This window comes from Anabrus simplex, chromosome 1, assembly GCF_040414725.1.
Source record: "Anabrus simplex isolate iqAnaSimp1 chromosome 1, ASM4041472v1, whole genome shotgun sequence".
Classification (NCBI taxonomy): domain Eukaryota; kingdom Metazoa; phylum Arthropoda; class Insecta; order Orthoptera; family Tettigoniidae; genus Anabrus; species Anabrus simplex.
The window spans coordinates 659,708,864-659,997,221 of record NC_090265.1 but is presented as its reverse complement, the minus strand read 5'-3'; the positions used below and the strand labels follow the sequence as shown (position 1 = coordinate 659,997,221).

The following is a 288,358-nucleotide window of genomic DNA, read 5'->3' as shown; positions in this document are numbered from 1 at the left end:
TGCTAGTGACTTTACATCCCACCGACACAGGTATTATGGCGACGATGGGATAGGAAAGACCTAGGACTTCGAAGGAAGCGGCCGTGGCCTTAATTAAGGTACAGCCCCAGCATTTGCCTGGTGTCAAAATGGGAAACCACGGAAAACCATCTTCAGGGCTGCCGACAGTGGGATTCGAACCCACTATCTCCCGGATGCAAGCTCACAGCCGCGCGCCCCTAACCGTACGACCAACTCGCCTGGTTAAAAGATGCTCGTTTGTTCTCGTTCCTGAATATGTCCCATGTGAGGTGTTGCAGACGTTATGCGCATTGAACAATTTAATAAAATGCTCCATAAAACAAATGGCTTATTTTAAACTGTATTTTATGCTCTCGGGACAAACCACCTGCATACTTTTCAAACCAGAGATTGTTTCAGGGGAAAATACAATATTTGTAGCTCTTGCTACATTCATTTTCGTGAAATTTGTTGGACAAATTATTTTCCTCGTTGGTTTCCTAATTTAAGATTTCTGAGTTTGAAGATGCCTCCCAAATGATTGCCGGTCACGGTAGCATAGTTTAAAAAAAGTCCAGTGACAAATTTTGGGATCGCCCGATTCTTATGACGTAACTCGGATCAAAACTTTGGAACAGAGGCCTACTTCGATCAGCTTGAAGCCGTATCTCATGCGTAATACTTCCTCTGTATAATGTTTCGAACATTGAACATTCACTGGAAACTTGTGAAACGAAATTCCACTACCTTTCATTTCTCGTGAATAAACCATGACTGGAACTGCGAATGCTTAACATCAGACAAATACATAATACATTCACAACCAACTCAGTTAATGAACACGTTTAAAGGCGCGAACCTGGTAGTCAGGGGGCAGGAAAGCGATCCTAGCGGCCCAGCATTGAACTTCAGTGTAACCACTTCCATAGCGTTTTACGGGCTCTGTTTCCAGGCCTTGTATTATGACGTAGGCAACGGTACCCACGAACCCACTAGTATGTGTGAAACGCAGCACCAGAAGAAGAAGAAGAAGAATAGAGAGACATTGAAGTGCTACATATTACAATAGTTTCGACATGAGGATAATTATGGTCTTAGTTCTGTTTTTACCGGGCGAGTTGGCCGCGTGGTTAGGGGCGCGCAGCTGTGAGCTCGCATCCGGGAGATAGTGGGTTGAAACCCCACTGTCGGCAGCCCTGAAGATGGTTTTCAGTAGTTTCCCATTTTTACACCAGGCAAATGCTGGGGCTGTACCTTAATTAAGGCCACGGCCGCTTCCTTCCCATTCCTAGGCTTTCCTATCCCATCCTCGCCATAAGGCCTATCTGTGCCGGTGCGACGTAAAGCAAATCGAAAAAAGAAGAGTTCTATTTTATTTTATTTTTATAACTTTTAGGAAATGGCTTAGTTCTTTTACAAAAGCTGGCAGACTAAATCCATAGCCGTCTACAATAAAAATATATCTACATTGATTAGTATGTATGAATTAAAGTTACAATATTACCGGTAAGTGTGTTTTTAAACAGTAAGTTTACGCGTGAAAGTTCTCTGTGACCATCTACTAACTTGCATTCTCCTATACCAGCCTAGCATACGAGACCTGAGAGAAGAGTGTGTCAAGGCCGAACATTTTATTCTACAGAGTTATATATTTAATTGAAGACATGGGAGCTTTTACGATACCATGCATTTCCTTAAACGAAGTATTCACAGTTCCAGGACAAAATTCAATATGGGATTCGTAATGACTGATGACACTACTTAACATCTGAGGACTGAGGGAGAGAATATCAGCACCAAAAGTAAACGACATTCTGGAAAGGATAGCATGTAGGACATGCACGACAGAATGCGATAAATTATCGATTATCCCAAGGCCATTTCACAACCGTAGTGTTCGTAACGCAAGATGGCTGTGTTTACTTAGCTGCTATTGCTTTCCCTCACTCGAACGTGGATCAGTGATAAAGTGTCCGACTCAGAATTCCAAGTTCGCATACACGAACCCGATTTTTTTTAAAAAATAGAAGATACACCATGCACTGATGTGGAAGGGCCATATTTGTCACTCGAAGTTATCAGTTATATAGTACCTACCTTACGTACTTATTTTATGAATGAATAAATATTACCAATAGTTTTTAACAGCGTGTATATACAAGTGACCCAAAAGTCCGTTAACATTTGACGGGGCAATACTTCACGGAATATTGGAGGTAGAGAGGTAATAACTGACACACATGATTGGCATGACATGGGGTTTTATTGACACCAAAATAAAGTACACAAAATGACCAACAGATGGCGCTGGACAGCAACCCGTCGGGTACAAATGGCCACACATGCTTGAATGACATGGAGTTTTATTGACACCAACAACGACTGTACAAACAGGCCAACAGATGGCGCTGGACAGCAACATGTCATTGATGCCGCATGAGACCCGTGCACGGTATAAAAGAAGCTGCTGTGTGAGGGGCGTCAGATGCGCTGCAATCGCGGCATGTCATGCTTGGCTTCCCCGGTCGTCCGACCTCAATCCGTGTGATTGTTGGTTGTGAGGTTACCTGAAGTCGCAAATCTACCGCGATCGTTCGACCTCATTAGGGATGCTAAAATACAACATCCGACGGCAATTTCTCCGTTGGTGGATGCAGAGTGGTTCTCGGCCCGCAAGTAGCCAACAGCTCTGCACTGCGACCGGCCAGCCGAGCAGAGGAGGGGTGGCCACGGCTCTACCGTGGCTCTACGCCTCTGCATTCGGGAGACGGAACAGGGTTGGACCTCACGGCTGGCTCCAAACGTCGGTCGTCCTGAGAATGGTTTTCCATTCTCCTGCACTAAGGCGAATGCCGGGACGGTTCCTAGTACAGGCCACGGCCGCCAACCCACCTTCTCCGTGCATCTCCTTCACCGTAACATATCTCCCGGCCTGAGAGACGGCGGTAACGTCTAAGAAGCCCGTCTCCCCCTTCAGGGGAGGAATGAAAACGTCAGTGGCAATTTCTCACCATACCTACAGATATACTGTACAGTTCTGTTCATAACATTGTGATTCGACTACAGGTATTGTTGATAAATGATGGCCGACATGTTGAACATGAGTTGAGGAAAAAGAACATCGTTTTGCTAAACCTCGATTGTTATGCTAATTATTGCTTGTGTATCGTACGAAGCGCTATCTGTTGGGCATTTTGTGTACTTTATTTCGGTGTCAATAAAACCTCATGTCATGCCAGTCATACGTGTCAATTATTACCTCTCTACCTCCAATATTCCGTGAAGTATTGCCTCGTCAAATGTTATCGGACTTTTGGGTCACCTGTACATGGCATGAACTAGATTATAACATTTCCGGAAACATCTTGCAAGCTTTTGCCGTTAACCTCTCAAATGGATATCTATATATTTATCTAAACTTGTGTTTGCTTTACTTTTCTTCACAGTTACGTATGAGGAATTAAAAATGCAGTATTTAAAGTTAAAATCGTTATATTATTTTACCATTTATCATTTACTGAAAGACAAGACACCATTTCTCAGATATAATAGTCTAATAATATTAATAATAAAAATTATGGAGGAATATCCCACAATGTGCACACATTAAATAAAAATAACTTACTGTAATTACACAGTTCACCTAAAGATACTGTTCTTTTGGAACACAGCTCTGCATGGTACCGCTGGCAAATATTCCCACACAGTTCGCAAACACAATATTTTCATCTGGTTCGTGGAAGTACTGTCTATGGCACAACTTGTAATGAAATCCATGGACCGCGAAGCGCGTTATGGTATGCCGCAGTTCATAGGTAGAATTCATCCATTCTGACGTCGTCGTGGCGTCTGTTCGGTAAAAATCTATCCATATATTAGATTTTCTTTATCCTGCAGTTACTGAAGTAAAAGGGAACGGTATAATCGCAGTTCTTCTATATAGAAAGGTTGTTTGTGAGCTCATAGGTTAGTCTCGAAAGAGCGTTTTTTGCCAGGAAGACAGCTTTTTTTTTATTTTAAGATGCATGGCCTTCACTCTTTCTAGGGTAGCTAGGTTATCTTTTGATAGGTGTTCCCAGATAATGTCCAAGACGTATGTCAAGATGGGGGAAATCTTGATGTGGAATAGGGCTATTGCTGTCTCTATAGATAATAGTCGAAGGATCTTGATGTCGTTCATAGCTATAACTATCCAACTCGTTGGCTGAATGGTCAGCGTACTTGCCTTCGGTTCCGAGGGTCCCGGGTTCGATTCCCGGCCGGGTCGGGGATTTTAACCTTAATAGGTTAATTCCAATGGGCCGGGGGCTGGGTGTGCTGTCCGCAACATCCCTGCAAGTCACACACCACACATAACACTATCCTCCACCACAATGACACGCAGTTACCTACACATGGCAGATGCTGCCCACCCTGATCGGAGGGTCTGCCTTACAATGGCTGCATTCGACTAGAAATGGCCACACAAAATTATTATTATTATTATTATTATTATTATTATTATTATTATTATTATTATTATTATTATTATTATTATTATTATTATTATTATTATTATTATTATTATTATTATTATTATTGCTACAACTGCTGCAGCTACTCTGTCTCTGATGTGTTTGGTGAAAACTCTTCCGTTTGTTTGAAAAGTCACGCCTAAGTACTTGTAGGAATTAACCCTGGCAAGTTCAGCATTCTTCAACTTATTATAATTTTTTCTGCAGCTGGGGGATTCCCACCTCTTCGAAATGTCATTCGAACTGTTTTCTCTGCATTAAGTCTTTTAGACTGTTTATATCCGACCAGGTAATGAGCTTATCAAACACTTCCCAAAGATTTTTATGTGACTTTGAAGCTAAAACCAGGTCGTCAGCATACAGTATACAGAGTGTTTGAAAATAAGTTACGGAAATTGTAACAGGACATACAGGCATTTCTTGTCCCATTCCGATCTTTATAAATGCAGTAGCATTTTGTGGAAAAAACATTACAATTGTTACAATTACATTTTAACCAGCTGAAACTAGGAATTATTTTTTAAAAGGCAATTAGTACAAGCCCTGTTGACTTATCAGCTAATACTTTCTTTTCTTTTATTTAATTATCAACATAACAATTAGTGGAAATACGCAACAAAAAAAAAAAAAAATCTTTCGTCGCAGCTAACCGATTTGTATAGCACCACAGCAACTAGTGGAGACTTTGCATGTGCTGTGAGGAAGGGTAGCAGGGGTATATATTTCTTATTTTACAATTTGCTTTACGTCGCACCGACACGGAGGTCTTATGGCGACGATGGGATAGGAAAGCCCTAGGAATGGGAAGGAAGCGGTCGTGGCCTTAAGTTACGGCCCCAGCATTTGCCTGGTGTGGAAATGGGAAACCACGGAAAACCATATTCAGGGCTGCCGACCACTCTCTCAGGGATGCAAGCTCACAGCTGCGCGCCCTTAACCGCACGGCCAACTCGCGTGATGCTTTTTTTTGTTTTGCTAAGGTCATGGACACTGAGGTATGATTCACCCACCTGCCGCGCACATTCTTCAGTCTGGCAATCTCTTTATTGTATTAGTTTCTTATTAGGTAATCAAGTCCGCCACTGTGGTGTAGTGGTTAGTGTGATTAGCTGCCACCCCCGGAGGCCCGGGTTCGATTCCCGGCTCTGCCACGAAATTTGAAAAGTGGTAGAGGGCTGGAACGGGGTCCACTCAGCCTCGGGAGGTCAACTGAGTAGAGGTGGGTTCGATTCCCACCTCAGCCATCCTCGAAGTGGTTTCCCACTTCTCCTCCAGGCAAATGTCAGGATGGTACCTAACTTAAGGCCACGGCCGCTTCCTTCCCTCTTCCTTGTCTATCCCATCCCCCACAAGGCCCCTGTTCAGCATAGCAGTTAAGGCCGCTTTGGTGGGTTACTGGTCATTCTCCCCATTTGTATCCTCCGACCCAGTGTCTGAAGCTCCAGGACACTGCCCTTGAGGTGGTAGAGGTGGGATCCCTCGCTGAGTCCGAGGGAGAAACCAACCCTGGAGAGTAAACAGATTAAGAAGAAGGTAGTCAAATACTAAACTTTTTTTAATTGTGTTATCGCAGAGTACTTCTATTTATTTTTAGTACATATGTAAAATTGCTCCTTTGATGAAAGTTTTATTGTATAGTATTGAATCAAAATCTTTAAAAAAAATATTATTACCGCACATAAGTTGGTGGTCTGTCAACTTTTACCTTTCTGACTTTGTAGCGTTTTTTAAAGTTCAGATGTAGGCCCTACATACCCTACCCGCCGCCGCTATATGTCACAAATCCGGGTACGTTTTGTTGTCTGTACATTTTTGCCCCCCCCCCCCTTCCTGTAATTCACAATCGCCGCTATTGTATAAATGTCTGGAGTTTTGTCCCACAGCGCAGAATGTACGTCAGCCATTTCAGAAAACCAACCATAAATCCTACAAAGCTATGCACTGAACATCTTAACAATAAAAACAATAAAATACTACAATACTAATGCGTATAACTTGTGTCTAGATATCCTTCGTGTAATTTCGTCTACAGCTGCTCGGGAGCTGCTGTACCAATGACCATACGATTAAAAACCGTGCAGTGTGAAAGCACGCATTTAGCTGTGTGCGCCACTGAATCAACGGCAGTCGTCCCTTCCAGTGGCAAGGCACGGCTGCTACACGGCACGGTGAAAGGAGTAATAAATGCTCTTCTTCACGCCACTAAAGGAAAGTGGCAGTATGGCTTTTTGCCATACGGTCGAAACCGTGTACTGTGAAAGGTGCCTTAGTGTTATTATTAGCTGCCGTCCTCGTGGGCCCGGGTTCGATTCCCGGTACTACCAGAAATTTAAAAATGGCAGGAGGGCTGGTTTCAATGGCACATGCAGCTCACCTCCATTGTGGATGTCTATGAAAAGAGCTGCACCACCTCGGGATGAGGACACGAGTTTACTTAACTTTAATATCTGATCATCATGCCCGGATAATTTAGCGTCTTTATTTTCATTATTACCGAGGTGTCCGGCTCCATGGCTGAATGGTTAGCGTGCTGGCCTTTGGGCATAGGAGTTCCGGGTTCGATTCCCGACAGGGTCGGAAATTTTAACCATGTTAATTCGCTGACACGGGGGCTGGGTGTATGTGTCGTCTTCATCATAATTTCATCTTCATAACGACGCGCAGGTCTCCTACGGGTGTCAAATCAAAAGACCTGCAGCTGGCGAGCCGAACTTGTCCTCGGACACTCCCGGCACTAAACGCCATACGCCATTTCATTTACCGAGCTCGATAGCTGAAGTCGCTTAAGTGCGGCCAGTATCCAGTATTCGGGAGATAGTGGGTTCGAACCCCACAGTCGGCAGCCCAGAAGATGGTTTTCCGTGGTTTTCCGTTTTCACACCAGGCAGATGCTGGGGCTGTACCTTAATTAAGGCCACGGGCGCTTCCTTCCCACTACTAGCTCTTTCCTGTCCCATCGTCGCCATAAGACCTATATGTATCGGTGCGACGTAAAGCAACTATTAAAAAAAAAAATTATTATAATCATGCGCGATGGTATCCTGAACCGACTGGCGTACAAAACTCCTGCCGGTTTCGGGTGAGCACAGTGCTTTGGTTTTATAAAGCATGTCGGTAAACACAGTAAGTTACATTTCGTGCATGTCAAAGTTCGCCACACTACAAAACTACTGAAATGGCATACCCATGTAACATAACTTACGTAATACAATAAAAGAACACATTACAAGCACGCCCTGTGGTACTTACAGGTATTAAAGTCTGTACAGAGCAGAGTATCCTACGATATAGGCTAATAAAACTAAGTCTAAGGTAGATCCATACGTTATTATTGTGTTTTGATAGGTGTTAATCAGAAATGTACACTACTATTAATGCCAAATCTTTCTTTCTTTCTTAATCTGTTTACCCTCCAGGGTTGGTTTTTCCCTCGGACTCAGCGAGGGATCCCACCTCTACCGCCTCAAGGGCAGTGTACTGGAGCGTGAGACATTGGGTTGGGGATACAACTGGGGAGAATGACCAGTATCTCGCCCAGGCGGCCTCACCTGCTATGCTGAACAGGGGCTTTGTGGGGAGATGAGAAGATTGGAAGGGATAGAGAAGGAAGAGGGAAGGAAGCGGCCGTGGCCTTAAGTTAGGTACCATCCCGGCATTTCCCTGGAAGAGAAGTGGGAAACCACTGAAAACCACTACCAGGATGCCTGAGGTGAGAATCGAACCCACCTCTACTCAGTTGACCTCCCGAGGCTGAGTGGACCCCGTTCCAGCCCTCGTACCACTTTTCAAATTTCGTGACATACCGGGAATCGAACCCGAGCCTCCGGGGGTGGCAGTTAATCACACTAACCACTACGCCACAGAAGCGGACTTAGTGATAGTTGAGTTCTGTTAATTGTTTATCGTACATACTGTGAACATTAATATTTTTATTTCATTTTTGTAGTATGTTTCACGCGGCGCAGGACACAAAAATGCACAATGCTGCATTGCTTGCCAACTGCACAGCACATGTAAACAGCTGACACCTGATTCTGAATGCTAATAATAATACTCTTCACCGCTAACGTTCTGTGCACTACGTCGCAGGACTCAAGAGATATGAACCAGTTACCCCTGGCCATTAACTAAAGGGTTTAGGAAAACATGCATGACGAATCCTCTCTTATATTATTGGGTTATAATAATAATAATAATAATAATAATAATAATAATAATAATAATAATAATAATAACAATAATAATAATAAGTTGCCTCTGTGGATCAGTGGAAGAGTGTCGGTTTCAATAATAATAATAATAATAATAATAATAATAATAAAAATAATAATAATAATATGGCCTCAGCTACCATGTGCAGACATTTCAATTTGACGCCATCTGGCTGTCTGTTCGTAATTTCGACGTTCTGTTTTACTCTAAGCCTAATAGATGGCAGACCTAGTAAACCGAAATTCTCTTGGGCATCTATGGCTGACATTAAATTAATTTAATCGGCTAAACATCAAATGTGTCACCAGAGATCTTTTACATGCCGACATCGTAAGACATGGAGTGTTGAATGGACTTTTTCCCGCCCTTCAAAAATCCGACTACTTCTGCCAGGTTTGAACCCGCTATTTTGGGATCCGGAGGCCTACACTCTACCACTGATCCACAGAGGTAGCTATTATTGGGTTTATTATGCCCATAAATTTTCCGTAACTTATTTTCAGGCATCCTGTATATGGATGAAGACATCTTTACTGACGACCGATTCAACGACGTCTCTTGTGGTAATGTTGAACTATATCGGACTTAAAGGACCTCCTTCTAACACTCCTATCGTCTGCTGAATTGCTTCTGATCTATGGATGGTTGTCATCAACGTAAATAAAATTTCTCGATAATAGTGCGTGAATTATCCTGACCTATTAGTTGCTCCAATTTACTTATTAATACAGTCCGATCTAATGAGTCGAATGCTTTAGCATAGTCTATAAACAATACAAGAAGTTTTCCTCTTGGAAAACGGAGAATTTCGGTAATGTTTTCCATTAGGCACTGGATAGCATGAGTGGTTGAGCGCCCTTTTCGGAAGCCAAATTGTTCATCAGGTATCTATCGCTGAGTTCGTTAAAGCTGTTAGTCGGTTGAGGATTAGAGTGGACAGCAGGAGTTTAAGCCCCATATTCTCCAAAGCTATTCCGCGATAAGAATTTCGATCATCCGTTTTGCCTTAGCCCTTGCATAGGAGATTGATGATAGAATATCTGCATTTTTGTGGTATCTTAGCCTGAGCAACGCACTGGTTAATTAACATTGTCCAGGACCCAGAGAGAAATGCGCTACTTTCCTTCAAATGTTCGTTAAATATTCCATCCAGTCCACATGTTTTTCCGTTTTTCATCTGGTTAATAATTATTCCATTTATTTCAGATAACGTGTGCAAGCATTTTAATTTGGTGCCATCTGGCCACCTGTTCGTCAATTTCGACGCTCCACTTTGCGCTAGGCCTACTAGATGGCAGGGTAACCGGAAATTCTCTTCGACGTCTACGGCTGATGTTTAATCAGTTTTGTTGGGTGAAAACGAAACGTGTCGTCACCAGAGATTTTCTACGTGCCGACTTCGAACGACATTTTTCTTTCCTTTAAAAAATTTGCTCCCTCTGCCGGGCTTCGAACCCGCAATCTTGGGATCCCAAGGCAGACACGCTACCACTGATCCACAGAGTAAGCTCTAATGCCAGTGGTTCGGAAACAGAATTATTAGGTTTTTTATTTATCCATTGAATTGTATTCTTTCAGATTAATTGAGTGATGTGTCTTTGTTTGATTGGGTATTCTTTGACATTTTGTTGTTTTCTTGTGTATTTTTTTACCAAATTTTATGTGAAAAAAGATGTACGGTTCTTATAAATTTGATAAGAAATAAAATGAAAAGGAGTCAGATAGTTAATCCTACGATTTACCCTGTATTTTAACAAGCGGTGTCTAATGACGTGATAACATACGTGTGTATTTTAATCAAGCCTTCTTGTCCAAGAAGGGAAGGAAAGGTGCTTGCAGTATTGAACGTGTAGTACCGATAGTCACAAAAGACAGAAGATAGAACGACGGAACAAAGGTGGGACACCTGTTCGTCAATGTATCGCAAAGAAATAAGTGACATTTAGTTGCTTGTTGCGACAGAAATACCTAACCTCTGAGAACCGTAACTTAAGTCGAATTTTGCTAGGCTAGACGCTGGCAGATCTGCACGTCTTGGATGTAAAAATACGGTAATGTATCAGTTATTAGACAGTGGCCGAGATGATCAAATTATGACAGCAGAGAGACGAAGTACCAAGAAGTAATATGACGATTTTGAGGTTATTGAAGTCAGAACAAATTAAATTATTAAAGTAGTACAATTAGCTCATCTCTCAGTGAAGTTGGTGTATTAGAAGGGAAGATGTTGTGCCATCTTAATAATAAGAGAACTTACAAACTGCCTAAATTAGAATTAAAGAAATTTAATGGAGATCTCAAAGAGTGGTTAGGATTTTGGTCTCAGTTTCAAAAGATCCATGAAGATAACACCTTGCATGACAGTGATAAGTTTCCGTGGAAGAGAAGATTGAACTACATGAGATTGTTCATAGTTAACTACAGATAGCAGACAATATTCCCAAGCCATTGAAGCGTTGAAAGAGAGGTTCGTCAGAGATGATCTGTTGCAGGATAGCGTAAGCAATGGTTGCAAGTGTACATTACAGAACTTTTAAAATTGGTTATTTCAAATGTTACGCAGCACGATAAACTTTCGTTTTGTTTTATCGAGTAATGCTGTCTGAGTACTTTAAACCTGACCTGTGCAGATCCAAGCACGTGGTTGTTCCCTCTCATAAAATCCAGCCTGCCCAAAAAAAACGCTGAGAGCATGAAGGAGAAATCAAGTTTCCAAACAAGCTGGGAGTGTCGAAGGTGGAAATATGACTCGTATGCAATGTCTTATGATATTTGTTAAATCTGAAGTCCAAAATGAACAGCAGATTCTATGGCTCAGACAAATTTTGGAAATTCGGAGGTGAAAGACAAACAAGAGCAGAAAGGTTACTCTTCTACACCAAAGAAGCAAATTAAAGACAAAATGAGCACTTGAACACATGCAGCCCTTTATAGCAGCTCAGCTGAATCTTGTGGCATTTGTGGGAAGATTCATGATTCGCGAAACATGTTTTAAAACTAAGAGTATGATCCTTGATAGGAGGACAAAGGTTAAGGAAAATAAACGCTGTTTGCGACCTAATCACCTGTCGAAGAACTGTAAATCATATGTCCATTGCTTAGCTTGTGGTATACATGATCCTTGGGTAATACGCATGTTGCACTCATGTCTCCAGAAATATACAAAGCTGAGATGATGATTGATGATTGTTGTTTAAAGGGGCCTAACATCTAGGTCATCGGCCCCTAATGGTACTAAATGAGACGAAATGGAATGACATATTAAAAATCTAAAATTCTCCACTGACCAGAATTCAAAAACGTGAGAACGAAGAATGAATGGATGGACATGAATTTAAAACAATCAGTGGTTGCGACCCGCAATGTCTCACATTCACATAAACAGACGTGACAATATCGTATTACTGACCAAGGGACAACTGCTATAGCATAACACGGAATCGATTATGCCTGCAGTCAAACGGGGGTCCTAAATCGCAGTTATCCGCCCCTCATAAAGGTACTGATCGCTATCAAAATAGAACCATGGTATTTGTTCTGTTGCGGTACTAATCAAAAGTAGCAGAGACTTGCGGCATTCCACACATTATTGTACTACTCAGAGCTTATGAAATTCGACATAATACAGACCTATGCTTTTCTCACTTTGCGGCGCCATTTACAGGCAACGCAAACCTATGGTGTTCATCACATAAGAGTACTAACCACAGGGACCTCTCCCTATCCCGTGGTGTTCCTCATATAGTGAGTACTAATCATAGGCAAGGCAGAACCATGGTAGCTATCATCCCATGGTCCTGCTCATATGGTGGTACTAATCACAGGTACTGCAAAAGCCGACCGCGCGGTGCTCCTGTGTGCTACTGATCACAAACCAATTTCGTACCTAATGTAGTGGTACTACGCACAAGTAAAAGCAACCCTTGGTGTTCTCCGCGTGGTGGTACTAATCACAAGTAATTTCATGGTTCTAATACAATCAACCCTTGGTCGCCCCTTTTAGTCGCCTCTCACGACAGGCAGGGGATACCGTGGGTGTATTATTCGTCAGCCTCCCCCACCCACAGGGGGTGTGTGTTTGGTCCGCGAGAGGTATTTTATTTCCCTCAAGTCCGCCGGCAAGCCGGTTAGGACCCCCCTATCCGCCACCTGGGACGCGCCACGTGGGAGTATCACCTCTCCCCCTGCTACGCCTGCGTAGCAGGTTCGTGGACAAAGCTGAGAAAAATGCAAGAAAGTATAAGAAACCAAACCAATTGCTGCAAGTGATTTCTGACATGGCAAATTGCTCGTGAATCAGTCAGGTAATATTGAAAACGCTTATTAATTACCCTGCATGAGACCTGAAAAAATATGGTGAGGGCTTTTCCGGATTGTGAATATCAACGGCCGTACCTCCTGAAAATAAGAAACAGCTTATGGGCTAGGACTGAAAACTTGTACTGAAAAGACGGTTAGTTAAGTTTTGTTTGGTGGGAGTCAGACATTAGAAGTGAACCATGAGGTTCAGAAACAAGTTGCAGAAACCGAGAGGAGCTTTTAGCTGTGAATTCGAAGCAAGAGATCAGTCAAGAATTTGTCAATCCATTGCTCGCAGTTCAAGATGTCCCACTTAATGAATGAATTGAGACTTAAGAACATTTGGATCAGTACCATAATGCCGGTGACAACTTATTGGGATGGACTTGTTTGTTTGATTGTTTGTTTGTGTGTTTAACCCTTGTCCTGTTTCTCTACGGGGTCGAGTATGAGGTGCGATGAAACTGTCGTGGCGGGTTTTTATGACCGGGTGCCCTTCCTGACGTCAACCTCATCAAAAGAGTTAATGAGATAAAATGAATGACGTGATATATGACATTAGGAATGGAGAGGCTGAAGCCCGGTGCCGGCACATAGTCTACTTCTGTCGAATAGCACCAAGGGGTCTGCTCAAGGCTTAACGTCTCCATCCGACAGATGAATCGCCATCAACAGCGTCATGTGCCTTCACTCAATATGAGCACTGCGGAGAGGTTTGGAATTTAATCCAGGCTTTTGGCACGCAATCTAGTGATTAGGAATTGTATACCACCACCTCCCCTACTCTGCCGGTCAACATTCTGATGGTGGAAATTTGTTCTACCAACGAGACTCGAACCGGCTAACCACGGTGGCAGAACGTTTAGACTTCAACGCCTTAACGATCACAGCGACCAGGCGGGCTCAAACTTATGGGGATGGACTAGTGTGCCGAAGTTCTCAGTGGAAATGTCATCCCTCTTATGGCAGTCGTACAGCCACTGAGACTCTAAACTGGGCTGGACTCTTGGTGGAGATATGTGTATGAGTGACGGCGGTAGACTAACATCCACGGTATTCCCTGTCTGCAGTAGCCTAAGAGCGGACTAAATTAAACCCCAAGGGCTTTTAACTTGAGAGATTGGGTTGGCGCCCACAGGGTCATTAACTGAGTCCCGGTATTGCTTCCATTTACATGTGTCAGGCTCATCACTTTCAGCTATCCTATCCGACATCGCTTGGCAAACTCTTGTTCTTGCCGAACGAACTGGCCGTGAGTTTAAGGGCTCATAGCTGTGAGCTTGCATTCGGGAGATAGTGGGTTCGAACACCACTGTCAGCAGTCCTGCAGATGGTTTTCACACCAGGAAAATGCTGGAGCTGTCCCTTAATTAAGACCACGGCCACTTCCTTCCCACTCCTAGTCCTTTCTTATCCCATCGTCGTCATAAGACCTAACTTATACGTGTCGGTGCGACTTATAGTCAATAGTTAAAAAAAAGTCACCACCACCACCACACCCTCATCTGAGGAGAGAATAGAGATTATAAGCCACTCATTCTGGATGGTAACGACGACAACACTGACACCGACAAAGGCAGCGGGAAGTGGCAGGTAGCGCTATCCCTCGACACCATGGTAAGGCTTCGGCCACAGTGCAAGCGGCGAGCGGTGCGTTGCGTTGTGTGGCGGCATAGATGAAACTCAAACCTGCATTAGCAAATTTATGTGGCCATAGTACCAGCGATGGGGGTTGGAACACTTGCACGGAGTGACACTTGCACGGAGTGACATTTGCACGGAGCCTTTCACTCTACTTGATGAGTCAGAAGTAGGATGGTGACACTTGCACGGAGTGACACTTGCACGGAGCTTTCACTCTACCTGATGAGTCATAAGCAGGATGGTCATACTAACATAAATTTTGGATACCTAATGTAATTTGATACGTACTTTGACGAAGATGCACATAAATACTGGCCTCTCCTGGAAATCCAATACCACACGCGTAAATGCTTCAACATGTAAGAAAATGACTCAAAAAGTATAAAAAATTCTTCGGCTCGCCAGGTGCAGGTCTTTTTGATTTGACTCCTGTAGGTGACCTGCGGGTCGTACACCCAGCCCCCGTGCCAGCGGAACAAACCCAGAACCCATTATGGTTAAACTTCCCGATCATGCTGGAAATCGAACCCGGGACCCCTGTGGCCAGAGGCCAGCACTCTAACCATTTAGCCATGGAGCCGGACAATAAATTCCATAAAATGACCGCATAATGACTAACACATTTATAAAATGACCTAATAATACAAAATGGCAAAAAATGACAAAAATAACCTAATAAATTAGCATTTATTTGCTATTTGTTTTCTTTTTTTTGCTAGGGGCTTTACGTCGCACCGACACAGATAGGTCTTATGGCGACGATGGGATAGGAAAGGCCTAGGAGTTGGAAGGAAGCGGCCGTGGCCTTAATTAAGGTACAGCCCCAGCATTTGCCTGGTGTGAAAATGGGAAACCACGGAAAACCATTTTCAGGGCTGCCGATAGTGGGATTCGAACCTACTATCTCCCGGATGCAAGCTCACAGCCGCGCGCCTTTACACGCACGGCCAACTCGCCCGGTGCTATTTGTTTAACGTCGCACTAACATATCGAAGGTTTTCGGCGAAGGAAGGGTGGGAGATTGGGAAGGTAGCGGCCGTGGCCTTCATTAAGGTAGAGCCCCAGCATTTGCCTGGTGTGAAAATGGGGAACCACGGAAAACCATCTTCAGGGCTGCCGACAGTGGGGTTCGAACCCGCTATCTCCCGAATGCAAGCTCACGGCTGCGCGACCCTAACCGCACGGCCACTTGCTCGGTAATTAGCATTTCTACAATGTGGGAACTATGATAAGGATTTCTATTCAAGTTAGCAATGCCTATTTAGAATCAATTAAAAGATTACATGTCATAAAATCCTAGCTCTGGTAATCACGGTAGTGAATTTAGATGCAATTTATAAATAACTGTTAATTTTATAAATGCCGGCCCCATGATGTAGGAGTAGCGTGCCTGCCTCTTACCCGGAAGCCCCGGGTTCATTTCCCGGCCAGGTCAGGGATTTTTACCTGAATCTGAGGGCTGGTTCGAGGTGGTTAGATTGGAATTGAGAAGCTATCTGGTGGCGAGATAGCGGCGCTGGTGTAGAGAGCCAAGAATAACTACTGTGACGATTCGTCATGCTGACCACACGTCACCTCGTAATCTGCAGACCTTCGGGTTGAGCAGCGGTCACTTGGTAGACCAAGGCCCTTCAAGGGCTGTTGCGCCATGGGGTTTGTTTTTCTGGTTAATTTTATACATTGTAAGAGACATTTAGCCGACTTAGCGCCGTTTCCAGAGAACACCACGGGGAGGTAGTCTCTTTGCGTTCCTCATAGATATATTTTTTCACTTTATGCAAGTTCGTCAAGTTTTTTATTTTTTACGTGCTGATTCAAGATATTTGCATGGTTATGCAGCGATATTCCACTATCACGTTTTCTCTTTATTAATTATTATTCAGTATATTTATATATTTACATGATTTACAAATCCTGTAATATTCCAAGGTAGTTTCACTGCAGTTTCTGAGCGTAAGCAACACAAACTAGGAATGATCTTAGTTTGCCATCAACTTAAAGTATTTATAAGACCTTTGAAATACTCCCAACGATCTTCACTGCTGATTTCTTTCTTCTCTTCCCATCGATATTCAAAACTATCCTGTCAAATTGGTGACCGTAGTACTCTGCGTCATCTCGAAGAGTCTTGATCAGCGAATATACATTCGGGTGCTCTCTCGAAATTAAACTGTTTATTCTTTGGTTCCAGCCTTCAGAAAAGTTATTGGTCCGATGCCGCCTTCCACAAATTCCTTGGCATATGCTCGTTATCCAGCCATTGATCGACAACATGGTCGTAAAACACCTGTACATTCTAATTTTCAGGCGAGCTCTCCTGAATACATAGCCAACCATCATCAATAATAATAATAATAATAATAATAATAATTTCGTGTGGCTATTTCTAGCCGAGTCCAGCCCTTGTAAGGCAGACCCTCCGATGAGGGTTGGCGGCATCTGCCATGTGTAGGTAACTGCGTGTTACTGTGGTGGAGGGATGTTGGGGACAGCACAAACACCCAGCCCTCGCGCCACTGGAATTAACCAATGAAGGTTAAAATCCCCGACCCGGCCTGGAATCGAACCCGCGACCCTTTGAACCGAAGGCAAGTACGCTGACCATTCCGCCAACGAGTCGGATACCATCATCAATCATTTGTAGGGAAATGTGCGCTAGTGCTGAACATATTCGAATATGAAGTCTAATTTCTTCATTTTCCCTGTACGCAGTAACAAGGCCACAATCTAGTATTTTCCTCCATATACATTGACTAAATGATAGTTGCAACCAAGAATCTCAGCTTGAGGAAACATCGTTTTACAGGTGTCACAGGGTCCCATCCTGGTACGTTGTTTTTAACAGCTTCGAAGAAACGAGCATAACGTTTCCTGTTTCTTGTTTGGTAACAGCGCGTAGACAGCTGGTATCGTGTTGGTTTCTTCCCAAGAACTTCCAAGATCAGCGTGGATGTTAAATAACAGCCCAAACGGCTTGCTTGAACTTTAGAAGGTTTTGTCGACAAAGAAGGAAGAGCAACTTGATAAAGCAGATTTTCCTTTCTCGCTGGCAAACACTAATATCCTGTCTTTAATCCTCCTGTTGTCGTCTTCAAGTAGGAATTTTCCACCATCGTTCATTGCTATGTGTCTTTCGTGTATTATTACACTTCCAGAATCGATCGGGTCTTTTGTAGGTCCCATTCTTTTCCGTCGGATGCGATGTAATGACTGTTTGGCACTTCTATGTGATGGCAGCGATGTCACATGTCATAGCCTTTATTGAAGAGCTGGCCTACTTCTCTGGTGTTGAAATTATACTGTCTGTTTCCCTTGCACTTTTTTTTTTTTTTTTTTTTTTTTTTTTACTTCATTCGCCGCGTCGTCCGGAATGCAAACATGACTTGTCTCGCCTAAAACTGTATTATCTTTCGTTGTCATTCTTCCTTCACATTTACTTTTCTTGAAATATACGCGCCGCCAATAAGTCATTTAATCTTTATTGGTATAGTCCACAATATAGCCTACTGATGTCCGTCGTAAATCAATAAAGGCGGTCTCAGTGAACTCCATAGCTGCAGAGAAATTATCACCAGTTCAACACGGAACACTACTTGTCACACACGTATCAACTGTAGCAATGAATTCCACTTACCGGGTGGGCATTCCCCTTCCCTGTTTCTGGTTTTCCAACCCTCCTTGGGCCTCCGTGCAAGTGTCACTTTTTGAAATAGTCATGCTTAGTAATTTCCAGGAATTTTTGTCTTTCCGTGCAAGTGTCACTCCGTGCAAGTGTCACAACTTCCCAGCAATGTGTCATTTCGGAGGGGAAGTTGGTTCAAGGACAACGCTACACGTCGCTAGCCGCTCACTCCTGTTTGAGATTTCAGCTGCGCCGCTCGCAATGACCGTTAGTAAATTAACAAGAGAAGAGATGAAAGTGCCAATTTCTGAAGTTCAAACCCGAACTTTCCTATGGAACGACAGAGAGAAGAACTTCGAAAACCTAATAATGACAAGGAAAGCCTGGAAAAAGATTGGAACGATTTTAAATATACCAGATCAATTCAGTTTAAGTCCGCCTCTGTGGTGTAGTGGTTAGTGTGATTAGCTGCCACCCCCGGAGGCCCGGGTTCGATTCCCGGCTCTGCCACGAAATTTGAAAAGTGGTACGAGGGCTGGAACGGGGTCCACTCAGCCTCGGGAGGTCAACTGAGTAGAGGTGGGTTCGATTCCCACCTCAGCCATCCTGGAAGTGGTTTTCCGTGGTTTCCCACTTCTCCTCCAGGCAAATGCCGGGATGGTACCTAACTTAAGGCTACGGCCGCTTCCTTTCCTCTTCCTTGTCTATCCCTTCCAATCTTCCCATCCCCCACCAAGGCCCCTGTTCAGTACAGCAGGTGAGGCCGCCTGGGCGAGGTACTGATCATTCTCCCCAGTTGTATCCCCCGATCCGATGTCTGAAGCTCCAGGACACTGCCCTTGAGGCGGTAGAGGTGGGATCCCTCGCTAAGTCCGAGGGAAAAGCCAACCTTGGACAATAAACAGATTAAGAAAGAACGAAAGAAATTCAGTTTAATATCAAACACGGTTGTGGACATAAACAATATTATATTTAATACATATTATTATTGTACGTCCTATTATTATTGTTTAATTAATATTATTATCCTTTTTTAATAAATGAAAACTTGTGTTTGGCATTATATCTGATTTTTATGGGTCTCTGGAAGTTGGTGACTTGCTTCAGTAGTCGCGCCTTAAGTTTTAGTAAGAAGTCAAAGGTTTGAATGGACATACAAGTATTTTTGAAAAATCTTATCAGGAAATCAATTCAGTTCTCCATATAAATGATCAAATGCCCCATGCATTTCACGTTATTTATTTACTGGATGATCACGAAATTCTCCCCTAGTCCTACGTCGAATTATTCAGTTCAGATAAAAAAAATCTAAAAGCAGAGGCTAATGAGAAAACAAACTGTCATTATCTAATCATCACCTGCAGGGGAGATGACCACACAGCCGCTCTCTCCTCCCCACTCTTCAACTTTTCGATAGCAGCAACGCTCCGCTCGCCGCCTGCACTGTGGCCGAAGCCAATCTCGTCGTCTGATATCCATCTCCTCTGCAACCATAGCCTGCCTACAGGAATCTCGTTTGAGACCTGGACACGACACGATTATGCCAGGATATCGTCTTCATTCCAAAGACAGAGTAGCTGTGGATGATGGGGCGACTGGGGACTTTGCACCCTAGTGCACTCAGACATCTTCAGTGACGATGTGCCGCTCATTACTCAGCTGGACACAGTTGCAGTTCACGCTGCGTTGCTACTAATGGCAATTGTGTGCAACGTGGACTTTCCACCGGACTAAGATCTTCGAATGCCTGAACTAAAATGTTTGATCGCTCAGTTACCTCCTTCTTTTCTCTTGTTAGGAGACGTGAACGCTCGTAACAAATTTTGGGGTTCTCTGCCTTCCTGCGCTAGGGGGAGGATTCTTAAGCAACTGATGAATCAGTTCGATCTTTGCGTGCTTAACACAAGGGAATCGACACATTTCAGCACAGCATATAGCACATTCTCATACCTGAATGTCATCTTTTGCGACCCCCTGTGGGTGGGGGCAGTAGAACACACCCACAGTATCCAGTACCCGTCGTAAGAGGCGACTTAAAGGGGCCTCGAGGGCTCTTAATTTGGGAGCGTGGGTTGGTGACCACTTGGCCCTTAGCTGAGTCCTGGCATTTCTTCCACTTACTGTACTTGTGCCAGGTTCCACACTTTCATCTATCCTATTCGATCTCCCTTGGTCAACTTTTGTTCTTTTCCGACCCGGACGATATTGGGTATAGAGGTAGGGACTTTTATATCCACGCCCTTCGTGGCCCTTATCTTTCTTTGGCCGATGTCTTCATTTCTCGAAGTGTTGGGCCTCTTCCATTCTTTCCCTCTGATCAGTTTTAATAGAGGATGTTGCCTAGTTGTACTTCGTCTTAAAACAATAATCGCCACCACCACCATCACCTTGTAGAGCCGTACGCTGTTGCGGTGGCAAGTTCACGATGACCACTGTGATAGCGACCACTTCGCGATTCTTCTCACGCTCTTGAATCAAAGGCAGTCCTAAGTACCTAAGCGCTGGTTACTTCGGTGGGCAAATTGGCCAGAATTTTCAAAACAGACAGTGATGGCCAGATGATATGTTGGAGTGTGGTGACGATCACGTGAGTCCTAATGTTGTTGGGAGATCAGAAGAATGCACTTGCCCGGTGAGGCACGGGGCGAAGGGGTTTTCACCAGCAGAGCCAGTGACGCAATGGTTACCATAGCAACTCCGCTACTACCCAGGTGACTTTATATTATGTTCTACTGGCAGCACTTCGCTCTTGTCAGTTGTAATCCAGCAAACTGCAAAGTGTGAGTCAATGTTTTCATGTAGCAGATAAGAGCCGATCTGTCTGGGTAGAACAGGAAGTTCGTGCTTGCAGCCCACATTCCTCATTCTTGCATTCTCCTCTTCTCTACACAGTACAACTGGAATTCTGGCTGCTGCAGAGGAATCAATTCCTTCCTTGTTCGAGATACCTCGCCGGAAACAGGTCCCATCACTGGCGTAGCCAAGGGGGGGGGGGGGTAGCAGGGGGGCCGCCCCTCCAAAAAATGTTTCATGAAACTAGAGCGAGGATCAGCCGTTGTTTTACGTACGGTACGAACAACTTAAAAACTTACGCCGAAATGTTAAATTAACGTAGCGACAAAGAATCTACTAGCAAGGCTCAATAGGGCCATACATAATTCTCCATATTAGTACTGCTTGAATGAAAGGAAAACACTTAGGATTGTGATTCGCGGGAATATATCCCTGTAAAGGCCTCAGTATTGGGAATGTAACCGTGTGTTGACAAATGTCAAGACATGAGGAAAGGGGCAATTAGCAAGGGATTAACTCAGTAGGGGGCCAGAACGTGATCACCGAGATAACGGTGGCCACGGCCATAAACAGTTGCAAGCTTACAACATCGTGTCAGCTTTTGCAAATCGGTTCCCGGAAACAACTATGTCCTAGGGATCCTCGGGGTGTGCCCTGTTTAAGTTGCAGCGTTAGGAAGATTGTGGCAGAATTGTGAGCTGCACTTAGTTCCTCATTTTGTGATGTATAAGCAACTTTTTTTGAAGAGGGAGCGTTTTGTCACTGAGAAGCCAGAACTATGTGCATCCTTGGTAAGTTATGCCATAGGTGTTTTTTTAATTCTAACAGTAGCAAGAGAATTGCGGATGCGTGCCTATGTTCGATAGGTAGGCCTATATATTTTGACAAATGCCCGGGAACGGATTGGAACCTCAAATGGCACCATCAAAAGTGCGGGTAACTATTTTGTAATTGGCGGGCGTGATAACTCAGTTACAACGGTTCTATCTTCTCATCAGGACGGCCAAGGCTTGAATCACAGTCGATGCATGAAACATTTTTAAAATGGGAAGTCACGTTCTATTGATACGGATATTACTTAAAACACTAGATCGCGTCCCTTACGTTTCTTTATACTTTTGAGCCATAATCGCATAATTTATGGTGGTGTATTTTGAGTATCCAACAATTCTTCGAGCTTACCTTGTACCTTAAATGGTGAGTGGATGCAGTGGCGTACCCAAAAAATAATTTCAGTGGGTAGCGTGGTAGCCAGTAGCGTGGATACATTTCCTTGGAAGGGGTTGTGAAAAGATTTTTTAATTTTTATTTTTAATTTGCTTTACGTCGCATCGTAGGTCTCATGGCGGCGATGGGAAAGGAAAGGGCTAAGAGTGGGAAGGAAGTGGCCGTGGCCTTAATTAAGGTACAGCCTCAGCATTTTCCTGGTGTGAAAATGGGAAATCACGGAAAACCATCCTTAGAGCTGCCGACAGTGGGATTTGAACCCACTATCTCCCGGATGCAAGCACACAGCTGTGCGCCCCTAACCGCACGGCCAACTCGCCCGGTGGATATGAAAAGAAAGCCGGTCCTACCGAGTGCGGTGAGGGATCTTCAGTAGATATTGATGGTTTTGATTGTTACCGTGCACAATCATAGCTTCTGTACTCTTAACATAAACCGAATGCATTATTGAAACTGTTCGTAAAATTGGTAATATCGTTCCTCGTTTGTGAGGAAGTAGAATCTTCATTTAATTGGTTTTCTTATAAAAAGGAGCCCCTTTGGTACTACACCCCGTGAAGGTGACTACCTTCCAGGTCGCAGATACTATTTCGATTAGGGGAGACTCAAGGCCAACTCTAATGCACCCAAAAACAAGGCTGTTTCTTCCCCATCCCATGCCTTTCTTAACTCTGTCAGTGCCGGGAATCGAATGCAGAATGCATTAAGTCAAATTATAAAATAAGGAGACCTAAAAGTAACCAGCCAGCCCCGCGGTGTAGAGGTAGTCTGCCTGCCTCTTACCGGGGGCCCTGGGTTCGATTCTCGGCCAGGTCAGGGATTTTTACCTGGATCTGAGGGATGGTTCGAGGTAAACTCAGCCCACGTGTTTATAATTGAGGAGCTATCTGACGGTGAGATGGCGGCCTCGGTCTAGAAAGCCAAGAATAACGGCGGAGAGGATTCGTCGTGCTGACCACACGACACCTCGTAATCTGCAGGCCTTCAGGCTGAACAGCGGTCGCTTAATAGGCGATGGCCTGTTGCGCCATGGAGTCTGGTTTAGAAAAGTGAATAGAGAAGGAAGCGACACCCCTGCAAGGCTCTTTAGCTTCCAGCTAGTTCTTCTGTCCGACCTCGTGCATTCAGGAGAGTTGGATAACGTACGCCTTAATAAATACATACATACATACATACATACATACATACATACATACATACATACATACATACATACATACATACATACATACATACATACATACATACATACATACATACATACATACATACATACATACATACATACATACATACATACATACATACATACATACATATCTTTATTGCCCACCCTAGTGTACACCATCGGCTTACAGGCAATAAAGACAGACAGAGCGAAACAAAGGAAAACAAGCAATAATAGCAACTACATCTCTCTTAAAACTACTTAACTACATTTACTACATCTACTCAGTATCATCCCACACGTACGCGGATAGCCAGCACACATGCAGGACGATACCGCACTACTAACTACCCAAAGCCCAACCCCTGACTACCACATAAAAAAATCAAAAAAAAATAATTAGACTGGTCGCTGCAACAGCCCTGGCATGGAACACACGCCCACCAACCCGTCTACAGCAGCCACCAGCCTTGCCACGTGAGAACTGGTATCGTATCTCACCGACCCTCGCTGACAAACACTGTGTTCCTTTCCTTATCATGTGTTATAAGCCACCCTGGCTGAAACCAGACCCAACAGGTGACCTGCTACACACTTCCGCTATGTACGTCACACATACTCTTGTCCATTGTCAGCATACTACCTTCCCTATCCTTTTCATTACCGTGCGGACATGCTCAAGTCTAACTTCTTTGGAGTGGGGTCAAGTCCCCCACCCCTCCCTCTTCCCTTGATACGTCACCCTCACCTCTCACGCACTACTCCCGCTATCTACATCTCACCTTATAAAACTTAAGACTTAAACATCAGCTAACAACCATTTAAAATCCCTCATCAACGCACCTAAAACAATTAACACTTTTTTTTACACAGACAAACTTTTTTCATTCGAAGTCCATTAGTTCACTCAGTCTTCTCCACCTACCGCACCACACTTCATATATCAAACCGACTCACCTTATTAAGCTTCAGACTTAAACATCAACTAACAATCATTTTATATCGCACTTAAAACAATTTGACTTTTTTTTTAACATTTCACTTACACACAAACAAACAGTTTCCATTCCAAATCCATTAGTTCACTCCGTCTTCTCAGTCTACAACACCTCAATTACATCAAATTGTTAGATCCCATTTCTTCCATCCTATTAAACTTAATACATAAACATCAAGAATCCCTCAATTTTACACCCCTCATCAAGGCATCTACACCATTTAATTTTTTTAAAATTTTTTTATGACCTACTTTCATAATTTCCATACTGCCAACATTTTCTCCTTAACTACATTCCCACTTAATCTATCACAATTCTATCACATATACCTTCTTTATACTCCCTCCTCACACAAATACACTTAAACAATCCATTTTTTCACTCCTCATTTACACACCAACAGACAGTACTCCATTCCAAGTCCATTAGTTCACTCAGTCAACTCGCTTTTTTGTTTTATTTATTATTTTTTAATTTTTTTTTCTTCCACCTAAGCTTTACACTACCCTCAAACCTACTCAACCTCCCCTTTTCTCAACGCTTACCTAATTTTCTCAGGCTTTCCCTTTGCCCCAGGCGGATCACCTTTCCACAGGGCAAGGTGTTCTCCCCCTTTCCCCTAACACTACAGCCCCCTCTTCTGATATCATGATTACCATGATACCCTTCCCGCATTTGCTCAGGGCGGATATCCATTCCTCTGAGCAGAATGCCTTCCCCCTTTCTCCCTCAGCACGAACCACATTATCTGCACAACCCCTGTTACTCCCCCAATTTCTTTATAAATATAGCTCTGGCCACATTTAAGAATTTCGCTATATTCGTTCCTTTCTCCCACTCTCTACATAACCAAGATGTTATCTTATAGCTTTCCCCTACCATATGCAACTCCTTCTTACTTAGTAGTTTGATCTTTATCTCCGCCAAAGGTCGGCATTGATTAAAAATATGCAGGTCCTCCCACTTCTCTCCACATAACACACATCTATCCCTATTCTCACTACCTACCCACCCCCTATTCCTCGGAACACCCAATACCCACCAATACAAACCTCTCTTATCCCTTCTACCCCCAAAATCCGTTTTCGGGTTTATTACTTCCACCTATTTAATACTGATAAAGAGACTCTCTCTCTACATTCCCCTATTAAGCTCTGTCTTTCAATATCTAGTAGTCTTCCCTTTATCCTTTCCCATACCCATTTATTCCTACCATCCCCCCAGACCTCTCCATATACCCCCAATCTAATCTTTTGTAACCATTTTTTGCACTTATTCACCCAGTAACCTTCATTCGTCATACCTTTCTGAAAATTAAACGTTTCTTGTACTAACGCCCCACCCTTCCCTTCCTCCAATCTAATCCAGTACTTGAACACCCTCTTAGCTATTTCAACCTCTATCGATTCTTTACAGACTAATCTGGCCCCGGCATTGGCTGTACAATTCGGTAGGTCCATCATGATCTTGCTAAATTTCGCCACCACCTGGTTTAGTTCACTCCTGTCTTCCTCCATTCCCCATACTTCAACCCCAAATAGCATTTTGCCCATTACCAGTGATTTAAACACCGTTTTCTGAGCCTTAATAAATGCTCCTCATAAAACCTTTGTAAAATACTAACTGCATCTATTTATAACAATAATCACAAACGTCTCCTTTTCATGTGGCTCAGTTGGTTGAGTCGCTGTCCTTCTGAGTCCGAGTTTGCAGGTTCAATCTCGGCTTGGGTCGGTGGCCGTTATAACGGTGTTGAAATGGCAACAGTTTCATTTACTTGGTTTCTGGCACGTTAATAAAAATTATAGATACGAATATTAGCATTACAAAACTGTAACTTTATTCTACGGTACTATATTCTGTATCCCAGGCTTGCGAGGGAAGGTAATTAACATTTGCTTTACGTCGCACCGACACAGATAGGTCTTATGGCGACGGGGGGATAGGAAAGGCCTAGGTGGGAAGGAAGCGGTCGTGGCCTTAACAATTAATGTACAGCCCCAGCATTTGCTTGGTGTGAAAATGGGAAACCATGGGAAACCATTTTCATGGCTGCCGACAGTGAGGTTCGAATCCACTATCTCCCGGATCCAAGCTCACAGCTGTGTGGCCCTAAACGCTAGGGAAACTAATAGGACAAGGTAAACCCTACCTAGAATATGTTGTGACGTGTATTTTTCTTTACCAACTGACAAAATACGTATCTATACCCATACGCTTTGCAGTCTGTATTTATGTATGTATTTATTTGTTTGTTTATTTATTTATTAGTGCCTTCTGTACAGTGGCGAAGTTAGTGCTCCAGACCGTCTCGTACACTTAACCTCATACTAATCAGAATCTTAAATAAAATACTGAGATACTTAAAATAGTTAAAACTACATAAATTAAAAGAAATGAAGGTAAATTTAAACAAATTCCTAACTATATTAATATTTATACTAATATTAAAAACTCTTAAAAATGACTAATCCTCGGGCACGGACACATTCATACTTCAACCATTCAGTAAGCTGTCCTCAGTAGGTAGTCTCGGCAGGTGACCTTAAATCGTGATTTTTAAATAAAGCTCCTTTCTCTGACCTGAGCTGGCAGGGTATTCCGTAATCTGGTGGCAGTCACCACAAATGATCTATTAATTTTATTTGTGCGGTGCAGTGGAATAGAAAGAAATAATCTGGAACGTGTATTTAAGTTGTGAAATGATGATAAAAAGATGAATTTAGAAGAAATATACAGTGGTTGACTTTCAGCTACCACTCTAAACGTGTGTAGCTGCCGACGTTTATCAGACATAAGCCATTCGACAGCCTGATAGTATGGGGTAATATGAACATCGTACACGATATTGTAAATAAATCGCAGGCAGGAATTCAGTGCTCGTTGAAGTGTGTATTCTCTCGTGATGTCAACTAAAACAACGTCACAATAATCAAGAATAGGGAGAATGAGTGTCTGTATTAGTTTGGCCTGTAGGCTCTGCCATTTAAGAGGGTGAAGAACTCCAAAAATCTTTTTACGTATTTCTTTCGTGTCATACGACCAATCAACTGTTTCATTCATCATTACGCTGAGATTTTTAGCCGTTTTACTGTAAGGAATAATGTTACCATTCAGTAGGATTGGCGGGATTGCGACATTGTTTGAGCAACTCAGTAATTTTCGTGATCCAATTATGATTGCCTGAGATTTTGTGCAGTTTAGTATAAGAGAGTTTCGTTGTGCATATGCACTGAGTCGTCGGAGGTCATTGCTAATGTCTTGCAGTGTCGATATATTTGAAAATCGTCAGCATAGAGATGGTGTGTGTTATTTCCTGTCACAGATGGTATGTCATTGATATAAATACAGAAAATTAGGGGCCCTGGAATACTGCCCTGTAGGCCAACATTAAGTTTCATTTTCCATTTAGAGGCTCTGTCGTTTACTGTTACACGCTGTTGACGGTTACTCAGATAAGAACTAAAAACCTTAAGCACAGCCTGGTCGAAATTTAGCAGTTCCATTTTCTTGATCATAGTCGGAATTACTATAGTGTCAAAGGCGCCACTGAAGTCAAGAAGGATAAGTATAGTGAGCACTCGTTTGTACATAGCGTTTCTAATGTTTTCAGTACATACATATCCTACTTGCCTGCTGCCATTTCTTGATGGATACAGTACTTTTGTATCCATCTCTTAGCACAGGCCAGAGTAAAGTGTAGCTTCCACCGAAGTCCCAGTCTCATCCATGGCTGTGACAATATGGAAGCTGCTGGGGTATGGGTGGTGCTGAGTAATGACATTCAGAGCACGACTAGTGCATCTGAGTGTTATGACAGGTGTTGCTCATAGGGTCAGTCGTGCTGCAATAACACTTTCTGACTCAGTGAGGAAAGCAATGGCAAACTACCTCACTCCTCGTCTTGCCTAGTACGCCTCATTTTGGTGCTGCCATTGGTTTTTGGGGTTTCCTTATAACCGCATAACCTTTGGTGGTGCTATTTGAGGATCCAACCAGCCTCTTGCTGATGACCTAACAGACAGACATATCCTACGTCGTTCCATCATAAGCGATGGGTCGGCGAACGAGGCTTCTCCACCACCTGCGGTCTCTGAACTTCTCTCCTTCGATGCTTTCCAAAGTATGTCCTCACTGTTGAATGTCAATCAGTAACCTTCAAAAGTGCTGTCGCGGTACTGTGACCCGTCTTAAATCCAGATTGCAAAGGGTCCAAAAGAGCATTTTTATTTAGATATTCCAGAACTTGCTCGTATACTAAACGTTCAAGGGCTTTAGAAAGCGCAGGGAGTATGGACATAGGATGATAGTCAGAGGGTGATTGTGGGTCTGAACACTTTTTTTTTTTTGCTATTTGCTTTACGTCGCACCGACACAGATAGCTCTTATTGTGACTTATTGTGACGATGGGATAGGAAAGGCCTAGGAATTGGAAGGAAGCGGCCGTGGCCTTAATTAAGGTACAGCCCCGGCATTTGCCTGGTGTGAAAATGAGAAGCCACAGAAAACCATCTTCAGGGCTGCCGACAGTGGGGCTCGAACCCACTATCTCCCGATTACTGGATACTAGGTCTAAACTCTTAGGTACCGGTATAATATTGGCTGTTTTCCAGACAGGAGGGAAAGTTCCGTTTAGGAAACAGTAGTTCAGTATGTGCATCAGTAGTATAGGCAGGACAGCACCCATAATATTATGTGTAAAAGTAATAGGAATACTGTATCATCTACACCTGTAGTTAATTTAATGGAATACAAAGCCTTTTTAACCTGATTTTCTGTGACACTGTGAAATGTGAATGGTGAATTGGCTGGAGGGGAGGGTGGTGAGTCGGTGCAGTTAATTGGGGTAAGTTGAATATTTATTCTACTAAAGTAATCGTTTAGTTCGTCAAGTGGGATGTCAGGAGTTGTCTGTCTCTGTTGATGTCTCATGCGCGATTCAAATTTAAGCTGTTAGCTAAATTCCGGAAATATATACATTTTTTATTTCTGATTAACTGCTTTGTGCGATTTCTTAAGATGCGGTAAGATTCGAAGTCTGTGTCATATAGGGTTTGTTTATAATGTCGAAATAACGAGTCACGGTGGGCCATCAGTCTCTTGGCTTCATCATCTAGCCATGGACAAGAAGTGCGAGAAACCTGTATTCGACGTGTGTGTGTGTGTATTTCTTTGCCGCATTATTTGTATAAAATGTCACTTCTTTATTGCTTATCACATGACCATTATTATAATAACATTACCGTATTTATTCTAAAGCAGAATATTGCATCTTTACTCAAACTGTTTATTCTTGCATTCATTTCACTTGTACTCGAAATATATGAAATGATGCCGCTATGTTGGGATGGGAGTAACAGAGGTACCGGGGGGGGGGGGGTTGTCGTCCAAGGAGTCTAGACACCCCAGGAGCTTTAACGAATGTATTTTTATTAAGCATTTTATATATAATGTATGTTAATATTAGCTTCCGGAGTCCGACTCTTGACTGAATGTTCAGTGTTGAGGCCTTCGGTTCAGAGGGTCCCGGGTCGATTCCCGGCCGGGTCGGGGATTTTAATAGCGTCTGATTAATTCTTCTGGCTCGGGGACTGGGTGTTTGTCCCAACACTTTCCTCTTCATATTCAGACAACATACTGCACTACCAGCCACCAAAAAAAGACACAACAGTGATTACATCCCTCCATATAGGGTTGACGTCGGGAAGGGCATCCGGCCGTAAATCAGGGCCAAATCCACATATGTGTGACACAGTTCACATCCGCGACCTCACAGGTGTGGGAAAAATGGGTAAGAAGAAGAAGAAGAAGATTACTTCCGGAATCCACACGAATCCGCCACTCTTACTGGATCCAAGTACACTCATTACCTTTTCAGGTTTTCTACACCACCTAAATTCTGGAAGTTTGGACACCTATCAAAATAAAATTCTGGATTAATGCCCCCCCCCCCCAAACTGAAATCCTGGCTACGCTACTGGGTCCCATAGTGATCCGACGAAATTGCAGCAGCGAAGGGCTTTTATGCTTTATCGTCGGAATCCTACGATGGCCAATCATATTACATTTAAGCGTCTGCGCGCTAAGACCTGATTTTTGATTCGAGAAAGTAAGGAAGTTACGTGGGAAAAGTATGTGACTTCCATGATGGATAAAACTCCGCCGTATTGTCGGAGTGCAGAACTTGCCCTCAGTCCATTAATGGAGATGTAGTTACGGTTCCTTCTCACATTGTAGATCACATCGCATCACATTTCGCAAATACGTCTAGCTGTGGGAGATACGACCCTGGATTTTTTCCTCTAGTGCTTCGTATTCCTATAACGTGCCTTTCACAGAGTGGGAATTGCGAAGTATATTTGCGTTGTGCAGGGACGCGGCTCCCAGGGGCTCTTAAAATTGGTAGTGCAGGTTGGCGACCATGGGGTCCTGAGAAGACGCATGGCATTACTTCCACTTACTTGTGCCAGGCTCCTCACTTTTATCTATCCTATCCTATCCTATCCTATCCTATCCTATCCTATCCTATCCTATCCTATCCTATCCTATCAAAATAAAATTCTGGATGAATGCCCCCCCCAACTGAAATCCTAGCTACGCTACTGGGTCCCATAGTGAACTGACGAAATTGCGGCAGCGAAGGGCTCTTTTCCGACCCCGATTGTATTAGAGCACTCGAGCACTAGGGAGTCTTTCATTTTCAACCCCTTCGTGGCCTCTGTCTTCGTTTGGCCGATACCTTCTCTTTTCGAGGTGTCGGATCCCTTCCATTTTTCTCTGTGATTAGGCTAATGTTAATAGAGGATGGTTGCCCAGTTGTACTTCACCTTAAAACAATAACCACCACCACCACTCCCAAGCCATGTTGTGATTGCGGAAAATGAACTTGCTGATGAAGCTGCAAACATGCGGTATTTTTATCTCCTATACCTGTGAATGTACCAGCTAGGGATATTTGTTCTCAGCTACGGTGAACCATCTTGGCGTACTGGGAATCGGAGTGGCTAGCTATCCGTACTCTCGGCATGAAGACAACTACCGTGTGGCGGTCCCCTTTCCGGCCTCCACGGAGAGAGGCCGTAGTTTTGTGCAGCATAAGGATAGGTCATGGAAGATCTTCGCACCCTTATCTCCTAAAGAGGGAAGATCCTCCGGTATGTTCTTGTGGTGCCGACTTTCCCGTAGCCCACATCCTCACAGACTGCGCCGATCTCTCTGGTCTAAGACAGAACCTCGGACTGCAAGAGAGATTCGAACTCATATTAGCCGATGACGAGACTACTGCTGATCTCGTCATTCGCTTTATGTGTGAATGGATTAATCAAGGTTATGTAAATTTCAAGTGTTCTGTTACTCAGGGAACTTACGTTCCCTTTGGATGCGTTTGTGACCATTTAGGCTTAATACACTCATTTTAAAAATCATTTTCAAATTCCTCCGTTGAATAAATAGCTTTTTTACATTATAAATTTATTTTCTGCTTAATTTGTTCAGAGGGGATGGTTGCTTAGTTGTACTTCCTCCTAAAAGAAAATACCACCACCACCACCACCACCTCTATCCCTGCCACGGACTCGAACCGAATACATGTAAGACTGGCGCATCGTGGCTTTCGGCTTGCTCTTAACGTGTACCTGTTTAGCTACCGTGCCGTGTACGGTATACTACATCGCTGGACGATGCGTGTCGTGTAGATTACCTTTCATGTGGTAGTTTTAACACGATCGCAATGTCCATTTCGTGTTTCATAGACGTATCATTTACATATCAGATAAGCGCACTCGTGATTTCTAGCCTATTAATAATATTTTTGTGTAGGCCGTAAATACAGACATATCCATTTACTGCGTTTTCTGTGCGTACCGGAAAGACAACTGTTTTCAGGACGAATAAAAAATCTGCGGTTTGCATACAATATTGGTAGAGGAAACTGATTCACCTGGTATATTATTCATTAAATATCAATATTAGGCTACGCGGGATTACTTTCAGATAGATTCTTTCCTAGTCCGTTTACCGCCCATACTTGTTGGTTTTACCCTCGGACGCTGCGAGGGATCTCACCTTTGCCGCCTCAAGGGCAGTGTCCTGGAGCGTGAGACATTTGGTTGGGATACAACTGGAGAGGAGGACTAGTACCTCGCCCAGGCAGCCTCACCTGCTATGCTGAACAGGGACTCTGTTGAGGAGCCTCAGTGGCTCTTAACTTGAGAGCATGGGTTGGCGACCTCGGGGCCCTCAGGTGATTCCTGGAACTGCTTCAACTTAGGCCTACTTGTGCCAGGCTCCTCACTTTCATCTTTCCTATCTGACTTCCCTTGGTCAACTCTTGTTCTTTTTCGAACCCGACAGTATTAGAGTGTTCGAGGCCCAGGGAGTCTTCCACGCCCTTCGTGGCCGTTGTCATTCTTTGACCGATATCTTCATTTTTCGAAGTGTCGGACCCCTTCCATTTTTTCTCTCTGATTAGTGTTACATAGAGGATGGTTGCCTAGTTGCACTTCCTCTTAAAATAATAATCACCAGCACCAACACCTTGTGGGGGATGGGAAGATTGGAAGAGATAGACAAGGAAGAGGGAAGGAAGCGGCCGTGCCCTTAAATTAGGTACAATCGCGGCATTTGCCTGGAGGAGCGGGAATCGACGGAAAACCACTTCAAGGATGGTTGAGGTGGAAATCGAACCCCCTCTACTCAGTTGACTTCACGAGGCTGAATGGACCCCGTTCCAGCCTTCGCGCCATTTTTCAAATTTCGTGGGAGAGCCGGGAATCGAACCCGGGCCTCCGGTGGTGGCAGATAATCATATTAACTACTACATCACAGAGGCGGACCTAGATTTTTCCTGGGTTTAAAAAATTCGGAGTGGGAGTTTCCATCCATCCATCCGTCCGTCCGTCCGTCTCCCCACTCTTAATATCTGCGCCACTGGTTATCGTGGTAATTAATAGATGACAGGTTGAATATAAGGAAGGACCAAATCGCAGGTAGTAAGATATAGGAATCGTTCTATTGATGGAGTAAGTATTTAAAAAGTGTTTTCGGTTTTTATCAGGTGCTTCATTTTACAAAAATCTAAATTTGCCGGCAATGATGTTAGGGACTGTTGGCATCGAACTCTCCCCTTGGTCTCCATTTGCTTCTTAGTGATTAATATTATAATATAGGCCTACGTATTATGTTTAATATATGTAGACCTATTGCTAGTGTTTTTTTTTGCTAGTGGCTTTACGTTGCACCGACACAGATAGGTCTTATGGCGACGATGGGATAGGAAAGGCCTAGGGGTTGGAAGGAAGCGGCCGTGGCCTTAATTAATGTACAGCCCCAGCATTTTCCTGGTCTGAAAATGGGAAACCACGGAAAACCATCTTCAGGGCAGCCGACAACGGGATCCGAACTCACTATCTCCCGGATGTAAGCTCACAGCCGCGCGCCTGTAACCGCACGGCGAACTCGCCCGGTGCTAGTGGTTCAGACCTAATGTCGAACTAACACATCGAAGGTGTTCAGCGACAAAAGAACGGGAAAAAGCCAGAATTGGGAAGATAGCGGCTGTGGTCTTAATTTAGGTACAGCCTGGTCGAAAATGGTAAACCACGGAAAACCATCGTCAGGGCTGTCGACGGCGGGATTTGAACCCACCATCTCCCGAATACAAGCTCATAGCTACGCGAACTTGCTCGGTAGATTAATATTACATGTCTCCATTGTACTCCACTATTCTTCTATTAAACCCTGTCGATTTTCATTTGGAGCTTTTAACATTCTTTAGTGCCAGTATTGCTTCAAAGTTTTGTGGTAACGTCAAGCGTAAATAACAGTGTTCCGGTATCACAATATATTTTGAAATGGCAGTTGCAGAGCGTGCCTATTATAACAGGGGTTTGGCTAATGACAACGTTCCACCATAAATGTAGAAATAAATGCAAGCGCGCGTATATAGACAATAACGAATACCTACTTGATTTTAATGGCGTAGATCAGTAGATCGGACACAAATACCGTGCGTAAAGAAAGGTAAAAATCTTCGATAATGCACATAACATGTAGAAATGATGATAATACAAACCAAGTACAGCGATGGTCATACATTTAAAAACACATATTAATCCTTTCGCCAACTTTATAGGCACAATTAGTCGTTGACATTCTGATCTCATGATTGTAAGTTCGATCCCGGCTTTGATCAATAACATTTAAGGGTATTTAAATACGGTACTATAATTGCACGTTTTTTCCCGACACGTAAAGGAACTCCTCCAGGATAAAACTCCAACATCTCATGACGTGTTTAGGGTTATTCGCAGTTAGAAATGTCGTTAAACAAACTGCATTATTACTTTAACGCTTTATACATACATCATCCTTATAGACCGTTATATATTTCAGCGTTCAGTCTGCAAGCCTCTGTGAATTTACTAAACGTCGCCACAATCCTCTGTTTGCAACTAGTGCTGTGGACTCATTTAGTTCTATACCTCTTATCTTTAAATCGTTAGAAACCGAGTCTAACCATCGTCGTCTTGGTCTCCCTCTACTTCCCTTACCCACCATAACAGAGCCCATTATTCTCCTAGGTAACCTATCCTCTTCCATTCACCTCGCATGACCCCTCCACCGAAGCCGGTTTATGTGCACAGCTGCATCCAACGAGTTCATTCCTAACTTAGCCTTTATCTCCTCATTCCGTTCTCACCTGCCATTGTTCTCACCTGTTTGTACCAGCAATCATTCTCGCTACTTTCATGCCTGTTACTTCTAACTTATGAACAAGATATCCTGAGTCCACCTAGCTTTCGCTCCCTTAAATCAAAGTTGGTCTGAAAACAGACCGATGTAAAGATAGTTTCGTCCGGGAGCTGACTTCCTTCTTACAAAATACTGTTGATCGCAACTGCGAACTCACTGTATTAGCTTTACTGTACCTTGATTCAATATCACTTACTGTATTACTATCCTGGGAGAACACACATCCTAAATACTTGAAATTATCTACCTGTTCCAGCTTTGTACCCTCAACCTGACATTCATTTATCTTGGACTTCTTACCTACTGAAATCAGTTTAAGTCTTCGAAAGGCTAACTTTCATACCATACACATTGCACATATTTTCAAGTTCCAAGATATTGGACTTCAGGCTTTCGGCACAATTAGCCATTAAGACCAAGTCGTTAGCATAGGTCAGCCTGCTTACTACATTTCCACCTAACTGAATCCCTCCCTGCCACTTTATACCTTTCAGCAGATGATCAATGTAAACTACGAACAACAAGGGTGAGAGATTACAGCCGTGCCTAACCCCAGTAGGTACCGGTACCCTGAACCAAGAACTCATTCTGCCATCGATTCTTACTGCAGCCCAATTGTCAACATAAATGCCTTTGATTGATTTTAATAATCTACCCTTAATCCCATAGTCCACCGGTATGGCGAACATCTTTTCCGCCGGTACCCTGTCATATGCTCTCTAAATCTGCCACGTGGGCGACTGCCCTAAATGCAGATCAGTAGTGATTGATTATTTTTTTAATAAAGATCTACGAAACATGACTGCCTATTCCTCTCGTAGCATTTTTCAGTTACCTGACGCAAACTGAAAATCTGATCCTGACAGCCTCTCTGTGGCCTGCAACTCTACTGGTTTTCATCCAACTTCTCAACCACTGATCGCACCCTCCCTTCCAAGATGCCAGTGAATACTTTGCCTGGTATACTAATCAATGAGGTACCTCGATAGTTGTTGCAATCCTTCCTGTTCCCTTGCTTATAGATAGTTGCAATTACTGCTTTTGTCCAATCTGAAGGTACCTTACCAACACTCCATGCTAATCTTATTACTTTATGAAGTCATTTCATCCCTGCCATCCCACCATACTTCACCATTTCAGGTCTAATTTCATCTATTCCTACTTTTTTATGAAAATGGAGTTTATTTACCACTTTTCTACTTTCTCAAGCGTAATTTCACGAACGTCATTTTCATCCTCCGCATGAGCTGGGTTGTTCGCGACACCACCAGGAAAATTTCCTTTTACGTTGAGAAGATTTTCAAAATATTCCCTCCACCTGCCCAGTGATTCCCTTGGATCTATTATGAGTTGACCTGAATTACCCAAAACACTGTTCATTTCCTTTTTCCCTCCCTGCCAAAGGGAAAGGTTTACCTGCTGCTAGACCTAGCCTTTCCAGGTTATTACCAAAATCTTCCCACGACTTCTTTTTGGATTCAGCAACTATTTGTTTCGCTCTGTTTCTTTCATCTGCGAACAATTCCCTGTCTGCATCGGTCCTTGTTTGAAGCCATTTCTGATAAGCCTTCTTTTTACGTTTACAAGCTTCTCTCACTTCATCATTCCACCAAGATGTTCGCTTTTCCCCATCTTTACACACAGTTGTTCCTAGGCATTCCCTTGCTGCTTTTACTACAGCATCCCTGTATGTCACCCATTCCCTTTCTAGATCCTGAATCTCCTTACTGTCCACCGTTCGGAACTCTTACTAATCATATCCATGCACTTCTGTCTAACTTCCTCGTCTTGGAGATGTTCTACCCTTATTCGTTTGTAGACAGATTCCACTTTCTCTATCCTAGGCCTAGAGATACTTAGTTCACTACAGATCAGACAGGGGTCTACGTCATCGAAAAATCCACGGAAAACCCGTACATTCCTAACAGATTTCTTGAATTCGAAGTCGGTTAAGATATAGCCTATTATGGATCTGGTACCCCTAGCCTCCCACGTGTAGCGGTGAATAGCCTTATGCTTGAAGAATGTATATGTAACTACTAAACCCATACTAGCACAGAAGTCTAGCAAACGCTTCCCATTCCCATTAGCTTCCCCACATTTACCAATCACCCTTTCGTATCCTTCAGTTCAATTTCCAACTCTCGCATTGAAATCGCCCGTTAGCACTATCCTATCCTTGCTGTTGACCCTAACTACGACGTCACTCAATGCTTCATAAAACTTGTCAACGTCATTCTTATCTGCACCCTCACATGGTGAATACACTGAGACAATTCTCGTCCTAATTCTTCCAACTCCCAAATCTACCCACATCATTTGCCTAACAGGAACTATGTTGAGTGCAATAGTATTACTGATGAAAAGCCCTAGCCCACACTCTGCCCCTTCCTTTTTTAACACCCGTCGAGTACACTTCACAACCTCCTATCTCTTCCTCGTTATCTCCCCTTACCCGAATATCACTTACTCCTAGAACATTCAGATGCATCCTCTTCGTTGGTTCAGCCAGTTCTACTTTCTTTCTTCCATAAGCTCTATTAATATTGATATCTCCCCATCGAATTCCATTTCGTTCGCCAAGTTGTTTACAAGGTGTCCCTCGCCTGTCAAATGGGAGTGGGACTCCGTTACTCCCATAGGTCCGAGGCTTGCTTAAAATGTTCTGAGCTCGGTACCCTACTTACACATAGTCCAAGTGAGGATCTCTCCTCTAACCGGTGGATTGTATAGTCTTAGCCGCTTGAGCACAAGAAGGGCCATGACTCAGAATATGTCCGAGATGCCCACTCGCATTCCGTAGCAACTGGTACCCCGACTCTCAGGACCACGAAATGAAATGGCGTATGGATTTTAGTACCGGAGTGTCCGAGGACATGTTCGGCTGTAGGCGACCTACGCGTCGTGATGAGGATGAAATGATGATGAAGACGAAACATATACTCAGTCCCCGTGCCAGCGAAATTAACCAATGATGGTTAAAATTCCCAACCCTACTGGGAATCGAACCCGGAGCCCCTGTGACCAAAGGCCAGCACGCTAACCACTTAGCCATGGAGCCGGACCATGTTTCACGAACTAAGACGTAACTACAGTAACCCACACCATGAACCATAAAATGCTTCCATTACGAGATATATTATTGGACATTTCACAGAAATTTGGATAATTCCGGAAATATTATCCAAACAACGAATCTTGTGAATTTGAGAAAACGTATTATACAATGGTATGCACACGATCAAAAATGAAAGCACGTAAAGCAAGGCCAACTCCAAAGTGGGATAAGGTCAATTAGTTGTAGGCTATGTCCGGTCACCGTTGCCGCCAATAATTAAACTAATACTCATTTCTGTTGAAGACTGAGCGAACCCTACGATTTAATAATTAGGTAGTACTCTGGTTTTCGTCAAGGGGAATCAAACCTGTGTTCTTCCAGATGAACCAAGAGTGCATTTATAGCCTTGACCAAGCGTTCCCACTCAAATCATTACTTACGGTACCATTTAATCAGCAAATGTAATTAAAGGGGTAGATGTACAGTTTTCCAACACCCACGCGAAAATGGCCTGTACCCAACATTGAGTCTGTCTGAGTCTGTCGCTGATCTCGAAATTAGGCTAATAATGAAATCAATGACGAAATGAAGTTTTCCAGGGAAGGGAAATATTCTCCATTCTCTCTCCGATATTCGAACCCTGTCTCTAACAATCGTCTGTCCTCGGAATACAAATACAGACGATGGCCATGAAGATTTACGGTACCTGCTTTTCACTGTAAGTTGTTCGATATCGTAGTGTAATAAATTCAGAAACTGTACGCATGAAGACATACCACGCTTGGCTGCTGAAGAGAAGTGGGTAGAATGAAGTTTCACGTTACTGTCGACTGCCATCTCACAACGACCTGGGCCCATGTAAACTAGATCTAGCAATCTTGTACTAAATTGAATAAAAATAATTATCTTGTGCTCGAGCATACTGGGAGTTCGGTGTACACGTTCCATTAGCAATATTACAGAGAGAGTTAGATGTCTCCCGAGCATATAGAAAATCGATGTGATATCTTGTTACCCAGGACAACATGCAATTTCGAATATATTACGACTAGCCGTTACCCGCGGCTTCATTTATTTGTATTTATTTATTAGCTCACTGCAGGACTTACTGTTCCAATTACAGTGGCGACTACATTATGTAAACCAAACCATTATACAAGTAAAATAAACAAACATATGAGTAAATTAGACCCTAAAAGATACCAGGTATTTGGCGTTTGCCATTAATCGCAAGGCTGCTCACAATAATGACGGAATTTTGAAATAATAAGAGTAATACCTCTCGCCAATGGTTCTAACCACTGGCGTAAGGAAATTCAGTTATTATAGGGAATCGTGAGGTTCCTCACGATGCTGAAAGGATGAACAAAATGAAGTAGGTACCTAATATGATATGAATGATCATCATGATCGGGAGGCTGCTCCCGATCCTGAAAGTATGTGCAAACTAAAGTAAAATAAGTAGCACAGTATTATGCAAACTAATGTGCTGCTTACTCATCTGTTCCCTACACGGGGCCAGCCGACCTGGTATTACAATATACTACTGTCGCTTGGCTCCAATAGAACATGACCTTGTGCTGAGTGCACAAAACCTTTTTATTTTTTTCTGCTGAAGCTGGTCTGTCCTCCTAACTCTGAAAAGCAGTGGCAAAAGGGGCTCTGGTTAAGACGCAGCAAGTAGTTATGCTACTTAGGTTCCAAAATGGGTAATAAATAAATAAATAAATAAATAAATAAATAAATAAATAAATAAATAAATAAATAAATAAATAAATAAATGCAATGTAAATTTTAATCTTATACCAGCTGTATAGTATTATTTGAAGTAATTCCACATACTGTATATAAGTTGACTATGTTTCTAAGTACAGGAGATATTATAAGTAGAATTTTGTAAACAATATAAATTTATTAAGGATGAGCTGTGTGTTTAATAGAAAAAATTGTTAGTATAAATTGTATAATATTGTATTCTAGGAAAATATCTTCTTCTCTTGTTAATTTAAAATTTAGTGCTTGACAATAATGTATTTTAGTGTACCATTTGCCACCGAGGTAGACACCTCATTTGCAAATAAAGTGATTTTGATTCTATTTGATTTAATCATTTAAATACCGATCTGTTTGGTCACTTACATCATCACTATTTACAACTACGCAATTTTCCGAATTCACTTTCTTTTCACACAGATTCCTCACGGCACTTAAATATTTGTTCAGATTATTCTCGCTGTTCCACTCCTTAACTATCCGAGCAATAACTCTTTGATTATCCTTTTGCCTACACAGCACTATTTGTTTTTCACTTAAGAGCTTGTTTCTCAAGTTCTCAGTTTTCTCACATTCCCCAATCAGATGTAGATCGTCCATCGTCTTTTCACATAAAATACATACTGAAGTGTCTTTGCTCTTGATCCATCCCGTATTCTTATGCAGCCCCATTATCCACCAAATCAATCCCCCTTTACATCTTTTATTTCCAAATCTTATACTAATCTTAGAGACTTATCGTATCTTGTAAAATAAACTCAGAGAAGCTCTCTTGCCACATTCTTCTACCTACTTTTGTGTTTGGATGTCCTTAACTCTGGTTATCTTAGCTCTCTGGCACCTGCTCCCTTTCCCCTTACATGTCTCCGTCCAAATATAACTTAACCCTATCCTCTCCACGTAGGTTTTAGTTATCACTAGAGATGATAATTATAGGCACTAAAACAGTTAAAATAGGCAGGCATATAGGCTCTTAAATTAGCCAAAATAGGCGTTTAAATAGGCACTAACGTGTAAAATAGGCATGAAAAAATTACTTATAATTTAATAACACACACAATTACTACAAAAGGAATTTACAAGCAATGTTTCAATGTGTTCTGGTAACAATCTTGTTTTCCTGCCACGCATAATGTTTTTGTACTGACAGAAAGATCTCTCAACATTACATGAAGTGATTGGACAAAACTTCAATGCACTTCATCTGGTTTTATTTCGCTGACAGTGGCTGCCTTCCCAGAGGTTCGGTCAGAACTTCCCCTGACTTCTTCCACAATCCTAAATGACTCCACCAGGGGCATGCCACTCTTCTCCAACTTCGTGATTGCTCCCGGCAGCCTGTTGAAATTTGAAGGTGCTCCGGTTTATGCAGGGGCATATTAGTTCCCAACATTAAAGTGCATAGGTCTGAAGAAAATGGTTGTTGGTCGCTGCCCAAAGTGGACTGGTAGAAAGTCTGCGTTGATACAGATTTCTGTACTCGTATCAGATGCATCGCAGTATTTCTAGGTTGATCTATGTGGTATTTTTCTCACATTTGATGTGAAAAGTAATACATTGACATAATTTACATTGTCCCTATATCTTAAATTTCTACAGTTGGGCTAATTGGCAATAATGCTTAGTATATAACATGTATTTTTGTTTCATAAAAAGAACTATTAGAGATGATGTTTCTAGAAGTACAAAACTTTAAAGTAGGAACAAGGGAATCCGTAATTTACATGGAAATATGACCTCAAGGATTTTCAGTTATAATTTGGCAGTATCGTGTTGGGTTCGCCGGGTGAAAAATATAATAAAAAAGACGTGAAACGATACCGGAGTAGCGTAGAGGAGAGATCCGTCCTTTATGCTTGCCAAGGACCCACCAAGCTGCCCCAAGCGGTATTCTTACTTATATAGAAGAATTAAAACGGAGGCACTATAAATCTCAGATTTGTGAACATTTTATTTCTTGCTATTCGCCGGCTTTGGTCAGCCAGGTCAGCTGCCATGAAGACTATTTTCTGTTGCCTGCCCACAAGGCCGCCACCATCCTTGAAAATTAAATAAATAATGTTACTTGCTTTGCGTCCGACTAACTACTTTTACGGTTTTCGTAGACGCCGAGGTACAGGAATTTAGTCCCGCAGGAGGTTTTTACGTGCCAGTAAATCTACCGACACGAGGCTGCCATGTTTGAGCATCTTCAAATACCACCGGACTGAGCCAGGATCGAACCTGCCAAGTTGGGGTCAGAAGGCCAGTGCCTCAACCGTCTGAGCCACTCAGCCCGATTAAAAATTAAAAACCGCGTAATTTGAAATTGTCGTGGCATGCGCCCATAACCTTATTTTTGTCACAATTTAGCAAGACTCTAGAGGGGATGCTAGAGGTTTGTTGGCGACTTCGCGGCGCTAACCTGGGAGCTTACGCCCCTCAGACTCTCTTTGCTTCCTCCTCCCTGCCCCCAAGCACAACGGTTACTAACCCGACCTCACCAATCCAGTCCAACGGTCTTTTCGCTGGCCTGGTCTTGTAAAGATAGTCTAGGCAACATTGTAAAACACGCTGTGGCATCGTCCTAGCCGGGCTACATTGGATCTGCAACCTGTGTTTCGCGAAGGCTTAGCGTGTAATAGAACTAACGATTTTTAAAGGAAGTTTTAAAATTTGCATATCAGTTGTAAATCTCTACTTTCGCAGGAAACGAATCATAGTTCAAAATACGGTACTGATTTAATTTTCATCCGTTCTGTGACAAGAGACCACCAGCATTCTAACTCCTCGTTCAGTAATTTAATGATTATTTAAATTTTTGCAATATAAATTATTGAATGTTCCCGACTAATAGTGTACAGCAATGCAACAAAATAACTTGCCACAATACATACATTATTAGGCCTATAAATGCTAGAATGAAATGCGATCGTAATTCTCAATCACAAAAAAGATAAAAGGAACAAACGAACTTACCTCCTTACAGCAAACTTGACAGACTACCCTTCCATCCGTAGTTAAATTGGGACCCCCTCTGATCCACGGCTCCAGCCAGTAGGACTTCGAAGATTTTTCTTTGGGCATTGACGCAAACACGCTTCTTCTTTTTCTTTTTCTTCACAATAAATCACAACACGTTCAGAACATAAAGCGTACGCGTACAACAGTTCGCACACAGAGAGGACGAGTTCGACAGCCGTAGTGGAAGGACGTGTTCCTCCCGCTCGCTCTCTCTCTCCTTGCCAGGCGCTCTGTACTTTCCCAGTACTAGTCAGGCAGCTGTACTTGTTAGTACATCTTCGAAGGAGCTTTGTCTAAGCTGAGCACTTCTCAGTGCTCGCTTCTCTTCTCTCTTTCAGGATTTTATTTCAGGATGGCCACGACGAACTTCAGGGACGGTCCAAATGGCATGGCGATGGCGAGAGGAGTCTACTACAGGGGAGGTCGCCTCTGCACAACGCGGCAATGGATGGAGGACCACCCAGAACCGAGGACACCGTCCTCACCGAGGGAGCAGGACGAGTCGCAGACCGAGGTGGAGACGGAGCCGCACAGGGACGGGTGCGATCCCCCTGAAGGCTTTTTCTTCTCTGAGGGCTACACCGATCCGGAGTACGAGGCGCTGCTCGTCTACTACAGGCCAGGTCGTCCCGTTCATTCCGAACGGGCCCTAGTCCTGGACAGAGTGCGGCGCCCCCTCCAGGGTGGCAGGAGGCTACCGACGACCATGTCCGTGGAGAGTTTTCTACCAGGAGGCCTTATCATAAGGCATCATGACCAGGAGCGGATGCACGACGTGGAGATGGAGCTCTCTACTCTGTTTCAGGTCGTCCGACTACCTGGGAGGGACGGCGTGCCAGGGACGAACGCCGGCGCCCTCAGGAGGAATGCTGAGCCGGAGACCAGGGAGGCCATCACCCAGACGCCGAGGAGGCTAAGGCATAGGGCGGTTAACACTGACCTAGTCCAAGCCACCCAGCCGGAGACCAGCGACGCCACTACGGAGGTGGAGCACGCCGCCCCCTGGCGCCGCGACTGTGCGACCCAGGCTGAGCGACTCGGAACTGCGAAGTGGACGCAGACCGCTCCTCCAAGGGCCACCTCCACGAAGTGGTCACAGACCCGGGCCTACCAGGAAGGGCCTGTCACCCGGGCGCAATCCAGGAAGGCGCCCCTGATGGCAGATGGCAGCACAGCAGTGGAAAAGGACGCCCCATGGCGTTCGGAGACTGCTACCCAGGCCCAGCCTGCCATCGTGTCTGTCGAGCTGCAGACCTCGATGTGCGCCCTCCAGGACCGGGAACGCAGTCGAGTGGTAGCACCGACCGACGCCGCCGCCGCCAGCCAGGAGAAGGAAGAAGACGGCGACGCAGCGGAGCCACCAGCCACCCCGGGGTTACCAGGCCGGGAGGAGGGCCACCAGGACGAGGCCTCTTCCCCCGCCGAGAAGAAACCCCAGGGAAGAAGAAGACGACGACGCCGGCCCACCACGAGAGGACTGCCCAGCTGCAACGCAGGACTGCTCCCAGGACAGCAGTCAGCCGAGGAGCCAATCAGGAGAGGACCTCAGCAGGTAGCGGCAGTCAGGTGAGAACAGAACGTCCCCCTCAACAGCTCTTGCAGTGTTTCCGCTGTTTGAGGTGGGGCCACCGACAGGTCAGCTGTGGGCTCCAAGTAAGGTGCAACCGTTGTGGTGGTGATCACCATTACACGGCCTGCGCTACACTTAGGGAGGCGCCGGTGTGCGCCAACTGCGCGGGGGGCCACCCGGCCTCCCATCGCAGTTGCCCTGTATACCGGGCCATGGCGCGGGCAGAGAGGAAGGAGGCCCGGCGCCATGTCCCGCAACCATCCAGCAGGTCCCCGCCTCGGCAGGCTTGGCCTCATTCTCCGGGATTGGAGACTGGGTACGAGGGACCTCAAGGGGGTCGGGCGGTGCGGCAGGCACTAGTGGCTATTGCCGCATGGCTCGGCAACCGGCACGGCCCGCGCTAGTCACAGCAGTGCCCAGAAGGACTGATCCCCTGAATAACTGGAACGGCGAGGAATAGGCTTATGACGGTGCATGATACCTATTCCCAACTAACACAATTACCTGGACCTCTCCAGAACCACATCCTTGCATGTGCTATCTGCAAAATGTCAGGTTTTACACGTAGGCACCTTTCTATTTCCGCCTATGTGGTTTTGTCCTGACCCTTACTACCTGATTACACCACTATTTATACCCACCACCACATCTGGCCTGGTAGCATGCTGAGCATGGGGACAGGCAGATACTCCTGTAGTATCACACTTCCACTCCTCCCTGCTATCTTTTTCTTCTTAGAACTAATAGCATGTCGGAGGCCATGTAGATTGAGTCGATGGTCACGCGGGGGGAGCGGGCTTCGGGGGGCCCCCCGAAAAAAAAAAAATTCGCACAGAAAGGGAGGTACAGGGCATATGGGTTGTGCAACATACAGTAGTTCGACGTTGACTGGTTCTCGCATATGTCTTAGGAGGTTGGAGGGGTTGAAGTCTTCGAGGTCAAATTGTTCCTTGTTTCTCCTGATGGAAATTTCCCTAGAACTGTTACTGGTGACTTCTGAGAATTCCCATTTTTGTTCGTGGGGTAAACAGGTATTGAGAAAAGAGAATTCTGTCGAACACACTAGCTACAATATAATCCACTGGAAGAAAATCGGCTTTTTTCAAATACAGTCAAAAGGCATCAACTAGGCAATTATGCTCCAAATAAGCACAAACCCCTGAAATAGGCATTTATAGGCACAATAAAACTAACGAAATATAGCTAAAAAGACCCTAAAACGGATTTATATATCAAAAGCCTACGTTTCTGAATACAGGAATAAAATAGGCAATTACTCGTCTCTAGTTATCACCAACAAACTCACTGTGTACATACCCTTTTCCCGCGGCTTCGCTCGTGTGGATTTCGTAATTTGATCTAAGTAATCGTTCCTCGGTACTGTACTAAGACATTATCTGAAAATCCTTAAAGGATGAAAACTCATCGAAAAATTGAATTTCATTTACCCCAGAAACTCTTTGTAAACCACGTTTGTGGTATTGCCTTTTGGAGCTAAAACGACCATGCGATGTAGAATTGTTCATGTGAGAAACAGTCTTCTCTCAACTCAAAAACAAACGAAAAATACATGCCGTGTCTCTTTATTTTAAAAAGATATTCCAAGTACTTATTTCCACTATTGTAACATATTCAGTTTTTGAGATACCCATAAACATAATTCAGCCCCTTTATCAGTCCTCCCACCTCCAATTAAGTCAACGTTTTGAAAAAATAAAGCTGTTTTCCTTTATTTTAAAAGGAGGTTCCAAATGCTAATTTTCACGTCTGTAACATCTTTATTTTTTGCGATGTAAGTATCCTCATACAAATAATTAAACTATTTTTCAATTCTTTGATACCCTTACGTGAATTTTCCGAAAACAAAAAAGAATACGCATTTCTTTATTTCTAAAGGATGCTCTAAATACCAATTTTCACGTCTGTAAATTCTATAGATTTTGAGATATCAGTATCGTAATCAAATGAATTCAACCCCCTTTTCAGCCCTTGTATTTTTTCCGAAAAGGGAAAATACATGTTTCTTTATTTTTAAAAGAGATTAAAAATACTAATTTTCACGTCTGTAACATCTTTAGTTTTTGATATAGAAGTATCCTCATACAAATAATTCAACTAATTTCTCAATTCTTTCATCCCTTAACTGGATTTTCCGAAAACAGAAATACGTATTTCTTTATTTTTAAAGGAGACTCTAAATACCAATTTTAACATCTGTAACATCTTCAATGTTTGAGATATCAGTATCCTAATAAAAATAAATCCAACCCCCTTTTCAGTCCCTCTTACCTTCCCCCCTTAAGTGATTTTTCCAAAAACAAAAAATAGAAGTCTCTTTATTTTTAAGAGAGATTAAAAATACCAATTTTCACGTCAAGTTTTTCAGATGTAGTGTAGATATGATTATTTTAAAAATTTACCCCCCTTTTCACTTCCCTTTAAGTGGATTTTCCGAAAACAAATTATCTGGGTTTCTTTACTTTTACAGAAGATTCCAAATGCCATTTTTCACGTCTGTAACATTTTATGTTTCTGAGATATACTGTAGATATAGTCAGTTTAAAAATTCACCCCCTTTGTCACTCCTGTTCACCCCCCCCCCGCCATTAATTGGATTTTCCAAAAAATAAAAAATACGTGTTTCTCTATTTTTAAAGGAGGTTTCAAATACGAATTTTCATGTCTGTAATTTCTTCAGTTTTTGAGATATAAGTATCCTTATAAGAGGTATTCAATCGCTTTTTCAACTTTTTCACCCCCTTAAGAGGATTTTCCGAAAACAGAAAAATACGTGTTCCTTTATGTTTAAAGGTGATTCCAAATACCGAATTTCTTCTGCGTAATATCTTCAGTTTTTGAGAAAGTCTATAAGTATCCTTATAAAATATATTCAACCCATTTTCAACCTTTTTCTTTCACCCCCTTAAGGGGATTTTCCGAAAACAACGACTACCAATATCAAATACCAATTTTTACGTCTGTAAATGTTTAGGTTTTGAGATATGGATATTCTCATTTAACAATTCACCCACCCCCTCTTTTAATCCCCCTTAGTGTATTTCATTTCTTCGTGTCCAGTAGTTTTGGCTCGGCGATGATGAATCATTCAGTCAGGACATGTTATTTTATATGTGTATGGATTTTAGGCTATAAGTTCATACTTGTTAGTGCAGTTCTGCGACACCGTTACTCGGGCGCCAGTAACAGCCTTGAAAGTTGTATTTGTAAATGGGACATACACGTACATTACGTTCCATCCTGACTCTCTTTATTTTTCTTTGCTAGCCGTTTAACGTCGCACTAACTCCAACTCACGCAGATTTTCGGCGGCGAAAGAATAGGAAAAGACTAGGGCTGGGTAGGAAGTGGCCTTGGCCTTAATTAAGGAAAAGGCCCTGCATTTGCCTCAGGTCCGTAACCTCCTGTGGGTAGAATAACACCCACGGTAACACCTGCCTATCGTAAGAGGCGCCTGAAAGGGGCCCCCGGAGCTCTCAACTTCGGAGCGTGGATTGGCGACCATGGAGCCCTTAGGTGAGTCCCGATATTGCTTCTACTTACTTGTGCCAGGCTCCTCACTTTCATCTATCCTATCCAATCTTCCTTGGTCAACTCTTGTTCTTTTCCGACGCCGACTGTATTAGAGCACTCGAGGCCTAGGAAGTCTTTCCTTTTCACGCCCTTCGTGGTCCTTATCTTTATTTGGCCGATACCTTTATTTTTCTAAGTTTCGGATCCCTTACCTTACATTTTTTCTCTATGATAAGTGTTAGCCTATATAGAGGATGGTTACCTGGTTGTACTTTCTCTTAAAATAATAATCACCACCCCACCACAACCATCATCACCAGTCGTACAAGGCGACTAAAAGGGGTTCCAGGGGCTCCTAACTTGCAAGTATGAGCTGGCAACCATGGGGCCCTTAGCTAAGTCCTGGCATTGCTTCCACTTATGTCAGGCTCCTCACTTTCATCTTCCCTATCGGACATCGCTTGGTCAAACCATGTCCTTTTCCGACCCCGGCGGTATTTGGATACAAGAAAGGCATTTTAAAATCTTCAGCTCCTGAAGAATGGACAGATGGGTTATTTTTTACGGTCCAAGGCACACGTAGCATTCTACGCCAGCACTACATTTCAAAGGCATCATTGCAGGTTCTGTCCAAAGGTTTTACAGTCGAAGTCTCACTTTTCCTTCTCTTTCTCCTCTTATTTTTACCGTTGTTTTGCTCTCTTCCACACTGATTTTCATACCATGTTTTTCAATATTGTCTTTTAAAGCCTCTAGCTGGATTTGCACTTCTGTATTGTTGACTCTCCAGATCACTTTACCATCTGCAAACAATATTTTCATATCATCTCTATATGTATAGTATCTACAACCAACATCTCAAACGAAGCATTACTTCATTTGCATGGTTAGGCTAATTCACAAAACAATAAGCAAAGGAACACCGAAAATTCCCAATTTACTCTCAAAGTTCCTTCGTGCTAGGGATTGGGGCTTGCAATTGTTCCCCATGAACGAGGAATTCCCAGTAAGCGCGAGTCATAAGCTCGCGTTGATTACGTCCCTGCCCTTTGTACACACCGCCCGTCGCTACTATCGATTGAATGATTTAATGAGGTCTTCGGACTGGTACGCGGGATCTGCTTTGCGCAGTTTCCGATGCGTCTGGAAAGATGACCAAACTTGATTATTTAGAGGAAGTAAAAGTCGTAACAAGGTTTCCGTAGGTGAACCTGCGGAAGGATCATTACCGAAATTGTTTTATCAAAAAAACATTTCGAGAAGGAGGAGTCGGACGGCCCCGCGCGGTCCTCTCCTCCGGCGAGGCTCCCTCGAGGAGCGGGACTCCTTGCCGAGCCGGCTGTGGCGAGCTCAGGCGAGTCCTGTACGTACTCTGTAAGCGGCGGTCCCGCCCGTTGCCGACAGCGGGAGTGTCGCGGTCCGCGTGGCCGCGTCTCCTACGATGCAGACGTTCGGCATTGGGTACCTACCTCCCTCGCTCGCTCAGTGGAGCGGGGATAACACGAGGGGACCCGTTGCGGCTTCGGCCCGGCGGGCATGTTTTAAATGAACGCAACGTCCATGCTCGAAACACTTCTTAGCTCTGTGACGAGAAACTCATGAAAATGATTGCTTCTCCTCCACTCACCGTGGAGAGAACGATCGAAAAATGAAAAAAAATGAAAAAAAAAAAAAAACCCTGAACGGTGGGTCGATGAAAACGCAGCAAATTGCGCGTCGACATATGAACTGCAGGATACATGAACATCGACATTTCGAACGCACATTGCGGTCCATGGATTCCGTTCCCGGACCACGCCTGGCTGAGGGTCGGTTGCTAAAACTGAACGCGACATTGCGTTCGAAGGGTGGGAGCGTCGCGGTTCGTGCGGCCATGACCGCCGCCGCGTCTCCTGAAAAGAGCTTCACCCCGGTGGAGCTGGACCGGTCGACACCACCACTGAGACTGTGTGAGACGGGAGGGTTGGTCCGCGCAGCGTCTTTGTGTCTGCTGGCGCCGGTTCGCCGCCCTTGCTCCGCGACCAAGTTCGAAAGTGTGTGCTGTGTGTGCAGCGACCGAACATTTTGTGCGACACGCACAAACCAAACATGACCTCAGAGCAGGCGAGACTACCCGCTGAATTTAAGCATATTATTAAGCAGATGAAAAGAAACTAACAAGGATTCCCTTAGTAGCGGCGAGCGAACAGGGAAGAGCCCAGCACCGAATCTCGCAGGTTCACCCTGCCGAGAAATATGGTGTTTGGGAGGGTCCACTTATCCCGGGAACCTGCGGCGAGTTCAAGCCCTTCTTGAATGGGGCCACGCTCCGCAGAGAGTGCCAGGCACGTAGAGACCGCTGCAGCTTCCGGGAGGATCTCTCCTTAGTGTCGGGTTGCTTGAGAGTGCAGCCCTAAGTGGATGATAAACTCCATCTAAGGCTAAATATGACCACGAGACCGATAGCGAAGTACCGTGAGGGAAAGTTGAAAAGAACTTAGAAGAGAGAGTTCAAGAGTACGTGAAATCTACTGCATAATATAGGAACTAGCAGATAGTACTGCAACTACAGGAAGAAAACTAAGGGCCCTGAATTTTTTTGATATAAAATTCAGTGAGGTACTGAGCGGAGTGACTGCACGTGTTAACGCACTACCGCTATGGAGCTAAGCTGTGCATTCGGGAGAAGTGCGATTTCGAGCCCCATCTTCAACTGTCCTGAAAATATTTTTCTGTGGTTTCCTATTTTCACTTCCAGGCGAATGCTGGGGGAGTTCCTATTCATCGGGCACAGATGATTCCTTCCACCTCTTTACCCAGTTTAATTCACTATCATTAATTTCATCTTCATTAACTCCTCAACTGAGATTGGTGTCAGGAAGGGCATCCAGTTGAGCTATTGCACAACTTCTTAACAATATGTTGACTGATAGACCATTCCAGGTAATAATAGGCAATGAAATGTCACAAGTGACCAGAGGCAACTTAATAATGATCTGCTCCAAGGTTCAGTTCTAACTCCTCTACTGTTTATCCTGTACATGATATACAATCCAGAAATTTGGATAAGCTGTTAACAGGGTGATAACAACACAACACAAACGAAATGAAATGCCGTGTGGCCTCCGGAGAGACCTGGTGCATGTCTTTTGCTTTGACGTCCGTATGCGACCTGCGCGTCGTGATGAGGATGAAATGATGATGAAGACGACACATACACCCAGTCCCCATGCCAAGGGAATTAACCAATTATGGTTAACATTCTCGACCCTGCCGGGAATCGAACCTGGGACCCCTGTGACCAAAGGCCAGCACACTAACCATTTAGCCATGGAGCCGGACACAACACAAATGCTTTGAGATCACTGAAGAAATGTTAACATAGGTTTTGGTCATAGTGGGACTGTTTTTGGATAAATGGGGACTAAGACTGTACCATAATAAAAGTGAAGCTATATGTTTCTACTAGAAAGTTTTGATCATTTCATTTCCTTTCAGAGGAAACTCCACTCAGTATTAACTGTGTTGCAACTATCTTCGTCAGCATAGCTTGAAGATTTTCCAAAATATTTGTTGAGTGTCATGTTGCCCTTGTTATGATAAACCTATAATCATCACTTCAATATCAAGCACAAATTAATAGCTTATAGGAAGAAATTTTAACTTTAATTTTAATCACCCAATTTTAATGTAAAGATAAAATCATCTTCTATGACAGGAATATCAACAGTAGGACACAGTATACAAAGAACTGCACATTCAAGAAAGACAAAAGTGTTACCCATACGCAATGTTCCAAAAATCTTTATTAAAAAGAATTTATTTTTGGAGTGTCTATTTATCAACTTTGGATGTATTTTGGTATATTCTTGTATCTTCTTTAAGATGAAGATGTTCATAGGGGACAAAACAGGTTCTTATATTTAGAATAGAAAAAAGTGTATTTCTTCTAAAAGATAATACAGTATTATAGTATTGAAAAGGTGGACTCTTCTCCATTTGATAGGATTATATGTTTCCTTCAGAGCAATGTTTTTGCCAACAAGGAACTCTGCAGGAGCGTACATCGCTCAGAATTTTCTGGAGTCAATAAGGGAGGGTATTTTTTCCAACTGATTTAACATTGCATCAACACACTGAAGGTTTTCAGCAATGGAAGGATGGGAAAGGTAATGGCTGTGGCCTTAATTAAGGTAGAGCCCCAGGATTTTCCTGGTGTGAAAATGGGAAACCATGCAAAACTATCTTCTGTGCTGCCACTAGAGGAATTCGAACCCACCATCTCCCAAATTCAAACTCACAGTTGCACGACCCTAACCGCATGGCCATCTCACTCGGTGTAGAATTATGTAGAAAACTTGTCCCTTGGCAGAGCTCAGCTTCAGAGGAAGGCCAAAATGATCTCTCTCTGTATAAAGTTAAAGTTAAAGTTAAAAAAAAAAAAAAATTAATAATAATAAGGGTGAGTGGTAACTAACTAACTAAATAAATAAATAAAGGGAATTGAATGTAATATAATGTAATTTAATGAACAGCACCCTAGATAAATAGAATAAACAACAACATTATTTAATTCTGCACAACAGCACAAGATACACAATCAACGATTTGCATTTCAGTCAAGTTTCATGGCTAAGACATGTAACAGTCAAATTGAATGCTATGTGCAGCACAACAAAGGGAAAAAGTAGTTTCAAATAACTGTTAATATGTTTAATCACATCAGGGAAAATATCACACATTTTTAAATATACAATATGCAGTTCTAGCACAATAATTATGACACAAAGTCAAGAGATGTACAAAAAAAATTACATAATACAGTAACAAAAATAATTTATTAATATACTTGCAGTGAAAATTATTTTCTTTAATATTTCATGAATCAGCTAAATTAAGAAGATCCTATTGAATAAACTGAGCATGACAAATTTCCCTAAGCATGATATCCTTAATTTAGGGAAAATTGCACACACTAAGGAACAGCATAACTCTTTGCCAATCAGCCATTCCCTACAAATGTTTATATTCTGAAATACTTCTACAAGAATATCAATTTCTGGTTTTTACCAAGAGGATCTCACATTAAATAAATAAAAAATGCAGAAAATCATGGTGCTGTATCTGAAACTTTGTAAAATGAAAGCAATATTTGATGTGACTAGTCTAAGTAGCAACTATCAATATCACATCTGTGCTTTGTTATAAACACACCTTGCAAATCTGCTGACAACCAAGCAAGAGTGACAATTTATAACATCTGACAAGATAGTAAAATTTAAGAATATATCATTACACTTCCATTAATGAGGCACATTGATTCTTTCTTACCAATTAAAAGTGATTAGCAGCCTCAGCAACAATAAGAGATAAATCAGTATATTGCTGGTCCACCCTATATTGATGTGACTGGTAGGAAAATTCTGTTTTACTGTGCAACTACTGTCATGATATCTCCTATAAGTATGCTTCACTGTTTCAGAAGTATGGTGGTTGCCTTTGATGCTAGACAAACTTATACTAAACAGAATTAAGATTCTGAGTTGTATCAGCACCCAATATTTCTTATGAGGGAATTGTGTAATAGTTGCTGGAATGTTAACCAATAATGATAAAGTCATACATTAACTGCTTTTAACCAAAGGTAAGAGCATCTCTCACTGATGCCCGGTTTCTGGAAAGTGAGATATCGAACCTATAGCGGTATCGGATGGTTAATTTGTGTTTTTGCATTGCACGAACGTAAGCTACATCTATTGGTTCGATAAACCACCTGCTAACTTAGAGGAACCTGAGAAAAAGATATATATTCGTTAACTCAGCGGGCGCATGCGCAGTACCGCACTGTATATCGGTAGTTAATACATTGCTTTCGTGCTTGCTCATATCTTTCGACGAAGTAGTTCTAGACATGACTAACATTCTAGAACGACGACAATTATCATTCTTATGATGTACAGTGAGGATGAATTGAACGACAGATTAAAACTAAGCAAATGTACTTTCATATGTTTGGTTGAGGTTATAGGCAACAATCTGCATCCCGTGACAAATAGTTTTCCATTGTCACCTCTTAATTAAATTTAAATTACGATATGCTTTTATACTCATAAGTCTTATCATATTTGTATCTGTGATTGTATTCATGTCCATAGAATCACTGTTACTAGTAATCGAGTATAAGAAAATTACAAATTTATAGTAGTACTGTAGGCCTACTTACATTGGCAGTGGGCATATACTTTTATAGTGGGATTGCTTTTAATTAACGAATTACATTACCAGAAACTAACAGTTTATGCAAGTTAATTACGCAATATTTGTCGCCATACTGTGGTCAAACAATGTATATATTTTGGAATAACAGGGAATAGATACAGTATGTTTATAAAATCAGTGCATACTGGATCACGCATGACGTGCTGCTGATGTACATACCTATTTCATTAGAAAACCTCAAACAATGGCACATTCTTCTGACTGTCCCAAAACCCTATGAAACTGACACCCATGCCTGCAAGAACTCGTCGGAATACCAATTTCTCGCTGCACAAAGTGCGCAAATACGCCACATTACTTGTGTGCATGCACCTGACATTCTAGGGAATACATCAAATGGAAAAAAAACAAAGCAGGGAGTGAGTAGTTATCAAACTTGATCAACGAGCCAATAGCTAACAGTTCGACAAGTTAGATGCTATTACGCTCTGCAACGCAGCAAAGATTTAATGAGTCAACAACTGTAACAAATCAATAGTTATAGGAAAGATATCTCAACATTCTAGAAACTGGGCATAAATAAAAAAATGCAGAGAATCATGGTGCTGTATCTAAAAGTTTTAAAATAAAAGCAATATTTGATGTAACTAGTCTAAGTAGCAACTATCATCTGTTTGCTATATCACAAGTACAATCAAGCAACTCATTCAGTATTTTCCCTATGAAATCTGGTTTATGAACAAAAAAAGTTATACATTTGATTATTGAATTTCCTAGGATGTTACAAATTAGAGATCTTTACAAAATGGGACAAAAAAGAAAACAGACATAATTTAATAGGTGGCAAAAAATATTGAGAATACAGTAGTTTCTGTGGGTAGATTTCATAAATGTGAGAAGGAAGGCTTAAAGTGTCTCAGTGTACGGTACTCACAATGCGAAGGAGACGAGGACGAGGTAACTAGGTAGCAACAGGCACTGACTGACATTATGACAGTTGATAAGAAAGTATGATGTAATGCTTAGGGGCGATTTCAATCCGAGGACGTGGTACAGAACTGAGCATTATGAAGAGGTAAGTGTGGAAAAGATATTTTAAAAACTAACAGGAATACGGATGCTCACTATACAGGGTGGTCGGAAATAATGTGAACCAGGTATATTAAGGTTGGTCATACTGATTAATAATTTGAAGAATAGAATTTGATATCTCATGCTGTTGACATTTTATCAGCTGCTGAAGTTAACCAATCAGATCACTTCGTGGACGAAGTCAACTGGGGTTTACGTGGCGGTGTTGCTATATCTGCAGGTGGCTTAGACAAGCTTGAGAGCCATGATGAGAAATCAACATCAAACACAAACACACCATGGGTTTAGATCGGTTTTACAGTAGCGTATTACTAAGGTGCCATGCTGCCAGCTCGGAGGTCCGTGTTCAAATCCCTCCATAGCAAGTTTTGTTTCTTCAATTGGTGCTCTCGAACCAGTCTTAGGCCACCTGCAGTTTTAGCAACACTGCCAAGCAAAGCACATTTGATTTCACCCATGAAGCAATATGATTGGCTAACTTCAGCAGCTGATAAAATGACAACGATACTAGATATCAAATTATTTCTTTCAAATTATGTATCAATACGACCAACCTCCTAACGCTAATATACCTGGTTCGCGTTGTTTCTGCCCAGCCTGTATTTATATGCTAGTATGTGATTAGTCATTGTATATGTATACTTTGATGAAAACCTCCATGTAAGAATATGGTCAATAGCATCTGAAGACAAGGAATACATCCCAATGGTAATATTCATGTAAAAAAAACTTCAGTACAACCTTCATCAACGGAGGAGGGAATAAGGGAATGTATTTTTGTATGCAAGAGCTACAGACCATGTTTTTACATAGAATTTGCTGTACTATATCTGTTTCCTTAACTTGTATTATTGCACTCTTAGGTACTTTTCCTACTAAAATAATAAGGAATGGTTAGGATACTTGAAGAATATTACAATTTGATTTCTGTACCTCTATTTCAGTAAGTTTGAAATATTTGGTTTTAATAATACCAAAAAGCATGAAAAGTATGAAACAATTCTGTTCAAAATAAGATGGATATAATCTGTGGTTATGGGGTTCACAAGTAAATAAACAGTAAGTCTTATTTTAAAATATTTCTAAATATTGCACCAAAATTGAAATATTAATTACACTCCAATCATGGATAAACAAGATTTTCAAGAAGGAAAAATTACATTATAATCCAAGATATCATAAAATTATTAAAACTCTGAATGTTCACAAAGATCTTCAGCATAAATTCATTACAAAAACAATTTTTTAAATATATACATTGCACATAATTAATTACCAGTTTTAATCACAGATTTTACAGACATTTCCAAATTAAAATGAAGCATAACAGTTATTTAGAAAATTATACTACTGATCACCTTGCAACTATTTCCTCACCATACTTCAAAAATATTTTCTTTCTTTTTTCCCCCCTTCGGAGAAGACCAAAATAACTATATTACAGAGATGCTACAAATCAAATGCGAGAGACTCATATCATTAATTCAGTGATATGCATATGCATGTAAATTAGAACTTGAAACTGTCAACATATGAAGATCCTTATGCTATATGTATTTTCTTACTAATTCAACAATAACAACAGTCTTACAACATCCAAACTTTAATCAATATTAATAGTCATCTCATCAAGCAGGAGATGTGAAGCTTACTAAATACTAAAAATGATAATGACCATAAAATATTTACAATAATATCACAATTAAAGCTTGACCATCAAAATATTACAAAAATATATGCAGGCAAATCACTTAAACAACATTCAAATTACCTGGAAATAGTCAGCTTTGATATATATTTTCCACAGTACATGTATGCTGAGTAACAGCTGTGTTAGGAATTAAATTGAGGATCTGTACCATGTTATCTAAATTCTACTTAATGAGCAACAAAAGAAATGTATGAAATAATACAATAGCAAATACATGCAAATACTTTTCATTTCAAAGCATGTAATGTGTAAATAAAATTTTATTTTGAGTTTAAACATTTCAAAAATTATGTAAATAATTAAATCACTCTCATTAATTTGTTTATTTATTGCTACTTTTAGTTTTACTTCCACAGTTTTTAATTACTTACTGGGTTATATTATTCTGAAATATTGTGTCATTTATATGGAATCGCAACGCACTGAACTCCCTTTGATCAACACCACGTGATAAGATACTGTGTAGAAATATAAAATATCTTTAATGAGACTAGTAATAACATACTTTTAGAAAGAAGAAAGCAGGCTTTTTAAAAGATATGAGAGAATAATAAAAAGTCAAAAAGGATTTTCCATTCTCATACCATCAATCAAGAATTCCAATTTCTTCTTTTTACAATAATAGCAAAACTGATCATAGTCCAAAACAAGAAATTTTCCCACATACTGAGAGTAACACATTATTCCGGCTTGCACACGGGTCATTTCCAAATCATATGTGTATATCACACAATTATATATCTTGAATACCAGTTGTTACATTTCTTTCCCCATCTGTTTTAATTTTATGATAAAATATTCAATACGTATCAAATTTTGGGCAGTAAATTTGAATTTTGAGCCTCAGTGTAGGAAGTAAAACCTATCTCGTACTATGCATTTCAAGTGTAGATAATTCTAAAACAATATTGTACATTGCACATTCCCTGTTCTTGGATTACAATCCCTCCCACACGGAAAGCAAAAACTTGTGATTATATATCTTTATGAACTAGCATTCCATACTTCAGAAAGTAATTGCAAAAGCAGGTGATTAAATAAACACATCAGAAGTAATGCAGCCTAATTCCTAATATGCAATATTTAATAACAATATTTCTTCAAAAATTCCTTCTCTTCATTTTATTTTTCAACCAATGCTCAATATTCAATATTAAATGCCTTTGGAGTATGCTTTTAAACAAATTTCTTCTATGTTTATACCAGCAGGCAACAGTTATGAACACATTTTCTTGAGTTCTAGTTATGAGACTACTTTTGATTCGTCTAACAACATTTGTCTACTAAAAAAATGATAAAAAATTCATATTTATGTAAATTATGCTAATAATTATGACTATTTAAGAAAAAGAAACCAAGTGCATTTATCTGTCCATAACATTACAGCACTACGTACACATGAGCAGTACGGTTATTTTGACAGAGGTATTTCTGTATGATGAATTATTTCAACAAACACTACGGTACATTTTCTTTATTGTCCACTTTGCATGCATCCAACAAAAATTTAAAAAGGATAGATTAAAAACTTACTGGAAAGCAGCAACTTAACATAAAGTCATTTCATGAATAGACAAAATATAACAAACTCACTAATGTCAAAGGATGAAGTGGAGATAGTTCATAGTCTTTGATGGGAAGAGCTAAACTGTTATTGAATATTAATCCCTAACCATTCTTATTATAACCCCAACAAAGCCACAGACTTGGTTAATCTGCCATAAAATACAAGAGGTAGCTTCTGAAATACAGAGATATAGTACATATATTCTGTTGTACCATTAGAGGGTATGTTCAAAAGTTATAATAAATACTGTACATACCTTTGGAGCAGAAATATACATAAATAGCTGCATTACATACATACCGTCAAACCATCTAGTCAACCATTTTTTTGTTTTGTTTTTTCTTCATATATTTGATGCTACATCACAGAGAAGCTGATCTACATTAAGAATGAAAATAGTCTATGATGTGAAGTGATTCCTGTTACTTTCATGTTTTGAACTCCAGTGGTGGCTGAGAATTTTTTTTTTTTTTTTTTTTTTTTTGTAAGACTGGTACTCAACCCTGCAAAAGGGATTCCATGTTTTCTTAAATAATTGAGTAAGGTATAATAATACCAATCTTTAAAAAGGGGGACAACAATGTGTGTGATAGCTACAGAGGAATCACTCTCTTATCACAAGTGGCAAAAATATTGGAAAGGATATTAGAGAGTAGAATGAGAAGAAAGAGAGTTGCAAGAGGAGCAGTAAGGCTTTAGAAGTGGAAGACCTACAGTGGGCTCAATCTTCAGCATGAGACAATTAATGGATAAGAATTGGCCCTATGGAAAGGATCCAGTCGTGACATTCATAAATCTAACAAAAGCATACCATAGTGTTCCCAGGAAGGTGGTTTGAGAAACCATGGTCAAAAAAGAGACTGGGTACACAAACTGTAGAAATGGTGCAAGCAACATACCATAACTGCATCAGCAGTGTACAGACTCTGGTTGGAAAGATGGAATGATTTAGGAATGAAACTAGACTAAGACAGGGGAGTGTGCTGTCACCTCTTTTATTTCTAATGGTTATGGATGAAAATGTATAGATGGGAGATTTTTTTCACAATTTGATTTATGTTGCACCAACACAGATAGACTTTATGGTGATGATGGGATAGGAAAGAGCTAGGAGACAAAAGAAGCATATGGGAAAAGGGAGATGTTATTACTACTTGCAGACAATACTGTGGTTTGGGGAATGAACAGCACAGAAGTACAAGAACAACTTGATGTACTGAACGAGAAAATTGAAAAGTATGGTATGAAAATTAGCACAGAGAAAAGCAAGACCATAGTAATATCAAGAGGAGAAAGACAAGGGAGTGAATTAATGCAGAATACAAGGCTGGACATGGAGATTAGCAACAGGGTGCAACAGGGCAATGCATTCTACCAGAGTGTGAGAAATCTTGTTTGGAATAAGGAAGTACCAAGGAAGTATAGAGAGATAATGTACAAAATGTGTTATGCACCCATACTGATTAATGCAGTTGAGACCTGGATAATGACAGGGAGGAGAGTAGAATTCAGGCCAGCAAAATGAAATACCTAAAAGTATGACAGGAAAGACAAAGAAAGACAGATTGAAAAATGAAGATGAGAGAAAGGAGGTCGTAATGGAAAACCTAAATGAGAGAATTGAGAGGAGTAAACTAAGATGCTTTGGACATGTAAAGAGAATGGAGGAGAAAATAATACATGAATATTGAATTTTCACGACCGCATTGTAATAGAAACAGACTTTCAACGTATTAGGTCGTGTTACGTACATACAGTACATGTTGAAGAGATGTTAAGTACAGAACAAAAATGGCCAACCGGACACCAGTGGGAGGTTGTGGGTTCGGATCCCACTGGTGTCCGGTTGGCCATTTTTGTTCTGTACTTAACATCTCTTCAACACGTACTGTATGTACGTAACACGACCTAATACGTTGAAAGTCTGTTTCTATTAGAAAATAATACCAAAACAGATTATGGAGATAAAGTTCGATAGAAAGAGAGTGAGAGTGAGACCTAGAACAAGGTGGATTGATAGAATAAAGAGGAGTGCAAGAAGAAGAAACTTGGACTGGGACAAAATGATGGAAGAAGAATGGTTGAAGGAGAGAGGAAGGTGGACAAGTACCATAAATGGCCTGACCCAGCAGGACCTGGACAAGGGGAAAAGAGGAAGAGGAAAAGGATGATGAATTGGTACAAGTTTCAACATTTAATTAATTATTTTTAATCTTAATTAATTTCCTGATATAAAATTAAACTCCAATTCCTCAGGTAGGGTAATGAACTGATGGTACTGGTACAACAATAGTTGCCCTACAATCTTCAAGGACAAAGTTAAGCAGAGATCGAATATGTGCATATTTCTTCATTTATTTCATATTGACTTTTGAATGTATTATGTATGTATCTCTGAATAGATAATTTTATACCTGAAATGACATCATCACTGCAGTAGACTTAGGCCAATCAGGGCAGAAGTTGACAATTACAACATATCGTATTTACTCGTGTATTAGACCCCCTTTGGCTTTGCGAGACAAAGAAAATAAAAAAATAAATCTTGCATACAAAACCTCCCAATGTAATTCGTCAGAGAACAACAATGATTCTGCTTCGAAGTGGGTATAAGCCTTATGCAGCTCTGATGACATCACACAAATTTGTGAATAGTTTCGTCTGTACGACCCACGCAATGAAAACGCGTCAAAGTCATGCAGTACATCTGTGTTTCATAGTTAAGAAATGTCCGCCTCCGTTGTGTACGCATACTGCAGCTCTGACGACGTCGCACAAATAGGTGAATAGTTTCGTGTCCGACCCGCACATTGCAAGCACGCATCAGTCATGTACATATATCTGTGTTTCGTAGTTAAGAATGTCCGCCAGCGTAAAGGTTAGCACAATTAGCTGCCATTCTGTGGAGCCTGAGTTTGATTCCCGATACCATACTGCCATAGATTTACGAATGGCAAGAAGGTTGATTTGCAGTAAAAATGGTATACGCAATTCCCTTCCACTAGGGTCCTGGCCAAAAAAGCGCTGCACCACCTCACAATGAGGAAACAAGTTTTAGTTAAGAAATATTCACGGTTGTTGCTAGGCCAATATAGGGTATTTTGGGAGAGAAGTAGGTTTAAAACGTGATAAAAACAATCCAATCACAATTGTTTTACTTGCTAACGTACCTAACAAATAAAAATATTAATTTTTTACGTCCCCACTTACTTTCAACGATTTTTGGATATGCCAAACAAAACATACTAGGGCATGCGTTAATAAAAAATGGGAGACAAGGAACGTACAAAATAAAACATTAAAATAATAAACACATTACTGCCACACCTGTAGATATCCATAAATGCGGCAAACTTTTCTGTTATTTATTTTTATTCTTTCCGTCGTGGAACTTTTGGCACTATCCTGGCCTAAAGAATGCAGTATCTGTTATCTCATTTACAGCTCTTTTGGTAAGCCCCAATTTGATAAATGTAGAAAACAAGCATGAAATATGCTTAAAAAGAAGGGTCCGAGTGAGTTGGCCATGCGGTTAGGGGCGCGCGGCTGTGAGCTTACATCCGGGAGATAGTGGGTTCAAATCCCACTGTCGGCAGCCCCGAAGGTGGTTTTCCATGGTTTCCCATTTTCACACCAGGCAAATGCTGGGGCTGTACCCTAATTAAGGCCATGGCCGCTTCCTTCCAACTCCTAGGCCTTTCTTATACCATCGTCGCCATAAGACCTATCTGTATCGATGCGACATAAAGCTACTAGCAAAAAAGCAAAAAAAAAAAGAAAAAAAAAAGAAGGGTCTGGCTTTCACAACAGCCGCAATTATCAAAAGATTGCTTCCAGTTACAATGCATTACATATGGAAATACAACTCGTAACATACGCCAGTTATCAGCTGGCGGTTTGGAAGACGGGTCCTTGAATGCTCTCGGTCTCGATTGCAGTGCATGACTGCATGGTTGATGGGATGGCAGTGAAGATGACGTCACTTGGAATGACGACACACCAGTACCAAGGAAGTTAGTGGTGCAAGACAATTAAAATGAAAGCAATGATCAGGTTTACTGCGTGGTAGGCCTACCGCTCAACTGATAGAGACAAATGACTGGCCATTGAGTTATTATATACAGTATCAATATTGCATAATATGATACCCTTATCCGTTTTCTCTACGGGGTCTTGTATGAATTGAGACGAATCTTCACAGCAAGTTTTTACGACCGTATGCCCTTCCTGACATTGACCTCATCAGAGGAATTAATGAGATGAAACGAATGACGTGATATGAGTAACTAAAACGGATTATATTTACTCTATATGTATGCCTAAAAGTCGTGTTCACCATTTATTTACTTTTTACATTTAGGAATGCTGCCTTCCAATGAAAATAGCCAGTATAACTCAAATACATTCATAAGTTTGTTAAAGAACAGTATAGAATGTTTCCATATACAATTTATAGCTCTTTATAGCCTACAAGTCATGTGCTCACAACACAAAATTTGAGGTTATCGCATATTGGATCCTGCCCCACCTTACACTTTTTTGGTTCTAAAAGTGGGGGTAAAAGGGGTCTAATACATGAGTAAATACTAAATTTTGAAATATTTCTGTGCTTGGAGTCATTACCATTGATCTTACATTCTTCCAACAGTTATGTGCCAGAGATTTTTCATGCCAAAAGCACTGCAGCTGTGTTGCCATACAGGTGGTCAACTCTGTAATGGAATAGAATTTTACCTTGTAAAAAATAATTTGTATTCTACGTTGTTAAGCATAAAATTCTGGATATAAATATAACCTATATTTTTTTCAATTTCAGTCAAGTTTAATAAGGCCAAATTGTTAAAAGCAGACATGTTTTTCTTTTATAGTAATTCTTATTAATTACTTCATCGCTAATGTTACACAATACGCTATGTACTTCCATGTCAGATGGAAGAGGTGGATTACTATCTGATGGCACAAAACCTTAGTTGCACACAAAATGAGTTTCATGTGTGGACAAGTCCATTTGCTGCAGCATAAGTGAGAGGAGAGGAACGTTCACTTCACTAGTTGCTACAGAAGTGTTTACGTCAGCACCTTGTAATTGTAACTGTATTCTCCCTCTGTATGTAGGGGTGGTAGAATAACACTCACGGTATCTCCTGCTTGTTGTAAGAGGTGACTAAATGGGACTCCAGGGGTTCTTAACTTAAGAGCATGGGTTGGCAACCACAGGGCCTTCAGTTGAGTCCTGGCATTGCTTCCAGTTACTTGTGCCAGGCTCCTCACTTTCATCTATCCTATCAGACTTCCCTTGGTCAACTCTTGTTCTCTTCCCACCCCGACAGTATTAGATTTGCAAATCCTAGGGAGTCATTCATTTTCACACCCTTCGTGGCCCTTGTCTTTCTTTGGCCAATATCTTCATCTTTGAAGTGTCGGATTTTTCCATTTTTCTCTCTGATTATTGTTATGTAGAGGATGGTTGCCTAGTTCTACTTCCTCTTGAAACAATAATCACCACCACTAACTGCACTGTGGGTTAAGATCTCAAGTGAGCAACACAGTAGTAGTTTCCCCCTCCAATGCCTTTCTTCCCCTCCAAGCTCATGGCTCTATGCAGGTTTGTGCCATTATTATGGACAGTAATATCAGTCAGCTGACAGTAGCAGCTCATAGACAGTTTGATAACAATAAATACCTACAGAGAATAATTCTACATAGTGATCAACTTTAGATGGTTTGGTGGTATGTACTTTTCTTCCAATGGGTGTTTATTTATCATACTGGCAATGTGTATGAAAGATATAACAGAATTCTTTGGACTAGGTCTTACAACAGATTTTTAAAAAAAGAGTAAAAATGTATTATGTGATTCTTTTTCTTTTAAGAAGTAGGTAGCTACTTTTCTCCCACCAATTTCTACTAATAAGTTGTTTTTACTGCTTTAAACTAGACTTTTCCATGTTTTATTATGGTCCACAAAAGTTTTTACTGAACAGTACCGGTATATAGTATATTTCTTCTACATATTTAACTGATGAACAGCTTAACCATGTTGAAATTTAAGGTTATGAGCTATCTTCCAAGTTAATAAAAATTAGACAGGGTCAGTACTTGGAAGAGTGACTCAGTGCTACTGGCTGATGAAGTAGCAGATAGAAACTGGAGTGAGGTCCAGCTCAAGTTGAATGTTTAGTGATCACTTGGTTTACTGGATTACACCGAGTCTGTTTGCCTACCGGTACATCTAAAGTCAGGATATGACACTAAGCTAAGCATTTTCTACAATGCATTAAATATAAAAAGTTGCTACTTTCCACTTAACAATTTCTTCCATTCCATGAATTTCTTTATTATTGTAAGACCATTCTTGGGGAAAGCATGTACATTTTTTGTTATTGTGAATAATAGAAACAGGAATAGAGTAATGGAAGATCAAATATTGGATTATGATAATTCATCAAAATTGACTAATATTTTTGTCTTCTGTCTTAAAATTGGGAAGAAATATTTAAAAATTACTGTCAACACCAGTTTAAATCAATTTTATTTTTCTAGATTGGACTTACCCTAGTAATGGACAACTGAAGTCAGTACGGTAATGTAAAATCTAATAATTTTAGGCATAGGATACAGCAAGCAATGGAAACACTATTTCTCACGAGAGAATTTATGCTCTTGACAACTAAGGATAAATGTTATTCAATATGAGATAAGAATGCATAAGAGAAAGATTCATCACAACGGCAGTACAATCCTAATGCAGAAATTCCTGAGATTTGCCATGTTTACAGGTAACAATTATACCTGAATGAAAATAAAATAATTTCAAATTGATCTTAGGACAAGTGTTGCAGTCGTTTTTAAAAAGTGTACCCCAATAGTATTTCACATGCAGTCATAAAACTGTATGATTGCACAGGAGTAGCATGGTCTTACGGACAGTAAAAGAAAACTTAAAAGTACTGTATGGTACAAAAATTGTTTGAATACAAAATGTTGTACACTATATCTGGAATGATGCTAACTACTGAAAAATATAGCATAATGAATGTTAATAAATCATACATTGCTGTTCAATGTCATTACAATTTGATGACCAATAAATACACAACAATGATGATTTTTCAACAAAAGGATGAGCAACATTCAATAATACTGCAATTAAGATTAAGCACACTAAAATATTAAAGTGTCATATAAATTAGTGACTAAAAAAATGAAACCTTCATAGCAGTGTATTATCATAGGGGATGTTTTCAGTTCTCATTGCAGAATTGCAGTTCTGAGATGATGAGGTGCAAACAAGAGGTCTGTGGAATGAAATACTGTGAAAAAATAAAAATGTGGGAAAACTGACAAACTGTTCCTGTTACCTAATTCACCCAGAGTCAAGCATAGATACCAAGCGGTTTATTTGGTCACTCATATCAGAATTATTCTTTTGGGATGAGATGGGTTTTAAAGCTGATGTTATATGGCTCTCTATTAGGTGAGATTTTACGATATCTGAAAAAGAAAAGACATGTTTATCATTCATAATTAAAAAAGAAACATAAATAAAAATATAAATATTCCAAATGGATGTATAATATACAGGATTATGTAAAGAAGAATGTATAGTTGATCATGGAGCATGTCAGAGAGTAACACACAGAAAATAGAGTTACAGTCACTAACAGGTCATGCAGCAAACTTCAAACTGTTCATTATTATTCTATCTTCAAAGCTAAGACTACAGTACTTATTTAAAATCCACTTTCATAATACTGTAGAACAACAGAACAACATATCAGTGAAAAAAAAAAAAATCCACTCAGTAGTAGTAGTAGTAGTAGTAGTAGTAGTAGTAGTAGCAGCAGCAGCAGCAGCAGCAGCAGTAGCAGCATCATAGAGACCTTCTCTTTACCAAAGGCACCAATTACACATTATGGAGATTTTCATTTATATTTTTTACTGTTCACATTCTCTACTTATGAAAAATGCCAGAAAACATAATCCAAATGCATAAATGTTAGTAAATTTGGCTTCCTTACTTACTGTACTACAAATTACATTTTTTTATTACAATATCAATTTCTTCATTACACCGTACCAACCGATTTCTTAGTTATAAACACATCTCATGTAACATAGTTTTATGCAGTCACTAACGTTTCATTCATATCGTTTTGGCCAATTAAGGACCACATCATTTCAACTGTCTCCTTTCCCGGGCTTTAACATTTGCCCAGTACTCTTGCATTTGTTGCCAGTGTTGTTCCTTTCTTTGTTCGGTCCATGCCTGCCCTGTTTTCAGCTTCGGCTTTTCTTGCAAACTCTTGTGGTCTTGAAGTTTCTTCTTAAGTGGGTTGCACTCCAGTATATCATGTGTGATGCCCACCTCTTGTAGATCCTTTTCTACCTCACTGAACCAGGCCCCTTTGGTCTTCTTACCTTGGAAGTAGGAGAAGAACTGCTGCCCATTCTTGTCACACAACCATAGAAAACAATCCTTCTCTTCCGCATCATATCGGTTATCTTTTCTATGTGAAATAGAGCTCGGTTGTGCCATCTTCTATATTCACCTTTGTCTTTGATGGGGCCCAAGATTTTCCTCAGAATCTTTATTTCTTTGATCTCAAGTTCCTCAATAAGGCCTTTTTTGTACATTGCAAGGCACTCCACTGCATAGAGGGCCTCCTGACGAATGACTATATGGGAGTGTCTAAAATGGCGTTTAAGGATATTGATCTTTTGTTGACTGAGCTCGATAGCTGTAATTGCTTAAGTGCGGCCAGTATCCAGTAATCGGGAGATCGTGGGTTCGAGCCCCACTGTCGGCAGCCCTGAAGATGGTTTTTCCGTGGTTTCCCATTTTCACACCAGGCAAATGCTGGGGCTGTACCTTAATTAAGGCCACGGACGCTTCCTTCCCATTCCTAGGCCTTTACTATCCCATCGTCGCCATAAGACATATCTGTGTCGGTGCGACGTAAAGCAAATAGCAAGAAAGAAGATCTTTTGTGGAATACATCCTTGGTTAGATGGTATGCCATTTCCATTTTATTCATGTGAGACATGAAGGCTTTTCTCTCGGACATGTTGGGTTCTATTCACTTACCTAGATAAACTTTTCTATCCGCTGATTTTTCCCTGTTCCACATTTAGCTCTTTTGGTGCCTCCTTTATGTTTGTTATAAACTGAGTTTTCTCAAAGGAGATCCAAAGATCTGCTTTTACAGTCAATAAAGTATTATGTTGCAGTTGTCAATGGGCATTTCTCATCATGATCATATTCTAAATTAAGTCATCAGACTGAAAGTTAATACTGCCGAGAGGTTATTCCTCAGGAAAATTATGCACCCCCATTTTGAGAAGATTTGCTCTAATAAAATAATGTGCAAAAATACATTAACCTTTTAAGTGCTGAGTTACCACTTGACTGTTTGGTACATCAGTGCTGAGTTTCTTCATTCATATGTAAAAAAAATTGTAGAAGCCTCAATTTTTAACTTATTAGTGGGGGTGATTAGCTTAAAATGTTTATAAATGTTGGTTCCTTATAAATCTAAATGCAAATGGAAAATCCTACACATGCTCAATATTATTTTGAGAGAAAACAAAATTAAACTTTTTGTGCCCACACGTACATCACCTTTACACAAAGTAAAGAGCCCAAAATAAAATTATTTCCTAAAATCTGTAGGCAACTAATACATATAACTCCTTACAAGTACATAAGTTGGTACTTTAAAATACTTTCTAAACCTGGAATGTGATGATAGCTCAATGTTTTCCACCAGCTGTTTGTGATACCAATTTGTTTCATGAACAACCAGCTGCACCTATTCCACTGACAGAATTGTTTTAAAAAAATCAATGATTTTGGGGTTATCATCAAACACTACTTGGCTCCAAGAGTCTGTCACAGTTATTTGAAAGTCTGGTGGAGAAAAGTCATCCATCTGCCACGAAAATAGTGATGAAATAGCTTTTGAACTCACCGTGTTTTTCTTCCTTTCTTTAGAAGGAGAGTGTTTCTTTCTTACAATAATTTCAGCATTATCTGTATCACTCTCACTTTCAAAATCACTTAACAATTCATTAAATTCATCATCTTTATCCACTGTGGTTAATAACTGAAAGATTCTTTGATCCAAAATAATATCACTGTGAGAGCAGCTTGTTGTTCCGCCATGCTTGTTTTCATCACAGATGAGCTCCACAGGCGTCTACAAAAAGCTCTGTAAGTTACTTCCCAAAGCTATAAGCTGTGATCAGTTAGTTCCACATAATGCCCAACAGATGGCAGAACATGCCAGAGATCGAATCTGCACTCGAGACTGAACGGGGAAACTCAAAAAACTTTAAGTTCTTGTGCATCGCCTATAGGTAGGCATAGTGTTGGACCGGCTGCGTCAGCCCTTCTATAGGAAGGCATAGCACTCATTGGGTTAACAACAGTCACTGCTCTAAATTAGAAAACCAAAAACTTTCAGTAGAATACAGTACTAAGAGAATTACGTCAAATGAAAATCTAATGTTTTCACTAGTTATTCTCTTTGTCAACTTGAACGACATAGCAAGCTGTTTTCAAAAATTCAATCACTTAGACAGGAAACAAATCCATGATGCTGGGTAGGTACAATGAGATAGTGCAAACTGAATTTTTCTAACAAAATAAAGGGTAGGTCTTTTATGTGAGGAAAAATTTGTAACAAAAAAATTAGACATCAAAACATGCTCCTTTTTTAATGTGAAATAATAATCTATACAATCAGTAGTGATATAGAAAACCAGCAGCAACTGCAAATGACATGTTGATGGTCTTGCTACAAACGAGTCTACAATCAATCGATCAATCAATAAATCAATAACTAGCATCAAACGTGTAAAATACATAAGGAAATACAGATGTTAAGCAGTGCACCATAACTTGAAATTGTAAGCAGTAAAACTCGCAATGTAACTTCAATTTATTTACATCCATTGCAAAAAAAAAGCTCACCACCAGAACCTATTACTGCAAGTGTTACTGGGTTATTAGTCATTAAGTGCACTTTGTGCATATTAAAAAAAGCAATTGCAATTAGATGTTTCATGAATTGTTGTTTAAAACTGCAATTTAAACATGACTATTCCATATTTCATTTCTTATGATCGCCAATACATTTTATGCAAACACTAAAAATACTGCATGCTGTCATCCCTCACACAGAAGATAAATGGTGTGAAAACTGGAATGGTATTAAGTACATTACTATCAATTTGATATTGTTACTGTACGGTACTCCTTGTTCTAGGGTAGCTATCACTTGTGGATTTTCTCTCTTCTCTCTCTATCCTTTACGGAAAGTGTACTGTGCGGTCAGCACAAATGAGTCTGTAGCCATTGATCTCCACTTACTAGTTCCATTGCACATTGCAATCTATCCAACTTCAAGATTTTAAATATTACTAAGACAATATTCAAGGATTATGGTTTGAATTTACTTACACATGGCTTTAACAAAAATTTGGATCACTGAACAGTTTCCAGAACACTGGACAACAGCCTTAAAACACCCCCTTCATAAAAAAGGAGATAAGAGTAATAATAATAATTTTGTGTGCCTATTTCTAGCCGAGTGCAGCCCTTGTATGGCAGACCCTCCGATGAGGGTGGGCGGCATCTGCCGTGTGTAGGTAACTGCGTGTTATTGTGGTGGAGGATAGTGTTATGTGTGGTATACGAGTTGCAGGGATGTTGGGGACAGCACAAACACCCAGCCCCTGGGCCACTGGAATTAACCAATGAAGGTTAAAATTCCCGACCCGGCCGGGAATCGAACCCGAGACCCTCTGAACCGAAGGCCAGTACACTAACCATTCAGCCAACGAGCTGGACGGAGATAAGAGTAATCCAGATAATTATAGAGGATTGTCTATTTTGGACTGCATATACAGGTAGACCTCGTTATACGCGATAGTTACGTTCCGTGGAATTGCCACGTATACCAAATTCGTGTAAATCGAGAGCCATTTTCTATGCAAAATATAGGGTTAGGTTTCCATTTACTCACATATTAAGTTTAAAATAGCAGAGATTCTTAGTATTTTTACAAAAATAACCATTATCATATTTCTGAAATGCATTTTAATGCAAACTTTATACACTTAAAAATTTAACACTGAAACATACAATGATAATCTAAACTCTTGGCTTTAGCTTGAATAGCAGCTCCAGAGAGATGCATGTGTTGTTGATTGTGATGCTCGATCTAATCCGTACTTTCCATCGCTTCCGATCGAGATTTGGTCACTCTAGTCACACTTAAGTTAGTAGAAGATTGAGCAGTTTTTCGAATTGATTCCTCATTGTCACGAATAGTTCTAACAGTGGATTCACTAGGTCCTAAAATACGCTGTATGGTAACAATACGCTCACATTTCTCATAACGATCCAAAACTTTCTTACTAACGAATACGTCTTTGGTACACGCATCTTTCCTTTGACAGGCACACTTTCTTTCCATTTCGCCAGCGTTTTAAATATGAAACACGTGAAGTGCAACTTCACAGCTCTATTGATCGGAACTGATGATTCACATCTCGATAAACACGGCGGAAGGAACCCGCCTTATGGCAGTACAGCATCCACGTACTGTTAACAGATGTCTGCATTAGATTTAAATCCAAAATCGCGTATATGCAAAATCGCGGATAACGAATCCGCGTATAACGGGGTTTACCTGTACAAGATTTTTTCCAAGATCTTATATGGAAGGATTAAAGATCAACTAGAAAAAGAGTTGTTTTTTTGCTAGGGGCTTTACGTCACACCGACACAGATAGGTCTTATGGCGACGATGGGATAGGAAAGGCCTAGGAGCTGGAAGGAAGCAGCCGTGGCCTTAATTAAGGTACAGCCTCAGCATTTGCCTGGTGTGAAAATGGGAAACCACGGAAAACCATCTTCAGGGCTGCCGATAGTGGGATTCAAACCTAATATCTCCCGGATGCAAGCTCACAGCTGTGCGCCTCTACGCGCACGGGCAACTTGCCCGGAGAGAAAAAGAGTTAGGGGAATACCAAGGGGGCTTTGGACCCTGGAGAAGTTGTGCTGAACAGATCATCACTCTAAAATTAATAATGGCATACTACAGAAAACAAGTCTACAGTAACAACATTTGTTGAATTTAAGAAGGCATATGATTGTATACATAGACCTTAAATGCTAAAAGTTTTACAGAATTTTGGACTCAATCCTAAATTAATTAAACTGACAGAACTTACTTGAACTAATACTATAATAACCTGGATCTGCCCAAGATTTCATTTTTTGAGAATCATCTTGCAACTTTTAGCGTTGGATAATGTGCATATGAAGATTCCAGAAAAGCTTTAATTTTATTTATTCGACATGTAACTTCCAAGAAAAAGCCCGTGCCATATAAGGCACGCTGGGCGGTAGTGCTGTCTTTTGTTTCACATACGGGAATTTGGATGTTACTCCGCATTTGGCTTACCGATATGCTTTTATCCAACAATTTCTTTAGTAAATCATCAGTATACAAGTTTTTCTTCAATATTTGCATATATTACAAAAATAATGTTCCAGAACTATGAAAAATACCTAGATGTTCGATTTTTGGTGCTAGGGATGATTTTATCGGGGTTGTAAATGACCTGAGTTGTTAATTGTTTGAGGAAATGAATTTATATTTTAAATAATAATATTAAAATATCACAGGCTACCCAAATCACTTATTACATCTTGAGACAATCAGTCTGTATGAGGAATTATAGCAGCAGTATGTACAGAGATAAGTCACCTGTTTATGTGAGTAATGCACTAACAGTGATGTTCTGAAAGGCAAGTACAGACTACTTATTACCTTTGTGCGAATGATAATAAGTAAAACAGTCTACATATAAACCTACACTGCACTTTGTACTCTAGGTTCTAGGCCTAGCAAGGCAATTTTCTCTTCGCTCCTGGAATTATAGAAAGCCAGTGATGCATTCCATCTTACCAAAGTTCCTGTACTGCATTATGTCCAAAACAATGAGATCTGCGGAACAAGGGAGCAGTTTTGTAGCATGTAAGATAAGTCTGGACAATTGCTCGTCGAAAATCAAGGTGAGAAATGCCTTCTCGAGACATGTGTTTCAGCTGCCATGCATTATGCATTCCCATACCGCCGAGCCAGGCAAATACTGCCCACCACCACTTTTTTTCTGCGTTCGCTGATGCTGGCTACCAGGTAAATTGTCGGCGAAGCCACCTCCAGTTTCATCCTCGCTGTCATCATCCGACAAAACTGCAGCGTCTGGACACTCCATGAATACTTTTTCTACGTTGGAAAGTTCATAATTTTCCAACAAGTCGAGTACTTCTCGCAATGAAGTTCTCTTAGAATAATGTATGAACCCATAAATGTGAAGCTTATGAAAAGACAGGGTGAATAACTGGACAAAAGATACATTTCAACAAGAAAACTGCAACGTAGTGTCAATTTTATGTGACATTTTTACTCTGTGTGTTTAAAACCTGTTAAATTAAAACATATAATTTACAGCCTACACCAATATGCGTTGCTAGTTTGATAAAGAAAAATGAAATGAACGGAAAGGAACATCGGAACTATAACAATTATACGCTGAGTTGTGCCGGACAGAAAGATAGCACTTCCGCCCAGCCTGCCAGATAAGTACCACCAAACTTCTTTTTCAAATGAAAGGGCATCTATCATCACCAAGACATATCTTAGCTAATCCCCATACATATAAGGACCTTAGAGAAAAATATAGCACAACAGGGTCCATATAAGTAACTATAGAAGTAAAGCAGGAATTACTTACTTCAGACATGCAGCCATTACTGGCACTCATGAAAAAAAGATTCCCTTTATGTAGCTGCATCATACCAATGAGCACAGTATACTAAAATAAACCACGTAAGATGTTAGGCGAGACTTCTCTGAACACGACAATATCATAGTAAACAATACAGTGCGCGCAGTTTCAATAATAAGAGTCCAAGAAGACGGTGTAGTTTACCTTGCCATACATAGCATGTTGGGCGGATCCAGGTTGAAAGTAATGTTTAGAGGAGAGGTCTCTGAACCATTTTTTATTAAAACAGGTTTAAGACAAGGAGACTGTTTATCACTATTACTATCAAACTGTGCATTAGAATTTATAATAAGGGAATGGTACAAGGTCAACCCAAAGAACATAAAAGTTGGAAGCTCCAAACAAGATTTAAGTTTAAACTGTTCAGGATTTGCTGATGACCTTGCTCTATTGTCCAACAATATTCAGGAAACTAAGACACCAAATTAAATCTCTACAGGAAATAGCACAAAAAAATATAGGACCATTTATAATGGTATAGTAAATTTACTCATTTGGGACAAATAGTTCAGGTTCCCTATGGGAATCAACATCTATATCATCTGATGGCCAGGCAGGCATCAATTTTTGATAACGAGACAAAGTCTCTCATGGTGCATTGGCACTGCCAGTAGCTCCAAGTAGCTTACGCAGTGGCCTCCACGGTATGCACCAGCCGTGCGTGTTGGTGGGTGTGCTATTTACCAACTGATGAGCCCAACTTAGCACACTGGGGTGAAACGCTGGCAACCAGGAATGAGTTACCTGGAAAATTTATAATGTCCAATAACGGACCATTTATATTGGTAAAGAATTTCATGACCTTTTCCATATCCATAACTAGGCACCATGTTAGTCAACTTGCACGATTATGTTCCTAATCCAGATATAGGCTATCACACGATAAATATTCGCTACCCTTCACTGTACCACTTGACATAAAATAAATTTCTAACTTCTGAATGGAATTATAAGCCCCATCCTAGACACCCCTTCTCTCCTTCTCTCCTTCTCCCCTCCCTCCCCCTTACCCTCCACCCCCTCCCTTCTTTACCCTCTCCCCTCCTTTTCCTATCTACTGCTTCGTTTACATTGCCTGCTTACTACAGCAAGTCAGTGCTTGTTCTACATCGGACATTAGAGGCGAGTTTCATAAATAATTTTTCTCCTTTTTAATGTCTTTTCTTTATATTTATTCATTCCTAATTCTGAATATCATTTCCAGATTTACTTCTTTGCCCGAGGTCCTAAGTCAACTTAAAGACATCATATTAAGACAAGAAGATCATAACCTTTTGTTATTATATATTTTAATGTTATAATTATTCCTACAACATTGTCTTTGTATGGTATACATAATATGTTTTAGTTCTCATATAATCTGTTTAATTTTTATTTGGCTGAAGATGGCCACTAAGCGGCTGAAACTAGTCCCAAGACTTATGTAATATCATTTACTTTTCAATTTATTCTTATATTATTATTATTCTGAATGGAATGTGAAATACAAGCACAAACAGGCTCGCTGTGTTATTCAGTAATCTCGCTGCCAACTGCCAAGCAAAACTGAACATTCCTGAGGCTTGCTCCCCGAAGGTGCAACTAATCCTGAGAAGTTCAGGAATTCAAGGCCTTTTCCTGTAATCACGCAACTGTGGTGGCAATTCTTACCGGAGTTGGAAATTACATTTCTTTCATGAGGGGTGGTAAATAATATTTTCCGGGCTAGGAAAAATGTGATCATACTAAGAGGTATTAGTGAACATTCGTGACACGATAAGTGAGGTATTTGTATATAGATTTAATATGATGAGAAGCGGGACTTTGAATTTTCGACAAGCTTTTTTTTTTTTTAAATGATATTTGTTCGTGGTGTTGACCTCTATAGATCTTTTGCCACTCCTTTCACCGTATGATATGAACCTACTTGTAAATGGAATTGCGGAAGTGTAGAGTGTTGAATGTGAGGAAAGGAACGTTAAGGATGACACAAACACCCAGTCCCCAGGCCAGGGATATTAATCATTTACAATTTTTTAAAACCTGACCCAGCCGGCAATCGAACCCGAGGCCGCCGGGTGACAGGCGGACGCGTTGCCCTCTACACCACGGGGCCGGACTTTTGACGTGCTATGCAGGAAAATGTGTTAATAAAGAACTCACTAACAAGGTTTCACTGTACTGTATTCATGAGCACTCCCTAATTCCTTCACTCCAAACTTAGACACCTAAGACACATTAGAAGTTGTACCAATGGTGTTTAGATGGATATGACTAGTAGCCATAAGTATCTTGAAAATTAAATTTATCAATATAAGTACAAATTTCCAAACACAATGTCACTACAACTACAACTGTAGTCATTCCAACGCCCAGTTGTATAAAGACATCTGACTGGAGATCAATTTAAAACCTAGTTCTGAAAATGAACGGAGATTACGACTTTGTCGCATTGTACAAAACTGAACTTGGTTTACACGTGTAGTTCATATGTAATCGAAATTCAGAAAAGTGGGCATAGCAACACCGCAAAACAAATGAAATATGAAATAGCTTTGCCCATTGGATAATACTTAAATAGTGGGATTGACCTGGCCGTGACTGTCAACAAATGAAATACGAAATTGCTTTGCCCCTTGGATAATAAATACACATTGAATTGAGCTGGCCCTGACTGTCGACAAATGAACGTCATTTGCAGCATGTACTGGAATTTCTTCATGTGGTTTTCTTGCAAAATGGATATCTGACTTCCCTCAGTCAAACTTAGTTTTTTGTGATCCTGACAGTATTAGGTTTGTGAAACCTAGCGAGTCTTTAATTTTCACGGCCTTCGTGGCCTTCTCTATTCATTCTTCGAAGAACCGATTAGTTTCACAATGAAGTATTTATTATTTTCCACCTAGTCGATACAATGATTGCTTAAGGCAATTTAATGGTTAAAAGTGGTACATGTTTCGTGTATTATCAACATCTTCAGCCACATAACACTGTTTAGATGAAAAATATATAAATTGACAAAGTAATGCTTAAGAGGAAGTGTTCTTAAAATTAACATAAGATTGACAACATAAGGTATGAAGCTAAGAAGAAAGGTTTTAATGTTGTCAATCTTATGTTAATTTTAAGAACACTTCCTCTTAAGCATTACTTTGTCAATTTATATATTTTTCATCTAAACAGTGTTATGTGGCTGAAGATGTTGATAATACACGAAACATGTACCACTTTTAACCATTAAATTGCCTTAAGCAATCATTGTATCGACTAGGTGGAAAATAATAAATACTTAATTGTAAATCTATTGAAGTGCGATACGGACCATGAAGCTGATTTTATGTGAACCGATTAGTGTTAAAAGGAGGCGACTGCCCAGCTGCACTAGACTCGTTTGGTCTTGTGAGGTTTAATATCACGACAGGATGAAAATGTTGTCACATAGAACCCATCGCATGTCTGTTTTTCCTTTACGGTACCTGTTACCTACGGTGATATTAAAGGTGTCAAATCATACATTTGATCATAGTGCTTCTATGAGCAGAGCACAGCAAATACATAGCTGTCAGGAAAAAGTGAAGCAACTCTGCTGCCAATAGCTAGCTAAAGTTCCATTCGTAGTGCAAATCGAACAGGATAGCCCCCAGCTGGCAAGTGAAGCACATTTAAATACATTACATTTTCTTGAAAAGTACTTGGATCAATTTTTGGAATAATCACAATACTGAACTTGCAATGTTTGCAGAATTAAGCCTAGGTGTAGAAAACAGTGTAGTTCCATTTTAACCTCTTAACATGAATATACTCGGGGTTTTATATTTATATTTATATAAAATAAAATCCTTAGTATACTCGGGAATTTAAATCAAAGAATTTCATTTTTGTCCGTATTGAACTGAATTATTTAACTGCCAATTTCACCGTGTACCACGAAACGTTGAATATGTTATTTGTATTTGAAAATTTTATTTTATGAATCCTTGTATGAATTATAGCTTTTGCATTCACCTTTCATGGACTGTTTTGAATTGACATTACTGAATATCTACAATTCGAACCTTCACTGCCAAGTCCATCTCGCAAGATAAGTTCAGATGTCACGTGCAATCTATGAGGCTGTTAAATCCTAACTCACATTTGAACTACACTCGCACCGGTGCCATTCAACGAATGATTGAACGCAGACCTTTTGTACCAAATCCATTACGAACCTACATTTTCGAGTGTGTCTCATGTGTTTTTTGCATTTATCGAATCCAAACTCACGCTTGTGCAATTCTTGTCTCACCCTTTACAGCTGTTTTTTGAATTGGCGCTTATTGAATAAGTGATTTCAATCCCTAACTGCCATATTTCACCTCAACCCAAATATTTTTTATAATGTTATGTACATTTTTGAGAAGATTGTGTTTATTGAAATATAACCTATGTTTTGTACTACACTCGCGACAGGCAACATTCAATGGAAGAGTGTCTGAAATAATTTAAATCTCCAATGCCAATCATCTCGTACTTCTGCATGGTTTTGTTACAGTTTATATGTTTATATGTTTTATTGTTTAAGTGATTATGTTATCTCATGTTTATACAATTTTGACTCACCCTTCATGACCACTTTGAAACTGACATTGTACTTCGCGCCTTCATGTTCTCTCATTTAATCACACTAATGTAACACCTTGTAATATAAATGTCTACATGCTAGCCTATTTCCCACATTTTGGCTGAAGATGACGCCAAACAGCGTTGAAACTAGTTCCAAGTGTAAATATATGTTGTAAATAAACTATAACATTTATTTGTATTGAAAAGGTTGACCCTTTTAAGTTTCCTATCTTCCTATACTCGAGAATGTCGCTCATTGGTCGGTACCAAATTTAAAAGCCCGAATATACTCGTTTCTTGTTGTTTCTCAATATTTCCACCAGATGTTTATGAAATTAATACTTTAGGGTCCTATTTTTGCCAACAGATGTCTCTGACTCAACCGTAGTGGATGTCGGTGACTCAGGCAGTTCGTTTTCGCGGCTTTCCAGCGATGTAGCATTGTGTGTTGATCCTTGTTATAGGGCATTTCACACAGCCACAAACATTTGAACAGTATTGAGTGTCATGTTGTATTACTTGCCATCTGTTTAGTGCTGTGTTATTTATTTTAGAACCCGTAAAAAAATATCACGAGTATACTTGGGATTTTAAAGCAGGAACTTTTCGGTGGCTTATATTTCATTGTTAAGTTCGAAAAATGTATTTTTATTGTTACCACTGTCATTAGTTTTCAATAAATAGCCCATTTTAACAATAAAAAATTAGGTAAAAAAAGATCGCAATTTTGTAAATAATTGGTATGTTAAGAGGTTAAAGACAAAGTTAATAGAATTATCTCAGAGGATACTGACGCCATTCTATCTTGAACGGTCTATATGTTATTCGAGGTGGACAACTTAGCTGAATAACCCTCTATATCCCAGTAATCAGACATCTGTAAAATATGAACGAGATAATGTAATATCATAAGCAATTCATAGAGGTTATGTTGTAGAATTACATTTCACTGCATTACAAGAAGTGTTATATAGTTTATATATGGAAAACAACTATAGCTAACAATGTATTAAGTTAGTCTTTTGTGTATTTTCTTATGATTTATCATAACAACACAGGTAATATTATGTTCACAATCAACTGTTCTTGTATCTCAAATAGAAAACAACTCCTTGAACTGAGATCAAAGAGTATGATCAGAGAAATTTCTCCAGTGAAGGTTAATTCTAGTTCAGTGCGAATTGATCCCTGATTAACATTTATACAACAAAAAAGCTGAGTTTAGCAAGAACTGAGATCAATTTCATCTCTGATCTAAGATCAAACAGTTTATGCAACCAGCCCATAATGAAGAGCTAATCACTGATGGACATGAAATAGAATCTACATCATTTATTCACAGTGACAAGGTTAGATAAGGATATAAAATTTGAAGATAAAAGGATTATATAGTAATTAAAGGTTTCTTACCAGAGGTACACAGCTGTTCAAGAAGTGTTAGTGCATTCTGCACTACTTCTTGGCTCAAAGAAGGTCCAAAATCTGTCAAGAGTTTGGTAATACTACTTCCTATCTTTGCAGCAACAAGTGACTCAGATGCATCATTTAATCTCATTGCAGCTATCAATGCCAGGGCCATCAAGGCTTCATTCTGCATAACAGCATGCTCGGCTGTCACCATAGTTACAAGACAAGGAACTGCTCCAGTTTCAAGCATCACATTGAGAACACCTTGATCACTGCAAACAGAAGCAGAAACTACATAACCACAAGTGCTGTCTACAGAAACAACAAATTAAACAACACATTTCTGTAGTAGTAATAGTATTTTTTATTACCACTACATACAGCACATGCAAATTAGGTCAAACAAAGAAGTCTTGAGATCATATTTTAAACTTAAGTACACTAACTGATCAAAGGTATCTGAACACCTAACGGAAACTGTCCTGTACTGTTAGTTGCTTGGATCTTTGGCCATGCGGAAAAGTAAACAACTGGTGATGTTGCACGCCACACTCTTCTCATGCTGCGGTGAGAGCATGGTACTGCTCAGATGGAAAACATTGCCTGACTGTTCACAAGCAACACATTGTATGCTTGATCTCACTCCAACACAACGTTTTCCAAAATGTGCATAGTCACAATGATGCACGTATGTAGTCTTCTCCTTCTCCCCATGAGAGATGGCATGACCCCACCTAACAAGATCATAAAACCCAGCAACTGACAGTATATGTTCTTAAGATACACTGCCCAAAAGAGGACATTAACGGTGAGTTGGTAGGCCAGCCTGCTCCCTTTAGTCTTTATTACAACTCAAACTCTGCAGGAGAGACTGTCCACCAGGCATCGGAATGTTTTCAGGGGAATGAACATTTATCCTGCAGCGCTCTAGCAAGTATAATTAGTGATATGGATTGTTACGGCCTGGAGCGAAGTTCCTGTTTTAGTTTATGCCAGAGACGTTCAATAGGACTGAGGTCAGGGCTCTGGGCTGGCCCCACCATTTCCAGAACCTTACTGACTACAAACCACTCATGAGTAGATCCTATAGTAGAAGGCTAGTGGTTTAACGTCGCACTGACACCTCAAAGGTTTTCGGCAACGCAGGGATGGAAAAGGGCTAAGACTGGGAAGGCAGCAGCCATGGCCTTAATTAAGGTACAGCTCCAGCATTTGCCAGGAGAAACCACAGAAGGCACAGAAAATCATCTAACAGATCCTGCTTTATGGCAGGAAGCATCTCCAGTTTTCCACACATCAAAAGTGGACCTCTTTACACCACTGAACATGAAATTTGGCGTTCACTGGTGAAAAGTGCAGTATACAGGAGAGCGCCTGAGCATTGAACTCCAGCCCTCATATCTCCTGGTGCACAGTGATGGTGTTAGCTGCACAACTAGTGGCACTGAGAAATTCACAGGTGATGGTAGCACACAAGGTCATGCAATTTTCCTGTACTATCATATTCATACCCTCTTCAGAGGCATCCCTGCCCAGGGAGTGGCGCTCCTGCTTCTGTGAGACCCAAAGCACACTGACCCAATGTGTACCATCTGGCAAGGGTCCCAGCTCAGGGTTACGAGTGAAGACCCAACAGCATCTACAGCGGAGAAGGTAGACTTCGGTACGGTGGAGATGGCAGAAGAGGCAGCCATGTACTCGGGAATTAATACAAATAACACCTGGTAGTGGAAGCAGCACTAACAGTATCAGCACAGTGCAAGACTAAGGCTGTCAACTGCACTGTGATTGAGCATTTACAGGCATGGTCAGGACGATTAGAATGGAAGTAAAACTTTGATGTGGAAGGCAACTGGAAACCACCACATTACCTCCTTAGTATAGCAACCATGGAGAATGCAAACTGTAATCTGGATACTATTGATCATGGTACTCGGACATCACAATCCAGCAGGGGAGTAACCAAGAAATCCCACGTCATCATAAAGCGAAAGCCTCCAAAGTATGAAGAAGGAATCAAGATAGGAACATAGACTACAAGGACGATGTTGAAAATGGAAAGACTGGAAGAACTAAAATTTTATTATGGATGAAAACAATATAGACATCCTAGGAATATGCGATACTAGGTGGCCTGGAAAAGGAGATTTTAATAGTGGATCATTCAGAATTATCTATAGTGGAGTAGAGAATGATGGGCACTGTGGAGTGGCTGTACTATTAAGGTAGGAACAGGCTACTAACATGGTGAACACATCACATTGATGGACTGAAAAAAAAAAAAAACCCAGCAGATATAGTAATGATACAGACATACTTGCGAAAAACAGGACATGGAGATGACGACGTTGAAGAAATACTATATATAATAAAATTGAAGATGTAATTAAAATAACTAAAGATAAAGACAATTTAATCATAAAGGGAGACAATATTTTTATAAAAGTTGCTGGTAGATATGGTTTAGGAAAACCAAATGACAGAGGAATACGTTTTATGGACTTTTTGAAGAACATGATTTAGTAATAATGAACACCATATTTGAGATGCCTCATAGAAGATGCTAAAAATGGAAGACTTTTGATGATAGTAACAGATAACAAATAGATTATATTCTTGTAAGAAGCAGGTACGGGAACCAGGTCATGTTTTGTCACAGCTACCCTGGTTTGGACATTGCTTTGCTTTCTACAAAGTCATCTGGCAAGTTTCCAGTTTCATAGCATTGCTCAGTGATCATGTACAGTTCCTCCTCGAGTTTCGTTCCAGAGTTATTCCATAGTCCAGCTGGTATTTTATCAGATCCTCGTGCTTATTTTTTTTTTCTACTCCACTGCTTTACTGCTGCTTCAAATTCACTTCTCATAATAGGAGGACCTAGTTCATCTCCTGGGACCAACTCACATTTTTCTATCTACTCATCCATGTTAGTAAATTTTGCACCTTTATACAGTTCCTCCAAGTATTCTTTCCATCTTTTCACTACCTCTTCAACTTTCGTCAAGAGATTTCCTTTCTTATCTTTTATGAGACTGGATTCATTCCAGCCTTGAACTGTAGTCTTTTAACTTTCAAGCATTCCCAATTTTCATATCATTATCTATACTCTGGCATACATTATTCATCCATTTTTCTTTTGCCTCTCTACATTTCTGTGTGACTAGATTTGTTAGTTTCTTGTATTTTGTCTGTCCTTCTGGAGTATTTGTACTGTACCATTTTCTTATTTTTTCTGAAAGAGTCTTAATATATCTTCTTTCATCCATCTTGTTACAGCAGCAGCGGGCGAAGCACTCAGAGAAAAAAAAAAAAAAACTGCTGGAGCCCCAAAAGCAGTGAATTAAACAGTGTCGAAATGTTAAATCAATTATGAAAAACATATTCAAAAGAGCTTTCAAAGAAACAAGCATAAACAAGGAACACATGAACACATTACAGAACATGAGAACAATTTTAGAATTTATGTTGCACAATAATATAAATCGAAAGCATGTAGAAGTCTCATTACCTGTCAGACCGACCTTGTAAATTTGTAATTACTGTATTCTTTTAGTGCACTAAATTAGTCTAGTTTCTGAATTTAAAGCATTGTTAATAAAAACAGAATTGAACAGGTTAAAAGCAAAGGAACAGTGATAGTGGTGGTCATTATAACAGGCAAAACAATTACAGTGTTATAAGCTCCTCATAACATTCAGTGAAATTGAAGGAAGACATTTCCAGTCCCTCCAGAAGTCATATATGGTGAAGAAGTACCCTGCTGTCAAACAATATTATTAGAAAGAGAAAATAAGAACAAGAGAAGAGATCATTTTAGTCCAAATATCTTAATGATTTGATTTTTTAAAACTTACTGGCTATTCTTAATTAGCCATGCCAATAACCGGTTGGCCTCGCCTTGAACACCAGGATGATCTTCAGTACCACACCACTGTACCAACCGTTGAACAAGCTCATGCTGCTGACCCAGTTCACGAGCTGCCTCTTCTGCAAGATACAATGCAAGAATTGCAAGTACAAAATAACACACATAACATACATCCATGATGACCAACAGAAAGGATTGTGTGGCAAATGTCATAAATATGAGTGCATAAAATAGTGAAAAATTGTGCCTACAAAGAAAGAGTAAAGACTAGCAAGGTAAGTTTCTAGGTCAAAATCCAAATGCTGTGATATGACAGAAGTAATGTAGATAGTTTCAAGGTTCTACTTTGATTCTGTTTAATTACTATTAAAGAAATGGTCTCTTTCCTAGCCTGCAAAGGTGAGTAGAGTGCAATCTGATTCCCAGCTGGAAATAGTCTGTACCACCAAAATGTAAAAGTAATGAAATCATCCTAACGTCCCTTCACTTGCTATTGATTTTAAGAGACATGGAGTGAAAACAATTTGTCCAGAAAAGGCGTACTTTGATGTGCTTGTAAATCTCCTAACATTTTTATCCCAACATGGATCTCTCATACTGAATACTCCTAAATACCAAACAACTATGCCAGGGTTCAATGCCATAACTCTAAGCACAGTAAGTGGGCATTTAACCAATTAAATCATGAAGCAAATCAAGCATGCATTTTAAGTACATAAGAACATGGTAATATATGAGAAGAGGTGGAAATGTAATATAAAACGGAGAGGAACCGTGTATGCTCCAACCCAGTTGCACATGGATAAGGGAAAATTTTGCTGATGATGATGACGATGATGAAAAAACATCCATAAGGTATACTGTTGTGTAATGTAAATATTTTAAATTGAATTATTATTCAAAAGTTAAGTTATCAGTTACCATTTGCAACAGAAGAATACTAGCAGTGAGCAGATTCACTTTGTTACTGAAATCTCAACATTAAGTAAACTCGTGTCCTTGCACTGAGGTGGTGCAGCTCTTTTCAGGCACACCCCCAATGAAGGTGAGCTCTATATACCATTTTAACCACATACCAGCCCTCTTGCCATTCTTAAATTCCTGGCAGCACCGGGAATAGAACCCAGGCCCCCTGAGGACAGCAGCTAATGACACTAACCGTTATGCTATGGAAGCGGACATCTAAACAGTTAAAACCATTATAATAATTACCATGAATTAATTTAATTAAATTCAGAACTAGTCCCTAATCAGCTAACAGCTTACCTTGACCATCCACAACCATTCGCAGAGTTCCAAGCAGCTTGAACACAACTGGAAAAGTAGGAATTGCCAACATTGGGGCAACAGCATTCATCAAGCCATCATTCAGGACAGTTGCTTTGTTCTGACTTGGAATCACCAAATTTCTATCAAAGAAAATGAATAGAATTGCCATGATTAATGCTTACCTTAGGCTCGAGTGTTACATAATGTTCAGTATCTCTCAGCATGGGAATGACAAAAATACACAGCAAATTAATTTAGCAAGAGGGAAATACCACATCCTATGACAATCACCATTCCACTATATTTTATCAACTCACATACTTTAACTAGACCCCCTGTATTTTATATGCATCATAATTACAAGTAGTACCAGTACTATAATTTGCCAAGGTCCTCCACATATTGTGCTACAGTCTGCAAGAACTTGGCTGAGCATACTACTGTATTTTTAGGTATATGCTTCTCTTTCACAAAATTTACAGCAACAGCCAGCATATGCATAATTATTAAAGGACAAAGTAAAGTTGCATGGTATTTTATACAGCTACTGATTTTCCCAAGGATTTATAGATTCATGAAATTTAAATTACAATAATATAATGTGGACATTATGAAATGTTGCGACAAATACATTTTCACACCACCAGTGCAGACCGGTTATTTTGTTACTACTACAAATAAATAAAATTCGTTTAAAATATAATAAATCAAAATCTTTATTGGAGGGAGACAAGTGTCTATTGTCCATACTGCAAACACAGCTGTAGATGAGATAGCCATTCAAAGAAGAGTCATACGAGGTTGTGTTATTTCTCCATTGTTATTCAACCTTTTCTCAGACAAAATTTTCAAAACAGCTTTAGAAAAACAACAGATTGGCATAAAACTAAATTATGCCACAATTAACAACATAAGATATGCAGATGAAGCAGTTATCTTATGTGAAAATCTTGATGGTCTACAACTCCTGTTCGGTAATATTAATGCACTAGCAGTTCCCTGTAGGCTCTGCCTGCAAAGTAAAAATACACCACATATAGAAATTGAATTATTACATTTCATTGTTGCGCCTCGACAAAATTCCGTTATGTGAAAATGTTGAGGGGAGAAATACTGATCTGCAGCATATGTATCACTTAGAATGAAAATACAGTTCATGCAAAACTGTACCTTAGATGGAAGAACCTTTCTGTCAGAGTTCTAAGCTGAAATATTATCACATAGCATTTCTTCTAGGGTGCAACGACAATCAGTACAGAAAGATAAAGAATCTTATTGTGACAAAATGTAGAGAGGCAAAAGAAGTATGGATGTTGAAGGAAATTATGCAACTATAGATAATGATATAACAGGAGAAAGAACAGATAGAGCATATGGCATGAACAAATCACTCCAATATAAACACAAAACAAGAACAGTTATAAAGGATAAGAATGGGCAACTACTTATTGATGGTGAAGATACTGCAGAACGCTGGAAGGAACATTTTGAAGACCTGTACTGGGATGAAGAAGTAATGGCAATTCCAGACTATCTTGAACCTGAACAGATGGTGGAAGAAGACAATATAGGCCCAATAATCACAAGAAGAATTTGACCTAGCACTAAAACAATTACAGGACAAGAAAGCAACCGGACCGGACGACATACCAGCAGATCTTCTCAAGGGAATAGGAGAAAGAATGAAACAACAACTGTATAATATCATTGCATGATGCTATTATAATGGTGAAATTCTTGGAGACTTTACTAAAAGTAGGACAGTTACCTTACCAAAGAAAGGAAATGCTACTGACTGTTCCAACTATAGAACACTCACTGCTATTGTATGCATCCAAAATACTACTTAATGTAATTAAGAATAGGATTAAAAAGAAAATTGAACAATATAGATTGCAGGATCAGTTTAGTTTTACAACAGGGAAGGGAACAAGAGAAACTCTTCTAGCATTAAGAACTATTCTCAAGAGAAGACTGAGTGTTAACAGGAAAACACACATCCCATTTGTGGATATAGAGAAAGCATTTGACAAAGTAAACAGCTCTTTAGGAACATGAAGAATATAGGACTGGACTGGAGGGACAGAAGACTCATTTTATTTCTGTACAAAAATCAAAGCACAACAATAGAAATCAATGGTAATGTTAAGACAGCATCCATTAGAAGAGAAGTGAGACAAGGTTGTGCGCTATCTCCATTTTTGTTTAACATGTTCATTAAGGAGGTCATATCAAAACGTAAGCAAAAAACCAAAGGAATTAAAATATACAGACAAGAAATCCAATGTTTAAGGTTTGCCGATGGCATAGCATTAACTGCAGATTCAGAGAGGGGAAATAAGTAAAATGCTACGAGTTTTAACATCAACACCACAAGAATCAAAATTGAAACTGAACACCTCAAAAACAAAAGTATTAGTTGTCAAGAAATCAACTGAGGAGATACCAATAAACATTAAGATAGGTGATGAAACTTTAGAACAATTAAGTCAATTTTGCTACTTGGGAATCATTATCACTCAGGACAACAGGTGCACCACAGAAATCAGGAGGAGGATTGCTCTAGCTAAACAAGCCTTCAGTAACAAGAAACAGTTTCTGACAAGCAGGAACATTAACATTAAAATTAGGAAAGAATTTGCCAAAATATTTGTGTGGAGTGTTTTGTTGTATGGTTGCGAACATGGATCTTAGCAAAACAGGATATAAAATGCCTGGAAGCAATTGCACCCTACGGGTCAGGGTGACCACAGTATTTTCCCAACTAGTCAGTTACATATCTCAGGGTATTCATGCCTCCAGAAAAATGGTTAATTTTTCTATGTTTTGGTTTAACGTGTGTTCAAAGAGAAAGTAATGGCATCATATGCGGTTCAGAATTACGTAATTCAACGCTCAGTAGTGGATTTTGCGAACGTAAACTTCAGTCAACCTTTCGAAAAACACATCCGCATAATGAGAACCTTACTGACTAAGTACAACTACAGACTACCATTATAAATGAAAACTCATTCCATTCTATAAAAATTAATCAAGAAACACATTTATTAAACTATCAAGATTCGCAAAAGAAATGGTTAATGTCAAATATTGCTCATAATCTTCCAATTATCAACCTAATAAATAAATATTTTAATTACTGAATCAAATATTCTAGGTCAGCACTGCCTTACTCCTAAACTGAGTTTACATATCTTAACATTCTGGGTCGCGTATTCCTGAAATGAATTGTTGCTTTGTTTCATCTTCCTATTAAAATTTACATCTGGTCACCTAAGTATATACTATATCAAAGTCTTCAGACCACGGTCAAAATTCGGTATATCAAATTATTCCATCACTCACGGTGTTAATTATACACCCTTATCAAAAATACAACCATTACATTGTTCAAGTTATCGTGGAAATGAACTGAATTTGAATAAAGTGTCCTGAATACAAATATCAGTGACCTAAGTTACATTAAAAATTATCTGAGTTCGTTGGTGCAGACTACAGTGAAGAAAATGAAATATTGAATGACGCACTAAGTTTCTCAGTCCGATTACCACTTAAATTACGGCTCCTAACTAAATATTCGCTCTAATAATATTTCAGATTAACAAAACATCGATGATATCCTACGTAAATCTCAAATAATTTCCCTACTCTAGCTAGATAATTTCTTATGTAACGTATTCCAGTTCAATATGCACATAGTCAATAAGCATTTTTCATATATAGATGTGAAAATGCCTACATAAATATATTTCAACACTACATTATCATACTAGTTGCATACAAGTTTGATCTTCCACGCAATTACCATTCATTCAGAATATGACACAATCATGTATTCATTTACCCAACACCGGTTGTTATTATTGTCAAACCACTTTCACACTTCATTAAAATATGCGTAATTTTATTATCCATACCTTGCTATGGTTCCTTCCTGGGGCATACTTATATTCCGTAGTCGCTTTACATGTGCTCCTACATCGCACATTATATATATCATATACGTTTTACTTCCTGTTAATCTGCGCAATATATAATTTAAAATACCAAATGTACTTCCATTATTTCATTATTAACCTTCGTTTCAACCCATATTTAATTCATTTAACATCTATAATTACCGCGTTTAACCTCCAATATTAATTAAACACAACGATACGTATCTCTCCAATAGCGCAGAATTCGTTCCTCAAAACGCATTTTGTCATACAATTCAACATATAACCCCAAATTCAGTATCTATTCTTTCAATATATTCACACAGCAAAGAGTATGGTAATTTAACTTAACCAATTCAAACATGCGTCCCTCTGTGACGTAAACTGGGTTTGACTGGTATTACATCACTCATGGATCTTTCTAACTAACCGGGATTCTTTGAAAACAGCTGTTACACTATGTCACATTTTAAATCGTATTCCTTCATCCTTGGATAAGATAATGTAGTAAACACGTTACCATTCTGTCACGAGATATCGTCTTAAATATTTCACACTGCACTTTCTTATATTCACTGCATACTCTACATAAGAAATTATACTACTTAATACTATTACTTAGCTCGCCATTCAATATCTCGGGCCTTAGTTGCTCTTCGGTCTGGTCGCAGGCCTTGGATTGAGAACTGGGCAGGTTCTCCACCACTGGTATCTCAGGTAGAGTGACCTCCTCCACACGGGTCGGGTGGTTTTAACAGCCAGGATGACATCTCCCTCCAGGTTGGTCTATGCCGATTTAGCAAGCCATCATCTGTTCAGGAACACAGTAGACAATATGCGTCGATTCTGGAAAATATGAATTCATCATGGTTCTGCGTAGTATATATATATATTTTTTATAGTGATTGCTTCTTTATTTAGGCTGTCCTTGCTATTATTTCCACTTAATATAGCTCAACCTCGAGCTCTCACGTCTCAATGAACTTCTCGTTTCCAAACAAATTTGCGTCTAAGTATTTGGACGGACTTTTCAAAACTTCTGGATTTTATTCCCTCTTTACGGTATTTCAACGTTTATCTCTTCATTTCGTTCAATATTTCCGTCCTCTCAGCTTAAAATTTCACGTTAGATATTGCAAATCTTGCTTATTTTTGAGAGCGATGTTCGGGATACCTTGTCCTTACCACGTCAATTTTTTAAGTCAGTTTTTTATAATAATCTGTTTGATCCTTCTTATTTTTTTAAAAACAATTCTATCGATTCTACACCATTGTACACCGCCTTCATAGTGGTAGGTTTAAGTTAGTCATGGCCTTCTAGCATACATCAATATCGATACCCTATTACATATTTCTTTGCCTTGGCTGGTCTCTACCTTCCGTAGGCGCCATTTTTAATACGTCCAGTAAATGCATCGGGTACACAATGGAAATGTGGATATGGAGGAGGATGCTGAAAATAAGTTGGACAGAGAAAAAGTCAAACAATAGGGTCCTTAAGGAAATAGATGAAACAAGGGAAATGATCAACACTGTAGAAAAGAGGAAACCAAATTCCTTGGCCACACACTTCGACATTACACGTTCCTCATGACCAGGGAACGGCTTTATATGTAAATACATATCTCTTTAGGACGCTAAAAATAATTATATTTTGCATTATCTTTACGAATCATGACATGTGGAGTTGAAAAATGGAGTATTCCTTTTCCATATTTTTCCATATTTTGGAGTTTAGCACATATGTTCCACATTCTTTGTCATTAACAATTTAGTCCATATTTTGGCTAAAAAGTATTAAATTATATTAAATTAGCAGTCCTCTCAATAATGGAGAAATAAATTAAAAATCTATATTCGAAAAATTAATATTTTAACTGGTGTGCAGGTCATTATCATGCCTGCCCACGCCTGGGCTGATAAAATAAGCTGATAAGCAGTGCGAAGAAAGAGAGAGGTTGAACCCAGAAGTGGTGGAGATCAGCCAGTCAATACCGTGACTATCTGAATCACACTTACAGCACTGATAAGCTGCATTACATAACATCGACTGTGTCTGTGCCATAATTTCATAACTAGGGAAAGCTCATCCATCGACAATGTGCTAGTGGTTTCTGGATTAGTTCGTAATTCGGGCATTCCCTTTGATTGCTTCATAACTCCATCTAGTTCACTACCAGTCATTCACAGTTTGAATTAGCAGTGAGACGGATCATAGTGTTCTTGTACGTTCAGTGTGTGCGGTTGTATATTGATATTCATTGAAGACATTAACGTTGTTACAATATGCCTAACGTAGCTCAGTCAATCAGTTTAAAATTGAAAAGTTACGTATCAGAATTTAAAGAAGATGGTTTATCAACTGACAGTAAAATATTATTTTGTAATTTGTGTTATTGTACAGTGACATCTACTCAAAGGTTCCTTGTCCAACAGCATATTTCAACCAGTAAACACCAGGCTAACAAAAACAAGATTCCAAGCAGAGACAGTTGTTCCTATCACAACTAGCAACTTCCAGTGTAACATCCGAATTCAACACCGATCTCTGCCATGCTCTCATCTCTGCTGACAAACCTCTCTTCAAACTGAATAATCAGTGCTTCAGGGAATTCCTCAAGAAATATACTAAACGATCCATCCCGGATGAGTCAACGTTCAGAAAAACATACTGTTCAGCCATATGCGATGAAACTGTTCAGAAGATAAGGCAAGAGATTCAAGACGGTCCAATTTGGGTTTTCATTGATGGGACAACAGAAAAAGAAGGCAGGCTAATTGGCCACGTAATCATTGGTTTGTTAAGCAAAGATTATTGTAAACGGATTCTCTTACACTGTGATGTTTTAGAAAAGTGTGATAACAAAACTGTAGCAAAACTGTTCAATGAGGCTATGGGTATCCTCTGGCCACAGGGCGTTAAGTATAATAAAGTGTTACTTTTTAATAGCTATAACGCACCTTACATGATAAAAGCTGGAGAAGCATTATGTGTTGTATATCCTAAGATGACTCATTTAACTTAACATGTGTAGCACATGCCTTTCATCGTGTGGCAGAAGTGGTAAGAGGCAGTTAACCCCAAAGTAGATTTATTGATTTCCTCAGTGAAAAAAGTTTTTCTGAAAGCCCACAGAAGAGTTCATCTTTTGAAAGAAATGTACCCAGAGATTCCATTGCTGCCTATGCCGATTCTAACTAGGTGGGGTACGTGGCTGCAAGCGGTTGAATATTATGTTGAATATATAGACCGTATTAAGAACGTTCTGTACGCCATGGGCTCTGAAGATGCAGCCTCAACTGAAGCCGCAAAAACAGTTGTCTGCGATACAAATGTGAGAAATGACTTATGTTACATTCAGCATAATTTTTCATGCATCACAAAAACACTGAAAAGGCTCCAAAACTCGCACCTCTCACTTTCTGAAAGTTGTGAAATTGTGAATAAAACTGTGGAACAACTAAATCGTGGTACAAGTAAAGTTGCAGATGTAGCAAACAAGAAGATGGCCACTGTACTTTCAAAGAACCCTCGATATGAAGAAATTACAAAGGTTGCTGCAATGCTGTGTGGAGATTTAAGTGTAAAATTAACATTGGATTTAATTCCAGCAGATATTATGAAGTTGAATTATGCCCCCCATTACCTCTTCTGATGTTGAACGCAGTTTCAGTCAATATAAATCTGTCCTCAGAGATAATAGAAGATTCACTTTCCAGCACTTAAAAGAACATTTTGTAATCCATTGCTTTGGTAACAGAGAATAAAAGATTGTGTGTTCTTCATATATATTAAAATGAGAAGTGCAACATTATGTTGCATGTAGATCTACTTTGTTTAGCTTCTTTGAACTTTGATATAGAAATTAATGTTATATGTGTAATTTTAAGCCCATATATAATTCCCTATTTCAATAAAAATAACTAAATATATATGTACATATTTCAATAATTATTAGTACATATAAATCCGTTCCCTGCTCGTGACTATGCTGGAAGGGAAAGTTCCGGGTAAGAAGGGAAGAGGAAGGCCAAGAAAGAAGTATCTGGATTCTGTGATGGACAGGCTGAATTTGAAAAATGCCTTTACGATATGAATGAATGAATGAATGACGATTTGTTTTTCTGCAGTTTGGTAAATTTTTGAACTTGCTGAGAATTACTGATATTGCTTTGTTACATTTGTACATCTTTCCTAATTGCAAAATCATTAATCCAGTACCATAGGATAAACAATATTATGTGTCACTTTATTGGGAGCGTAAATGTATAAATTCCTCGAGTTCAAAACCGGGAGCAAGCTACCATGAAAGAAATATGGTAACAAATTAATCCCTGCTACTTTCAGCGATTGTCCTCGAGCTTCGTTTAGTCATCATAAAAGCTTCACTATGCTGATGTGGTTCAATCTTACAAACCACCAACAGTTTCTACTACTAAGCAAGTACTTATGATTTCCTCTTATGACGAAGTTGAGGAGAAAGATTCAGAGCAGACTTACCAATTGCTACAATCTACAACAAAAGCGAAGTCTCCACAAGTTGGAATAAACAGAGTCAATAAAATATGTAATAAAGGAATAGTTTTAGAATTAAGAAAAAATGAGAGGCCTCCTTTTATGGTATGATACATAAAGCCTTGAACATTCCTACGACCAAGAAAGCTTATATGAAAGAAATGAACACCATTCACACTTTAGCACTCCTTAGTGGGTTTAATAGCAATTTTGTTGGCAGAATTCTCAATAAGATAAAAAATAAACACACCACCACATTTAAAAAACAAAAGAAATAGAATACTGATTTTGTCACCTTCACTTTCAACAGCAATAACCTATAGCAAATCTCAAACAGTTTTGAAAAACAGAACCTCAATATCGCCTTTAGAACTAACAACATTACTTCTAAACTTTTCTATTACACAAACACACTTAACAAATCCGACAAAAATTTGCAATCAGGGGTCTACAGGTTGACGTGTAACCAATGTGATGCCAGTTATATCGGACAGACTGGGAGAAACTTTCAAATCCGCTACAAAGAACATTTTAATGCAGCTAAATACAAAAGATTTTCCGATGTCAGTGAACACATGAAAGATAATAATCACTCATACTCCACCATAGATAACGATCTATATAACCAAAAAGGGACCTTTATTAAACATTTTAGAAAATATTTACATAAACCTCGATCAAAAATCCAATTCATCCATAATCTTAACGAAATCCGAGAAAAAAATGAACATCCTGGTTGACACAATAATAAAAAAAGATCTTAAGCAAAGCTCAATTAAGTCTGTCACAACACGCATTACTGGTCTGTTCTCCCATACTTCCACTCACTCTCCCTCCCCTCACCCACCGTTTCCCACCCGCCGTTAACCCCCACCCAATGCAACATCAGAAATGTCACCAGTCAGTGAGGAGGTCAACACCGATCCAACTTGATCTACACAAGCACAGGGCTGGAGGAAAGAGGAAGTAATATTTCGCGACTCTTCATATTATCTTTTATTTCTACTTCATTTTTTGTTCTCATACTCGGCTTTTTGTTTCCACATTTAGATCCTGGCTATACTTGTATTCTCCGCGATGAAATGTACGTAGGTGGTTTGAAAAGTTCTCGGAATGTATTAGAATTAAGTATCTTACCTCGGTGGAATTGCTTTTATTTTTCAACATAGTCTCCCTGTAGACTAATGCATTTGGTCCAGCAATGTTCCAATGCCTTGTTCCCATCTTGAAAATGAGATTCCTCCAGGCCTGCAAAATATCTCTCCAATTCGGTTGTCAATTCGTACTCCAGTTCATGAAGTTTTGCCATGGCATTAACACTTGTGTGCGGCGGAGTGTTGTCCTGATGAAAGATGACCTTTTTCCTTGCCAAACCAGGCCTTGTTTCGCGTATCTTTTCCTGTAGTTGGTCTAGGAGGTTTGCATAGTATTGCCCCATAATTGTTTGGCCAGTAGGAAGATAATCTATCAGCAGAATGCCTTTTGCAACCCAGAAAACTGAGGCCATGACCTTTCCCGCCGAATGCACTGCCTTTGCTTTCTTTGGTGGTGGTGAATCAGCATGTTTCCACTGCTTTGACTGCTGTTTTGTCCCTGGGGTATAGTAGTGGACCCAAGTTTCATCTGTAGTCACAAACCGGCGCAAAAAATCTTGTTGGTTGCACTGAAAACAGGCCAGACTTTGTTCGGACATTTCCAATCTGGTGCGTTTACTGTCCAATGTCAGGAGCTGCAGCACCCATCTTGCGGATAATTTTTTCATACCCAATTCTTCGGTTTAAATATAATATACCCGTTCAGAAGACATCCCTACAGCTTCAGCAATCTTCCACACTTTCAGTCGACGATCCTCCATGACCATTTTATGCACTTTTGCGATAAATTCTGGGGTCGTAACACTTTTTGGCCGTCCACTATGCGGATCATCATCCAAGCTCTCCCGACCAAATTTAAACTCGCTGGTCCACTTGGCAACAGTTGAAAATGAAGGAGCAGAGTCCCCCAGTGTGTTCTGAAAGTTGGCATGAATTTCCTTTGCTTTCATACCTTTCTTTACAAAGTATTTAATCACTGCTCGAATCTCAGTGTTTTCCATTGTCACAAATCACTACGCGAGAACAACAACAAAGAGTCGTCACAACCACACTCCTGCAGCTAGAGCACTGACGCGCCACGTGTTCACTCACAAAGGATGTGTGATTATTGCGCGGGAACCTCGTTGCTCTAGCACTGACATCTAGCGGTGATTCCGAGAACTATTTAAACCGTCCTTGTAATGGATTTTTCAAAACTTCACTCCGTTTCCAGAAGCATGACAAACAGAACAACATCTAACAGTCTTTACAATTTATAAGTACTTCCTCTAGCCAACCAATATTTGTATTAAATACGGTTGGACCCACACTTACAACTAAATTCGTCCAGTTTTGAAGTTATGTACATTTTAAACACACGATTTTCCATTGCATTTGTTGAGTGTATTGTAAGATTGAAGCTATGGACATTTCAAACATAGATTTCCATTGCATTTGTTGATTGTATTTTACCTCAAGTTTTTTATGTATCACTGTTTTTTGTATATGTCTTTCTTCTTTATGATATTTTAACTGATGATGACTTCTAGGCTAGGTCGAAACATGTCCAATGTAGCTTTTTAGACAGACCATACAAATGACAAACGTGTATTGAACAGGTGGACTTTATACAATTAAATTCTTTTAGAATTTCATCTTAGATAAAGAGAGGAATGCAAAACTATAGTGTGTAAGATCAAAACAAGTAATCCCCACCTTAAAGCAATCATTCCATACTCATTCATGGAATTGAGGTTGAGAATGAATTGCTAGATTATATCATAGAGCAAAATCCAGCAGTAAAATAAGCTATCACAGTAGGCCTTGTAGACTTACAGAAGCGTTTCTGGAGGACATGCAGAGATGGGACCACAAAAAACGCAGTTATTGAAGTTAGCTCTACAATTTATTGGGCAATGTATCTTACCAATCCAGATGGAAAGTGGAATGAAACATCTTGAGCTGGCATTACCATAGTCATTTTGCTTATTTTACAGATTTTAAATTTTGTTTATGACCAATTACAATATGGAGTTAAAATTTGAATTCGACAATACCAGTACAACATGTCTGAGTGCCTCATGTGTCTTGGTATCAAGTTTGGTACTGATCAGTGGAGGTGTGTAGATTTGTATAATGAACAAGCAAACTTATTTCTGATTTTATAGATAACAGAGTTCATAATGTTCAGTAGAAGGCACACTTACAACTAAGCAACCAACAGATTGAGAGAGTAACCAGCTTCAAATATTTGGGTGTCATTGTCACTGAGCATCTCGATCCTGAGAAGGAAGTGAACCAGACAATAATAGCATGAAAAATATTTTTAAATATAAAGCCTTTCTTTTGTTATGATGATAATCCACAGCCTGTTTCCAGTCATTTTACCGGGTCAGGAATGGAATGAATGAAGCCCCCATCTAGCGGCGAGGATAGGAATTGTGCCGGCTGCCAAAGCCTGTTGCACTCCTCTGGAGCAATGATTAACGACTGACAAATGAAATGGAATGATACTGGGAGTGTTGCTGGAATGAAAGGTGACAGGGAAAACTGGAGTACCCAGAAAAAAACCTGTCCCGCCTCTGCTTTGTCCAGCACAAATCTCACATGGAGTGACGGGGATTTGAACCACAGAATACGGCGGTGAGAGGCCAGCGCACTGCCGCCTGAGCCATGGAGGTTTCCCCTTTTGTAATGACCACCTAAATTTAAAACTGAAACTTCTGGCATTTGTCTAAACCTGTTTTGAAAATTCTGTCCAGGTAAAGGTTGAATAACAATGGAGATAGAACAAAACCTTCCCTGCCTCCTCTTTGGATGGCTATCTATTCAGTAGTTTTGGTACATGGTGTGAAAACCTGGACCAAAGCATATCAGTGAAACACTGGGAAGCCTTTGAAATGCAGATTCATTGGAGGATGCTCAGAATTTCATGGATTGCTCAAATAACATAACAAGAAGTACCCAGAAGGACAACTGCAAGTCGGGAACTGAATCAAACAATTTGTAAAGCACCTCAAAATTTCTTACCTCAGCCACATTCTCAGAAATGACTGTTACCAGTTCTCACAATGGATTTAACACGGAAAAATAAAGTTCAAAGAGGTGTTGGAAGGAGACAAACAATGGTTTGGGAACACCAAAAAATGGACAGGAATTCATAGTGCTAAAAGACTTTTCTAACTAGGAAGAGACCACACAACATTTGCGACAGTCATTGCCAATGTCAAGGGGACTTGATTTGGTACTTTAAAGCATAATGAATTACTATCCACAAAACTTTTAGTGGCACTTTGTTTTACGGGGGGGAGGGAGGGGGGGGGGGGGAAGTAAGGAGGGAGCTAAAACTGTTCTGGTAATACTGCCAACTGAATGTAAATTAAATCTGAATTGAATCTTCAGTATGGTCGATCAAAATGAATTTTCTAAACCATCGTTTCTGTGTAGGAGTTTTCAGTTGTTGCTGTGATGTACTTTGATTTTCCTCCCTCACGTTCAAGCTTAACCTATATTTTGACTTTGCTGTGTAAATAACAATAGTATTTAAAGTGTTGCGATTATACCACCAGATGTCTCGCGGCAATGCATAATCGATTCATATTTTTAGTGTCAGAAGTTGCCAATACGAATCCCAAAGATAACCGAGGTCTACCGCTTCAGCACTAGGCAGCCAAAGTATCACTAAAAGTTTCCCGGACAGTGCATTGTGCTTGCATTGTTTTCTTTATGTCCATTCTTTCCACAATAGTAGTATCTAAAAAATTTCTTTAACAGCTTTCTCTGCAGATCAGTGGTAGTGCTGACCTGCAGATCCCAAGATCATGGGTTCAAATCTGGCAGAGGTAGTTGGATTTTTGATGGGCAAAAAAAAGTCCATTCAGCATTCCATGTTGTGCAATGCTGACACGTGAACAATTTCTAGGTGATACTTTTGGTAATTATCAAACAAAATTAATTAAAACAGCCACTGATCACCCAACAGAAATTAGTTTCTCTGTCATCTGGTGGAGTAAAATAGAACTTACAAACTGATATGGAGGCAGCCTAGATGGCATCAAATCAAAATGCCTGCACAATACATTATTATTACTATTATTAATGTTATGAAATTGTGCTTTTTGTCTTGTAACTCCATGAACTTTTTGGAACGTGAAAATAGAATGTTCCTATTCTGGCTGCAAGTTGAATATACTAAAATGTCATCAGTCAGTATATACAAGCAGGCTCACTGCAAACAAGCATAGTGTGTTGGAGTGTTGGAGCAGAGTAGTGAGTGTTGAGAGAGTGTCATCGTAATGAACCGTTGAAACGATGTAGGTGTAGTGTTGGAATCGAGAGTTGCCGTCGCCATTTAGTAGTTGGTGTTGTGTTGCTGTGATAATTGGTACTGTTAAGTAATTCAGTGTGCGGAGCAGTCACGTGTGATGATTGTGCAATTATCGGTCTTGTTTGGAGTCAAACCAAGTGTACAGCAGTCATGTATTGTGACAGTCAACAGACCTGCGTTCGAAAATGTCTGCTTGGAGCTGCTATGAGAAAGGAGAGACATGTCAATCAAGATTACGAAGGATCGTCCATTCCAGGTAAATACGAACCAGCTGGAAACCCACTGTGAGGACAAGAGACTTTCGTAAACAGCCACTTAGTGAAGTGCTGTCATTCTTTGTTACGTATAATTGTGTGTGTGTGTGTGCATGTGTGTGTGTGTGCCGATGGGTCATCCTAAATTAAATTACCGTATTTACTTGCATATTAGACCCCCTTTTTTCTCACTTTTACAGCCAAAAATAGTAAAGGGGGGTCCAATATACAATAACCTCAAATTCTGTGCAGTGAACACGAGACTTCTAGGCTATAAAACAAAGCAAAGTCACCTCCGTGCAGGCCATGAAGCCCTTGGAGGAGTGGAAGGTAAAGGCTTCCACCATTGTTAACCTCGGCACGTGATGGGTTAGAGTGGTTAGTTCTTTGCGCGGCCGACTTTGTCCCCAGGAATTAACCTGGTACTCATTTTTGGTGTAGGCTGAGTGAACCTCAGGGCCATATGCACCTCCGGAAGTGGGAATCTCGTTTCTCAAATTTTACGACTTCCTGGCGGGGATTCGAACCCACGTCCTTCCGGGCAAACCGAGCACGCCTTTACTGCCTCAGCCAGGCAGCCCCTACTTCTAGGCTATAAAGAGCTATAAATTGTACATGTAAACATTCTACACTGTTCTTTAACAAACCTATGAATGTATTTGAGTTATACTGGCTATTTTCATTAGAAGGCAGTATTTCTAAATGTAAAAAGTCTATAAATGGTGAACACGACTTTTAGGCATACATATAAAGTAAATATAATCCGTTTTAGTTACTCATATCTCATCATTCGTTTCATCTCATTAATTCCTCTGATGAGGTCGACGTCAGGAAGGGCATACGATCGTAAAAACTCGTTATGAAGATTCATCTGACTTCAAACTCGACCCCATAGAGAAAAGGGATACGGGTATCGTATTAACACATTATGCAATATTCATACAAAATAACTCAATGGCCAGTCATTTGTCTCTGTCAGTTGAGCAGTAGGCCTACCACACAGTAAACCTGATCACTGCTTTCATTTTAATTGTCTTGCGCTGCTAACTTCACTGCTACCGGCGTGTCATCATTCCAAGTGATGTCATCTTCACTGCCATCTCGTCACCCATGCACAGCAATCGAGACAGAGAGCATTTGAGGTCCCATCTTTTTGAACCTTTCAAAAACAGTTTCGTTCCAGACTATAGAGTCCAAACTGTGTGAGATGGTTTCTGGAGATGGTCTCTGATATTCCAAGCTGGTGTATGTATAGCAAAATCCACTCCTTCTGAATAAAGCCGTGTTGTTGAAAGCGTGCCAAACCACCAGCTGATAAGTAGCTGTTGAGTTGTATTTCCGAATAACACATAGTGACTGGAAGCATTCTTTTGATAACTGTAGCTGTTGAAAGCCAGACCCTTATTTTTAAGTATATTTCATGCTTGTTTTCTACATTTATCACACCAGGATTTACCTAAACAGCTGTAAATGATATAAGAGAGTCTGCATTGTTTAGGTTAGGTATGGTATCACCCGGATAGTGCCAAAGTTCCACAACGGAAAGAATAAAAATAAATAACAGGAGAGTTTGCCGCATTTATGGATATCTACAGGTGTGGCGGTAATGTGTTTTATTATCATAACGTTTAATTTCATACATTCATTGTCCCTCATTTTTTATTAATGCATACTATATGTTTTGTTCGGCGTCTCCAAAAATCATTGAAAGTAAGTGGGGACATAAAAAAATCAATATTATTATTTGTTAGGTAGGTTGGCGAGTAAAACAATTGTGACTGGACTGTTTTTATCACGTTTTAAACCTATTTCTCTCCCAAAAAACTCTATATTGGCCCAAGTTACGAGATATTAAACAATCACTTTGTTAATGATCTCGCCTGCCTAAATTAATAGGCCTAGCAACAACCGTGAATATTTCTTAAGTAAAATCGTTTCCTCATCTTGAGGTGATGCAGCTCTTTTTTATACAGGCCCCCAGTGGAAGGTAGTTGCATGTACCATTTTTACCGCAAATCAACACTTTCTGCCATTCGTAAATCTCTGGCAACACTGTACCGGGCATCGAACTGAGGCTCCCAAAAACGGCAGCTAATTGTGCTAACCATTACACTGGCGGACATTCTTAACTACAAAACACAAACATATGAGTATATACATGACTGACGTGTGCTTGCAATGCGCGGGTCGGACACGAAACTATTCATCTATTTGTGCAATGTCATCAGAGCTGCAGTAGGCCTACGTTATGGTGGTGGACATTTCTTAACTACAAAACACAGATGTACCACATGACTTCGACGCATGTTTTCATTGTGTGGGTCGTAGGGACGAAACTATTAAAAAATGTCATCAGAGCTGAATAAAGGCTTGTAGCCGTTTCGAAGCGGAATCATTGTTCTTCTCTGACGAATTACGTTGGGGAGTCTTGTATGCAAGACTTATTTTTTTCATTTTCTTTGCTCGAAAAAACAAGGGGACTCTAATACACAAGGGGGTCTAATACACGAGTAAATACGGTAGTTCAAGAAAAGTCAGTTTCTTATTCGTAACATTATTATTATTATTATTATTATTATTATTATTATTATTATTATTATTATTATTATTATTATTATTATTATTATTTCCAACAATTTCTCAAGCTCTCTCTTTCCTCTGTTGGCTTACTTGTGCTCATTCTTCTGCCAATAACATTCTGTTCTTTTATATTTTTTCGTCGGACAGAACCTTTGCCTCCGCGAACTTTCTTCTGAAGACTTCTCCATTTCGTACGTCTTCTTTCCTGATTCCACAATATTCTAGATCCTGATGGACTTCTTCCACCCATGGGACTTATGTCTTTGTGTTCACCTGGAAAGTGAGAATCCTGTTGGCAAGCCTTTTTGATTCCATTCTTTTAATTTGTCCATATAAATCCAATCTCCTTTTCTTCATTGTGGTTGCGATGTATTGAAATGTTTGATATAGTTCTTAGTTTTGTCTTCAGCGGAAGGTAAATTCATCTACTGGTTCCCAGGGTCCAAGAATTTTTCTAAGGAACTTCCTTTCTTTCTTTTCCATGTCTGAAAGTCCCTTGCTGGCTATTGTCTCAGCTGCATATAAGCATTCAGAGTTGACTACAGTAATGTAATGCCTGAATTTGGCCTGATAAGAGAGCGATTTTGATTTGCTAAGTGTTCTGACATAGTCTGAATTCCATCTTTATTATCATCATTGTCATAATAATAATAATAATAATAATAATAATAATAATAATAATAATAATAATAATAATAATAATAATAATAATAATAATAATAATAATAATAATAAAAATACCTTAAAAATATGTGGCGTTCAAAGCAGAAGTCAAGCTTAACATGTCAGCGGCACTAAGAACGCAAAGATTCAGTCTTGCATTTTTGGTAATAGTATTGTTTTGGTTGTTACTCTGAAGAAGTTTGTGATTACAAATGAATACATGTGCAAGTGCCGATCAAGAAAATTTACTAAATAAACAAGTTAAAGAAATACTCAAGGTTGCAGAATGGCTGAGAAACACTCAGTAGGAAAAACATACAATCTCAGACTTGTGCATCACAAACTTCAGTGCTGAACATATAACAGGATAGCACTTTCAAAGTACAAATTTTTTATAGAAAATTTAGTGAATTACTGTACAATGGAAACAAAAAAATGAAGAGTATTTTCTGCAAGAAAATAAAATTTTAATTGTCAAATTCAGCATCCTGAAACAATGTCATTTGCTGACCATTTCAAAGACTTGATTACAACAAATCACTATACATACAATGATGTGTAATAAATGTATTTTATAATTGTTAAACAATAAAATTATTGTTGTTTTACCCCATGGAGAGGTCTAAATTGGAAATAATAGTAATATGGAATATTATTTAATTATTAATTTTAAGTATTATTTAATTTGAAGATATATTTAAAACCAATAGCAATTTTCTATCTGAGAATAACATGCTTTTCCAAAATTCTGTTGAAAATGGAGGGAACTGAAGTGTATATGCCTCACTGATGGTCAATATACTTACATACCTGAGGGCACTTAGCAGAGCATGTTGCAAACGTATATCACCATCTGGTGTGTTATTTCTTTCCACTAATGTCAACAGCTTTTTGCTTACTCCAGCTTCAACCATTTGGATACAGTGCTTATCTATAAATAGGAAAAGCAGTCATTTTAGAAGTGATTAAATTAAGCAGCTTGACTTGTTGCAATGGCAAATTGTGTTCAAGCCAACTGTTTTCTTTTTTTCAATTTGCTTTAAGTCGCACCAACACAGATAGGTGTTACGGCGACGATGGGATAGGAAAGACCTAGGACTGGGAAGGAAGCAGCCATGGTCTTAATTAAGGTACAGCCCCAGAATTTACCTGGTGTGAAAATGAGAAACCACCGAAAACCATCTTCAGGCCTGCCAACAGTGGGGCTCAAACATACTATCTCCCGGGTGCAAGTTCAGAGCTGCAGGCCTCTAACCACATGACCAACTCACCCGGTCACTGTTACTGGTAAACAAATACTGGAGTATTGAATTTTGTCTCACAGGAGGTCATGAGCTTGTCATAAGTCAATGGAATGGAACTGTTATATTTCACCACCCTTATTGCCACCAAATTCAAGCACAACTGAAGCTGCTATCTTGGGAAAAGACGACCAATGGCTAATCAATGATACTGTTAAAGTCAACTCATAAACAATGTATGCACAAAAGATGTATTTTATAACTCATTACTATAAAAGTTTAAAAAAAGTTTAAAATCATATCATTCTTAGTAAAAGTATATCCTAAGCCACTACTTCATGAACATACTTCAGAGAGTTTCCACCAATAATAATTATATAATAAAACCAGATGGCATCGCTGCCCCCAGAAGTTAAATTGTTTGTCCACATCAAGGGAGATGGGAAATGTCATGAACTAAACCAGGGACAGGAATGCCCTGTAACCAGTAGCTGTGAAGGAACTCCGAAAAATGACAGCTAATGGGGCTTTGGCAAAGTCCTGAAAAGAAATGCATCGTGGCAGAAGACGCACATCATTCTCTAGCGGTTAATACTGAACCGTATCAAATCACGGTCCAATTAAATTGGTTTAACACAGTCGAAAATTTTGAATTTGGAGCTGAGGAATAAGCTTAGGAATGCTGAGTGACTGTGTGTATATACATGTTGAACCCATAGCAAGCAGGGTGTGGCGCTGTTCCTGCAGATGGACCAAGGCTGTAAGTTTACTGCTGTAAACTCCGCCAATGGCTTGGGTACGCGAGGAGAAGAGAGAGTCAGCAAACAGCATGCAAGGGACAGAGCGAGAGATTTGAAAGCGGGGAATTACCAAACAACATCAGGGTTTTCTCTAACACGAAATATCCAGGTCTGGAATCATTTTAATTGGATTCCGGATATTAGTCACAGAGCCATATCCAACAGATCCAAGAAGAGGACAATTCCTTTTGATATTTCTGAAGTAGATTAAGCCATAGTAATGATGTAACTGTGCCTGTTTTGTTCATTTCAACTTGTATGAAATATCCATTGAGAGGTAACTGGCCGAACACAAAGTAAGCCGAATGTATCTCAGGGATGTACTGTACTGCACATCCCTCCACTCAGTCTATAAAAGAAGAAAGCATTAGTGCAATGCTCTCATTCGTCTCATTGGTCTCCAGTACTTCAGTGACTGTAGTAGCTAAGTGATATAAGCGAGGAGTGTGCATTTTGAACGTGATCAACAAAGCTTATTGTATCAGTGATAGAGCAGACTTAGTAATGATGTGTTTAAGCTCACCCGAGCAACATTTACTCTGTTAATAAATGTTTTAACACAAGTTTGCACTGTGTAATAATTCTGCGTGCGGCTAATAATGGCTAACCGCTGAGAAGGACTTGATCAGAACTGGGAAATATCCCTTAATTTGGCAACCATTGTTTGACCGGACTAATGTCTCGATAGGGGATATTGGCAATTGTATCCTTACCAGGGTTACGGCAGTGTATTCGTACACAAACGAAGCGGTGAAGAGAATCAAGATTGACAACCATTACCAGGTTACAGGGACACATCTGCAGCACATGACTGAAGGCAGCACATCATGGGACCAGAAGGACCAAACCAGCAGACTCCTAGATCCGTCGACAGCAACGCTGTCATGAAATAAATTACACCGATGCAACGGTTCCAAGGGTACCGCTAATGACAGAAATGGAGATAAAGATAAGTTGAACTGTTTGTATAAGCATGAAATCTATTGATCAGATTCATATGTGGCCCTTTCGTTAAATGTAAATAGTAATTGTAATGGAAGCCAGAGTAGCATTGGTTTGTTTTCATTTATTGTGTATATAACATTTTGGGGCTGGATGCATGCTATACTCCAGTTTTATGTCAGTGTTATTTAGTGTTGGGGTATGAGGGCTATGTTAGGATATAGTGTAGTTTTTATTATTATTATTATTATTATTATTATTATTATTATTATTATTATTATTATTATGTGTCTTTATGTACTTGTGTCATGCAGACACGAAGGTGTAAGTGATGTCAAAGTCATCTATGCAAATTGGAGGGCACTGGAACTCTTGAGGATCGGACGGGAACTTAGCTTAGAGATGTGTAGAACTAATCCACAGACAGGCTATGCATGTGTTGTTTTCAGCTGACGATGTGTGCAGAGGGCTATCCCCATCGCAGAATTTCGTGAGGGTCGTTTATAAAAAGTGGCAGGCAAACCCTATCTGCGTTCCAGAATTGAACCGGGGACTATTGAATATCAGGCCGTAATGAGCCATGATTATTTTGTTGAGGCCTAGAATTGGAAATAGTATTATGCCTGACGTAATGAGTTCTACCTGCTTTGTGAGAGTGTATACCCCAGACCAGATGTTTTAATGAACGATATATTTAAGGGCCTATAAGCTGAGATTTTCTTTCCACTGGGCAAGTTTTGTTTCCCGGGTAAGGAGCGAAGAATGCGTATATCCCACTCGAGGCCTTGAGTGAAAGTTTACGCATTGTCCCGTTAACTTGAAAGGGTCATATATGGGGATTGCTTGACCCACGCGGACCAAGGTTGAGATTGTTTGTTCCCTTGACAACCAGCTGACCACCTGTTTGAGAACATATAGCAAAGAATAGCCTGTGTGATGTGACTGACTGTCACGAAAACTTTGCAGATCCTCAGTGCGATTGCTGCTCAATCCAAGAAGTTGAATGAGTACCATTTATGTCTTTCTTTTTCAGATGTGGTTTATTTGTGTTCATTGTTTATATGTGTCTTATGTGTGTGATAGTGTTGTCAATTATTTGTGTTGATTAGTGTTCCACAATCTGTTGGCTGTAGTTGGATTGCAAGGTTTCCAAACCTCTGTCTTATGCCCACAATCCGGATATCGTGTATTAGAATCAGTGTTCTTTTGGTGGTTTAAATTTAGGGCCAGTCCCAAACAGTGTTTTTTTTATGATGTTTATATCCAACAAATTCGAAATTAGTGTAGTTAGGCCAATACTTGAATTGATCATTATGTATTCATGGAAGAGACAGTTCTTAATCGCAGCCTGTGGGCTAATCACAGTGGACTTATCTCGATCTCCATCACAAATAGGTAGATTTCACGTTTCCAAAGCTATTGAACTTTATATGTCTGGGTTCTTGACTCGTGTACTTTGAATGACTTTTATTGTTGAATTTTACAATGCAAATTTCCTTTCTTGTATATAATTTGAAGTTTTCATTGGGGTTTAGTTTTTGTTAGCCACAATAACTTCTTTTACATCCTTTATCTTGCTGTGTTATCATTCACAAATATGTATTCTAGATCCTGTCCCAATCTTGTATTATAAGTTTGTTAGGCCATCTGGGACAGGGGAAAGGTGAAATACAAAGAGAGAAAGCCTTGCAGGGAGCAAGGATCCTCAAAGGCTAACGGAGGAAACCTAAAGAAAATAGAGCAAGTGCAGAGGCCAAAAGAGGGCAACGCACCCACTGTGCTGTCGGGTTGTGGACTTATTCACATTCCTGAAATTAAATTGTTATAGAAACCACAAAAAAAAAAAAAAAAAAAGTCGGCCAGATAAACTGAAGACATTAGACTTGAAAACAGTTATGAATGGGCTTTTGTAATATAAGAACACTGATAAGACTGGGAAATTAAAACAATAAACACTTTCCATGTCAATTCCCACCTTAACCCTCCCAGTGCCGTGCGTATTTGTTAGATACTAGTCAAGTGCCACCCACTTTTTGTCTGATTTGCAACTCTCTAGAAAAAAATTCATCACTCTCACAATTTATACCCATTCTCAGTGAAACATTCTGCTCTTATATAAAAGGAATGTTCCTTTGAATTAACTGCAATTTATACCTAAAATCATTTATAGTTAAAATTACAATAAATCATGAATTTAAAAATTTTTAAAAAAAAAGTGAAAATCCACGTTTTAAGGCAAATTTGTAGTTTTTAAATCAGTATGACACACTAACTGATGGTATTTCTTGTAGCACAGACTCTTGACTGTTGTTTTGGACAAAACTATGTCATTTGGAGTGATAATAGGTCATAAAAGTCAAAATATAAGCTATAGGTTCAGCATCGTGAGGAGGGGCATGTTTCCGCCTAGGTAACTCGAGGAAAGGGTGAGATGGTTAGTATGGTAAACCACTGTCACGTGTAACTTCACTGAATAATGATAATATGTGATATTGTTAATACCAATATTAATGTGGAAATCTTCGTTACTTTCCGAATTATCTCTAACCTCTGCAATTGGCGGTTCCACTTACAAAATCGTTATCAGAATCCCAATTAATGACTATAACCTCACTAGAAGTGTTTTCTAGTTTACTTTCTGACTCGACATAATCATCGTCATTCCCTAAACTATGTATGTAATCAGAACATCATTGTTTGTAAATACGTCGTCCCGTAAGTCCGCCATCAGCCCATCACTGTAGACGTGCATGAGATGTGTGGACATTGCCTTCACATTTTTAAATGTTCGTCACATGAAAATAAATAATTTTATGCGGCTCCTAGTGGTAAATTTGGAGACTACGCACCTTCCTTGATAAGAATATACTGATACGTGCTACCGTCTAACGGAAAAGGAAGAACTACGGCGGTTTCAAAACGAGTCTGCATGAGGGATGAAATATAATTCCTGGCATTTTCCACGAGTTCATGGAGGAAAGAAAAATCATCCCTTGGTGCTCAAAGAATATTCTGATCCTTTCTATCAAAGATATTGGAAAAAATATCATTTTCAACTACACCAGCAAAAAATGAAATCTCAACACCAAGAAGATATTAGTTTACAGGAATGCAATTTAGGTTAAGCAACTGTCTAGGCAACATATTTATTTGATTAAAGTTTTTACTTCACAGGTTCAAGTGTGCACGAGAAAACATGGGACATGGCGGAACATTAATAACCACTGTAGTCACCACGATTTTGAATGCAAGAATGAAAACAAGCATGCATTGTGTCAGGAGCTGTAGATCATTTTGTGGGATGGAGTTCCACACCTGTTGTACTTCATCAGTCAAATAAGAAACGGGTAATGCTGGTACTGGATGGCGTTGGATTTGTCATCACGTAATGTCCCATATGTGCTGAACGAGCGAAAGATCTGGTAATGCTATTAAAAAACTATTTAAAACTGTGTTGGGTCCACCTTGTCAATACACGTTTTATAACTGAAAAATTATCTATTCATACATGTTTCAGGAACATTTTGCATTCCCTTCATACTGAAACATGTATAAATAATTTTTCAGTTATAAAAAGTGTATTGACAAGGTGGAACCAACAAACTATTTTAAATATTTTTTTAATAGCTTTAGAAAAGTCAATACAGGATCAAATCAAATACCTATTATGGTTAAGTTTATCAAGAGATCTGGTTATCTCGCAGGCCAAGGCAACTGGTCGACATTCTGTAGAGCACGCTGAGTGACAGCAGTGGTATGACGACGAGCATTATCCTGTTGGAAAACACTACCTTGAATATTGTGAATGAATGGCAGTACAACAGGTTCAATCACCGGTCTGATGTACAAATCCACTGTCAAAATTCTTGGGATAATGATGAGAGTGCTCCTGCTGTCAAAGGAAATTGCTCCCCAGACTATAACTTCTGGTGTAGGTCCAGTTTGTCAGTGCCACAGACAGCTTGGCTCCAAGTGCTCACCTGGCCTCCTCCTTACTATGCAACGCCATTAATGGTACCAAGACAGAAAAGGCTATCATCTGAGAACACAACAGATCTCCACTCTGCCATCCAATGAGTTCTAGCTTGATACCACTAAAGTCGGAGATGGCAGCGATTTGGAGTTAATGGCAGGAATGCTACAGAATGTCTGGTTTGGTCCTGTCCCTCAAGTAATTGATTTACAGTTTGCTGTGCCACTCTGGTGAAAACTGAAGCTCTAATGACTGCTGCAGATGCAGTATGATCCACCACAGCCATCCGATGAATACGGCAAAATCCCTTCTGCGTAGTGGCCCACATGCAGCTGTACCCCGGTCTTCTCAAGACAGTGCCTTCCCATAACCATTGTTGCCAACATTGATGCACAGTGGATACATTCCTGCCGAGTCTTTCTGCAGTATCGTGGTAAGAACAACCACCTTCTCATAAACCTATTACACGACATTGTTCAAACTCAGTAAGCTGCTGATAGTATCTTCTTCATCTCCTTAAAGACATGTTTGACTCACACCTACCTGATAACGTGTATTTAAAGCAAACTTGGTCTACAAGGTCAGAATGGCACTACTAGAATCACTCTTCGTCGACTAGCGTGCAAATATGATTAGGCGTCATCTTTCGAATGTGTAAACATGCCTCCTGAATTTTTATTATCTAGCACACTCCTTCGTGGTGTTGGGAATTCATTTCCTGCCCATGTAAATAGCAATGTTGATGTCCACCACTGAATTAACTAATCTCTTTCATCTCAAAAATGAAAAATGAGACTATAATGAGAGAGAGAGAGAGAGAGAGAGAGAGAGAGAGAGAGAGAGAGTGAGAGTGGGAGAGAGAGAGAGAGAGAGAGAGAGAGAGAGTGTGTGTGTGTGTGTGTGTGTGTGTGTGTGTGTGTGTGTGTGTGTGTGTGTGTGTGTGTGTGTGTGTGTGTGTGTGTGTGTGTGTGTGTGTGTGTGGGTGTGTGTGTGGGTGGGCGTGTGTGTGCGCGTGTGTGTTTTTTTCAGTTTACCTTTATCATTTTGTGTTTTCTTATTTTTTATCCGTGACTTACCTTTTTTTTTAACATCACACCTATACAGATAGGGCTTATGGCGATGATGGGATAGGAATGGACTAGGAGTGAGAAGGAAGTGGCTGCAGCTTTGGCCTGGTGTGAAAATCAGACCCATCTTTCTGTAGCTGCCTCTTCCAACACTCATCTATCATTGTATTCATTCTAGTATGTGTTGCCATCTGTCTACAGCTGAACAGAAGAACAATATACTACAGTACTTTAGAATCAAGGTTGCACGTGAAATATAATGAATTATAGCTAGATCTACTGCATTTTAAGGTAGGGTAGGGTAAAATAATACATCTAAGTTTGTTCCATGTTCCTACACTTTCACCATCTAAATTCTCTCATTGATTGGTATACCAGGCAAAGTATTCACTGGCATCTTGGAAGGGAGGGTGTGATCAGTAGTTGAGAGGAAGTTGGATGAAAACCAGTGTGGTTTCAGACCACAGAGGGGCTGTCAGGATCAGATTTTCAGTATGCGCTAGGTAATCGAAAAATGCTACGAGAGGAATAGGCAGTTGTGTTTATGTGTCGTAGATCTAGAGAAAGCATATGACAGGGTACTGAGGGAAAAGATGTTCGCCATACTGGGGGACTATGGAATTAAGGGTAGATTATTAAAATCAATCAAAGGTATTTATGTTGACAATTGGGCTGCAGTGAGAATTGATGGTAGAATGAGTTCTTGGTTCAGAGTACTTACAGGGGTTAGACAAGGCTGCAATCTTTCACCTTTGCTGTTCGTAGTTTACATGGATCGTCTGCTGAAAGGTATAAATTGGCAGGGAGGGATTCAGTTAGGTGGAAATGTAGTAAGCAGTCTGGCCTATGCTGATGACTTGGTCTTAATGGCAGATTGTGCCGAAAGCCTGCAGTCTAATATCTTGGAACTTGAAAATAGGTCCAATGAGTATGGTATGAAAATTAGGCTTTCGAAAACTAAATTGATGTTGGTAGGTAAGAAATTCAACAGAACTGAATGTCACATGGGTGATATAAAGCTAGAACAGACAGATAATTTCAAGTATTTAGGTTGTGTGCTCTCCCAGGATGGTATTATAGTAAGTGAGATTGAATCAAGGTGTTGTAAAGCTAATGCAGTGAACTCGATCAACAGTATTCTGTAAGAAGGAAGTCAGATCCCAGACTAAACTATCTTTACATTGGTCCATTTTCGGACCAACTTTGCTTTACGGGAGTGAAAGCTGGGTGGACTCAGGATATCTTATTCATAAGTTAGAAGTAACAGACATGAAAGTAGCGAGAATGATTGCTGGTACAAACACATGGGAACAATGGCAGGAGGGTACTTGGAATGAGGAAATAAAGGCTAATTTAGGAATGAACTCGATGGATGAAGCTGTAAACATAAACCGGCTTCGGTGGTGGGGTCATGTGAGGCAAATGGAGGAGGATAGGTTACCTAGGAGAATAATGGACTCTGCTATGGAGGGTAAGAGAAGTAGAGGGAGACCAATACGATGATGGTTAGACTCAGTTTCTAACGATTTAAGAGGTACAGAACTAAATGAGGCCACATCACTAGTTGCAAATAGAGGATTGTGGCGACGTTTAGTAAATTCACAGAGGCATGCAGGCTGAACGCTGAAAGGCATAACAGTCTATAACGATAATGTATGTATATATGTATGTAAGACAACTCTATGGCTTTGTTGGCATATTTTGTAATATTACATAGATTTTGAGCCAGGAATAAGACAGGATTGGTTAACATTTACACTTTTTACATTCCCTGTTCAACATAGTGTTCAATAATTGTATTTCAGTGAATACTGAATTCAATCACAGGTGTCTGTATTGACTGTAGATTCACAATTATGGAACACAATAAATGCATAAGAACTGATTCTCATGTGCCAAGTAATTGCAGAAGACCTTGAGAAAAGCATCAGTGTGGAACAGGTTGTCTGAATGACAATGATACTAACAACGACTAGTTGAGGTAGTATAAAATGTCTCTGCATATCCATACCTGTACGAGCAAAATTGCCCATTGCTAAAACACCCGTGATCTGCAAGTCTTCATCATCTGAACTCAGCCAAGATACCATAGAATGGAACACCTGTCCTTGACCCTCTGAATACAAAATATTCATACTGTCATCTGCAACAAAATGTTTATCAACACCTTAAGAATGTTTTTGAAAGTTTTACAATATTTTACATTAAAACCACTCTATGAAATGACACTATTGCAGCTTTTCGTATTTGGAAGTTATATTCATTATTCTTGCTTTAATTACATTTATCACGAAAAAAATTATTTTTCTGACTACATTTAAGAAAGAAAGAAAGAAAACTGGTCATTCGACAAAAAAAAATAAGTAAATTAATAATAAGGGGCAAAATATCTCTCGAGGTCGACGTCCCGAACAAATAGCATTTAATAATAATAATAATAATAATAATAATAATAATAATAATAATAATAATAATAATAATAATAATAATACAGTATAACCCAGCTTAACCAAACTTTGCTTAACCAAAATGCTTTGGCAAAATTGTATTTTAATATTTTGTTTTTACCCTCTCGTTCTTAACCGTTTATATTAGAAATTCTCTTGCTATATGTGCTGAGAGCTACTAGACAAACCCTATTTTTATATTATGACTTATGCCAGAATGCATGTGTAGCATAAAACAAAACAGTTTCTTACCCTCTAGTTCGTTCCATGATATATATTTTCTTGCAGAAGCAGGAAGAAGGATTATTATTATTATTATTATTATTATTATTATTATTATTATTATTATTATTATTATTATTATTATTATTATTAATTAATTAATTAATTAATTCATTCATTCATTAATTTAGGCCTATTTATTTATTTACTCGTGTCAGAAGCATATTTAATCATACAGTTAAAAATAAAATAATTAAATTATTTACAAAAATTAACAGACAAAGGAAATTGATCAAATTTACTGTACATCTAGATGGTGTTTTCCCAAAACTGAGCCATACCTAGGGTGTTGTCATCAGCAAGCATTAAATCTTGCTCTGAGCATGAAAATGGGCAGAGAGGACATTGATACATATAGTTCACTGTTTGTTCTTCACCACAGTCTCACTTGCTGTCCTCTGATGTGAAGCCCCATAACTTAAGTGAGGACTTAGCCCTGCAGACACCAGCTCTTAATCGGTTAAGGAACCTCCAAACACTCCACGCTTCACTGTAGCCAGCCGGAAGTTGTTCACTTGGCTTCATCCATTCTTGCTGCTTAGATTTCCACAAGGAAAGTCTTGCCTTATCTGGTGGTCCTTTCAAGGGCTTTGATGTCTGGAGGAAGCTTTTCCTGGGTTTCAGCCTAGATTGAGATTGTTGATGACCAAACAGCGGGTGAGCTTCAACGTTCTCAACCTTCAGTCGTTCTTGATCGGCAGCGACTTCTCGATGAATACTTGGAAGTGCAACACCAGCAAGACAGTATAGCTTCTCAACAGGGGTAGGTTTCAGGCATCCTGTGATTAATCTACAAGCTTCATTCAGGGCAGGGTCCACAGTCTTGGCGTGGGATGATCTATACCACACAGGGGATGCGTATTCTGCAGCAGAGTAACACAGAGCCAATGAAGTGGTTCTAAGAACTTGCGGCTTTGCACCCCAGTTTGTACCTCTCAGCTTCCTCAGGATGTTGTTTCTGGCATTGACTTTGTGTTTGATGTTGGAACAGTGTTTTATGAAAGTGAGGGAGCGATCCAGCATTAACCATAGGTACTTTGGGGTGAAAGAATGTTCCAAGGGGGTTCCAGTCCAGGAGACATGTAATTTCCTTGATGTCTCTCTGTTCTTGAGGTGGAAAAGCACAAAGCAGAGATTTCGATGGATTCGGCTTTAAGTGGTTAGCCTTGTAATATGTGCTTAATTCCTTCAGAGCGCTATCAAGAGTGAGTTCTACCTCTTCAAAAGTTGCACTCTGGCAGGCTAGTGCAAGGTCGTCTGCATATATGAAACTTCTTGTTTTGTTAGGGTTGTTATGGAGTGCTTGGTCATTGGTACAAATATTAAATACCAATGGAGCCAGTACACTTCCTTGGGGCAATCCATTTTTTCTGTGATTTCCATCTGCTTCTTTGTCCTTGAAAGTCAACAAAAACCTGCAGTTCTACAACAAGGTTGACATCAATCTGGTAAGTTTTGAATCTTTCGTGAGTGTAAAGATCTTATGAAGCAGTATACGGTGGTTCACTGTATCATATGCAGCACTGAGGTCAATGAAAGCTACCCCTGTAATTTGTCGATTTTCAAAACCATCCTCATGTACTGCGTGAGGTTGAGAACTTGTGCAACAGCATTCTTGCCTGGTCTAAAGCCTGCCTGTTGTGGAATGAGGTTTTTGTTGATAGTCTGGATGAATCTGTTGAATATCATCCTTTCTAAAATCTTATATAGGTGGCACAGGAGAGATATTGGTCTGTAGTTCTTGGGGTCTCTGCTGTCCTTTCCAGGCTTCAGAACAGCAATTTCACGTGCTTTGCTCGACAATTTTGGAATGTTAGACATCTCTAGGCAGTTATTATAAAACTGTAGCAACCATTCTTTCATGTTTCTTCCTAAGTTCTTTATTTGCTCAACTCGCATATCATCCAAACCCACAGCTTTACCTGATTTGCACTTGATTACTGTATTGCATTTTTCCAACTCAGTTAAATTGAAATGTTGCATGAGCTCAGATGTTTCTTCATCCCTACCTGCAGGTACTTTCAACATAGCTCTCCATGTTTTGGCTTCTTGTTTTATTTTGCCATTCATGAGAAGTTGGCAGGCAATCTGATTGGCTGTAACAGAAGAATGTGTGTATTACTCATGGTTGGATCTCTGCTCAGCTTCTTTAGGAGTCTCCAGGCCTTTTGGCTGCTCTGCATCATATCCAATTCTTCCATTAATTTTGACCAGCTCTCTCTTTTTTATGAGGCTATTAGAGAAGTTAGGACGTGTGCTGCTTTAATAGTTTCCTCGTCCATTGAGTTCTGTTTGAATAGCTTGTAGTAGTCCTCTAGTTGCGAGACTGCATCCAGATTAAGACCTTCGATGTAACTGGTGCAACATCCACGGGGAATAGATTTACGAGAACTTTTCTTTACAGCCTCAGTGAACTGTTCATATGCTTCAGGAACTGATTTGATGTTTTGGACCATATCATCCAGTACAGTGGAGAAGTGTGACTTTTTTGAAATTGTATCTATGACAAAAGGGAACATACTGAGGTCGGATAGCGGAGTAAAACTGACATAGGATTGGTCTGTATTGAGACTTGGGGACTGGGTTGCATACTCCCTTGCTGCATTGTTGTGCTATGTTATTAGTGACGAAGATCAAATCTGGATTATATCCTCTTCTCCAACGGCCACTGTTAAAAGAAGGTGGCAGTTTACTATCATGAATAAGAGAGAGTTCCATAGCATCTTCCCAGTGTTGTAGTAGCTCGCCATTGTCATCACCGTGTTCATATCGCCATTTGGTACTGTGACAATTAAAATCTCCCACCACAAAATTCACTTTCTGGTTTCTAAAGTTCACTGGTTCTTTGAAGGAGAACTTGGAGGCTGGAGGCTTGTAGATCGATGTAACTGTACAGCTGGAAAGTTCTATTGTTATCATTTCAATCTCATTCTCAATTGTAAATGCCGTTGACAGAATCAAGGTTTCAGGTTTTGTAAATATGGCACTTCCATATTTGCTATGAGGTATTTCAGCGATGAGTCGCATACCATGAATTCTGGGTCGCACCTGGTTAATATCTCTGTGGGATTCTTGAATGCAAGCAACGTCCACGTTTTGCTCTCTATAAACTCAGCTCAGCAACTCTACTTTACAAGATGATATGCCTTCATTGTTAAAAGACATGACTGTAAATTTGGGTCCTGAAAAGGACTTATTTGATATTTCCTTGCTGTCATGTTAAATTCTAGATGGTCATCTGAATGAAATATATTTACAAAAGATGCTTCTGGTGTGAGAAAAACAGCCGTCTAGGAAATGTCCTAGTCCGTTACCCAGGGAACGCCCGGATTAATTTAATTATTATTATTATTATTATTATTATTCATGAATATTATGCAGGCGACTCTGACCTTGATAATAGCAGTTATGAGAATCTAGTTACAGCAGATGATGATTTAATGCTTTGGAGGCAAGATTGATTTTGAATTTTTATTAAAATACAGTACTACACGCTTTAATTACAGTACTGTAATAAAATTACTGTATACAGTATTCAGTTCAGTAGTAACAAAAAAAACTTTTTCATTATTTCAGATTGTTTTGCGCTTTGTTGAACAAGGAGATGAATCTACACCAGCCGATGTACTGTTGATTAAACGGTGGCACGATGTAGCTGCACGACAGCGCTGCACCAAAAAAATTCAGAAGAAAACCATTGATTTTATACGAGTGACATTATGTAAATATTAGTATACAGTATGCATCTTTGCTTAACAGAGTTTATGCATTTTTATTTTGATATTTAACTTCCGAAAATATTTACCCTGTGTCATCCGAAAAACACGTCAACCGAAGTGGCTCAACCCCGTTTGTTTTGGATAAATGGGGTTCCACTGTAATACTGATATTATCAATGATAAGATGAACAAAAGTTATTTCACACCAAAGAAAGTCACAGAACAATGCTGCCATCATACATACACTCTTTTCAACAAAACACAACACTGATTTTACATCTCACACAAATCTCAGCTCTGTTTGGCATCAACATACTAAACGAAAGATAATCATAGGAACTCTGTAACACATTCAGATCTATTGTTATGGACCAACGTTGAAGGAGAAGAGCTTATAATTATTTTTGAAAACAAAAATAAAATGTTAAGGAGTATGTTACCAAGTAACATGAAATCAAATTATTTAACTGTGTTATTGTACAACACCGTTCTTTTAATGAAGTATCAACTGAAACAAATTTTTAAACTGAGAAACTAATATAAACATTTGCAAATGCACAGACACTTGGTCACAATTTCAGTTAGTATGAAATTGAAATTTAAAAAATGCCTTACCTTTTGCCTCCAAAGCAACTTTACACATAGATAAAATTTGGAAGGGGTACCCTATATCATTACACATAAAAATAATTTAACCATGCTATTCATAAACACACAAAATAAACACCACAAATGTTAGCAATTTTGATATTTTGTGCTTGCATCCTGGTAGGCAAAAGTAACTGTGTCACTAACTCACATCAATGAAACAGAGCAAAATTCATTGCAAAAACCCTAGACTGTTACATTACAATTAGAGAAAAATGTATTTTAGCCACTATTCGAGGTTAAAAAATAAGTGGAGAGAACGAAGAATATCTTGTCATTAAAAGATTTGATAGTCATCAGGAACAGTGACAAAATCACTATACTAGTTACACTGGGTGTTGTCTATGTTGCACTTGCCATATGCTGTACTTTAGACACCTAGTGGTTGAAATATAAAGCAGTCGTGACGTGCTTGTTAGATGCTACACTCTAGTGGATGCAATTGAAGTGTTGCCTCAAGTGACCACTGGCACAGTATTAGCCCTTAAAAACATACAAAACCGAAGCCAAATTGAACCAAACAGTCTTTTGTACAGTGTCTTATGTTCAGAAGTGGTGCCCATGAGATCTGGCTCACATACTCAGGCAAGTGCCGCCACAACGCATGTCAGTTTGCACTCGTTCATATGAAGGCAGAAAAGGATATGCATATATTTTCTTGAAATTTGAATTCAAATAAACTATTCTTGAGAGGAAAAGAATCTTCTTTTCTTTCCTCATCAGTCGCCCCTGGTTTTCTGGATAAATCAGGTAAACTCACAGTAGATCAGGGGGACTCACTTGACAAATGGAAGGTACATGAATTTTAAAACTTTTCTCAACGTAAAAGGAAATCTTTCTACTGCTGTCACAAACATCCAAGCTCATGGGGAGAAAGGGCAATGATGTTTGTTAAATTATGCTTGCAAAAGTGGAAAGAATGGTAAATAAACTTTATCATTATAAAGCAGCAGGAATAGATTAAATTAGACCTGAAATGGTGAAATTCAGTGGGAAGGCAGGGATGAAATGGCTTCATAGCGTAAGAAGATTAACATGGTTTATTAGTAAAATACATTCTGACTGGACGAAACTAATAACTGCACCTATTTATAAGCAAGGGAACAGCATGGATTGGAACAAGTATAGAGGCATTTTATTGATCAGTATACTATGCAATCTGTTCACTGTCCTTTGGGAAGGGAAGCCGTGACCAATGGTTGGGAGTCGTCGTCGGCTGTAACTTGATCCGAGTATATATCACTTCTTCTTGCATACATTAACCAGTTCAACTCAGTTTATGGATGTGCTTGCGATGACTAAACAGACCAATTTTGTGATATAGATGTTGATTCCCATAGCGAACCTGAAATATTTTTCCCGAATGAGTAAATTTACAATACCAACTAGCTGAAATACCCGTGCTTCACTACGGGATTCTCAGAAAGACTGGCCTTGTGGATTTCCTAACTGAATTCAACAAAAGTCATTACAAAAACATCGTAAGAAAGTAGCGATTAAAAGCAATGTTATCATATAAAATACTTGATTAAATGAAAAACCGCACATTTTCTCACTTTTAACGAACAGTACTACGGTCATTATAAATTTTCCAGCTAACTCATTCTTGGTTGCCTGCGTTTCGCCCTCGTGTGCTAAGTTGGGCTCGTCAGTTGGGACTTAGCATGCCTCCCAAGACGCAAGGCTAGTGCATACCGTGGAGGTCACTGCATAGGCTACTTGAAGCCACCAGCAGTGCCAATGCACTATGACAGCTATGTCTCATTTCCAAAAATTGATGCCTGCCTGGCCATCAGATGATATAGGCAACCAAGAATGAGTTAGCTGGAAAATTTATAATGTCCAATAACGGACCATTATATTGATATTATAAATTTACTAATTCTGGACAAATATTTGAAGTACCCTATGGGAATCAACATCTATATCAGTACTACGGTGCCGATCTAACAGTCCAAAGTTCCAGAGTTGGAGTGACCAGGCCGCACACAGCCATGAACACTTCTCTGCCATTATTCCGTTAAATATACACACTGTGCATTCCAATCATGCTTCAGAGTAGGGATTGAATAGCTCGAATGCTATGATGAACCAGTGTGTTACATACCAGCAGTATCAGAAAATTTATGAACCAGAGGAATGGCATGCTAAAGAAGAAAGTTATCTAACTCCCCAGCTACTTCCCGCCAATATTCAGGCAGACCGTTACACTTGGTACGACCAGGCGAGTTGGCCGTGTGGTTAGGGGCGCACAGCCATGAGCTTGCATCCAAGAGAGAGTGGATTCGAACCCTACTGTCTCCAGCCTTGAAGATGATATTACAGGTTTTCCCATTTTTACACCAGGCAAATGCTGGAGCTGTATCTTAATTAAGGCCAAGCCGCTTCCTTCACACTCCTAGCCCTTCAGTATCCCATCGTCGCCATAAGACCTATCTCTGTCGATGCGATGTAAAGCAAATTTTTTTAAAAAATAATTGATACGCAGCAGTAATCCTATCTATCGTAGATGAGGGGCAACAGAAGACACAAAGCACATTACAACAAACAATGGTCAATGTAATGTTATTGTTGGTCGATCTTATGAGCTTTCTATATTGTAGACCTTCACATGCAGTTTCTTTCGACTCTGTGATATTAGGACGTCTTACAAAATTATTTATAGCATAGATTGTAGTTCCTTATTCTCCGACTTCACATACCAATTTTCATTAAATTCTGTTTATCCATTTTCTCATGACTCGGCGCTGATATGGACTTAGTAACAAAAATCCAAATTCATTAATATCTCTGCGATCATAACCGGTACGGTAATAATGTATATGATATAAATGATTGGATTTTAATACTATATAACTTCAGTTATGTAGTATTTATTGATACAATCAATAATAACATAAATATTTGAGAATTAAATTTTAGGCCTTCCCCTAAATTACCATTTCACTCAGTGTGAATAAAATTATTTATGGCCTAGATTATAGCGACTTAATCCTCGAATTTGCATACCGATTTTCATTAAAGTAGGACCACTAATAACAAATATTTGAGAATTAAATTTTAGGCCTTCCCCTAAACTACTATTTTTCTTAATGTGAATACAATTACTTCTTTTTTTTTTTTTTTTTGCTATGGGCTTTACGTCGCACCGATACAGATAGGTCTTATGGCGACGATGGGATAGGAAAGGCCTAGGAGTTGGAAGGAAGCGGCCGTGGCCTTAATTAAGGTACAGCCCCAGCATTTGCCTGGTGTGAAAATGGGAAACCACGGAAAACCATTTTCAGGGCTGCCGATAGTGGGATTCGAACCTACTATCTCCCGGATGCAAGCTCACAGCCGTGCGCCTCTACGCGCACGGCCAACTCGCCCGGTAATACAATTACTTATGGCCTAGATTGTAGTGACTTATTCCTAGACTTTGCCTACTGATTTTCGTTAAGATACAACCAATAATAACATAAATATTTGAGAATTAAATTTTTGGCCTTCCCCTAAACTACCATTTCACTCAGCATGAATACAATTATTTATGGCCTAGATTGTAGCGACTTATTACGCGACTCTGCATACCGATTTTCATTGAATTCTCTTTAGCCATTTTCTCGTGATGCGTGTACATACATACATACATACATACATACATACATACATACATTACATACATACAGAAATTATGGAAAATTAAAAAGTACATTTTCTTGTTACTGTTGACATGGCTGATACAGAAATACCATACTTTTAAAATTCTGAGCAATGTACAGACAAAACTCTTATTTTATATATATATAGATATAAATAGTCCGTTTTTAGACATTTTAAATTTTCCAGCTAACTCATTACCGAGCTCGATAGCTGCAGTCACGTAAGTGCGGCCAGTATCCAGTAATCGGGAGATAGTGGGTTCGAGCCCCACTGTCGGCAGCCCTGAAGATAGTTTTCCGTTGTTTTCCATTTTCACACCAGGCAAATGCCGGGGCTGTACCTTAATTAAGGCCACGGCCGCTTCCTTCCACTTCCTAGGCCTTTCCTATCCCATCATCGCCATAAGACATATCTGTGTCAGTGCGATGCAAAAAAAAAAAAAAAAAAAAAAAAAAGCTAACTCATTCCTGGTTGCCAGCGTTTTGCCCTCGTGTGCCAAGTTGGGCTTATCAGTTGGTACATAGCACACTCACCAAGACGCATTGCTAGTGCATACCGTGGAGGCCACTGCATAGGCTACTTGGAGCCACCGGCAGTGGCAATTTACTACGAGAGACTTTGTCTCATTACCAAAAAATGGCGAAGCAGGCATCAATTTTTTGGTAATGAGACTAAGTCTCTCATAGTGCACTTAGCCTTTATCTCTTCATTCTGAGTACCCTCCTACTGTTGTACCCGCCTGTATGTATCAGTGATCATTCTCACTACCTTCATGTTTGTTACCGCTTACTTACGAATAAGATATCCTGAGTTCACCCAGCTTTCACCTCCATAGATCACAGCTGTGAGCTCAGTGCATTAGCTGCGCTGCACCTTGATTCAGTCTCACTTACTGTGCTACCATCCTGGGAGGATACACATCCTAAATACTTGCCCAATTTTCAACATGCCTGTGATTGGTTATGATAATCTACCCTTAATCCCATAACCTTTCATCATGGTTAACAACTTTCCCATCAGTAATCTGTCATAATTATGCCTTCCCTAGATCTGTGAAACATAAACATAACATAGCATTTTTCACTTACCTGGCGCATACAGAAAATCTGATCCCGACACTCCCCTCCTCACCTGGTTTGAAACCACGCTAATTTTCATCCAACTTACTCTCAACCGATGATGATCGAATTTGTCCATACATCTCCTTTACGCCAGCATAGAAGTTTTGCAGGTCAGATAGTCTTTGCAGTCTTCAGCTTTTTGTTGCCACCAGTTATTCTTGATTTCCCTAATTTGTGCCTGACATTTTCCTTTAAGTTCCAAGAAATGTGATTTCTTCGCATTGGAAGACTGATCTTGAAGATAGGATAGATGGGCTTCCCCTTTGGCATTGATCAGACATTTAATTTCTTCATTATTTTCATACAACAATAATAATAATAATAATAATAATAATAATAATAATAATTGTTACGACGTTATCCGTGGTAGTTAGAGGCAAAAGAAGGTCCAGGCGGGAATACGTCTCAACTACAAAATTAAAGTTAATTTAAAACTTTAACAAAGGTTATATTTTCAAAACTTAACAATGATGACATAGAATTTGTAAACTTAACAAGTCAACAACAAGCCAAAATTAGATACAAAGAAATCACAAGATTTAGGGGGTAATTACAAGATCTGGGCTTCAAGCCCCAATAATAATTTCTGAGCTCTCAGCTCACAATAACAAGATACCAAAGGGCAGAACACCCTTAATTACATGGAGCATTAGCTCCCAATTTTACATCTCAAGCCTCTCCAAGGCACTATTACCACAACACTATAAAGAGCTGTCCCGCTCTCGATTTTACAAGCCTATCAAAGGCTACAACAAACTTCATTTCAGACTGCCCTCAAGGCACACCAAGAAACAGGGGTATTAGATACCCAACCTACAGGGCCTTTACATGAGGAAAACAAACATCAAGTTAAGTTACTGGCCCATAATGCAGAATAGAATGGAGGCGATAACTTGCACTCCAACACAACGTTTGTGTCAAAAACCTATGTGGCGCTAGGCCGATAATACAGGGGCTAATCCCAATCTAGGGAGGTGACACGTATGAGAAAACTTACTATATTAAAGAAGAGAAGAACGGTTATGAAAACGTAGTCACCTCCTTTTTCAAAAATGAAGGGGAGTTCGAGAGGGAGAAGCACTCTCTATTCCCGCTTTACAGATTTGTAATTTGTAGATAGACAGAAAAGAATTTACATTTTAAAAGGGTAGGTTACATACCAAAGGTTTCGAACCTTCCCCGAGAGTTAAACTGCTGAGCTAGCAAGAAATGAAGATGTTAACAGGCCATTACCTTGTAGATGAACTGCTGCCTTGGAGAAAGAGGCGCTTCCCGCCCCCTGCTACCTATCAACACACTAAGAAAGATGTTACTGAAGTGGCCCCGAGACAAGAAAATCAGCAGTTTTATACCCTCGTGGAGAATTCGAGACCTTTCAAGAATGAGTAGACACACCCCCTCAATTTTATTGGGTCGCTAAAAGTTACACATCAACATCGAGAAGGAAAGACACTATTGGTCAGAAATTAATTACAAAAATTAGTTATTGGTTAAATTCAAAACAGGCGGAAAGAAGGATAACTGTTGCCAACCCCCAAACCACAGAACAAAATTTAGTAAAAACAAAACTTATGAATGCTAAATTTCTTCAAGAAAGTTCATTCCTTTACACCAGAGTGAGTTATCAAAGTTTTGGTAGAGACATCTGTTAGAGAATGTCCAAACTTCTTGATACGGAGCAAACAAACACAAATCAAAATAGACACAGTTCAGAACACTTCAAAATTACCAAATTTACAGTAGTGACATCTTCCGAAAAACCGTTGAGTTAATTCAGTTTGTTAAAGTTCAGGCTTTCTCCTGTAGAGGAGTTTCCACTTGTGCAATATTTGAATTAGTGGAGGTGTACCACCCGGTACAATAATAATAATAATAATAATAATAATAATAATAATAATAATAATAATAATAATAATTGTACCGGGTGGTACACCTCCACGCCGCTAATTTAAAATGTGCGCCTTTTGAAACTCCTCTGCTGGAGGAGGGCTGAACTTTATCTACGCTATTAATTCTCTACTTTCTCAGAAGATGTCACCACGTGGAAAATTTTGAGTTTTTGAACTGTGTCATTTTTGATGTGGTTTTGTTTCACTTGAAGTAAGAAGTGTGAACTTTCTCTTCTAGAGGACACTACTGAAGATCAACTATAGTGCAACCTAGTGAGGAGTCAAAGAACTATTTTTTTGGAGAAAATTTAATTTCAAGAGTTTGTTCTTTGTTAAATTTCTTTCTGTCATTGTTTAAGTTGGCAATATTTACCCCTTTCTTCCCCTTGTTATGAATGTATCCAATCCCGAAATTCTTCTATTAATTTCTGACCAATCAGGGGTATCTTCCCCCAACTTGAATCTGTTGCGGGGTCCTATCCAATAAAAATGTTGAGGGAGGGTGTTTTCATTCCCCTAACGCCTAGAACCTTCCGCGAGAGGATATAAACTGCTGATTTTAGGGTCTCCGCGCCACTTCTGTTCGATCTTTCAGTGTATTAAGTACATAGCAGGAGGCGGGAAGCGCCTCTTTCTTCGGCAGCGGTCAACAATAAGGTAATGGCCGATTAATAAATTCATTCTTTTCTTGCTCAGCAGTTTAACTTTCGGGGCGGGTGCGAAGCGTTCTACCATGTAACCTTTTCCTAAAATGTAACTACTCTTTTCCTCTATTCTCTTGTAAAGCTACATACTGGGATAGAGAGTGCTATCCCTCTCGAGCTCCCACTCATATTGTTTTGAGGTGAACTTATTTTTCTCAACCTATTCTTCGATAACGTAAAACAAATTGTTCTTTTCTAAGTCACCTCTGTAGTATGGGATTAGCCCTTGCATCAGTGGCCTAAGAGCCAAAGTAGGTCTTAAAATCAAAGTGTATTAGGAGTGCAAGTTCGCCTCTTAAACCGCTTTTCATTTAATAGACCTCAGTAGATTGGGTATTTTACCCCTGTGTTTATGTCCGTTGAGGACAACTTGAAGGTGGAGTTTGGTGTGGCCTGGGAGAGGCCTAAATTAAAGAGCGAGTGGCTCTTTTGGAAACGGAGTGTTGTGTGCCTCGAGGAGGCTTTACTGTGTAATTTGGAGCAAGTGCTCCAGGGTTTGATTGGGGTCTTCTGCCCCTTTGTTAAAATTTGTATATCGGAAAGTTGGGCTAGTTGCTCAAGAATTGTCAACTCAGGGCTCGAAGCCCAAACTCTGTAACCCCTGTAATTGTACATTTCAAATTGTGTTTCGGCTACTAAGTACCTGTTCTTTGTTATTACTTAATCTTGAAAAGAAAATATAACCTTGTTAAATTTTACATTAACTTTGATTCCGTAGTTTGAGACCCATTCACGCCCGCACCTTCTTACACCTCTACCTACCACCAAAACACGGTAACAATAACAATAATAATAATAATAATAATAATAATAATAATAATAATAATAATAATAATAATAATAATAATAATAATAATAATAATAATAATACAAGCTGCAGGTCATTATTATTATTATTATTATTATTATTATTATTATTATTATTATTATTATTATTTTGTGCCTTCTTACAACACGTTTCTAAGAAAGCGTTTCCCTGTAATTTTCTTTCCACATCAATCATACTGGGTCTTTAGCTCTCTGTCCACAATACGGCATTAAAACGAGCTGCTATGCTTCCTAATAACCGTTAGGCAATCAGAAACTCCTACCCTCCCCTTGGTTTTGCTCAGACAGTTACTTTTGTATTAGGGCTCCGGTGGATCATAATATTTCTGGAACAGCTTACACTGATGGAATACGATACAGTATCATGTTACGATATGCAACTCCCATCTCTAGTGAAAAGGCTTGAATACTTAAATTTTAGTAATCAGTCAAACAAAACAATGACTCCCTTTGGCAACTTAATTTTTGATGTAAAAGTCAAAACCAGGCATTTATACCAGTGGAGGTACATATTTCATCTAGTGCACTGTCCCTGCATTGTCCTACAAAGCAGGTTTGCACTGGTGTTTCAACGGCCACAGACTGCTAGCATTTTAGAAAGGTGTGGCAATCCAACTGATATGCCCGCTGCCAGACTGGGGCAAAAATGCTGGTAATTTCCTGATTGTTAAGGACTAAATAGCTCTAATACTTTAAGTCTGTTTATTCATTTGAAGCGACTGAATTTTAACATTATTGGATTTAACATTTACTGCCTATTTTGTACAGTCCCTTATGATTCATTTTTCCCCTCATTCGTCAATTGAACATACCATCATGTTTTTCCTCTCATTTAGGCTTTTTTAAATGCTATTTGTTCAGGGCATCGACCCATGTGGATCTTTTGCCCCTTCTCATTTAGTAAGTCATCTCCGTAATCTTCCTGATCAAAAGGGGGCTAATGACCATGTGGTTTTGAAGCTCATAAAAACAATCACAATAAGTACTTTTTGTTTTTGCTATGGGCTTTACGTCGCACCGACACAGATAGGTCTTACGACGACGATGGGATAGGAAAGGTCTAGGAGTTGGAAGGAAGCGGCTGTGGCCTTAATTAAGGTACAGCCCCAGCATTTGCCTGATGTGAAAATGGGAAACCACGGAAAACCATCTTCAGGGCTGCCGATAGTGGGATTCGAACCTACTATCTCCCGGATGCAAGTTTGTTACAATGATGAATGAACAATATTGCCATGTCAGCAACACTTACCATTGGAGACTTTGTAATACAAATTTAAATTTGAGAAAATGTTCAATATTATTATAGCTCATGTGGTAAAATTGTATCAAATTTTAAAGACTGGAAATTAGATTTCCAATAATTTTTATTATGTGCACTTTGTACATAGAACTGATATTTCTGGAGATTTTTGGAAGATTGTAAAAACAAAAGATCAGAAATAATACTTGACGGAATGTTTATTAATATAACTAGGGAGTTTTGCAGTCTGTCAAAATACGAAAAATAACATTGTGCCCGTTGCATTTTTGGACGTGTTCCAAAATGGTGCCTAGGAAAGGTACAGACCACTCAAACTAAAGAGAGTATACAACAAAGTCTTAACATTTAGATACAATAGGAGGCCATGACTAATTTGGAACAACTACATTTCAAAGGCGGTGCAGAACAGAGCAAGGTCAAGCGAACTGTTTCAAAAAAAACAAGTAAAATAGAATAGATTATTGAAAAAACGGACTTGAAAAACTGAACTCGAGAGGACAAGAAGTGAATTGCTGTTGCTCAGCAGAAATAAGGAGATTGTCAAGATTGTGGCAGTAATCCTGAAGGAAAACTATCATAATTTATAACAAGACAGCAAAACAACTTGTAAAAACACTGTGGAGGATATAAATACAGCGAAATATACGAAAATTTGTTTAAATACGTATACCGAGACCAGAGGCGCAAGATAAGCAATACTTTGGAAAACGCAAATTGGAAGCCGCAAGAGGAGGAAAGGATAGGAGAGAATTACTCCATTAAAAGAAAAGTCGAGGAAGAAGTAATATTTAGAAAATAAACAATCTAAATAAGAAGATTTTCGCAAGACAAGGCGAAAATATCTTACGCGGACTTAGAGAATTGGTCGATTATAACGCAAAAGAAGACTAAAAGAATAGCTTAAAAGAAGTATTATTTTAACAAGAATCTAAAATGAATATTTACTTCTCAGAAATATTTGATTTTATTGGCAGTTATTCCAAGAAGAAGATGATCTGCCAAGCATTCAGATGGACCAACCTGGAGGGAAATATCATCCGAACAGCTGAACCTACCCAAGATGAGAGGAGGAATTCGCCCAACCGAACCAACCTAAGATGAGATGAGGAGTCTAGCCGAAACTCGAACCATGGCCAGTGAACCAGCGATGTGACGAGCAGAAACAGAGCAACTGACGGCTGATATGATGAAAGACGAGCTAAGTGTTTACAGTAAGTAATATAATTCTTAATTTAGTTTGGCATATGCGTTAGAATAGAATATTCTAAGTATGAAATATTTAAGTGTGCAAGTGAAACAGTGAAGTGAAGTGCATTACATTTAAGCTGCTAATGTTATATTAAGCCAGTATAGAATTAGATAGATATCTCGTGAAGTATGACTGTATGAACAAGTGATTCAACGAGGTAGTTAAGAATACGATTAGGAAGGAAAGTAATATAACAGCTAATTGCAAAGATTGTCATATGATGAATAATATCTATGAATCTCGCGAAGCCATTCGGTCAAAGATTACGTCACAGGTGGATCGCGAATGAGAAGTGATTAGATAGAGTCGAGTTATTCCTTGTAAAGTAATATTGTTAAATGCACAAATACAGTATTTAAGGTTATGCATCGTAATTTTTCGAAGAGAATTGATCAATGTAAAGGAGTATTTACGTACAGAAGTATGTTATGTCTCAGTAGTTGCAAATAATATGAAGGAGGTTATGAGTGATGAGAACAGAAACTGAGAAAGTTAAAATAGAATTAATTGAAGGTTGTATAAGGTAGTAAGAAGTTATATGAGTTGATTTGGGTATTATAATGTGCGTCGTGGTAATTATGAGACATATATATGGATGATAGACATTAAATATGACTTAAAATAAGGTATGGATGGTGAATATTCGCATATAGTTGAGATTTGAGAGGTGATGTAGTAACATACAGCTGTTAATATATAGATATATGAGCTTTGTGACGTACTCTCAAAATATATGAAATATGAGATAGGCAAGACGATATATATAGTCGACGTATAAACATAGTACCGAGATATCATACCGCAGATACTTATTGAATTACTCGCACACGCGATATACTTGAGATAAAACTTAACGAATGAATGCATATCGAGCCAAATTGCAATAAATTAATAATTATGTAGATAGAATAGGGAGATAGATTATTTTATATTTTGAGTATTGTTTTATAATTCATGTTAGAATTTTAAATGAGAAGATATTAGATTAGGAGCCGTGATTTAAGAGGCAGTAGGGATGGAAACCTTAGCACATCGTTCGTCATAATACAGTTCTTCAGAATTATATTCCACATTAACAAATTCAGATTTCATAAAGGTGTATAAATTATGAGGAGGAATTCCAAATTTTCCTAATGCTAATATAATTGTGTCACATTGATGCATGTGAATGATCAATTTAATTTTTCAAGAATGATTATGGATAATTTGATTCTTTTCAGAAATATTGAATTCATAATATCATTTTATTAATAAGCCAGCGCTGACTTAAATATTAAATTTCACGGATTATTATTTGTTTAAAACAACAATTGTGGAAGTTCATAACGACACTAGTTCTCATTTCTTTGAGTTATTCTTAGTTTAATAATTTTTATTTTATTTTTTATTTTATAATTCAGTGAGTGATAATTTATAGTAGTAGTTAGTAGATTGATTTAGTTTGTAAGGTGATTTTCATGTGATTTGCGTTAAGAAATTGCGGTCGGTGATGAATTTACAGTTTTATGCGGTAGGATGGAGACGTTCATCGGTGATTATCGCATACAGTCGCCACATCTTTCTCGGAATTCACGTAAAGCCTAACCTACAGAAAAATTAAATATTTTTGTTATTCGATGAGATACCCTGAGATTACATCTGACTGTCGGGAATTGATAGCTGTGTCGTACCTGGACGCGGGAAGGGCTCAACCTTTAGTAAACTGTAAAAAATTACAATTGTAAATGGAATGACATGTTTCATTCTACAAGAATATCGTCAGATCCTATCAAGTCACTTTAAAACCATGCATGGTTTCTGTAAGACAACCATAAACTCACCACCAGTAAGGACAAGAACAATCAAATCACAAGCCATCTTCATAAGATTCCTAGCTTCATCATCTTCCACCAAAGGTTTGTGCTTCTCCAACAGTTGGATCAGCAGTTCACAGAGTCCAGCACGAGCTAGATGTATTTTTACTTGTTCTGAAAATTAAAGAAAGTCAACAATATTACCAATGTTCTTAAAAGTTCAATATAGATCAATATTTCCCAAAGAGTAAAGATTATAAAAGACATGTCAAGAATTTTTAGGAGATAAAATAATTATAAAAATATTAAAGCAACCATTTAATAGTAAAATGCTGGAAAACCTATTTCTAAAATAATACTATTATTCAGGGGAAAAAAATCTTAGTTGAAACACGCTGAAGTGTTTATTATAACAGCATATCCATTCATTGTATTATTATATAAGGCAAATTGAGGCTGTTAAGCTTCGTTTTTTATGAATGTTCTATTTATCTGTCTTTGAGTTCATGCTGAAGCTTCCACAGACTGTTAAATTAATCCAGATTGATGACATAGTTCTATGTACACATGTACAAGTTAACAACTTACTTGTTAGTACAGTATTTGTTGTAGGTCCCATTTTGAGGACAAATATAAATTTGCTTATAAATATTGTAAATTCTGTATATATTCTCAAAAATATCTGCAATGGGTGTTGAACAGAGAATTTTGTTTACTTTTTAGCTTCTTATGGAGAAAATGTTTGAACAGAAATTTAGTAGTCGAAGATGTATATGAGATAGAAGGTAAAGGGTGGATAGGATCAAATTTGCTCAGGCAACTCAGCAATGGCAATAGTAGTTTGGAAGAGAAATCTTATTTGGACAATGTTTAATTATATAAAACGAGGTCAGAAGCCTTGTCATTTCCAAAGCCAATGTTGCCACACATCTTCACTTACCTGACATAGTGGGCAAAAGTCAAAAAGTAGATTTGCATGAACAGGCTGCAACTTAGGCTGAACAATGAGTTAAAATATGCACTTTTTAAAACCCTCCAGGTGACTGGTTCTGAACATGGATGGTAACATAATCAACATAATCCTGAAGAGAAACAGTGGAAACTCTTGTGAAAGAATAATAATAATAATAATAATAATAATAATAATAATAATAATAATAATAATAATAATAATAATAATAATAATAATAATAATAATAATAATAATAACAAAAAATTACAATGATGATGAGGAAAAGGAGATTGATCTTTATTGGACAAATTAAAAGGATGAATCAAGACAGGTTGGCCAACAGAATACTACTTCTGCAAGAAAAGTGGAGAAAAAGTTTGCAGGAGTGAGGGATGCACCCAAAAACGCAACTGGCCAAGCCAAGGAACATTTCGAAGCAAGAACAAGAAAGGAGAAGCCAAAGACTTAAGGATCTTGGTGAGCGTGCAAAGAGAAGGGCATTAGTAAGTGTGACAGATGGAGAGGTAGATGGTGTAAATGTGGCCCACAAATGGTTGTATTGATGAATGAATGAATGAATGAATGAACAAATTAATTAATTAATTATGATCATCATCATCATCATCATCATCATCATCATAATACTTCAACACTCCATATTCTGCAGGCCACCTGCCTGAACAACAGTGCCAAAAAGACGGAGGCAAAGTTAAATGAAGAGTAACAGTGAGAGAGCACTTCTCTGTATCAGAGATTCTTTTACATTCTAGACCACAATGTCATCCCTACTACAACTTTCACAAAGTTCTCATTTCTCTCATACATACTTCTAATCCCCCCAATTCACTCCTTTCATTTGTAGTGCTTCCCAAACTTTGTTTTTGTATACACAATCATATGCTTCCTAAAAAACCAGAAAGTGAAAGCAGTAGTGATCCTTTAGTTGTCTCACCATGATTAGGAGATAAATTACTGGCTTCCAGGTTAGAAGCCATATTATCCTATTATATTTCATTATATATATATATATTTCATATCCTATTATATTTCATATATTTGGGAATTGCACATCAGTGTTTCTCCTTTGTAGTTCTGGAAAAAAATTGCATCTCCTTTTGTGAAGATTAGTATTGTTCTAACTCTTGTGAGGAATTATTCATAATAATATGCTTTACGATTTTCAAAACCATTTCTAAAATCAAACCGAGCGTCAGCTACATAATCTCAATATTAATTTCTTCTGGCTAGTTAAGTTTCCAATAGATTTTTCATCAATGTTAGTAGCCCTTTTAGAATCCAAGAACTGCTATATAATCAAAAAAGTGTACTTAAAAACTTATCTTATTCAAGCAATGGAAAGCAAAGTAAAATTTGTATGGCAGTCTAATGGGGGGGTTGAATTGTTAAATCCTACAGAAACAGCAAAAATTAGTGATATGAATACTTTTCTATCTCTTAAAAATATATATTCTTCCTTTTGATAATGTATAACCTACTGAACAATATTAATTCAGGGACAAATAATCATGGTAGATGACCCATAGGACACACAATGAAACAGTTTTAGAATCAGTGGAATCTTTTTTATTTTAAAAGTGGGCAACTTAATTTGGGTTTATAAGATATTATGTCATTAATGACAGTGAAAATATTATGTCTTCGCTATTCAAATTTCATTCACGTCTTTAAAATGATCATTATAATTCATCATGATTCATCATAAATTTGAATAATTTGAATAATAAAGAATAATGAAGAGGTTTTGGGAAGGGAAGAAGATAATGCAAGCTAAATCTTCAGTTAATTCTTTGTTAACATAAATGTATTTCGATTTGATTTAAGTGCTCCAATATGGGCGTAAACTATGTAAATAAATAATAAATAAACCAATAGGATTCCCTATGAACCTGATCATTTTGCTGTTTTCTGGTAGTAAATTAGTGCCAAAAAAGTTTTGCATATTAATCTATACTAATATTATACAGAGGAAAAATTTGTTTGTTTGTAATGAATAGACTCAAAAACTACTGAACCGATTTTAAAAATTACTTCACCTATAGAAAACTACATTGCGAATGAGTAACATGGGCTGTATTTTATTTTCAAAACAATTCAAGGTGGGGGGCACGGGGGGGGAGAGATATTATAATAATAATAGGCTAATATAGGCAAAATATCTAATTTGTCGTATAAGGACGAGACAAAGTTCAATTTAATCCTCTTGACGCAAAAAACAAAACTCGGTAAGCCCTGGGCCCGAAAACCATGTTTTAAGGCCCTAAAACCAACCGTTACGGAGATATTGGAACCACACTACCTCTGCTCTAGGAATCGGATGAAGAAACGAACGGCTGTAACCATGGCAACGTCAGCTCCAGAATTCTACAACAGCTGGATTATGCATGTACGTTTGGGCATAGCTGCCAACCAAAATTGATACACATATGACTTACTATCTGGAAAAAATAAACTGTTATGTAAGACGCTCATAGCACTCCTTTGGGCGGGGATGGAAAGGGAGTGAAGTATAAAAATAATAGCCCCGGAGATCTCCGTAGTACAGCGACCAGCGTTGCCGACGGGCCTCCGTTTTTACGTACTGGCTTAGGTTTCAGCATTTTGCAGAGTCTGTTACCTATTTTAAACTATTTTCTATCAAATCTTGGAGTAGTAGGATCACTGATGTTATTAGTGCTGATATTTTGGTCCACTTTTACGATCATTGTAACCATGAAAACAACCTTCAAGACTTGACTTGAAAAAAAATTCTCAACATTTATACACAGATTCATTATATGATGTGCGACATGAGTGACAAGCTCTGAGAATTATAATTCTGATAATTTTAGTAGTTTCTTTTATGCATCGCGTATTTCCTTGATCATTTGTAATAGTTAGGAAATGTTGGATCAAACAAATACATTCAATAATATTTATATTTTCAGTACTATCTAGCGGAAGTATATTTACACTTATCCTGCAGCTTTGTGAAGGGAGCATTTATATCTAGGTGGGAAAGAAGGAAAAACATGGTAGCAAAAGATCTTAGAGGTCGACTCTAATAAGGAACTAATATTTAGAGGCCCCCATGAAATAAAGAAAAAGAAGATACACTATAATTCCAAACATGACAAATAATTTCTATGTACTTACGTAAATACACCAGTGATATAAATATCTAATGAAGTCAGTCACACCGATAGTATGAGTAACTAAAGCCAGTTTCTGATAACCCATACGAAGAACAGGTACGCTGAGGTGCTGGAATTTAGTCCTGCAGGAGTTCTTTTACGTGCCAGTAAATTTACCGACACGAGGCTGTCGTATTTGAGCACCTTCAAATACCACCGGACTGAGCCAGGATCGAACCTGCCAAGTTGGGGTCAGAAGGCCAGCACCTTAACTGTCTGAGCCACTCAGCCCGGGCTTTTTTTCTTTTCTTTTTTTTCTTTCCATATTATGAGTTCACATGATATATGTCGTGGTTTCTCAAACATGTTTACAGTTTACACTGCAGCCAATGTCTGAGACACACAACACTAAACCCAGATCAGGTTCAATGTTTGCATGAGAGGAGGCATTTATCGTGTTGGTCAGTTAACAACATTGCTTGTGGCGTATAGACCAGTGTTGCCAACTTAGTGGATTTTCTGCTAAATTTGACAGAATTAGAAGACCGTCGGCTGAGAAATATATAATTTAGCGGACAGCGGACTTTTTGGTGGAATTCTAGAGAATTTAGTGTTTTATCCCTTTTACGTTCTTTTTAATTTGTACTCCAGTCTGTCTCCGAGCTATTCCGTATTTCTTGTCAGGAGCTAGCAGCCACATGAGGAAAACATGTTATTTGGATCTGATGTTATGAGATCATGGTACCATAAATTTGTAATGCGTGGGGAAAGGGTACTTATCTCTTAGTTGACGAATGACGACAGATAATGAAACTGTGAGAGAGTAGCATTTATTTTATGCTATGAAGGAAAATCGTTTAATGACCTGGCCTGTTCTGTGTGCGGCCCTTGAGGTAGGGGATTCACCTAGTTTGCACCTGGCAGTAAAACGCCTACAAGTTTTACCTCGCTGGCTTCGAGGCAGGGGGTTAATCCCAGTGAAACTCACAGATCAGGTGAGTGCAGATATTTACTTTTATTATTATTATCATCATTGCTCATTATTTGAGATCGGATTTCTTGGCGGAATTTTAGCGGATTTTTAGTACTATTTAGTGGATCTTGAAAATATAAGTTGGCAACACTGGGAGCTAGTAGTCACATGTGGAAAACATGTTATTTGGATTTGATGTTATGGGATCATAGTATTATAAATTTGTAATGCGTGGGGAATGGTTACTTTTCTCTTAGTTGACGAATGACGACAGATAATGAAACTGTGAGAGAGTAGCATTTATATTTATGCTATGAAGGAAGACCGTTTAATGAACTGGCCACTTCTGTGGGTGGCCCTTGAGGTAGGGGATTCACCTAGTTTGCACCTGGCACTAAAACGCCTACAAACTTTAGATGTAGATGTTGATTCCCATAGGGAACCTAAAATATTTGTCCCGAATGAGTAAATTTATAATACCAATATAATGGTCCGTTATTGGACATTATAAATTTTCCAGCTAACTCTTGGGTGGTGTGCCAAGTCCCAACTGACGAGCCTTACTTAGCACACGAGGGCAAAACGCAGGCGACCAAGAATGAGTTAGCTGGAAAATTTATAATGTCCAATAACAGACCATTATATTGGTATTATAAATTTACTCATTCGGGACAAATATTTTAGGTTCCCTATGGGAATCAACATCTACATCATTTGATGGCCAGGCAGGCATCAATTTTTGAAAATGAGACATAGCTCTCATAGTGCATTGGCACTGCTGGTGCCTTCAAGTAGCCTATGCAGTGGCCTCCACAGTATGCACTAGCCTTGCATCTTGGGTGGTGTTCTAAGTCCCAACTGACGAGCCTAACTTAGCACACGAGGGCGAAACGCATGCGACCAAGAATGAGTTAGCTGGAAAATTTATAATGTCCAATAACGGACCATTATATTGGTATTACAAGCTTTAGCTCGCCGGCTCGCTGGCAGGGGGTTAATCCCAGTGAAACTCACACATCAGGTGAGTGCAGACATTTACTATTATTATTATTATTATTATTATTATTATTATTATTATTATTGCTCATTTTTTGCTCATTATTTGAGATCGGATTTCTTGGCGGAATTTTAGCGGATTTTTAGTAGTATTTAGCGGATCTTGAAAATATAAGTTGGCAACACTGGTATAGACAGCACGTGTATGACTGAGGCAACAAGGCAAGTGTACCCATTTCTGCTACTGACCACATTCGAATTGTGACAGTACTGCAAGAAGGATGGCGACAAAGTTCATATTGCCGCTCATGATGGAGAGAGACAGAGTGATATCTCCAGAGTCAGGAAAAAGTTAAAAGAGATACAAATGGTTGCTGAACAACAATGGGCAGGATGCTCATGAAAAACTATTCACAGGGAGGATTGGTATTTGTTGCTTTCTACATGCTGCAGGCCAATTGTTATTGCCAACTTGTTCCACCAGGATCTTCGGACAGCCATTGAAGTGAATGTGTCAGATCAAACAGTGCGAAATTGGCTGCATGAAGGACAGGTATCAAGGAGGCCTGTGCCAAAAGCTCCTCCTAGATCACACCATAGGGGAGCTCATGTGAGCTTGTTGCCCATGGCATCATGAACAGTGGAAGGATATGCTCTTTTCTGACGAGGTTACCATAAGCTTGCACTTACACAACAGGAGCATTAGAATCGGAGGATGATGGTGAGACATGGAATGAGCGCTTCATCCTGAAGTGTCATCAGCAGCAAGAGAGGTTCCATTATGTTTGGGGTGGGATGGGATCATGTTTGGTTAATGCATGTTTCTAATTCCTATCTAGGGTGAAATGACTGGTCTGGTATACAGAGATAGTTAATCTATAGTTAAAGGATTTGCTGCCAGTGTGTGTGAGCGTTTTACAATAGTGGATGATGATGCTCATGCCCATCAAGCCATATTGGTAAGTCAGTTCCTTGAGATGCATTTAAATTAGAATCTAGCGGGTTCCACCTTTTCAATACAAAATACAATGTTGTTGGATGGTATTTACAACATTATTTATTACAGAACATGTTTCGGTGCTCAATTTTTGACACCATCATCAGCTGCTCAGAGTGTGCGAAAAAACTTGGCAATCTAAACATTAAACAACATATTGTCATACGTAACTCCTTAAAATACATATATACAAACAATAGAATATTGCACTAATTAAATCCTAAAACATCTACAGTAAATTATGCTATATTAAAACTCTAATATGTAACAAGAGAATTCTTGTAAGTCATAAATATAAAATTTCTCGTCTGTTTGATGAGTTGTCTTCACATTCTTTAATGTCTGTGATTTTGTACTATCGTACTATCGAATTTAATTTTATATTTATGACTTACAAGAATTCTCTTGTTACATATTAGAGTTTTAATATAGCATAATTTACTGTAGATGTTTTAGGATTTAATTAGTGCAATATTCTATTGTTTGTATATATATATATTTTAAGGAGTTACATATGACAATATGTTGTTTAATGTTTAGATTGCCAAGTTTTTTCGCACACTCTGAGCAGCTGATGATGGTGTCAAAAATTGAGCACTGAAACATGTTCTGTAATAAATAATGTTGTAAATGAAATGGCGTATGGCTTTTAGTGCCGGGAGTGTCCGAGGACATGTTCGGCTCGCCAGGTGCAGGTCTTTCGATTTGACACCCGTAGGTGACCTGCGCGTCATGATGAGGATGAAATGATGATGAAGACGACACATACACCCAGCCCCAGTGCCAGTGAAATTAACCCTGCCGGGAATCGAACCCGGGACCCCTGTGACCAAAGGCCAGCACGCTAACCATTTAGCCATGGAGCCGGACAATAATGTTGTAAATACCATCCAACAACACTGTATTTTGTATTGAAAAGGTGGAACCCGCTAGATTCTAATTTAATTGTGATCTCAGTTCAATACGGACCAAAAGATGAAGTTCCTTACGTTTAATTGAGATGCATGGCGTGAAGTGAAAAGAGTGACTGCCTACCGTTCTCATCCTCCTGCTAACATTCAGCAACCGACTAAAGCTGCTATCCAAGATGGGGATAATCTGCCCAAAAACAAGCTGGATTCTTTGGTACTGAGTATATGCCACGTCAAGTTTAAGCATGCCTCAGAGCCCAAGGGGGCTATACATGGTACTAATCTGCCATACAATGAATGATAATTTTTAGTTCAAAGTAACACATTATCAACCTTGTTCTTTTATTGCATTTCTGTTGCTTTTGCAAAGCTAACTGCATGTTATTTTTTAGTATATACCCTTTGTAATGTATAATGTAAGTAAATACTCATAACAAAATAAAAAGTGCATTACACCAGAATATGAAAAGATCTTCTTGAGCACTGTAATTTAAAATGTACAGTGATATTTATGGTAATTAAGTCATTACTGTAAGAGTGGAACAAACACAGAGGTTTCAAGTTTGTTAATATTAATAATACATCAGAACCATTTACAGAAAATGTGAAAAGTCATAATATATATTTGCAAAACTACATTTTTTTATTATTATTATTATTGTGCTTTTATGGCCGCATTGGACCACTGCAGTCAATTTCTGTCCGGTCCTCTATGATATTTAAATCACATTTTGGTAGGAATTAATTTTACTATTCTTCATATTCTGCAGACATTATATGACTACATTATATGACAGGTGTTTTTTTTTTTTTTTTTTTTTTTTTTTTTTTTTTTTTTTTGTGCAGAATATATGGGAAAAGAGAAATATTTGCAAGTATGATTTTATATCCAATGTGATTGTGGATACTTACCATTTTCAGCCTGACCATGCAATAGTTCCAAACACATCTCGCTGACTTCAGGTGATGAAGATGCTCCTAATACTTGTACTGCTACTTTACACATCTGTTCATCAAGAAGTGACTCATTGCCATTAACAGCTGCAAGGGAGAAAATGTATTTAATAACATTTTTTTTTTTCATCGTATGAACTACTTTTACAATCTTCAGAGATGTCAAAGTGCTAAAATTTAGCTCTGAAGGATCTTATACATGCCAGTACACCTACATGAGGCTGACTTATTTGAGCACTTTCAAATACCCTCCAACTTAAACTCAGAAGGACAGTGCTCTGATGCAACAATAACCATAACCATACAAATGGAAATACAGTAACGTAAACATTTCATGGCCACCAATACACATACATACGATTTAAATTTAAGCAGCAGCACAATCAGAACATCGTAACTGGTACGCAGGCGGCTCAGATGACACCACATCAGTACGTCTGTTACTTGGAAGCCGAGACTATATGATGATTATGATGATATTATTAATATTGCACAATTTTGGCCTTTTCTTTCTACGCTTTTCACATACAGACTGAAGATCTGTTCTGAAAGGCCTTCCCTCCTCAACAACAGCTGATGTAATTTTCCCTGAAGAAGCAGAAAATCAATTAACTCCATCAGAGGCTGAGGAGAAGCAGATATGGAAGAAGTAGGATAAAATAAGTTTAATCTGAATTATTTGAAAATAGCAGTACATAAAGTTGTGGAGTTTGTCTTTCACCTCTTTTTTTCCTTCACGTTTGATCATAGTTGCTATAACTGATTTAACTGAGTTGATCACTTGTTGGTTGAAGTAAATGCAGTATCGGAAAGTCATGCTGGAAATGTTAAGTAAGTTCATGTGCTGCAGATTGTTTAATGTTCCAAAGAGCACAAAAATATCCAGCATGCAGATTAATGGAAAACAACACATATTTGATTTTAATTTTTCTTTTTGCCGGTGAGTAGTTAATGGCATGTAAACCAGTAACGTTATTATTTAATCACAATTTTATTAACCCGTTAATGCCGTGCGTGTCCATGTGATCACGGCCTGCATTCTTTCATTTAGATTGCTCTCAGTACTTTGTATAGCGATGGAATTGATTGCTGACTGTGTAGATCAATTCAAGAAGCATGTGGCAACTGTGTGCGAGCATATTATTATGTGATACATATAGACTCATTGTTTCAGCGCACTTTTGTTTCGTGTCATTGTCACAGCAGCTGAATCATGATGGCGTGCTTCAAGTAAGTTTGATATTTCACATATATTTATGTTTAGATTACACAACTCATATGCTTAACAAGTTTGGGAGTGATCTATGTTCACATTATGATGCAGTTAATTTACATTTAACAGTAAATGTTACTCCTGTAGGCACTTAAAACATTGCGTGATCGTATGATCACGCTAGGCGCTTGTGTTAGCTATTCACCCTGTGTATTTGATGGTGGACGTTATGCTACCTGTTATGATTACTGTTATACATCAATTTTCATTGAACAACTTTATTCTATTTACGGTCATCTATTACATTTAAACAGATTGCGACTTGTTAACATATATGCAGCTACAAAACCTTGTTTTCCTTTTTACAGGGACATTACGCTCCTAGAAGTATCAGATTCTTGAATCGGATGAACCAATTGGAGATGTTAACAGCATTTTTATTGAACCTCCGGAAGATAATATTTACTCCGACGAAGATTCAGGAGATGAAGATGTTGGTGGTTTGGTTGATAACCTCACAGGTCGCCAGCTTTCAAGTAAGGGAGAAATAGTACTCGCTGGCAGCGATCGTATAGGAGGCGCAGACAATGATCCCGTTTCAACAGGTCATCTAGCAAGAAAACTAAACTTCAAAGAATAAATACTGTGTGGAGTAAGGATGACAACCGAGATTCAGTTGGCATATTCCCAGAAGCCGATTTTTCCACCTTATCCGGCAAATCTCCTACAGAGTGCTTTGAACTAATGTTTGACAATGAAGTGATGGAGTTCATGATTCAAGAATCTAGCGGGTTAGCCTTGTTTAAGAATTGTGACGACCCAAAAATATCTAAGGAGGAATTAAAGGTATTTCTTGCTGTGCTAATTCTTTCCGGTTACAACAATGTGCCTAGTAAACGATCGTATTGGGAAGCAGCAGATGATGTACGTAATACACTTGTGGTAAATGCAATGAGAAGAGACCACTTTCTGGAAATTTGTCGCTTCATTCATTGCGCGGATAATACTCGGCCTGATATGAATGATAAAATGTGGAAATCATGACCTCTTATAAACATGCTGAAGAAAAGATTCCTTGCGAATTTCCGGCCTGAAAAGGATTTAGATTTTGATGAATGCATGGTGGAATATTATAGTAGGCACAGCTGCAAGCAATTCATCCGCAGAAAGCCCATCCACTTTGGTTATAAGGTCTGGTGTTTGAACACTCCCTCGGGCTATCTCATAAATTTTCACATATATCAAGGAAAGAATCCTCGTGGTAATACTGAATATGAGCAACGATTTGGTAAGTGTGCTGCTCCAATGGTACTGATGCTGGAAGAACTACCTGATGATATGTCACACTTACCCTTTCAACTATATTTCGATAATCTTTTTACTGGAATGGCACTTTTGGCTCATCTAAAACATTGCGGATATGGTGCTACAGGAACCATTTGAGAGAATAGAATTCCCAAAGACTGCTCGATCACATCTTCAAATGAAATGAAGAGACAGGCTCGTGGGACATACGAGATGGCAACGAACTCGGAGGGTATAAGTATTGTTCGGTGGATTGATAACTCCGTGGTTACCATAGCATCAACATGCCATGGTGTTGAACCAGTTTCTAAGGTAACACGATACTCCCAGGCAGAGAAGAAAAGGAAAGTGTGTATAAACTGGCCGGCTGTGTTTAAAGCTTACAACAGTGGAATGGGTGGAACAGATAGGATGGACCAGAATGTGTCGTACTACAGAGTAGGCATACGTGGAAAGAAATGGTGGTGGTTGCTATTCAAATCACTCCTGGACATATCCATTCACAATTCATGGTTACTGCTAAAGAGGTCTGGATGTGATTTGTCACATCTAGAATTTCGTCGCCACATTGTGCAAACATATCTACATAAGTTCAAAATAACGCCAGTAGGAAGGGGCCGCCCCATCACCTCAAGATACAGGTGCATAAAATGTAATGTTGGACTCTGCGTTCCATGCTTTGTCCTATTTCATACAGTGTGAAGCATACAGTTCTTATATTTGTTCCTATTCGGTAATTTCTGTGAATTAGATAACTTGAATGTAATATATTACGAATATCTTGAGACTTTCATTGCTTTATTTATGTATGTACATATTCTAATTAACACTAGGATTACCAAACATTCTTTCTACCTACTTTTACTGAAGCGGTCATTTTGACCGATAGTGGCAGGTATTCGTTTCTTGAGGATATTGATGTCTGAAATAGGTTCGAATTTAGTTTAAAAACATCATAGACCATAATTTAACTATTATCATGCATGACTTGTAAACACTATTATGAATAAATAATTAAATAAATAAACAAATAGGTACACTAGTAAGGCAGAATGTTCTTCTTACACACTTTACCTTACATTGTATACATATGTGCATGAATGTCACTTTCTGCTTTTCAAATTTGTCGCACTGAACACACACACTTTGCTTGCTCACCTTTGAAGTTAAATTAAAAACAGACCAGTTGTTTTAGAGATTGCACACCTTTCAATTATCTTGTTCCCTTTGCACACTTCTTCCCTGATTGATGAAAAACTCAGCAAGATGCAATACTACGTGTTCACTTAGGGTCTGATCAGTGGGTCGCGTTTCATCTTTTCCAAGATAGAAAAACCGTTTACAACATACTTGACTTCCACATCCACAGCCAACCAAAATTTCATACCAAACTTTTCTGGTTTATTGGCCACATACTGGATAAATGGGCATCTAGCATTCGATGGAAAGAGCTGTTCATCCACGGTAATGTACTCAATTGATCTGAAGCAAATAGTAAAATTAGATATAAATTTGTCCCGCACAACAGGTACAAGCGCCAATCTATCAATTTTCAGGTGATCCCTGCTGGTAGATTTGTCATCGAATCGAAGAAACCTCATGATATCCAGGAAACGGTTTCGTGCCACAGTTTGGGAGAAAATTCCAGGACCTCACTTTTGTGACCACAGATCGAGAACGTTCGTGTCAGCTCCATAAGTTTCGCGTGCGTATAAAATACCAATGACAGCGTCCAATTCTTCCGAAGAAGTGTCCATTCAGGATTGTTCAGAACTTCGCGGGCTCCAACCTCAGTATATCATTCGATGTGGCGCTGCTTGGATTCGTCAATAAAAATACGACAAGCTGTAGCGGCACAAGTTCCTTCAATGTGGCGTTTTGCATGTCCTGTGGGACCTCGGACTTCCCTCAGTATATTTTACTGTCCTCGACGGCCTGGCAGGCTTTGTAGATCGACAAGAGTCCACACTGTTCCATCCAAAGCGACTTCTTCCTCGCCGACCGTCATATGCTGACCACGTCCATATGTTGACATACCACAGCGTATGCTCGGCCTTCTGTAGTTGATATCGTGCTCCTTGCTAGTAATTTCATTATCTTCCTTAGAGTTTCCTTCACCTAAAAAATGTAATACCAAACTTACTTACACTGTGCACAGAATTACGTAAATACAAAATGACTAACTTCAAATAGTCTTACCTTTGTCATCAGCTGCTTTGCTAGTGTGCGTGCATCGCCATTTGGCGGGTAGTTCCCTAACCTTTGAGGTCAAAGGCTGCTGTGTGATTTCATGTTCACGCGGAAATTCTGCAGGCTCGACGCAACTAGAATCACTATCCGAACTATTTCCGTTTGTCAAGTTATACAGGTCTTCGCAATTATCGAGGTCTAAATCAGTCCCAGCTTCATTGCTTGATTGTGATGGGGAAATTAGATGCTTATGCTTCAGAATTTCGGCATCCATTTGCAGACTAGGCGAGAACATGCTTCTTCGAGGGAATTACAATCGGGAAATCTAGTTTGAATATTTGTAACGAGTGAACACGACAATTGAATGCTCGTTGCGATTGCACACCTTTCATTACTGAACTAATACCGACTATATTTTCCTGTCAGTGTATTTGTATCATGTTTGAAAAGAGCCATCGGCTGTCCCATCGCAGCACAACAAGAAGTTCTATCCTATACTACGGTAATAAAGTACACTGTAACTGCTTGTTAGAGTGATATCCCGTTCTAAATGAATCCCACAAAAGTCTGATGGGGTAGCTACTGCAAAACCGGTCAAAATGACCGCCCGGTAAAAGTAGGTATATGACCTCATAGCGCTAACTAGAAAGGAGTTACGGGTTTTTGAAGCTATGTGCCGAAAAGTACACTAAATATCGTTAAAAGCCACCGAAGGGTTTGCATGTTCTAACCGTATAACGAGAGTGATAGAGAAAACAAAACTGAAAACGGTCATTTTGACCGCTGCGGTAAACCTAGTGTTAATGTATAGGCTATTCTTAATAAATTATCATCTTTAGTTTATTTTAGTGTATTTTGTTGATAATTTATCAATATCAATACATAAAATCTATAAATACTAAAGAAATGCTATACAGACTGAAATGCTAACACATCCACCTAGCGTGATCATATGAACACGCCACCTAACGACGAAACCGTGAAAAGTATGAGCTTAATATTTTGTAGTTATGTTATACTATGGACCTGAAGTGATTTAGACGAATTTCAAAGAAAACGGACGAAAAAAATAATTTCGGCGTTAAAGGGTTAATTTTGGTATAATGAAAGGAAAGGAACACATCAAATGTTAAGGATTTTGGCAATGCAAAGATGGTAAAGGGCAAGGATTGGGAAGGTAGCACCCATGGCCTAAATTACAGTACAGCCCCAGCATTTACCTAGTGTGAAAATGGGAAACCATGGAAAACCATCTTCAGGACTGCGGGCAGTGGGATTCGAGCCCACCATCTTCTGAATGCAAGCTCACAACTATATGACCTAAGCACATGGCCAACTCTCCAGGTACATTTGATAGTGAAGATACTGGAGAGTAATAAACAATTCCATTCCTTTCCTTTCATTATACCACAATTAATCAAATTCTGATAAATAATAATGTTACTGGTTTACATGCCATAAACTACTTTTATGGTTTACAGAGATGCCGAAGTGCTGGAATGATGCCTGCACGAGTTTTTTAATGAGCTGGTAAATCTATCAACATGCGGCTTGCATATTTTAGCACTGACATAAAAGTTTAAGCTTTCATGGCCTGTGTCTTGGTGAATATAGAAGAAATTATTTCCCCAACTTGGAAGCCTTGATCAAATTCATTAGTAGCTCCCAACATTTTACCAGTAAATGTTAGGAACTACTAACCCAATTCGACCATGCATTACAAGCCCGAAAAATAACCTACATTCAACATACTTGAACAAAGATAGGAAAAAGTACAAGCAAAAAGTACTTGGGTTCAATTACAGTTACCTGAGAACTATTTTACTCAATTACAACTACAGATTACTTTTTTAACAAGTAATCTGTAAAATTACAATTACTTTACAGAATGCCAAAGGAAACTACGAACAACTTTCTCTTATGGGGCTATAATTTATAATTTTGTGTGGCTATATCTAGCCGAGTGCAGCCCTTGTAAGGCAGACCCTCCGATGAGGGTGGGCGGCGTCTGCCATGTGTAGGTAACTGCGTGTTATTGTGGTGGAGGATAGTGTTATGTGTGGTGTGTGAGTTGCAGGAATGTTGGGGACAGCACAAACACCCAGCCCCCGGGCCACTGGAGTTAACCAATGAAGGTTAAAATCCCCGACCCGCCCGGGAATCGAACCCGGGACCCTCTGAACCGAAGGCCAGTACGCTGATCATTCAGCCAACGAGTCGGACTCTTATAGGGCTGAAATGATACAAAGGTTTGCAAGGAAAAATATGTATTACTTTTTTTTTTTTTTTTTTTTTTTTTTTTTTTTTTTTTTTTTTTTTTTTTTTTTGGCATGGTGTCATTATGCAGCTACCATCACGAACAGAGACTGAACATGATACCTTGGAACTTTAGAATTTATATTTTCTTAGTTAGTGACTTTTAGAATTTCAAATAACTTGCTATTTACAAAAGAGGTTGCACATCCCCAACAGTAATGGACATTTGGGCATTGTAGGATAAGTTTGATTCAAGCCTTGGACTGTAATCGGCGATTGAGATGGAGTCATCACACTTGTTATTCTATTCTTTATGAGTACACTAAACTTTATCCAAGTTACTGAAATGACATTAACAGATTTATACATTCATATCTTTCTCAATGATAACATCACCAATTCATGATCAGTGACAAGTTTACACTATGTAAATAATATTGTACATATATACACATGGTTAAAACTTATTTGATAGAATCTGAGGACGTTCTTGTACAATGAAACATGTCATTCATTGTTCATTAAGTAGGTTTTCTTTTTTTTTTTCAGGAATTATAGTATTCCTTAAGTGTTACAAATTGTGTTTCAACAAACTGGAAAAGTTAAGAAGTTGTATTGGACCATAGTTTCTATCCTTCCAGTATGAACTGTTCATTGTGAGAGAGGTTTCAGTCAAATGAATCTTATAAAAAATAATTTCAGATCATCACCGAAAGCTGAATGCTTAAATAAACTTCATCATCATCATTAGTCATTTTGCTCATTGCTGAGCGTCGAGAGCTCATAACTCTTATTATTTCTGCGTTGCAGCCTTGACGAGATGTCTCCATCCAGAGTGGTTTTCAGCTTTCTTTACCATGATCTGAAGAGGTAGGCCAGTGATCTTCTTCGCCTGATCTAATCATCTACTTGCTGTTCTTACTTGTGGTTTACTGCCTTCAATTTTGCCTTGCAAAAGGGTCTTTTCCAAGTTCTCTCCTTCTCTTCTGAAAATGTGGCCAAGGAACTTGAGGTAACACTCACTCACACGGGAAGATAAGATAAGAATGGAAATAATGGTTCTTCTTTCCGTCCAAGGCACGTGCAGCATTCTCCGCCAACACCACATCTCAAAGGCATCGAATTGACTTTTGCCTCTAGCATTCATGGTCCAGGTCTTACACCCGTGCAAAAAGACTGAGAACACTAGTGATCCCACCAAACGCATCTTCATAGCTTTTGATATTGCTCGGTTCTGCCAGATCTTTGTGAGTTTAACCATTGCAGCACAACCTAGAACAATACGTCTTTTGATCTCTATTTTACAGCTTCCCGTGTCATTGATGACTGACCCAAGGTATACAAATTCTTTTACTATCCCCAGGTCCTTAAGACATCCTGTTAGTTGGATATGACCTTGCCAAACAACTACCATTAGTTTTTATCTTTTTCATTTTTATCTCTAGACCATAGTGAAGGCTAATATTCTTCACTCTTGTAAACAAGTCAGTGAGTTCCTCTTCAATTCCAACTATAAGGGAAGTGTCTCCTGCAAATTGCAGGTTGCTAATTTTTCTGCCGCCCCAAAAAGAGGTAGGGACACAAAACTCAAGACTTTTCTCGATTATCTGCCTCATGTTCAGGATTTACCTGCAAATAAAGCCAGCTTGTTCTACAGATATCTGAAGTTGCAGGGATGGTTTTAGGTGTTGATTTATTATGTACAGCAGGGCTTTGCTTGAAAGAGATATTAATGCAATGGTACGATAATTGGAACAATCCCTTACGGACCCTTTTTTGTGAAGAAGGATTAGTACAGATGTTGTCCAGTGCTTGGGCCATTCACAAATTTTATGATAATGATGATAAAAATGAAGGGTCCTTCAATAAATGAGTTGATCTTACAGAAGCTGTGAATAAGTGGACTTTGATTCAAAAGCTACTAGATATCCACATGACCACAAGAAGCACAAAAGTGATAATGTGTAAGAATGCCTATTAGATATTTGCAGGTTACAGTGGTAAAGTGGGCTGTTATACTTTGAGACATTGTGAGTACAAATTAAGACAAACTAGCTTAAAATATTATCTTACTTAGACTGTTCTTGGTTAGTCTTATCTGCCAACTTTTTCCCCCTTAGTACTGTACTGGTACGTCCACTTTACATCTGAATTCATTTTAAAAATCTGTTTTAGTATAAGTTCAAGAATATTAAAATAGTTAAAATAAGTTAATTTTGAACAGCATGCAGTTTTATCATTATTTTATTTGAAATGGTTACAAAAAGTCCACTAACATTAGGGAAATTATCTGGCTCGTAAGCTTCAGCGCTGGCTCCTTGATTTTTTTAATTTTTTTTTTTAAATTTTGTCATGCACTGGGTTAAACCTCTCCTTTGTGATGTTGTCCTGACATTTGCAATTATTCTGTTGCTTGCGAGGAATGCCCTAGCATTTCTGTCACTTGCGGGGGATGCCCTAGCACTTACATTGCTTGCAGAGGATACCCTAGCTTTCATATTCACTTTGTTGTTTGTACTACAGTATTCATGACAAGGGGAAAATGAATGGCAGTTAATTTTTACAGCTGGTTACTGAGAAAATGGCAAGGCATGGAAAATCACCTACAGGGATGATGACAGTGGAGTTCAAAACCGCTGCCACACAAATGCAAGCCGACAGCTACACGACCCAAAGCACATAGCCAACTCATTTGGTTATATGATCTTCTGGGTTTCTCTTGACATGGCTGTACCATCTTAATCTTCTCTCAGAAAGTTTGTCAGCAATGGACCTAACTTTGAAACTCCAGTGAATGTGACTGTTTCTCAATTTGTGCAATCCAATGACTCTACTGGCCCATCCCGGCATTTTCATCTCAGCAGCATGTAACTTATCCACATATTGCTTCTCCACAGGCCAATGTTCGCCTCCGTAGCATAACAATGAGCACTATTACCTACCATCCTCAGTGGCCCAGGTTCGATTCCCAGTTCTGCAACAAATTTAAGAATGACTGGAGTGTTGGTATATGGTTAAAATGATACATGCAGCTCACCTCCATTGAGGTTGTGCCTGAAAAAAGTTGCACTACCTCGGGTGGAGGTGGCGGTGGTGATTTTTGTTTTAAGAGGAAGTACAACTAGGTAATAGACCTCTCTGGACAAATTAGTGGAAAAGGACTTTAAAATAAAATAAAATTGATGAGGATAAGAGTTTGTCCGGCTCTATGGCTAAATGATCAGTGTGCTGGTCCTTGGTCCAAGCGGTTACAAGTTCAATTCCTGGCCAGGTCGGGGATTTTAACCTTCATTGGTTAATTCTGATAGCTCAGGGCCAGGGTGTGTGTGAGCTGTCATCAGCATTAGAATTCATCATAGGTGCTGGAAGGGAGCGATGCATCAAGATATTGGAGATAGGTTTTCCCAAACTCTATTCGTGTGTAATCGCTCGCATTCAGATTTGGCCTTCACTCGCTCGGCATCGCCCTGACGATTGCTCCCCAGCCAAAGCGAGGGGTCACTTTCAAACTCTGATATGCACAGCTGTACCACAAAAACAATCTCATCTGAAACAGTGGTGTAACCCATGCCGTACAAGCTAACAGTAGCATGTGAGCGTAAAATATATAAGTTTATTCGTTTATTCATTCTTTCAATTATCTTCTGTTTTAAATGCCATTGTTGTGTGTTATAACATCAATATGTGTGTTGTAATATCAGTATTTGTCGTTATTCTTTGTGAAGCATCTTGTCACTTCCCAGATGATTAATGAGAGTTTTTTTTTCATTCAATTGTTAGCGCTTTCCATGTATTTTTATTAATACTATCTCATGGATCCAGCAGAAAATATACTTTTATCAGAAAATTCTTTACATACTCTGATCGGACAGAAACAGTCTAAGATAATTTAGTGTATAAATACTGTATTCAAATACTACTCAGTGTAATATTCATCCTGACGAAATACATTTACACTGAAAACAAATTAAAACATGATGTTGAAAACGTACACATTTATTTTAAAATTTGTTTTACGTCGCAGGTCTTATAGAGACAGTGGGATAGGAAAAGGCTAGGAGAGGGAAGGAAGTGGCCATGGCCTTAATTAAGGTATAGCCCCAGCATTTACCTGGTGTGAAAATGGGAAACTGCATGGCTACAGACAGTGGGGTTCGAACCCACTATCTCCCGAACGCAACCTCACAGCTGTGCGCCCCTAACCACACGGCCAACTCACTAAAGTGAAGGTAATTTTAGGAAATATATATATATCCTCAGAATATTTATGTAATGCATGAAGTTAATTTAAACCAGGATTTAAAACTGCACTATATGTCATTTAAAACTATTTCCTCGAAAATATTCTTTGCAACTATTATTGTTTCAGAAGTGTACACAGGGCTAATTTCTTTATACTTAGTTAAGAGTTAGTTATGAAATAATTGAATGAATGAGTGGAAGTAGTAGTTTCTGAGGAAAAAACCCTATAGTGATAATTGAAAACTCCTGGAAAAAGTGTCTAATGGTAGACTTCTGGATTTCCTGCAACCATAGGTCCTAAGGGGACCAGGCAATTCCTTCCCACTCCTAAGCCTTTCCTATCCTATCCTCGCCATAAGATCTATCTATACGATGTAAAGCAAGATGATCCTAAGAGGTGTATGGGGGGGGAGGGGGTATAAAAATTTAAATACAGTATATAATAGTGACTAAGTTTGAGAGGGCCTACCACTCCTGCAGAAGCATCTACGCATCAAAGTACCTCTCCAAGAACCTCAAACTCAACCACTATAAAACAGCACTAAAACTGTCTTCTCTACATCTCTGAGTGTCTTGTGATGACAAGGAAAGGCAATCCCAGAAAATTAGAACTCAAGGAAAGGAAGAACCCGAGGAAAATAATGAGACCCATAAGAGAAGAGGGAGGCACCTACAGACTTTGGCACAACGACGAGCTATATGAACAACAGGAAGACATTATCACATGTGTAAGAAAAAGGCACTAGGGAAGTTGGCCGTGCAGTTAGGGATGTGCAGCTGTGAGCTTGCATCCGGGAGATACTGGGTTCGAACCTACTGTCGGCAACCCTGAGGATGGCTTTCCGTGGTTTCCCATTTTCACACCAGGCATATGCTAACGCTGTACCTTAATTAAGGCGATGGCTGCTTCCTTCCCACTCCTAGCCCTCTCCTACCCCATCGTCACCATAAGACCTATCTGTGTCGGTGCGACGTAAAACAACTTGTAAAGAAAAAAGCACCCGGTCTTCTATGGGCATCTAACTCGCATGAAACCCTGCAGCCTTACCAGCAGGATCTTCACTGTGGCAAGCAGAGAGAAGGCATCCAGGAACAAGTGGATCTTTTCCGTCAAGTCGGACTTGGAACACTTGGAGATCCCACAGGAGTCCATACATGATCACCCACAGTTTTGGCAAGCCATTCAGTGGGTAATTTTTCCGTCACTTCTAGTACGAAGAATACATGGACCAGCAGACTTATGTGGATGGAGGAAAGAAAGCTGGCTCACAGTCAGAAAATGAACGAGTACTGGAAGAGGAGAAAACAGAAGGCCCGAGTGACGAGAAGATACGAGCCCCGTGGTCCCCACCAGGCCCAAACGACAAAGAAATGTGACTTTATATAATAAAATATTTACAATAAATAACCCAGTAGACAGGAAAACTGTCATATATGTAGCCTTTTACTTATTTTTATTTAAAAAATAATTCACTTTATTTTACGACTGAAGAGTTTAATTCTTGCAACTGCCTATTCTAGATCTATTGGCATACGTTCCCCACGTTTGTTATTTGTCTGTCTTCCCACATAAGTAACTATGCAAAAATAATATGCTGATAACGTTTTTCTGGAGAAATACAGTTATGCATATCAGAGTTTAAGCCAGCGCTCCGTTTGACCGGGCTTTCTGAATTAAGTTTGTGAACTGTGGTCCACTGAACATATTAAATGGTCGTACATCCAACAGCATCTCGAAAATTTTCTTTTATATCAGGCGTTACATGAACTATATTTGTACTTGAACATGATTGAACACACACGTCTTGCAGGAAAAGAGGGCTGTTCTTAAGAAATTTAACTGTTTTATGTGAGGAGCACTAGTCAAATCCCATGTATTTTAAAGTATTTTTACCCCTTACCTCTCTGAATTTAGTCCAAGCAGAGCTTGAAAATGATTTCCCTTTTCTTCTACTACTACAAACTCTCCTGATTTAATGTCATTTTCAGCACATAATTTCTACCTTTTTTATTACATCAGCAGAGACTATGTCTAAGCTTTTACATGAAATTGACAATGTTTTACCATCACCAACATTCATTTTGACGCTTAAAATTATTACAGGCTTACTAGTTAGAGCCACAGTTTACATACTAGTATGAGAGGAGCATTCAATGAACATCGATCACTCTCCTATGACACGAGCGGTCTGCTATGGCCCAAACGCTTGTTAATTACCTTACTTCGTGGTTCATCGGAAACATTCAGTAACTCTCATGATAATTACGATTCGCCTTCTCCGTGCATTCCTTGAGGGAGTACGAGATGTTGCACTCGCTCTGTTGCAGCTCACTAAGCCCCATCCTCACCATCGCGAAGGTCGTCTACAGACATCAACATGAAAGACCTGCACCAGGCCTCTCCCAACGCCTTCCAAAGGCTTGGCATTGACCTGAAGGGCCTACCCTACATTTTCAGCAGGATGGTGCAACAGCCCACACCACACAAGAGAGTATGGCCATTGTTCGTAAACTGTTTGGAAGTGTTATCTCTTATTTTGGAAACACTGCATGGCCTGTCCAGTCACCTGATCTTAATGGCCCAGACTTTTTAATGTGGATTTCTTAAAACAATGCCTGTTCAAGGGCATATTAAGAACATTAAAGAACTCAAAAGTGCCAGTGTTCACGAAGTTGAGGCTACTGACGGCACCTACAGAGACCTGTGTACAGCAACTTCCGGGAGTGTTTACAACAGTGCACTGATTTAACTGAAGCCATCTTTTTGGCACAATTTTCAAGAATAAATTCCGAAGCTTTGGATAATATATGGCACGTTTCAGTGTATTTACACACTGTTTAATTCCATTCCATCTTCTATGATAATTTGAAATGTGTCAGTTGACTTTGCACCACCCTGTACTATTCAATTAATTCCTCAATCATTTTATGTTATCTTCAATTTTTGTAGTTATAACATAACTTACCTATTGGATTACTAACATATGATTTTTGTTTTGAGAAAAAGGGGGAAGGGGAATTAATCAACTTAGTAACTTTTTCATACAGATATTTCATACTCTGAAGTATGTATACCTGTTTTTCTCCCATTGCAGTTCTCAAGAGGAACTATTGTTATTTCTGGGGAAAAAAAAGTAACAATATGAAGTCTATCCAAAAGCAAATAAAATTCTTCAAATAGCAGTTCAATGGTCGAGAGTAGAACATTCTGATTTAGGTGCAATGCAGTGGCTTCATTGGAAGTAATAACCCATTTGTAGCATCCAGCTATGATGGCTCATTTCCACTCTAAAAGCATTTCAGTAGGCTGTGTTCCTGAAGTGATTTCTTTGTACCTGAAGGAAATTAAGACTCTTGTTGTACTTGTTTGTGTGAAGTTTTATTTCAGACTGGGAAAGGTTTTCACTGAAACTCTGGATATGTTGCAGGTAGTTCATAACACAGAGTTATGAGCGGTATCAGTGTTTCAATTAATTAATTAATTAATTAATTAATTAATGTTATTTGCTTTACATAACACTAACTACTTTTACGGTCTTCGGAGACGCCGAGGTGCCGGAATTTAGTCCCGCAGGAGTTCTTTTACGTGCCAGTAAATCTACCGACACGGGGCTGTCGTATTTGAGCACCTTCAAATACCACCGGACTGAGCCAGGATCGAACCTGCCAAGTTGGGGTTAGAAGGCCAGCGCCTTAACCGTCTGAGCCACTCAGCCCGGCTATCAGTGTTTCAAATTGTACAAACATGTATTAAAGATGATGCAAACCCTCAGTGATTGTCATCATGACGACGTTCATGCTAAAAGACTGTGATTAAGGATGCAGAAAAAATTCTCAGTTAACTGTCTGCAAAATTAATAAAATTAATAGAAGTCAATGTCTTGCAACTGTTATGGAAAAAATTTCATGCATGGTTACAGAGAAATTAACAGAAACATGTGCATGTCGAAATCAGTCAATTTGTTTTAAAATGATCAAATGAAGTTAATGGCTCTTTGAAGAACATCACAACAGGTGATGAAACTTGGGTGAACAGGTATGACATGTACATCACACATCAGTCACCTTGGGAGTGGCGACCCCATTGTAATAACAGCCTACACATCCCTGACCCCGTCAATGACTGGAAAATAGGTTGTAGGTTTTCATTTTCAGTAATTTTTACAAGTAATTCAATTACTTTTACTCAATTACTTCTGACCTCTGCTCACTGCAGTGGGTTGAGGAGTCCTAGCCAAGATCAAAAAAATGTACAGAATCATGAATTTGTCCCGTGAGGATGTACCATAAATAAGGCGTATTATTTTAGAATAATGAGGCTTATGAGGGATGCAATTAGAAAGGAGGGGCCTAATATATATGCAAACAAAATCTGGATGCTTCTTCATGATGATGTGGCTGCACATTCGGTGTTCCTCATTCAAGGGTTTCTGGCATAGAACAAAATAGCTGCTGTACCCCAAACCCACTATTCATTCATCTGCTCACATATTGATTTAATTTTTGTTCCTAAGTTGAAAGATACCTGAAAGGGCATTGTTTCCAAATAATAGAAGAGGTAAAAGATATGGGAAATATGAACCGTTCCACTAACGGTGTTCCAGAATGCATTTCAATAATGGAAGAAATTCGAGGAGTGCTATTAGTAGTGGAGGACAGTACCTTGAAGGAGATACATACGCATTTGTAGAATAACTGAATAAGATAATTTTGAGTATTTTTTTGGACAGACATCATATGTTCATTCTTAACCGACACTTTTCTTTGTAAACTGCAGTCACCTGAATCTGTGATGAGTTCCAGTATAACAAGGGCATGAGTACAGGATTCTTCTCCAGCAGCATCAATTCCATCAAGTTCTAATACTCGACACAAGATGTCTACCACTCCCAGCTCTACAGCCTATGAACATATAACAATATTAATTAGCAAATAAATTATTATTATTATTATTATTATTATTATTGTCTTTACCAATGAACTCTTTTGTATATTACATCAATTCTCTCATGAAAATAGAAAAAATTTAATCCAAGTGGTATTGAAGCAGGAAACAACAGACAGAGCCCATAGATTACATTAAAATTGCATGAGTAAACAGAAATGGAAAACAAGGACAATGGTTCGAACGGTATTCAGAGTTTCCAAATTCAGAAATGGACAAGACTTCTTGTGGCTAGAATACATAGGAAATTAAGGTATGTATCACAATTGTTACAAGAAGTGTTTTATAACAAAACCTTCATTGAGAAGCATAATCATCACTCCAGCAATCACTGCTCAGGACTCAGTATTATGCAAGCAACGAAGTATTATATTTCAATTCTGGAGGTCAAGATTCAAATTCCTATCTGAGTAATTTATTCAGTTCATAAAAAACTTAACAAAGGTTTCGTCTTTAGCACACATGTTCGTATCTTTCAGAAATTTTGTAATTTTGTAATATGATCTTCCTGAAACTCTTCATTAGCCATGAACGTAGTGATATGCCTGGATGAATGTTATATTCGTCTTTGAAGTATCTGACAAAATGTACGAAAGCTTTATAATTCTCCAGACCAAATACTCCAGCAACTTTCAGAACCCATCCCTGAATGTGGCAATAGTAGACTACTGATCCATAACCTCTTGTCTGTCAAACTGTGCTATTACAGACTCATTTACAGCCTTCAATTTGATGTTCTGTTTCCCTTGAAGTGCCCTGATTGTTTTTTTGTAAGTCACATAATCTAAAATTAAATTAGTTTCCTGTAAGAATTGTAACTGCAATTATGATAATTATTAAAGTCTTGCTCATGAACTGACAAAATTTTCTTCTGAACACGTGGAGCAAAGTTCTCTGCGAAACGTAAAGAGTTTCACATTGTTTACTGAAACGGCAAAAGCCCAAAAGCTTATCATCTTGTTTATAGTAATTTTCATAAATATTTTCCAATGTTACGTCACACTGGGTTTTGATACGAGCCATGTGCCCACTGCGTATGTCAAATTGGTGTCAAATTGAGTACAGAATTTTCTTTGATTTCTTTGGGATGTCCCGGTTCCACACTATACCTCTCAAACATTGGTAAAACCCATTGGCTTGTTGGATTTACTTTTCAATTTCTTAATTTATTTTCCCTTCTGAAAATATACTCCCCAAATATTTGAAGCTTTTCACAACTTCAAATTGTCTTCCTTTTACTTCAATATTCCCTCTTCCTCCTCTATTACCTCTCATCATCACTGCCGTCTTGCTCTTATCCACATTTATTTGCATTCCATATACCTCTATCTGCTGATTCCATACAGTAACTTGTTTTTGTACTTCCATCTAAATGCTAAATGCATTTCATCTTCTCCCCATATAACTATGTCATCTGCAAAGAATAAGGCCTTTGTCTGTTTGCTTTCCATTTTTTGTTGTACACTCTTGTGGATTTCATCCATGACTGTGATGAAGAGCAGAGGGGAAGTCGAAGTCCTCTTTCTACATTGAACCAGTTTGTTTGTTCTATCTTACTCTGCACTATGGTCACAAAAACTAAGTGGGTTAAGAACTTACTTGATGGAAGCAACTATCATGAAAGAAGTGAGACTGATTAGTGACAATGACAACTATAAAGTAAAACGATTCTTTAAAAAAAGAAACGAGATAACGGTCAAGTTAGGAATGGTAAAGTTTGATGACCCTGAGCACTATCTGTGCATGGGTTGTTTTTCTCTTCTTCTTCTTCTTCTTCTTCTTCTTCTTCTTTTTTTTTTTGGTGTGTGTTCACCTCCCTAGTCCTTGTTGGAAATCTTTTGGTACACAGCATATGCAAAGCTAGCAACAATAAAACATGGAGTGAGTTTTGATTGCCCCGATATCTCGTAGTTTTACTACGAAGCTTTCAGTTTTGTCATACTTACCATGTTGTGTTCTGGTGTTAACAGTTGGTATCCCGCAATTAATTTGAAGTGATTAAGTAAACTGGATAACGACTATGTCTGAAGGAACGGCAACAGCATTATATGTACCTCAGGATCTCTTAACTTCTCCTCGGAAACGTATTTGTATAACTATATAAAGTAAAAAAGCAGACAATAATAGCCGAAGTAATGGAATGCTGAGATTTTGAAAAGGAGAACCACCAGTTAACGTACCTGCTCAGCAAGTCTATATAGTGAGCTGCTGCTTATATGGGAAGAAAGGATTTTTAAATTTTATTTTTACAATTGCTTTACGTCGCACCGACACAGATAGGTCTTATGGTGAAGATGGGATAGGAAAGGTCGAGGAGTGGAAAGGAAGCAGCTGTGGCCTTAATTAAAGTACAGCCCCAGCATTTGCCTGGTGTGAAAATGGGAAACCACGGAAAACCATCTTCAGGGCTGCCGACAGTGGGGTTCGAACCCATTATCTCCTGGATGCAAGCTCACAGCTGTGCGGCCCTAACCACACGGCCCACTCGCCCAGTAATGAAGAAAGGATTAGCACTATCGGGAGAATCAAATCATTTTGTGAATCTCACCCCAACAAACCTCCAAATCTCGTAGCAGAAGTTTCCCCTAAATTAATTCACCTTGTATATGTTGAGTACTTTGATCTGTTATTTAACATTTTAATACATTGTGTTCTGGTGTTAAAAGTTTGTTTCTATTAATTAATTTGAAGTGTTAAGTGAACTGGATAATCACTTTCTTCTGACAATAACATCAACCAAGAAATAGGCAACAGGATACAAGCTGCACCAAAACCTTACCATTCCATTTGTGAACTACTTTGGGACGACACATTTCCCCAAGCTTTGAAGATTACACTGTACAAAATGTATCTTGTACCAATTCTAATGTACTGACTAGAAGCAGCAACTTTGACTAGACCTGCAAAAAGTCACCTGCAAGCCAGTGAAATGAAATTACTTTGTTCTTGTCTTCAAAAGACACGCAGAGAGAAAATAAGGAATGAGAATATCCGGCAACATCTTGGATTGGCCAAGAGTCTGCTGAAAACCTTAGAATTAAGATTACATATGAGAAGGCTGATTCCAAATAGGACTTCAAGAGCATACTATGAAAGGAACGTTGATAAGAGGTCCAGAAGTAGACCTCGTGATGGTTAGGAAAGGCAAATGTTCAAAGATCTTACCAAACGTGATGTAAATTGGTAGCAAAACGTAAAACAACAGCCATGGATGGACAGGACAACCAGGAGCAGCTCATAAATACCTGCATCCAACTTGCTGAAGGAGAGAATTGATGATGATGAGAAATTAAACATTATTATGCAGAATTATTATTGCCTACATACATTTCTGTCATGATACTGCGAATGTTTCTCAGGATTGAAAAAAAACGCATCGAAAACAGTGACAAATATCTACAGCACTGCACTTCTATATATTTCCCGCTGTTTCTTTTTCTCTTCATTTATATGTATTAAGTAAAGATGCATGTACGAAGTAAATATTGTTCAGATTGAGCTCGATTTGTTACACTTCACCATTTTATTTCTTTCGCTGGCAGTTCTGTGGAAATGAATGCTGAAATAGCACTCTTCTTCCTCCCCTGTCTCCACATTCCAATAAAGCCAGGGCTCAACAAAACTTGTGCATACAGTATATTAGTTGGCTGATATGAAGGAACCAACTTATGTGAATGAGAAAAGATTTTTACCCACATGATTAGTGAATACTGTTGTAGAAGAGAGCAAGGTAAAGATAAACCTAGATAGTTTGATTTATGTAACGGAATTTTATGGGGAGGTGAGAATTCAACAGGACACAAGATAAGGGTTATAGTTACACATACACTGATGACTATGTGAGTCTAAATGCATCTATATATTACTCAGCAATAATTATAGTACATGGACTGTATATTAAATACAGTTTGTGCAAATTAACTGAAACATAACAATAATATACACACTTTATAATTTTTTGCACTTATTCACCTAATCTTTGCTATTAGCTCATATATTCTCCTTTCTATTTTATAAGTTGTTTTACATGATTTGGCAAAGATTCTTTAAACTTTGAGCATACATTTTAAAGTTCATCACCATGAAACCACACGGTAACCAGAAACTCTATCACGTGTATTTTTGTAGAACAGTCAAGTTTAGTGAGTCTCCTAATGGATTAATGTCAGGGGAGTTCCCCGGCTATTCTAAGACATGCATATTGTTCTGACTGCCCCTGCACTTCAAAGCAACTCTCATCAGAGAAAAGAACTCTCTTACAGTGTTGCATTGTCCAATATTGATGACTACGTGCCCACAAGAGATGTTTCCTGCCCATTTCTTCTGTTATAGAATATCTTTACAGGTTTGCAAGCTTTCCTTCCCACTGCCAAATGTCTATGAAGAACATTAGAAGCATGCAGATTCACTTCCCTTTCCCCCAAATCACAAGCCAAGTCCACAGCAGTGAGCCTGGGTTTGCTTTGCTTCTTCCAAGAAGAAAACTTTCATCAGTTGGTGTAGTTTTCTTTTTCCTGTCACAGTTTCCCTTTTCCTTTGGCGAAACTGAGCCAGTCTGTTCATGCTGCTGAATAATTCTACTCCTCCTTCTCGAAATGTTTTTTTGTTAAAACAATTTCGGTAATGATCCTTCCGCAGGTTCACCTACGGAAACCTTGTTACGACTTTTACTTCCTCTAAATAATCAAGTTTGGTCATCTTTCCAGACACATCGGAAACTGCGCGAAGCAGATCCCGTGCACCGGTCCGAAGACCTCACTAAATCATTCAATCGGTAGTAGTGACGGGCGGTGTGTACAAAGGGCAGGGACGTAATCAACGCGAGCTTATGACTCACGCTTACTGGGAATTCCTCGTTCATGGGGAACAATTGCAAGCCCCAATCCCTAGCACGAAGGAGGTTCAACGGGTTGCCCGGTCCTTTCGGACTAGGAGGACATGCTGATTCCTTCAGTGTAGCGCGCGTGCGGCCCAGAACATCTAAGGGCATCACAGACCTGTTATTGCTCAATCTCGTGCGGCTAGAAGCCGCCTGTCCCTCTAAGAAGATGTGTTGTCACCGGTAGCACGAACGGATACCGGATGCGACTATTTAGCTGGCTAGAGTCTCGTTCGTTATTGGAATTAACCAGACAAATCGCTCCACCAACTAAGAACGGCCATGCACCACCACCCACCGAATCAAGAAAGAGCTCTCAATCTGTCAATCCTTCCGGTGTCCGGGCCTGGTGAGGTTTCCCGTGTTGAGTCAAATTAAGCCTTATAGTGCCTACACTGACACCAAATTTAGTAGCTACCTCTATCTTTGCTATGGAAGTATGTCTACTCCTTAGTCCAGATCTTGATTCGGGTTTGGGGATGAGATGAAATGAATTTATATGGCATGGGGTTTTTTTTTGTTTTTTTTTGGCTGAATGCCCTTCCTGTCACCAACCTCAGCTGAGGAGCTAATGAAGATGAAATGAATGATTGTAAATGAAATTGGGTAAGGAAGTGGAAGGAATTGGCTGTTGCCTATGAAGAGGAAGTCCTGGCATTTGCCTGGAAGTAAAAATGGGAAACCACAGAATACCATTTTCAGGACGGCCGATGGTGAAAGTATTCTGAGATAATGCTACTCGGGACTAATATCTATTGAAAACATTGGTATAGTACAACTAATCGCACAAAGAATCCTCAAAAGTCCTCAAAAGTGACACACAACAAAATAAATACACCTCGAACCTAAAACAATCATCACGTAGATTAATTACCAAAGAATAATAGTGCAAAGAATGCATGGAATCTAAGAATAATCAATGTGTAGCACACTGATGCCAACCATTGGGGAAAAGAAAACCCACCTTGTTCCAATTAATTCACATGATATTGTATATTACTGTTATCTAAAAGGGCAAATCTAGCAACTATGAAATTAGAATATACAACAAACTAGACCAGCAAACACTTCCAATTTAAGAAACAAAAGTGAATATTAAATACCAGTAACATAAAAAATACACAGACTGGAAGAACAAAGTAACTGGTGATCAAAGACAAGGTGAAAAGCTATACATATAATTTTATAAAGTTGTATTCACTAAACTCTATAATGCAAAAAAAATACAGACTTAATGTTGAAAAGACTTTGTAGTTTGTACTACTAAATTTATACACATAAAATTATTTGAAAATATTAGGTATATTGTATATATTGCTATTCATTTCATTCTGAATTTTCAAGGTTAGTATATAACAGATTACCCACAACAGCTGGCTTGCAATCATTGGCTATTCGAGCATGATGTCACACAGATAACTACTCTCTGATCGTGGGAGCGCTTTCCAAAGGAATTTAGTGATGGCGATATGTTTTAACCAAACAATTATTATCTCATGTGTTCTATATACCTGCTCAAACTGACTTTGTAAATAATATATAACGAACACAATAATGTACAATACAAGAGCTAATCGTGTCACAAGACTGTGGTTATTGCTAATAGGATTTTAGTGGCCACACTACGCTACTGAAATCCAATAAAGTATTCTGAGTGATACCAAAATGAGCATTAAATAAGACCAATAAACAAGCAAGTGAACAAAAGAACGAACAAACAGTTCTATTATGATAAAGTGAATCTTACCTTAACTGGCAAGTTTCTTCATTTTCTTTATCTTCTTGACTTTCACCTCCATAATGTTGACAAGTTTGCTTCCACTTTTTCCTTTTTCCTCACATTTGTTTAAAAATTTATACATGTTCTCATTTTCACAAATGTGGTTACCAGATCACTACTCAAATTAGGATCACTTGCACATATTAAAGAAACTAGGCTCTGTATTACTCCTAACCCTCTTTGAACTGTAAGTCCGTGATAAGAACAGAAAACGTTTCTGCATATCTTGTACAGTTTGAGACCACTCAGCTGTTTGTTCTGTAAGACCACCGTATGACAGACTTCGAACCCAGAACCATGAACAATACGTATTGTAGTATGTTCCTCCTATGTCTGTTTGGAAACGTAAGTGTGGACGAGTGTTTTTGTGTCTTTTAGCCATCCAACCTGCAATGTTATTCAAACCTTCGACCTCCATTTCAGTGTCCGTTTCACCGGCAAATGTTGGAACAGTGTGTTTCTCTATTTTACCAGCATTATTTCCGAGAATAATCACCCGAAGATGATAAAGAGCGCTCAGCGGTGTAGGGTGGTCGTATAATCCTCCTTGAGAACGCATCTGGGAAAACAAATTCTCGAGTGAATCTTGGTTCAGTCAGTAGGTTAAAATGTACTTCATTCCTAGATTCTGAAATTCTGAGATCAGATATTTCAAGGAGGAGATAGTCACAAGGATAGCTTTCTGGAACACTTGCTTAACTTTTTCCCCCTTGCAAGTCATACTGTTAATAAGGCCACAAATTTTATCTAAAATTTCGCCTTGTTGTTTTAACTGAAGACATACGCATTTTTGCTATGGACTTTAGAAATTGCCAGACTGTAGGAATTCATGAGATCGTACCAATTATTAACATTCAATGAATTCACTCATGCTTTCAGCAACAGTTGCATCATCTCCTAATTTGAAATGATGTAACGCCGTAGCTACACTCTGTGACATTAATTCTGCAGCTTTTCTTACCTTCATCCTTTCTGCGCCCCTACTGTTTAGATGACAGACATCAATTTTGTGGCATGCTTTAATTTCATGGCTGTCATTTTTAACCAAAGCTTCCACAGGTTCCTTCGAGACAACTTTACCATCAGAAAATTCGAAGTACATGTCCAGAAACCAGTTCCTAATTAGTTTGAACAGGTGAGGGGTATTTGCAAAGAAGTACACTTTTTCTGATCTCCGTGGGTTCAAAAACCATGTTTTTGCTTCATTGATTCCATATACTTTCCACTAGCCTTGATTTGCTGCACTCATGTCACAGACACATGCCATTACTTTGTACCTTCTTTGAAAAAGACGAGAAACCAAATTGTCTAGTATGTCTTTTGTCACCTTTTTATCGAAACTGATGTAAACTACTTGCTTCCAATTCTTGAACAGTCCTCTCACCATCACAGCTTGCAACTGTGAACTGGGGCCTATGATTTCATCCTCCAGGGGTTCATACTCGAAAGCACTTTTAACGCGCATTTAGTCAAACTGGAGGACTGCAATTTTCTCGTGGTCTTTATACGAGACAGCAGCTATCTTCATCATACGCAGAATATATTCCAGGATTCCACTTCTGTTTCACATGTCAATTTTCAAAGCCCATTTTTCCAGCATTGAAAGTCCAGGTAGAAGGTAATGCAGTTTTTGTCTCATGTAAATGTAAGTTTTCTTCCCTAGATACCTTAAAGTGAATGCCACCGATCTGTCTTCATCAGTCCAATTAATGCGTTTTTTCTGGTTTGTGAGCATCTTTGATTTTCAGTAAAAATTCCTTTCAAACCGTTCGCCAGTTTCGTATGGATGCTCTGAACAGAATTTTTTAACCTCCTACATTTAATTAAATCCTTATGCAAATTACTTATAGATATGCGGCTTTGATGTAATTTAATTTCCGCTGTCTCTAATTTCAGTTTAAGGACATAGTTTTTCTTTCGTTATCTAACTGTTTTTTTAATATTTCAATTTCTTCAGTCAGGGCCATAGTATTATAACAGACCTGGGTAGGTGGAGTGGCTGGAGGAGGTGGTGAACTTGCAATAGTCGTGTTATGTTCTGAATCTTTTAACAATTCGTCAGCCATTTTCCTATTGCCCCTCCTTTCCTTCCTTCTTAATCTATCATGAGATACTTCTTCTATGCTACGCAAAACACGCAAATTTCTAGAGGGAACAGCATCTCTGTTAAGCACACGTTTGGGAGGAAGCCCAAACAATTCGCCCTTTAGATCCCTTTCAAAATCGCATCAGAAAAATGTTCGGAACACACCCGACATGAATCTGCATTCCACTTTCCATTATGCCTACATCTTTGGATCCACTTCTTCCTTAGTTCTTGATATTTTGGGAAACTGAAGTATTTGATATACGACTTTTGGAGGGATCTTTCCTGGTTCTCACCCAGCTGTTATTGCACACAGCAACCGTACACCTCGTACCAGGCACGTTTATATGCTACTCAAGACAAATCCATCCAAGTCAAATACAAAATAACACTGGCATAAGAAAGCAGCTATTCACCACAAGGACTAGTCATAGAAAGCACCATGAAACTATAAAATCAAAACTGCAACTCACTTGCATATATTAAAAAAACTTACACACCACTCACATATAGTATTACTGCACAGACTTTTAGTGAGACTGGCAGTCAAGGTTACTAACCTTGGTGGTGGGTAACTGGCTGACAACATAACTGAGCGTAGCCGAAGCCCTCCGAATGCAGAAACCCCTGTTCTGGGCAACCTGTTATATACTAACCTCGCTGAATTTTTAAGAAAAAGTGTACAGTTAATCAAAGGCTGAGAAAAATAAAATAATTTGATCAAATTATTGGGAAACACAGCATGATTAATAATTACTGAAAATGACTAAAATAGAAGAGACAAAGATTTTTTAAAACCTGTCCTCAGATTTCTATGATTATCTTCAAACTTAAGTTAAATTAAACATATTAAACTTTTCTGAACATAAGTGACACTATATTTACTGGCCACTGAAAAATGGAAAAGGCACTATGAAAATATATATGCAAATGAGACCATATGCAATAACTACATCCCTAATAGTAACATCAAATAATTTGTTCAAATTCTCAATTTCACCTTGATCATTACTACGTAAAATCATATGCCGACCTGATCGGACTGATAAGTAACGTCTTATATTGCATCATTTTGCAAATGTTCTATGCTGAATAGCCAACCAAACTGGGTGATAATGTTACATCAATGGATTATTAGAGGCTCTTGAGATACCGTGGTTAATTTTTCTGCACTAGAATGCATTCAATTAGTAGTGTAAACGTTCCATTTCACATTACCTAGCACCAGCTGTTGTTGGCCTGTTCGGACTGGCGCATCATCATCATCATCATCATCATCATCATCATCAGTGTATAAGGGCAATGCATAGTCTATGCAACTAGTGTTCTCTGTCCTCAGCTCCTCATTTCATTTCATAATAGGAACCATAATGATGACTCTGTGCCAAGTCTTGAAGGACATTTTTTTCCTCACTCGCCCTCGGCCTTTATTCCCCATGATTTCCCCTTCCAGCAGTTTGGTAAGAAAGGTATTATGTCACAAGATGTTGCCAGAGAATTCAGCTCTTCTTCTCTGTATCATTAGCACCAATTCTCTCTTCCCTTCAATTTCTTGCACAATGCTTTTGTTTGTTCTCTTTTCAATCCATTTAATCTGAAGCATTCATCTCCAGACTCACATCTCAAATGCTTCCAGTCATTTCCAATCCAGATTGTGTAAGATTCACAGCCATACAATAGCACACTCCATACAAAAGAAATCACAAATTTCTTCCTAATTCCAAAATCTAAATAACTACTATACTGCCAGTCCGATTGGACCATCATGGGAGCAAACGTGTTAAGTGACGTAGTGCCATTTAATAGTCGTAATATGTTTGGATAAAGACCAGGCTCACGTTAAGTACATAACGGACGTGTTGTTGGTTTGTTGCATGATCTTGCAAAAGTGTCCAAATATAAAATAGTTTTTTCTCAAAACTAACATTTGCTGACTTAACACTCTTTACCCACCCACCCAAGAAATGCATCTTGAAACTTGAAAATAGGGGCAGTATGATATGAAAATTAGCATTCTGCCAACTAAAGTGATGCCAATAAGGAAGAAACCGAATAATATTGATTATCAGTTTGGGAAAACAAAACTGGAACAGGTAGATCATTTTTCAAGTATTTAGGATGTGTATTTTTCCACAATGGTAGTATATTAAGCGAGATTAAATCTAGGTGCAGAAACACTAATGCAATGAGATTGTAGTTGCAATCGGTGGTATTCTGCAAGAACGAAGTCAGCTCCTGGATGAAACTATGTTTATGCTTGTCTATTTTCAGACCAACTTTGCTGTATGGGAGTGAAAACTGGGAGGACTCAGGATATCTTATTCATAAGCTAGAAGTACAAGGGCGAATCAAATATAAACTGGAATTATTTTCTAAATTTATTGCATCAACCAAAAAAACACATACAGAGATCACTTTTCTACATAGTGTCCTGCCTTCAATACACACTTTCTCCATTGGATTGGCAAGTTTTTTATGCCATCCTGATAGAAAGAAGAGCGATGTGTGCGGAGTCATTTGTGCACAAACTCTTCTACACTTGCATCATCACTGAACCGCTGTCCTCTTAGGTCTTGTTTGAATGGTCCAAACAAATGGTAGTCGCAGGGCAATAAATCTGGACCATATGGAGGGTGTCTCAGAGGTATCCAGTGAACTTCTTCCAGTTCTTCCTGCATTAAAGCAGCAATATGCATCCTTGCATTGTCATTCGGATCAGTTGCCGGCGTTGCTTGTTGCGATACGTACCTTTTGCTTCATCCAAAAGGCGACAACAGTAGTAGGCTGCATGAAATGTCCTTTGTTCGCGAAGAAAACCCACCAGCAAAATGCCCGCGGAGTCCCAGAAAACTGTTGCAAGCACCTTTCCAGCAGATGGGCGTTTTGGCCTTGACCGGACCTGCTTCGTTTCTTCGCCGCCACCCCATGCTTGCTTTGTAATGATGCACCCAAGTTTCATTACAAGTCACAATACACGCAAGAAATCCTCTCCTTCCTCCTCGTAGCGACGTAGGAGTCTCTGACAAACTTCCTGGTGTAAAGTTTTTTATTCCTGGTTGAGGATACAAGGAACCAGTGGTGACTCTTGACTTCTGGTTTAGGGGATGTGACCGAAAAAATTTCAAACATCAACGCCAACATATCATCATTCCGAACACATGTTTCAAGAGAAAACAAGGCCAACAGAAAAGTTTATTTACAATCTCACATCCACTAATCCAACAGTCTGTTTCATAAATATTTCTGCTGAAATGACAAACACACAACTGAAGTTGGGTAGTTACATTCAGAGTTGGACGCGATTATCCTTCATTTATTATTCTGCTTTTCTCCATAAAAGACCTCTGTGGCTCAGACGGCAGCGCGTCGGCCTCTCACCGCTGGATATCGTGGTTCAAATCCCGGTCACTCCATGTGAGATTTGTGCTGGACAAAGCGGAGGCGGGACAGGTTTTTCTCCGGGTACTCCGGTTATCCCTGTCATCTTTCATTCCAGCAACACTCTCCATCCGCATTTCATAGCATTTATCAGTCATTAATATCACCTTGGGAGTGGCGACCCCATTGTAATAACAGCCTATATCTGGTTCATTCATCACATGCCTGACCCGGTCAAAGACTGGAAAACAGGTTGTAGGTTTTCATTCATTTCTCCATAAAAGAAAGTATACTAAATGCTTCTCTTAATAATTGTTCAGTTACACAATGGTTAGAATTCAGTTCGGATTGAGCAGTAGAAACGCGTGACCCTGGCGCTCCTACATCCATGACTGCTGAACTACTCTCTGATTGGTGTGATGTCATTTCAAAATTGCATCATCCCTGCAGTTTCTTTGTTTGTATATTTACATTACACACACTTGTCATATATTATCATTTATAGCACAAGAAAAGAACCACTCACAAGCAAGAATTCCAGTACTGCATGAAATAGCAAATAAATCCCAGCCACACGCGATAACTCACAGGATTCCACCTTGCACTGGCCTCTTGAAGGATGTGGCTGTTCGTACTCCATTCCAACCCCACGAAAGAGATCAACATTCAAGAGGACAAATTGGGGTAAATATTCATTTATAGGAAGGGGAGTTAGGGATTGGAATAACTTACTGAGGGAGATGTTCAATAAATTTCCAATTTCTTTGCAATCATTTAAGAAAAGGCTAGGAAAACAACAGATAGGCAATCTTCCACCTGGGTGACTGCCCTAAATGCAGATCAGTAGTGATTGATTGATATATATACAAGGGTCCAATGCTCGTGCTGCCATCTCTGAAGTAGTTTGGAAATTAGTAGCAGTCACTAGCCAGCGACGCTCGTTTCATCCATCTCTGAGAATCGATAACTGTGCTTTTGAATTGTATATAAATAATAACTCCCATTAATCAGATAAGTACTTCAGACATGTTGCTATATCCCAACCCATTGTCTTTAGTATATCCCCAGAAATCTTATCGATTCCAGCCACTTTTCTAGTTTTTAACTTTTGTATCTTATTGTAATGTCATTGTTATCATATGTACATTTTAATACTTTTTCAGCATTAGTCACCTTCTCTATCTGGACATTATACTTGTAACCAACAATCTTTACAAACTGCTGATTGAATACTTCTGCCTTTTGAAGATCCTCACATACACACTCCCCTTGTTCATTAATGATTTCTGGAATGTCCTTCTTGGAACCAGTTTCTGCCTTAAAGTACCTATACATACCCTTCCATTTTTCACTAAAATTTGTATGACTGTCAATTATGCTTGCCATCATGTTGTCCTTAGCTGACTTTTTTGCTAGATTCAATTTCCTAGTAAGTTCCTTCAATTTCTCGTTACTTCCACAGCCATTTCTAACTCTATTTCTTTCCAATCTGCACCTCCTTCTTAGTCTCTTTATTTCTCTGTTATAACAAAGTGGGGTCTTTAACCATTCCTTACCACCTTTAAGGGTACAAATCTGTTTTGGCATTCCTCAACAAGTGCTTTAAACCCATCCCAGAGTCTGTATACATTTTTATTTACTGTTTTCCATCAATCATAGTTACTTTTTAAAAACTCCCTCATGCCTGCTTTATCAGCCATTTGGTACTGCCTAATAGTTCTACTTTTAAGACCTTCCTTTCTATCACATTTATTTTTAACTATGACAAAAACAGCTTCGTGATCACTAATACCATACACTACTTCGGTTTCTCTATAGAGTTCATTTGGTTTTACCAGCACCACTTCCAGAATATTATTCCCTCTAGTTGGTTCCATCATTTTCTGAATCACCTATCCTTCTCATATTAACTTATTTGCTATTTGTTGATCATGCTTCCTGTCGTTTGCATTACCTTCCCAATTGACATTTGATAAATTGAGATCTCCTGCTATAATCACATTCTTTTTCACGTCGATTCCCACATAGCTGATTACTTATCTAATAATTCTGAATCAGCATCAGCGCTACCCTTTCCCAGTCAGTACACTCCACAGATATCAAGGCTCTTTAGAAATGAGCCTTACACCTAGAATTTCATGTTTGTCATCTTTAACTTTTTCACAGCTTACACATTCTTCTTTCACCACAATGAATACTCCCCCTCCTGCCATTCCTATCTTCTCTTTACGATACACACTCCAGTTCCATGAGAATATTTCTGCATCCATTATATCATTTCTCGGCCATGATTCAACTCCTATTACAATATCTGGTAAATATATATCTATTAAATTACTTAATTCTATTCCTTTCTTTACAATGCGTTTATGGTTCAACACTAACATTTTACATATCATCCCTACTTGACTTCCAGATCCCTGTATCCTTATCACTGCTCCCTAGACCACCCTGTTTCCCTGAATGTACCTTCCTATAACACTTCTAAACCAATTTCCTAACTTATATGTACCACTCCAGTTTAAGTGAACGCCATCTGAGCGCAGATCCCTATCTCCTACCCACCCATTAGGATCTCCCAGTTTCCCACATACCCACTCCATAGTCTCATTTAAATCCCCAATCACCTTCCAGTCAGTATCTCTCCTACACAGTATTTCACTGATAACAATCTCCACTTCCTTAAACTTCACCCTTGCTGCAGTAAATTGGAAGAATATAGATAAAGTAAGTTGGAAGTCAAGATAATTTGAATTGAATGAGAATTGTAAGGGAAGAAAAAGAGAAAAGTTGGGAAGAATTTACAACTAAACTGGAGGAAAAGAGTAAAAGGAAAAAGAAAATGATATATGGAATAATCTAAAGTAAAAGATCAGATAAAGAAGCAATTACAGCTCTGGAGACAGCAGATAGGAATATAGTTTGCAGTATGAAAGCTATCAGAGATACAATGGGACAGTATTTTGACAAGCTCCTAAATGGCCCTAATGAGATCTCTGTTGAGGATGTAGGACAGAAAACAGTAGAGGAAGATATCCCAATTACATGAACAGAAGTAGAACAAGCTCTCCATAAGACGAGAAGTGGTAAGTCAGCAGTAGCTGACGAAGTTACAGCTGACATGATTACAGCTGCTGGTCATGGGGAATTCCATTGTAGACATGTGGGGAAAGTGTGTGGAGGAAAGGGAACCAGGGAAGAGTGTTATCCAGGAATTAGATTGAGACGTATCCCAATTACAATATGTTACTACTAAGCACAAACAGAAATGAAAATTGCAAGTTTGAAATTTACAAGAACTACTCAAAGATTACCAACAAAGCTAAATGCATAGACAGATTATTATTAGTACTATTTTATCCTACTATGCTCTAATAGATACACGTGAAAGATACACAAACGAATATAGCAGGCAAGATAGTATTCAATACACCGTATCTACACCACAATTCTCTGAAATGTGGTTATAATGAAGAGTATGTATGTATATTGTATCAGGAACGCAAGGTACATGCCGTATTTATTAAGAGCAATGTTGTATAATTATCATGCGAGCCAAGAACTCCAAGCTCGATGTGTTTACATCTGGCAGGATGAGTCAGCGTGTAAGCGAACAGCTGTGCATGACATAGATGCACGAGCAAGGCAGACTAGCCCGCTCAACTCATCAACCTACCTCATGGCGAGCACTGGATACATCTGGAATCGTGAGTCATGCATTCAAGAACTTTCGATTCAGAAATTTATAAAATTTTTAAAATAATGGTCATATCATCTTGGGAGATGCGTCATTCTGTAGCCAATCACAAGAGTGTCTCTGTTGTCAAATCTCAAGAAAATCCATTGAGGGATTTTTGAGTAAATCCACTTTAAAATAATCATGTTATCCTATGATGTGCAGGCCTTGACCATATAAAAGACGGGGCTACACAGCGATAGACAGGCATTCTTCGGCAAGGGCTCTGCATGGTCAGACCCTATGTTATTCTTTCCGTCAGAAAGTAGAGTCGAGTGACAATGTGGTGATTATCAAACGCAACTTGTAAATTCTCACGCCGAGAACTGAACTCAGCCTAACTCTCAAACTGCAGAACTTAATACTTCTTTGAATCAAGTGAAGTGTTTAATTTATTTCGATGCTGTGCTAGTGTTAGAACATTATTTAATATTTCAGTAACTGTGATATTTGAAAATGTTTGAAATATTTCATCATTATAACACAAGTGTTTGCATATTTCTTGCTATTCAACACTTAAGTGCTGCTTAACTAGTGATAAACTTTGAGTACGATAGACTGTGCCAACCATACTGTTAAATGCGAGTGATTTAAACTGATAATCCATTACAGTGTTAACTGGATTTGAACTGATTTCTGCAAATAGTTGTATATAATTGTTTCTAAATATTCTTCAGTAACTTTATTATTTTACGAGACTCACTGTGCTAAGAGAGACTAATAAGTTATTATTTATTTCATCGCTATCAGCAGTGTCTTACAGATAAACGCTTTAATAGCTCTTTTTGTGTGTCAAGTGTGACAGAATTATTTTTCGTTGTACCAATAACCATAGTGAACTATGTTTTGTTTCATCATTTTCAGTGGTAAATAACCATGAACTGTGTTCCATCATTTTTGTCTCTTATAACAATGCTATCCGCATTTTCAACTTTAACATTTTGAAGTGACATTCATTAATTTCAAGTGTCAAGTGAAGTTGATTAGGATATTTCAAACTATGTGTTATCTGCCTACATAAATTAAAGGCAGTATTTTACAAATCTTGGTGACAAGTGACTGTGAACGTGCCAGGGAATTGTACGACTGTGAACACTCGCATAAATCTAGACCGTGAGTGATTACTCTGCATCCAGATCGCCGTAGACCTCCGAGAAATTCGAGACCTTCAGGTACGAGGCACGAGTTTGATTCCATGGTGGCGAGCGGACTTGGGAGCACGAGTCCAATTTGATGGTGACGAGAGGATCCTGGAGTATGAGTCCAATTCCATGGTGACGAGAGAACCCTGAAGTACGAATTGCCTGGAGAACCATTCAGGAGGACGATTCGGGAGACGGCAGTTCACTGCACCAAGGTGATATGAATTTCAACTTGCCAATATTTTGAATAAATGGACTATTCAAAGTACGTCATCACTTATTGTAGATAGAACCTATCCTCCTGTAGCAAGTCCTAGCTATTTTTGTCTAGGAAGCACATTGAGAACTTTAATTCATGCTCTTTTCTAATAACAAGTTAGTATGGGCTATCTGTTACTGGTACAATATGTGTACAATTTGTAGCCCTCACTGTGTTAATTACTAATGTTTAGTTCAGAATTGTGTGCTTTAAGAAGTAATATGTGAAGTATTACCTGTTTTGTTTTTCTTTAATTAATTTTATTAAATAGGTAGGAAATAAATTCCATCCTATCTGTGTGAAATGCCATTGTTACCTGCTGCGATTCACTTAAATTTCCTATCCGGCCCCCAAAACGAAAGTTTGAACATCCCCGATTTAAATAAGAGGGGTTCTTCAAACTCTAGTAATATGGTGAAAGAATGAAGAAACAAATTACCCAGCCATCTAGGTCTTCTAGTTCAAAATTTCATTTCCTCTGCATTTACACTAGATGCTATGAAATCCTGAAATAAGAGTGAATATCTGAAGTCAAAGGAGGGACATTTTAATTGTTCAATCTTCCTATGCTTCTTTCAAGGCAGTACAGTTAATAGCTACAGTTGGTCTTTAGTACCTGGTTACCTTAGTACTCTCCTTCATTGAACAATGTTCTAATTATGAAGGTTGAAACTGCATATTCACTCATTCTTATTGATAACAACAAAAGCATATTTACAGGCAATAAGTCACAGAACCCAAAAAAATAAAAAAAATTACAATATTCCTATTAATCCTGTAATTCTACCTTCTGCTGAATATCTTCATGCCCAATAAGTAAATTAAGTAAGAATCCTGCAGCAACATTTCGAAGGCTCCTTCCAGATTCTCCTGTTTCTGAAAGTGATCGCTTTAAGACTTGCAAAAGTATAGGCAAGCAATCAGCATCCAGAATTAGAAGGCGGCCTTTATCTAAAACAGCAATTGAGTGGTAATTAGTATAAATAAATTCAAAATATCATTAACAGAGTATATGAAAATGTACTTAATAAGCTTGATTATAATCAATCCTACAATAATTATACAGACCATGTATCTGATATATTGGACATAGGACATTTCTTCACAAGGCATTATCATTCAACACAGAGTGGAGAGATAATTATAGAAATGATTTCTTAAGTATTATCTTACAAGGAAAAACATAAACAGGGAATAAATACTATTACACTGTTCAGTATTTCTTAACAGTTCATTTGGAAAAAATTTGTAACATGTATCAGAAGTCAGTACAGTATAGACCCAGCCTTAAAAGAATAATTAGAAAGCTATAGATTCAGTAGAACCAAAAAATCAAGAAATATTGTACCCTGTTTATGGGACACTTGATACAGCCACGATTCACTCCAATGAATTGTATACGGCTTTCAGAAATATATTTTTAGCAATTCAAATATTTTTTTAAAAAATTATTCTTTCTCAAATGTATGAGGTAGCCAAAATGACAAAGAATATCATACAATACAAATTCAGTAATCTAAGTACAATTTAGAATAAAAGATACACAATAATTCTAATGATAATGTAAAGAAAATCATCCTTAGTGACAAAGGTATATAAACGAAGCAAATAAACATATCAGAAAAATACTTCCAATGTTTTAATTAACCCTGACAGTAACACGTCTATAAATATCGCTTTAGTTACACCACACGTTTCGAAGACGTGTCACTCAAAGCCGATTATTTAAAGTTACATTAAAGTTACCAGATGGAATGAACAAGGAATAGAGGTGGTGGAGGGGATAACTCTCCCCTCCTTAAGAGGAATAGATGGCATTCATTCGCACAACACGTCAGAAAAACATATGGTGTTACTGTCAGGGTTAAGAGGGTGGTGCATAGGGGTGATGTTTTAAGATCGATATTGAGGCTTTCAATATACGTATGCCCCAGCTCACAATGGTCTCATTCGGCACACCAAAGCATCATAAGTAGGCGACCAATAGTTTAGGATTGGTGTCCCTTGCACTCTACATAACCCCTATGACCTCAATATCCTCAAGGTTGTACTTATTGAGGTAATAGGAAATGGTTGGTGAATATATACTCTTTATCGCTTCATTAACTTCAGCGGGCTGTTGCACTGCGATTCAAACCTGGTTGATGATGATATAGATGTTGATTCCCATAGGGAATCTGAAATATTTGTTCCGAATGAGTAAATTTATAATACCAATATAAATGGTCTGTTATTGGACATAATACATTTTCCAGCTAACTCATTCCTGGTTGCCAGCGTTTCGCCCACGTGCTAGGCTGGGCTCATCAGTTGGTACCTAGCACACCTACCAAGACGCTTGGCTAGTGCATATCGTGGAGGCCACCAACTGATGAGCCCAGCCTAGCACACGTGGGCAAAACGCTGGCAACCAGGAATGAGTTAGCTGGAAAATTTATAATGTCCAATAACAGACCATTTACATTGGTATTATCAAATCTGGTTGTCGGATGAAGAATGAAACCTTTTTTGCTTCCAAGTTTGAAGGCGATCATGTTGATTCGTTTTGTTCCACCATCAACTGCGAAGCCATGGACTTCTCATGAACTAATGGCTCCGTGCGTTAATGGGAGAAATGCAGCGCTGCGCTGTGTGTTGTGAACATTGTAAGTTATCGTGTGTTGCCGCGCTACCTGCTGTAGTCTCGTGGAGTTACAATGGCCTACTAAATAATAACATGGAACTTCAGAGTGTTTTATATGACGGCTATCAGCCTAATTCTTCTAATCTTTCAGAAAGTGGTCATATGTACAAGAAAAAGTTTGCAGGCAATAGCAAGAGAGTAATAATTGCTAATGTGATAAGAGAAACATCGGTTCAGTAGCTACCCTATCATTTCACGATAGAGGAAACGTCGTGATTTATGTGTCAGTGGTGGTGATAATGAGATTATTGTTCATGTACACATTCAAAAGTGCTGCCTTCAGAAAGAAATAACTTTGGCCTATTTCTAATACAAAATCATGTTTGCGAAGGTAAATGCTGCTAGGGTGTGTATTTTTATTCCTTGTTCAATAGTATGGTTTTTACAGTTATTTTACAGTGCATTATTTATATTAAAACTTGTGTGTTCGAGAGACTGAAAAGCTTTTAAGTTACAAACCTGTGAATGGCCTTGCCCTCGCATCTCAAAACACGGAAAAAAAGAAATTTGATTAGAGGAGCAGATTAGAAGAAATTTTTTCCAATAAAAAGGCAAAGGCTTGAAGTTGGGCCAATTGAAATTCCTGATTTTGAAATTGCACGTCCATTATCAAAGAAACTTAGCATGAGGAGAAAAAAAAAATCAAAATCAATCAAAGTTGCCAATGAATGATTATTTACATTATACAGTATTTCTGTATTTATAGCAACAATGATGAATTCCAGATCTGTAGTGTAATGGTTACTGCTATTAGCCCCCGTCCTCGGGTTCCTGGTTTGACTCCCAATACTGCCAGGAATGCAAGATTGGCTTTAGGACTGTTGTGTGGTTAAACCTGTATATGCAGCTCATTTCCATTAGGGCTGTGCCTGAAGAGAGTTGCACCACCTCAGGACTAGAACATGAATTAACGTATGATTACGCATTTGTAAAATAAGCTATTTCTGTGAACTATTGGTATTGTGTAATGTAAAGCCTATTGCTCACGTCCGTAGGTTTAACCTCATATTGTCCTACACGTGACCCCCGGGTGGTGCTAAGCGAGCAACAGAGACTAGATGCCGCCGTACTGTCCTCAGCGACCTCACGGCAATGACAATCAAAGATTTAGCCCTTTTCAGGGCGCAGCATCCTACACATGGACACTAGGCCCTCAATTAACCATCTGTCAACTAAACATTGAGGTTATAAGTAGAGCCAAAAGTGAATACTTATCCAAGATACTTCTAGATCATTCTGTTGATATTCTGGTGCTACAGGAAACTTATTGTGAAGATGAATATCAATTGATTACCAGGGGGAAAGTACCTGGGTACAAACTAACTACCAGACTTCACCACCCTAAATATGGCATCGCCATCTATATGAAGAACAATAATGACAACTATGAAGTTCTGCCACCAGACTCCATGCATAATATCTTCACCACATCTGTCAAGGTTCAAAATATTACTATCACAAACATTTACAAACCACCAATGGTTAACTGGCCAGACCCTATCACACTAAAACCCACCGAAAATAGTGTTATCCTAGGTGACTTTAACAGCCATCATACATTATGGGGCTATAAGGATAGCGATGAGAATGGCGATAGGCTATTGCAATGGATAGACATTAATAACCTGACACTGGTATATGATGCCAAGGACAAAGGTGCATTCCATTCAGCACGATGGAATCATGATTATTCTCCAGACTTGTGTTTTATGTCACATGGACTAATGACCCAATCTTCACAAACACAAAGGCAAGTACTGAACGATTTCCCACGAAGCCAACACAGGCCCATAATCTATAAAATCGGCCTGCAAATCCCAATAATTAGATCAATACCTAAAGCTCGGTGGAATTTTCAGAAAGCTGACTGGAAACTGTACTCCTCGTACACTGATGCTAACATACGATGGGTAAAACCATCTCCTGAGAACTACGTCCGTTTCGTGGGACTAATCAAAGCTGCTGCTAAGCGAAGTATTCCGAGAGGATTCCGTAAAGATTACATACCTGGGTGGAGTGAGGAAACTAGCCGTATATACAAAGAGTACGAACAAGACAACAGTCATGCGAAAGCTACCGAACTGCTGGCATCCTTGGACAGTGGCAGGAAAGAAAAGTGGAACAAAACTGTTGTAGGGCTCAGCTTTACTCACTCAAGCCGGAAAGCTTGGTCTCTTATCCGAAAATTGGACTCTTCAAACAAGCCAGCAAGAAAACGATCATCTATAAACTTAGAGAACATTGCCAATTACATTCTCTCCTCATCCAGGCCCATGAAAGATAAGAAATAAAGCACAAAAATTCGATCTGAGCTCAAGCGGTTAAGACAAGAAGCTGAACCTCATACCATCTACTCTCGTCCATTTTCTCCAGAGGAAGTACAACATGGCCTGAAGTCCCTCCAGAATGGTAAAGCAGCTGGATTTGACGGTGTATATCCAGAGCTACTGAAGAACTGTGGCCCCGCAACTGTACGCTGGCCGGCGTCCTTCTTTAGCAGTATACTGCACACTGGACGTGTACCCCCAGTATTTAAGAGAACCAAAATCATCTCGATATTGAAGCCAGGAAAGGACCCTTCTCTACCCCAGAGCTACAGGCTACAGTTACATATAAACTACTGGAAAGGCTAATTCTGAACAAGATAGCTCCTGCAATTGAACACCTGATCCCAATACAGCAAGCTGGGTTCCGCCCCAAGCGAGACTGTATTGACCAAGTCCTTGCCTTAACATCATATCTGGAGATTGGTTTTGAGAAGAAATTTAAAAATGTTTCTGTCTTCTTTGATCTGTCAGCAGCCTATGATACTGTCTGGAGAGAGGGTCTCCTCCTGAAGCTCATCAAGATTGTACCTTCAATCAATCAATCAATGAATCAATCAATCAATCAATCAATCAATCAATCAATCAATCAATCAATCAATACTGATCTGCATTTAGGGCAGTCGCCCAGGTAGCAGATTCCCTATCTGTTGCTTTCCTAGCCTTTTCCTAAATGATTTCAAAGAAATTGGAAATTTATTGAACATCTCCATTGGTAAGTTATTCCAATCCCTAACACCCCTTCCCATAAATGAATATTTGCCCGAGTTCGTCCTCTTGAATTCCAACTTTATCTTCATATTGTGATCTTTCCTACTTTTATAAACACCATTCAAACTTATTCGTCTACTAATGTCATTCCACGCCATCTCTCCGCTGACAGCTCGGAACATACCACTTATGTCTCAAATATTATTACAAAATTTTTTTAAGTCCACCTGTTCAATACAATACAATAATAATTAATTGTAATAATATTCGAGACATACGTCATCTTCAATAAGGAACCAAAATGAGAATAGTTACTTGTAACATACCACTTAGTCGAGCAGCTCTTCTTCTTTCTCTCAATTCTTCCCAACCCAAACATTGCAACATTTTTGTAATGCTACTTTTTTGTCGGAAATCACCCAGAACAAATCGAGCTGCTTTTCTTTGGATTTTTTCCAGTTCTTCAATCAGGTAATCCTGGTGAGGGTCCCATACACTGGAACCATACTCTAGTTGGGGTCTTACCAGAGACTTATATGCACTCTCCTTTACATCCTTACTACAACCCCTAAACACCCTCATAACCATGTGCAGAAATCTGTACCCTTTATTTACAATCCCATTTATGTGATTACCCCAAAGAAGATCTTTCCTTATATTAACACCTAGATACTTACAATGATCCCCAAAAGGAACTTTCACCCCATCAACGCAGTAATTAAAACTGAGAGGACTTTTCCTATTTGTGAAACTCACAACCTGACTTTTAACCCCGTTTATCAACATACCATTGCCTGCTGTCCATCTCACAACATTTTCGAGGTCACGTTGCAGTTGTTCACAATCTTGTAACTTATTTATCACTCTATAGAGAATAACATCATCCGCAAAAAGCCTTACCTCCGATTCCACTCCTTTACTCATATCATTTATATATATAAGAAAACATAAAGGTCCAATAATACTGCCTTGAGGAATTCCCCTCTTAATTATTACAGGGTCAGATAAAGCTTCACCTACTCTAATTATCTGGGATCTATTTTCTAGAAATATAGCAACCCATTCAGTCACTCTTTTGTCTAGTCCAATTGCACTCATTTTTGCCAGTAGTCTCCCATGATCCACCCTATCAAATGCTTTAGACAGGTCAATCGTGATACAGTCAATTTGACCTCCAGAATCCAAGATATCTGCTATACCTTGCTGGTATCCTACAAGTTGAGTTTCAGTGGAATAACCTTTCCTAAAACTGAATTGCCTTCTATCGAACCAGTTATTAATTTCACAAACATGTCCAATATAATCAGAAAGAATGCCTTCCCAAAGCTTACATACAATGCATGTCAAACTTACTGGCCTGTAATTTTCAGCTTTATGTCTATCACCCTTTCCTTTACACACAGGGGCTACTATAGCAACTCTCCATTCATTTGGTATAGCTCCTCCGACCAAACAAAAATCAAATAAGTACTTCAGATATGGTACTATATCCCAACCCATTGTCTTTAATATATCCCCAGAAATCTGATCAATTCCAGCCGCTTTTCTAGTTTTCAACTTTTGTATCTTATTGTAAATGTCATTGTTATCATATGTAAATTTTATTACTTCTTTGGCCTTAGTCTCATCCTCTATCTCAACATTATCCTTGTAACCAACAATCTTTACATACTGCTGACTGAATACTTCTGCCTTTTGAAGATCCTCACATACACACTCCCCTTGTTCATTAATTATTCCTGGAATGTCCTTCTTGGAACCTGTTTCTGCCTTAAAATACCTATACATACCCTACCATTTTTCACTAAAATTTGTATGACTGCCAATTATGCTTGCCATCATGTTATCCTTAGCTGCCTTCTTTGCTAGATTCAATTTTCTAGTAAGTTCCTTCAATTTCTCCTTACTTCCACAGCCATTTCTAACTCTATTTCTTTCCAGTCTGCACCTCCTTCTTAGTCTCTTTATTTCTAATAAGGTGGGTCTTTACCATTCCTTACCACCCTTAAAGGTACAAACCTGTTTTCGCATTCCTCAACAATTTTTTAAACCCATCCCAGAGTCTGTTTACATGTCTTAAGGTGATTACTCTCATTGATAATGTATTGAGTAATCGATTATTCCAGGTATTCTCTGAAAATTCCAGGAGTAGATTTCACAAATTGAATAACGGCTTACCGCAGGGTTCAGTTTTAGCCCCTGTACTGTTCAATTTGTACATCCATGATATCCCAGAAACTACAGCTCGGAAATTCATTTATGCCGACGATATAAACCTAACAGTACAGAGATCTACTTTCAAGGAGGCTGAGGATATACTGTCTGAAGATCTACGGGTGATGGATGAATACTTTAGGAAGTGGAGACTTCAGCCAAGTCCTTCGAAGACGGAAGTAGCCGCATTCCATCTCAACAAAGAGGCTACTTATCAACCTAGGATACGGTTCAGGAATCAACTTTTGAAATACGACAGTACACCAAAATATCTAGGTGTAACATTAGACAGATCAGTGACATACCAAAGTCACATAGAGAAAACAGCCACCAAACTTTAGACTCGGAATAACCTCCTGAGCAAGTTAGCTGGAACTTCATGGGGAGCTGACGCCAATACTTTGCGAACTACCGCCTTGGCCATGGTGTATTCTACAGCTGAGTATTGTGCCAGAATATGGTTAAATAGCTCTCACTGCAATCTAATTGATATCCAACTTCACCAGGCTATGCGTATTGTATCCAGCACGCTGTACTCAACTCCAGTGCAATGGTTACCTATCCTTTGCAACATCTCTCCCCCTCATATAAGGAGACAAGAAGCACTTAATAGCTTATGGTGCAGAATAGTGAAGAATGAGGCCCTTCCTATACACCAGGATATAAAGCAGCACACTACAACTAGGCTGAAATCAAGAAAACCAGCGTGGAAGACAGCTTTGGACCTCTCATGTCTTCGGTTCAATCCCAGGAATGCCTGGAGAGAAGAGTGGAGGATGTCATCACCCAGTGGCTTATGTGATATCTTCAACCCCAGCATGAAACTGGCTGGCTTTAGTCTGCCCCATGCTGTTTGGTCAACCCTGAACAGGATCCGATGTTGTGTCGGTAGGACTGGCGCAGCCTTACATCTGTGGGGATGGGTAGATACTCTCTGCTGTGACTGTGGTGCTCATGTGCAGTCTATCAAGCACATAGTTCAAGAGTGGCCCCTACGTGCATTTCCTGGCTCTGTGGAGGAATTTTTTGAAGTAACACCAGAAGTGATTACATGGATAAAAAATCTGGACATTAAAATATAAAAGTGAAGTCCTGATGCTGTCACCAACTTGTATGTTTGTATATTTTATATTATATTTGTATATTTTGATTGTCATGTACACATCATACGCTAATAATAATAATAATTTTAAAATTAATTATGTGCAGTCGTGACTGAATACTATAACATTTCACACATTGCTCTGTACTGAAATGTGACATATTACACAAGTATGAAGGATGAGTTCTCCACCTAATCAATACTTTATTTTACATAGTGTCAATATTATTTACATAAAAAGACAGTACCAGTTTTGACCTGTAAATAGGTCATCTTCAGCTATTGAAGAACCTGCTTAATAGCGACTGTACAGAATAAATACTACAAAAATTAAACAAGAATGCTATTAAAATAAACATGAATGCCACTATTCTAAAAAATACTTAACGTTAATATATATACATATGGTACAGTTTTGGGGGTTAAAGGGTTTTTACCCTGGCCCCATGATTTCTACATATTTCAAAAATGATATTTGCTGAGGTTGAAATTGGATACAATTCTTAGAGTTTATGAAAAATCACCGACATTCTGGTGTCAAGCTCGGATATCTAATGTTAAATGCCAACACTATGTCCAACGGTTTTATGAGATCATTCAAGCTAATAGATTATAATATGACATATTAGATGTATTATTATTAACTTATTATTATTAATAATAAATAAAACATTTATTGCAGCAAAATAGCCACACATTAGTGAAAGGTGTTATAACAATTTAATACTTACACCATTGTTCGCATAGTCTCTGATTGATCTAGTCCTTTTGTTGCAGAATTCTAAGTGATATCGTTCACATAACTGTCCACATAATGTACACTTGCATGAGTTTGACGGTTCGTGGTATGTTGGGTTTTCGCAAATGACATGTGGAATCCATGTACTGCAAGTCTTGTAAACACGTGCCTCGTCTCAAAATTTGCTGCTGTCTATGTACAATCGATCATAGCCCCAGTTCCATAGAATTCTGTGGGTACTCCTTCTCTTTCCCTTATTAGTGTTCTTAGTAGGTTCTCCAATGCCGTTGTGTTAGGTAGGGGGGTACATTGTCCTTAAATCCTCTATGAGGAAAGTTTCCCGTGCGAGAAGGTAGACTAATCTGGATCTTGTTGTTTTTGCCACTCCGATTGCTCTTTTGATGTATGTTGCTTTAACTCTTTCCAGTGTTGCTAAGTTCTTTTCATTTAGGTGTGTCCATATAATTTCAATCCCATATGTAAGTATTGGAATTATTTTTGATTTGAAGAGCGCCATAGCTGTGTCAAGATTTAGTGTTCTGATGAAGCTTATTTCGTTTATCGCTCTAATTGCTTGTGACGCTTTCTCTATTGTGTGCGTAGTGAAGCATTTTGCAGATGGCTGGAGTGTTATCCCTAGATATTTGTATTCTTTGGTGATAGATATTATTTTCCCTTCTAAGGTGATTCTTGTCGATTTTGGTATTTGCCCTCCTGATCTAAACACCATCATTTCCGTCTTCTCAGAGTTAATTACGAACTTGTGTTCAATGCATCATTTTCCCACTTCGTCTATAGTGTTCTGCCATTTCTTTAAAGTTTTTGAGCCAATCACAATATCATCCGCATAGGCGTATGCTGCTACATCTTCATTATGTACAATTTCCATAATATCCTTCGCTGCCAGGATGAACAGCAGAGTGCTTAGTGGGTCCCCTTGGAGTACACCATTTGTTTGAATTATTGGTTCTGAACGGTTTAGGCTGTCCGAGATCCTTATCTTGTTCCATTCATTTATGGAGTTTATGATTCTTGTCCAGACGCTGTCTCTTCCTAGAGTTTCCTCGAGCTTCCTTTGTACTAATACTCGGTCCAGGAGATCAAAGGCTTTTGTGAAGTCTATAAAGATTGTATAGTATTTTTCCTTCCTTTCGATGGCTTCCCATATGTTATTTAGCAGTAGTTCCACTGCTGCGAGAGTAGATCTTCCTCTCCTGAACCCGAATTGAGATTCTGGGAGGTGCTCTTCTACTGTGTCCCTTATTCTTTCTGTTATTAGTTTTGTGAATACCTTAAAAGGATTGTTTTCCAGGGCTATTCCTCTGTATTTATTTGTGTCCTTCGGGTCTCCTTTCCCTTTAAAAATTACCTTTACTATTGATTGTCTCCACTGATCTAGGATTTTGGCTGTTTCTATGCATTTATTATAAAGTTTCGTCCAAATTGGAGCTAGTAGATGAGCCGTGTCTTTCAGGTATTCATTGTATATCATATCTGGTCCTGCAGCTTTTTTCTTTTTTGTGGATTCAATAATGTTTTGAACCTCAGTTGTAGTAAGTGGAGACCATGCTGCTGACTCATGCATTGTATGCACTTGGTTGGTTTCCGGTGTTCCTTCTCTTCCTTCTTTGTTGAGGGTGTCTTTGAAATGTCTCGTCCATTCCTCCATGCTGATATAATGGGTCTGTGCCTGCTTTCGAGGGTGGATTGCTATGAATGGGTCTCTCCTGGCTTCCTCAACTATTCTTCTTCCTTCTTCTTCCCTGTATGCCGTTTTCTTCTCCCGTGTTAGTGTTTTGTATCATCTTCTTTTCTCGGTGTATGTCTGAAGGAGTGTATGATTCTCGATGTCCGATTTTAGGCGGTGTAGAGCTTGAAGCATCTCTTTCCTCAATAGGAAGCACTCTTGATCGAACCATGTTTTTGCTCTTCGCACTTTCCTGGGGCTAGCTGCTTGTGTTAAGCGTTTCTCCAGTTCATGCACTGCTTCCTCTACATTTGAGTTGTCGATTAGTGTTTTGATTTGTTCCATCTGTTCTTGGCATTCTTCCACTTTTCTAACATCCAGTCTCCTTGAGAGTGGTCTCCTTTCCTGTTTTTTCTTTGCCTTACATTCACTTTGTATGTTGATGCTCATTGGAATGTGTTTTCTTATTGGTGTGTGGTACGCGCACCACAGTGAATTGATATCCCCTTTTATTTCTCCTCTTATGAGGAAGATGTCTATAGTGCTTTTGCCATTGCAGCAAATATATGTAGGGACATTTGTGTTGTTTAGCAGGTTGAAACCTTCTTCTTGCAGTGAATCTATTACTAATTTTGTTTTGTGATTTGGTATGTCCAACCGACAATTTAAATCCCCTGCAATAACTAGAGGGATGTCTTTCTTGCTCTGTGTTATTTGTTGACCCAATTCGTCTCTTATATCTATAGCCATTGCATTTAGCTGAAAGTAGGTTGCTAATATTGTGATGTATTTTGTCTCTATTAGAATGGAGTGGTTCTGCTCTGATGTCGATACAACTGGTGTTATCCACGATTTAAGAAGGACTGTTATTCCTCCTTGGGGTCTTCCTCTTTCTCCTTGTTTCGCTAGCAGGTGTATGCTACAGTATTCTGGGTGCTGCCAATGGTCTGTGAGAAAGGTTTCCGTGAATATAGCTGTGTCATATCCTTCAAGAAAATAATTATTATTGTTATTATTATACTGCGTATCATTAAGACTACCCGAAGGCTGGTTTGATCCTCCACAGCTGTCATAGATAGCCTAAGTGTCACAGAAGAGACATCCTAAGGAAATGAGTGAGGTACTTTTCCATTGCTTTCCTCACTGAGCCAGAAGTTGCTGTTACATATCAGTCTGGCAAGGCCACTGATATGCATGCACCAACCAACCATTTGAGCAATATTTTCATACCTTTCATAACAGGGACTGGCTGCATAAAGAATGGTATTACCAGTACTATAGCATTGCTCATACCTCAGTCACTTTCATATTGTTAAAGCCAAGGGTGAGACTGAAACAAATCAATGAAAATAACAAATTTATTCTGGCCCATACTAGAAGACATAGTGTACTGTAAACACTACATCTCGCAGACTACAACGTGTCTGCTAGTGTGCTTTAAAAACGATGGCCTACTGCAGCTTACTTTCCAAATATAGCATTGCTGTAATAATTTTTTTCAATTGTTAACCTATTTATAAAAAATAAGTCTCATAAAGAGATATTTTGTATTATTTAAAACCGAGTTCCTTTTTGCGATTTACTGCTAAGATCCACTGTCTTTTGAAATCAATTTTGCTAGATTGTGAAAGGAAGCTCTGTATTACAGTATCTATTAATGCACCCAACAGTAAAAACATAGTTCTGCCGGAACGTTATGGCAGTAAGGAATAACAATCCAAAGACAGCACTATAAAATGATTGAATAAATGCATGTAAACATCACACATACTACAGCTCCTAGCAGTTAATTGTTGATGAACTGCCTCTAAGTAGTTCTTGTAGTATCCACCCGCAGCAGCCCATTGCTATATGCACGGAGCCTTTACTCGGAGTTAACTCAACTCCTATGCGGTCCCTTTGATGTTATATACATAATGTAAAGGCTACTTATACTACCTGCCAGGTTCAGGAGGTGAACCAAATGGTGAAAGGAAATGAGGAGAAATGCTCACACGTGGAAGGATATTTTCCTCAATTCTTGAGTTGACTACTAGTACAAAAACCAAAGGGCCGCTTAGGACTTGAGTTGATGCTGACTATAGATACCCTATTCCACACAGTGTATCGGCCAAGGACAACCAGATGTCATGATGTCTGATGTTCCATAGGCATTCGCCCAATGGGCAGGATCCTAAGACGTGTGCCAAAATTTCAATCTCACTGCATTGTCTGCTGTGGTTACAGGCTTTGGATCTGCCTAGCATGGCACAGACAGCGACTACATTTGCTTTCATCTGAAGATAATCTTTCCACTGAATGCTTGCGAGTCCGTCCTTCTATTTTATCTTTTTTTTTTTTTTTGCACCGACACAGATAGGTCTTATGGTGACAATGGCATAGGAAAGGGCTAGGAGTTGGAAGGAAGCGGCCGTGGCCTTAATTAAGGTACCACCACAGCATTTGCCTGGTGTGAAAACAGGAAACCACGGAAAACCATCTTCAGGGCTGCCGACAGTGGGATTCAAACCCACTATCTCCCGGGTGAAGGCTCACAGCTGCGCGCCCGGTCTTGTATTTTATCTATCAGTTGGCTGGAGTAAATGCTTGATATAGACACACACTTTGTCTTTCCAGTCTGAAAGGCATCATTTTTAATATTCCTGGTCTCTAACAGATCTGATTTTCACGGTATCCAACAGGCCATCACATGTCTAAAATTTAGCAGCAGTTTCAGTGAGACATTGGATATTAAGTGTGGATATGCAATGTGCTGTTTTGACTTTGAGGTTTCTCATTTCTGCAGTGATCTTATTGTTAGCTTTGTGGAGGATGTAACATCTAATGATCTGTTGTAGTAATGTTTCCACCTTGAGCAAAAAAGACCCAGACCTTTAACTGCTTTGACAGAGTAGATCATTGTATCTGTTGTGTCGGCTGGAAGTGATAAAATCTCTTTGGGAGTACTCTTAGGCCCTGCTGTATAAAGCAGTTGATCCTAGATCAAGGCGTAAAACTGATTCTAGATCACGTGGATCCTCAAATTTTTGTTGTATAAATGTTGATCCGAGATCATTTTTCCTTAATCTCGAATCAAAAGTGATCCAACAATTTCCTTGGATCAAGCCTTGTGATCTGGATCAAGTAGTGTTCTTGCATTGTAGGCCGCATTTATCAACGTGAAAAGAAGAAGGCTTTTGTGGTGCAAAATAGTGCCGTAACAATAAACATGGTAAAAAAAAAAGAGTTCTGCATTATTACCGGTATTTAATCTGATGAAGGGATTTTTATCGTGATTCTGTCTTTGAATTACAGATGTCTGACTCCTCCGATTTTTCTTCAGATGACGATAATGAAGAATTTTGGAGGTCTCTTTGATTATTCCAAGAAAGAGGAAACCCATTCTTAGAACTTAGTGACAAAGCTTTTAACATGACATTCCGTCTAACCGACACACTGTTGAGGTTATGGCAGGTAGATTTCGAGACTCTCTAATGAGATGATCGAATAGAAACCAGCCACTTACTCCGATGTTCCAGATTCTATTGACTCTGTGATTTTACGCGACAGGGAGTTTTCTAATCGTAGTTAGTGATTTATTCAAAATTGATAAAGCTATAGTTTGTCGAATCATCCATAAAGTAACGTGAGAAACTGCTGCATTGAGACCTCAATTTATCAATATGCTGAATGACCAGAGAGAAGCAAGGAGAATCGTGTGTCATTTCTATGACATAGCTCATTTCCCAGGAATTCTTGGTGCTATAGACCGTACACATGTGCCTATCATATCGCCAGGGGGTAACAACGCCGAAGTATTCAGGAACAGGCATGGATGGTTCTCCTTGAATGTACAGGTTATATGTGATGCTACTCTGTGTTGTCTAGACATAGTAGCAAGGTGGCCTGGATCTGCACATGACAGTAATATATTCGATAACTCTAGAGTTCATGCTCGGTTTGAGGCAGAGGAAATGCCCAAAGGATTTCTACTCGGACTTAGTGCCTACCATTGCTGCGAGTACCTTCTCACTCCAGTATTACACGAAACGACACATGCAGAGATGGCATATAACAGAGCTCATAAGAGATCGCGATCCACAATTGAAAGAACTTTCGGGGTTCTTAAAAGACCATTTCCCTGTTTGAAGATGGGTTTTCCAGTGAAACTGCTTCGGGTTCCTCCTATTATAGTGGCAACGTTTGTCCTACATACCATGGTCTTAGATTCCATAGAGGGTGAACCTGAAGTAGAAGGAGATATTTTTGCAGGAAGAAGGGTTTTCGAGGAACTTCCATTCTTCGAGGAAGCTGGGCTGAATGGAGGAAATACTGCTGTTAGGAATGAAATAATTAACAATGTGTTCAGGTATGTTTTTAATATTTCTAAGTACTAACAAGACTATACATTTGTATTAACAAGAATGTTAATTTGTTCTCGCTTTAGCCGTCACTAGCTCATATTTTTTAATTTCCTGGTCTAGTTTCAGATTTTCCATTTTTATGGCGTGTTCTGCCTCTAGACATTCCAATTTTTTCTTGTAGAAGTTGTCCCTTAAACTTCCCTCAGCTTCAGCTCTTCTCTTTTTAGGAGGTGAAATTCGTTTGCTGGGGCCAGGACTGACATCAGTATCTGGAACTTGTTCCTAAAACCAGTCAGTCGGAATTGAAATACAAGAATGTGATAATAAATAATAAGAAGAACGGCTGTGCTGTAAAAGCTAGTCGAATAGTAATAAGGGACAGTTAAGCGTCTGAAAAGTATATTTGATTTATGGCAAGTTTCTGAAATGACAGTTATCTGTAGATGAGTAGTTATCAGTGACCTAACATGGTGATACATTTAAAATGAGTTTCCGAAACAACAGTTATCGGCTTATTCACAGTTATCTGCACAACGACTGGAACTGCAGCTAGTGCTGTAGTTAACTCTATGTTAAAACTGATTCCAACAAATTAGTTTTGTAAACATTAGTAAGTGATAATGAACTGACTATACTATATTTACAGTCATTCATTATAGTTTTAACGTGCTTGGGTGTGCTGGAGTTGACAATATTTCGGTCAGTATGTTTACTTCCATGTTATCACTGGCTTAGTCACTGATTCCACCTGTATGGTGTCATCTGTCCGAGCTGTTTCGGTTACAATCTCCTCGGAGCATGACGCTTCTACTGTAGATATATCTTCCAATACGGGAAATGAATCGTCAAATAAAATGGAACTCAAATCAAACAGATTTTCATCACGCTCAAATTGATCTTTCAGTGCAGCTATAATGCTAAAGATTTCTTTCGTCAGCCTTTGAATCATGAGTCTCACCAATAGTTAGTGAACATCCAATCTGAAATTATGGAGTATTTACCATTAGTATTTACATTTGTACTAAATAATATCTTTGATACTGGTATGCACTTAATATAAGACTGCTGAATAATAAATACCGATTTTCGTTGCTTTTTTAATGTTATTATATCTTTTAACTGGTGACGTGAGGTCTCTTAGACTCCCAACAAACATAAAACACCTGGACTTCTTTAATTAAAAATCTCACAGGGAGCTGTAGTTTATATTAGCTTCTTGTCTGTGGACTTCACGTCAGCAGTTACGAGAGTATTTTTGTCAATGCATGTTGCATGGTCAGTGTAAGTAAAACATCTCAAGTGACTAGTCCGTTGCAGTTATTAAGAAATACAAATCCTCAGTTTGAGGAGTACATTAGGGAACTACTAATGAAAAATGTAGTGGTACCGGTATCTATTTTCTTTTGGCTATTAGAGATTGCAGTTTGTAATGCTTTTGTGTTGTTCAAGTTGTGTCATGAAAGCCCAGAAGAAATGTAATTCTTGAAGAGTTTGGCATCTGATCAGGTGAAATTACATGCACGTTTTTCATTTACATTATTATTATTATTATTATTATTATTATTAATATTTACGCTTGTGTTCTGGATCAGAGAAAATGATCTGTTTGGTAATTGTGGTGTATTTGTATAATTTTAGTGACGACAACGGATCAAGGTGAAATTTAAGACTATATCTGCATACTGTGAATAAGAAAGAAGGGGAAATATAACTAGTTTTTGCAGTATTAGTTAAGATATATTCATATTACGAGAGATTATTACATGCTGAATCAGATTGATTGAAATGACTGTGTACATGTTTGCCAACCAGTTCACATTATAGGAAACTTCTGCTAGTAAAAGTAACTAGATATTACCAAAATAACCCTAAAAACATTGCATAGACACATATATTGGAGGATGAGAGATACTAAACATGACGATATCTGTACTGTTCATTACCAGGGCTTATAAATCTGGATTTAAGTTTCCAGAAACTCATTTAAGTTAACAGCGCAGTTAAAGTTAACAAGCACATTTAGGTAACTCATAGGTAAATGTAGTGTATCAGAAACTGGCCATTATATGTAATATCTATCTGAATTAACACATTCATCAAGTTTGTTGCAACATACAGTAGTCACATAACTTGATACATTACCATGTTGCAAGAAACCCCACTGACAGCTATTTCCGCCACGAAAGCAAGCGATTGAGATTGTGATTCGTTCACTGCAGTTTCCATTGTAAGTGCAGGATCCTCCACATCACATTCACGTACATCTAAATAATAAAAGTAAACATTATGTACTTCCATAGTAAATGTGCACTATATTTAGTTAACCTGGCATTAGTCAACAAGGGGTAGTTTGTAATTTTTATTGGAGTTACTGATGACCGATTAATTAAGGGAAAGACCTTATTGCAATATTCACTAGAACCAAAAACAAACTAACATCAGACATAGTCTTGTGTATCAGTAACTAATTTACAATGCCTTATGCTTGTGAAAAGTGTAGCTCTGTATGAGTCTATACTTCGAACACCCCGTATTCCTAGTTATTTATATCAGAATTTCAAGGTTAACTTACCAAAAATAACTTCTTGGTAGAAGTTCACATCGCAATCGGACTCACAGGCTAGTGGAAGGAATTGAGGTTTTAATGCTGCCACGAGTTTCCGTCCAGTTTCATCCACTGTAGGTTGTAAGGATGAACTTCCGCCTGTTTTATGAATGTTGACCTAGTAAGAATGTACAGTTGGTTAAGTTCAATACTCCGAAGTCTCAACTAGTGATTAATACGTAAATACGTATTGCTGTACTTACTTTATCATCTGCAGCCGACTTCTTCGTTCGTTGTTTTACATGCTTGTAACATAACTGCAACATTTTCCAATCCCGTCCCGCCAAATCTGCATGGGAATTGAAGTCTGAAGCTAGTGCTTTCCAGGCGTTTTCCTTCTCTTTCGTACTTACAGCATCAGTCTTTTTATTTTCAATTGTATTCTTATATTTTGTAACAACTAAATCAATTAATAAGTCCTTTTCATACGCTGTAAAATTTGACGCTCAATTTCTTCGCTCATTGACATCCCTGTCATGCTTTTCCAAGTTCTTGTCCATTTTACAGTCAATGTGTTTGAGATCTGATTGACACCAAGATTGACACTACATCAGAGAAATTGAAAACATGAAATAACGTGACTTTACTACCAACATACTCCTGATTAGTACAAATTTCCCACGCTGTTTACGATGTTGCCAAGCGAAATCCTATGATGACGGATCAAAGTTGATCCGGATCATGAGATCCGAGATACAGCACAACGAGCACCTTGGAAAGGATCATTTTCTGATCTTGAATCAGTTATGTTTATACAACCGGCCCTTAATCATTTTGTCAGCATGATCTAAAAATTGTTGGGGAATTTTTGGTGAAAACAAACTGATATATCAATGTGGGTATGAGGATGAATTTATGATGTTTTTATCAGGATATAGCCAAGGAGCAGTTGCTAGGGCATTTAATTTCTCTTGCAGTAATCTGATACACTGGTTAGGATCAAATACAACAGCATCAGCAAAGTTCACTCAAGGTATTTAATGCATTCAGATCCCGAAATGCACCTTATAGTTACCGTATTTCATTTGATATGCATAAGTTCCCGCTGCTGATTTTTCCTTTATTAATGGTGATACCTAATGATTTCTTCAAGTTTATTTTCAACCCTAATTCCTGAAATCTCTCAATTGCTAAGTTAGTAATTTCGAGAGCCGATTGTCTGGTTCTTCCAATAAATTATTACACTATCACCAACAAAGCCCAGAATTGTCAGTGGAATTAACCCACTGTCCACAGTGTATCCATATTCATCAGATATATTAATATCTCTAAATTGTCAGAAACTAATGACCTCATAATTAGGTTCATTAAAACAATTATCTCCTCACTGCATATTGATACTTAAAGTTACCAAAATTATATTTCTGTAAGTAGTCCATTACAGAATAAGACAAGGATTTTAAGTGATAATCCTGCAGTTGTAATCCATAGGATGTAGAGTTGTATATGGAATATGAATCACCAAAACAAGACTTTTGTTTATAAAAGTCTTAGCTGCATACAACAAAAATAAATTTTTCTTAAAAGTATATGGACAGAAAAATACCTGCAAACCAAGCATGGGAGTTCGCAGCGATTTACTGTTTCTCTCTCCCACCAATCAACTCTACAACATACAGAAATCTTTCTGCACTACACTTTTTCTTCATAGAATACACAGTTTTAAATTTCAGGATGAAATCTATTTTGTTATTTTTCAGAATAATTTCCGTCTATGTCAAAACACAAGGTATTTATCTGTTCCACTTTGTAAGGTTGACATCCAGCTCCTAGGCTAAACTGTCAGTGTACTGGTCTTTGGTTCAGAGGGCCTCGGATTCAATTACTGGCTAGCTAGGGATTTTAGCTGATAGCTTAGGGACTGGGTAACTGAGTTTGTCTTAATACACATCTTCATTTGTGTACAACTCAACACACTGCTAACCAGCACAGAAACATTAGAAAATGGAATATATCACAGGTGTGAATTTTGAGAAAAACTACTGATAAACAACCTCCAACCATTTTTAAAATTATTTTAACTCATAAAACATTGTGAATTCTGTATAACCTAACAAATTTGCTAAGTATTTTGCAAAAAAGTAAGCATTTTTTGATGCAATTAGCAAAAAGTATGCATGAAATTTCTGTTACAGAAGTTTAAACAGAAAAGGACGAAAGTCTTCATCTTCATTTGATTTTGTAAAATCTGTTCATTTTGTTTTTTCTTTCCCCACAATGAGATATGATTTCACGGCCTAGTAGGGTTATTTCCACCTTCCACATCCTTCCGTAGTTGTCGTTTGGTAGACCTGTAAGTTAAACTTTTCACATCTCGAACATGGTGTTAATTTTGTTTTAATTTTAATTATTTCCTTATTACTATTACTATTATTATTATTATTACTATTATGTTTATGTGCTCAAGTGCTATACTGGTAGCAGAGCATGGGTGAGGAAGAAAGAGAGGCCCGCAGCAATTATTTTCAGCTAAATTTCAAAATTCTATTTAAATCATTCTAATCTTATAATATTTTCTCACTACATTCCAAGCTGTTTGTCACGTTGCTGTAAGTACAAGAATATTATTTAACTGATGACATGTTCCTTTTATAGGTTGTAATTGTTACGTGTGCATTCCTAATACCTGTTTATTTGCGTTTTTATGATGTTCGCTCGAGTTTGATATTCACATCCCGAGGGAGCTGCCTATTATTTCCATATTAGTTGAAGGTGTTATTCTTTCCGAGATGTGGAGTCTGTGTTACTGTGTTTCACCCTGTAATTAACGGTTGGAGGAAATGGTAAGTCACAGTCCATAATTTCCTTTTTCCCCCCCTCAGTTTTATCGTCAATTTCAATATAAAGTTTTGTTCGTGGTAAGCTTTCAGCTAACCACGTGGTTTGTTTTAAAAGTTATATTATCACATTGCATGTGCCGTGTTTGAATTCTGTAAGTCTTCTCCAATAAGTTCAAACTATGTCATTAAATTATGTTAGGTGCTGTACTTCCTTGTCTGACTTCACGTTTACCTCTTGAACAGCTGAAGTACGTATCTGTGTTGAAGACAGCTGACCGCTTGATCCACTGAGAGTTGTGCACACTTACATCCTTTTTTTTTTTTTGCTACGAGCTTTACGTCGACACTTACAGCCTAGAGTTCCTTCGTGTTGCGTTCTGTTTGCTCTTCTTCAGATTTTGTAAACTGTAATGTTGGTGTCGTAAGGGTTGATAAGTTTTAGCATGGAGTCTCACTGGATTTTTTCTAAAACATCTGTTCTAGTAAAGTTTCAGCAACAAATTTTAGGTTAAGTTTTGTAATTTCTTGTCGATCTTTTCGAGTGTTTATTTTGTTTTATAAATTTGGTGTTTCGGCAAATTATTTTCCAATGTCATTTCTTGTCACCTGCTGTATTTTATTTGGCATCATTCTTCGTGTGTGATTATTTTAAAATTGTCCATTATGTTGTGTCTTGGCTTAGTGAACATCTTAATTTCTGGTCATGTGCTGTGTGGTGTTTCGGACTTCTACTGTACCTGGATTCGTTTCCAAGTAGGTATGGGACTACTTGGGGCGGTTCCCGGCCAGTTACTAAAGTCTTATATCAGATAAGAGATTATGGGGGTCTCTTAATCTGTTTGAAAATGTTCCTAGTTCATCTGTTAAGCTTTTCCATAGTGTAATTGTCTGTTTCCTCGTCGCTTATTCTTATTTACACGGGTATTCTTATAGTTGCTAGGGAGGGTTCTATGAGGACTTGGATAATCTCATAGGGTGAAATGTTCATCATATCTTAAAACCAGGTAATGCTGAGGCCATTATGGCAAAATTTGACAGGTTATGGATCTGCACTTGTGCTCACGACATATTTGAAATCTGGTGTGCATCTGATATGGATTCTTCTGTAATCTTTGACCGGGTATTAGATGGCTAGATGAAGAATGGTGTCCATTGTTTATTGTAAATCATGTACTAGGGAGGATTTTCTTCAAATGTTTATTTCGGTATCATTATTCTGAGCTATTAATTTCGGTTAAATCTGTTGTTGCGTCGCAGGTCATCAAAATTTGTATTTCAGTTATCACCATTTAGTAAAAGTTCTTTAAATATTTTTTTTTTAATTACTCCTTCATTTAAATTGCTCTGTATTTATTCTAATCTGTTTCTGTTGGTGTCTTCTAAATTCATTTACCTAGTTCGCTTGATTATGGGGTCCTGTGAGCTGGCAAAGGTTTCTAAATTTGGTAGCCTTGTCATATCTTCCCATCCATATTTGTATATATTGTAAATATGGGGGGATGTCATTTGTGTGTGTCTTTGGTGCCTTGCACAGCATTGGTATGTACTGAGACTTAGGACTTTAGGTGCTGAGAGTCCATTCCTCTCCTGGGAGTATGATACTAGTCCTAATATAGTCTCATTGTCGTGTGATGGAATCAAGAGTACCGAGGTCATGTTTTGCCCTTTTCTTTTGCTGGTACTGCTTGATTTAGTGGTCACTGCACTGGTGTGTTTGTGTTCTTGTACTGTCCGGTGATGGAATCAGTAGTATTGAGGTCATGTTGTGCCTCTTCAGGCGTCATCGTATTGATGTTTCGTGTCTGTACTTGTATTGTTATGTGTTGGAGGACAGGTATAGGCTTGGTGATTTTGGTGTGTCATGCTGTATTCTGATATTTCCTGGTATGAAGGGGTTATTTATGACCTTTTATTTCTTATATCAGTGAGTTGGATTTCTGTATGCGCACTTTTGAACTGTTTTTATTTTTCATTTGGATATTCTGTTCATCGGTAAATTTTATGAGATTTTAAATTCTGTATTCTTGGTCTTAATTGCATTTTAATTTGAATAGTGTGACACGTAATGTGAGTTTTATCAGTGTTAAAATTTTTGAAGTAATGTGTACATTTCACAGAATAATGTGAGCAACGTTGCAAGCTAATGTAATAAATGTAACTATCTCCCTGTTTCAAATTCCCTTGCAGCATTCCAAATTTCACCTCCCATTTATTTTTTATTTTTTTAATGTTGGGTAATTAAGAATGCAATGGTTCATGGTGTGGGTTACTGTAGTCACGTCCTAGTTTGTGAACCATGAGCAACAGCTGAGTGGCCTAGTAAGTGGTCCTGAGAGTCGGGATACTAGTTGCTATGGAATGGGAGTGGGCATCTCAGACATATTTGAGTCATGGCCCTCCTTGTGCTCAGGCGGCTAGGACTATACAATTCACCGGTGGTTCATAACCCGTTAGAGGAGAGATCCTCACTTGGACTATGTGCAAGTAGGGTAGCATCCTGCTTCATGAATTTACCGAGCTCAGAACATTTTAAGCAAGTCTAGGACCTATGGGAGTAACGGAGTCCCACTCCCATTTGACAGGCAAGAGACTCCTTGGAAACAACTTGGCGAACAAAATGGAATTCGATGGGGAGTTATCAATATTAATGGGGCTTAAGGAAGAAAGAAAGTAGAACTGGCTAAGTCAGCTAAGAGGATGCATCTCGATGTGCTAGGAGTAAGTGATATTCAGGTATAATAAGGAAGATAAAGGAGATTATAAAGTGTACTTGACGGGTGTTAGAAAGGGAAGGGCAGAGTCTGGAGTAGGGCTGACTCTGCAAAAGATGTGGAGAAATTGCTGAAAGGTATGGACAGAGTCTTGGGGAAGAAATATAAGATGGAAATAAATGTCCAAAACAAAAGTAATGGAGTGTGGTCAAACAAAGTCAGGTGATGTAGGAAATATCAGATTAGGAAATGAAGTCTTAAAGGAAGTAGATGACTATTGTTACTTGGGTAGTAAAATAACTAATGATGGTAGGAGTAAGGAGGACATAAAATGCACTCTAGCACAAGCAAGGAAGGCCTTTCTTAAGAAAAAAAATTTGTTCACCTCGAACATTGGTATAAGAATTAGAAAGATGATTTTGAAAACTTTCGTCTGGAGCATGGCATTGTATGGAAGTGAAACACGGACCATAACTAGCTCAGAGAGAAAGTAGAAGCTTTTGAAATGTGGTGTTACAAAATAATGCTGAAGGTGAGATGTGTAAATAGAATCAAGAATGAAGAATACTGAATCGAATTGGTGAGAGGAGATTGATTTTGGCTGATTTGACCAGAAAAAGAGATACAATGATAGGGCACATCTTAAAGACACCCAGGTCTTGTACAGTTGGTTTTTGAGGGAAGTGTAGGTGGTAAGAATGGTAGAGGTAGACCAAGGTACGAATATGACAAGCAGATTAGAGAAGATATAGGCTGTAGTAGTTATGTAGAAATCAAAAGTTTAGCACAGGAGAGGGTGGCATGGAGAGCTGTATCAAACCAATCTATGGACTGATGACTCAAACAACAGCCTACATAATTGGTGTTATGTTACCTGTCATCAAATATTTAGCAAGCAACTTTTTACAAAGTTTCAGGAAGTATTTTTTTAAATATTAATATATTGCAGGAGCTGGAGATATTCCTTGTGCCAAGGGTATCAGAGAAAAGTATATTCCAGAAATAACAAATGAAAGGGTGGAATAAATGAAGAGCAAACTTTCAGGATAGAAGTTAGTGGTGTATTGTGATAAAACTACAAACAAATGTAAAGTGTATTTTTGTTGTAATATTTAAAGCAATAAAGCCTTCAGGTTCTATGGAAGTAAATGTCAGCGACACACCTACACTTGAAACGGCAAATTCAAAAACTTGCTCTAGAGAATTTTTGGATACACTGAAAAATATATGACATACAACTTGATGACACCAATCGCCCCTGAGTTGGATTCAGCACGTTATTTGGTGAATTGTTTAGACACACTGGGGAATATTCTAAGTGATGGTGTTGAGGGTGTCCAGTGTTGAGCAAACAAGCTATGTAGTGCTGAATGTGTTAGGTGAGCACTTGCAAAATCTGCACCTTCTTGTGTCAAAAGTGAGGTCTGCAATCTTGAATACATGAAAACATAAGCACCTCTTCAGGAAGTTTCTGGACAGTAAATAACCAGGACAGTGTATACCACTATTTCCGATGCCTGTTCTCACACGGTGGTCATCTTGGTATGAATCAGTGGTATATCTTGCAGAATATGTAAGAGATGCAGTGACATTCCTGAAAAGTGAGGAATTTGGTGGACAAAATGCCGGAGCTGTTTTTCTTCAGGATATTAAGGAAGATAATTTCCGACAAAATGATTAAGGAAGTATTTTAAAATGGAATGAGAACTTCACAAATGGATAAAGATGAGTATAAAATCAACACATCAAATTTCAAAAAATCGGTGTGGATTTGGAACCTAGAAGAGAAAAAAATTCACATATAAAAAGGATTTATAAAGCACAGCATAACTAATACTTTAATATATACATACCATTTTCATAACAAATATTTCCTAGAGCCCGGCAAACTTGGATTAGAACTTGAATATCTTGCTCTTCATCTTTCATAAATTTCACTAACAATTTCAGCAAGGAAGATGTTGCACACTTCTCACGCCCTGCATCAGCCTTTGCCAGTTCTGAGATCACCTTTGCTGATTTAGATATAATCGTCTTGGATTCCCAACACAGTAATGCTTGCAAATGGTCCACAAAGGAAGAGTAATCAACACAAGCTAGGGAAGAATAAGACAGCAAATACAGTATTTCACAAACTACATTCTACTGGTAAAGATTTTAAATTACACATATTGTCACTGGAGTGAACATTGGAAATCTTTCCTATAAAACTACTTCGTGCTAATATTTTGTTGGAAGAGCACTTTCCTCTTTCAAACCTGATGGTAGTATATTAAAACTTAAAACTGTCTCTGGCTCTGTTTCATTTGCTGGAAAGGAAGTAATACAAGTCATAATGAGAGTCTATTTGCACTTGTCAGTAAGATTACATGGTTCTACTTAAAAACAACAGTTAATATTGCAATATCACAGACAAAAACCAGCAACAACTGCATCAACCTGTAGATATCCTTAACTGCTGGAAGAGATATTTTGAACAAATCTCAAATAAGGGATTTCCACATCCACCTATATCAACGACAGACCTCATTGTCTAACCCACCTAGAGTTACAACTACTGCCAAAGTAGCTGCTGCCATCAGAAGGATGAAAAATGGTGAAGCAACTGAGCCAGATGTCATTCCAGCTGATGTGTGGAATTTACTAGGACCATACGGCACTTGAATTCTCATGGATCTATTCATTAACACAGTCAAGGAAAATGAAGCATCACTGAACTAATTTCAAAAGGCAAAGACAATACTGGTGATTGTTACAACTACTGAACAATTCACATACTGAGCCACACAATGAAGATTTTTGGCATTCTTGGATTTTAAAAAGGCATTTAATCTAATAGTGCACGACCATGTCTGGTACACTCTTAGACTGCATGGTGTACCCGAAATTCACGTTTGATGTGTCCAGCTGCATTATAGAAATGTCACATGAGAAGAGTTCAATATACATGTTCCATTCCTTCTGTCTTGACCAAAGAACTGTCGACACTGCAGCCAAGGATGCTGACCTTCATTGATGACATTTTGGCTGCTTGTGAATCTCGTCACGACCAATAACAGCTGGTCCAGAGTTGGAAAATCAGACTACATGTATATGGACTGTAACAATGTGAAGAAAACAGAGTACACTGAATGTGGAAAGCAGACTGATGGCTCAAATACAATATATGTCACTGAACCTGCCAAAACAACTGGCTAGATGTGAGGCAAAGGTCTACCTATGCTGACTGAATTGGTGCCAAGTCACAGGAGTCCTTTTTGAGCAGAAGACAAGACTCATCCTGAAATCAAAAGTTTATAAGGCCATTATTTGCCCGATAGAATTCTACACTACAGAGCGTTGGCCAACCACTAAAAAATGCCAGCAAATATTGCATGTCAGGGAGATGAAAATGCTTAAACGGCCACTAGGAATCGTCAGCTTGGATCATGTTATGAATCTGGAAGTTCGCAAGACATTTGGTATAGCACAAATCACCGACAAACTGAGTAAAACTTGACCACGATTGTACGAAAGTGTACTACACAGCGACAGCAATTCAATTTCAAGACGAGCGCTTGATCTCAGCCCTGCTGGCAACTGACTCAAAGACGATCAAAGCAGGCATCAGCTTGGCGCACTACGCAATGACATGGCCATGATGTGGCTTACCATTCAAGATGCTGCTGATCGTCCAAAAATAGAAATCATGGTGCAAACAAGTGAACCCTGCACTACGGCAGGAATAATGCCAGGAACAATTTAATATTGTAGTAAATGTTTAAGGTAGACAAATAAAGTGTATGAATAACATAAATAGTTATACTTATACTGATATATGATAAGAAAAGCCCATATTTCTAAGCATTAACAGGAAAGAATGAAAACTTATTTAAACAAACAGCAAATGCCTTCTAACTTGCACAACAGTTCTGCAGTGAGATTTGCATAAATATTTGGGATGCGGCCAATTAGAACTCCTTAAATAATGCAACTCACCTATACAGGGTGTATCCGTGATGATGTTACAAACTTTCAGGGATGACGGAGGACGGTAAATGGATCAACTTGAGTCAAAGAACCATATTCTGGAAATGATAGAGTCAAAAGTTGAGCAAAATTCTACTCGTTTAAAACCGTTTACCCACACAAGTTTCACAAGCTGCTCCATTTACAACAAATGTTCGAAATGGTGTTCGCCTCCGTCATTACATTAAGGGTTATAAATTTCATGTTGTTGGTCCGTATTGAACTGAGAATAACATATGAGTAACAACACAATAAAGGTTTCCACCTATTCAATACAAAATATATTCACAATATTTTAAAATTACATGGAACTAGTTTCGACCCATCTAAGGGTCATCATCAGCCACATCAAAGCAAAGATCACTCTTGACGAAATCCTAAGAACATGTTAATTTAACAGTAAGATTATTATGGAATAACAAGTGAATGTGATAAATGAAAAGAGATGTTAGTATGGGACAGGTGAGTAATAGCTAATAAATATACAAGGAATATACATAAGAGGTTTGGAACAAAGTATAAAAGGGGGCTTAGTGTTGTAAAAATTATATAATCATGGAAAACAGTAAGTCCTTATAATGAAGAATGCAATGTGAAATGACACATATAATTATACGGCTTAGGAAGAGTGGAGGTGGTTTAGGAGGGGAAGAGGGCTTAAGGTGGGGTTGAAGGGTGCTGGAGAAAGGGTAATTGTCTCGGATAATCAATAAACATAAATATCGCCCAAAAACTACCCTCAAAAAAGAAACAACTAAACCTCTAACATTTTCCAGCTTCACGTTCAACGATGATATCTACAAGTTAACCAATATCTTTAAGAAACAAGGCGTTAAAATAGCCTTCAAAACCAACTATAAGAACATGAACGTTTTACACAATACTTCACACATCAACAGGACCAGCAGTTTTTCAAAATCAGGAGTTTATAAGATCAAATGTAACACCTGTGGAAAAACCTACATCTGGCAAACCGGTAGAAACTTCAATATCAGATACCACGAGCACACTAACACAATAAAATACAACAAGTTTTCAGCCATCGGCCAACACATGCAAGATTATAACCATAATTTCACCAATATCGAACAAGACATGGACATCCTCGTATTAGCAAACAAGGGCCCTTTACTCGACATAATGGAAAATTACTACATACACCTAGACCAATACTTTAACGCCAGTCACAATCTCAATGAAATCTCAGAGAAACCCAACATACTCTTCGATCTATTTATCACTTTCCTCAGAAACAATAATGCAGCCAACCAAAACTCAATCCTAAATTTAATCAAAGATACTTTTCCGAGACAATTACCCTTTCTCCCACACCCTTCAACCCCACCTTAAGCCCTCTTCCCCTCCTAAACCACCTCCACTCTTCCTAAGCCATATATTTTATATGTGTCATTTCACATTGCATTCTTCATTATAAGGACTTACTGTTTTCCATGATTATATAATTTTTACAACACTAAGCCCCCTTTTATACTTTGTTCCAAACCTCTTATGTATATTCCTTGTATATTTATTAGCTATTACTCACCTGTCCCATACTAACATCTCTTTTCATTTATCACATTCACTTGTTATTCCATAATAATCTTACTGTTAAATTAACATGTTCTTAGGATTTCGTCAAGAGTGATCTTTGCTGTGATGTGGCTGATGATGACCCTTAGATGGGTCGAAACTAGTTCAATGTAATTTTAAAATATTGTGAATATATTTTGTATTGAATAGGTGGAAACCTTTATTCCGTCAATACAGTCATGGCATCGTTCCACAAAGTTCTATTGTACCCGTTTGAATATCCCCGGTGTCATTTGAACAGCGTCGTGGGCAGCGAGAATTCTTGCCAAGAAATCCCGTCAGTCTCGACAAGTGTTTCATGCCCATGTAGTATACAGTACAGTCGGAGGTATCAGACCGATTTTTTCTTTAACTTTTGACTGCCAGCCACAATGGTGTAGTGGATACGGCGTTGGTCTACTAATCCCAAGTTAACGGGTTCAAACCCGACTGAGGTCGGTGACTTTTAAGGATATTTAAAGATGACAACCCCATGTCGTTGGCTTCCTGTACATTAAAGAACTACTGCGAGACAAAATTCTGACACCCCAGAGTCTGTTAAGAATGGACGGACGTTGAACAACTTGGATTATTAATAACTTTTGACTCAAACACTTGTTCCTTATCTCAAATTGATCCATTTGCCGTCCTCCATCATCTCCGAAAGTTTGTAACCTCATCACAGATGCACCCTGTATAACTGTAGAGTGGACTAAATGCCACTTGCTAATTGCCAAATAAGTGTGCAATAACCTATTAGTGCGTGTCAATCTGAGCTCTAATGAAATGAAAGTTGGATGTGAAAAAGTAATAAAATTAATTGGTGACAAAATATCTTACTACCACAATAAGAATGTAGTGTCTGTCCATACATTTGGATATCTTTTTGACATAATTTTGAAAATAATAATATAAATAGTTATACTTGATGATACATGATGTCAAGACATTATCCAGGATCTTTCTATCATTCTGTTTGATCTAAATAAATGTAAAAAAACTGATACTCCATTTTTGATTAAACTTTGCTAGATTAGAAACATCCAGAATTTCCCTACATTGCATTCTTTCTCAATCTGTTAAGTAGGAGCTGAAAAATATTGCATTTTTAACCTAAAGAATAGTACCACTCAGCCGGAGAGAAGAAGACAAAGAGTTCATCGACTTCCCTGAAGGGCCATCTTTACTACACCCAGGTTTCCAGTTTATACGCTAGTCTCGAAGGGGCATACACTTTAAGAAACAGGCCTTCATTATCTCTACAGCGTTTAGATCTATGTGGCTGTGTTTCTCCCACATTAATTCTAGGCCGAAGGTTAGAGTGAGTACTATTTTTGCCTTCAATAGTAGTATGGCTGTTTGCAGCGACAGTGCTGTGGTATTTTTTTATTATGTATATGGCGCTTAGTACAGCACCGGGATAAGTAGCTCAGATGGTTGAGGCGCTGGCCTTCTGACCCCAACTCGGCAGGTTCGATCCTGGCTCAGTCCGGTGGTGTTTGAAGGCGCTCAAATACGTCAGCCTCGTGTTGGTTGATTTACTGGCATGTAAAAGAACTCCTACGGGACAAAATTCTGGCACCTCAGCATCTCCGAAAACCTTCAAAAGTACTTAGTGAGACGTAAAAACAATAACATTATCATTAACATTACCTTAGTGCAGCTGCTGTCTTTTTTGTATTTGTATTCTGAATGATTTTGTGATGGTTTGTAGCATTACTCCCAAGTATCTGTAAGAGTTTACTATTTGTAGTGGGTCATCTTTATGATGTATTACATCCCATCGTGCAGATTTGCCAACTTTTCTAAGTAGCATCTACATGGTTTTGTTTATGACAAACTTATTCCCGTCTACCTTTTATATCAGAGCATCGAAAGCATTTTGTAGATCTTGCTTATTTCTTGATGCTACTAGAACCACATTGTCAGCATACATGGGTATTGTGATTTCCTTTCAGGTTTTGCAAATGGTTTCAGGAATGACTGTGGTTGTTACATTAAATAACAGTGGACTGATTGGGTATCCTTGTAACACACCATTTGTTTGGGCTATCTTGTTTGAAAGAGTTACTGTGTTGTTGACTATGTTCTAGGATAGTTTTTTTTTTTTTTTTTTTGCAAGGGACTTTACGTCGCACCGACACAGATAGGTCTTATGGCAACGATGAGAGGCCTAGGAGTTGGAAGGAAGCGGCCGTGGCCTTAATTAAGGTACAGCCCAAGCATTTGCCTGGTGTGAAAATGGGAAACCACGGAAAACCATTTTCAGGGCTGCCGATAGTGGGATTCGAACCTACTATATCCCGGATGCAAGCTCACAGCCGCGCGCCTCTACGCGCACGGCCAATTCGCCCGGTGTTCTAGGATAGTATGATTTGAATTAATTTCTTTAAAGGGCTTCCAGGTGTGGTCATGTGTGTCATGACAATTCTCCAACCTAACAGGTCAAGTGCCTTGGTGTAGTCTACAGACACACAGAAATGTTTGCGACTTTTTACTGTATCATCTTCTACCTTGTCTACAAGTATGTTTACAGCTTAAAAATTATCTCCAAGCATATACAGAAGAGTGCAAGAAATTTCTGATCAAGATAACTAAGCCAGATTACTGCCCGGTTTCCAGAATGGCGAGATATCTGTCCAATAACTACTGAACTGTTACAGCTGTTGACTCGATAAATCTTTGCTGTGTTGCACAGCGGAATAGCAGCTAACTTATCGAACTGTTAACTATTGGCTTGTTGATAAAGTTTCATACACACTGGATGCCACCCCACACATTGCTTTGTTTTTGTGCATTAGATGTGTTCCCTAGACTGTCAGGTGCATGCACACAAGTAATTCATGACATTAGCGCTTTCCATGCCGCTCCTATTATCTCCTCTTTGCCATGCAGCAAGAAATTGCTATTCTTGCAGACGTGGGTTTCATAGTGTTTAAGGACAGTCAGGAGAATTTTACACAGTTTGAAGATTTTTAATGAAATATGCACACCAGCAGCATGTCACATGCGATCCAGTTTGCACTGAGCCTTATAAATATACCGTATCTATTCCCTATTATTCCAAAATATGAACATTGTTTGACCACAGTATAATGATAAATATTGGGTAATTAACATAATTATGCAACCTTTTAGTTCCCTGTAATGTAATATTAATTAAAAACAATCCCACAATAAAAGTATATGCTCACTGCCAATGCAAGTAGGCCAGCAGTAGGCCTAATTATCCATTATACTTAGTTACTGGTACCAGTGCTTTTATGAACACGAGTGCAGTCACAGATACAAATATAATAAGACCCAGTAGTATTAAAGGGTATTGTAATTAATATTTGATCAACAGGGGACAATCGAAAATTATTTATCACAGGACGTAAATTGTCGCCTCTAACCCCAACCAAGCATATAACAGTTGTCGGCTGAAACTCGATCAAAGTATAAATAACTTCTTCCTGCGTACATTGACCAGTTCACTCAGTTTATGGATGTGTTTACGATGACTGAACAGACCAATCCTGGCATAAAACATACGCCCACACAAATCACACTGAATGGATGGACGAGGGCGGGGTTGTAATTGACGGAGTTTTCTTGCTTGTCCTCTTGATGTCTGTGGCGTTCTCTTTCAAACAAGTTGACAGCGGTGGATGTAGAGTTCTGCCACAGTGAGCGGTCCACAGCATATTCTTCCCATGTCTGTATATCTATACCAGTTGTCTTCATGATGTGTTTCAGCTGGTCCTTAAAACGCTTAAGAGGGGCTCCATGAGGTCTACTGCCAGAGCATAGTTCGCCATAAAGAATTTGGCGGGGAAGCCTGGTATCACCCATGCAGTGAACATGGCCTAACCATCTCAGTTGATGAGCGATGATTGTTGCCTCAATGCTATTTAGCTGCTATGTTGGTCACATAGTCCTCCCACTTAATATTCAAGATGAATCTCATTTTCTGTTGTTAAGTTTTTTGATATCACGATGATAGAGTGTCCAAGTTTCACAGCCATACAGCAGCGTGGAAATGACAACAGCTATGTATACCATGCCGGTCTAGAAAGCCAAGAATAACGGCCGAGAGGATTCGTCGTGCTGACCACACGACACCTCGTAATCTGCAGGCCTTTGGGCTGAGCAGCGGTCGCTTGGTAGGCCAAGGCCCTTCAAGGGCTGTAGTGCCATGGGGTTTGGTTTGGTTATGTACACCATGAGTTTGGTATGCAGTTTTAGGTTGTTATTCATGAAGACTCTGTGCATTCACCATCCGAATGCTGCATGAGCAGCCCCAGTTCTTTTATCAACGTCTTGTTCACAGGTACACTGTTTAGACAAGATGCTTCCAAGATATGAAAAGTAATCAACCTGTTCCAGTGTTGTGTCTAAGATGGAAATACTGAACTCAGGAAGTGTTAATCCTGGGGCAGGTTGTGCAAGTACCTTCGTTTTTTTTCACATTAATGGCAAGACCAAAGCGATCACATGCAGTTTTAAAGCAGTTGACTGACTGTTGTAGTTCTGCAAGTGTTAGAGCAGATGCGGTGTCATCGGCATACTACAGTTCTGTCACCCGGGTAACCACAGTACGTCTTTGTGAGCGAAGTCTTGCCAGATTGAAAAGGCCTCCATCAAAACGAAATTTAATCTCCACGCCTAACTTGTTTGCAGATGATTCATGCAGCATGGCAGCCCTGTAGAGTGCAAAGAGTGTAGGAGCAAGCACACAGCCTTGTTTCAATCCATTAGTGATTGGAAACGAATCTGATAGTGAGTTACCATGAAGAACCTGTCCAGACATGCCATCATGAAGAGCTTGAACCAATTCCACATAACGTTCAGGACATCCAAAATGTCTCAATACTTTCCACATAGCAGATCTTGGTACTGAATCAAGATCATAGAAAACTAAATACATAGGCTGCTGCTGTTCTCTGCATTTTTTTCCTGGAGTTGTCTAGCACAAAAGATCATATCTTTGTGTCTCTGGAGGTTCGGAAACCACATTGAGACTCAGGCAAAATCCTCTCTGAGATAACTCGGGGCTGGTTTAATAGAATTCTTGCGATAATTTGACCTGCAATTGACAAAAGCGATATACCACGGTAGTTCCCACATACACTACGATCACCTTTCTTGAAGATAGTGATGATGGTAGCATTCTTTAAGTCGTCAGGTACTTCTCAAGTTTCCCAAAGCAAGAGGATGCGTGTGAAAAGTTTAGACTTACAGGGTATATCTCCATTTTATATCAGTTCCAGAGGGATGTTATCAGGACCAGGAGCCTTTCTTGGTTTTAGTTGATTGAGTATTTTGGTGAAGTCTCTGTATGTAGGTGGAACTGCCATTCTTGGTTGTTAGGGCTGCTGAGGGACATTACGAAGAAAGTCCTCAGCAACATTGGAAACACAATTTAGAAGTGAAGAGAAATGTTCCCTCCAATGCTCTAAAATTTCTCCATTATCAGTTAAAATGATGGAGTTGTCAGCAGTCTTCAATGACCTTGATGAAGATTGAATTGGACCATACATCTTCTTTATGCCAACATAGAAGTTTTGTCAGGTCACGGGCATCAGATAGTCTTTGCAGTTCTTCAGCTTTTTGTTGCCACCAGTTATTCTTAATCTTCCTAATTTGTGCCTGACATTTTCCTTTAAGTTTCAAGAAATGTGATTTCTTCACATTGGAAGACGGATCTTGAAGATAGGATAGGTGGGCTTCCCGTTTGGTATTGATCAGACATTTAATTTCTTCATTATTTTCATCAAACCAGTCCTGTCTTTTTTCCCCTCACAAAACCAATTGTTTCCTCAGCTGACTCAGTGATGACCTTCTGAAGCATGGCCCATTCCTGATTTGTACTATCACTGCTGAATGGATGATTAGCCAGTTTGTTTGAAATTGCATTTCTGTTGTGTGTATAAATGGATTCAATTTGAAGTTTAGAAGTGTCGAATTCCTTTATGGGCAGGTTGTGGATGGATCTTTTTGGTTTGCAAAAGATTGAGATTCTCAACTGGCATAAAGGAGCTTATGATACATCCAGAAGTCATCTACATTTATTGCGGTCCTTGTAACAAGGACATCTTTTTTATCACATTGCCTGGTGATGATTTAATCAAGGATAAGCCAATGCTTTGAGCGAGGATCCATCCAAGTGGTCTTTAAGCGATTAGGCAGGCGGAACTGAGTATTAGTAATGAAGAGTTCATGTTCAGCACATAAACCAAGGAGCAGTAGACCATTGGCATTACAGTTGCCAAGTTCTCCCATCACATTGCCCTACAACTGGTGATATTTACCAACTCTGGCGTTGAAATCGCCAAGTAGTAAGAGTTTGTCTCTTGGTGGTACTTTGGTGATGGTAGTGCTCAGCAGGTTAGAGAATTGGTCTTTAGCTTTTACATCAGCATCCAAGGTGGGAGCATATGCAGAGATGAGTGTTATAGATTTGGCACCAGAAAGTGGGATTCGGAGAGTCATAATTCTTTCACTGACTGCGGTTGGAGTTAGCTGATAATCATTCACCAATGTGGTCTTCACAGCAAATCCCACACCATGAATGCGGTGTTCTCCCTCATCTTTTCCCTTCCAGAAGATTGTGTAGCCTGAGATGAACTCTAAGTTTACTTTCACTGGACAGTCCGGTTCCACTTAAGGCAGCAATATCAATGTTCATTCGTTCAAGCTCATGGGTGACAAGCGCTGTTCTTCTCTCAGATCTGTTATTGTCTTTCAAATAAAGTAGGGTTTGAACATTCCAGGTTCCTATAATAAAAGTTTGGGTAATCTTCGTTTTTCAACTGCATAAGGGGTGACCCGCTGCATGCGGCCTCCCAGTCGGCTGAGAGTGTGACTACCAAGGGCCTTCCCCATTCAGGGTGGGCAGCGATGATCCTAAATAGGCCTGCCCAAACACAGATGCAGGACCGAGTTCCTGAGTAGTCACGGGGTCTTAGAAAGACGATCATCACACATCTGCTGCCAACATGCAGGTCCGAACTAGATGCTTCCAGTTTCACCCGGAAAACCTGCCTCCACCAGCCTTATCCCATTGCTGTTGGACTTGAGTTGAAGGGAGTAACAGCAGGAAAAAGTGCCACAAGCGGAATTTTGTTTAAGGTGGATCACAGCTTGCAAGGAAGTGACCCACACACTATGATCTCGGAACTATACCCTGCGGCACAAATGAAATGCAATATGCAGGTTCTAGTACTATGACTGCAACGGACTGCTGCAGACTCTGAAATTAATGTTAAACTGTTTTAAATGTAAAAATAGCAACAAAATTTAATATAGACCTATACCTTTCAACTTAGTGATTATTTCTGATCTTGAAGATCAGAGACATTGAAATGACACACAAGGTGTAAAAATAGTAATTTAGCAACACCAATTGGAAAAAAGTGATCGAACTCAATACCCTAAGACAACATTATTTGTTTTTTAACTGTTTTTGACCTATAAATTTGTTAACTGGTAGTAATACAAGTCTTTATCTATTTACAATTTAATATAATGTCTAAAGGAGCAAGTTGTGTAAATAATGTTGAGATGTATTTTATATTAATTGCTGGTTTCTCTTTACTTTAACGCAGCTGATGATGGTGTTGTAAAAACATCGAAACTAGTACTGCTTGTTCAATTTTACATCGCCAACCAGACTTGAAGGAGGACTATGTTGAGTTCATGACAGAATATGCTGATCTTCATCACATGGAACTTGTGACAACGCAAACTAATACGCCAACATATTACCTGCCGCATCATGCTGTAATGAAGCAGTCCAGCACTACCACTAAGGTCAGAGTCGTCTTCTACGCCTCTGCTAAAACTACTAGTAACTACTCACTGAACGATATCTTGATGGTTGGACCTACGGTGCAAGAAGACTTGTATTCTATCATCTTGAGATATAGAACACATAAGTATGCCTTCACTGCAGATGTTACAAAAATGTACAGGCAAATTCTAGTTCATCCTGATGACCAAGATTTGCAACGCATTGTATGGCGTTCATCTCCGAATGAACCTATCTAGATTTATCGACTTCCAACTGTAACTTATGGTACCTCAGCAGTACCTTTTTTAGCCACAAGATGCCTGGTACAACTGGCCAACGATGGTGCACTGTAACACCCAAGAGCGTCGGAGACATTACAAAGAGACTTCTATGTTGATGATGTTCTGAGTGGAGCAGATACCATTGGAGATGCACTCAGTCTGCAACAAGAGCTGATCGAACTACTCAGTAGCGCAGGCTTTCCTCTTCGTAAATGGTGTGCTAATCATCCCACTCTTTTAGAACACATACCTCTTGAGCACCAAGAATCACAACTGCCCTGGAGTCTGGATGACAAGGAAGAGGGTACCATTAAGGCCTTGGGACTACTGTGGCATCCTCTAAAGGACATCTTCCAGTTTGTAGCTACCAGTCACACCCAGAAGACCACAACCTGGACAAAACGTAGTGTGTTATCCTGCATTTCATCCATTTTTGATCCTTTGGGACTTAGGTCCAATAATAATAAAATGTAAAATTTTCTTGCAACACTTATGGCAGGTGAAAGTGGACTGGGATCAGAGTTTGCCTCCTGAGCTATTAACTACTTGGGAACAGTTTCACGCATATTTGCCATCACTCAACGACATTCGCATCCCTCGAAGAGTGACGGGAGACGGAGAAATTAAACAATATGAGTTACACGGATTCTCTGATGCTTCAGAAAGGGCCTTTGGAGCATCTGTTTACCTACGGAGTATAGATGTCAAGGATTATGTAACAGTAGTGCTGTTAAGCTCCAAATCCAGAGTAGCACCACTGAAACAGATTTCCCTCCCTAGACTTGAACTATGTGGTGCATTACTCCTTGTAAAATTAATGGATAAGGTTAAAACTGCACTTAACCTAAAAATTGAACAAAACTACTATTGGACTGATTCTACTATAGTACTAACTTGGCTTGCAGGAGAGCCCACATCATGGAAAACGTTTGTTGGTAACCGAGTGTCTGAGATACAACAACTTTCATCTGTATAACAATGGAACCATGTGACGTCACAGGACAATCCAGCAGACATCATTTCGAGAGGGATTGAACCACATCTTCTTCAAGACAATCTGTTATGGTGGGAGGGACCATCCTGGCTCTACCCGCCACCGTCAACCTGGCCTGTCAGCGACATGAAGAAAACTTCCGAACTCACTGATGTGCCAGAGCAACGGAAACCAGCTCTTTGCTTACTTGTTGTCAGTCATTTGCTTGAAGACTTAGTCCAAACGCTTTTCTTGTTGGTCACGGCTGGTGAGAGTCCTGGCCTTCATACTGAGATACATGAACAACCTCAGGCTTGCTGCTTCAAGGAGACAAGTGGGAAGTCTGACAGTAGTAGAACTTCAAGAGGCATTGCACAGGATCATTCGTACTGCCCAAGAACGAGAATATGGTAAGGAGCTTCAAGAGCTGCTACTTGGAAGACCGATCACAAAGGACAGCAAGTTGAGGTCTCTTCATCCCTTTGTAGATGCAATTAGGGTGGGCAGCAGATTGGAACAATCTCAAGCTTCGTTCAGCCAGAAACATCTCGTCATCCTACCACCTAATCATCATGTGACCAGATTGTTAGTAATGTGCGAGCACATGCGACTTCTGCATTCTGGACCCTAACTTTTGTTTGCAACCATTAGACCACGATATTGGATACCTAATGGTAAGTCTGTCATTAGGCACATAACACTTAAGTGTCTCCCTTGCTACAAGTTAAAGGCAAGTACATCAACTCAACTCATGGACCAGCTCCCACACCACAGGGTAGAACCCAACAGACCCTTTTTGAACTGCGGAGTTGACTATGGGGGTCCATTTTACATTAAGCAAGGGACCCGTAAAAGCAAAACAAAGGTAAAATGTTATATTGCTCTATTCATCTGCATGGCTACCAAGGCAATCCATCTTGAACTTGTCTCTGACCTATCTACTGATGCGTTCCTAGCTGCTCTGCGCACATTTACATCGCGTCGGGGTATCTGCCAGAATATCTACAGCGACAATGGAAGTACATTCGTGGGAGCAAGAAACGAGCTACGGGAGCTTCACACCCTCTTCAGATCTCAAGTACATCAGAGGAAGGTGGATGACTTCGCATCTCAATGTGGAATACAGTGGCATTTTATTCCACCGCATGCCCCTCATTTTGGTGGGCTGTGGGAGGCTGGCATAAAGTCTACTAAGTCCCATTTGAAGAAGGTTGCAGGAAATCTTGTATTGACATTTGAAGAAATGTCCACGTTGTTAGTCCTGATTGAGGCATGTCTGAATTCGAGACCAATAACCAAATTGTCTGATAATCCTGATGACTGTTCATTCCTGACTCCCGGTCACTTCCTGATTGGAGAACCTCTCACAACCATCCCAGAGCCAGATTTACTTACAGTTTCAGGTTCTCGTCTGTCCAGGTGGCAACTACTTCAGCGTTGCAGGCAGTACTTCTGGAAGCGGTGGTCAAGGGACTATCTATATCAACTCCAGCAGCGGACTAAGTGGTCAGCAGGAAGGGTAAACCTTCAACCCGGAACTCTGGTTCTTCTCAAGGAAGACAACTTGCCACCTCTCGTGTGGCAGACAGGGATCGTGGTAGATACGCACGCAGGTGCTGATGGCTTGGTGCGAGTTGCCACTATTCGCACTCCCAAGGGGACCTTCAAATGCCCAATTGCAAAACTTTGTGTCTTCCCAAAAGAGGTTGAAACTGTATATAGTGAAAAAGTGTAATTAGTAAAAAGGTGTAATCTTTCATGTGATTGCTTTGGGTTTTTTCATTTGACTTTTCAGTGTGAGTGCTAATTTTTATTGTTCTTAATAATATTTGTGTTTGTAATTTATATATAAATTGGGTGGGAGGTATGCTGAACGCCATGTGTCTTTTTCCGTCAGAGGTCAGCACAATCTGACTGCTACAGCCCCACTGGAAGGGGGACAGAGTCACGCGCCTCACCGGCGTCAGTGAGTTCCGAGACTTGGACTAGCGTGGGTAACGGTATTGTGTTTGGTGCGCTACATCATGTACCACCATGTCCTAATGTATATTTTGTACAGTGTAAATAGTTTTGTGAATAAATGAAGTATGTAATGTACATTACGTTGGCCTTTCCTTTGCACTTAATGATGAAGTACATTTCGTGGACTGTGGGAAGAGCTAGGCCTCGTTCAACACGAGTAAACAACTCAAAAACGAGACCGAACACTGCTAATAAAATGATTATGTTGTAATACAATCAGACAACATTGTTTTTGTATTGAATAGGTGGAACCTTTCAGATTTTATAACCACTAACTATTTTGATGGTTTTCGGAGACGCCACTGTGCCGGAATTTAGTCCTGCAGGAATTCTTTCACGTGCCAGTAAATCTACTGAGGCTGACGTATTTGAGCACCTTCAAATAACACCGGACTGAGCCAGGATCAAACCTGCCAAGTTGGGGTCAGAAGGCCAGCGCTTCAACCGTCTCAGCCCGGCCTTTCACAGTTCAAAGGGAGAAGATACCAATCCAAATGTAGTACACATCAAGACCTGGAAATAGTATTTTTCTCAAATTCCGAATGAAAATCGGTCACGGTACCAGAAAACCATGAACCAAAGAACATGCAGGTCATTTCAAAAGAAGGCAACAAACATGCCCTGGCCAAACAAAAAATAAATATGCAGACCAGATAGGATTTTTGCAGAACACCTGAACACCTCAGAATTTTTTTTGGGTACATGGACAGCACTCAAAAACATGTGTCTACTTATAGGCTAAATCCTGGATACCTGGAGAACAGCTACAATAAAAACATTTTAGAAAGGATCTCAAGATCTAAACTTTTACAGGAGCATAGCTCTTGAAAACATTAGCTCCAAACTACTTATCAAAATACTAACAGAAATGTTCATTAATGAAAAAGGCAGTCACATACCAGAGGAACAATTTGCTTTCCAAAAAGGAAAGAAAATCCACTATAAGAGATCATTCACTGCGAGCCATTGTTAAAAGAATGGTACAATATCAGATACTGGGAGAAATGTAACTGTAGATATTATACCTGGTTTGTGTCCTTCCTCCTAGCCGTCTCTCTTCTTGAAAACCACCATCTAGCGATTGTGAGAACTATCCAAAAAAACAAATAAGGGATGCCTCCTATATTCATTGCTCCAGATAAGCCAGTCAACAGTAATGTTTCTAGATTTAGAAATGAGTGTATGTTGCTCTCACGTGCTTCAGGGAAAATTAAGGTTGTCTTTTTGATTTCCATTTTCTGACATGACTGATGAGAGTTATGAAAAAGCCAAGAAGCCTGAACTCCTAACTTTCTACAAGAAGACGAAGGGAGGTGTGATTCTGTCGATGAACTGAAAGGGACCTATTCAGTTTCAAGGACAAACTGCCGCTGACTACTCGATGGTTCTCACGACTATTAAATGTTGTTGGGATATTATTTTATTCTTAACAATCTGCTTAACATCACACCGACAGAGAGAGATCTTATGGCGACGATGGGATTGGAAAGGAAGCAACAGTGGTCTAAATTAAGGTACAACCCCAGCATTTGCCTGGTGTGAAAATGGGAAAACCATCTTCACGGCTGCTGATAGTGGGGTTCGAACCCACTACCTCCTGAATGCAAACTGATAGCTACATGACCTACACCGCGTGGCCACTTGCTTGGTGTTGTTAGGATAAACATGTTCATCGCCATAAGGGAAAGTACACAAGAAGTAATCATTCAACGACAAATTCTGAAGCAATTCTCCTGGCAACTCTCTCTTGAATATCTACAAAACTGAGATTCTGCAAATGGTGCAAACACGGGAAAACCAAGACAGTGCAGCACATGCCAGCTGTGCATGTGCAAGGAGCACGCAGTTTCAACTTGGCTCGTGTGTAAAGGAAGGTGGTGACAAAGGTGAACGGATAAGCCTAAGACGATCAGAAGTGGCAATAGTTTACAACATACTTTTTGTGTTATACTGTTATTACAGTTAATCTGCTATGGTAATGGAGTAAACCATACAGCCAGTGTCTCCACGCCAAGTGTTGGGCGGCGGTAAATAGCCTGACCCACTATAAGGACCAACGGCTAAGAGCGGAGGAGTCCTTATAGAAGGGAAATGGGCCCTCAGGGGAGGAAATGCCACTGAAACCCCATATCAGCTGTAGCGTCTGTACTCGAGAGGAGCGGCTACAAAAGGCGTCTGTTCTCCATGTTAGGAGCGGCCTACAAGTTTCGGCTGGCAGTAGCTCTAAAATGCCTTTGGGAGTGGTGAACCCATCGCAATAAAAGCCTATATGATAAGTGCACTGAAGCCTCGGAAAATGCTAGGGCGTTCCCCACAAGCGACGTGCAAAATGCTAGGGCGTTCTCCACAGGCAACATGCAATTCTTGTGATGCTGGGAGAAATGTGAGAAATGGGCGACCAGCAACCAAATACATCAAGATAGCGACCATCAATATAGTGACACTAACAGGGAAAGTGGAAGAAATTGTAGATTTTATGGTTGACAATGATATAGCATTGCTGGGAATCAGTGAGACCAAATGGAAAGGAAAAGGTGAGAGGAAACTAAAGAAAGGATACACCTTATACTATATTGGAGGAAGGGAAGCCAAAAATGGAGTAGGCCTAGGTCTCATAATTAGAAAAGACCTAAAGGAATACCTAGAATTGGTGGAAGACATAAATGACAGGTTGATAAGGGTCAGACTGAGATTTGCAACTGGTGTTACAGATATAATTCAAGGGAATGCTCCACAAACAGGAAATACAGATACGGATCTAGAGGAATACCTTGACTATCTGGAAGGCCATATACAGGACAAACAAGTAGTGATCATAGGAGACATGAATGCCTAAGTAGGTTAGGAAAGAAAAGGTTCATTTGGATATGGGAAGAGAAACAAGGATGGAGATATTTTGGTAGACTTTTGTAGAAGAAATGATGATGATGATGATGATGTTGATGATGATGATGATGATGTTTGTTGTTTAAAGGGGCCTAACATCTAGGTCATCGGACCCTAATGGTACAAAATGTAATGACAAATTAAAAATTAAAAATCATCCACTGACCAAAATAAAAAAATGTCATGAAGAATGAATGGATGGATGTGAATTTAACACAATCAGTGTATCTGACCAAAAAAACTATCATAAAAATAGTATTACCAACCAACGGACCACTTCTAAAGCATAATCCTGAATTGAGGATGCTTGTTGTCTAAAGGGGTCCAAAATCCAGGTCAACGGACCCTCATAATGGTACTTATCGCTAGTAAAGGAGAACCATGGTATTTGACATGTTGGGGTACTAATCAAAAGTAGCGTAGACTCACGGTGTTCCACACATTATGGCACTACTCACAAATATTGTACGTCGCACAGGTAATGCAGACCTATGGTGTTTCTCACATAATGGCGCCACTTATAGGCAACGCAAACCGATGGTGTTCCTCACCTACGTGTACTAATCACGGACGCCGGTATTCCCGTGGTGTTTCTCGTATGGTGAGTACTAATCACAGGCAACGCAGACCTACGGTGTCGCTCATATAGTGGTACTAATCACATGCAACGCCCAGACCCATGGTGTTTCTCACAATGATATTAATCACGGGTACTGGAAACCCACAGTGAACCACTCTCTGTTGCTATTAATCACAAACCTCTGGTGTACCTAATATAGTGGTACTACTCGCAAGTAAAGGCTGCCCATGGTGTTCCCCACGAGATGGTACTAATCGAAAGTAGTTTCATATTCTAATAAAATCATCCCTTGGTCACCCCTTTTAGTCACCTCTCACGACAGGCAGGGGATACTGTGAGTGTATTTTTGTTTGCATCCCCCACCCACAGGGGGTAGACAGAGAGAAAAAAAGAAAAAAGAAGGGATCTGTCACATCAAAAAATGAAGTAACGGACGGAGAAAGGCAAGGGCCACGAAGGGCGTGAAAATGAAAGACTTCCTAGGCCTCGACTGTTCTAATATGGTCGGGGTCGGAAAACAACAAGAGTTGACCATGGGAGGTCGGACAGGCTAGACGAAAGTGAGGAGCCTGGCACAAGTAAGTGGAAGCAATGCCAGGAATCAGCTAAGGGCCCCGTGATCGCCAACCCACACTCCCAAGTTGAGAGCCCCTTGGGCACCTTTTAGTTGCCTCTTACGACAGGCAGGGGATACCGTGGATGTACTCTTCATCTGCCTCCCCCCATCCACAGGGGGTGTGTAGAAGAAATGAGTTGATCATTGGTAACACATGGTTTTGAAAGAAAAACAGTCAGAAGATAACAAGATATAGTTGGGATAACAAAATCAAAACTCTGATAGATTACATTTTGGTCGAGAACGGTAACAGGAAAATGATGGTAGACGTAACAGCCCTCCCAAGTGAATCTTTCGAAGGAGATCACAGAGTTATGATAGCTAAGTTAGAGATGGGAAAGATACAAAAGATGACAGATTAGGTAAAGAAAGCTACGGGTGTGGAAATTGCAGGAGAAGGAAATAAATGAAGAGTTCCAGACACACATTAAAACAAGTACAACCTAAGAAAGAAATCGGAAGGGTCAAAGAAGAATGGGCATATTTAAAACAGTCATGGTTGAGTCTGCAGAAAAGACCAGTGGAAGAGTATCAGGCAGGAAGAAAGATCAAGAAACGCCCTGGTGGAATGACAGGGTAAAAGATATAGTTAAAAGGAAGAAACAAGCTTGGAAAAGATGGCTGAGAAACAGAACAACAGAATGCAAAACAGAATACAGACACTGCAAGAAGGAGTGCTCCAAGGAGGTTCAAGAAGAGAAAAAGAAATGCTGGCAAAAATTCACTGAATCTCTGCAAGAAGATACAACCGTAAACAAAAAATCTTATTCCAGTGGATTAAAAAGAAGAAAAACTCAGGAGAAGGTGCTAACTTCATTAAAAATGAACAGGAGAAAGTGATGACACAGAAGCAGGATATTATGCAGAGGTGCGGAAAATACTTTGAACAGCTTTACAACGTGCAAAATACCTTGGTACAAGGAGAAATCGAAGAACCAGATTTAGTGCAGATGGAAGATAAGGAATACAAGGTGTCCATAGCAGAGATTGAGTGGGCCACTAAAAGAATGAAATGAGGCAAGGCAGCTGGAATTGACGAGGTCACCATAGAAATGATAATAGCAGCAGGAGTACTTGGTCTACAGTGGTTGTATAGACTCTTCAGAGTGATATGGAGAGAAAAGACTGTTCCAAAAGAGTGGGCGAAAGGGATCATTATACCAATTTTCAAAGGAGACAGGAAGCAATGTGAAAATTACAGCGGAGTGACACTGATATCTCATACAGCTAAGATCCTTGAAGGAATCTTGGATAGACGAATAAGAGACAGAGTAGAGGAAAAATTGGCAGAACACCAGTATGGATTCAGAAGAGGCAGGTCCACATCTGACCCAATACCGTATTTACATTGCATCAAATGATGGAAAGGTATTGGGAATATGGAAAGGACGTGGTAGTAACATTTCTAGATACTGAAAAGGCATATGGCAGTGTCCCAAGGAATTTGGTACAGAAAACATTGACAGAGGCACAGATTGGGAATGAAACAATGCAGATGGTAATAGCAATGTATCAAAATTGAGAAAGCTGTGTTAGAACCAAAGTGGGCCAAACTGAATGGTTCAGAGTTGAGACAGGCTTAAGACAGGGAAGTGTATTGTCTCCCTTACTCTTCATTATCATTATGGATAGAATTCTACATAATATCAAAGAGAAGATTATGGGCGAGCAAGTAAAGTCTATGCTCTTTGCTGATGACATTGTAGTTTGGGGAGATCATGAAGAGGAAGTACAGACAAGTTGAATTATGGAATGAGGAGATAAGAAATTTTGGAATGGAAAATAGTACTGCAAAAAGTAAGACTTTGATCTTACCAAGAGGTAACAGGAAATCCAGGGGAGTAATAAAAATAGGACCGAGTTCGATAGCTGCAGTCAGTATCCAGTATTCGGGAGATAGTAGGTTCGAACCCCACTGTCGGCAGCCCTGAAAATGGTTGTCCGTGGTTTCCCATTTTCACACCAGGCAAATGCTGGGGCTGTACCTTAATTAAGGCTACGGCCGCTTCCTTCCCACTCCTAGCCCTTTCCTGTCCCATCGTCGCCGTAAGACCTATCTGTGTCGGTGCGACGTAAAACAACTAGAAAAAAATTAAAAATTTAAAAAAATAATAAAAATAGGAAATGAACCTCTTGAAGTAGTGAAAATTTTTTAATATTTGGGCAGCGTGATATCACAAGATGGAAATTTGGATGGAGAAATTGATTTAAGAATACAGCAGTCTGCAAGTTTCTACCAGTGTGTGAGAGACATTGTATGGAACAAAGATGTGCCAATGAAGTGAAGAAGGTTTTATACTCGTCTTATTATAAACCTATACTGACCTACGCTTCAGCAACCTGGACGTTAACTAAGCGGAACCAAAGTAAGATACAAGCAACTGAAATGAGGTTCTTGAGGAGGATACAGGGAAAGACAAGACAAGATAGAATACGAAATGAGGAAATAAGGAGAAACGTGGGAGTGTGTAAACTTCAAGAAGAGATTGATATAGCAAAGCTAAAATGGTTTGGACACATGATGAGAATGCCAGGAGAGAGAATACCAAAGAGAACATTCATGGATACAGTGACTGGAAAGAGGCCTAGGGGACGTCCTAGAATGAGATGGAGGAGCTCTGTTGTGGACTGTACTGCAAATAGAGGAGTCAATAGCAATAAAGTAATAGAAGAGGAATGGTGGAAAGATCGAGTAAGGTGGAAGGCTTTGGTACACTACCCTACCCAGAGAGAATATGGAAAAGGGAATGGATGAAGAAGAATAAAAGAAGAAGATTGTTATTACAATTATTAGCCCGTCAGGTGGCCATGTTTATAAAGGCATCGAGCCTTTAAGGCCTAACACCTTGCTTAGCTGGTTCAAGTCCCGTTGGTGAACGGCATTTCATTATCAAATTGCTGGCTGACAGGCTAAGAGAGGTGGTGCTATAAAATTTCTAATCGAAACATTGCATGCCAAAAGCCTGGATTCAATTCCAAACTTCTCTGAAGTGTTCGTGAGCAGATCCTTCGATGTTATTCGATACGATAGGCTACCGGTATGTGACAACACCGGGTTTCACCTTCTGCCTACATCATCATCACACCTAGATGGACAGGTTGCCCATGAGCAAAATCAGTCAATCAATTAATCAATCACAATTATTGTAACAAGAGAAATATTTTTCTAATTAAGTTCATGCAAGCCAGCAGTCTGGAAATAATATAGTAACTACCTCGATATAATGCCACCCCTACCTACCGCCATGTGCCACTGGTGGCAGAGGTACAGAAGTGCAGTGCAATGATTCAAATGCGCTCGATGTATCACCAACCGGTGGTTTGAAACCTTTTCTCTGAATGGAAACTTGGCTCTTATCTGATCCTTTAGGAATGTGAGCAGGTTGAGTATGCCACTGGCCCTCATTACCTGTAGCTTATTACCTCGACTGGCATGGTGCCGGGGATTTACTTGTTCTGGGATTGAATTGTTTTGTACTAGATGGGAATTTCCTTAAGGCTTACCATAATGGACTGTTTCTGAGAAAAGCTTCGGAAGCCTGGACAAAGCAAATTGAGGATACAGCCCCATCTGTCCCGCGCGTACACGTTTCTACGGATGAATAAACAAACTATTTTTATGTATGAAAGAAAAGGGAGAAGTGTGTGCATATTAAAAACTGTATCCTTCTGTTAGCCAGCAGAACACAGCCAAGCATTTTTCATCGTTGTGAGGGGAAAACCATAAGCTGAGAAAGTTTTGGAGTATGTAACATCTGTCACAAGGTTGTTCTAACGCAAAATAGAGTCATTGTCAAATTAAATATTGATGAATACTATTCCAGAAAATCCCTATACAGTATATCACTACGTCTTTCAACTTGTTGTTTTAAAATGGTGACCTCAATGTAACGCCACCCTCTTTATTGCGTCAACAAATAGGTCTACTCTGAACAAATTGTGGCGTTATAATAAGGGATAACTGTATAATAAATAACTTACTACACGTAATTATGCAATATGAACAAGTACCTCACAACACTTTACCATGAGTACGTCTGTATGATATAATGTTCTGATATGAAAACTGATTCTGCAAACTGATTATATAAGGATGGGTGGGGTCACGGTAACACATATACCATGAATTTTCACTGTTGCAAACACAACAGAAAATAGTTTTAAAACATAATTTTGTTAGCTTTAACCTACATGCAAGTGTGTCACATGAAAATATAAATGAAAATCAACTTCATAGATGGAATGACCTCACAAAGAAAACTCTAAGAAGCGATCCAAATAATAACAAAGAAAATTATTTTCAAATTACTGCCAGTAAATTACCGTTGTTGGAGTCCTGGACTTGTAAAACAATTGAGTCTAATAGACTGGAAACATCTTCAGATTTCTTTTCAACAGCAATGGCAAGTCCTTCCATTAGCTGGGGAAGACAGTCTTTGTCGGATGGAACTAAAAAAATAAAATCACAGTATTTTTAGACTATATGTATTCTGAAAATACCGGTATTTGATATCGGCGAACAACCTTATGTTGAGGTTATGGTGAGAATATTATGATTTAATTCCATTCCCAAACAGTGAAAAAACGTAAATAATTACCATCCATCGTTTCATTAAGCTTAGAATAACAACTAATTTAGAAACTGTAATACATTTCAAATTATGTTCTATAATTTTAAACTGTTGTTATTGATAAATGTCATCAAATGTCACTTTCTGCCATATCACTGCTATTTGAATACTGAAGATGAGCATACACCTTCACTATAATTTCGCCGCTAATTTAACAGATCATTTCTTCCCTATATCGCACCATTTCAGATAAAAATGCACACAGTATATCTTCAGAGATAAAAACAAAGCGTTTCACGACAAATTTATAAATTATCTTCTATGTGTGCAGTAACACACAATTAAAAAAATTGAATTTCCCACACATTCCTATTTTTGAAATGGTATTTCAAGCTACTACGATGTTTCCTTGGCCGTGAACCGATACCGATCGATGGATAATGAAAGCGCCCGATTGGTTGTCCGTCCTGAAAATCGATAATGCGCACCAATGATCGATTTTCTGTACTTGACGCTGTCTGAATTGACGTTTGTGCGTGAGATATCTGTAGTTACAAATTTGGTTACAAATGTAATAATAAATTGGCTGTTACGCCTGTGAAAAATGTGTTATATTTAAACAGAAAAATTTGGATATACTTTTCATTCATGTGTTAATTATCAGGTATATTGGTCTGGGACATAAATTTGATTCTATATATTTATCTTTTCCACGCCCTGGCTTTTACTGATCTGAGTTTTTAAAATTAGCTCGTACAGTTGTCCAAATGTGTAAAACGTAAATATATGAATGGCAGTTTCAGTGCATTCATTTTTGTTGTTGTTTCTAGATAGATAATGGCTATTCCTACAGCAGAGAACTTCCAGTTGAAATGGCACAGCTATGGAGCTCATCTCCATTCTTCTATTGCTACCCTACTTCGATCGGAGTCCTTTACTGATGTTACTCTTGCGACGGTGGACGGTCGTCAAATCCCTGCTCATCGCTTTGTTTTGTCTGCATGCAGTTCTTACCTTCATCAGCTCCTACGAGTGGTTTACCCAGCCACAAACAGTGGCTTCCCCATTGTTATTGTTTTACCATCAGAAATAAGTTACCGTATACTGAAGATCCTTATTGAGTATATGTATAGTGGGGAAGCAACAGTTAGTTATGAACAGTTAGATGCTATTTTAAAAGCAGCTCATATACTAGGTGTCCGAGGACTTTGTCGAGAAAGAGATTCAAGTGGTAATTCTGGATTTAGTCATGATGTAAGAGAACATACTTCATCTCTGAAACACAGTCAATCTGGTCATAATGCAGATCGAAATAGTAAAAAGCCTACTTCAAATACAGAGTGTCGTACTGGTAGTAAGTCTACATCTGTTCATGCCGGAAATGGTCAACAAGAGATTGGTGGTAAGAAAGAGGATACAAAGGTGCCAAGTGGTGGAGAGAAGGATGAACAAAGTAAGCATAAACAGGTAGGTCAGAATGGACTAAGTAAAAATACTGCCCATGAAGCAAATAGCGATGAGGGGAAAGAAGGACCAAAGTCTACTGACAAACGTATAACTCATTCGTTAGTTGATTCTATAGAAAATCACACTTCAACTGTGGAGGTTGATCCTATGCAGCTGCTCGTTAAACAGGAACCCATAGAGTGGGTGGATACAGAACTTGAGGAGCCCTTGGACGATGGAAGTACGAGTGAACAAATGGACACTGAAATGACAGTGAAGCCTGTAAGTGAAAGATACCCTGATTAGCTTTCAGTTACTTAGAATAGTAGTAGTCTTATTGAATCCTGGCAATTTTGAGGGTACAGTATCTAAAATATATTTTTAAAAATTAAATTCAGAAACTTGTAGGTAGGCTAGTCTGTGGCACTTGTGAATAAAAATTTTAACATTTTTTTCCCCCTGCAACTATCAGATGGAAGTCAATTTAGCCCAAATATTAAGTAATATTTACAATCTTCCAGGTTTACCGTAATCAAGAAATGAGTTCTATTTTTTAAATATTTAAATTCTTTGACACTAATCTCCTTGAATACCTAATTAATGAGTGGTTGAAGATTATTATATACAGTTATTTTTATTCCAGGAAATCTTTCATCATCTAGAGGATGAAGAAAATGATGACGAAACATTATATACACCTCTTACTTGCGATTTATGTCAGAGAACATTTGCTAACCCTTCAGAATGGGTCCGTCATATAGAAGCTCACCCAGAAAACCAGCAGGGCAGCAAACGTAGAAGAGCGGAGGTAATGTGCTTCTCAATGCAACATATTGGAAAACTTTCTGCTACTAAACATGTTATTTTTTATTATGGAGTACTTATAGTCATTTGAGATTGTCTCATGTACAATAGTATGTTGCTTCTGAGATTTGTGTTTCGTATTACTTTAGGATAGAAATAAGATTCTCAGACATATTCTATATTGTGACTTCCCTTAAGTGTTCAGCCAGTCGTTGGCTTCCCATTCCATCAGCTGGTCTCTGAAGAATAGCAAGCAAAACATTGGGCATTTGTGTCAGTATTGCTAGGTGTTTGATACAAAGTAGGAAACACTGTGTAGTAGATGGGCAACACAGTGATCTAACCACTTAAAAAAAATTTTTTCTAAAAGACTTGTTCCTAAACTCTTCCAGAGCCCTTGGCGGAATATATGTTTTCCTAAACCAGGAAGCAATTCAAAATTATAATGAAGTCCTATCTTAAGCTTGAAAACCAACATATTGTTAGTCTTAAATATCATTAGATTTTGTGCTAGGGAAAAAAAGGTAGGATTGGTTGAATTGAGAAGCAGGATTGGGATTACTGAACATTGTGAACAGTTACAAACAGCCAAAACAAAAGCATCAACATGCTGTTAATGTCATGAACATGCTTTAAGTTTCTTATAGTGGAAACCATTTCTCTTCAGTTTCAACTTAAATTAGTTAATCTATCACTGCTAGATTCATTCAGTCTGTTGAAACCGAATTCAGGATTAAATAAATTTAGATCTATTTTTAATTAATGGCATCTTGTTTATGTATCCTGTAATTTAACGTTTCCTTTATCTGGTATTTTCTAAACTTATTTAATTCTGAATTAGTTTTCGACAGACCAAAGAACCGAACAGTTAGGCTGTGGATCGTAGTTTAAATGGCATCACCTACCCAGCAACCGTACAAGATTTTTACAGGAATAGGAGTTTTGGATGATGACAAGAGAAGAAGCAGTAGTCACTAAATACAAAAGGAAAATAATCATATCACAAAATATACCAGTCACTACCTTGTAACTTGATTTATTTCCTTCAGTTCTCAATGAAACATGGGGCATCCAAAAAGCTGCGCAGTCTCACTCTATTGCTTGCCATCCTCACCACCTCTTTCCAACTTATGTATAACTAGCTGATGTACCCGTGCTTCGCTACGGAATTCTACATTGTATACAGAACAGTAGGTTAGGTACACGTTGTGACCAAGACCGTATTAAATTGCTTAGCTCTTAACGTTAGCCTGGAAACGCGACGGAGAAATCACCAAACGTCTTTTCTCATATGACGACTGCATTAGGGAATTTTCATTGTAATGGTAGGCCCGCTTTCCTACCATCAGTCTCAATCAGGTTGGGGAATTGCGTTGTAATGTCAGACACTCACTCTCCACCTGCCTCTTTACATCCTCAGAAAGATTGTTTTAGTGGGTTTTCCCAACTGAAATGAACATAGGGCATTACAACTGCGCGAGTAAAGGCAATGATTTCACATTAAATTCTCAATCAAATGAAAAACCACAGATTTTCTCACTTTTAACGAACAGTACTATGCTGCCAATATAACAGTCCAAACTTCCAGAGCTGGAATGACCAGGCCTCGGACAGCCATGATCCGTGAACACTCTTAGTCTTTTTTCGTGTTGGGGTGGATAATTCTAGACCAGGTCATACTACTACTACTACTACTACTACTACTACTACTACTAAGTGATCCTCTGCCTTGAGAGAGCACACTGATCATTCAAAACAGCGCGTCAGAGTAGGGATCGAATAGCTGGAATACTATGATGAACCAGTGTGTTACATACCAGCAGTACGGTATCAGAAAATGTATGAACCAGAGGAATGACATGCTAAAGAAGAAAGTTTTCTAACCCCCCCGGCTATTTCCCCCAATATTCAGTCAGGCTGTTATACTCGATACGCAGCAGTAATCCCATCTATCGGAGTTGAGCGGCAGTATAAGAGACAAAGAACATCACCACAAACAATGGTCAATGTAATGTTATTGTTGATCAATGTTATGCGCTTTCAATATTGTACGCCTTCACATTTAGTTTCCTTCCGACTCTGAAATACCACTCTTATCATAGTCGGTACGGTAAAGTTGAATAAAACATAAATGGTCGGAAATTGTATTCTCTATAACTTTTGTTAAGTAGCACTTTTCGATAGGAAATATGCTGGGTACTTAAAAATTAAGTTTTAGGCGGCTTCCCCTAAACTACAATTTCATGCAGGGTGAATAAAATTGTTTTTAACTTAGACTGTAGTTTCTTATTCCCCGACTCTATATACTGACTTTCATTAAATTCTGTTAACCCATTTTCTCGTGACTCGGCGTTGATATGGACATGGCAACAAAAATACAAATTCATGAATATCTGTGTTATCAAACCCGGTATGGTAACAATGTATGGCATAAATGATCTGAAATTTAATTCTATATAACTTTAGTTATGTAATATTTATCGATAGTACCACTAATAATATAAATATTTAAGAATTAAAGTTTAGGCCTTCCCCTAAACTACTATTTCACTCAGCGTGAGTAAAATGATTTATAGCCTAGATTGTAGCGGCTAATATCCGGACTTCACAAACCGATTTTCATTAAATTCTCTTCAGCCGTTTTCTCGTGATGCGTGTACATACAGACAGACAGACAGATAGACAGACAGACAGACAGACAGAAATTACGGAAAAGTAAAAAATGCATTTCTTTGTTACTATGGACATGACTGATACATAAATACCATTATTTTCAAATTCTGAGCAATGTACAGACAAAACTCTTATTTTATATATATAGATGATGGTAAGATTATTCGATTAGGCCTATACTTATCTTTTTTTTATGTACTGTTGTCATGACCGCGGGTCATAATGCGCGTCTTTTATTGTGGAATGAACGGACTCAAGCAAGTCTCGAACCTGTGACCTCCAAGAGAGAAAGGTCTCGAAATTGTACTTAAATTTTAGGGAAAGTGTACACCAGCGTTATGAAGTAATATTGCTTCAAGTGTTAGTAGAATGAGCAATCATAATAGAGTGTATTCGAGCATTATTTAATGCATTGAATTTAGTACGAAGCAAAACCTCAGTAGAGACAGTGTTGTGTGCAATATGGTGAAATATTGTGATGGCATCTTGTCGCCAAACTTATGGGTTGGACCGAGTTTGTCATGTAGAACAATGAGTAAAAACGCAGAATCATGATGTGAAGATGTACTTGTTCACTGGAGAACTTCTAGAACAATTCATACCCTTACATAGTGGGAAAATCACGACGATCAATGAGATCAGTTGCTGTAACGAACACTTTCAAACAAAGATAGACTTCAACCTTCACTTGAGGAGAGGGTTGAGTTTGAGCCTGTGGACCTGCATTTTTCTTCAGGAAAGACATCTAGGTGTCCGCCAAGGGCCAGCGGCCGGAGGAGATAAGAAAGAAGATACCCGAGCTACTGTAAGTATATACATCAGTCACAAGTAGGGAGAGGGGTAGTTATTCTAAAGGGATGTTAGGAACTTCGAGAACGAATAGTTACGGAAATATGAACTGAAGTTTTGGGGTGCATCAGGGAGAAGCTCCAGTAAGAAGTATCAGAGTGAAGTTCGCACAAGGAAGCTCCATAAGGTGTCGGAGAGTCTAGCATGGCAGTGAAGTCCGTACAGAGAAAGAAAAGGACATTATTCAGGGCAAAGTGTAGTCGTAGAAAAGACAATCGAATATAAAAATGTTCCATCGAGTTGTGTGGTCACCGGGCGAGTTGGCCGTGCGGTTAGGATCTTGCAGCTGTGGGCTCGCATCCGGGAGATAGTGGGTTCGAACCCCACTGTCGGCAGCCCTGAAGATGGTTTTCTGTGGTTTCCCATTTTCACACCCGGCAAATGCTGGGGCTATACCTTAATTAAGGCCACGGCCGCTTCCTTCCCATTCCCAGGCCTTTCCTGTCCCATCGTCGCCATAAGACCTATCTGTGTCGGTGCGACGTAAAGCAGCTAGCAAAAAAAAAAAAAAAGTTGTGGTCGCTTTTTGGTTGAGCATTGTTTCATTTCATCCATGCTGACAACACATTTCTACAGACTGTTATAGAAACCACTTGGGAGAGAGTCTTTAAACTTCTGCATACATTTAGTTGCCAATGTTAACTATACTTGATTCAATTTTCTTATTCACAATGTTTACTAAGTCTTCAGGATTCTGTGGTGGGTTTAAAGATTTCAGCATATTTCTAGCTTGCTCCTTATTTTTGTCTTATCTTCAGCATCACAACTTACTGTTGCTTTTCCTTCTTCCTCTTCACTACGGTCATGCTCTGGCATTAAACACACATCATTCCCTAGCTGACTCGTCTCGTGCAAACTTATAGCCCATTGCTCGATTCCAGCACTGTTTGGTGTAAGATCCTCTTTCTCCAATCCATCTCTCATAATCGTTCTTTCTAAATAAATTTGCTACTGCTAGAGAAGGAAGTACACCGGGCGAGTTGGCCGTGCGGTTAGGAGTGCGCAGCTGTGAGCTTGCATCCGGGAGATAGTGGGTTTGAACCCCACTGTTGGCAGCCCTGAAGATGGTTTTCCATGGTTTCCCATTTTCACACCAGGCAAATGCTGGGGCTATACCTTAACTAGCTGATGTACCCGTGCTTCACAACGGGATTCTCAGAAAGACTGACCTTCTGGTTTTCCTAACTGAAGTAAACAAAGGCCATTACAAAAACATCAGTAGGTAATGTAAGTAGCGATTAAAAGCAATGTTATCATATAAAATACTCGATCAAATGAAAAACCGCACATTTTCTCACTTTTAACGAGCAGCACAATACGGAAAAAATGAGGATAGTTTCTTGCAGTACTATGGTGCCGATCTAACAGTCGAAAGTTCCAGAGCTGGAATGACCAGAGTGCAGACAGCCGTGAACACTCCTATGCCATAATTCCCTTAAATATGCACACTGCTCATTCCAATCAGTGCCACAGAGTAGGGATTGAATAGCTCGAATGCTGTGATGAACCAATGTGTTACGTACCAGTAGTATCAAAAAATGTATGAACCAGAGGAATGGCATGTTAAAGAAGAAAGTTATCTAACTCCCCAGTTACTTCCCACCAATATTCAAGCAGGCTGTTAACACTCGGTACAATCGGACTAGTTGGCCGTGTGGTTAGGGGTATGCAGCTGTGAGCTTGCATCCGATGGCTTCGAACCCCACTGTCGGCAGACCTGAAAATGGTATTCCGTGGTTTCCCGTTTTCACATCAGGCAAATTCTGGGACTGCAATTAAGGCCAAGCCCTTTCCTATCCTATCGTCGCCATAAGACCTATCTGTGTCGGTGTGACGTAAGGTAAATTTTAAAAAATACTCGATACACAGCAGTAATCCTATATATCATAGATGAGTGGTGACAGAAGACACAAAGTCCACCACAACAAACAATGGTCAATGTAATGTTATAGTTATCAGTTTTATGAGCTGTATTGTAGGCCTTAACATTTAGTTCTGTTTCAGCTCTGTGATATTAGGGCGTCTTTTAAATTATTTATAGCGTAGACTGTAGTTCCTTATTCTCAGACTTCACATACTGATTTTCATTAAATCTGTTTACCCATGTTCTCTTGACTTGGCGCTGATATGGACTTAGTAACAAAAATCCAAATTCATGAATATCTCTATGATCATAGCCGGTACGCTAACAATGCATAAGATAAATTATCGGATATTTAAAACTGTAGAACTTTAGGTATGTAGTATTTATCGATATGACCACTAATAACATAATAACATAAATATTTGATAATTACATTTTAGGCCTTCCCCTAAACTACCATTTTGCTCAGCGTGAATAAAGTTAATTATGGCCTAGATTATAGCGACTTATTTTCCGGCTTTTCATACCGATTTTCAATAAGATAGGACCATTAATAGCAAATAACTGAGAATTTAATTTTAGTCTTTCTCCTAAACTATCATTTTCTCAGTGTGAATACAATTATTTATGGCATAGATTGTAGCGACTTATTCCTCGATTTCCCGTACCGATTTTCGTAAGATACGACTATTAATAACAAATATCTGAGGATTAAATTTTAGGCCTTCCCATAAACTACCATTTCACTCAGCGTGAGTATAATTATTTATGGCCTAGATTATAGCTACTTATTCCCCAACTTTGTATACCGATTTTCATTAAGATATGGCCACTAATAACTTAAATATTTGAGAATTAAATTTTAGGCCTCAAATTTATATTTCCTTTTATTGAGCACTTCCAAAATACTTTTTAATTTTTTTTTATAACTCAGTGGTTCTGACTAGGAAATATGGGTTGTAACGGCTAAGAGCTTTTTGGATCTCAATCAATGCACTGCTCAACCGAAATAAAGATGCAGTCATCGCTAAAACTGAATTTCGTAGGCTCTGACAACAGTATACTTTTAGGTAGTTCTGTGTACTATCTTCCTTGGAATGACTCCTTTTGAGTATTTGATTGTCGACTTTCTCCAGCTATCTGGAATTTCTCCTGAGCAGAGGCATTTATTGAATAACTCTGTCCATATTTCAACTAACACTCCTGTTGATTCCTTTAACATCTCATTATAAATCCCGTCTGGTCCTGCTGCCTTTTTGTTTTTGTGTTTCTGATTATTGTTTCAACCTCTTCTGTTGTAATTTGAGAGGTCTTTTCTTCCTCATTCGGTGTCCTATTATCAGGTGATTTGTTTGTCTGTCCTTTATTTAAAATTCGAGAGAAGTGGCATTCCCAACTTTCTATTTGGATTTCATCTGGTGTTCTGGTGACCTTTCTTCTGAGTGCTATGTAGGGGTCCTTGCGTGCTTGATCTGTTTCTCTTAGTGCTTCTTTTTCTATAAATTGTGATTTCTTGCTGTTCAAGAGCATCTTGTATTCCTTTCTCTTCCTAGCATATTCCTCTAGGTCATCTTTTACATTTTTTAGTCTTGCTTTGTGTAGGGCATCTAACGTTTCTCTTCGGTGTTGGTAGCACTCAGTGTCAAACCATGGTTTCAATTTCCTTATTATGGCTGGTACTGTTGCTGCAATTATAGCATCTTGAATGGCAGTCATAGTGAGATTGATATCATTGTCTCTTAGGTGTCGCTTCGCGTTTTCTATAGCTTGTGTATTGTTTTGTAGTACTTCCAAGTTTATTTTTCTTGTTGTTTTATGTGAGTCTGGAAGTGACTTTTCATGTGTGTTTCTTACTAGTAGAAATCTGATATGTATGGGGATATGTTTAGTGAGCGGTGTGTTCAAGGTATTCCATTTCCTTTTTTGGTTTTTAACTATGATCTTTCCTGTATAAAAAACTAGTCTATTGTGCTTACTCCATTGTATGCTATATAGGTTATATCTTCGGCCTTATTGATGAGTTTAAAACCTTCCTCCTGTAGAATATTCAGTATAGTTGTTGTTTTGTTATTTGGTTTGTCAATTCTGCAGTTGAAATCTTCTGCAATAATTACATTTTCTTCTGTTCTCACTTGTGATATAGCCCCTAATACCTGCTCTGCTGTATCTTCTATTGATGTGCCGTATGTAATGTACATCCCCGATACTGTAATGTCCATGGATTTTACGATTGTCATGTTTTCTTCCTTTACTATCTCTTTAATTTTTCCTTCCGGTCTGCCTAAAGCTTTTGGTTTAGCATAAGAGTGTGCTGTGTAGTAGTCATGCCAAAAGCCTCCGTCAAAAATGTTTCTGTAGCTATTATTACATCTTGTCCTATCCAAATATCATCTGGTGCTGTATTAACAATACTCTTTAACCCTTCCACATTCCAAAGTAGTATGTCCAATGTCTTGCCTGTCGTCTTCTGGAATTCTCTTGGTGTCTCGTCTTTATTGTTTACAAAATCGATAAGTGCGGTAGGTTATTCCATTTGGCCAGAATTCTGGGTCAAAGACTATTTCCCGTTCTTCCATAGGTATGCCTATTTTAAACGCTTTGTTTGATCCTCGTGTGGGTAATTGTTCGCATTCAATTACTTTAGTGGTACCGTTGTTTGTGAGGTGTTCTTTCAGATCTTCTTCTGTGATGTCATCCTTCAGTCTCCCCACGTACACCCATGCTGTCCTGGGTGCTGGACTTAGTTTTCCTTTTTCTTTGCTTTCTGTGCCTTTTCGGGGGAGTCTTCTTGGTGGTTCATATTGTCTTGTATCTCTTCGAGGAGAGGATAACCTGTGTTGGGCTGTTGTTGTCGGGTTTCCGAACTCATTCATAATCATAGCATTTTCTCTGTTGTTAGTATTTGTATGTTTTGTCCATTCTTCCTCCTTGTAGGTAATAATAGATTTTCTTTGCTTTAATCCCTCTGGGTTCTGTACTGGTTTATTCAAGACTTTTCCTTGTCCTGAAGCTAATATTTCTGCTTGTTGAAGTTGTGTTTCCAAGATAAGTGTCATTCTTTTCATCAACTCTTCACTCACTACTTCTAGTTTCTTTTTGATGTTGTCACATGTTTGTTTGTTTGTTTTGGAGTGTGGCTTGCCTGGCTTCATTGTTTTCTTGTATAGCAGAATTGAGCCCATAGTTTTTTAGACGATGCCTACACGACCCGCACATCCACATGAGGGATCCATTATTTGATGATAGTGCCTTGAATTCCGTTACATTGACTGACGTGCATTTCCTGTGAAACCAGAGATTACATACTCCGTCACAGCCGATAGCACTATCTTCAGTTGAGGATGCTATATCACATTTTGCACATTTGTTTACTCTTTGATTGTCTCCCATTGTCTGCTTGATCTTCACGTCACAAAGTAAGATGGCTTCCCTTTCAAAACTGAACTGCGTGATGTTAATATTCAACTAATATTTACTATACCACACTTTTATTCTTGTGAATAACACTTCCTCAAATTAAAATTCACTCTAGGAATTGAACTGGACACTTAATAGCTTCACCAAAACACTACAGCACTGAGTGTATAAAATTCCAACACGCACCAATTGACTTATTCAGGAGCATCCTTTTGAGTATTACAAGTAATGAAATTAATTTTCAAGCTCCATATTGACTATAATGATCAAAAGAAGTATCTATATATCCACCTATTCAATACTTTTATAATTTAATAAACTTTTTAGATTACTTTATGTGGTTATTGGTTTGCAGTAACCGTGCACTTCTTTTGATCCTTTTGAGCATATGATTTATATACATTTTAGATGTGTAGGTTGAAACTCATGACTGGTGGCTGTACACCACCAAATTGGGACCATCGGAGAACCGTTGTTCCATGTGTTCCAACCTGTTTTCATTTTAAATTTTACTTGCAGATATAATAGACTGATAACTTATCCACTTGTCTTGTATACTACACTTGAAAATACATTCCTCTCCAATTTCATTAAACATTTTAACTAGATTCATTCATAACCTGCAACAGTCATTTTAAGTGCAAAATAACATTATATTCGGATTCCTTGACCCTATAAAACATTAAAAATGTCTCTCATGCAACTATTACCACACTCCAAAGTGGGCATTTTTATAGCGACCATCTTGTGCACCATCTTGGATTTTTCGAATTGCGCGCCAGTTTTGCAGAGTAGCATCACTTGGTTCTGAAATCTATTCTATCTACTATATCAGAAACTATGAAAACATTTTATCCATATGTCAAAAGAAGCTCTTCTAGTTGGCACTCAGACTATTTAGTTTGATTCCTCACCCTTGACTGTACTGGCTTGGATGGCCCTGCTGGCATCAGTCTCAAGGTTACTGAGACATGCAAGCCTCCCCACCACTTCAAGGTACAAGATCATGGGGAGGACCATCTTCTAAAATAAACTTTAAAGAACAAAGAGATGGAATTGTAAATTACAAAGTACTGTGACTGTGTCCATCTCCCATAAGTCCAACCCCTCGTCCACGTCGTGAGAGACGGGCAATGTCATAAAGTAAGGGATTGCCTGGTGGGGTGATGTACAGTGGGGACTGCGTGTGCCCTGTGACCGCTTCGGTAGCTGTGAAGGCCCAGCAGGAACCCTGAAAAGTGGTGGGTAACGGGGCTCTGGTGAAGATGCTGCTGCCTTGTAGTATGTGGGGTTGGTTCTCCAAAGGCTAAGGGAAGAAAACCCTGATTAAAAATTACCCATCCTCCGGAAGAGGTTGGACGTATGGCTGACACCCCGCTCTGTAAAAAAGGTCAAGTTGTAAAACTTCAACGAAAGAAAGCCAGACTGATCAATGGAGACAAACTTGGCGTGGAAAAGGACAATGATAATCGACCATCAGTGCATGAAAGAAAGGAAATATAAAGCGTAAGTCAGATTTATATATTGCAACCTGGAATGTGAGATCCTTATATCGCCCAGGAGCCCTGAAGATGCTGCTGAACCAAACAATGAAGCTGAAACAGAGTATCATAGCTCTACAAGAAGTAAGGTGGACCGGAAGTGGAATTCTAGAAAAGCAAGAAGCTAGTATATTCTATAACTGTAGCGAGGAGGAGCACGAGTGCTAGTATATTCTATAGCTATAGCGAGGAGGAGCACGAGTTTGGCACAGGATTTGTGGTACATTACCAGCTAAAGCATGTTGTAATTGGGTTTACACCCATTAGTCCAAGAATGTCAGTACTCAGGATAAAGTGTAAATTCTTTAATTACTCTATAATTAACACCCATGCACCAACAGAAGAATCTCAGGAAGAAGTGAAAGAATTGTTCTATGAACTTTTGGAAAGAACATATGACGGTTGCCCAGGCCATGACATTAAAATAGTTGCTGGTGATCTAAATGCTCAGGTGGGAAGGGAACAGATATGTAAGCCAACAATTGATCCCCACAGCAAACATACTGTAAGTAATGATAATGGAACGAGACTTATATTATTTGCAGCATCTAGAAATATGGTTGTGGGCTCCTCATTGTTCCCGCACAAAGATGTACATAAAGGAACGTGGACATTGTTGGACGGAAACATAGTTAACTAGATTGATCATGTGTTGATAGATGCAAGGCACAAGTCAGATCTCTTGGATGTGAGGAGTCTCAGATACCCAAATATAGACTCAGACCACTTCCTGGTACGTGCACGAATTAGGGCTAGGATCTCCAGTGCATTCAAAGGAACCCGAACCAACATACCAAAATACAATATAACAGCTCTAGAATCATCTGAAGTTAAAATGCAATACCAGGAGAGGATAATACAGATCCTTGAAAATACTGAAGAATGCAACGACATTGGGTATCAGTGGGAAATGATTAAAAATGCAGTAGAGACATCAGCAAATGAAACACTGCGAATTGAAACAAGATATAAAAAATCTCCTTGGTTTGACACTGAGTGTGAAATAGCAACAGAAGAGAAGAACATGGCATATAGAAGGACATTACAATCAAATTGTACAAGAAGAATGAAGGAAGTCTATAAAGAAAAACAGAGGATTGAAAAGAAGATCCATCAGAGGAAAAAGAGAGAGTGGATGAAGGCAAATATCGAAGAAATGGAGCTTCTGAGAAATCAAAATGTGGCGAGGAGATTTTACAGTGAGGTAAATGCTGCACGGAAACCCTTCTGTGGCAAAACTAGCCTGATAAAGGATGAAACAGGAAAAATTGTTAACGAGGGGAAGAGATATGTGAAAGATGGCGGCGACATTTTGATAGACTCCTGAATTTCAGAATGATAACAAGACACTCAATTGATGCGCAAGGAGAAAATGACCCTGACGAAAATATAGGTCCACCAACTTTAGAAGAGGTATTTATTTATTTATTTAGCGTATGGCATACAAATACGTTATTACATACATACATACGTACATACATTATCATTATAGACTGTTATGCCTTTCAGCGTTCAGTCTGCAAGCCTCTGAGAATTTACTAAACGTCGCCACAATCCTCGATTTGCAACTAGTCTTGTGGCCTCATTTAGTTCTATACCTCTTATCTTTAAATCGTTAGAAACAGAGTCTAACCATCGTCGTCTTGGTCTCCCTCTACTTCTCTTACCCTCCATAACAGAGTCCATTATTCTCCTAGGTAACCTGTCCTCCTCCATTCGCCTCACATGACCCCACCACCGAAGCCGGTTTATGCGTACAGCTTCATCCATCGAGTTCATTCCTAAATTAGCCTTTATCTCCTCATTCCGAGTTCCCTCCTGCCATTGTTCCCACCTGTTTGTACCAGCAATCATTCTTGCTACTTTCATGTCTGTTACTTCTAACTTATGAATAAGATATCCTGAGTCCACCCAGCTTTCGCTCCCGTAAAGCAAAGTTGGTCTGAAAACAGACCGATGTAAAGATAGTTTCGTCTGGGAGCTGACTTCCTTCTTACAGAATACTGCTGATCGCAACTGCGAGCTCACTGCATTAGCTTTACTACACCTTGATTCAATCTCACTTACTATATTACCATCCTGGGAAAACACACAACCTAAATACTTGAAATTATCGACCTGTTCTAGCTTTGTATCACCAATCTGACATTCAATTCTGTTGGATTTCTTACCTACTGACATCAATTTAGTCTTCGAGAGGCTAATTTTCATACCATACTCATTGCACCTATTTTCAAGTTCTAAGATGTTAGACTGCAGGCTTTCGGCACAGTCTGCCATTAAGACCAAGTCGTCAGCATAGGCCAGGCTGCTTACTACATTTCCACCTAACTGAATCCCTCCCTGCCATTTTATACCTTTCAGCATATGATCCATGTAAACTACAAACAGCAAAGGTGAAAGATTACAGCCTTGTCTAACTCCTGTAAGTACCCTGAACCAAGAACTCATTCTACCATCAATTCTCACTGAAGCCCAATTGTCAACATAAATGCCTTTGATTGATTTTAATAATCTACCTTTAATTCCATAGTCCCCCAGTATAGCGAACATCTTTTCCCTCGGTACCCTGTCATATGCTTTCTCTAGATCTACGAAACATAAACACAACTGCCTATTCCTCTCGTAGCATTTTTCAATTACCTGGCGCATACTGAAAATCTGATCCTGACAGCCTCTCTGTGGTCTGAAACCACACTGGTTTTCATCCAACTTCCTCTCAACGACTGATCGCACCCTCCCTTCCAAGATGCCTTTGAATACTTTGCCTGGTATACTAATTAATGAGATACCTCGATAGTTGTTGCAATCCTTCCTGTTCCCTTGTTTATAGATAGGTGCAGTTACTGCTTTTGTCCAATCTGAAGGTACCTTACCAACACTCCACGCTAATTTGACTACTCTATGAAGCCATTTCATCCCTGCCTTCCCACTATACTTCACCATTTCAGGTCTAATTTCATCTATTCCTGCTGCCTTATGACAATGGAGTTTATTTACTATCCTTTCCACTTCCTCAAGTATAATTTCACCAACATCCTTTTCCTCCTCCCCATGAGCTTGGCTGTTTGCAACACCACCATGATGATTTCCTTTTACATTGAGAAGATGTTCAAAATATTCCCTCCACCTCTCCAGTGATTCCCTCTGATCTATTATGAGTTCACCTGAATTACTCAAAACACTGTTCATTTCCTTTTTCCCTCCCTTCCTAAGATTCTTTATTACTGTCCAGAAAGGTTTCCCTGCTGCTTGACCTAGCCTTTCCAGGTTATTACCAAAATCTTCCCATGACTTCTTTTTGGATTCAACAACTATTTGTTTCGCTCTGTTTCTTTCATCTACGTACAAATCCCTGTCTGCCTCGGCCCTTGTTTGGAGCCATTTCTGATAAGCCTTTTTTTTTACGTTTACAGGCTGCTCTCACTTCATCATTCCACCAAGATGTTTGCCTTTTCCCATCTTTACACACAGTTGTTCCTAGGCATTCCCTTGCTGTTTCTACTACAGCATCCCTGTATGCCACCCATTCACTTTCTATATCCTGAACCTGCTTACTGTCTACTGTTCGAAACTTCGTAGCATTTTTCAATTACCTGGCGCATACTGAAAATCTGATCCTGACAGCCTCTCTAATTTCCTCGTCCTGGAGATTTTCTACCCTTATTCGTTTGCAGACAGATTTCACTTTCTCTACCCTAGGCCTAGAGATACTTAGTTCACTACAGATCAGATAATGGTCTGTATCATCGAAAAATCCCCGAAAAACTCGTACATTCCTAAAAGATTTCCTGAATTCAAAGTCTGTTAAGATATAGTCTATTATGGATCTGGTACCCCTAGCCTCCCATGTGTAGCAGTGAATAGCCTTATGCTTGAAGAATGTATTCGTGACAGCTAAACCCATACTAGCACAGAAGTCCAGCAAACGCTTCCCATTCCCATTAGCTTCCATATCTTCCCCACATTTACCAATCACCCTTTCGTATCCTTCAGTTCTATTCCCAACTCTCGCATTGAAATCGCCAATTAGCACTATTCTATCCTTGCTGTTGACCCTGACCACGATGTCACTCAATGCTTCATAAAACTTGTCAACTTCATCCTCATCTGCACCCTCACATGGTGAATACACGGACACAATTCTTGTCCTAATTCCTCCCACTGACAAATCTACCCACATCATTCGCTCACTTACATGCCTAACAGAAACTATGTTGCGTGCAATGGTATTCCTGATAAAGAGCCCTACCCCAGACTCTGCCCTTCCCTTTCTAACACCCGTCAAGTACACTTTATAATCTCCTATCTCTTCCTCCTTATCTCCCCTTACCCGAATATCACTTACTCCTAGCACATCCAGATGCATCCTCTTTGCTGACTCAGCCAGTTCTACCTTCTTTCTTCCATAAGCCCCATTAATATTGATAGCTCCCCATCGAATTCCATTTCGTTCGCCAAGTTGTTTCCAAGGAGTCCCTCGCTTGTCAAATGGGAGTGGGACTCCATTACTCCCATAGGTCCGAGGCTTGCTTAAAGTGTTCTGAGCTCGGTAAATTCATGAAGCAGGATGCTGCCCTACTTGCACATAGTCCAAGTGATGATCTCTCCTCTAACGGGTTATGGACCACCGGTGAATTGTGTAGTCCTAGCCGCCTGAGCACAAGGAGGGCCACGACTCAGAATATGTCCGAGATGCCCACTCCCATTCCATAGCAACTGGTATCCCGACTCTCAGGACCACTTACTAGGCCACTCAGCCGTTGCCCATGGTTCACGAACTAGGACGTGACTACAGTAACCCACAAACATGAACCAAAAAATAACCAATGAACCAATCTACAAACAAATATCTAGATCTTGTATGTACTCAATACATTTTGGGGTTGCCATCAAGAAGTCTTCGTATGGCCCTCCATATGCTCTGATGCTGCATTCCTCCCTGATGTGTTTAATAGTTTGTCGCGGTGCACCACAGTCCCATAGCGGCGAGGAGAGCATTCGCCATTTAAAAAGTGAATCCCCACATCTTCAGTGTCCCGTCCGTAGGTTTTAACTTATAGTGCCTTACACGTGTCCCAAGAAAGCAACACAACTGGCTGCCAGACAATTTTTCCAGATCTCCTGGCTACACGACAAATACGTACCAAACTTTAGAAGAGGTGATAACTGCTATGAAGAAATTGAAGAATAACAAGGCAACAGGAACAGATTATATTCCAGCGGAACTGCTCAAGCAAGGTGGCAATGAATTGGAACGGACTTTCCTAAAAATAGCTACTTCAGTATGGTATGAGGAGAAAATGCCTCAGCAATGGGATGAAGGAATTATATGTCCTATATATAAGGAGATCAGCTTGAGTGTGATAGTTATAGAGGAATTACGCTACTTAACTTGGGATATATTCTCCAACATTCTATTTGACTGTCTTCTCCTAATTGTTCAGAGAGAGACTGGGATTTATCAGTGTTGATTTATCCCAGGAAAGTCCACTATAGATCAGATTTTCACCTTAAGGTAAATTTTAGAGAAGACAATCGAATTTGGGATTGGTACGCATCACCTTTTCATTGACTACAAAGGAGCGTATGACAGTATAGACTGAGAGCAATTGTACCATGATATGATTGAACTGGGAATTCCTGGAAAATTGGTAAGGGTGGTGAGAATGACAATGAGTGGGACACGAAGTAGTATAAGAACGGGAGGAATGATGTCTGAGACATTAAATATTCAAAATGGGGTATGGGAGGGAGACGCGCTGGCATGTCTCCTTTTTAATGTTGCCTTGGAGAAGGTGATGAGAGATGCAAACCTCCTGAATAGGGGAACAATTTTCTATAGATCAGTGCAGATACTTGTTTATACTGATGATATATATATATATATATATAGTGGCAAGAACTCGAAAGGCAATGGAAGAGACATTCATCGCCCTTGAACAGGCCAGTAGGAAAATGGGACTGAACATCAACCAGCAGAAAATTAAATATATGGCTGCTGGGAAAGCACGTAAGGAGAACATGCCACCCTCAATAACCGTGGGCAATTACACCTTTGAGGGAGTTGAGCAGTTTAAATATCTGGGATCGACAGTCACCTACTCAAATGATACCTCTCATGAAATTAAACGGAGATTAATAGCAGCCAACAGAGCCTATTTTGCTCTAACAAGGCTTCTCTCCTCAAGGCTCTTGACCCGTACCACTAAATTAACCATCTATAAAACACTTATAAGACCTGTGCTTACATATGCCTCGGAAACTTGGCCATTAACAGCAAAAGATACTGGAATGCTGGATGCCTTCGAAAGAAAGATACTTCGAAGAATCATCGGCCCAGTCTGTGAAAGAGGAACATAAAGACCCACCTATTAGAAGAATAGTGAAATCAGCCAGATTGAGGTGGGTCGGGCATGTAGCACGGATGAGTGATACGGAAGTACCTAAAAAATATTAAATGGAAATCCAGGGGGACAGAGAGGATGAGACCAAGCTCGATATCTGCAGTCGCTTAAGTGCGTCCAGTATTCGGGAGATAGTAGGTTCGAACCCCACTGTGGGCAGCCCTGAAGATGGTTTTCCGTGGTTTCCCATTTTCACACCAGGCAAATGCTGGGGCTGTACCTTAATTAAGGCCACGGCCGCTTCCTTCCCAGTCTCATCGTCGCCATAAGACCTATCTGTGTCGGTGCGATGTAAAGCAACTAGCAAAAAAAAGAGAGATAGGACAAGGTCAACCAAGAAATGGATGGACGGACGGACGGACTATAGGAATTGGAAAATTTTGGCGTTGTATCGAGATAAATGGCGGAAGATTGTTGAAGAGGAGCAAATTAGCCTGGCACTGACCACGTGTGATGTCACTGAGTTAGGGTGTGCTCGCCACGCGACACAGCCAGACAGGAACCAGCAGGCGCGTAACCTTCTCTGCCACCACTCTGTTATCTCACTAGAGGCCACCCGACGGTGGGAGAAAGAACTAGACGATGAAGCCAGGTCATTCGGAATCAAGAGAACTCGAGAGACTTCTGCTTTCGCTAAGTATCTAGAGAGTCCGGCCTCCCTATTTAAGGTGAATCAGGTGAGCTCAAGTGGTGCATTTTGAATTAAGGAGTCAGTTTGTGTGTGTAAATCTCTGTGAGGTTCAGTGCTGTGTGCGAGTGAAATGCTGTGAGTTATCAATTCACTGGTTCAGTGCAGCTGAACATTGAAGTCCATGGAACTGATACTATTTTTCTGTTCTGTCTGTCATCAAAGAATGGAGTCTCTCATGTCAGGCTGCTGTGGAGTGAATGTGTACAGTATATATCTGGTGTAGTGTGAGAGAGGTCGGCAAGGGACAGTGAATAAAGTATGTTAGTGTACATTGTACAAGATTTTGAAACTGTTTTGTATGCGATCTGTAAACTAAGTACCCCCTGCGAGTGGGGGACGCACATGTAGAATACACCCGCATTATCCCCTGCGTGTCGTAAGAGGCGACTACAAGGGGCGACCAAGGGATGATTGAATTAGAAACATGAAACTACTCTTGATTCGTACCATCATGTGGGGAACACCATGGGTTGCATGTACTTGTGAGTAGTATCACTAAATTGGTACGAAATAGGTTTGTAATTAGTTGCAGTAAAAAGCCTGGCCTGGTGGATTCCAGTACCCGTGCGTTGTACCCATGTGAGCAACACCGCGGGTCTGGGCGCAGCCTGTGAGTTGTACCGCTATATGAGCGGCACGGTGGGTCAGCGTTGCCTGTGATTGGTACCCACTATGTGAGGAACACCACGGGAATACCGGCACCCGTGTCTAGTACACCTAGGTGAGGAACCTTACTGGTTTGTGTTGGTTATCAGTGGCGCCATTGTGTGAGAAACACCATAGGTCTGCGTTCCCTGTACGAATTGCAATACTTGGGAGTAGTACCATCTTGTGTGGACCACCGTGAGTCTTCGCTACTTTTGATCAGTACCCCAAAATGACATATACCATGGTTCTACTTTACTCGCGACATGTACCATTCTGTGGAGCCTTAAACGTGAATTTAGCACCCCTTCAGACATCAAGCATCATTGTGCTTTATAAATGGTCCCTTGGTCAGTAATAATCTAACTACCTTCTTTTTGAGTCTGATCTACTGTTTTTGTTTGTTTGTTTGTTTGTTTTTGTTTTTTGTAGGGTTCATGTCCATCCATTCATTCTTCATGACATTTTTTATTTTATTTTAGTCAGTGGATGAATTTGAATGTTTTGTTATTTCATTTCGTACCATTAGGGGCCGATGACCTCGATGTTAGGCCCCTTTAAACAACAAGCAGCATCATCATCATCATGAAAACTAAGTGGCTGTGATAAGTGTACAGCGAGAGAATAATTGTGGATCTGGCTTAGAGTATAAGTGACAATAGTGGAAGAGTATGTAATGTGTGTTTTAGTTTATAAGTGTTGGAATGAACAACCAGTGTGATTGAGTAAGTGACGGTGGAGAGAGCACAAACTGTTGTAATTGTGTGTGCTGTGTAGTCTAAGTTGTAGTCTCGGTGTGTCTCTCTAGTGTATAAGCAATTAGTCGTAATTAATAAATCTTAGTCTTAGAATTTTAACGTTACCACTCTTGTGTTTTTATTTACCACCTCCGCAATGTTAGAGTAAGGGAAAAGGGGTGATAAACATAAGAGGTGCCTAATATCAAACATGGACATGCGCCACCTATATCAAAATTGAGTTAAGGATTGATCCTTATAGCATTTTTAATGCTCTCCCTAAATTAGTGGTCCGTGTCTTTCATAAATAAATATTTGTACGTAATTTTTAACATAGAAATTTGCAGTTTCTTTCATAATCGGACACCTCCAAACGTAGTTTATATAAAAAACGGACATGACCGTTTCAGCCAATCATATGGCTACAAGTGATATCAAACTGTCATGGCGACCAGAGAATTTTTATCGACATCTTAAAGAAAAAAGAGGAGGAATGTTTTTTAATGTCCTATGATTGCCAAAAGAACCTCGTTTTGCCAAAATTAAGTGATCAGTCGGCTTATTATTTCAGACAACTCTGTTACAATCTGTCCGTTGTAATACGCACATCTCAAAAAAATAAAACTGCGCCCTACAATGTGTCTGTTTATACGTGGCTGGAGAATGAGGGAAAGAAATCATCAAACGAAATAGCAGCAGTGGTTGTCAATGAGTTACGATCTAATGATTTACAAGGCTTCACTTCAGTCAAGTCGATTGCTGATGGCTGCGCCGGCCAAAATAAAAACATTAATATGTTGGGGATGTGTGCAAAGTGGCTTACAACGTATGCACCATCCTCTGTTGACAAATTAAAACTGGTATTTCCAGTTACTGGAGACTCATTGAGAAAGACCTTAAGAAGATGATGACCATAGTAAATCCTGATGAATATCTTGGGGTGTTCAAAATGTACGGCACAGAGAAAGTGATTGGACAAACCTTGGAACCACTGAATTGGAAAGAACAAGCACAGATTTATCTGAAATCTGCTAGTCAACTTCATTTCAAGATTTCACAGTGTAAAAGAATTGTACTCAGGAGCACGAGAAGAGGCAATGTTGTAGTTAAAGGTGAGGTAGGCTACTATTTGGAAACAGGTATTGAGCGTAAGATCACGAAAGCATGACAGCTAAATCTAATGTTAATGAATCCTTTACCTACTGATGTTGGTATGAATGTAAACCCACAGAAACTTAATGATATTGACAAATTACTAGGAAAGCACTTCGGAAAAGATTGGAAATTAATGCCTCTCTTAAGTGGTATGTCGAAGTCATCAATAAGAACATTTGTAGTAAAAATGAACAAGCTGTTAATGATTATTTATGAATGTGATTGTTTTGAAGACCCTTGTGATGAACCAGAGATTAATTTGCTCAGAAATACAGTGAAGCAAGACCTGAAATGAATGTTAAAAATATTAACAACGTATAAGAATAGCCTTATTTCTTTCATGTTTTAATTAAATTTCTTTTAAAATGGAAGTTTACTTCCGTGTCATCCTGCAACTTTTTTTTTCCAAATATTGGGATAGTTCGTTTCAAAAGTTGACAATTACATGGATGTTTGTATCAAAAATGGACAAAAGCCAATCTCGTTTTCGGAAATGGACATCGTCATATTTGAGCGTGTTTTACATCGACTTAGACTGAAATTCCTAAGTGTCGACCGTGATTTTCTGGAAATATGACACACACAAATTTTCACACATGTAACGGAGGTTTAACATAGAGAAACAAAAATTTGGCTCTACTGAAAAATTAACAAAATGGCTTTTGTCCACGTTTGATACTAGGCACCTCATAAAGCAGATAATTACAGGCCAGTCAGCTTGACTGTATTGCATGTCAGCTCTGGGAAAGCATTATTTCTGATTATATTAGACATACCGAGCTCGATAGCTGCAGTCGCTTAATTGCGGCCAGTATCCAGTATTCGGGAGATAGTAGGTTCGAACCCCACTGTCGGCAGCCCTGAAAATGGTTTTCCGTGGTTTCCCATTTTCACACCAGGCAAATGCTGGGGCTGTACCTTAATTAAGGCCACGGCCGCTTCCTTCCCACTCCCAGGCCTTCCCTGTCCCATCGTCGCCATAAGACCTATCTGTGTCGGCGCGACGTAAAGCAATTAGCAAAAAAAAAAATATATTAGACATGTTTGCACAATTACTGATTTGATAGCTTGACGTGTTACATGTAAGAGCTGGAAAAGCATTCTTTCTGATAATATTAGACACAGTTGCAAAATAACTAACTGCTTTGATAGAAGGCAGTTCAGGTTTAGGAAAGGTTATATCAGTGAGGCTCAACCTGTAGGATTGCAGCAAGATGGTTGAACATTAGAAATGGGTACTGAAAAGAGAGGTTAAGAATTCAACATAGCGCAGCTCGCACGTTACAGCAAGCTACATAAGGTTGCCAACTTAGGAACTTAAGTCTGGCTGGTGACAAGACCATTGTCTAGGTTGGTTAGGTCTGACTAGTGACAAGACCATTGCACTGGCTTGGTTAGGGCAAACATAAAGGAGACCTGGGGTGTTAGTTTGCAGATTAAAAACAGGCCTCTAGTATCCCCTGTGACAGTATTGGCTAGTAACATGAACATGTTCGACGGTGGAAAAACCTTAATTTAATGAAAACTTTGACTTGCCCACTATTGTAGGGGATACAAAGTGGTGGCTGTTAGTAGAAATTTGTAAATTCGTTCTTGGCATGGGCGGCAGTATTTGAATGAATGTTCTGTTGAGTACCTGATGATTTTTTTTTTTTCAGTCTGTTGTGGGTAGAGATTCCTGAACGTTCCACCACTTCCTCTCAATTGTGTTTGTGTGCATTGCTATGTCTTCACCCGTGAGACATTCTTGATTCAGTTCGTGCACATGTCCACTGTCAACGGTGTTGAGAAATTCAATAGAGTGATGCACCTTCAAATGCCAAAATCTCTTGTTTTGGAGGCTATTTTAAGCTTTCCAACAGTCAGATATTATTGCAGTCCCAGGCAGTATGCACTGCTTAATCATTTTCAGTAACACTGATGATGAGAGAGAGATTTATTATTCAGGAGATAGTGGGTTCTAACCCCACTGTCGGCAGCACTGAAGATGGTTTTCCATGGTTTCCCATTTTCACACCAGGTAAATGCTGGGGCTGTACCTTAAAAAAGACCCTGGACATTTTCTTCCCACTCCTAGCCCTTTCCTATCCCATTGCCGCCATAAGACCTACCTGTGTTGGTACGACGTAAAGCAAATTGTAGGATGCTGAATGGTTTATTTTGTCACCTATTCAATACATATAAATTTTTACATTTAGGAATTTATTATTAATCCTAAAGATCTATACCTGCTAATAAAGTGTAACCCAGCAAGACATTGCAGATATTTTAGACTCGAGAAGTCAAATGGCATTATTGACCTATTCAAAAGCTTTTGATAGGGTAGATAAGGGGGACTACTGACAAAAATGAGGGATAGCACTTCATCAGCAGGGATATATTTTTTAGAATGAAATGAAATGGCGTATGGCTTTTAGTGCCAGGAGTGTCCGAGAACATGTTCGGCTCATCAGGTGCAGGTCTTTTGATTTGACGCCCGTCGGCGACCTGCGCGTCGTGATGAGGATGAAATTAACCAATGATGGTTAAATTTCCTGACCCTGCCAGGAATCGAACACGGGACCCTTGTGACCAAAGGCCAGCACGCTAACCATTTAGCCATGGAGCTGGACTTTAAGAAGGAGAAAATAATGCAAAAGTTATGCGAAACGTACCTTAAGTAGCAGAGAGGAGTGATACTTCCCTTATGCTTACAAGGGACCCACTTACCCACCCCTAGCGGTATTCTTACTTATGCAGATAAACTGAAATGGAGGCTATGTCAGTCTGGAAAATTTTACCATTGTCTGTGTTGCTATTGGCTGGAGAGCAGTTTGCTATTGTCTTCGACATAGATCACATCATGTGTGGCCCAAAGCTGTTGCATTCCATAGAAGTAAAGAAACTGCGAATTTTGAAAGGGACGTGTTATGTGCCAGAAACAACTGCAGTATCTGTGACTATACGAGTGAAATTCACAGGGTTTTTTAAGTTAGCCATGGGTTAATTAAGCGATTGAATTGTTTGTGGGAGTGATTGGAAGTTAGTGTGGGGAAATAAATTAATTTTCATGTGCCAGAAACGTGCCTGCAAGTTCAAGCTCTTGATCAAGAAGGGTACATTTTTGAAGGGAAACTTTTCTCCTGTAAATGTTAAGTTTCATAGCCTACTGGTTACTGGGAAATACTATAGGTCGCAGTAAAAATTTCTGCTAGCAGCAAACACATTGTATCCCCCACTATAGTGCCTTAAGTCAGTGTTCGTTGATTGCAGTTTTGTCCCCTGTCAAACATGGAATACGCTGATCTTGTGTTTTTGTCACTAGCCACTAATAGTGTGAAGGGGATACTAGAGGCCTCTGGGCTGCTTCATGGTTCTAAACCCCTTTGCTTGGCCCCAGACAAATGGTCTAACCTCTCCAGACTACTATTGTCAGTAGCCAATGGTCTAACCAATCCAGACCAATGATCGTGTCACTAGCCGCATCTAAGTTAGTAGCCTTGTGGAGCGTGTTATGGCACTGTGCAAGCTACACCATGTTGGATTCCTCACCTCCTTTTTGCACCCTTGCTGGTGAGATTTTACCAAATGAGGGCTATTGGACCTGACAAACAAATGTCTAGAAAACAACACAGAGAATTAGAGTAGGTGAAGCATTATCTGATCCTGTAATGATTGGCAGGGATCTGTAAGATTATATATACACAGTAATATGAGTAAAGAACTGGGATCTCTGATCAGGCCCATACAGCAAGATTCACAGAAAACAGTAGCCATTGATTGTGAGGCAGATGATGTCATTGCAAAGACTCGAGCACACTGTATTTGAACGAGAGACGTGGCGGTAGCTCCTTCTCACATAATAATACACACTTTATGGGAGTGAATTAGACACAAAATATTGCAGTTATATAATGTATGCATCTCATCACTGAATATAAAGGAGAAAGACTGCATTCACTTATCTCTGTCAGATCTAAAAATTAATTCTTATTGGGAAGGAATCTCCAAAATATGTCAATTTTACTGCAGATGAAGTAACCCATATCTGATTCTTCTCTGCAGCATATTTATGCATTGTGTGGACTTTTAGCTTTCACGTTTGTTTCTTATGCGATTAAATGTCCTGGTTTTCACATAAAGTCCAATGAATTTGTCACTGAAACAAGCTATTTAATGACACATTTTGCACTTTGAAATATCAGGTAAACTTAAAAAAAAAATTACTTTAAAGACAGTTATTGGTGTTCAACCTTTCCTTTGTAGGAGAATTAAGCACTCCTTTAGATATGTAAACTCATTTTCTCATCCCGAGGTGGTGCAACTCTTTTCAGGCACACACCGAATAGAGATGAGGTGCATGTACCATTTTAACCACATACCACTCCTACTGCCAATCTTAAATTCCTGGCAGTACCGGAAATCGAACCAGAGGACAATAGCTAATAACTCTGATTATTACAGTATGGAGGTACATTTCTCTAGATATAATAGATGGAAATCTGCACTATTCTAGGGAACCAGGTGTAGGGGCAATAGATTTTATTGTAAATGCAATATGTCAAGGGTTATAAATTTCATGTTGTTGGTCCATATTGAACTGAGATTAACATATTTCAGTGCATTAGGGGTCCTCAATTGAACTGTAGAGTTTTCTTGTTTTTCTTTCTTCCTTCTGATCGCTGGAGGTAGATGATGATGATGATGATTATTATTATTATTATCTACCATCTAGAAGGCGTAGTGTAAAAGAGAACATTGAAATTGACAAGCAGGTAGGTAGATGGTGACAAACTAAAATGCCTGCATGTGGTAACTGAGGCCATACAATGGTGGTAACTTTTTATTTTATTTATTTATTTATTTTTTGCTAGTGGCTTTACATCGCACCGACACAGATAGGTCATATGGCGATGATGGGATAGGAAAGGCCTAGGAGTTAGAAGGAAGTGGCCTGGCCTTAAATAAGGTACAGCCCCAGCATTTGCCTGGTGTGAAAATGGGCGAACCACGGAAAACCATCTTCAGGGCTGCCAACAGTGGGATTCGAACCCACTATCTCCCGAATGCAGGCTCACAGCCACGCTATGTATGTGGGCTTGTTCTTCTTAATTCGATTATTATTATTATTATTATTATTATTATTATTATTATTATTATTATTATTTCTGTCATTTTCTGTTCATAATGTTCCAAATTGGCATGAAACAAATTGACAATATCTTCTGTACTGCTGCATTGCACTGTTTTATTATTTTTGTGTTGGAATTTCTTTAAGAGATACTACATAATCTTGGATCAAGGGTAAAATCTAACTCCTCTTCTTTAAAGTAACATTACTCTTCAATAGTATTGCGTTACTTATCTTTAGGACCATGATTTCTGCTTCATATTTACTTTTGTTGTTGTTGTTGTTGTTGTTTGGGTCATCAGTCCATAGACTGGTTCAATGCAACTCTCCATGCCACCCTATCCTGTGCTAATCTTTTCATTCCTACATCTGCTCTAATCTGCTTGTCATATTTACACCTTGGTCTACCCCTACCATTCTTACTGTCTACACTTCCGTCAAAAATCAACTGCATAAGTCCTGAGTGTCTAAGATGTGCCTTAACATTCTCTCTCTTCTTCTGGTCAAATTGAGCCAAATCTATTTCCTCTCACCAATTCGATTCGGTATCTCTTCATTAGTGATTCGATCTATCCATCTCACCTTCAGCATTCCTCTGTAACACCACATTTCAAAAGCATCTGTTCTCCTTCTTTCTGAGTTAGTTATCGTCCATGTTTCACTTCCATACAATGCCACGCTCCAGACAAAAGTCTTCAGTAACATCTTTCTAATTCCTGTGTCAATTTTCGAAGTGAGCACATTTCTTTGCTTGTGCGAGTCTGCATTTTATGTCCTCCTTACTTCTGCCATCGTTGGTTGTGTTACTACCCAAGTAACAATATTCACCTACTTCCTTTAAGACTTCATTTCCTAATCTAATATTTCCTGCATCACTTGACTTTCGATTTCCTCTCTTTGGATTGTGATTCCCTACCCAAATTCCTCTTTGATTCCCTTTACTCTCTCTGTTCTGTATAAACATTGAAAAGGAGGGGGAACAAACTGCAACCTTGCCTTACTCATTTCTGGATTGCTACTTCATTTTTAAAGCCCTTGATAATAATTCGTTCTCGGTTATCTGATCTGGATCACCTTCAGAATCTCAAATAGCTTTGTCCCATCAACATTATGAAATGCCTTTTCAAGATTTTTCCCAACTCAGCTTGAACTTGTCTTTCCACTCTTCTGTAAATAATGTGTGTTAAACTTTTTCAGGCGAGATACGAAACTAATGTTCCAGTAGTTTTCACACTTGTCAACACAGACTTTCTTGGGAATAGGTATAACAACATACTCCTGAAAATCAGATGGCACTTCTCCTGTCTCATAAATATTACACACTAAATGAAATAACCTTGCCGTGCTGGTTTCTCCCAAGGCAGTCAGTAATTCAGAGGGAATGTCATCAATTCCAGGTGCCTTGTTCCTATTTAGGTCTCTCAAAGCTCTGTCAAACTCTGACCTCAAAATTGGGTCTCCCATTTCATCAGCATCAACAGCCTCTTCTTGTTCCAGAACCATATCGTCTACATCTTTACCTTGATACAACTGTTGGATATGTTTCCTGCCATCTTTTTGCCTTGTCTTCTTTCTATACAAGTGGGTTCCATCTGAGCTCTTAATATTCAGACACCTAGATTTCCTTTCTCCAAAGGGTTCCTTGATTTTTCTATATGCAGCAACTACCTTACCCTAGGACCATACAACCTGCACTTTCTATCCACTTCATTCTTTAATCGCCCATATTCTTTTCTGCCTTCATTTTTTTGCATTCTTGTACATCCGTTGTTCATCAGTCAGGTGTAGTATCTCTTTGAGTTATCCATTGTTTCTTAGTTGATCTTTTCTTTCTTCCTAACATTTCTTCAGCAGCGCTAGAGACCTCATTCTTCACGACTGTCCATTCTTTCGCTATTGTGTTTCCTTGAGTCTTTTCATTTAGCCCTTTTGCAACATGTTCCTTGAAACAATTCAATTTGTCTAGATCCCATCTCCTTGCATTCCTTGCTTTCTTCAATTTCAACTTCAGATGGCATTTCATGACCAACAAGTTGTGGTCAGAATCCACGTTTGCTCCTGGGAACGTTTTGCAGTCCAACACCTGGTTTCTGAATCTGTGCCTAATCACAATGAAGTCTATTTGATACCCTGCAGTGTCTCCAGGTCTCATCCACATATACAGCCGTCGTTTGTGGTGTTTGAACCAAGTATTAGCAAGGACTAAATTATGATTGGTGCTGAATTCAACCACCCATCTTCCTCTTTCATTCCTTTGTCCCAATCCTAATTCTCCTACTGTATTACCTTCTCTTCCTTGTCCTACCACTGCATTCCAGTCTCCCATCATAAATCGATTTGTGTCACCTTTTACAATTGTATTAAATCTTCTATACCTTCATATGTCTTACGATTTCTTCTTCATGTGCTGACTAGTAGGCATATAGACTTGCACTATTGTGGTGAGCATTGGTTTGGTGTCTATCTTGACAACAATAATCCTCTCACTATGCTGGTCATAATAGCTTACCCAGTGCCCTATTTTCTTATTAATTATTAAACCAACTCGTGGATTTCCCCTGTTCGATTTTCTGTGATAAATCTGTATTCGCCTGACCAAAAATCATGCTCTTTCTGCAAACATACTTCACTTATACCAACTACATCTAGCTTTAGTCTATCCGTCTCCTTTTTCAGATTCTCTAACCTACCACAACGATTCAAACTTCTGAATTCCACACTCCCGCTCACAGAATGTCAGTATCTGTCTTGCTGATGATTGCCCCCTCTCATATAGTTTCCACTTGGAGATCCAAATGGGGGATTATTTTTACCTCCAGAATATTTTACCCTGGAGGAAGCCACCATCAGTACATCATTCATATAGAGAGAGCTGCATGTCTTCGGGAGTTAGTTTCGGCTGTAGTTTCCTGTTGCTTTCAGCCATGTAGCAGTATCAACTCAGCTAAGCCATGTGGAGTATTATTACAAGGCCATATCAGTCAATCATCCAGACTACCACCTTCGCAACTTCTGAAAGGCTGCTATCCCCATTTCGATTAACCATTTGTTAGTCTGGTGTCTGGACAGATACAATAATAATGATTAAATTAATGTTGTATGGTCAACCTTTTTCAATACTACAAACAGTAATTCATAGTGTCAAACTTATATGTTTTAAGACCATCTTTAGAACAACTGTGTTTCAAATACTTTGTTCCACATGCGATATGGCTGAAGATGACCTTTATATAAGTCAAAACTAGTCCCGTTAAATGTTTATTTAATAAACACTATTTAATTTGTATTGAAAAGGTGGAATAACTTGCTTATTATTTTTATTTGATTTAATCAAAATGAAATTCATTTCTCTAAATAAATACCTTGGGTCAGTCATCAGTGACATGGGAAGCTGTGAAATGGATAAAAAAAAAATTGTTCTAGGTCATGCTGCAGTGTTTAAACTCACTAAGATCTGTCAGAACCGGGCAATATCCAAACCTACGAAGATGCACTTGGTGGAATCGCTAGTGTTCTCAGACTTTTTTTACGGCTGTGAAACCTGGACCGTGAATGCTGGAGACAAAAGACGAATTGATGCCTTTGAAAGGTGATGTTGGCGGAGAATGCTGTGTGTACCCTGGACGGAAAGAAGAATCAATGTTTACATTCTGAACAAACTGAGCATCAAGATACGTCTTATCTTCCTGTGTGAGTTACCTCCAGTTCTTTGGCCACAATTTCAGAAGAGAAGGGGAGAACTTAGAAAAGACCATTTTGCAAGGCAAAGTTATTTATTTATTTATCGTATGATGTACACAGAAAGATTATATAAATAAGTATGCAAATAAGTACACAATGTATACAAACAGAAGCCTATAGTTCCAAATCAAGTCCATTGATCCATTTTAAGGCCTCCTCAGTTGCGTTATGAATGTCCTCCAAAGGACCTTGAAATGCTCTCTGTGGACACTCGACAATTACATGGTAGATGGTCTGTGAGGTAGCTCCACAATCACACCCAGGAGACTTCTGCCAGCCCCATTTATAAAGAGTATAGCCGCATCTTCCTTGATTGACTCTAATCCTGTTTATAGTCCTCCATTGACGTCTGGGTAGATGGAATCCGGGAGGTTGAACATGAGGTAGGGTCACAAGATGTTGATTGGGAACAGAAGACTGTTGCCATTGATGTAACCAGGCGTTCGTGATGGAGAACCCAGATTCTTCCAGTGTAAGTGCAGCACGCCAGGATGGAGATCTAGACTTAAGTCGTGGAGGGGCAAATTGATTAATATCTTGATGAACGGGGAGGTTGGAGTCCTGGTTGATCTTCTTCCACAATTTTAGAAGAGCTTCAGACCTTCTTAAGCAAGGCGGTGGAATATTGCTGAGTGTAGGCAGCCAGGCCACGTTTGTAGAGCGAATGCAACCAGTTATAATGCGCATTGCTTGATTTAGTTGAGCATCTATCTTCGCAGTATGAGCACTGTTCAGCCAAGTTGAAGCGCAGTATTCGGCAACTGAATAGCAAAGGGCTAGAGCAGTAGATCTCAACACTTGGTTGTTTGCGCCCCAAGAGGTGCCGGCTAATTTTTGAAGGATATTATTCCGACTTTTAATCTTGGCGGCTGTGTTGTTAATATGTTGCTTATATGTTAGGGATCTGTCTAATGTGACTCCTAAATATTTTGGGAAGGGACAATGCTGTAAGGATTGATTTCTGATTGTTATTGAAGGCTTGTAGTTGGCAAATTTATTTCTGAGATGGAACACAGATACAACAGTCTTTTGGAGGTTTGGACGAAGACACCATTTTTGGAAATATGTGTCTAGCTTTTTTAGATCTGCTGTAAGTATTTGTTCAGCTTCTGGAAAGCAGTAGACCACAGGGAAGAACAGCAAGTAGATGTTTAGATCAGGCGAAGAAAATCACTGGCCTGCCTCTTCAGATCATATTAAGGAAAGATGAAAACCGCTCTGGATGGAGGCATCTTATCAAGGCTGCAACACAGAAATAATAGTTATGAGGTCTCGACGTTCAGCAATGGGCAAAATGACTAATGATGATAGTTTGACATATTGTAAATTCATTATTGTGTTGATTTCTGCAATTATGGTTCTTACAACAGAGGAGAAGGTGTTCACCATCAAACATTTTTTCCAGTCATACGGGGTGCAGCATCAGTATGAACAGAGTTTGCTTCATGTTAAGGAACAATACAAGGAGCGATTAGTAGAGATAATGTTAGCTGTCATTGACAAGCTCAATCATACAGGATCTGTCTGATGTCAACAAAAGGGACAACAAGACACCCATAAACCGTCACCACAAACTATCATCGTGCATGATTTCTCCAACAGCTGTTAACCTTCCCCAAAGCATAGTCCACGACAAACATCTCTGAAACTCCGTTTGAGCAATAGGTTTGTTCGGCTGATGTTTAAAGAGCTGGGTGGATTTCCATACTGCATCCAAGTTGCTCAGTGTCTAACAGAAAGGAATGAGTGGGCCCGATTACAGTATTGCAGCTGAGTGTTGTTCATGTCGTATAAGAAGCCAGATTCCTTCTGCAAGATATGGTTTTCAGATGTAAGCCATTTCACCTTGATGTCTACATCAGCTGACAATTTTAGGGTTTAAACAGAAACCACTACAGAGTGCTGTCTCTCTTCATGGAGTGCTAGGCCTTTATATTGTCACAGATTGAAAAACAGTGGACCAGAGGCCTCATTATTATGCCATTTGTGCGGGATTTGTACCACTCTTGTCTCACCAGAAACTTGCATCTCCAACGGCAATGGATACAGCAAGATGGAGTTACAACCCCCACCGTGGGGTTGTAACTCACCCTTCTGCAGCGACCGTTCTTCACCTAATTTCTCTTGGAACTCCATTCCTGTACCCCTTCTGCCCCCGGATCTCAGCCCCAGATGCCTACATATGGGGCATGTTGAACGAATCGGTTTTTCAAGGCAGAATACCTACTTATAGTCCGACTCGTTGGCTGAACGGACAGCGTACTGGCCTTTGGTTCAGAGGGTCCCGGGTTCGTTTCCCGGCTGGGTCGGGGATTTTAACCTTAATTGGTTAATTCCAAAGGCACGGGGGCTGGGTGTATGTTTTGTCTTCATCATCATTTCATCCTCATCACAACGTGCAGGTCGCCTACGGGGGTCAAATCGAAAGACCTGCACCTGGCGAGCCGAACCCGTCCTGGGATATCCCGGAACTAAAAGCCATACGACATTTCATTTACCTACCTATAAATATTCCCGAATTATGCAAGACGTCATTTTTTTGTGTCTGTACATCAACCTTTGTTCTTTAACATGTTCAATAATCTTCAGAAACTTTATGAACAATGTGTGGCACATGATGGTACACATTTTGAACACATACTGTACCAACTGAAATTTAATTTAATTGCCACATACAGTATAAGAAAAGATCATCTTTCAGGTAATAACATTTAACAAGGTTGAAAATAAAGGTTACAGATATCTTCATATGGATATGTGCATATTTAGGGTCTGTAATAGGGATATAAAGGAGAGGGCGTTTTAAGTCACTGGTAAGACCCTGATTAGAGAATGGTTCCAGTGTGCAAGACCATCACCAGGATTACTTGATCGAGAACTAGAAAAGTTCAAAAGGAAAACAGTACTAGTTTTTATGAATGATTTCCGACAAAAGAGTAGTGTTATGAAAATGTTACAAACTTTAGGCCAGGAAGACTTGGTAGTAAGGAGACCAGCTGCTCAGCTAAGCAATGTGCTCTAAGCTGTAGGTGGAGAGATTTCGTGGAATGACATTAGTAGACAAATAAGCTTGAATGTAGTGTTTAAGAGTAGGAAAGACCATAATATGAAGATTAAGTTGGAATTTAAGAGAACAAATCGGGGCAAATATTTGTTTATAGGAAGAGGAATTACGGATTGAAATATTTTACCGATGGAGATGTTGGATAAATTTCCATCTTCTATCTCTCTTCTTTAAAAAGAAGGTAAACAACTGAATGGGAAAATTTGCCACCTGGGCGACAGCCCTAAATGCAGATCACTGGTGCGCCGGCATAAAGTTGCACTTGAAAGTTGTATTTCATGTTGGCACTGCTACAGAAAGTAAGTGAGGAACATCACCTGTCAGTCATAATGACCAGTCCACTACTTTTTATTTCAGATATACATAAATAGTACCGGTAGTTAATATTCAACTTTGTATAGTGCTTATAATCTTTTATTTGCTTACAAAAAAATAAGAAATTATTTTTTAATGTAAAGTTTAAGCTAGCTGCAAAATAAAGAAGCATTATTTTCATTTGGTCGTTGGCAATTAGGCTAGTATAATGGTGCCATCTATAAGTAGCTTGACTGTTGATTGGTTGCCATTTATCCTACTGGCGCTAGCACATGTTCACGTGTGATTTGCGCATTTATGAAACTTTGAGAGTTGTATGTTCTTTGTGAGATAATTGTGAAGGGATTTTTTTGTACCTAGTGCAGTTGTGTTGTCATGGAAACGACAACGTAGTGATAATCCCTCAGCGGTAATCCTTTGCACCAAGGAGTACCTTTAATAGTCAGGCATGTGAATTAGTACACAGATCTTGTGAGTTTTACGAAAGGGAAAAGGAATTTTAGCACATTTATAGCCATTCCTCTGCTCCTACTGTTCAAGTTGTGAATCAAGTAAGAAGAATAAGGTTTCTAAATTTTTGTATATTTAATAGATTTTACTTGTAACCTTTTGTAACATTTAATGGTGTATTTGAAGTGGGATTCTTGTCAGCTGACTTTTTATATATTTTATAACACCACAATAATAAGAACCTCATCGTAGATTTATCTAATATTTTGTGTGGCAATATATTTTATTATAACATTAATCGGTGTGTTGAATGTGCAATTGTTGTCAGCCGATTTCATTTGTGTTGTATATCATCATGATGAAATTGAAAGCATGTTTTTTAAAACTCATTTCATGCAATCAGCTGTTCTTATGGCAGCAACATCACTTTGGACGGCATTGCAGTGTGACCAATATTTTGTTCGGCTGTCATGGACAACCTTATGTCAGCCCACCTACAGTTACCATCCCTCAAGAGATATATCATTAAATCCACTGAGTGACTGAAAGTCACGGGAAGGGATGTCCCATTAGAAAATGTGCTGTGTATGACCCACTGATCTTTGCAGCGTAGCTGAGCAGTCTGTCCCAGGCACCAATGTAATGAAGATGGCAACACGTCATGAGTTAACCTACTTTGAATGTGGGTTCACATCGCACGGGTCTTAGCATTATGGAGATTACACTTGAATTTGGGTTTCCGTGTCAACAGTTTTTACCAGGACTCTTAGGAGGCAACTGCACCGCATAGGCATGGTATGGTCCCATGAATCCCAGTTCCAGTTGTATCGAGCTGATGGACGCGTGAGAGTGTGGCATATGCCTCATGAAGCTATGGATCGTGCGTGTCAACAAGGTTGTGTCCAGGCGGGAGGTGGCTCAGTTCTGGTCTGGGCAGCATTCTCATGGTCGCAGTTAGACCACATTGTCCAGCTGCAGGGAGCGCGGACTGGTGCATGTTATGTTGACATTCTTTCAGACCATCTGCATCCCTTTCTAGCCCTAGAGTACCCTGATGGAGATGCCATGTTTCAACAGGACAGTGCGCCATGTCACTGCCCTGTGGTGGCACGCAGGTGGTTGGAGAGGCACTCCAGTGAAGTTAAGACCATGGATTGGCCCTCCAGATCCCCCAATCTTGATCCAATCGATCATTTATAGGATGCTGTCTATGCTGGTGTATGCTCCATGAACCCTGCACCAACTACGCAACACCAGTTGTGGGTAGCAGTGCAAGATACGTGGGTCGAGATCCCTCCAGAACGATTCCAACCCCTTGTAAAGTCGATGCCTCGCTGTATTGCTGCCGTTTTGAGGGCTCGCAGAGGAGCAGCTCATTATTAACATCACATTCAGAGTCTTCTCATGACTTTTCGCCACTCAGTGTACATCAAAGAAAGTTGATGATGATAGCATTAAGCTATATAATTTATTACTAAAGCTGATAAATACATTCAACCATATAACCCAATATAATATGCATCTAAACTTACAATAACCATTTACCATTCAAATAAATAAGAAATGTGTGTAAACAAGGGGGGGACTCTACTCCCCTCAAAGACTAAAGTCAAAATTTCACCTATGTTATATACAATCTACATACAATTAATACTGTCATCTACTGAAAAAACTCCCTACTGGATTAATGTCATCATCACAACTTGCAGCAATATTGTATCATCTGTATCCTAAATGTTGTTAGATTGCCAGTTTTTACTGAATACGTGTGGTACGTTCAGGTAAGGATGGAAAGTAATGAATGGGTGTTGATACTTCGTTCACCATCCAGACTCGAACCTGAATCCTCTGCTTTCCTGGCAGTTACATTAATTGATTCCTGCGGGGTGGTCAACACTAGAGTAAGAGAGTCACTTAGCTCTTTGAATGTTGAAATGTCAGTCTTTGTAAGGTAGTCTCTAGATATGGTTGCTCTAAGTGTGTAAATAAACAAATTATGTTTTAGAATTGGAATTTTCTAGAATTATGGGAATTATAGAATGTATTCACCACATAGGGAAAATTAGGTGAGTTAGACTAGTGAATACTCTGGGGACAAAACATTACCCTTTTATAATGGTCTGCCAGATCTGCAGACCTAAGCACTATTGAAAGTGCGTGGGATGTGATGAATAGATTCCTGCAAAACTTCCCTCAGTTTGCAGTGTAGGGCAGTCATTGTGCCTTCAACAATCACTAATGGCAATTTCATATGAAAGCCAGTAGCTTCCTAGACTGTAATGCCTGGGGGTGCCCAAGTGTTTCTCAACAATAAGATCGGCGCAGCCCCTCTCCCCGGTATGCAATCGGATATGATTGCCGTGATCATTGCATTCAACAAAAAACCGATTATCATAGAAAGCAACAGTATGCCATTCATTGGCCCAGTATGACCATTCCCGACACCAGGACAACCTCACGTCAACGTTGTGGGGTCAGTGAAACAGTTGATGTGTAAACACTGGATTTTAAGCCAGCTGAACACAAATGATTACTGATTTGTTTGTTGCATGATGTATGTTGCCACCGTAGCTTGAATTTCCACTGTTGTTGCTGAGGAGGGGTCTGACCAGTACATCCAAATGATGTGGCAATCCTCTTGTGCAGTTGTCCATCAGGTTGCATATAGGAGGTGGTATGTCCATGAGCAGTCGGGTGGGGAGGGCTGAAAGAACCCATCTGATTTTCCCGAAACCAGAATCATTTACGCACCCACCTGACACCGTTCCATATCTCCAGTATCAACTTGATGACTCATTTCTTTGTATTGTTGCAGTTCCAGGTTTCATTAGTATATTTGCCCCAAGGATGAATTCTAATATATAAATTATTGAGAGCTGATTTATTCACTTCCTTATCCTATTTAATTCATTATTATTAAATATGCCTTTTTCTTTTCATGTTAGGATCTTGATGATCCATCGTTGGAGTTTCCACCTTTGCACTGTGAACTTTGCGAGAGTGTATTTACCAGCCCAGGAGAGTGGGTTCGCCACATCCAGACTTCACATACAGAAGAGCAGTTAGCCATCAGTAATAACTTGAGTGGCATAGAGCGTCCAAAGATGATAAGACGTGGTGGACGAAAGTGCTGTCAAGTGTGTAGCAAGTCATTTCCTTCTCATGCTTCCATGATCATTCACTGTCGTACCCACACTGGAGAGAAGCCATATGTGTGTGCAGTTTGTGCAAAAGGTTTTAATGTTAAGAGCAACCTTCTACGCCACCTACGTACTCTTCATGATCGTGTCGTCAGCCCTTCTACTTTCATTGATTAAGTTCTAATCTTCTCGTAAAGAATTTGTAAAATGTTGGTCGAGAGTTGGTTGTGATAAGATGTGACTGTTAGTGCTTTTAATAAAATATCTAGAGAACTTTGATTCTTGACTCCATATTAGAAGAATATTAGGAATATTTCTTAATGATTTTCTGAGCTTTTATTAAGTGATCGATTTAAAAGCATAATCTGGGTTCCTTGGTTGAATGGTCAGAGTACTGGCCTGGGGTTCGATTTCCGGCCAGGTCAAGGACTTCAACTGCATATTGTTAATTCCTCTGGCTCGGGGACTGAATGCATTTCTCTTTTTTATATACAATACACCACACTACCAACCATCACAGAAACACACAGTAGTGAATACATCCCTCCACATTGGGTTGGCATCAGGAAAGGCATCTGGCTGTCAAAACTCGGCCAAATCTGTATCAGATGTTGACCCCAATAAATTGGGAAAAGGGCCAAAAAGATCATATTGAAGGCAGTAACAGTCAGATCTCATCACTGAGGGATTTATACTTGTTTTAATTGTCTGAGATACCATAATGATCATTCCATTGATGTGATCATGATAGTTGTCTTTATGAGAAAATGTATTTCTATTGATTACGAGGTAGAGAGAGCTAGATGACATTCATATTAAATTAATAAATATATAATAAATACTTTAAACCAGGGCCTCTCGGAGTGCATGCTCCAGTGCATTGTGCTGTGCAAGGTGCATAAGACGACTTTGCTAGGTTGACCAAAGTGCAGATCCCCCACTCCTCGATTTTGAGCAGTATCGCTGTCTTTCTCTTTCCCTATGCCTGTCTCTCTTGCTCTGCCTGTTTCCCCCTTCCTCATTCGCTCTGCAGGGATCCACCATCCGAGCGGGTTTGAGCCGAACTTAGCCGAGTCGCCGCGAGACAAAATGCTGGTCTGAACCCAGCCGAGTAGGACTGATGCAAAGTGCACAGAACCTCGTTTTGCACACGTGAGTTTTTGGGCGTTTGAGAGACCCTGCTTTAAACACACACAGCTGTTAGTGTCAAGCAAGAAACCAGACAAACAGAAGTAAGACTTTGTGGCAACTTGCATGCTCTTTATTATTCCTGAATTTCTTGAATGAATAACGTGTTTTTGAAAGGTGGAAGAGAGACGATGAAAGTATTTTATCTCTTGAGCCAATAATGGAGTAAAGATAAAAGCTAATGTTCATATTGCACTTGATACTCATTACTGTTTAATGTTTACCAAATTAGAAGGCACAAGATATCCTTTGCAGTCCAAAATCTCTCTGTGTCTAAGAGGAATATTTTGATTGCTAGCTAACTTCAGGGATCAAAAGGTGGAGGATTTGTTTCATGTTCTGTAGATTATGGGTTTGATCTTAACTGGACAGTCAAGACTTTTGAGGACAACTTAGACTTCTCCATATATTATGAATTAGCCTATAGAATACCATAGTTTCTAAACTAAGCTCCAAATATGCATTTGGTTAGGTGTGTCAAGTTTTGTGTTACGTAGCAGTGGAATGTCTGAATTGATATGTGGATTGCCAAATGGTGTCACGGATCTCAGTGTAGGGTACCAGAAACCAGACAGTTATACAGTAATTTCTTTAAAGTGTTCTGAAACACCTGAAATTAATTTCAGGAGTTCTTGGAGTATAAAATGGAGATTAGGTGATGTTGGAAGGTTTCGGTACTCCAATATTAGTTACATACAATAATTATATTGTCAGAGGGTGTACCTTGCGTAGGTGGTTCGCCAAGAAGAGCAAGAGCTCGATTTCCTCGCAGCAAATTGGAAAATTTAGGCATGAAACTTTCACTTCTGGAGAAGCTAATAACTTTGGGATTCACTCAGCCTATACCAGAAAGTAGCATCAGGTTAAGTCTTGAGGGCAGAGATCATTGATCTTATCCCACTTAGCACAGAGGTTACAGATAGTAGAAACTTTTATCTTCCACTCCTCCATGGCCTGTACGGAGATGACTTTGCTTGTAAGAACATGTCTACCTTCTGTTTAATCCAGCTCTACTTTGAGAACACTTTGACCCTAGAACTGGCTTTCTGGACACTTTGGTCCCTGCTGTAGTGGCACTGTTGAATATTCGACATGTTCATATTTCAAATCATTTCCTCAATTCTTCAACAGATGTCATGACAGTCTACATTTTGTCATTCTCGATGTCCACAGCAGCCGTGAGTTCAGTTTAATTCGTAGTTACAACCTCTTGGGTGTAATTTCACGGAAATAAAAGAGTACAGTTTTCCGACAGTCTGTTAGAGCGCCATTGCTGTAGTGTTTGTTAACAAACTTTCATGGGCTCTGCTTTGCTATTCTGTTTCATGTTATTTTGAAGTTTTCCATTCAGTGCGAGTTATTTATTTCCGTATATATATTATTTGATTGATTATATACATTTTTAGTACAGTGTGTGCCTAAATATGGCATCTTCAATACGGAAAATAGTGAAGAAGTAGTGCAAAATTTGTGGGAAGATGAAAGTGATGGATCTGACTATGAGGATACTGGGATTGAACCAACAGATTGCGGCTCTAATTCAGAATGTGTACCACATCAAATATTGCAAAGTGAAAGTGATGAGGGGCCTGCCATACAGCAACCTATCGTAACAGTGTGGTCTAAGGTCGTGTCTTCTGATCAAGGCATGCCAATACATTTTCCCTAAGATTTTCATGAATATATCTCTCAAAGTGATGAAAGTTTTGCTAGTGCATTGTAGAAAATTATTGACAATCTTCATATCAGTTCATTTGCGGTATGTTTCAGTTTTGTGTACAAATGATCAAATGTTTTATTATTTTGAATTGATGAATTACACTTTTTGAACAGACTGTAAATTTTCTAGTCAAAACATTTATACTATTTCTTGTCAATATGAAAATCCTTAGTGTATTAGCTTTATGAAGATATATAAAACTTTGTAGATTAGTTTCGTACCTTGTATATTTTTTTATATTTTTTAGACAAGTAAAAGTTGCCACCACAAGATTTAACATTGACATTTCTGCGGTTAAATGAATAATACCTCTTCCATAACAATGTGAAAAATGTCTCATATATTAAAATACATTATTAACTTAATGATCTGTAATACCAACAGTAATTTATTATTAATGATTTAAGCCCACCGCTTATGACTAGTTATTTTTGGATGTTCACTTACGTTCCCAATACCTCTTAAGCCGTACTATAGTTTTTCCCAATGGTAGAGACGGAACCTGCATCTTAGACAGATGTGCCAAACTCAACGAGGCATAACAAATGTCGCAAAACTGTTACAACAAGAAGTGCATTTCGAAGAGTGTCAAAATATGTCAGTACAAAACTGTTGTCAGACCTCAGTCCTTATATGCTGCAGAGACCTGGCCGATGAAAAGGAAAGACACCATGGATGACCTGAAATAAGTTGAAAGATGTATCCTCCAGAAAATTCATGTGCCAAGAGTTCACCTAGATGGAACCTACTGACTGAAAGTGAACTCTGAACTATACCAACAGTTGGGAACTGCTAACACTAGCATGCGACATAGGTGTCTGAAGTTTTGTGGGCACTTTCTGAGAATGGACAAAGGCAGGCTCATCGGAAGCTGCAAGACTGGAAGCATATGGCTCAGTGAAGTAAAAAAAGAAGAGCTTCTGCTGCAATTTCTGATACTGATATCTCGCACCACCCCAAATTTTGTAAAATAGTAAACTTGTGGTCTCCTCTACGAAAGGTTGTTAAATTTCTCAAACCAACAGTAATATTCATATACCAAAACATTATTTTTGTGCATGTGTACTTCTCCCCCAGTTGCCAGTTATGTTGAATCACTTGCTGCTTTTGTATGTCTGTTATCAGATCTCTTGTTTATTACATGAAGTTCATGTGAAACAAATGTTTAAGGAACTTTTACTGTGAATGTTATCTACTTTCATCTGATTTCTTAATTTATTTTTTTATTCTACAATGATTTCTTCCTTCCTTTGTACCTTCATTTTATAGTCTCTTTCACCTTCATATTTCCATTCATGTAGTACTTATATGGCTATATAATACAGTACCTATTCTCTTCTCTCTGCTAATGTTGGAACACTATGTTACTAATAAAATGATCAGTTCAGAAGTGTTGAATTTACAAGGTACCAAGAGAAATTTGGGCTCATTACAGTCTTGAAGTTAACTTACTGAAATTTGTGCCTACATTATATAATTGTTCACATTTTATTTTCTAAAATTTCCTAGATTTTTAATCAAGTTTTTCAAGTTCATGAAGTATGTCTTTTGTACAGTAATGCACTGCTCTCTCCCTCCCCCACCCCTAGTTTATTTCAGAACTACTCAATAATTTGTATTCCTTGTATTATAATATTTAATATATTTGACTAAAGGCACAGGACACTTATTGATTGCGGGATGATCAGAATAACATCCTAGTTGAAACTGAAGAATGATCTTACGGTTTGACATTCCCCGCTTATTATAAAAAGGATCATTACTCATAAGGGGTATGTATAAAAAGGAGCTCTCCTGCAGTATCCTGAACTGTATCTATAGCTCTATTGAGTTGAATACCTTTATTGTGTGTGATTTTTTTCTTTCTCAGTGTTTCAGTATATTTTTCAACACTATGAATACAACTTCCATTAGAAGGAACAAAAAGCTCATGTTTTCTTTGGAGATAATTTCTTATCAAAAATAAAAGAGATTGAATATGTGTAATGTAATTTTAAAGAGGTGGTGTTGTTTGGGTATGATTTGTCAAATGTATGTCTTGGTCTCCTTCTACATTTCCTTCTGAAACCAACTGAATAAGCTCTGGGTGTCTCAAAATGCATCTTGTCAAATTCCCTCTTTTCTTCTGGTCAAAGAGTTTTCTCTTCCACCAACTTGATTCCATATCTCTTCATCTGCAATCCAATCTATCTAAGGTGTAATGTACGAAAAAGTAACTGATAATGCAAGATGTAGTTGAGAACATGCATGTAGAGGAAGATAGTTTTCATGATACCACAATTGTGTAGTGATCTGCCTTTAATAGAGGACACTCATACTTCTCTTTCTAATTTTTGAGTATATGAGTTCACATAGTGCTATATATTCTGCAAGTTCCTCCTTGAATATTTAATTTGTGAAAATCATATACCACCAATCTTGTCATGGCGTGTTGTGGTGTATAAATTAGTCTTCTCCACTCATTGCTCTAGTTTAAGTTAATCTTAATGAATTCATCATATATTGTGCAGTTTTCTAATTGTTTGATACTAGCAAGGGATCTATGTGGACTGGCCAGGCAGATTTCAATGAAACTTTGGTGAATGATGTATTAACTTATCCTAAATTTATTTGTAACAATTTTTTCTTAAACATAACATGTTTTTTAAGGAAGGCTTTGTCTTTGACCGTGAATTAATTCTTTATGAACCAATATAAACTGTCATCAGTTACAAGTTTTTTCAAATGATTTATTTCCGAACACGTTTCAGAGACTTTGCTCTATCATCAGGTGGTGATAGTGGTAGCATATAATTGTTGCTGTACTCGATACACAGTTTGTTAGGTCAGCTATAAGTGTGTGTTGTCTCACGAATATACAGTTGCTACTAAAGCTTAATGTTTTTAAAATAGTCATTTTCAATTTTATCATTGAGCATATGTTGATGATCAGTTAATTGATGCCTATAAATTTCTAGAGATTCTAAAATGTTCACTTTTGCATGTGTGTATGAAATGGTGAGAGAATTTTGTATATTTGATACTTCATGTTCTGTGTCACGTAGATATGGAGCAAAGTCTCTGAAACACATTGTGAAATAAATCATTTAATAAAACTTGTGACTGGTTACAGTTAAGATCATTTGTTGTGTTATTAACTGCTGAAATATAGGTGGGCAGCTCAGACTAGTTAGCTAATGATTATGTAGAGTGACCTTGCATATGCACCGTATAAATATACCAAAACTATTTGAAAGCCACATAAAACACTAAAAATCAGTTTTATCAGCTGCCTGTGCAGAATTTTACTTTCTACAAACATATTTATACTGACTCTATATGAATGCATCAAAATATTAGGAGTTTTGTATTGTTTATAATGGAAGCTAAAATATTATATAATATGAAATCTTGTTCACCTGTATATATACAAGCATTCTATTTATATAATCTCTTAGCACCACGAAGGAGGAAACTGGGAGATTCTTGTTCAGAATCACTCATTTTGTCTTGCTGTAGACAGTCTACAGTACCTGGCCACATTATTAGACTCCAAGGACCTTTTTAGCAGTTCTTTTCACTTGACACCCTACTTCTTGGATTTATGTGACAGCAAACCCATTGTTGATACTTGCATTGTAGGACATGGTATTCTTGATAATAATGCGAGTTTTGGAACTTATTATCTTTACAAATTCTTGCCTTTTTTTTTTTTTACTTTATTAACTTAGTACCTACCTTGCCATAAACATATGAGGTAATAATTCCCGTGATTTTTGTGTCAGATGTGTGTTTGGTTTACTGATAATTAACTTTAACAGTTTGTCTTGTTGTATTTTAGATATTTACGCTAAATCTGTGTTGATAACAGGAACTTTATGAAGTAGCAGTGGTTTTAAATTTGTTACTTGGGAAATCAAACAAATTCTTGATAACAGAGTTATGGGGAAGTCTCAAGACCTTTCTCCTCGCATAATTGAGTTTGTGAAGGGACTTTTGCAGAATGGAAATCTGACACAACGAGAAATTGCTGCCCATTCAGGAATATCACAGACTTCTGTGCGTCGTATAAACAATACAAATAAAACTGGGAGAGATTACCCGAAGAACAGAAAAGGGAAATGTGGTAGGAAGAAAATTCTGACTCCAAGAGCAGAAGGTTTGCTCATCAAAATCGTGAAAGGAAACAGAAGGGCATCTTATGCTACTATAACCCAAGAACTGAACAACAGTGGTATCAAGGTTTCCGAGAGAAGAGTGCGTTGACGTACTTGCAGCTTGGGGTACCGACGTAGTCGACCAGCTAAGAAAGCCAAACTTACTGAACGAATGATGAAACGGAGACTACAGTGGGCAAGAAAACACCAACATTTCACAGCAGAAGACTGGAAAAGGGTAAGTTCCTTATATAAATTCCTTAACAAATGATGATTTAGCTAGGAAAATTCCAACGAGTATTTACAACTTTAAATTTCATACACATCATCTTAATTTCTAGGTTTGCTTCAGTGATGAATCAACTTTTGAATTTTCAGCGAGAAATCCCGGTTTGTAAGAATATTGTCTAGTGAAAAGTATGAGAAAATTTGCGTCCAGCAAACAGTAAAACATCCTACCAAGGTCATGATTTGGTCAGTGATAAGTGGAAAGGGAATGGGACGTCTTCAGATTGTGGAGGGTATAATGCGTCAGGATCAGTACAGACAAATACTTGAAAAGAGACTGATCCCGCAATTGAAGGACTGGTTTAGTGAAGGTGAAAACAAGATTTTCATGCAAGATGGGGCTCCATGCCACACAGCAAAATCTATTAAAGCTTTTCTGAAAGAGAAAGAAAATCCTCTTTTGGACTGGCCCCGTAATTCACCTGATTGAGAATGTGTGGCAATGTCTGAAAATGGTAAAGAGTGTATCACTACCAAGCTTCAACTACTTGAAAAGATCATATTTCATTGCAAACATAATGAAAAGTTGTCAGCAGTAGCTTTATCTTACATTGCAAGTATGCCTAACAGGGTGCAAGCAGTCATAAAAACTAAGGGTGGACTGACTAAATATTGGAATTGCAGTCTTAAAACTGCGTATGACATCGTAAATTAAACATACTGTAATGCTATCCATTAGTGAATGTGTAATATTCCATGAAATGTCTGTTAATATAACATTTTGTTAGAAAAATGAAGATTTTTATGTTGAGTCTAATAAAGTGGCCAGGTCGCAGCAATGTTCTGTCTTAATTGAGCATCCTACCAAGTTCCATCGAAGTCGATGCCTTCAATACATTGCGTTCCCATTTAGAACTTCAGCAACACCTTTTTTTTTCTTCTTTTTTTTTAAGAACGTAAATACTATTTTATGTTTAATGGCTGTTAGTGTCAAGTTTATGATGATGCCTTAGTTGATCATTCCAACCAAGTTTCATTGTAATCCAAGGTTGGTATATAAGAGGTTGCACACAACAGGGGTTTCTGCATTCAGAAAGTTTCAGCTACACTTGGGTCATGACGTCATGGAGAGACCCGCCGCCCATCTCCCTAAGAGTCTGTGTAGTCATTGTTCTTACATTATATACCACCGTTGCTGTGCAGTAACGTGCATGTTTCTTTAACATGCACAAGTGAGTTGTAGTTTTGCTTTTAAAGTTTCATGGTGTTTTCTGCAAATTAGTGACTACAGTCCTATGAAAATAATGTGCGTTCTGACAGCTCGCAGCATGGTAGTTCCATTTGGCAGTTACTATGGCAACCATTACACACCTCCCATTTAAGCCAATCTCATGTAGTCGCGGCCCTTCCCTTTCCCTAACCTCCCTCTGTTTAATCTCCAAGTTCCACGTTGCCAATTCATGACTGCTTTTGACTGATAACATCATTATCTGTTTTATGTGTTTTTGAAGTCAGCAATTTTTGTGTTGATAAGTGTATCGTTATCAAGACTGTTTATATCATTTTAGTGTAGTGTAAATTTTAGTATCAATAGTATAGCATAACATTTAACTTAATCCTTGTTATTTGTTGACCTACAATATGCCGCAAACAGTTCAAAGTGCCGCTACACAGCGAGGACGACCAAGAATTCATTCATCTCGATAAAAGGCAAGAGTAAAGGGGAGGCATGGCTTTGTTATTTGTGGTTAAGCTCGCTATATGTTGTGTGCCTTATGGGAATATTTTGAGGCTGAAAGGGAAAATAGAAGCCTACTGATATACGTTAGTAAAATTGTAGAACGAACAGCAGCAGCTTTAAAGATAATCAAGTTAAATTAGAATAGGGAAAGAAAAATAAGGAGCCATGAGGAGAAGGAGAAGATGGGCAAGAGAGGGAGAGAATGTACTTGGATCATCACATGACAGGTTATCAACACCAGGGAAAACTTGGCACTGTGCTTCAGATTTCAGTAAAAACAGACCCCATGACTTATGATCATGAGATTAAAAGCCATGCAAAACAACAAGCTGAAGGCCAGACTTTTACCAATCACAACTCTCATCTTAAATTGTGCCGACACCTATGGCATAGTCCAACTGATTTCACTTTTTTATCCAAAGAAAAGCATGCTCTTAGATACTTCTCCCATCCTCACCCGGAATATTGAGCAGACCAGTCTAATTATTATTGGCGATGATCTCCACAATACTATAAATATAACATAAATATAAAGGCAGGTCGTATTTTTAAATGTGCCTTTCTGCTGTTGAAATCTACCTGAAAATGGAAACCAATCGTCCAGAGATAGACTGATAAAATATTAGCATTACTTAATATTATGCTAACGCTCTCATGATTCCTGTACAGCATAGAGCGAGAGGGGTTGATTGTCATGGTAGAAACTCCAGGCAGAACATATGGCAACACAGTGCTCCCTCACCTTTGCTCGGTGCCACATGCTACGAGCTGTCAGAACACACACACGTTGTTTTAATAGTACTGTAGTTGTGGGGTGAATAGTTGCTTTCTTATTCTAGTATTATTTTGAGTTTGACTTGACTTGATTTAAGTCTTGTGTTACATATAATCATGCCTGGTATGAGATGTACAGTTGCTGTGTGCAATAACAGCAGGATAAAACCCAGTAAAGATCCCTCCAAAAGTCACATCAGATACTTCAGTTTCGCAGGAGTTAAGAAAGTAGTGGATCCAAAGATGTAGGCATGTAGTTTTGTGCTGGGTGTGTTCCAAACATTTTTCTGATGGTGATTTTAAACCAGATTGAAAGGACGAAAAGTTAGGGTATGTTTAACAGAGAAGCTGTTCCTCTATAAATTTGAGTGTTTGCACAGCATGGAGCAAGTGTTACATTACAAAGTAAGGAAAAAGAACAAGAGGGACAGTAAAAAAATAGCTGACAAATTGTTGAAAGATTTCAAAACGTAACACATCTATTGCAAATTCACCACCTCTTCCAGCCATTCCACCTCCCCATGTCTGTGATAATACTGTGGCCCTGATTGAACAAGTTGAAAGGTTGAACAAGGAAACAGATGATGAAAGAAAAACTAACAATCTCTGTAAATTGAAATTTGAAGTATCAATGCTGCCTATCCATAAGTAATTTGCATAAGGATTTAATTAAATGTTCAGAGCATCTACACAAAACTGGTGAATGGTCTGAAAGGAATTTTTACTGAAAATAAAATAAAGATATTCACAAACCAGCAAAAACATGAATTGGACTGACGACATATTGATGGCGTTCACTTTAAGATATCTACAGAAGAAACCTTACATTTATAAGAAAAAACTGCAGTACCCTCTGCCTGGACTGCTGGAAAAATGGGCTTCAAAAGTTGACGTGCAAAACAGAAGTGGAATCTTGGAAGATATTCTTCATATCATGAAGATAGCTGCTGTCTCGTATAAAGACCACGAGAAAATTGCAGTCCTCCAGTCTGACGAAATGTGTGACAATAGTGCTTTGGAATATAACCCCTTAAGTGTGAAATCATAGGCCCCAATTCACAATTGCAAGCTGCAATGGCTCAAGAACTGGAAGCAAGTCATTTACACTGATTTTGATTTTAAAAAAAGATGACAAGAGAAATACTAGACAATTTGGTTTCATGTCTTTCAGAAGTAGGGTACAGAGTAATAGTGTGTGTCTGTGATATGGGTGCAGCAAATCGAAGCTTGTGGGAAGCATATGGAATCGATGAAACAAAAACACTGCTTTTGAAACCATGAGCATCAGAAAAAACATAGTTCTTTGCAGATACTCCTCACCTCTTGAAACAGAGATACCTCTCACTTCTTGAAACAGAAAGTGGTTTCTCGACACCAGCTTAGAATTTTCTGATAGTAAAGTTGTCTCAAAAGAACCTGTGGAAGTTTCTGGTTGAGAATGACAGCAATGAAATTAAATCAGCCCACAAAATTGATATCAGTCATCTAAACTGTAGGGGCACTGAAAGGATGAATGTAAGAAAAGCTTAAGCATTAATGTCACGCACTGTAGCTTCAGCATTACATCACTTCAAATTAGGTGGTGATGCAGATGTTCACAAGTGAATCCATTGAAACTGTTAATAATGTTACAATCTCATGAATTCTTACAGTCTGGCCATTTCTTAAGACCCAAGCAAACGTGTGTATGGTCTTCATTTAAAACAAGATAAGATTTTAAATAAAATATGTGGCCTTATTAACAGTATGACCTGCAAGGGGGAAAAAAAAAAAAAAAAGCATTAAGAAAATATTCCAGAAAGCTATCCTTGTGACTGTCTTCTTAAAATTCAGATCTAGGAATGAAGTAAATTTTAACCCACCCACTGAACCAAGGTTCACTTGAGAATGTTTTTCCAAGTCCATTCATGATTATATGATCACTACCCCACAGAAGACTGCTTTGTTCAAATCAATGAACTTTTGATTTGCCTTTAACAAAGGTGAGGCTGTAAGCGCATCTAACTTCTTGTGCAAGGTTTTTAAAGAAGTATTCGCATCAAAGGTGAGTGTTTCGTTAAACGTGACACCAAGATATCGAATTTCTTCTCTTTCTTTAATAGTACTGACCTCTAATTGTCGTGAATATCGAGCACTCCGTCCACAAGTTTCCCCTTTTCAATACATATGCCCTCACATTTGTTGGCATTTATCTGTAGACCTATTTCCTGGAACAACGTGATAGCAATGCATGTCAACTCAAGAGCCGCTTCCTTATTTTTGCCAACAATGACTGTGTCGTCTGCGAAACCTATAATACTAAGAGGGGGTAATTCTGCAGAAACTGATTTGCCATATGCTTGTAGTAGGTTTTCTTCTGTTATCTCATCAAAAATGAAATCTGTGGCCAGGTTATACAATGCTGGCGATAATGGTGATCCCTGCATAAGTCCTGTCAACAAGCGAATTGGCTTCGTTTTACCCTTAGTGGTTTCGATCTGTGTTGTATTGTCAGTCTGTAGATTGATGATTAGTTCCTTCAGTTTAGATGGAAGTGGCTCAGCAGCTAGTGTTAGATTTAGGTGCTGATGTCCGATGTTGTCAAAGGCTTTTGATATGTCTAAAAAAATCCCGGTAACATCTTGCTTATCTGTCTTTGCTGTCCTGAGGAGTCCTCTTAGAATAGAAGTATTTATAAGGCATCCTGGCTGGTCGTTAAAGCCTCTTTGGTGTTCATTGAAAGTTACAAAGGAGCGCAAATGCTGATCTAATACCCTTTCAATAACGCGTCTAATTACCGAACAGATCGTTACCGGTCTCCAGTTTGACAGACATTCAACATCGCCTTTCGTATGTATCAACACGGTTCTAGCGCTCATCAGACACTTGGGTATTTTGCCTGTTGAAAGCATTCTAGTCGCAATGATTGCTATGATTTCGCATACCGTGTCGTCCCTGATGACACGTACCAAGACACGGTCAGGACCAGGAGCGGTATCTACTGCAATTCGACGTGTTGCTGCGGAGATTTCTTCTTTTGTGATTCTGGGGTTGTACGTTTCATCTAGCTCTACATGGTCTACGTCACTGATTTTGGAGCAGTAATCATGCCTTATATTGGAATTTTCAATGGAAAATAAATCGAAGTAAGTGGCAGATATTTTGGAAATATCGACGTTGCAAGATTCAGATTTAGAATTAAGTACCCTCTGCATGGCTTTCCTTTGCTGACTGTAGAACTGAAACTGAGTGAGCTGATAATCATATTTACGTTTTCTTTCTTGGCGTTCTCTCTTAGTCGCACGTTGTGGATTCGAGGACTTGCTATATGTTCTACCTTGATGTCCGAGACGTTTTCTCCTGGCTTCGTAATATTTCGTAGCTGGGTGTTTTGGACCAGGTAAGAGATGGATAGAGTTACTCAGAAATTCCGACAACTCCCACACGAGTGTGTCGAATACAGAATCGTTTTCACTGGAGAACTGAATGAATTTGTTCTTCCATTCCTTTAATTCTGACTGGAAAGTAGTCTCCTCTTGAACAGGATATTGATGCTCAATGGGAATAAGATCATCTTCTGACTGAGATACGTGTTGACTGAAGTTGGTTAACAAGGTAGTTCAATGTATTTGTAGATGAGAGCGACTAATGTGAATGTTTACACCTCTCGCTCCTTGAAAATATCCACCGCAGTGAGGGCATTGGGTTCTTTGTGTATCGGAATTATCTTCCGGTCTGTTCACAGTATCCTCGTTTTGTTCATCCTGTACATCTTCACTTTCTGTCTCAGAGTCCGAATATTTATATTGTGGTCTAAAATTTCTTCCTAACGAAGACAGTATTCCCGTGGAGCCTGTAGAAGTAGTAGGTCGTTCCGTCGGGGCGTAGTACTGATTCTCATCCTGGCTTAACCTATCTTTATGCTTCTTTCCCATGTGGACAAGCAAGCCTTTATGAGAAAAGGTTTTATCACAGTAAAGGCATTTATTTCTTGTTTCTAAATCGATCTCCATTCTGAATGAGGACGGTGGTTAAGCGAAGTGCCAAAGTTTAATGGTATGACAATTCATGGCAGAGTACCTGGGGGCCATCTGGTGATGAATGAACGTACCATTTTCCACTTCTATTATAACATCGAAATTTAAAAGTGTCATTGTTTAAGAAGCCTTTCTCGTGGACAGTCGAGATTTCTTCTGAGGACGCAGAGCACAGTTCCCTGCGATACGTTAAGAATTTCACCTTATTTCCTTGACACGGCATAAGGCCAAAAGCCTATACAGTATCATGACTTTGGAAATATTGGGTATCGACCGCAGTTATTGCTAAGAAGATTTTAATGTACACACTGTCCTACTGAAACCCGATAAGGCATTCTGAGTGAAGTAGAAATGAGTTAAATATTACCAATAAACAAGGAAGTGAATGAAAGAACACACAAACAGTGCTATTATGATAAAGTGAATCTTACCTTAACTGGGTAAGTTTCTTTATCTTCTTGACTTTATTTGCCACAGCGTAGACACGTTAGTTTACATTTTCCTTCGCATTTGCTTCAAAATTCTATACAAGCATATGTCCTCATTTTTGCAAATGTGACTACCAGATCACTATTTAAATTAGGATCATTTTTGCACATACACCTAAACAAACCAGGTTTTGTATTCCTTCCGACCCTCTTCGAACTGTAAGTCCATAATAAGAACAGAATCTTTCTTCATATATCATACAGTTTGTGACCAGTGAGGTGTCAGCTCTGTAAAACCACCACATGACATACTTAAAATCCATTAAGAACTTACATAGGTAGTTCCCTTCCCGGTCCCTTCACTATTGTTATTTCGTCTCTGTGTTTTCCAATTTCGTACGTTCCTCGTCGCCAGATGTTTTATTCCAGGCTTGTGTCTATGCCATACAACTGCCAACGTCATGTGTTACGCAAACATGTTATGTGAACCGCTTAGACTGATTGTGATGGTTCGGTCAGCTTCCGTTTCGAATGCTAGCGTTGCCACGTCCTGGGGGCCATCTGGTGATGAATGAACATACCATTTTCCACTTCTATTATAATGTCCAAATTTAAAAGTGTCATTGTTTAAGAAGCCTGTCTCATGGACAGTCGAGATTTCTTCAGAGGACGCAGAGCACAGTTCCGTGCGAAACGTTAAGAATTTCACCTTATTTTCTTGACACGGCATAAGCCCAAAAGCGTATACAGTATCATGTCTTTAAGTATGGGCCGTGAAAGCATTAATGACAACATTTCCAAAGTCAGTTTGAGCAGGTAGGCCTATAGGAGACACACAAGCTAATAATTCAGTTAAAACCTATTACAATCCATGAACTTCATTGGGAAGCTCTCCTGCAGTCAAAAGCTGACTATTTTCAGGAAGCAGGTCTCTCTCTCTGATGTCATGTTTGAACAGCCAATGACCACAATTTAGCCATTGTGTGTAACCTGAATATAAGAACCTTGACTGCAGTTGGTCTGGTCCAACCCAGACAGTTCTCTGGTAAGTGATTCCTCAGATAGTCCAGTTGAAGGCAGTGAAAGCTGGAGATTTAGCCATGTTGTATATTAAGAAAGCATATTCATATCGATTCCTTGCAGGAATTAGGACTCTAATCTTGTAATTGTCTTCTCTCTCTTGTGATCTTGGATGAAGAATTTGGAATCATGCTTAAATTTCCTCAGTTCTTGCACAAAGGCTAATAGCCAAAAAAGGTTTACGGATTTAGTGATGTGTATGTAGGAAGAATAGAACAAAAGAATAAGAAGAATAAATATTGATTGTTTTAAGGAGCCTGACTTCAAGGTTATAAGCCTGGGAGAAGAGTAGGACTACTGATTCAGCTCAGTATACCTCAGGATTGCCACTTCCTGCGATCACTAGCTGAAAAATGATGTGTAAATTGTGTTAACAATATCCTATTTATAGTAATCCATTTTTTTTCCTCAGTAGTGTTTTAAAAAGTTGAATATATGTAATAAAGAGCTTTTAATGAATGAATGAATGAATGAATGAAAGGCATGTGGCCACTGAAGAAGCCTGGCACAAGTCTTTCAGTTAATGTTTAATGATAAAATAGAGGTCTTTTTCCAGTACTGATAATAATTTTGTTACTTTTCATATATTATTCCTTTACTGTGACTAAATCAGTATTTTGTTACTTAAAATCAGTCCAGCATTAATTTTGCTGTGAAATTCTTTTATGCATATTGAGATCATTACAAATAATTATATAGGATAAGAAATATGAGTTAGTTTTAGTTTTCAAAATTATTTCCTTATTTAAGGAAAAAGGATGCAGTTGTATACATTAATTCTTCACACTGTCTATATATTTTTATTGGCTGTATTTTGTACCAACTCAGACAAGTCTTACGTGTACAGCCCCAGCATGTACTGGTGTGAAAGTGGGAAACCATGGGAGTCCATCTTCAGGACTACTTACATCAGTTCCCACATATTTTGAAATGCAAACCCTTTACCACTAGCCGTTGTAACACGGCATGGTGGTTTTTCTACACATTCATCTTCTTCCACTCTTCATCATCCACTAGGTTAAGTTTATCTTACAGAATTCATCATATTGTGTAAGTTTTTTATTGTTTGATACTGAGTGTTTCCTCGGACTGGCCAGTTAAAATTAGTGAAAACTTAAGATAATTAAATAACACTTTCGTGTTGGGTTTTTTTTTTTCTTTTTTTTTTTTCTCCGTACACTCGGGATTTTATTGTTCTCTCTTTTGCTTATTCTATAGAATTAAGGCAGAGTTTTAATATATTTTTCCAACATGTATTCAGTGTAAATAATGAGTGTCTATGGCAGAGTAAAATTACAACAGTCCATCATAAACAGAGAGATCAGTGCAGAAAATTATATGAATATGGTCATTTTTAAAAAAACTTAATACATTATTCTCTGGAGATTACTGTGTGTATTCCATGTTTTCTATCAATATTGGGAGTACAGTTCTAGTCTCTGTACCAAAGAAGTACGCTAAAAGTTTACCCATATTTTTATTTTGTTATCTATTTATCTTTAATTGGATCTCATTTTGTTATTTATTTACATGTATTCTTTACACCAAATAAATTGGTCAAGACTTCAGAATAATATTTTGCTGTGTAATTTGGATTAGTTTTATGTTATTTAATGATTTGCAGTGCAGAAAATTATATGAATATGGTCAATTTTAAAAAAACTTAATACATTATTCTCTGGAGATTACTGTGTGTATTCCATGTTTTCTATCAATATTGGGAGTGCAATTCTAGTCTCTGTACCAAAGAAGTACGCTAAAAGTTTACCCATATTTTTATTTTGTTATCTATTTATCTTTAATTGGATCTCATTTTGTTATTTATTTACATTTATTCTTTACACCAAATAAATTGGTCAAGACTTCAGAATAATATTTTGCTGTGTAATTTGGATTAGTTTTATGTTATTTAATGATTTGTGCTGAAGTATAGTTTTGAATGTACTTTGCAGAAATGTGCATATTGTGTTGCTTTAACTTAGTAATATAGATTGTAATTATACAGTGCGAGTTGTTGGTTATTCCCTTTGTCATGTCTGGGTGAATGGATGAGCGACCTGTCACATATAGCATATACCATTGATGTCATGGTTGCAATAAGCTTCTGTACAATGTACAGCATGATAGCTTGTTTTACAGCAGTAAGTTTAGTGTGTTTCATGGCTTCTGAATGAAATGGTGAACAGCCGTGCTGTATATTTTTAAATCACGAATCTGCTGGAAGATTGGGAAGAGAATTCTGCAAGCAATTTCTTGAAGTGCTTTATGGAATTTAAAAAATTGTGAATACCTGACAAAAATTGCACCACTAATGCTCTTAGCCTATGTGATCAGCATAAATATTTTCATTAGAATCATTATCTCCTCGGTCATAATGCGTCCACTGTGAGGTTTAAACCAAAATTCCCTTTCCAAGCTATAAGTTTATTCTGTTCGATGAATTATCTCAGTGATAGTAGTCGGAGAAAACATGCGAGAATTATACTTTATCGTATATATCTTTTAAGTCTATCAATTGCCCTCGTATTTAATATAAACCAGACCAACCACATCAATCAAAATTTCTTAATTCAGAATATTTGTGAAAGTCTCGAGCGAAATCGTGAATTAAATTATAATTAATTAATAATTTAATACAGTATGTAAAAGGTGATGAGAATCGTAATTGTGATGGGAGACTGGAATGCAGTGGTAGGTGAAGGAAGAGAAGGTAATAGAGCAAGTCGGGGAGAGATGGCGCACATTTTGTGATGATTGTGCAGCAAGTCTTCGCCAACATTTCGATTAGCTTATTTTTATGCTAGACGTCATTCCTTATATCTCTCCTCATTGCCTTTTGAAGGAAATGGTCTGAATGTAAGTAGATTATAGAAAGAGATCGTTTATTTGAAAGTGTGTCACCTGCGCCATCTCTCCCGTAGTGTCTGGGTGAGATTGTGTTATGTACTTGATATGCTAAGGAGGGAAGAAATTAAGTAAACTATGATTACAGGTTTAATAATTTACTTACCTTATTTACATTCACTTGTCTATTATTTCTTGGTCATTAATAAATCAATTAATTATTTAAACTTCAAGATTTATCCCACAGTCCTTTTAGGATATCTTTTTGCTTAATCTCTCTCATCCACAATCATTACACAAGTTCTTATACACTGAACACAATTCATGCAGCCACTTGTTGCAGATGGTGCACTTAATACAATCGTCCTTTTTTGTCAAATAATAGTTCTCCCAGCACTCCACACACTTGTTGCAATAATCGGATATTGCATTATTTTGCCCACCTTGAATCATTTTGGCTGCTTCATTGGAATGAGGTTTTTCTCCCTTCCTACTCTTTCCCGTTGTGGCAGTGGATGCAATTTTTCTTTGCAATTTATTCTTTTCGTTCACTGAAATTTCTCTTTTGTTGGAGATGTTACGCTTTAAAGTTTCATTAAAGGCATCTACCACAAACTTCGATTAGGCTGTAGCTGCTTCCTCTTCTCCATAATTAGTATAATTTGACACAGAATTTTAAAAAATGCATATAGGCTATATAATATATTTTATATTTTATTAACAAACTGATCGGAGGATGGAAACACATTTTATACCTAAATGGAAATTCAAAGAATACCGCGCCATCTCTACCAGAAATGGAGCGCGCCAACTCTCCCGACATTTGGAGAGAGATGGCGCACCCCTGCCTCAAGAACTGCGTTGGCCCAACATGGCATAAATCACACCAGCATAATCGTTGACTAACCTAGTCACCTGCCTGTGCCAATGAAAAGTTAATTTAACTTGAACATCCCAATCAGTGGGCTTTTATATCACGCCGTAGCAAAACTTTTAAGGTAGAGAATATGTACTTGCCAGAAATATCCATGATTTCAGGCGAAATCACCCGCACCATGTGACATCCAACAGATAGCTTTTGTTCTCACGTACACACTGTACACACGAGAAGCAGTGGTCAAGTGATCTAGCGGGCGATTGCCGCACTGGCCTACCCTGCGCCATCTCACCTGGTGCGCCATCTCTCCCGGAATCACTATACAGTAGAAGAGAATTTGGATTGGGACAAAGGAATGGAAGAGGAAGCCAGCTGGTTGAATTCTGCACTAATCACAATTTAGTCGTGGCTAACACTTGGTTAAAACACCACAAACGACGGCTGTATACACGGACGAGACCTGGAGACACTGGAAGGTATCAAATAGACTTCATTATGATTAGGCAGAGATTTAGAAACCAGATGTTGGATTGCAAGACTTTCCCAGGAGCAGGCATGGACTCTAACCACAACCTGTTGGTCATGAAATGCCATCTGAAGTTGAAGAAATTGAAGAAAGGAATGAATGCAAGGAGATGGGATCTAGACATGTTGAAAGAAAAGAGTGTGAGGGATTGTTTCAAGGAACATGTAAAACAGGGACTAAATGAAAAGACTGAAGGAAACACAGTACAGGAAGAATGGATAGTCGTGAAGAATGAGATCAGTAAGGCTGCTGAAGAAAAGTTAGGAAGAAAGGATAGATCACCTAAGAAACAATGGATAACTCAAAGAGATACTCGAACTGACTGACGAACGATGAAAATACAAGAATGCAAAAAATGAGGAGGGCAGAAAAGAATGCAGCGAATAAAGAATGAAGTAGATAGAAAGTGCAGGGTAGCTAAGGAAGAATGGCTGAAAGAGAAGTGCAAGGATGTTGAAGATTGTATGGCCCTAGGAAATGTAGATGCTGCATACAGGAAAATCAAGGAAACCTTTGGAGAAAGGAAAAGTAGGCGTATGAATATTAAAAGCTCAGATGGAAAACCACTTCTAGGGAAAGAAGACAAGTCAGAAAGATGGCAGGAACATATTCAACAGTTGTATCAAAGTAAAGAAGTAGATGATAGTGTTCTGGAACAAGAAGAGGCTGTTGATGCTGATGACATGCCAGACCTAATTTTGAGGTCAGAGTTCAACAGAGCTTTGAGAGACCTAAGTAGGAACAAGGCACCGGGAATTGATGACATATCCTCAGAATTACTGACTGCCTTAGGAGAAACCAGCATGGAGAGGTTGTTCCGTTTAGTGTGTAAGGTGTATGATACAGGAGAAGTACCATCTGATTTTTGACAGAATGTTGTTATACCTATTACCAAGAAAGCCGGTGCTGACAAGTGTGAAAACTACCATTAGTAACAATAGTCGTCTACTTCCTTTAAGACTTCATTTCCTAATATAATATTTCCTGCATCACCTGACTTTGTTTGACTGCACTCCATTACTTTTGTTTTGGACTTATTTATTTTCATCTTGTATTCCTTCCCCAGCATTAGTTTGGTATCTTGTGCCTGCAAAATTTTAACACGTATTATTTACAGAAGAATGGAAAGACAAGTTGAAACTGAGTTGGGAGAAGATCTTAGAGGACCGAATTAAGAAAGACAAGCCCACGTACATGGCATTCATAAATCTAGAAAAGGCATTCAATAATGTTGATTGGACCAAGCTGTTTGAGATTCTGAAGGTGATCGGGATCAGATACCGAGAAAGGAGAATTATCTACAATCTATACAAAAATCAGTCTGCAGTGATAAGAATCGAGGGCTTTGAAAAAGAGGCAGAAATCCAGAAAGGAGTGAGGCAAGGCTGCAGTTTGTCCCCTCTCCTTTTCAGTGTTTACACAGAACAGGCAATAAAGGAAAACAAAGAGGAATTTGAAAAGGGTATCAAAGTTCAAGGAGAGGAAATCAAAACCCTGAGCTTTGCTGATGATGATGTTATTTTATCTGACTCTGCAAATGATCTGGAGCAATTGCTGAATGGTATGGACAGAGTCTTGGGGAAGGAATACAAGATGAAAATAAATAAGTCCAAAACAAAAGTAATGGAGTGCAGTCAAACAAAGTCAGGTGATGCAGGAAATATTAGATTAGGAAATGAAGTCTTAAAGGAAGTAGATGACTATTGTTACTTGGGTAGCAAAATAAGTAATGATGGCAGAAGTAAGGAGGACATAAAATGCAGACTAGCATAAGCAAGGAAAGTCTTTAAGAAAATAAATTTGTTCACCTCGAACCTTGATATAGGAATTAGATGTTTTTGAAGACTTTCATCTGGAGTGTGGCATTGTATGGAAGTGAAACATGGACCATAACTAGCTTGGAAAAAAGAGAATAGAAGCTTTTGAAATGTGGTATTACAGAAGAATACTGAAAGTGAGATGGGTAGATAGAATCACAAATGAAGAGATACTGAATCAAATTGGTGAGAGGAGATCGATTTGGCTAAATTTGACCAGAAGAAGAGATGCAATGATAGGGCACATATTAAGACACCCAGGTCTTGTACAGTTGGTTTTTGAGGGAAGTGTAGGTGGTAAGAACGGTAGGGGTAGACCAAGGTACGAATATGACAAGCAGATATAGGATGTAGTAGTTATGTAGAAATGAAAAGGTTAGCACAGGATAGGGTAGCATGGAGAGCTGTATCAAACCAGTCTATGGACTGATAACTCAAACAACAACAACAACAATGTTGTGTCCCATAATCTCTCCTTCTGAAACAAAATACCAAACCCCTTGGCCTACCATGGCCATTGCTAAGTCCAAAGGCCGGCAGACTGCATGGTAATGCATGGTCAATACAACAAATCCTCTCGACTTTCAGGATTGGGGATACTCACTATTGCATAGCTCCTCAATTTATTGTTCAGCCCAGGATCCAGGTAAAAATTCCTGACCTGGTCTAGAAAGAGATATTTAATTTGATTCAAGAAATTATAAGGAAAATTGTTTCTAAAGCTATTTCGCGCATATTTAAATGCATTTATTCTGGTTACGATAAATGAGCCGTATGAATGAGGATGTTGTCGCACTGCCCATGCGGTACTTGGTAGGCCTCTGCCCTTAATGGCACGGGTTAAGGATTTACAGTATATACTGTGTTGATAACATAATTGAGACAATCTTAATTATAATTTGCATGTCATCCTTAGCTAGAGACCTGCAAAAAGGCAAGTTTATTTTTTCTGAGAAGTGGTGTAATTTTCTTTAAAAAAGAGGTTATTTTGCACATTGTTTATTAACTATGATAACTTTTACATACATACAAATTGGACAGTGTTATGCATTCACTGGCTATATGCCATTCTTGAAGTTTTGAGAAAAATATGTTATAAGTTTCGGAAGCATTACTTACCCTAGCAATGAATATTTGCTTCTGACAGACTTAGTAATTATACCTAGATCCATAATATGTGTATAAGAGTGAACTATGTACATTATTATGAACGAAAATTCAAAATAACACACAGTCAAAATATAAATTATACAATAGGTATCATGCATCGATCAGTTTGAATGCCAAACAAAGAAAGGCATTTACACTTTTGATGCTTATTACTCTTTGATATGCTTAATGCAGCTACGCGCCATTTGAGCAATTCGTGCCTACTTTGCGTTATCAAGATTTTACATGGATCCTGTCTGATAAAGCATTTTACATGTAATACAAGTGTTTCCAAAACACAAAATAATTTGTACTCTTAATGTAATACTACAACTGTTGATGTAATACTACAAAGTATTTACAAAATCAATCTTAAAACAAATATTTTTGCTCTTTCATTTTGAAGCATAAGTCATAAAAACACATGATCTTGTATAAATAATATTCTCATTTCAGAACTAGTAGTCCACTTTTTACTGTTTTTGTTCCATATTCCTCGCTATCCATTCGTTTTTACCATTGCCTTTACTGCATGCTTTTCAGGCATAAAACATAAAAATCAAATAATGGAACATTATAAAAATAATCTTTGAAATTACCAGTTTATTTTCAAAATAACATGTGGCACATCCTAAGATTGTTTGTCAACTAGAAAAGCTAAATCAAGGCCAGCACCAAAACCCACTGTCATCGAATGTGCTTCCATCTGTGTGTAGGGTTTCATAAAATTCATTTGCATCTGCTGCAATAAGATGCATAATGCTCTTCAAATCATTCAGCTTAGGTTGTGATATGGGCTCATTTCACTGCAAAATTTCAAGATGAGAAAAGGAGTCTCCAAGATCAACAAAACGAATACCTTCGTTTATGAGGAGACTTCTTGTCTATCATTGCTGTTGAAGAATATTTTCAGTACCTACTTGTTGATCTTCCTTCAATATAATTTTCCATTGGTGATTTTCTTTTCCAGACTACCTCCACCTACAAATAAATAACCATCAATAGACTCTTATAAAGTACAACTTTGGTAGGGATGTGCAGAAGAGGTAGCGTTCTTCGCATATTAAAGGACATAACCACTAAATCCACTTCCTCACTTGCCTGGCGCATGTCCCTTTTCATTTCACTGCGAGTGCACATTTTTGTGGATAGACAAGGATATTGGTTTCGGAGTACTAGCTCTTGTATTAATCGTACATGAGAGGAATAGTGACGTGATACAGAAAACATTTCGTACTTGTTCATTGCAGTAGTGTAATTTATACCTTAGGTAATTATTTATTTATATGATTCACTATCTCAGAAAATTTGGAATCACTCAGTTTGTTACAGCAGGAGCTATCCTCTTTTATCCTGTATTTTCTCCAACTTACTCGTCTTTTTTAGGTAGCCATCAATCCTTTCTCCTGAAATTCTGAGAGTTTGGGTGAAACTCCTGCCAAAGTATACACCCTTGTACAGTGTTGTCTACTCTCTCCCTTCGTTCTCTTTCTTTTTTATTTATTTCTGTAACATTTCCTTTAATGCCAATGAACAAGGCATATGATGGAAAGTTTTAAAACAACTTTTCAAATTTTCTTTTCTATCCTGTATCATAACTTTTTCTAGCATTGCAATGGAAGTCTGTATTCTTTGGATCGTACAACATTCCCTCGTTGATTGATGTAAGTCTCATTTAGTTAGCATTTTTGTTTCCTGTCATCCCTATTTAGAGATTGGATTTTTCTTTTCTGTCCCTTTTTAGATCTTCCTAATAGTTCAGTGCTTGCATTCGGTGTATTCTTGTACTCAGCAATTTGCGAGGATGTATCCTCAACACGTATTTCTAGGTTTGCTCTATCTTTGTCAATTGTAACACAAAAATGATCATGTCAGTTTTCCTTGAATGTATAAATTAAGAAAATGAAACTGGCTGTTTTATATTGAGCACAGTATAAATCATACTGGAATATATTGAAAAGTTCAGTTTTCTTACGATTATAGCGTTGTTTTTAAAAATACTGTATCCCAATCAGCATTTCGCTGAGTACCGGAAGAAAGCTTCGTAGTCACAATCAAAAGTCACTGTTCCCTTCCCTACAAAGTGTGTTCGCTCTCTCGATTCACTGTGACGTATGCTTGCTACGTAAGCTGCCCGTATTTATGTCAGGCCAGTCCAGCCGTACTGGGCTAACCTCAACGGGCACCCAGCTGAGCACCTCTGGTATACGCAATGCTGTTCACTATGTACACAATACTGTGTGTTTAGTACGCAGACAGCATGCTATCCTCAGTTGATAGAGAGTATCTGCTGAAGATGGATGAAATGGAGCACCTTCATCGATAGCTGATGGATGAATTAAGACTGGTTGCAATTAATTTATATTCACAAGAGGTGATGAAAGGTAACAAACTAAAGCAAAAACTAATCTGGATACGTTAAGGTGATACGCCAAAAGTAGGAAGCATTGGCTAGGTTAAAGAAGTGTCGCTTGTCTAGCCAAGGAACTGGCTTCCAGGTAGTTTTTGCTGAATGGTCAACATTGAGGCTTTCAGTTCAGAGGTCCTGGGTTCAGTTCCCAATCATTAATTGCATCTGGTTAATTCTTCTGACTTGAGGAGTGGGTAACTTTATTTGCTCCTACACACTCCTTTTCATATTCTCACAACATACCACCCTACCAACCATCACAGAAACACGCAATAGTGAATACATCCCTCCACATAGGGTTGGCATTACGAAGGGCTTCTGGCCATAAAACATTGCCAAGTCCACATGTACGGCATAGTCGCACCTGCGACCCCACCACAATGTGGGAAAAGCATTAGAAGAAGAATCAATTTTTAAAATTATTTTGTCTCTGTACTTGTCAAATTGTGTCAGTTAAATCAGGAGTTTACTGAGTGTAGAAGTATCTAAATATCCACATATATATTGAATGTCTCCTTTCTTGTTGGTCTGTGACTTTGTTTTGTATTATCCCTAATGGATCTTGAGAGTTAATTCTAATATTATTGTTATTATTATTATTATTATTATTATTATTATTATTATTATTATTATTATTATTCATCTTTATTACATTAATGGAAGGTAAGTGAAATTCTGAGTATTGCAGACATATAAATTCATTCATTAGTTACTCTTAGACTTAACAGAATATGCCTAAAAAATAATGTTACTGAATTTAAAGTTAGTTGGAGAATTTTAGCAGAAATATGTGAGCAAAGAAATGAAATAAATAAGTTCCTTTTGAAATTGCACTCTTATCAAAGTAATTTATCCTTTTTTCTGATAATATGTAATTATTATTGTGATGCATCTCCCTAGTGTATTTTGTGAATTTGTAAGTACAAGTACGTATTAGCTTTAATTCTGTATTTGACTGTAAATTAAGTTTTTTCCCATTATATATGCAGAAATTTTCTTATTACAAGCTAAGGCATACTTTGCACATTTAAATAGATATATTATTCAAAGGATGACAAACAAATCCTTGCAGTCAAAATTATCTTTCCAACATTACTAAGTGATATATGATAGCATGAAACCCTGTTGGTGCAAGGGAAATGCTTTTGCTTGTACTTTAGCCATGGTCCCACATTGTGATATCCTACATTATTTTCTTTGTTGATAGTAATTATATTCTAATAAATGTTTCTCAACTGACAGACCACACAATAAGGAAATTCCAGTCATTAGGGACTAAATGATTGAATATTGGTCATTACTTATACTTATGAATGTTGGTAATTTCCATTGTCCTTTTAAGACTAAAATCACTCTTCTTTCTGATGTTGGAAATGCAAACACAGGAATTTGATTCTTTTAATAATTTAGACATACTACAACAGGTGATGATATCATTTAGTTATTCCTCTACACACACACAATCCCTAATGTAACTTTTCTTCTCAGTTACAGCAGTCAGCTCTTATATGGCCAGGTTTTAAAAGAGAAGCTGCTTAGCCAAGAAGACAATATCATTTCACTATCCCCACCACCACAACACACACACACACATCCCTGAGATGAAATACCTAACTGTTCAGTTGAGAAACTTTCATCTAATAGCCAATTTGTTTCTTGTGATCCATTAAATAGTTACTGCATGGTAATGTAACTTGAAAGACTGATTTAACCAAATAAGCAAATTCCATATTGACTTACGAAGAGACTATCAAATGGCCAAAAATAATGAGAATTTTCAGTACACAGTTCGACTTTTTATTTCTGTTCCTCAAATATCAAGGAATATGTGATTCTGTTTTTTATTTCCACAAAAACAACTATGTATAGTTGATGTCCAGTTTCCTATAACTACCTAAAAATAAAAAGATATAAACACATTCAGAAAAGGAAATAGGCCATTCTGGTATCATTCCCAGTCAATTTTTAACCCTATTTTTGCATGTAAGTATTGATGTAAATTACTGTAAATCAAGGGTGGATATTTTTTTTCCATGGATTTGATGTATTGCTCATGATGAGCCATTGATCTAATAAAGAATGTGAAATGAACATATGAGAATTTGTCATAATTCATATTATCTGTGCCTTTATATTTTATGGGAGTAATTAAATTATGAATACAGTATAGGTTAGTTAAATGTACGTTGTGTAGCCTGATGTAGAAGATTCTCATTTATCTTCAAATGTTCTTCAAGATATTTTTCATATAATTTAATAATCCCAGTTATAATGGTCAAGATTCCAAGTGAAGCTGCTTTGCCGAGAAACAGGTGACAGAGCTCGATAGCTGCAGTTGCTTAAGTGCGCCCAGTATTCAGGAGATAGTAGGTTCGAACCCCACTGTCGGCAGCCCTGAAAATGGTTTTCTGTGGTTTCCCATTTTCACACCAGGCAAATGCTGGGGCTGTACCTTAATTAAGGCCACGGCCGCTTCCTTCCCACTCCTAGCCCTTTCCTGTCCCATCGTCGTCGTAAGACCTATCTGTGTCGGTGCAACGTAAAACAAGTAGCAAAAAAAACAAAACAGGTGACAATATTCCCCACACGCACATCCCTGAAAGTAACTTTTCTTTCCAATTACAGCTTAAGCTCTGTTTTAGTGACCAATCAAAAGAACATACACACAGTACCTTGTGAATTTACTGGAACATGTCAATAACACACACATTTTCATTTTTTTTTCCATCTAATGCGTATTTCATGGCGCTGTGACCCTCTTGAGGAACTTAGCTCCCTTGATAAGATTTTTAGTAGACTTTGTCTTCTGCATGTCTACATAGTCTCCTCACTCCAGTCGCTCTCAAGTCTGCCTCCACATCAGGATATCCGTACAGCCTTCTTTAGGTGTCTTTCTTGTTCCATTCATTACATGTCATCTTAATATTCCCATTCTGACTGAGGCTACCATGTCGGGCTCTTTGTACAAGGATCTTATTTCTTTGTTGGCTCTGATCCATCACTGTTTGTGGGCTGAATATCTTCCTTGATATTTTCGTTTTCAAGACATCCAGTTTCTTCTCCATAGCCTCAGACGGTGCAACTTCATCATTGTGATACCACACTCCAATCAGAGACTATCGTGAGTATTTTTGTGGAACAGTCAAGCAAGTTTCCATTTACAAATACCCTACAAGTTTTACATGGGATTAATGTCATGGGAATTTTTTGTCCAGTCTAACATGCAAATATTGTTGTCAATGAAGAATTTCTTCTTTCTGAGAAATTCTGTCACCTACGAAAATGAACTGTCCTTTCCAGTATTTTCATGTACTGCTCACTTTTACATGCCATCAACTGGCACCAAGGATCTTGGACCTTCATGCATAAAACAGCCCCAAAACATCTTCACAGCATGTTTTATAGTCTGTTGCAAATATGCTGAATTTGTTGGCTCATTCTTTGCTCAGCGCACATCAAACCCTCTGCTCCTACATTTGAAAGTGACTGTCATCTGTGAAAAGAACTTGCAGCATTATTTTGTCCAATCCTGGTGATTATGTGCCCTCAATATCTCCAGTTTGAAAGGTATTTATTTAGAGGTTTGTAGGCTTTCCTTCCACCTGCTAGAAGTCTATGACAACATTAGCCGTGTACAGATTGCCCAATTTGCGAGTCAGGTCGGTAATGGTAAGCCTGGATTTTCATTTGCTTCTTCTGAAGAGAAGAGAAGACACTGGTAGTTGTAGTCAATATAGATTACTTGATTAACATGTTATATTTTTTTAAATGTACATGTTTCAGCTTATTGAACCATCAGCATTGGAAGAGACATACAAATGAGTGTACATTATTGAATATATGTCTACAAAGTTTTCATAAGATAATATATGTATTAAAAGGTAGTGCAGTAAAATATTATGCAATGACAGTAAAAATCATGTGGATAAAAATTATTAGCTCCATCCAATGAAATCTTTGTTTCATACTGTAACCGTTCGTGGGTGGTTTGACTAAGGGTTCGAAATAATGTAAATACGCCTCGGCTGGTGTCAGCGGAGTTTCACGAGATTCCACTCACGGGCAGGGACATTTGACGAGCACCGGTTACAATCCATTTCTATTCAACATCAGGCTCTTATTAATATAACGAGAATCCATTCCACTTAACTATGTAAGGCTATACTAATTCTTAACTTAAGAAAAA

At 39.0% G+C, this 288,358-nt stretch overlaps 3 protein-coding genes across 4 annotated transcripts; 1 reads left to right on the top strand and 2 right to left on the bottom strand.

Moving 5' to 3' along the window:
* Positions 1 to 65,939: 65,939 nt before the first annotated feature.
* vimar (visceral mesodermal armadillo-repeats) lies at positions 65,940 to 221,424 on the bottom strand. The gene is made up of 13 exons (XM_067145294.2): positions 221,217 to 221,424; positions 220,942 to 221,067; positions 197,760 to 198,002; positions 172,795 to 172,958; positions 154,584 to 154,704; positions 138,555 to 138,683; positions 129,710 to 129,856; positions 112,108 to 112,239; positions 102,884 to 103,004; positions 84,720 to 84,862; positions 83,440 to 83,572; positions 79,589 to 79,857; positions 65,940 to 66,226 (listed from the first exon to the last, which is right to left on the bottom strand). The coding sequence occupies exons 1-13, from the start codon at positions 221,221 to 221,223 to the stop codon at positions 66,099 to 66,101; spliced, it is 1,863 nt and encodes a 620-aa protein (XP_067001395.2). The 5' UTR covers positions 221,224 to 221,424; the 3' UTR covers positions 65,940 to 66,098.
* On the bottom strand, positions 187,818 to 191,171 carry LOC136871736 (uncharacterized). Its single transcript, XM_067145284.2, has 4 exons — positions 190,619 to 191,171; positions 190,383 to 190,533; positions 189,953 to 190,074; positions 187,818 to 188,092 (listed from the first exon to the last, which is right to left on the bottom strand). The coding sequence occupies exons 1-4, from the start codon at positions 190,679 to 190,681 to the stop codon at positions 187,874 to 187,876; spliced, it is 555 nt and encodes a 184-aa protein (XP_067001385.2). The 5' UTR covers positions 190,682 to 191,171; the 3' UTR covers positions 187,818 to 187,873.
* A 293-nt stretch (positions 221,425 to 221,717) lies between the features above and the next one.
* On the top strand, positions 221,718 to 259,732 carry LOC136871724 (zinc finger and BTB domain-containing protein 14). Of its 2 annotated transcripts, none has more exons than XM_067145263.2 (4): positions 221,718 to 221,853; positions 222,020 to 222,917; positions 223,279 to 223,443; positions 259,044 to 259,732. In XM_067145263.2, exons 2-4 carry the CDS (start codon positions 222,027 to 222,029, stop codon positions 259,413 to 259,415), a joined length of 1,428 nt encoding a protein of 475 aa, XP_067001364.2. In that variant the 5' UTR covers positions 221,718 to 221,853; positions 222,020 to 222,026; the 3' UTR covers positions 259,416 to 259,732. The 2 variants fall into 2 exon arrangements, with proteins under 2 accessions (XP_067001364.2, XP_067001374.2); XM_067145273.2 differs by having other exon boundaries at positions 221,728 to 221,853; positions 222,024 to 222,917.
* Positions 259,733 to 288,358: the final 28,626 nt, after the last annotated feature.

Bases quoted from the DNA above. Each gene is read 5' to 3' on its own strand.
- LOC136871736 (XM_067145284.2), bottom strand. From the start codon at position 190,681: ATGTTGCAGTTATGTTACAAGCATGTAAAACAACGAACGAAGAAGTCG. The intron at 190,075-190,382 runs GTAAGTTAACCT...TTTATTATTTAG, and splicing joins CTACCAAGAAGTTATTTTTG to ATGTACGTGAATGTGATGTG. The intron at 188,093-189,952 runs GTAATGTATCAA...GACTGGTTTTAG, and splicing joins GTGGGGTTTCTTGCAACATG to GAACAAGTTCCAGATACTGA.
- LOC136871724 (XM_067145263.2), top strand. From the start codon at position 222,027: ATGGCTATTCCTACAGCAGAGAACTTCCAGTTGAAATGGCACAGCTAT. The intron at 222,918-223,278 runs GTAAGTGAAAGA...TTTTTATTCCAG, and splicing joins CTGAAATGACAGTGAAGCCT to GAAATCTTTCATCATCTAGA. The intron at 223,444-259,043 runs GTAATGTGCTTC...TTTTCATGTTAG, and splicing joins GCAAACGTAGAAGAGCGGAG to GATCTTGATGATCCATCGTT.
- vimar (XM_067145294.2), bottom strand. The intron at 138,684-154,583 runs GTGACTGCAGTT...TCTCCCTTGCAG, and splicing joins GGAACTCATCACAGATTCAG to CTGTTAATGGCAATGAGTCA. The intron at 129,857-138,554 runs GTAAGTATCCAC...TTTAATTTTCAG, and splicing joins GCATGGTCAGGCTGAAAATG to AACAAGTAAAAATACATCTA.